Here is a 288358-nt window from a genome sequence, read left to right on the forward strand (position 1 = left end):
TTGTTCAAAAACCACAAATTTAATGAGGACCAGACAAAAATTCTGAGGCAAAATGTGGACATTCTGCAAAGTCGGACAGTCGAGAGGTTTGTTCACAGGCACACAAACTCCCCACTCACCCTTGACTGCAGCAACTCTGTTGCTTCTACACACTCCAAAACAGGAGCAGCCAAGCAGACATAGAAGTTCTTAACTCAAAATAAATATCTACTTGCCAATTTAACTCCTTCAGCCATAACGATCCATGCAATGCAAAAAATAAAAAAAAAAAGGTAACAAGTTGCTCATGTGAGGTGTATGACCCAAAGAATCAGTAGCAAGAATCTCAGGATTTGTCAGGAGCAGCCGTTATTTGTGGGCATTGCACTGTCTGGGAAAAAAACCCTACTATGTGGCCTCAGAAGGAAATGCCTCATCCTTTAACAGATTGTTTTTTAATTTTTTTTTATTTTTTTTGTTTTTTGGGGATTTTTTTGCACTGCAAACCAAGCTAGAGAGAGGTCTGCATTTTTTAATATGCAGTAGATGCTGAGTAAGTGGAACGAAGAAATGTAACCATCACAACTAGCCACATCTGCCTAGCAACAGCCCTGCTCTTGCATCCTCCCCATTACAGTTAACAATTCACAGTGCACACTGTGAAACCATTAATCACACAATAACATTCAGAAGGACACTAGTAAAGAGTTGACATGTCCTGATTTACCACAAAGTGGTATTATAACTCTGTATAAGGTTAAGATACAATTGGTTGCTTTAGTTGTAATTATATACATTCATATATATATATATATATATATATATATATATATATATATATATATATATCTATATATATATATATATATATATTTTTTTTTTGTGAGTGTGTGTGTGACTGATGGATTACATGGTGATAGAGGCTGAGGACTGCTAAAAGGACAACCCAGTACACGTGCATGACACATCTCCAAGCCCGTGAAAGCCCTTTGCGGCTAAGGTGGAAATGCACTAACAACGGCTCCTCTCCAAATGCTATGGAGAAAGCAGGAGCACTCTGCTTACTAAAGGGGTAAATACCTATCCTGCCCTTACCCTCCAGCTTACCAACAAAAACTTCTTCGGAGAATTTTTTTTTTAAACCTCCCCACCAAAAATTCTAACAAGTAAACTAGTTATAGGACCAAGCACCATCGCAGCCCCTCACTCCAACAATTATACCGCCAAAACACCCAATCATCAAAACTGAATGGATTTGTACTGTATATTGGCCAGGGAAAACATGACCGTCATGTGCTTTCCAACATAACCACCATCAAACCTATTGTAGCAAGCATGTAGCCTGGCTTACAAGGAAAAAGCACATGGAAATAAGTAAAAAAATTTTTACCTATATAAATCACCTACCTCCTATAGCCAGCTACTAACCAAATAACCCGAGGCCTACCTGATCTCTGGGAATACCTACAAGTCATCTCGGATGTCTCTTGCCATAGCAAGTTCATGCCAAAAATGTGACCCTTACTCCAGTCACACTTGCCTAACATCCTTTAAGACCCTCCCTACCCCTACCTCACTTCCTCCCAAAGCTCATCCATTCCTATTTAACCCTATCCTCCCCCTACCCTCCCAATTCCTGCTACTCTATTTATCTAAACCCCCCCCCCCATTGAAGATGTCCCTAGACAAATTGGTCTGTTCCATACCTCATTTTTCATTTTATGTTCTTCTGTTCAGCACTATGGCATTGTAAAATTCTTTTAAATTGATTCTACAAAACCTAGAGAAAAACCTGGCATGAGTGGGATGGAATCATTTGAATCATAAGAGTCATTTTATTGAGCATGGTCTTTAAGACATTTTCATTTTAAAAGGCACCAAAACGTTTTATTTTCATTAGGTAAAGTCAGCACAGACTATTGCTTTTTTGTCTAATAAAGCTGTTTTAAAAAGAAAACATAAGGTGTCAACTGCTTTACAGTTCACACACACATATGTATGTAGATATATATATATATATATATATATATATATATATATATATATATATATATATATATATATATATATATATATATATATATATATATATATATATATATATATATATATATATATATATATATATATATATATATATATATATATATATATATATATATATATATATATATATATATATATATATATATATATATATATATATATATATATATATATATATATGTGTGGGTGTGTGTGTGTATGTATATATATATATATATATATATATATATATATATATATATATATATTTTATATAGATATATATATATATATTTTATATATATATATGTATGTATATATATATATATATATATATATATATATATATATATATATATAGGGTCTACTTCAGTAGACCGAAAGACCAGAACACCGAAAATCATAACACCGAGACTGTAACACCGAACGTTCACAATCACGAAAACCCACATCAGCGAAACATCACAATAACGAATCACCCTAGTATATGTAACATACCAATTAATGGACAACGACAAAACATGAACTGTGAAGTAGTGCACTTAATTAATACATGATATTCATCCTTAATGGAGCTACTTCACATCCCACCTTGTACAAATACGCCTTAGAAAACAACTAAAATTGTGCTATGCACAGAAGTAACCTTGCTGACATAAACACGGAAGCTCCAGGAGTGTTAGGCAGCATCTACACAACAGTGCCTTTGCTAAAGTGAAAACAGTTGTTGGTAGTAGATAACTACCTTTAGCATTTGGAAAGGGCAAGAAATACAAAACAATATTGGGGTTGTAAATATAAAATATCAGAAGGTTGCAAAGGCTGAGCGATAACAGTAATGCCAAATGGAGATATGCTCGAGAAGTCTATTGCACATAATCACCCAGGGGAACCTGGAGAGGTAGATTGGTATATTGTGTACAATGAGTTAAGAACAAGAGCTACTTACAGTCGTGATACGCCATGCCTGATAGTAGCTTCCACTTCCTTAGATACTATCCACCATATACCCCGTAGAAAAGCACTGCCACAGCAGGTAGGGCGTGTACGGCGTAAGACAAGCCTTCAACATGGAACTGAATTTGTCACAATAAATAACATTGATTTCTCCACGTATCCTTTGAAAACCAGAACATTTGTCAGTAAAGTTATGTGTGATCCCAGCACTGACACCAGTGTAGTTGTATTTACCACAGTTAACAATCTGTATGTCTTGAGCCGTGCCTCCATTTGGCTCATGGATGGTACATTTTTCAGTAAAGGTATAACTATACAGCAATTGTATAGTATTCATGGTTTTGTCAAGTATGGCACTCACAGTAAAGCTATTCCACTACTTTACTCTTTTCTATTGAATAAATCTTTAAAGTCCTGCAACTATCTGTGGCATAGTATATTTTACTTGCTATCACAGCATGGCTTTGAAACTAACTTGCGGTTCATATTATGTGATTTCAAAATTGACGCCTTAAAAAATATCAGACTGAATGTGCACAATGCCCATTGAAAGGGCTGTTTATTCCACTTCGAGCAGAATGGGTGGCATAAGGTGTAATGTTTTGGGTTAGCAATCACAATCATTTCAGCTGGCCACAAAGTGTCTTGTAGACTTAGCATTTCTACAGGAATCTGAAGTGCAGAGTACATATGAGTTGTTGAAAGCTACCTTTCCAGTAGAGGGACGGGATGTTCTTCGATATTTCTCTGACTGGTATGTCTATGGTAAACAGTGTAAATTCAGCACAAGAATAACATCCACTATGAGGTTCCCCCACTGTTTCCGATCCCATTTTGGAATGTCAGTGAGTTGAACGAGTTATGTTTACCACGTACCCAAAATACCATGGAGGCTTGGCATAGGAGGCTTAAATTCCTCCTAGGCAGTAGGGGTACAAACATGTCAGTATTGCTGTCATGTTCAGTAAGGGAACAAGATTGGGTTGATTAATTACGTGTGAGGATGTCAACAGGGTACATTCCTTCACCTAAGAAGAGGAGGCTTATCATGCAACATCAGCAGTTCCAAAATGTGTTGGCCAATAGGGATGAGTATTCACCTGTTGACTTCTTGAAGACTATTGCTAAACTACTAAAGATGTAAACTGAGTTCATGTATGTTTTATGGTTAGAAAGAAGCGTGGCAGTGAAAGTATATAGAATTCAGCCTGTTGTTTGCTTACATGTGAAACACAGCAAAGACTTGACTATCAAATGGGGCTAGTTACACAGTGGGAGTGATACGGTACTTATTATAGCAATAACCCACGCCTGGGTGTGGGTAATGCTAAATTTACCCACGGTTGGCGTGGTTTGGTCCCGAGCCGAGGATAAAAGCCAACCGTGGGTAAATAGCATTACCACCAGAAGTGAGTTATTACTATATCATGACATTATTTAAGAAAAGAAACTGTTACTTTTCTTAAATAATGGCATAGTATAATGCCTGTTTACTGCCCTTCCGCAGATGTCTGGCATCGCATGGCAGTTCTGATGTACTGCGCGCCTGCGCGGTACATCAGAGCTGTGAGCAAAAGCAACGGAGAAAGCAAGATCTCCGTTGCTTTTATGTCTCGCTATGTTAAATGAGTTTAACATGGCGAGACTAAAAAGCAACGGAGATCTTCTTCCGTGCTAAACACTGTCTCGCTATGTTAAATGGGTTTAACATGGCGAGACAGCTTTAAAATAAGCAAAGGAGATCTCCGTGGCTTATTTTAAAGCTGTCTCGCTATGTTAAACCCATTTAACATAGCGAGACAGTGTTTTAAAAAAAACAAGTTATACTAATGGAAAAAAGTCCGGGCGACCGGACCTTTTTCCATTAGTATAACTCGATTTACAACGGGCACACTGGCCAATCAGCGTGCACGTTTTGGGGGGGGTCATGGTATAATTGTTTTGTTTGCTGTCATACAAGTGCACTTATGCTGATAAGTAGGTGATGTACACTATATTCTCAATGGAGTACTATTATGCTCTGAAAGTTATTTACAGTATGGGTGCCATAGAGTGATATAAAGCATACGCATAACTGTGCTTTGTGAATGTACAAATAAATGGTGATATCTGTAGTGAGTGGCATATTTAGTTTCAATTGCATTTACACATGATTGTTGGTGTTTTGACTGACATTATTGTGAAGTTCGCTGATGTGGGTTTTCATGATTGTGAGCGTTCGGTGTTACAGTCTCGGTGTTATGATTTTCAGTGTTCTGGTCTTTCGGTCTACTGAAGTAGACCCATATATATATATATATATATATATATATATATATATATATATATTTTTTTTTTTAACATTTGTTTACCAGGAAAGTCCAACTTAGACACTGCCCATTTTCAGTGGAGGCCAGGGGAGAAGCACTCCAGATACATGTCTTTGGAATGTGGCAGGAAACCGGAGCATCTGGGGAAAACTCACGCAAACACAGGGAGGACATGCTGAGAATCAAAACGGAGAACCTCTTGCTGTGATGTGACAATACAAACTGCTGCACCACTGCACTGCCCAAATATCTATATACGTATGTGTGTTGTGGTTTTGCTTGTGCATGCATACTAATATATATATATATATATATATATATATATATTCAGACATTCATAAATATATTTTGATCAGATGTTATCTGGTTCAGCAAAGTTTTCCCTGCTTTTCAATACTTTTCCTATTATAAAACCAATGATGTCTATCTCCCACTAGTTCCAGTTATCAGCATATCTGTCATTCTCTCCCTTTGCTATAGTTTCCATTTATTTTCATACTGCTGAAGATTATATAACTGCCTTGTATTTATCTGCCTTATGTTCTCATTGATGTAAACTAGGTATGTGGGAGTACAGTGATCTTTTGAATTAATGACTTGAAGAATGAAATGCATTTGAATGCCACTCACTAGATAAGATTTCTTTGTATGTGCAAAACATACCTTTAGATCACTGTTGGCTTTAGGGTGGGAATGATGGGAACAATAGAATGCTGATAAAGAAGGACAGCATAGAGTGATTTACATGTTTTTGCTTTTTGGTATATTAGTTTTCTTTTATTCTTAAAATATTTCATATCTAACTCTACCTGCAGAAAAAACATGACACTCAGTTTACTGATTAATACTACAGATGTTGCATATATTTCTAGTCTGACTTCCATAATAAATGTTAGAAACATCACTCTTTTGTGTATGTATATTGAGAAAATGCAATATTTTCTGAGTAAGCTGTCTAAACGTCAGTACTAAACTATACAGGAGCAAAGTAGAGACTATAAGAAGGCAGGTGCTATAGGGTTTCCTCATTTGGCAAGTGCCATTCAAGAATGTATCATTTTTACCACCAATGAGTCGTTGGTTTGTACCGCTACCTAATTATCATCACCTTAATGCAGAGACTTATTTTGTAGTGAAAAATATAACCCTAATTAAAAACTATCATTAGAATTTTAACACTATTCATTTATGAACTAAAAATATCAATGCAGTTTTGTCTTTTTTTGGAGTGTGTGCATTATTGCTGTGGTGGTTAGTAGGCTAAGGAATGCAGCTGCTAAGTTTTAAAAATAACATTTTTGGGGTTTTTGTGTATGTTTCAAAAAAGTGGTCTGATCCATTTGTATAATATCTTTTAGAAATAAATACAAATAAATGAATAAATAAAAGACATTCAATCACAGGTAACTAATTGGCTGCACATGTATATATGTATGTAGGCCTAATTCTGAATTTCAAACTTTCAAAACGTCGACTTTCTTTATGGTCGAGACCAAAAGATTGAAGTTTCAAAACTTTGAACCGTTTAAATGGAGATCGCTGTACAGCAGGGAATGGTATATTTACCTCCCTGGCAGAGCCTATAGTATTTAAAAATTCCTGTTCATTAGTTATTGACTTTGGATTATTCCAATGTATGATGTTGTTAGAATGTAACTGTCATTTCTATTCCATCCACACATAAATGTTACTGCATGAGCACTTGATCTGCAAGTAAGTGCATATATAAGCTGCAGTTCTAGCTGCCCCCATCCTCCACATACACATACACTCACGCACACACACACACACACATACACACACACACACACACACACACACACACACACACACACACACACACACACTTACTGCTATGTTAAATTTGCATCTATGATTATGAGTTGTTATAAACATTGTACCTGTGGATATGTGTGCATTTCTGTAGGAAGGAGTGAGTGAATATGTGTGTGTGTGTGTGTGTGTGTGTGTGTGTGTGTGTGTGTGTGTGTGTGTGCGTGTGTGTGTGTGTATGAGTGTATATGAGCATGTGTGTGTGTGCATACATGTGCGCGTGTATATGTGTATATTCTTGTAAATATAAATGATGTCTTTATGGTATGATTATGAGTAATTGTGTACATGATTGCTCATTTTTTTTAAGTTAGGTCAGCTTTTTCATGAGGAAATAACATTGCATCTAAAACAGGTAGCACTGTGAATGAAAAGTTAATTCTAAATGTGTAACATAGAGTTTGACTGGTGAAAGTGGGCAGAGGAAAACAAGAATGGAACTGTAAACTCACTGATAGATGTTTGAAGTTTTGATACTAGCCTCCGTTTGTAAAATATTACTTGTTGTCAGTCTAGTATACCAGTAAAAATTAGCTAAGAAAAGCCACTCACCATTTCAATTGATCAATGTTTAAATGAAATCAAAGAAACACTGTCCATGATATCTTGCTTCTTGATTTTTTCTATTATGTTCCTTCCCATCATGGGCCCTGACCTTTTTTTCAACAGTTGACTACTAATAAAGAAAGGAACTGCGCTAAGAAAGCTACAACAGACACAGCTTAAAATGTCAGAGTTTTAACACTCATTTTCTTTTTTTGGCGATATTAGAAGGTGAACTAAACTAAGTAAACCACTGTATCTGTTTATAGAATACAAAGAAAATGTGTTGCACTATTTAATTCTTATTAAAGGATTTGCACACATTTTATTTAGTGGCCTAGTAGGGTTGTATGAAACTTTATTACAGTCACACACCACTGTTACGACTGTACTCATTTTATTGCAAATTTCCTGATGCCTATCATGATAGTAACTTTTATCGAAAATACTTAATAGTAGTTTAAGCATCAGCTTTACATTCCAGTCACAAGAAATTTTACTGTCCCCCCAATAAGCTGCAAAACTCTTGTAGTTAATTACTATATTAAGTCAAATTACATGTCACAGCCTCCTGCAAAGTGTGGTACAGCGGTCTTCAACCAACCAAAAGATAATTTGAATAATTTTTCAAAAATACAGTTCACATTATGGATCAGCTTATAAAAGTTTTAAAAATGTCTATGATAGGGATGGGAAACAAACCATTTGTTTCATTCAATGACCACACACACATACACACACACACACACACACACACACACGCGTGTGCGCGCACACACACACACACACACACACACACACACACACACACACACACACACACACACACACACACACACCCTTTCCTCAACTTCAAAAGATAGTCAATTGGTGGTCTAGACAGTGTCAAAGCAGTGAAATACTGACTTAACAAGAATTTTGTGACATTTTAATTTTAATGTTCCAAAACATAATTTTTCAGACTACCGTAAAGCACAGTTGTTCTGATTTATAGTGTTTTTACTTACAATGTTTCTTGTCTTTTGTTGTTGTTTTATTTCAATGCAGTTTTTTTTGCTTTTACTTTTTTAAGATCTGAAAGTTTTAATATTTCTACATTATAAACAAGAAGGAAACATTTACTCTATATTCCTTGACTGCAATGTGATTAGTTTTATATGAATTGTTGGAGGAGTTTTTGAAATGCTATTTTTATTTAAGGTGCAGAGAATGGGACCACGCTTAATTCTGAAAACTGCCAGGTAAGATTGCTGTCTATGAATATTTCTGATTTTTTTCTATAATTTTCCTGTTGTATCTTTACTTCCAGTGGGGATGTTAAGTTGCCTACCTTTTTCATAGATCTGACTTTACAAATTCCTCTATTCTTACCTCATCTGTTTGTACTAGTAAGCACTACAACACATATGGGTAAGGCTTCCCTCTAGCTTGTTTAAAACTTCAGATCTTCTCACCACCAAATGCTGGACTATCTACAGCATTGACCATCTTTTTCAGCTTTCGTTTAATTCTCTGACATTCCCTAACAGTTCCCTGCGAAGAGGTTAGAAAAGGCCTAGGTAGGGGAAAATGTGTGTTACAAGTCAACACAGTTTCTACCTGAATTTCACTCTGACTAAATTGTTCTTTCTATTTAATTATTTTATTTTTTTACTTTTAACTGTTTACTGTTTTATTGTTTTGGTTATGAAAGTGTTAGGGCCAGATGCAATAAACATTCAAATAAAGATTCATTAAAGCCTACACTAAGTGTACACTAAGTATACACAATATGTATTCAATAAAATTCTTATCAATATTTTGTGATTTCTAGTCACTCAGAAAGATTACACTAAGTGTACACGTAGTCTACACTTTCTGATAACCTTTATAAATCCCTGTCAATATTCAAAGCTTCAGGAATATCAGTAGGAAAACTAAAATTAAGAGGAAGAAGGTGTGAGTTATGTCTGGGTTGTCTGTTCCTCAGAACAGTGTACACTTAGTGTAGACTTTATTGAATCTGTCCCTTAGACTAAAATCACTTTAACTTTGGATAGCCTTTTAACATAACCCTGCCTCTGCATCCTAATTTTATCTACCCTTATCCTAGATCAGAAAATGCAGGAACACCTGGCCTCTCCCTCAACAGTCTCCTTGGACATAAACTCCTTAATTGATGCCTAAATTGCTTGATAGTCACTGACAATTTCTTTTTAGCTGAGGATAATGTTTTCACGTGTGACAGATGCAGATATTTTACTAAACACACCATACATAAAACTGTCAGTTATCACCTCTCTACCTCCAGCAGAAAATTAATCATGCTACAGGCCAGTTTATCTGCTAAAATCTCTAATTCTATTGCACTTGTTACATGGAATAGCAAACACACCCCACAAATCTCACAGATACGGATGGACGGACGGACGGACACACACACACACACACACACACACACACACACACACACACACACACACACGTATACACTCACACACAGATTCAATAGGCGCCAGTGACAAGTAAATAAGTTAAGGACTCAACTGCTAAATAATTCCATAAAAGAAATGTAAATCATACTTGGAAAGCCCTCATAATTTGTGACTATGATTGGATACACTGGCTCTGGCCACACAAAAGTGAATAGGGAGTCAGATCTCCTTGGACTTAAGCTTAGGGATATCACCAAGGCCATTAAGCATTTTCAGAGGTTTCTTAATGATTTTGACTTTGCAATTGTGCACATTGTAATTAATGAAATTGGACATTCCTCTCTCCCAGTAGTGCAGAGAAATATGACTGAACTTAAAGATGCCATTAAACAAGGCTTGTAAATCTTTTGCAGTTACAGATTTTTCCTTCAATAAAGATAGCACCTAAAGCATCATAGGGTTGCAGTTAGCATAATGCTTAAGGTAATTAACCTAGAAATGCAAGTGCAGGGTTTGATTCTCACCTCTGTCATTGTCTAGTTATTGCATAGCCATATAATAGTCTGTAGACTGATTGCCTAATCTTCACCTATGAACCTAAGTATGTGGATAAGATTACTGATTTTTACTATTGTCTGTAATGTCAATTCAAAGAGATTCAGTGTCTACCTGCTTGGAAGGAAATGTGTGGGGTTATGACCCTCCTTACACAGGATGGATTACACATAGCTCAGTAGAGGTTATGACACTGAATAGGCTCTTTTATTCACTCTATCTATCTTTCAGGCAAAGATAAATTCATGGACAAAATCTACAAATAACATTAAAATGATGGTGGGGCACATGAAAACCTGCTGCCTTGATGAAAATGAAGTTGCCAAGAGGCATACCTTGCCTTTGATGGAATCAGGGTGTATTTTCAAAGGTACATCCTGAATTCCACAAATACCTGCTTGCCAATTGTTTACTCACAGTATCACTCACAGACAAAGTGGTATATCCATTTTTATTTTTTCAATCCATGCTAAACATGGTTATAGAAACAAATTATGAGTACTCCACACCCAAATATTAATTATAAGTTATCCAGTCTCCTGGTATTCTGAATGGATTTTCTTTTTTTAAAACATTTTATTGAAATTTATTACATAGGAACAATCAGTCTGACTCAGTAGCACCTATGTGATGTGGAATGTTACACCTCTAAAAGCCTACACACATCTTGTATTGCAGAGCATTTTTTAGAAAAATAAACATAAAAAGAATAAGATAAACAAGTGTGATTATTTTGTGAACAATGAAAGCTATTACAGCTGTACAAATTGCTATGCTATCAGTAAGGAGTCCTCTTTACAGTATTAATAATCGGTATAAATTCAATGCTCTTTATTGCAGCTAAGCAGTTTCGCAACCAGGTTTCGTAATCTTTGTCTGAGGAAGCAACCAGGGGTGGTTGCGAAAGCGCTTAGCTACAATAAAGAGCACTGAATTTATACTGGATTTTACAGTGGCTTTTTTGCTCCTTCAGAGTGGTTTTAGCAGTATTAGGAGTTTACGTTTTTTCTTGACATTTGCCTTGGTGTGTTTACTCCTATACTTCATAACTGGGCCTCTCCTTCTTTTTTACTGAGTATTAATAAGCAGTTTATTCATATTGTATTATATTATAATGCACACAGCCCCTAAATTGCATTTGTTTCTAAACTTTCACAAACACATTTTCATATCATGAAACCTATACAACCTACACATGTATTATTAGCACATTTTTTAACCAGACATAACCTTTTGCATGACAAGTAATTAAATACATGTTAACTGATATATTTACAGAAATATGAAAACATATGCCTAATTGTATAATTAGCAATACAAATCATAATGGATACCACTCAAGATGTGCAACTTACAATACAAATTCAAACACAGTTTTCTTCAACATCATCTATGGCTTAACTTAATGTCATGCAACAATTTATGTCTCTTTCTTAAGTATTAAGTACATATTGATATATTGCTTGTTTTTATAATTACTAAGAAATCGCTAGCAATATTTCTAGTATAGTATGATATAAGCCAGCATCGTCAGTGAATTGTCCTGTCTCACACATTGGTGTTTCGTACCATGTACCTCAATAAAATGTAGGTCACTCAGTTATAAAAATCTGAGCATAAATATGAAGTATGAATAATATGTGGCAAACAAAGGCTAAATTATCTTCTGTACGACATCCTAGACTAACAATTCTAGAGTTTTTTATTAGCACAATCAATTAAAGTAATTATTATTTTGACGTCTGAATGGGATTTCTTAATGGGGTGTTTTATTTGGTCATTAAAGACTTCTGTATCCTGCCTGTTTTATTTGTCTATTTATTTTTCTAATTACTTAAATTTATTAAACATGGTATAGCATTACAAAAATTTTGATTTCAGGCTATTTCTCAGTATGACAAAAGAACACATTACAAACAAACAAACAAACAAAATAAATAAAAAATTCAAAATGCAGGAATAAACTGTATAGTTTAACAATATCTGCATACTAAACAAAACTGTCTAAACAGTGAGTAATAGTAAAGAATCGTATAAGGAAGACAAAATTATAGTGGTGATGGACAAACATAAAAGGGAAAGAGGCTGAGGATGAGGATACATATATATGAGAAAGATGAGGTGTAATGGCGAGAAGTATATGGTCCAGTGAAGAGTTAAGTAGAGTGAGAGATGTAGGCAAGTTCTTGCAGCAAGGGGTGCAGACAGAGTAGATGAAGATGAAGAGTACAAAGAGAATATTTTTAGAGTTATTTTGTATCACAATAAGAGAAACATTTTCTGTAAGAATAACTGTTTCTGGTGCTTTACTAATTTTTTGTCTAATTGAAACTAGGGGTCTTATTTCTTTGCTTCTAACAAGCTCTTTTTACAGGATCATTAAGAATCCATTTCAGATTTTCATCCATAGAAATTTTTCATATAGTAACCAGTATCATTCAAAAAAGACAAAACTAGCAATATAATAGCTTTAAATGACTCCAGCATAGGTATGACCTCAGACAAATGCACACAGATAGAGGCCTTACTAGCACTGTATAATGTACATCAACTGCTTAATTTCCCAAGCAAACTAAACATCAGATCTGGAGAACAATCACTAGTTGACCTACTTATCACAAACATCCCACAGCAAATACAAATTATAAAATTCTTACCTAACAATCAGAGTGACAACATTCCAATTGAAGCAAATCTGTTCTTCAGAAATTGTGCACCCCTTCAATCTTTGTATACTCCAGACCCATTGTATAAGGTAAAGATGATTAAGTTTATATACAACTACATCATAGTGACTGGCCTCTCCTATACAGGAAATCTGACTCAGATGTTGTTTATCAACATATCAATTCCATTTTCAGAAGACTACTTGGTTGGTACTTTCCTAAAACCACAAAGAGCATATGGGGCAGACACTGCTCATGGTTTAACACTAAAAGATTAATTAATGAGAGAAAGAAAGAGAGATCACCTAGAAACAGTTGAATGCCAAAAACAACCATGTCATTTATAATAACTATTTATAACTGTGAAAAGATGTAAACTTGTAATCAAAGAAGCCAAACTGGTATACCTAAGGACGCAATCATTATCCACAGTCTGAAACCTAAAGCTGTCCTGGAAATTAATGAAGACATATCTTTCTTTGAGTTTCCCACACATATTCTATGAGCTGGTCCAGGGATGTCGGCATACATATGCAGTGTATTCAAATGAGGACTTTTTTTGTAAATTTCAGAAACAGTATTTCTCATAGATGCAAATACATCTCTACAACAAAGCAAAGATCTACATAAAGCCTTTTTACAGCAAGTCTACTCATTTGAAAAATAACCTGCTCTAATTGCTTTTAGGGGTAAAAATTGAAAAAGATCCCTGATTCTTTTAAAATCCAGGAGGCAACATTTGGCAAGGTATACAATTACTAACCAGGAGATAGAGACAACACTAATACATCTAAACTGTTCAGATTTTTGCAGACAGTCCACATTTTTGGCTCATATTTTTGGTCTGTTCCTCATAAAATGTGTGTTTTTTCTGGCAAATCACTGGCATGTTCTGAGGATTGAAGTAACTGTATAATGACATACATTTGAGTTGTATACTTCAAATCCTTCAGAAAATGCATGTAAAACAAACCCTTTTACTCAAGCAACTTTCTAAGTTTATAAGAGCAATATTTAAAATATGTCCCTATTTTTGGGCCTTTGTCCTCTCATTTGTCGGGCTTTTTCCAGATTTCTTGCATTAAGAGGTTGAGAGGTGTGAACACTATAAGACTGTAGGTACAAAATAAAAGTTTCTGGGTGCGCTTTTAAACTGGACAGACCATGATCAGACACTCGTATACCAACCTACAATCCCCCACACCACAGATGATACCACTGTAAATCAGATGCCAAACTCACAAAATATAACCCTACACCTACCTTGTACTTTAGGGAGATAAATATGAAGGATATAAGAAAATGACTGAAGAAGCTGGACAAAGACAGCAACTCAAACTATATACTCCCTGCCATTCTGGAACTACACACCAATCTGTTAGCTAAACCACTGGCTTATTATACATATCCCCAAAATTCCATAGCACCTCCACCTGAATTGTGCTACTTCTCCATATTATGCCCTGTAAAAAAAAAGTTAGAAAGAAATCTCTGTAACTAGATGCAAGAACACATAAACACATACGGTTTCATAACAAATTCATTACTTGGCTTCAGGAAAGGTATAACACATTCTCAGATATATATATATATATATATATATTTACTATCAAAATGTGGGAAATCAAAATTTTTCGACCTTTTGATTGAACCAGTTTGCAAAATTGGTATTAACGAAGTACCAAATTTTGAAAATGGTAACACAGAATCAACATTTGAACACCAGAAATTCCATTGTCGAAAAGTCCGTCTTACTGGCAACATTTTTGCAGGGGGAAAGCCCCCCCATCACATCCACATGGGGATCTGTGCTTCCCACACCCCCTGCATATTATATATTCCAACTTCAAGATCACAGTACAGCAAGAAAAGGGTACATTTCCGGATCCCCACTGTATCAGAACATTGATTCCAGATTAGCAAATGCACACTACCATTCACTAATGTGGAGTGGAACATTTTCTGGATCTGCATTAAGAAAACTTGAAAACAGCCTTTTGATCTTCCCAGCTTTGTATAAGTGCCGATCTAAATTTTGATAGTAAACCATATATATACATATATATATATATATATATATATATATATATATATATATATATATATATACAGAGAGAGAGAGACAGTGAGATAAAATCATCCCTGTAATAGAATGTAGCCAAGAGATAATTACCCTGTTTTCTGACTATCTACACAATCACACAGTTGAAGTTTGGATGGGCAACCTTACTTTTCTAGAAGGTTATTTTAGGGCATCAGCCCATTGGTTCTGTCCTTGGACCAATACTATTCTAGATATGTAGTTATACCTCTCAACCTCTTAGAACAAGAAATCTGGACAAAGCCATAAATAACTGGGGGACAAAAGGCCAAACATAGTGGCAATTTTTAAATATTGCTCTTGCAAACTTAGAAAGTTGATAGAATAACAAGTTTTGCATTAGCATGAATTTTCTGAAAGATACAAAGTCTGAAATTCAGTTGTCTGTCATTATTTTCTGAATCCCTCAATGATTTGCCAGAAAACCACAATTTAATGTGAAATGGACCAAAATGTATGAGGCAAAAATCTGGACATTCTGTGAAAATCTGTGCAGTTGAGAGGTATGTATGTATTAATGACATCAGTATAGTCATCTCATACTCAGGCATCACTGCCTACACGGATGACATCATACTTCACAAAACTCAAACCAATACTCATGAGCTCAAACAATTTCTGTAAAAAGACTTTACCTAACCCTCTGGTTAATAAAAAAAACGTCTAAACAATTAGTGACAACAAAGCCACCATCATGACTTTTCCACCAAAAAATAAATTCATAAACGTAATCTCTCTAAAAATTCTGACATCCAAGAGTATCACTACCCTGAAATCAGTGCAGGAATATAAGTACCCTGGATTTAGTATACATTCTACCCTCTCTCTCTCTTTCTCTCAAATTTCATGCCAAGAATATTAAGAAAATGGATATATAACTTGAGTCACCTACTCTCTCTGTAACTCTCTAACCATCTCACAACTAAAAGCCAGGAAAGCAATAGAAAAGAAGGTACTCATTTCAGGACTATGGTTGCCACCCATCCTGTTATCAGCGGGACACTCACGGGTTAAGCTACCTTATCCCGTTGCATGCTGTATCAAGCAGTGGGTCCTGAAAAGTCCCTCTTTTGCGGCTGCACTGAATTGCCATGAAAAAGCCACAATTACTTCCGGATTCTTCACAGCAATTCAGTTACGTCACCAACCCAGACCTGCAGGCAGAACTGTTCCCAGTTAGGTCCCGGTGCTTTAAATTGTGCAGTAATTGGCTGCAATTTAGGAAGGGGGTGGGGACTGGGGCAGGAAGAACCCTACAAAGATCACGGCTGTAGAGCGGTTTGTTTTACCGCTTCTACAGCCGCTACGTAAAGTAGCAGTGACATTATTTTTTTAAACAGCCAAGCTAGCCAGCAAACAGCTAAGCAAGCTAGCCAGCTACGGAGCCAATTCTATTAGAAACAGAATAAAAATATGAGGCAAAAATATGGATATTCTGTAAAAATCTGTACAGTTGAGAGGTGTACATCCAGCCAACCATTCATGCATCAGTGCAGCCATCCATCCATCCATCTATCCATCCATCTAGCCACTCCAACAGCCAGACAGCTAACTACTGCAGTGACCAGCCATTCATCCAGCTACTCCAGTCCAGCTAGCCACTCCAGCAGCCAGTCAGCTAACCACTGCAGTGACCAGCCATTCATCCAGCTACTCCCATCCAGCTAGCCACTCCAGGCAGCCAGCTAGCCATCCATTCATTCAGCCAGTCATTCGTTCAACCAGCCATCTAGCCACTCCAGCCAGCCAGCCATTCATTCATCCAGTCACCCAAACGTCCATCCAGCCAGCAAGCCATTCATCCATCCAGCTAGCCACTCCAGGCAGCCAGCTAGCCACCCCAGCAGCCAGCCAGCTGTTGTACCCATAACTGCATCTCTGTCACCATGCCTGTGGTGATGTCATGGTACAGGGTGTGGCCAGTGTCATAATGGCCACACCCCCATGTCCCACTTTGGCCCGATTAAAAGGTGGCAACCCTATTCAGGACTTGAATATGACCTACACATACTGACAGTGTAGTCTGGCCAGAGCCAGACTACTCAATCTCACACAAATCACTATCAATGCCATTTCCAGGCTTACATTAATCTAGCACTAACAGGCATCACTGCATCTTACTAAAGAAAGCTGTCGTGTCTGTCCTTCAAAATCCTACCTGAACATTACTGTCATTCACAGCGAGCTTAAGCAAAACTGTTTCTGTCTCTTGTGACAGATTCCCACTGGAAATTAAGTAACTTATGTATCATAAACCATTATGTACAAAACCTTGTAAACACCTAAAGGACTCCTACAAATGTTCCTCTTTCTAATATAAAGGTCTGTAGGTCAATGGGTTCATAGGTGTATACTGGACTACCAACCACTAGGGCCTTTAGCCTAGCCATGAATCACAAATGTATTCCATGAGTTATGCTACCTTCAAGGTTATTTTAAGGGGTGTATGCCAGCTAGAGGATTTGTTTTTTAACTGCTGGGTCTCTCCATCAGAGAAAGAGGTGTCAGACCAGGGGTGAATTTCCAGTTTTCCCATCTGCTAGTCTAAGTTATGCTTGAATACAGGTCTAGGCTTAGCTTTCTACTCCATCTGCCACAAAACTGCAACTTACAAATTGTCTAACTGGCCTGAAGCATAATGCAAGTATCCAACTATGTAAATATGTATATATAAAACCACTGCACTTACAGGCTTTTATATTCCTCCCTTTGTCTCCACCCTCCTTCTTCTACTGTTCCTACTTCCTTACCAAAGGCCCCTTATCTATATCTTGTTCCCAGCAATGCTTTAAAAAGTCAAAGTAAACTTTATTGTCATTCAGATTACACAACGTGTGCATCACTGAATGAAAGTTCATTACTCCTTTTCAAAGTGGAGGCATTTCCATACATGGACAATCTGTATTATAACAGCTGCTACAGACATCACACACATTATTGACTAAGACTCTTAACTAACTATACATAAAAAAATGCACAGAAATGAGGAACTTTTTTCAGTTATCATTATTGCACATTTAGGATTGTTGTAATTATCATTGCACATTTAGGATTGTGTAAGAATACGAATTAAGAAAATCTCAGTGGGATTATTGCACCAAAGTTATTGTACAAAAATATGTGATACAATTGTTAGAAATTCCAACAGCCTTTTCAGAGTTCAGAGTTCAGCACAGTGTTCAGTTAGTTAGGGTTTAGTTTCCTGTTGGCCTGTGGGGAAAAAAGCTCTTGTATCTGGCTGTTTTGCATCCCATACTGCTGTATCATTTACCAGAAGATAAATAGGTGAACAGTCCATGGACGGTGGCAAAAGCCTCTGATAATCTTATTGGCCCTACAGAGACATTGCAACAGGTGTATTTCTTTGATGGCAGGGAGCATGGTTCCAATGATTTTCTCAGCTACTTTAATCACTTTCTGAAGGGCCTTTTCATCCATAGTGTAACGGTTACCGTACCAGGTTGCAAGACTGTTGGTTAGTATACTCTCTCTAGTACCTCTGTAAAAGACAGCAAGGTTTGTCATTCTCATTTTCATATGAAATGAAGGCATTGCTATGCTTTCTTTACAATGGTCATAGTATTAATGCTCCATGTTAGGTCATCTGTGATGTGTACCCCCAAGAATTTTTGCTTTCCACTCTCTCTCTACTATTTCTTTGAAGATTGTTAGTGGAGATTGTGTGTTATGCCTTCCTCTGAAGTTGACAATGATCTCTTTGGTCTTGTTCATGTTTAGTGAGAGACTGCTGTTGTCGCATCAGATGATGAGTTGACTAGCTTCCTCTCTATAGGCTGATTTGTCATCATTGCTGATGAGACCTACGACAGTTGTCTTCTGTAAACTTGATGATGTTGTTTGAGTTAAACTTAACTGTACAGTCATGAGTCAAAAAGGTGAACAACAGAGGGCTCAGTACACAGTCCTAAGGAGCCCCCATATTCATAGTGATGCACTCGGAAGTGCTATTTCCAATGCCTACTGTCTGACGTCTGTCTGTGAGGAAGTCCAATATCCAATTGCACAATGTTGTGTTTATTCCCAGATGGTCAAGGTTCTTTATCAGATGTGGGGGATCACTGTGTTGAAGGCAGAGCTAAAGTCTATGAACAACATTCTCACATAACAATTCTTGTTTTCCCGGTGGGCCATGGATAATTGCAGCGCCTTTGACATAGTATCTTCTGTGGAGTGATTTGTTTGATATACAAACTGGAATGGCCCTAAGAATGCAAGGAGACTGGATGTTATATGGTTCTTGACCAGCCTCTCAAAGCACTTCATTACTACTGGGGTGAGTGCTGTGGGGTGATAGTCATTTATGTCCGATGCTGTGGACTTCTTTCGGATAGGTATTTTAGTTGTAGTTTTGAAGCATTTGGGTACAATAGTCTGACTTAATGAGATGTTGTAGATATCTGCAAGAAGAGATGTCAGCTGGTCAGCCCATTATCTAAGCAGCTGTCCCAGGATGCCGTTGAATCAAGCCGCCTTGCTTGGTTTAACCCTGCTCAAAGTTTTTCTAACATCAGTAGGGTTGAGAAGTAATACTTCATTCCCTTGATTGGTAGGGGCTTTCATTACAGTTGTGCTATTTCTTTCCTCAAACCTGTTGAAGAAGGTGTTTAGTTTGTTGAGGAAGTCAATATTGTCATCGCACTGTGTTGATGTGGGCCTGTGATCTGTGATTTATTGTATGCCTTGCCACAATCGACTTGAGTCTCTGAGGTCTTTGAAGTGACTCTGGATCTTCTGACCATATGCCATTTTCTCTGTGTTTATTCCCTTGTTCAGGTTTACTCTGCTTGACCTAAAGAGATCTTTATCCCCCAGCTTGATGGCTGTGTTGATTGCCTTCAGGAACTCATATACCTCACTTGTGAGCCAGGGTTCCTGATTGGCATGTGTGATGATGTTCTTAGTGACTGTCATGTCATCCATTCATTTTGATATAAATCCTACTACTGACTCAGTGTACTTTTCCAGATTGGTGTGCTGATCTGCAGTGGAGGCTTCTTTGAATGTGTTCCAGTCTGTGCAGTAAAAGCAATCCTGAAGTGCAGAGATTGCTCCTTCTGGCCAAAGTCTTACCTGCTTCTTGGATGGTTTCTCTCTGATTAGTAATGGTCTGTAGGCTGGTGTCAGCCTAATGGATAGATTATTTGGAATTTCCAGGGTGTGGACAAGGCTTTTCTCTGAATGCCTGTTTGACACTGGTGTACACCCTATCTACTATGTTGGCTCCCTTTACCAAGAAATGTGTTGTAATAACATGTTAGGCAAACAGTGCTGTGCCTCCTCTACAAGCCAAGCATTGTATTCCAACATAAATAACTTAATGTTATGGAACATGTAGTACTGTAATGTTAAATTTATAATGTTGAAAACTCTTAACTACTTACGTAAATATGGTACTTCAGTTTGCAAGTCATATTACTTTTACAGTGGTTCTGCAGCCAGGTCGTGGCTGAAAAGGATTCCAGGTCTAGTCCACTTACATGGTCAATAAGCACAATAAACAAATAAGTACCCGCATAAATACATACATACATAAATTAATTAATTAATCAATCAGTTAATGAATTAATTAATCTGCTTCTCTCTGGTTACCTTATTGTTTTTGCTATATATTACATTAATTATATTATATGCATAAATGAGTTGACTCTTTTCACATGCAACAATGATCTCACCTCCTACTCTGTGATGTTAATTCCATCCTTGAAATAGTCTTTTTCATGGCTCAGTACCAAGGCTCTTCAAATAAATGTATTTAAAACTAAAGCTACACTATTTATACTAGCTGCCAGTTTCAGGAATGTCCCCCTATGTTGCACTTGCCTTCTAAATATGATTAGCTTTAAACTGAAACAAACATGCACTGAAAAAATCCTCTTTCAGGGGACCTCTGTCCATTTCAAGGAGCAGTAAAATAATATCATCACTGACTCTTTAAAAAATGAATGGATGTCCATAACAAAGCATGGAACTGGCATAAATCAACACCTGTCTACTATACAGCTAAATCTTGCCCCTTTATAATTCTGACATTTTTAATATATGAGAGAAATAATCATGTTAGGGTATCTATAATGATAATGTTTTCCTTTTGGTTAGAATATTCTGAGGTGAGAGAGACAACAGAAAAGAGGTTATAGTGCGGTTAGTATATCTTAAAAATATATACGTTTTCTACTTGAACAACAAATGCATTTAACCTTGACATCTTTTCCAATACTTTCATTGGCATTATTTACTCTGTTTTACACTGTAAAAAGGATAATGCTAGACAGTGCACTGAAGAATCCTTTTGCAACAATCTTAACAGCATGAATGCTTCCCAGAATGGATGAGTTAGGCTAATGAGCATTAGATATAAATACAAATCAAAGTTCTTGATGTTGCAAAAGAAATTTATGGACTGTCTTCTAAAAAAAACATACTGTTATCAAATTTAATTCAGTACCATCATGATATAACTCTGCATGAAAAAAATACTTTCTGGAGCAAAAAATATAAGTCAAAACAACCCCAAGAATTTCTGGTATTAATCCTGACATCCTGGCAATAATTCTATCTTTAATAATTTTCTTTATTTTAGCAGTGCTAAGATCATAAGATCACAGCTCACAGTTAAATTTATTACTTTAGTTTCATAGCTGCAAACTTATCTGAATTAATTCATATGATAAACGGTATGCCTCCTTTCACCGTCCATGTCCATTTATTCAATAAATATTATCTCACTGAATTCAATTTATAAACTACTCTGATAAATGAAACCAGACTCAGTCTCTTTTGCTAATCTGCCCCAGAATTTATTTAGGCCAGTACAGGTGTTATTACACAACTAATCATTGTCTTTATCAGCTGTTTAGTTAAGGAAAATTGTGTTCCCTCAATCTGGAAAATGACACTTTTTTATATTACTGAACAAAACTTCAATCCCCCCACACTTGTTACACTGCCATCCTCCATCCTTTGCCTAATATCTTAATAAAAGGCATACATCTATAATCATTAAAAATCATAGTTAGCAATAACCTGTTGCCTTACATACATCCTGGTTTTAGGCCTGACTGTAAGACTAGTATTGCCTATTTAAATGTTATTGAATATTTTCATTTGCAACATGGTTGGCTGTCTATTCCTGGCTTTCTAGAAGGCATTTAACATTGTTATTCATATCAAACTACTTAACATTTTCACAAACAGTGGTCTTTTATTTAATGCCAATAGATGGTTTACAAGTTACCTAGATGAGAGACACCAGGCAATCAGATGGGTCAGTGGTATTTCCCAAATCAACCACAGCTAGTGTAAACTGGAATTCTAGAAGGATCAGTTCTTGCTCTTCATTTTTATTGGATTTACTGCCAGTAATACAGAAATAAACTGCTGCAATGATAGTTCTTTTTCAATTCCTCTAAATCTCTCTTTTTTTTTGCTTAATTAACCATTCCTGAGTCAGTTACTGATGTATTATGACCCTCTCATTTGTCCCATAGCTCCATCCTTCCTTCTGCACCTTCATTAAAAGAGCAGACCCTGACATGTTCCATTGGCTTTAGAGAAATATGCCCAGATGAGAATATTATTCTGGCTTACACAAGCTTAACTGCCACAATACTGGAAGGGTGGAGTAGACAACTGATGGCATGACATACTGTCTAAGACTGTTGGGTTGTTGATAGTGTTGACCTTACCCACACTGAAGTGATGGCTTTAACAGCAACTGTATATTTAAATGCCATGAGGTGTAACAAGGGGTGGCACATTGCCACTATGGTAATAAGCACCCTACTGATCCCCATATAAACGTCTTGCTCAGCAGCATCAGTCTCCTGTTTCTCAGTCTTAACAAGAAGCAGATAAAGTCAGCCATGCCCAACATGTTACCAGCTTTCCCTCCTCCATCAAAAGTTTCTCTCATCCCCTCTCCCCATGCCAGCTACACTGGGTTGTCTTTATCATATTCTTTTCTTAACACTTCTATGTTATAGAGTTATTGCAATGAAAAATCGGTTTAGTATGCAGAGGATTTGCAGAATTCAATGATCCTTCTTAGGAAAAGAATGCAGGTCTGTTTTTATTACACATACTGACTAGTATAATTGGCTATGTATTTGAGTAGTGGTAAATCTATGTTTTTTTTCACTTGTATACAAAATGCTGAAGCTGACAAGAGGCCATGAGATGCACTAAATGAAGGTTTATCTGTTACAACTATAGATAAATCACACTTCACGAGGTTCACAATACCAAATGATTAGGTTTTATCAATGGCAGTCAATTTAAGTATGAAATCCAAGTAAAAAAAATATTGCAACTAGTAAATGCATCCTCTTACCTATGTGAGCTTACCCTAACCTTACTCCTAAGTGCACCCTCTTACCTATGTGAGCTTACCCTCACCTTACTCCTAAGTGCAACCTCTTACCTATGTGAGCTCACCCTCACCATACTCCTAAGTGCACCCTCTTACCTATGTGAGCTCACCCTCACCTTACTCCTAAGTGCACCCTCTTACCTATGTGAGCTTACCCTTACCTTACTTCTATCCTTTCCCCTTCTTCTAACTCCAAACCTAAACATTAGATTACAAAACTCCCTCTCCCAACCAGTATCACAATTCAATCAAATGATGTCTGTAAGTAAGCAAAAATCATATGTTTCCTTTGATTTAACTGAGCAGAAAATGAAATTGTTTTCCTTTTTTTGATATGCTTAATGGATCAAGAAAATAGTGTTCCAATTAAAAGTCGGAAGGCTTCAGTACTTTTTTAGATTAAATGTGCATTAATGACTTATGTGTATATATATATATAGATATATATATATATATATATATAGCTATATATATATATATATATATATATATATACATATATATATACATATATATATATACATATATAAATACATATATATATATATATATATAAATATATACATATATATACACACACACACACACACACACACACGCACACACGCACACACGCACACACACACACACACACACACACACACACACTGAAGCATACACTCACACAAATGTATACACTTATGTATGTGTAAGTAAACAAATACGTAAGTTCCAAACACAGCAATCCTTTAATGAAACAATGACAAGGTAAGCGCTTTCACAGATCTTACTCCGCTTCTTCAGACCAACATAAGATATCCAGCAACAAACAAAGCATTTAAATATACAACAGCCAATGAAAATAAGGTTGTAATTATGTACTTTAGGTCTGCATTAATACAAGGATCTAAGATGCACTAAGTCAATGCTCACCTAAGAAAATGTCTAAAGAATAACATATAAAATCAAGTTAAAAAAATCAAGTTAGAAATGACTATACGACATAGTGATGCTATATAAACCTATAAAATATATATATGTATATAAAACCTACATACATAAACAAGACAAATATACAAAAAATACATGAAAAGTCATTGAATATCATAACTAAAAAGAACTTTGCAATGTTTCAGAGCTCTAGCTTTGAGAAAAGGTTTAAGACAGACCCTACTATTTAATCCTCGGGGCTTGTCAGCTTGAAGCTGTAAAATCCATTTCTGTTCTAATGCTTCTGTCTTATTTTTGAGGTCACCACCTCTAATACTAACATACAAGAGTTCTAAAACAAAGAACTTAAACTTATGGTTAAGGCCTTCATTAGCCACATGCATTGCCAAAGCATTAGTCTTTTTGGCATTTCTAATATCTCTAAGATATTCCAAAATCCTGTCTTTGAAGGCTCTATTAGTCTTGCCTATGTAGTATGAAAAACAAACTGTACAGGAGCAAAAGTATATCAAGTCCTAGCACCCAAGTTCTGTCTGATAGATAGGGTACATATGCATGCAGAAGGTGTATGGCATGTGTGTATACATGGTGGGGGTCATTTTTCACATCCACAACATGGGTTCAAGATTGATACCAATTTCTATGCAGATTGCCATACCTAGAACTTGGTATACTTTTGCTTCTGTACAGTTTGTTTTTCATACTACTTAGGTAAGACTAATAGAGCCTTCAAAGACATGATTTTGGAATATCTTAGAGATATTAGAAATGCCAAAAAGACTAATGCTTTGGCAATGCATGTGGCTAATGAAGGCCCTTACCATAAGTTTAAGTTCTTTGTTTTAGAACTCTTGCATGTTAGTATTAGAGTTGGTGACCTCAAAAATAAGACAGAAGCATTAGAACAGAAATGGATTTTACAGCTTCAAGCTGACAAGCCCCCAGGATTAAATAGTAGGGTCTGTCTTAAACCTTTTCTAGAGCTCTGAAACATTGCTAAGTTCTTTTTAGTTATGATATTCAATGACTTTTCATGTATTTTTTGTATATTTGTCATGTTTATGTATGTAGGTTTTATATACATATATATATTTTATAGGTTTATATAGCATCACTATGGTGTATAGTCATTTCTAACTTGATTTTTTTAACTTGATTTTATATGTTATTCTTTAGACATTTTCTTAGGTGAGCATTGACTTAGTGCATCTTAGATCCTTGTATTAATGCAGACCTAAAGTAGATAATTACAACCTTATTTTCATTGGCTGTTGTATATTTAAATGCTTTGTTTGTTGCTGGATATCTTATGTTGGTCTGAAGAAGCGGAGTAAGATCCGTGAAAGCGCTTACCTTGTCGTTGTTTCATTAAATGATTGCTCTGTTTGGAACCTATGTATTTATTTACTTCTACATTTATTTTTGTACTTGTTGAGTTCCTTTATCGAGAGTGAGGTATTCTATTTTCTACTTATGTATGTGTGTTTGAATGCCAGCACATGCGTATATCACCTGCTTTAATGGATTCTGCATATATCAACCAAATAAATTTGATGAAATGTAGAATTCATTAACACATGAATATCTCACTTTTGATGTAATGCAAATATGTATCTGTGTGTATATCTGTGTGTATAAAACCTTATAAAATATATGTGCTGATGACTATAATATAATACTATACCTTTATTGCCTTTCTGTTCATCTAAAAATGAGTAGGGTGCAGCTGTGCACTGATCTTGCAAAATTTCTGCAAACTAAAATATGTGGACAGTGTTGCTTAGCTTTCAGAATATATTTTAAAAACCTGAAAAAATAAAAGGAAATATGCTCATCCTCTTTTTATTCAGCATACCACAAAGATGTACACATATGAAGTCATTAGTAAAGAGAAAATGAGTTCTACTACAGTGTACATGATGAGTGAAATAGGAAAACATTTTATAGATGTTCAGAAACCTGTCAGAACATATCTGGTACTACAGCCCTGATGACTACAATAAAGAGAAAAAAAAAAGGCAGACAGAACTTCTGTGAACTTTGAGACAGACAAAGGCTTGCATGAATAAATTGTGTCTGTGAAGAGCTGATATTTACTTGGTTTTTGAAAGACAGAGATTGATGGCTACCATGTGATGAAAAGAATATAAACCAGTGACATGACAGGTTGCCTGAAGAGCATCCAGTAGTAAGTGGCCGCAAATGGTAGTTCTATACTGGATCAATGCATCTTTTGACAAGAACATGATGTATAAGAATCATGATTTATGAATTATGATGGGCAAAGATCATAAAAAATGGGTTTCACAAGTTAAGGTGTTTTATGATTCATGAGTTCTTCATCATGATATGTGACAGTGAGTTATGACTGAATGACATGAAGCAGAAAATAACTGGCTGACTTACAACTGCTCTCAAATCTCTTCTTAGAATGGCTGTCTGGGTGCTAAAGAAAAAGGATAAGATGGCATTTACGTGAGTGATGTGATATGTCAACATCTTGATTACAGATTTATTTGCCATAATGAAAAGAGAATTCTCTTATAAGACAATTAAGTTTCAACACAGATAAATGTTCCAGTGGTATGCAGCTCTTGACATCTAATCCTTTTATTCTGAAAATATGTCTTGTCTAAATGAAGAAAAACTGAACATGCATTGCCCAAGAAAGCTCATTGAAAGTTTACTTAGAACATATGGTAGGCATCTAAAAAATAAGCAATATATCATGCCATGCATGTTTTTCTGCTCGTAAATAAAGCACATCAACATGTCATAAATATGTTATTATGTCCAAAACATGAGTGTGGATAATTCCAAAATAGTGGTAACATATATTTTTACTCAAATTTAATATCAAGAAACATAAAACTAATATTACAATAATGCAGCACAATTGCTTATCAGAAGTCTGGAATCTTAATAATCTTCAAACGGGGTTGAAGCAATGCTAAGTTTGACATCTGCAGTGTAATACATGATTATTCAGTAGTGGATAATTAAAAATTATGAAGTCATTCAAACTTAACCTGTATAATACAACAACTGCTATGTTGTAATCAAAAACTCTTCAGTCTAATTGGACAGACTAATCAGCATGTCCATTGTTAATCAACTTTTCCCAACAGGAACAAGTCCACTTGCCAACTCCTTCTAACCATGTCTGCAAATCCGAGAACACAAATTTTACAATTGGCAACAGAAGCTGCCAAATCCTCATCTCTGGAAAGCAGAGAAAACAAGCTAGTCCTCATGCAGCTGCAACTATCAAAAGAAATAGATACAACTACTCATTTTTTATCTTTCCAAAATGGAGAAAACAAACTCTAATCCAGGCACCCCTTGTGATAAAACCACACCAATTTGGGGTAAATTCTGTGGTAACCCACATCCACTTATGGATTATTACTAAATTAATATCCTTTTAAAAATTAAAAGTTCTTACCTATTTCACAGGTACGGTAAACAGCAAATACTTGATAGACTGTATTGTAATTGATTCACTGTACTGGGAGGAAATTATGTTGTTACAATTTGGTCCCGAGTTGTTGTTCCCAATTGTAAATGATTTTTGGTAATCTAAAATGTCTTTATTATTGAAACTAGCATGGTCTAAATGCTCATAAAATGGAGGCATCACATATTAAAGAAAATCATTAGTACACAAAGGAAAGTAATTTGGTTTCTCTAAATTTCCATTTTTCTAAGTGTGTTGATATTTATTAGTATTATATGCAACCAGACTCCTGAGCACAGCACGTTGCTGTTTTAAAAGAATATTATTACTTTAAATTCATGTGGCTACATCAGTTAGAATACATTCGATACTATTGCCTGTACTTCAGCTTATAAATATCAAGATTAAAAAAATAGGTAAAAGTATTTGACTTTGGTGAGTGATGTCTAGTAAGGCCATTACAAAAGGCCATGACCTGACTCAAAAAGCTGTTCTGCACTAGTCAAGTTGTTTTTCAGCTCAGAACCCCAAAAATAATATACATCAAGAAACTATGTTGTCCCTTTGTTATAATCCATTTTTGTACTTTAAAAGTGCAAATGAGTTATAAAGAAGCATGTTTGCACCTGTGCGATGCAACAGTATAATACATATTTTTCTGCATATTTTCACATTTTATTATAATGCTTTACTTGTTTTAATTTATGAAAGCAGATGAAAGCAGATGCAGAAGGAATCACCACTTGGAAATAAACCTCCATTGTAACACAGAAACGTCTTTATTTACAAAACAAGAAATAAAATGAGAGCTTTCGCGTAGGATAACTACGCTTCTTCAGATGTAATTACAATGAAAAAAAGCATTTGTTTTATACAAAACTTTTTGGCGGTCAAACCAAACAATCAATCAATTAACTGACTTAATGGATGATTAATTATTTAAAGTGCTCCTTGCTATTAAAGTGCTTAATGCCCATTGCAACAACATTTAAAAAAAAAAAAAAAAAAAAAAAAAGTTTACACATTTATGTTTAAAACCTATAATGCAAAAAGCAAGTGAAATATGAATGCTTCAATTTCATATCATGACGTGTATGAAATCTCTCAACGTTGTTTAATAATAGTGAGAAATATCACTTATTTTCATGAAATTGTCAAACATTAAATTGATGTTACGTATTCTTTGGCTATGGCGTCTAACAACCTGGAAACTTGAAGACCTAAAAAACAGAACCTTAACACATTAAAACCATGCATATACAATTTAATAATATAGATTGCATATTTCGTACACATAAAGAACCTTTATAAGTAACAAAACATGGACAAAGCCATCAATAAAGATGTATACTTTCTTGTACGGTCACAGATAAAATAAAATTATATATGATTCATTCTGTGTACTTGCTTTGCTTGTTTTAATTTATGATATTACATCAGCTGGTAGTTTCTTCTGGTTTGCGTTATTGTTATGGACTAGTACTAAAAAGTAATGCACTGACACAAAAATATAATTTCTATAAATCAATCACGAGTGTAGATAGCAGGTGTAAGCTCTAACGGGGAACAAGTAAAGATATTCTGGTACATTCTCATGTGTACAGCAAATAGTTCAGGCACAATCATATTCAGTCTGCTGGGTACATTCTGTTAATACATTATAGATTATTCATTAGGTTTACATTTTACATGACACAGACGTACAATATAGTGCCTTTATTTGCCATTGGTTATTATCTTCATATTGTATGAAAGAATTAATGCACATGAATCACTGCAGATATATATACACATAAAGCTGAGTACAGCAAGAGAAAAATCTGACTGTTACATTCTGATACAATTTATTAAGCTATAAGAATTAGTTAGATGTAACAGAAATAATTCTTAGAAGAAGTTTTTTTTTTAATTTGCATTTTGTTTATCAGATAGAACACTGATCAATACATGACCAATTGCCTTCTCAGCCCAAGTTAAATGCAAAACAAGTATAAACAGCAACAATCAAAGGAAAACAAAGACAATAATAACAATGTGCATGAATTTACAGAGGGTTCTACGTAAGGCAAGTGTGCAGTTTTAGATTAGCACAGAGTAATGACAGTATATAGATATTTACAGAGGAAATATTCATATGTACATTGAAGAATCATGATTACAAAGATGCTGAGATGTAGACTACTAGCATGGAAAGTGAGCATTTGACTAGATAATTTGATATTTTCTTTATTTTGCGCTTTGCATTTGTTTTGCTTATGTAGAAAAAATTAAGTTGTGGCACAAACTTGGAGTAGACTAATATTTCAGTGGGATGAGCTAGGAAAGACTGCCATAGTTTGGAACCAAGAACAGAAAGTTTTGATGAAATCTATTTGGTTTGCTAGAATGGGTTTGAAATGTAGGGCTTGCTGTTGTATGGCTTCTAAAGTTATAGGATGAGATGGCTATGATATGTCTCATAACGAGTGGTGATGGGGTGTCTTGGTGGAATAGTTTGAAGAGGAGGGAGCACAGAAGAAGGTTTTCTCAGATGGTAGACATCTTGCTTTAGGTAGTGTGAAGCAGTGATGCTCATTTTATGGTGAACAAACAAGTGATTTATTTTATTGGATAAAGTATGTAATGCTGTTGTGATTTTGCTTGAGGCAATGACAAACAGTGGTATGCTATATTTAAGGTGGGCAATGACTTTGCCTATGGTTGCCTGGCATTTATAAAGAGAAATTAACAGAGTTTTGAGGTTCAGAATATAAGGCAGTAGGTTTTGGATTTAAAGTTTTGAATGTGGCTTGAAAGTTAAGGGATTTGATCAGGTCAAATGCCCAAGTGTCTAATAATGTGGACATTTCAGTATGGTTGCTGTACTGATGTGTAATCTTGAGACTAAAGGAGTCTTCTGTTTGTCCCAGTGAGCCCTTTATTAGGGGTGAGCAATAGCTTTTTTTGGCAATATGTCATCTGTTTATTTCCTGGGGCTTTGTTTGTAGTCATCTTTGGATGACATGATGTTCAGGGCTAGATCTATAGATGCCCTTACCATTTACCTACAAAAAAAGTTGAAGGTGGGGAAGTTAAAATTGTAGTTTGTTTATAAAAACTGAGAAGAGAGTCATGTACTATTTGAGCCCTGTGGATCATATGAATGAGTGCTGGCAGTCTGAGGTGACAGAGTGCCAATTTTTACTGTAATCAGCCTGTTAATGAACATGTTTTTAAACCACTAAGTGGTTTCTGGGCTAATGTCAACATTAAAATGGTGGGTTAGTAGAACCAAGAGATCACCCATCTTAAGGGTGTGAATTAGGTGAATGAACATGGTTCCAGTTAGGTTGCCTCTATCTATGTCAGTGAGGATGTCACCTATTAGTGTTCAGAGTCCCTGCCCAAAAATCCATGCCAGTTCCATAACATGCCAAATCATCAGGTTGGACAGAGAAAGGGCTAGTTTAGTTAAAATAAATTAAGCACTTTTGTCTTAGACTCCTTCAATAAAAAACACACCAAATGACATTTGATGACCTTTATTAAACTTCCATAAACATAACTTTATTGAACTACATTTTAATTTATTAATCACAGAATAAACATCCATATATCTATTTACTAGGTCAGTGTAACCTCACTGACCCTGACCAAATAAGCAGTGTTATCATCTCCACTCACTTACCTTTACTTATCAACCAGCATCCCATCCAACACCAGAGGGGGAAAAGAAGAGGGACATGCCTTCTGCTCTTCTACACTGAAACACCAAACTTTGAAATAACCACACGATCCTTAATGTTCCTTAACAAAGTAGGGAGACTGAGTAGCAATTTCATGCCAAAATCTGATTCCTCCCCAGCTACTCCCACACAAAACCACTTAAGTCCCTCCTTACATATACCTCATTTCCTCCCAACTTTCCTGCTTTTCCAATGTAACCCTTCCATCCCACCCACCACCATCCCAGCACTAATAACCCCTTCACCCACTCCCCGAACCTTAATCCCCATTACTGTTCCTACCTGACCCTCAACTGAAGATGTCTCTGGATAAACAAGTTTGTTCCCAAACCTCATTTATTATACTCTGAAAATGAGTGGACAACATCCCCTTTTTTTTGAGAGTTTCTTAAGCATGAGCCTCATTATAACAACCTTTATTTAATTTTTATTTTGTTTGACATTCAACTGAGTTAGTCCCACTGGGTAACAGCCCCATTTCAGCAGAGGCCCAAGCAGAAAAGCTCCAAGTAATACACGTAAAATAAGTAATCAAATGACATAGTAAAAAAACATTTTAGAGTAAGCTAATATGGCAAAAGTAGTCAGAGAAACAAACATGCTAGATCAGGTATAGTGACTCGAAACATATTAGATTACAATAGTACAAACAGTATTACGAAAGAAGCAAAACAATGGTCACATTCATGTAAAATAGAGCGAAGAATTAAATTATGGAACTACACTACATACAGGAGATAATCTGAAGGCAACAGATCACTATCTGAGTCTGCAGTGCTCTAGTCAGAGAGTCAGAGAGTAAGAGATAGAGAAGAGATATCTGTTATAGGAGTATTAAAGGTGTGTAGGAGGAGAGGAAGATAGAGTTAAGTTGGGTGATTGCATAGGAAAGACCAAGATTTGTGAAAGGTATCCTTAAGAGTTGTGTTAAAAGAGTTAGGGTTTGGGATTGATCTAACACTAATGTGGTAGTTTATTCCAGACAGCCGCCTCTGAGTAGCTGAAAAGGAGTTTGCCAATATTTTTGTTGGGCAGATATACTTGCAGAAGATTCTGTTGCGAGCTACGGTGGGTACAGTTGGGAGTGTCAGGTTGGATGAGGGAAGAGAGAGAAGGGCAGGAAGAGCATTCATGTAAGACAGAATGAGTCATGAGGAGCTGGGGTAGTAAGATTTGATGATGAAATTCCAGCTATTGCAGGTGTTTCAATGCTAGCTAGTGGTGAGAGCAGTAGGGTTGGCTGGAGGCAAATCTTCCAGTTTTGTTATAGGTGAGTTCCAATTTAAACATAAGGTTGGATCGGATGTGTGTAAGAATGAGGGCTGAATAGAGTAGGGTGGGGAGTAGGAAAGCTTTTGCCAGAGAGAACCTAGAAGCATTAGTGAGACAGTTTTTATGCCTGTACAGCAGGCCTAACTTTTGATGAGTCTTTTTAATACATTGTTGAATATGGAGATCAAACTTTAGTTGGTCGTCGATTATAACTCCTATATGTTTTGTGTGAAGTTCAGCTGAGATGATAGTGTTTTTAGGGAGGAGACAGTAAAGGTGGCTTTATGAAGTTGGAGAGGAATAGGAGAAGTTTAGTTTTCTTAGATTAAGTAGAAGTTGGTTGCAAATTAGCCATTATTTGACTGAGTGCAGGGTGTCTTGGGGGAGGGTGTGAGGATGGGAGGATGGGAGATATTGTCAGAGCAGGAGATGATTGTAGAATTATCAGCATATTACATAACTGAATAGAGTGGAGAGGAAGAGTGGAGTCATCAATAAAGATATTAAATAATAGAGGTCTAAGGATGGAGCCTTGGGGTACCATTGTTTGTACAGGTAACAATGAAGAAAGGTTAGATTGCCATTTATTTATTTGTTTTACATTTGTTGACTGGGTTAGTCCAACTGACCTTTAGGCTCATTTTCAGTGGAGACCCGAGGAGAAAAGCTCCACAGTGAGTTTATAAATTTTACAAACAACAGTTGAGAAATCATATTTGCAGTAAGACAAACATCAAAATGACATTTACAATAATTCAATACAGAAAAAAAAAAATACTCAGGTACAATGTCAGCAGGGAATAATGTGTTTAGAATTCCTGTTTGGTTATATACAGTATAAGTACAAGGATTAGCAAGGGGAAAGAGGTGTTAATAAAGTGGGACAGGGTGGTAGAAGTTGATTAAGACAGACAGGGAAGGAGAGGAAGATGAGGAAGAAGGAATAGAAGGGAAACATATAGATGAAGAAGTGGTTAATATAAGAAAGAGAGGGCTGATAGAGGGGGAGGTATATAAAAATGCAGGCTGATAGTAGGGGGAGGTATAAGAAATAGGGAGTAGGGTAGTTTCAGGGGATTTGATTTAACTGCTTGGAATCTATTGGAGAGGTAGCTGGAAAATGAAGAAAGTGCAGAGTTTGAGACATTAAAGGTGGTTAGTTTGGATAAAAATAGTCTGTGGGAAAAAGTGCTGAAGGCTTTGGAGAGGTCCAGAAGCAGACTTGTTATGATGATATGCTGATATGCAACAATCTATTACAGCTTCAGCAACAGTTACATGTCCAGAAAAAATACAACAGAATACTGCCATAATATTTGCCAGCATAACAATCTTAGTACATATAGCTATGAAAGTTAATACAGGAAAAAAAAGAGAAGGTATGAAAAATCATAGCTCTGTGTCCATTTTCTTGCCTTGGTGTTCCTAAAGTTGAGCTTGAGAGTTCCCCCTTACTGTGGCAGCATGATATTCCTCAGCTCTTTCTCTTCCCAATCTGAAGAACAGTATTTTGGTAACCTCACTCAGATGTTTATTATCTTCAAGCTGGAGTCACCAATTCCCTCCAGGCTGGTGACAAAGGGTGCAGCAGGAGGACAGTGAAGCTGAGAACCACCAATGCTGCTAACAAAGGAGGATTGACAGATTGGAATGTCCCTACAAAACCCCTCTGCATGCTCATTACCTGGCAAAGGGTGGGCATGTAGTGTATTATTTAAAAGGAATGATCCTGCCTTTCCAGTGATGTCCTTATGAGCACTGCCTATCCAAGATAGACATCCCTGAGGTTCTCAGATCTTTTGCCACAGTCTAATTACAGTAGCAGCCTCAGCATTTGACCCTAATTCCTCCACCTTTAGGAGAGCAGGTAATGACCTGTCTGTCTGTATTCTTCTGTCCCATGGTGATGGCCAGGTGCAGCACAAGGCAATGTCAGCATCTGCCTAGAGTTTGATGTTGACAGAAGGGCTACATAAATGCTTAAAAAAACTGTCCCGCTGCTATCTCACATCCTGATTATCAGAATCTACTTAGCTTTTCTATTTTGCTCTGGTTCTTTCTTTGGCTCAAACATTCTACATTCAAGCTAAGAGACTGATTGAGAGACTTTCTGGATCTAAACCAGTCTGCAAAGCACCTGCTCCAGAAAAAGTCACCTGTGTGTTTGACTGGTCTTTTCATTTTTTAAAAACAGATGACAGAGTGTGAGACTAAAAGCTCATCACTGCATTGTGTGTGTGTGTGTGTGTGTGTGTGTGTGTGTGTGTGTGTGTGTGTGTGTGTGTGTGTGTGTGTGTGTGTGTGTGTGTGTGTGTGTGTGTGTGTGTGTGTGTGTGTGTGTGTGTGTGTGTGTGTGTGTTTATGTGTGTGTGTGTGTGTGTGTGTGTGTGTGTGTGTGTGTGTGTGTGTGTGTGTGTGTGTGTGTGTGTGTGTGTGTGTGTGTGTGTGTGTGTGTGTATGTGTGTGTGTGTGTGTGTGTTTATGTGTGTGTGTGTGTGTATATGTGTGTGTATGTGTGTGTGTGTGTGTGTGTGTGTGTAGGTGTATGCATGCATGTGTGTGTCTGGCCTGCAGGTGAAGATCGGGATCATGGAAGTCACTATTTTCCTAATACAAGGTCTGACATTAAGAATCTAAGACTTATCTGAAGTCATAATGAATACACAATAAAGGTAAATCACTAAGCAGTGGAGTAAAAGCTAGTCATTAGAATTTCATAATTTTTATTACATTCAGAAAATGCATATAAGAACACTTATACCCTGCCATTTTAAACACTTATTAACTTTGCAGGGTGAAACAGTACTATCTGGTTAAGTAACTTACACAGAAGGCAGACAGAGACAGAAAGACTCAAATCCTGTACCTGTCAGATGTTAGATTTTCTCATGAATCACTAATTATTACAGTTAGTGAGTAATACCAGTCATTGGTGTTTTATAGTTTTGCTGTTCAGAAAATGCATATTGATACAATACCTGTTGATCTGTTAAAATGTTAGGATAATTACAGTAGTTCATCTCATGTCTGTTTCAGATTTTGCAGAACATCTGTGATTTTGCTTCATATGTATGTCCTGTACCACATTAGCTTTTTTTTTTAATACACCACTGAGGATTCCCATCAGTCAATAATACCAGTGATTACAATTTCATAATTCTTATTGCTCAGAAAATCCATATGCTTCTAACACCTATTTTTCTCTTTACTTATAAGTAACTTACAGAGTGTGATACTCCAGGCTCTGAGATGTTAATGAGCTGTGTTTCCTGAAGTCAAAATACTTCAATCCATTTATCAGCTGCGTGACTTTGGACAAGTCATTTAGACAGAGAGTGCTCCCATGTCACCCTTGAAATGGACACTTTGTTCACTGGGTTTGCCTGTTTGCCTCCTCATTATTTTTGTATTTGTTCACAGTTTTTGAGCAAAGTAGTTGACAGGTATTTTTTTTATTTTTCTTGTAAAGCTTGTGGCTTTCTGGCAAATAGTTGTGGATCGCAGTCATTAATAACAGGCATGTGAGTTTCAATCTTTGTATCCTTCAGAAAATGTCAGTCAGATTTGAAATACGCACACACACAAGTAGAATGGCCATCTGCATGGGCATTGCTAGAAACACAAAAGTGAAAGGAAAATATCAGCTCTCATTTGGGACACAAACCTCCAGCGATGCTGGAGGTTTTCTAGTTAAAAAGAAAAAGATCTTATGGAAAACTCAATATACTCTGTGTAGAGATTTGTGCTGGTCCAGCATCAGTGATGCCAGTGCAGAATGCTGGAGGTTTTGGTTCGAGTCTCAAAGAACTATTGCAATACTTTGTCTTCCAGCAAAATCCTTATGGATATAAAAAAAATATTTAAATTCTGTTATGGGTTTTGTATCTTTATTTTTGAATATAGACCTAATAATTTGAAAAGACATAGGAGAGTTGCAGTGGGTTGCACTGTGTGATTCTGTGCAGGGGGTTGAGAAACATTTTGGGGTCATTAGTTCTAAAATGTATCAATTTACTTAATATGAAATAGATATTATTTTATATATGGCTACAACTGGTGTGTGTGTGTGTGTGTGTGTGTGTGTGTGTGTGTGTGTGTGTGTGTGTGTGTGTGTGTGTGTGTGTGTGTGTGTGTGTGTATGTATGTTTACATTTGTGGTTATAATTCTCGACCATCCCTGATTTGTTTTCCTCATATTTGTGGTCATTTTCTCATAAAACCTATGCCGTTCTGGTAAAATGATGTGGTATGTGTGTACTATGTATATATATATATATATATATATATATATATATATATATATATATATATATATTATTGAATTATCACTTATAGGCAAGCAAACATTTATATAATGAATACAAACCATATTGAAATTTTCAGTTGCAAAGATTATACATCACTTATAATATATGCAGTCAATGTCAGTCAATAATTACATAGCTCATTGCATACCTGCATTCCCTTAAAGCCTCATTCTACACCAAAACATTATTCTCCATATATTGTTCCCACAATTCCAATTTTTTCTATGGAATTTGATCCTACCCTTTTCTACAGATCCCATTTCCACTTCTTTTATCTCTGTTACAATACTCACTGTATCTAGTACAATTGGTTTAGACTTTGATTTCCAATTCCTACTAATGGCCGTTTTGCCAGCCACCAGAATTAAACTAAGCAAGGTTTTAGTATGTCTATGCAATTCTGATTCAGTATCACAACTCAAAAAATATTTTCCTTAGTTACACCAGTTTGCTTACACAATATTTCTGACAGAACAGTTTACAGGGAATTTTTTAAGTCTGCCAGCTCGTTACACTCCCAAAATATGTACCAAGTCACCTCTTTCTTTCATATCACACCTCCAACATTTGCAATCTACCTAATGAAAAATACTGTGGAGTCTGCTTAGGGTATAAAATTACCTATGCAAATACTTCCAAGCAAAGATCCCAAATCTTCTAGACTTTGTTGCATATTTAGGAGCCAGATATATATCATTCCATTGTTTCTTTGTGAATTGCTTAGCAAGTCTCTCTTCCCTTTTTAACCTCCTCTGATTGATTCCTATAGTTATTGTGCAGCATTTTATATGCACTACTAAGTATTCTTTCTTTGGAAGCAGCTTCTGTTCTAGATTCTACTAAAAACTCTACAAGTGCTGATCTTTCACTTAGGATCCCCTTATTGCTTTTTCTTTGCCTATACTCTGATATCAATCCTTGATAGGGAAGACAATCTGTAGCCTGCAATCCAAATTAATTATTGGTTTCTTCCCATTTTATTACCTTTCCCTCTCTAATTATTTGCTCCCAGTACCTTGACCCCTTTGGCAGTTTTCTTTAGTAAATTCCAGCCCCTTCTTGCCTACTCCCTGTAGCCCTAATTGCAGTCATCCCTATCAGCAGACTTTCCTTTTTCCATTCCTGTATTGGCCTATTTCTTAGAATACTTTTTGTTATTTTATGGATATAATAGTCTGTTATTCTCCTTAAGGATCTGCATCCAAAATTTCATCCCTTTCCACTTTGAATTATAGCTGTCTACTCATGCTAAGTATAAGAGCTATATTTGTGTAACTCTGAAATGCCCTTTCAAATCAGGTAATCAACAGCAACTTATTCTATTGGAAAGATCACCTTATCCCATTTGACTCTTGCCCTGTTCCCCTCCCAGATAAAATATTTCAACTATTTTTCAATTACTATACACAACCTGTCTTCTGGTTGACAAAAATATGACTGATCTGTGTACAAAATTAAAGGTAGTAAAACACTTTCATTGATTTGAGCTTGCTATCTATACCCAACAAGAGCTTCCAGTTTCTCAGCTTTTGTCTAATTTTATTTTATTTTTTTCCCAAATCCTTAGCTGCCAGAATCATTTTAACCCAAATTCCTAACTACATCATTTTATCATGTACTCATAAATAAGGGTATTGATGAGCCAATTCATATCTGGGCACACAGTTTAAAGCTATTGCCTTTGTTTTATCTTCATTAATTGTATATACCAAAAAGACTTAAAACTGTCTCAGAATGTCTCAGAATGTTCCAGAACACTGAAATGTCCTTTTCTAGTTTTATTGGTTACAAAATAATATCATCTGCAAATAAGGCCAACTTTTATTGATTACCAAATCAATTATATCCTTGATTTTTTTAGTACCTTATTGTTTGTCTTGTGGTTCTAAATATAATGCAAAGAGCAAAGGAGATAGAGGACACCACTGCCTGGTTCCTCTGCTCAAACAGAACTTATCAGACCCCATCACTTTAACTTTCACCTCCAGTCCCTCATATATCCCCCTAATTAATTTTATAATTTTATCAGGGAATGCAAATATGTCCATTGCTTTACTCATTAAATCCCAGCCTACTCTGCCGAATTCTTTCTTTGCATCAAGACCTACCTTCAAAAGTGCTATTTTCTTATATTCATATTCCATCTGGATTATCACTTTTCTACTAATGTTGTCAAATGTTTGCCTCACCTCCACAGAACCACATTGATCCATATCTTTCAAGTTTAGCATCATCTTTGCCATTCTTTTAGCCATTATAGAAATAAACACTTTATAATGATTCAAACAAAATCAGAAAGAAACAGCAACCAGGAAAAGAAGCGGTTTTCCACTTAGGGCTGCAAAGCACAGCACTAATAAAATGAAATAAAAAACAAATCGAACCAGGCCACGGCAATAAGAAGGCATACAGTTCCACAAAAATGTTTAATGTAAGCACTTTCACAGTTCACACTGACTGCTTCATCAGACAAATTCACAAAGTAACACACCCCACATTTAAAAGCATAACCAACCAATAAAAAACATCAAACATCAGATCTAATAACATAATAAACTAATTAAACCTTAAAATACAATGTATGATGCACAACTGTGAAGGCATTTCCTAAGAAAATCATGAATAAAAACTATTGAATAAATAAATAAAAACATTTTATTTAGCTAGAGGTCTTTTCTTGAGTATTGGTTTAATACAAACTTTGTCATTGAGTCCTTTGCCCATATGGGCTCGCATCCTAACGATCCAGCTAAGCTTACTATTCTCAACTTTATTACTAACATCACCCCCACGAGGCTCATATGGTACAATTTCTACCACCATAAATTTAAATGTATGTGTTTCATTTAGGGTTACATGCTTGGCAAGAGCATTCGTTTTGAATGGATTTGTTGATACTGTAGATGTGTTCTCTGATACAATCTCTCAACACCTATCTGTCTTCCCTAAATAAAAAGAGCTACATTGTTGGCATACTGCCAAATACACTACAGAACTCATACTGCATGTGGCTGTTAACCTATAACAAACATGTTTCCCTGTGTCAGGGCATAAAAATATCCCTGTACTATCTATATATTGACACCAATTACAAGTGGTACAGGGAAAAGTCCCAAATGTCAACTCTGGTTCCACTCTATGCTCAAGAATTTTGTGATAGCAAAGCATCCTCTTCAAATTTTTCTTGTTTCTATAAACAAAACTTTGTTTACTACTAACTACTTCACTGACCTCACTATCTGCCAGCAAAATCCACCAGTTCTTCCTTATAATTCTTTCTGCTTCCCTTATATTGGTAGAATAGGTGAGTGAAATCCTAAAATTATTAGTGGTCCTAATAGGTGGTGATTCCCAAGGTCCAGAAGAAAAGTAAGGTTTGCCATATGTATCTCTTAAACCTGATACCCTGGCCAGTGTACCATCTACTTCAGATGCTCTATAACCTCTATCTTTGAACCTCTCTCTCAAAACCTCTGTCTCTACTCCAAAATCAGAGTGTGTGGCATTCAGTCTAGAGGCTCTTAAGCCTTGAACCTTCACTATATTGCTAAATATGTGTGGACGATGCCTGCTCTTCCTGTGTAAATAAGCATTCTTACTACATTCTTTCCGATATGTTTTGGTATTAAGGGCACCATTGCCCAAATTACGGATAGTGACATCTAAAATTTCTGTGTGTTTTCTGGAGCTATTAGTAGTTAATTTCAAGAAAGATGTGGTCAGGTTGAGATGACCAAAAAAGGGGTCCAAAAATTCTTCTCCACCTTCCCAAACTAGGAAGAGATCATCCACAAACCTCCAGTAAAAGCTTATATCAGGCTTAACCAACAAATGTTCCTCTTCCCAACTCACTAAAACCATGTTGGCATAGCTATTGGCACAAGACGTGCCCATAGCTATGCCATCCTTTGGCAGAAAATAGGAATCACCATATGTAAAAACATTATTCTCTAGCACTAATTCCATGAACAAACAGACAAGCTCAATAGTTTTATCTGTATGCCCACTATGTCGACAGAGATAATCTTTAAGCATATTAATGCCTATTTGGTTAGGTATGCATGTAAAGAGATATTTAACATCCAATGTTACTAAAATAAGATCACTGCTGGAGGTGCCCGATGAGACAAATAAATATAAGTCATTCAGGAAATGTTTTGTGTCTCTTAACACATATGGATTGCTATCTAACACTGGTCTTAACTGTTTTTCAATATAGATGGAAAGACCTTCAGTGCACCAACCCCTGCCTGAAACTATAGGTCTAAGGGGAGGCTTATATCAATCCTTGTGGACTTTAGGTAAACCTTGAATACTTGGAATCAACGGTTTATCACAGATTAAATACTTATACAAATCTAAAGAAATATTTCGTCCTAATAAACAATCCATCAGTGTTATTCAGTCTCCTCACCATTCAATCTATCTGCTCTCTTGTAACTGTACTGTATGTCTTGGTGTCACTAAGCATGTTATACATGGCTTCATTGTAAAAATCAATGTCCATTATAACAACTGAGTCCCCCTTATCAGCTGGTCTAATAGATATAGTAACATCATGCATCAAACTTTCAAGTGCAACATGCTCCTCCTTGGACAATTTCTGTTGTTTTTTACAAAGCCCTCTAGTATCAAACAATTAGTATATGTCATCACACATTCTTTCAAACACATCTAGAGTAAAATTCATATTAGGCATAAAGGTACTTGGTTTTCTGAAAATAGCATTCACACTAGAAGTATAGTTATTACAAGTTTAAAAATTCACTTTCAACATTGCATTCCTCACAAAAGCGTTTAAATCAATTAGAGAGTCTGTTAATAAAGACAAGTTATAATGGACTTTGATTTTTACAGTGAAGCCATGTATAACATGCTTAGTGACACCAAGACATACAGTAGAGTTACAAGAGAGCAGATAGATTGAATGGTGAGGAGACTGAATAACACTGATGGATTGTTTATTAGGACGAGATATTTCTTTAGATTTGTATAAGTATTTAATCTGTGATAAACCGTTGATTCCAAGTATTCAAGGTTTACCTAAAGTCCACAAGGATTGATATAAGCCTCCCCTTAGACCTATAGTTTCAGGCAGGGGTTGGTGCACTGAAGGTCTTTCCATCTATATTGAAAAACAGTTAAGACCAGTGTTAGATAGCAATCCATATGTGTTAAGAGACACAAAACATCTCCTGAATGACTTATATTTATTTGTCTCGTCAGGCACCTCCAGCAGTGATCTAATTTTCGTAACATTGGATGTTAAATATCTCTTTACATGCATACCTAACCAAATAGGCATTAATATGCTTAAAGATTATCCCTGTCGACATAGTGGGTATACAGATAAATCTACTGAGCTTGTCTGTTCATGGAATTAGTGCTAGAGAATAATGTTTTTACATATGGTGATTCCTATTTTCTGCCGAAGGATGGCATAGCTATGGGCACGTCTTGTGCCAATAGCTACAACAACATGGTTTTAGCGAGTTAGGAAGACGAACATTTGTTGGTGAAGCCTGAGATAAGCTTTTACCGGAGGTTTGTGGATGATCTCTTCCCAGTTTGGGAAGGTGGAGAAGAATTTTTGGACCCCTTTTTTGATCATCTCAACCTGACCACATCTTTTTTGAAATTTACTATTAATAGCTCCAGAGAACACATAGACTTTTTAGATGTCACTATCCGTAATTTGGGCAATGGTGCCCTTAATACCAAAACATATCATAAAGAATGTAGTAAGAATGCTTATTTGCACAGGAAGAGCATGCATCCTCCACACATATTTAGCAATATAATGAAGGGTCAAGGGTTAAGACCCTCTAGATTGAATGCCACACACTCTGATTTCGGAGTAGAGACAGAGGTTTTGAGAGAGAGGTTCAAAGATAGAGGTTATAGAGCATCTGAAGTAGATGGTACACTGGCCAGGGTATCAGGTTTAAGAGATACATATGGCAAACCTTACTTTTCTTCTGGACCTTGGGAATCACCCCCTGTTATGACCACTAATAATTTTAGGATTTCACTTACCTATTCTTCCAATATAAGGGAAGTAGAAAAAATTATAAGGAAGAACTGACATATTTTGCTGTCAGATAGTGAGGTCAGTGAAGTGGTTAGTAGTAAACCAAGCTTTGTTTATATAAACAAGAAAAATTTGAAGAGTATGCTTTGCTATCCCAAAATTCTTGAGAGTAGAGTGGAACCAGGGTTGACATTTGGGATTTTTCCCTTTACCACTTGTAATTGGTGTCAATATATAGATAGTTCAGGGATGTTTTTACACCCTGACACAGGGAAACAGGTTTGTTTTACGTTAACAGCAACATGCAGTATTACTTCTGTAGTGTATTCGGCAGTATGCCAACAATGTAGCTCTTTTTATTTATGGAAGACAGATAGGCATGAGAGAGATCGTATCAGAGAATACGTCTACAGTATCAACAAATCCATTCAAACGTATGCTCTTGCCAAGCATGTAAGCCTAAATGAAACACATACATTTAAATTTATGGTGGTAGAAATTGTACCACATGGGCCTCGTGGGGATGACGTTAGTAATAAAGTTGAGAATAGTGAGCTTAAATGGATCATTAGGATGTGAGCCCATAGGGGCAAAGGACTCAGTGACAAAGTTTGTATTAAACCAGTACTCAATAATAGACCTCTAGTTAAATTAAATGTTTTTATTTATTTATTCAATCGTTTTTATTCATGATTTTCTTAGGAAATGCCTTCACAGTTGTGCATCATAAATTGTATTTTAAATTTTAATTAGTTTATTATGTGATTAGATCTGATGATTGATTGATGTTTATTATTGGTTGGTTATGCTTTTAAATGTGGGGTGTGTTACTTTGTGAATTTGTCTGATGAAGCAGTCAGTGTGAACTGTGAAAGCGCTTACATTAAACGTTTTTTGTGGAACTGTATGCTTTCTTATTGCTGTGGCCTGGTTCGATTTGTTTTTTTGTTTCACTTTATAATCAGTTTAGAATTGACAGGCACCTATATGAAGCTGGATCTGCTGGGTCTTTAATATCTTTAGGTATTATAGACACCACAGCTTTCTTCCAGGATGTTGGTGTTTCTCCTCCTCTTAAAATAATGTTAAACCCAACCTTCCAGATCTTTATTACTTTCTTCACTCCTAGTTTCCAAACTTCTGGTGGAATACCATCTATTCCTGGAGACATTCCTGTAAATTGATTTTAATTCACCATTTTTATATCATGCCCACCTATCCTGTTAGTAATTGAGCCTCATCGACTTCAAACCGTGGCATATTTAATTATTTCTTGAACATTTCATTTTGTATTTTTTCCTGATTTCAACATTTCCCTGCTTTCTACAATTTTTCATAACATTTCCAAAATATTTCTAATTCCTCTACAGAATCTCTGGTTATTTTCCTTGTTATAGGCTCCCTAAGTTGGGCAAAAAACACTTTCTACTTTCTGTTGCATCAATCTTTCTAAACTCATGCATATTATTGAGGTAGTCCCTTATTTTCTCTTTAGCACTCTGCAATTCTGCATCTACTTGTTCTGTGAGATTCCACATATTCTGTAATACTTTAAAATTTGTCAGCCTTTCTAAATAATTCTTATTATGTCTTAACCATATCTCTTTTTCTTTTATTTCCACTCTATTTTGAAACCCCACTTCAATTTTATCCAAATCCCTAGCTATATTTTCTCAAGAAATTGCTGTCTTCCCTAATAACTCCAGATTAATATCCACTCTTTATTTTACAGATAGGTGGAAAAGTGCCAGTATCTCATTTTTGATTAGTTACCCTGCATTTTTTATTTTAGTTATTATTGGCATGTGATCTGAAATAGTCATTGGATGCATGTCAAAATTTTCAATTAACTACACTTGTTCCTGTGAAATATAATTTCTGTCTAGCCTAGTCCAATTTTTTACCTTGTACATTCTATCTGAACTTCTACTACTGAAGAATTTGCATCTTACTTATCAAATATTTCATAACAATGTTCAACAGTCTACCCTCCTTTTTCTACATTTTTCCTTCTGGGGCCCCCAGATACATCCTCATTGTGAAAATCAAATTCCATTCCCCACCTATAAGTAAAATTCCCTGGTGAAAGATGATTGTTTTTTTTCCCAGAATTTTCTTAAGCACCACTGTAGCAGTTTCACGTGGAATATAAATATATGGCAACATAATCCTCCTCCCTTGCCAGTAGCCCCTTACTACTACAAAACTACCATTATTGTCTTTTTTTCTTCTTCTATCGTTATTGGAGCTCCTCTCACAATTAATATCAGTTTTCTCCTTTTCGTTTGTCCCAGATATTCTGCTGAATAACCATCCTTGAATCCTTTCTTTATCAAATGCATATGCTCAGTTATTTCCAAATGTGTCTCCTGTAGTATAATTGTTTGTGCTCTGCATTATTAATACAGTTCACTAATCTTTCATTTTTGTATATATCTTCATTTTTGTATATATCTGAGTCATTCCCATATGCAGAAGTAATAAAAATCAATTTTACTTATATCATCCTCTTTTGTCCAGGCTTTTTTCTCTTTTTACATTGTAGTGCACATTTCATAAAACTTAACAAAAAGAAAGAAAGAAGAAGGAAAAAGGGGCACCTGCTTATTTTAGCATCCCTATTGCACAAAAATTAACTGAAAATGTTTTACTTTTATAGTATGTAGCATACATCATGTGTATAAAAATACTGTTAAGAATAAAAATTGTTTTACTTACAGTTACCATTTGTCTTCCTATTTACTTCACCTTAATGTTTTCAAACATTAATGACATGAAGTAGGGCATATGCTTTGGAGTCCCCTACAAGTTTAACAAAGTCAAAAAGTCCAATATTTGCAGGTTTTCTTTCCATATTCTACAAATTTAACTAATGTTTTGTAATCCCAGATCTATTCATTAATTTCTGACATGCTGTTTTTCTTCCTGTTGATCTTTATCTCTCAAATCCTCCCAAATCCAGTCTCTGTTTACTTTTCAATGTACTCCTGGTTCTTCTAGTCAACTCTTGTGCTTTTTGATACATACATACATACGTACATACAAATATTTCAAGCATTGGCATTAATGCCCTTCTAGCTTGCCAATATACCAAAACCCGTGTTCCCATAATACGTGTCTAGGCTGTTCTTAAAAATATCTAAACTAGTACTTGTTTTAATGTAATCTGGTAGTCTGTTCCATGCATCAGCTACTCTGTCAGAGAACCAATTAGTATACTTCTCATTCCTATAGAATCTTCTACATAGGTTGTCGGATGATTCTCTAGTATTTTTTGATAACCCCAAACATTCCCATAGGTAGTTATCTTTAAATGCCCTAAATACCTGAATGAGATCTTCTCTTAGATATCTATGAGACACTGTACAAGTTCAGATATTTTAGTTTTTCATAATAACTTGTATTTTCACATCCATAGATGCCCTTGGTATATTTCCACTGTACTCTTTCCAGTTTCATGCTTGTTTTCTTCTAGGGTTTCTATATTGTTATTCGATATTCAAGTTTTGTTTAATGTAACTAACAAACAATGACTTCATCATGTTTGATTTCCTAGACTTTATAAATCCTTTTAAACACTCTATAGTTCTATAACTATCATTAACCAGTTTGTTGATCTGATTAGAAAAACTCATAGCTGGATCTACCAATATACCCCAGTCCTTAAATGGGTCTACAGTTTCAATCACTGTGTGCTGTATTAAATATTCACCTTTCAATATATGTCTTCGAAATCTCATATGCTTAGTTTCTGATGTTTTTTATCAGCATATTATTCTCCTGTGCCCAAATGGTCAATTTAGACAAGTTATTTTGCAGACATGCTTTATATATAACACATGCAATCAGTTTATCCATTTTCAGGTCATCTGCATATAGGCTGTAGAACACCTCAGATGAAAACATTGGGTTAGAAAGATACAGTTTAGACTAGTAATGGCCAAAGACAGAGCCCTTTGAGACACCCAGACTGTAACCAAGAATTTCACTTGTCCAGTTGCTGTATGATACTTGCCATGTCCTATCTGTAAGCCATGCATCTATCAAGCTTATCAAGAGTACATGAATATCTAGTTGTTCTTATTTATTGATCAGTGTTTTGTGTATGACCCTGTCAAATGCTGAAGGTAAATCTATATAATAACATCACTGCAAAATTTATCATTCATAGCTGTTATTTTTTTGTTATAGAACATCATATTACAGGTAGTAATAGATCTGTTTTCAACATATGCATTCTGATATATGGTTTCAAGTCCCAACTTATCCAGTTCTGACAATAACTCATCCAATATTACCTTCTCTATTATTTTTCAACAACATGAAAATAGACCTAAGGGTTTATATGACTCTGGGTTTGTCCTACTCCTCTTTCCCTTAAAGAGAGGTTTATTAAGTGCATGTCTCCAATCTTGACAAATCTCCCCATATTTATATGACATAGTGAATAATAGATATAATGGCACCGTAAGTTCTTGCTGAAGTGTTCTCAGGTCATTGTTACTAATTCCGTCTCCTCCATCTGCTTTGCTTTAATCCAGTTTGGACAGTTCTTTTTCAATACAATCTAATTTGATTCCAGTATCTGAGGTCACCTAGATGTCACTAAGACAACTTATCACCCCTTTTGTGGAGCCAAACTATTTTGCATAGGATTTTGTAAATATATCTATAATCTTTTGTGTCTGAGAATAAATTTTAGAATATGCACACAGTTTATTAATTTGTATGGTTTTACTCCTTTCAAATGTTATGTATCCATAAAAAGGTTTCCTGTTATGTTCAATATCTTTATATAAATTTTCTTCAAATTTTTCTTGATCTCGTCTCACACTATGCTTAATTTGTTTATCCAGCTTGTTTATTTTAGTTTTCAAAGCTGTAATTTGACCTCTTTTCCATTTTTTATATTTTTTGTCTCTCACCTTATTCAGATATCTTGTTCTTATGGAAGTATACCCCCCTGCCATTATAAGGCTAGATCCTAATGTTAAACATTTTTTTGCACTCAGTTTCTCTTTCAAAACTTTCCACATTCCATCTATAATGTTTTTCACTGAACACCTCACTCCAGTTAGTTTTACATAGTGACTGTTTTGCTTCCATATAATTTGTAATTAACCTTTGTGCATTGGTTTAGATTTCAATTTGGCAGAATTATCAAGCAACACTTTAATCTTTCTAACCCCATGATCACTGTACATCAACAGTGGTAAAATTAGACTTGAAGTAACAGTAATTTCTTTAGGAACACAGACAGTGTCTAGTATGTTCCATCCCCAGTAGTTTTTTTTACAGTCTGAAGCAATTATTGTTCCTGAATATACATTGTGAATAATTTCCATACCAATTTTGTTGAATCAATATTATTCCAATCTGTTTCTGGTAAATTTAAGTCCCCAGCCAATATCATTCCTCGGTTGTTTCATGCAAGAAATTATTTAATTATTCTAGATCATGTGCACTTGACTTTTGTGGTCTATACACTCCAATAATTGTTATATGTTCCAGGATTGTCTTTGCTGTCACAGTCACACAGTCTGCAGTATTGGTGTTATCACTAAACATGTAATAATAACAGGTCTCATAACTATCTATAATCCCGATCATAACACCTCCACCTGTTTTTTTTTTTTTTTTATTAGAATATCTGTTACAGTAAAAAACCTTTATACCCTGACAGAACTGGCTTCCCGCCATTGTTCTTTAACCATATTTCATAAACAGTGACATTAATCTTGTGGGAACGTAGCAAATTTTCCAATAGAAAATTTATTATTAAAGCTCCTAATATGCATCAGTTGTAGCTATCTGTGAACTGTTAAATTTTAGACCTGGCAAAAATCTTGCCTACTGTTTGTCAAATATTGCAAAATATCTGCTGCAAAAATTCTCTTCTGTGATCTTGACAAATGCACGCCATCCTGTCTGATCATCTGGGCCCAAAACTAGGCTTGGATACTCTACACATTTCCATTTTTTTAAAACAGGACATTTTGTCCATGTAGGTGCTACCCAAAAAATCTTTTCATTCACGGTGACCTGATTATCCTTTCTATAGGTGATTTCTGAAAAATATGTCCTAACACAAGTACAAGCTATACTATCTATGAGGACTGTCAGTTCCCTAGTAACAATTAGAGAATCCTTGCAGATGAGATCATTTGTACCAACATGAATAAAAACAGATCTGTACTGCCTTACATTAAGGCATTTCAAGGCTTAACTCACATCTTCTATTTTTGCTCCTGGCAAGCATGACACTATTCAATGTTCATTTTCTTCTCTGCAAATGTAAGTATCAGTTCCTCTAATAATTGAATCTCCAATTACAAGAATATCTTTGCTGACCAACTCTGAAGAATCTTCAATCTTCAACTTCTAATACAGTAATATCTGTTCTATCAATCATTACAAAGGCTAGATCTTCATCACTATTATTCTTATTCATCCCACTGTTTTCATTGTGTATTAAATTCTCATCCAGCTGGTACTGTAAATCCACAGCTTGGGGCCAAGTAGTCAACAACTATCTTTCTCTTCTTTTTTTACAGTAATGTTCTTCAATCTTTCCACGTTCAGTTTAGATTTTTTCCTTTTCACTTGTGCCCTTGCCTCTTTTTTCTACCTTCTCGTTTGGAAAAATGATGCCTTTTTCCTGTAGACTGAGGTTTTCTGATAGAAAAATATTGTTTTTTCTCTGTAACCTGTGTGATACTTAACAAAACAGTGTCCTGTTTAGAACATGTTCTCTTTACTTTACAGACATTAATCAGTTTCTTTTTCTTCCTTGTTACTTGTTGTGAACTTCTTCCTTTCTTTTTTTTTTTTTTTTTTTTTTGTTTCCTTCTAAACAATCCAAATCCTCAGATTGCTGAGTACTTGCACCCAGAATTCCAAAGCTGTCAGGGGCATTGCCTTGTTTCATAGAGGTTGAATGATCTTTACAGACAATAGATCCATCATTTCCTAAATGTGTTGTATTTGTTCTTTGTCTAACATTATTTGTCACACCAGTCCAGTGATTAATATATGAAATAATAGTTCTCTAAGCCATGCCAATTGCACAAGTGCAATCATCATTATTAAGTCTAGATTTACTTCTAACAATGGTAAGCAAGTCATCCAACTTTTGACACGAGGAACACAGATTGCCAGTGTTACCAGCTGTTACCTTTAAATATGCATAGCATTTATTACACTGTACAAGATATTTGTGTATTAGGAAATCATTAATTGCATAATCATTTAAATGAATCCATATCCAGCTTCAAACAAATAAAATATTGTAAAAGAAAAGAATAATCAAAGTCTGTAACCACAGAATTCAGAGAGAACTTAAATCAACTTCTACGACAAAAATCACCAAGCAGTATGCAACTAAATACTAAAGTAAGCATAGTAAAGTTGTTCTGATTGTACAAGTTCTGCAAGCCAGACAAAAGCTGCAATTCCTTACTATTGCTCACAGGCACACTTCTTTTAAACAATAAAGATTAATAAATCACAAAGCAGGGTAGGATTGTTTTGATGTGCTCTGGATTTTGTGTGAATTTATAGCTGTCTAGGCCCCTTGGGATGGCTAGAGCTTGCCTCTCTAAAACTTATCCCTTTCTAACAACCAACAGTGAAATTAAAGGTAAAAACAAACAAAAAAAATGAAAATAGATCTTCTTATCAAGCTATCCTTTCCTACCTAAAAACAGTGAAAACAGATATAACAAATAAAATATAAATTCAAATAAAACAAATTGCTGGAATAGATATACTCCTCTTCTGCCTGGTGTACAATGAATAATCATTTTCCACAAGCACTCTACTCAACCTTTAGTACTCTGTCCTTCTGCCACAGTTTTATCAGAATCAACTCTTTCTGCTGGTAGGATTGCATATTTACTAGTAAACATCTTAGCCACTTTCTCATGGCCAGGTTTGGAGCAGACACACAATTTGCCCTTTTGATTAATACCTCTTGCTGTGAAATATCAGTCCAGTTGCTTATTTGTGCTTTCAAAAAATTAATACAGTCTGCTCATTCCAGTTTCTCTGGTATAGCAGAAAGTCTCTGGTTTTCCCTTTGTGCTCTGTCTTCTAATTCTACTATTTTTGAAACTTTTCTTCTTGAGCAGTCTCATACTCAGCCAGTCTTTTCTTCATTTTGACCTCTGATTTGTGCAATTTTATCAGGTCAGGTGAATATCTTTTTAAAGCTGCTTCCATTTTTTCTATACTTTTTTACTTGATATACTCCTTCAGTGTTTTGTCAGAGGACAATTGACTTACTTTTTCCTATTGATTACCGGAAGCCATGTATTTCACCAAAGCTGGAGCTTGAGCTGCTTTTTGCTGAACAACAACAGGATTCTTCCCAGTCAGTGTTTTCTCCTCACCTTCTGTGATTGATTTTCTTCTTTACTGATATCCAGGCAGTGCACTTACTAGACAGTAATTGAAATTTACACAAAAAAACAGATTCACTTTTTTGAGTTGCATTTTCACACTGGAAGAGCTGATATTAAGCTATTACTCAGTGTGCAGCCACAGTCATTAATTATTGACAAATTTGAGTTTCAGACTTCATACCTTTTGAAAAATGCTTGCTAATGCAAAACCAGAAATGCTAACAGCATTCTAGTTATGTTAAGACCGATATCTAAAATCTGTTCATGATTTTGGGTGTTTTGTCTCTGATTCTTAAGATAAGAAGTTGGGTGAGCATGGGGGAGTGTAATGAGTTGAAGTATATGATTGCCATAGCAGTGAGCTGAAAAACAATCCCAGGTCATTACTTATGTAGTTGTTCATTTATTTGATCACAAGCAAACATCTGCTGTGTACACAATCATACAAGGGACTGTAATAATGGTCACGTGTGCATGCATGTGTGTGTGTGTGTGTGTGTGTGTGTGTGTGTGTGTGTGTGTGTGTGTGTGTGTGTGTGTGTTTGTGTGTGTGTGTGTGTGTGTATGTTTGATTCCTGCATCACAGAGAAGTTGTAGTGCAAAAGAAGAGATCAATTGTAATAAATAAGAGCATCATCATATGAGCTATGTTTTGGGGTATGAACCTTAGTTTCCTTGTTTTGTTTACTGTGAATAGTATGTTTATTATCTGGCAGTGAATAAAGTGGACAGCATGAAGTCTGCAAGTTTAATACTAATATTTTAATTTGTCTTTTATTTATTTATGTTTTGCAGGCATGCTGGTGTAAAATGCACTTTGTTTGGGCTATAGCAGTTTATCTGGCACTTAGAACAGATGAGTAAGGATATCTATTGCTAATGCACTGTTTATGGTAGTGCATGGTTTGACTGTCTCAGACTGTCTTTTTTGTTGTTTAAATCACTTAAGCAGACAGTGCTCCTAGGCTGCTCTTGAAAGGGGACACATGTTCCAGGGTGTTAGCAAATTCATTATACATTTCAGTTTCAAATTACTGCATCTTTCACGTAGCTGCAAATTAGTGTTTAACTATATGTTATTTGACTATGAATCACAATACATTTCTTGTAGCTTATTGGGGCCTGGATGCATTTTCAATAACCATGACTGTCAAGGGAAGAGAAGTTTAATAGTATTCATACTGTCTGTTTTCAAAGTGAGTATTTTGCGTCTGTCAATGCCTTTGCTGTAAAATTTGAAATTGAAGTCTTAAATCAAATCCAAATCTCTGTGATCATTGTAAAAGTAAAGAGGAAAACTGCCTGCACACTACCAGGTTTAAACAGTATTTTATGGTAACTGTAGAAAGAGAAAGAGAGAGACATATAATGGGATATTTTTATGGCTTTGGTGACCATCAATTATCCTGTATAGGGCCCCATTTAAGCAATAATCCAAGCCTGGGTATGGGTAATGCTGGATTTACCCACGGTTGGTGTAGTTTGGTCATGAGGACAAAGCCCGAGTGGCCAAACAAAGACAGCCGTGGGTAAATCCAGCATTACACACACCCAGAAGTGGGTTATTGCTATTATACAATGACATTATTTAAGAAAATAAATACTTACTTTTCTTAAATAATGGCATTGTACAATGCCTCCGTGCTACCCTTCCGCAGCTGTCTGGTATTCTGTGGCAGTTCTAATGTACTGCGCATGCATATGCTTACGCAGTACATCAGAGCTGTGAGTGGAAGCAATGGAGAAAGCAAATCTCCATTGCTTTTACAAAGTGTCTCGCTACATTAAAGGAGTTTAACATAGTGAGACAGCTTTAAAAAAAGCAACAGAGAATTTTCCATTGCTTTTTTTAAAGCTGTCTCGCTATGTTAAACCCATTTAACATAGTGAGACAGCTTTAAAAAAGCAACGGAGAAAGGAAGATCTTTGTCACTTTTTTAAAGCTGTCTCGCTATGTTAAACTCCTTTAACATAGCAAGACAGTTTCTAAAAAATAACAGAGATCTTGCGTTCTCCATTGCTTTAAAAAAAAAAAAAAAAAAAAAAAAAAGACATACTAATGGAAAAAGTCCGGGCGACCGGACCTTTTTCCATTAGTATAAGTCTTTGATTTACAACATGCATGCTGACTAATCAGCGTGCACATTTTGGAATATTAATGGGGGGGTCATTGTATAATTAACTATAACCATGAACTACCCATGACAGTTCTATCAGGTACCTATGCCACTAATCAACTTCAGTTTGTTAATGGATTTCAAGAAATTCATGTCTCAATTTTCACACTCAAGATGCATTTCCTAAAATCAAATTTTCTGGCACATAACATACATAATTATGATCAATTTACCAGTCATAACAAATTGTTTAAGTCTGAGAAGATGAACCTGACAATTTTAGCTCAAGAGAAAATTGCAAAAAGTAAATTTCTTGAACTGATATCTTGAACACATTAGCAAATGGCTAAGTTTCTCTACCAAATAATAATACTTTATAATACATAGAGATTTGGCTGCCCTGATGTATAACAAGTTAAAAAAGTGTAGGAGTCTGAAGTGTGTGCTAGCTTTAAAAACTGTCACACCCTACATGCTACCATTGAGACAGCGGCCAGAAGCAAAGTGGATGTCTAATTCACAACTGATTTAAAATCTGTTGAATGTGTCACTCTGTTACAGTTTTGCTGGACATGTAACAGAGCAATGTATGTTATAATTTCAAAGCTGTCAGAAGGTTTCTAATGCTGCATTGTCATAGCGGCAGCATGTCAAAGCACAAACCTTGGCAATAACAAGGCTCTTATGTATGAACCTGACCATAATGTGATCATAATCAAATTATTATAGTTTCAACAGATGGATGTCAAGAAATTCATTAGAAGCCTAGAATGAAGTTCGACAGGTAAATCACGGCATCCATTTTGAGAACATATAACTACATATTTATGTGCAGAGAAACTGGATCAGAATTGGGTTGCAGCACATGGAGCTTAATCTGCTCCAGATACTGCTAGTTCTCTTATATGGAGGTATGCTGAGGCATTACAGCAATTAGCAGTAGCCTAAGGGTGTGCTTAATGAAATAAGAATTGACTCAAAAAGTAGAAGTTTTCCTAAGAAGTACTTTTACCCTATATTTCAGAACGTGTGTGCTATTAACAGATTGGTAGAGGTACTTTTTATTACTACAGGAAAACTGGGTACACTGAAGATGTGATTGCATAGATCTTGTATAGCAAGGACTATTTAAGTTTAAAATGACTAAGCACACTGCATTCCTGGATTTTGAGTTCAAAAGAGTTTAGAATATAGTGTATGAAAGTAAAAGAAGTATTTGACTGAAGAATGAAGGATAGATACTACCTACCCTTTTTGCAGTAGAGAGCTTTACCACTGTATTACCAGTTACTCTATTAATTAGCTGAATTCCTTTCAGGCAGGAGGTGATGATTTCAGGATGTGTGTGGAGCTGTGTGCACAGACAGGATATATACAGCTGAGTGGCTAGCATAAGTGTAGATTTTCTGTTGTTAGGAAGCAGGTATGACGAAGATTTAAGTGGAATGATATGTGATTACTGTTTAAAGAAGGGTAGAAAAGAAGGAAAAATGTTCCAGAGAAAAAGATAAACTTCATAGAGAAACTAATAATGTATTGGATGAAGTTGTGGGTCTGTAAGATGTTGGCATGACCTTAAATAGGTAAGTAAGAAATGTACACATATTAATGTGGTGTTATCTAAGCTTTTAAGATAAAACATAAATCTGCCCTCAGACCCCATTAATTTGAAGATCTCCAGGACATGATAGGGCCTTGGGCTGTGATATCCCTAGTCTCCCCCAGCGGTCACACAAAGCACAATAAAGTTCAGGTATAATATTATTTTGTCAGGTGTTTATTACTGTCCTTCATGAGGGGGAACTTCCAAGCTTAACAATGAGTACACCACGGTCTTAAGCTCTGTGTTTCCAAAGTCTAAACAAACAGTCCCCTTATGTTGCCTTTATGAGCTCAGAAAAGGGTTAAGCATGGCATGCCTACAGCTAGTGGGGCTTACCTTTATTGGCCTGGGTCTTTTTTGAGTCTTTCCCCTGAATGGTTTGCCTGTGTGACTCATACCTCTCAACCGTCCAGATTTTTGCAGAATATCCAGATTTTTTGCATCATATTTCTGGTCTTTTCCTCATAATATTTGTTTTTTTCTGTCAAAATACTGAAGACTGAGTCACTAAATAATAATCAATAATGGCAGACATTTGAGTTTCAGAATGCATATCATACAGAAAATATATAACACAAAATCTGTTATTTTAGCAACTATCTGTCTGTAGGAGTAATATTAAAAATCTGTCCCTATTTTTTAGGCCTTTAAACACCCATTATTTTTTACTTTGTCCAGAGTTCTTGTTCTAAGAGTTTAAGAGTAATGGTGTGACCTTTATGGGTTTTAATATATATCAACATCATCATCAACCCCCTCTTTTTCCCATTTTTACATGGAGTGTTACATTCACATAATCAGTGTGACCAAATCATTAAGAGCCAGTATTTACTCCATGCAAGTAGCTGTATTTTTGCTCTTGAGATATTGTAAAAAATGAAAAATAACTTGGTTTCTAATTAAAGAAATGAAACCTGACACAAAGTATCTAAGAATACAATATATGTTTAGACTTACTGTACTTCAAATGCTTTTTGAAAATAAATTCTGTAAAACAACTGTCTTAAGTAGTGACCTACTAAGAGTTGTGGGTTTTACTTGTAAATTTCAACTACATTTCTGGCCTTGCATCAAGTATCCTGTATGCAGAACATTTTCATAACATTTTCTTATTTTAGACTGAATTATTCAGACCATAAAACTGAGTAAGGGCTGTGGGAAGTAGAAAAGTGGGAGATACGTATAATGACATTATATTTTATTGCTAACATTTATAAAATGCTTGCTTTATGGTCGGTCAGTATATGATACTTATACGGAAGAAGAACCAGAAAACTGAGTTTATCAAATACATGAAAGAGTTAACTATGTACTAAAAGAATGGAAGAAAAACTCAGTGGGACATTAATGTTATCCTTACTGGATGGGTTTTCTTCAAAGTTGAAGATTTCATGAAATGTGTATAAATAATGAAATATCGTAAGTGGAGAAAGTTAATTGACTATGACTGAAAAAGGAAATAATGATTAAATGAGAGTTTTCCCTTATCATATTCTTTTGCATTTTGTTTTGAAGTTGTAAATAAAAAATAATGAATCTGCATTGCAGTAAGTGCCAAGGGATGCCTTATATCCACCCAAATAACTACCGATTTAGGTTGAAGGAACCTTGATTTAGCATATCATCTGAAGGACAGCTTTTCAAGAGAGCAGCATTCCTATACACTGCAGTAGAATGTCACTCTATGAGACTGAGAAGAGCAGAAGAAAGTGAAGAGAAGCCATATTAAGTTTTAACTGCTAAAATATTAGTACAGGTCTGTTTATCATAAGCAAGGAGGACTGATATAACAGAATGAAAATGTGTTTGCGGTCCTGCATGTAAAAGATTATTTAAATGAAGTTTGTTGTTTTTCAAGCCTCTCATCTATATTAGTAATAACATATAGGCATGTCCCAAAGGTCACTTCATTGTGTGGGAGGGTAAAGGATCATCCTCCAGTAGCATATTCCTAATTTAGACTTTTCAACAGAATTCTGTGGAGGTGCAGCGGTAGCGTTGTTGACTCACAGTAAGAGGTTCTCCTGTTCGATTCTCGGCTTGGGTTGGGAGTGCCTTCTGTGTGGAGTCTGCATGTCCTCCCCCCAGTCGAGTGGGCATTTGAAAGACATGCGTTGAATGGATGTGCCTTCGTTGAAGGTTGTGCGTCAGGCTGGCAACTCAACACCATAAAAAAAAAAAAAAAAAAAAAACAACTGCCAATCATTAGCGGACTGGAGTTCCGCTGTGGCGACCCCTAACTGGGAAAAGCTGAAAGACAAACAACAACAACAAAGACAACACTGACTCATTCCTCTTTAAAGTAACAAACTGTGAAAAGAAGAGCATGATTATAAAAATCCACACAAAAAAACAAGTGTCTTTCATATAACCCAACAGGAAAAATAAGCAGATTGTGATTTAGGATTGCACTGGTGGGAAGACAGTCTGGCTTGCTCACTCACAGAATAATGGGGTAGGGCTGAGAAACATAAGAATCATACAACGTTCAAGGCTAGTGAGTAGTGGCCATTACCCCTTGTCTGTTCCCATCTCTTACTGTACATCCTATCTGACGGACAGATAGGCATGTCAAGCCTGGGTTAATACAGATGAATGCCTGACCAATTTTCCAGGTCCCATTTGAAGGAAGATAATGTATCACACTAAATGTATCTGCTAAATCAGGCTGGTATAGTGAAAAAGACCATAAAGAATCCCATATAAATACTACTGCTTAGGTACAAACAAATCCACTTTATTACATAAAAGGAATAAGTGCTTTCATCCTGCTTAACAGGACTTCTTCAGATTCAATAATGATATCAAGAAAGGACTATATATACCCACAAACATTAGCAACAAAAAAGGAAATGATGTTATAATTATTTAATTAAACAATTAAGCAACTAACAAAACTGCCTAACCTATGCATTTAACTTGTGTAAAAAGGAAAAATAAAGTAACTTAGTACTTAAAAAACTGAATGAATATACAAATATTAAAAAGGTTAAAAAATTAGTGATGTTTAAAATATTATAAAAAATATACATATTTTATATAATCCTATTATATAAATACATAAAATACAACAAATGTGTTTATAATATGTTATACTAATTCAAATTATGCTCTGAGCTCTAAAATAGGTTAAGAAGAATATTATCATTTATTCCCAGTGGGTTGCATGCATTCAGCTTTAGTTGCCATTTAACGTCTTTTTCTTCCAACAAGAGCTTGTCATTGCCTCACGTGGGATCACCAATAAACTTTTCTAAAATAGCAAATCTAAAGGTGTGGCACTCTATGTTATCTTCCATGTGTCTATATGAGGCATTGTTAGTATTTGCTTTCTTTTGTGATATATATATGCTCGTAAATTCTGTTTTTTACTGACTTGTCCATTTTACCAACGTAAGACGCTGGGGCATGACATAGCCACAAAGGTTATGAAACCTGACAAGGGAGGGGAGATAGTTTTGTTCAACCAGTTAGAATACCTCCATGACCTTCTTTCTCTTTGCTCATCTTAGTGAGTGAAGTGTCTATAAGTCTCAACTTGGAGTCACCAATCACTGAGCATTTTTTTTTTGTTTGGGGAGCAGTCTGGTGTACTGGAACTGAGGCCCTTTGTCTCATGGTGACTCTGTCACAGATAACATATTATGTGAAGTGATGCTTCTTTTTAATTTTTGCTGACACTTAATTATGAGTCTGGCAGGTTTATGTAAGGATTTCCTTAAAGCATATTGGTGCACAGTATGTGGTGTTTTTTTTTTTCTGAAAGTGAGGCCTACATGTCTCTTAAACAGTTGTACCTCTCACAAGCAAAATTATATGTATTTAGTAGGTGTTTGTTATCCGTGGGCATAACACAGTTGCTACATTGCTTTAAGATGTCTAATTCTATTAGGCTGACAACAGAGGGGGGACTAAACGCCTGACATTTCATTTTGTCCAAGGTAAAGCAAAACTTGATTTGATTTATAGAGAGTTACACATCTTTAATAAAACAGAGATCTGTGATCTACTAACCACTGGGGATTCTAATGGCAGAAAAGGAAAAGTAGGGAACAGGATACATACATTAAGTACCTACTTGCAGTATGATGAGGAGGAGCAAGGGAGACTCTTTTGACTGCTGGACAAATGATCAAAAGTAGTACATGAGAATACTTTACAGAGGTGAGGTGCCCTAGGCAAACAGCACATACAGTAATATTATCTGAGGACCTACCTCTCAATTGCATGAACAATATTAAAGGATGACAGCTTGAGTTTCAGCACATAGAGTAACAAACAGGACATAGGTCAGGGATTTGAATTTGTGGGGAGTGAATGATCACTTGGAAAGACAGAGATCTATAAGTGCATCATGGCATGCATTAAACTCAGGGTGAGATAAGATGCTTTGTGACATTAATAGCATTTTCACATGGAGAACATCGATATCTGTGCAGTAACTGAGACCTGGTTCAAGGCTCCAGAGAGTACCCCTGCAATACCAGGCTACAACTCTTACCACACTTTTCGGCCACCAAACCAGGACCAAAACACTAAAGGTGGAGGAGTGTCAATATTCACCAAGGATATTCACACCACCAGGCTAGTTGGCCAACACAATGTGTCTGAAATTCTCCAAGTGCAACTAACACTAGGTAAGACTGCAATCCAAATTGTAGCTTGCTACAGATCCCCCACCATACCCCAAGATTCTCACTACACCTTTCTAAACATACTGGAAAATATTAAGATAGAACCAAACACCCTAATACTGGGTGATTTTAACTACCCTGCCATTAACTGGGAAAACTACTCGTGTCCCAACACCTTTGCGCAACTGTTCTTGGAATTCATAAATTCCAATGCCCTGGATCAACTAATCCATAGTCCCACCAGGGGCTCCAATATCCTAGACCTGGTCATTACCAACATGGGAAATCAATGCTCCATACCTATGGTCACCCCCTCGTTAGTCAGGTCTGACCATAAGCGAATCACCCTTAACATCCACATCCCATCCCCACCCCGCAGTAAAGAAACCACCATAAAAAACTTCTCTAAAGCGAACTTCATGCTACTCAAGTCAGAAGTGACAAACTTCATGACACCCATGCAGACGGGAACTGAAAGTTCAACTGCTGAATCCTACACTACGGCACTGTATGAGCACATCCACTCATGCATGAATCGTGCCATCCCAAATAGAACCAAAATGCTCTCATCCAAAAAAAGGAAGCCAATCTGGTGGTCCCCTGCCATAAACAAACTTTACAACAAAAGGAAGAAACTTTTGCAGAAAAGAGGAAAATCCCAGGATGCAAAAAACTCCCTTACTAGCCTCAGTAAGAAACTGAGATGCCTCATAAAATCCTCCAAAGCTAGTTACGAAAATAAAATTGCCAAAGATTCCAAAGACAACCACAAAGCATTCTATAATTATGTCAAGAATCTAAATGGCAATGCTCAGATCTGCTCTGAGCTAAAACAGAATGGCATTAAATATACTGATCTGAAGGATATTGCCAATATCCTGGCAGATCGATTCAGTGCCAACTTCACCCCACTCTCACCCCTAAATGGCCCATCTCAATACCGGAAGATTGCCAAATTCCAGTAATAATGGCCACACAGGTACAAAACGCACTCTCTAAAGCCAAGAATACAGCATCCATGGGACCAGATGACATCCCGGGCTGTGTACTACATGAACTACAATATGAACTGGCACCTCACCTAAGTGTCATGTTTAATCATAGCCTCACCTCAGGTTTCGTGCCCACTGAGTGGCGCAGAGCTATAGTTATCCCAACCCACAAGGGGGGATCCACCTTGGATCCCGGAAACTACCGTCCCATCAGTCTGACAAGCCTTATCTGCAAGGCCATGGAGCGTATTATCATGGAACTTATAAACAAAGACATTGGCAACCTTCAAACACTGGACGCCACCCAGTTTGGGTTTGTGAAGGGCCGATCTTGTCTCCTGAACCTGATTGACTTCTTTGAATCAGTCTCCAGAGCCATGGACAAGGGTAAGGTGGTTCACACAGCCTATCTAGACCTTGCCAAGGCCTTTGACACCATCCCCCACTCTGGAATCATAGATAAACTTACTAAGTTGGGCATTAATCCCTATGTCACCCAATGGGTTGCTAAATGGCTTACTGATAGAACCCACACTGTAAAAGTAGCCGACTCCAAATCCAGCTCCAGACAAGTGACAAGTGGAGTACCTCAGGGTTCAGTCCTGGGGCCGCTCTTGTTTGGCATCTACTTCTCTGAAGTACAGGTCAACACTAAGGGACTCTGGCTAACAAAGTTTGCAGATGACTGCAAACTGGGAGCCATTATTGAATCCCAAATGATGTGGATACTCTACAAAAGGGCCTTACAGAAACAGATGCTTGGTGCCAGAGCCATGGGCTCAAGCTCAATGCCAATAAATGTATTGTTATCCCTTTGGGAAAAACATGTATCCACGAATTACCATATAGGTGGCAGTACACTAAACACAGAAAGTGTGATAAGAGACTTAGGGACACAGGTGGACAGTGGTCTCACCTTCGATAACCACATCGCCACAACAGTCAGGAAATCCTTCTATGTGGCACACCTCATCACGAAGGGCTTTTCATCCAGAAAAAGGAGGTCATTGTCCCACTGTACTCATCCCTCATTAGACCCATTATAGAATACAATGCCCAATTTGGTATGTACCTCTCAAGACATCTGCAACAACTGGAAAGGCCTCAGAAATACCTCACTAAAAGAATCACAGGCCTAAAGCAGATGCCCTATGCTGACCGCCTTAAAAACTCCAGCTATACTCTGTCGCATATCGTCTACTCAGAGGCGATCTCTGCTTAACATACAAGGCCATGTCAAACCCAGAGCTGGTGGACATGCTACACTTAAAGAAATCCCAATCCCTCAGAGCTACACGCTCCAGGGATCTAAACCTTGTCATCACAATAAACAAAACATGTTGGAGGGATAGGTTCCTGACCCAGAGACTCCCCAGACTCTGGAATAGATTGCCCATACATGTCAAGCAGAGTGCCTCTTTGGACCTCTTCAAGAGGAACCTTGACGATTGGATGGGAGAAAGGAAATTCACCCCAGGGATCACGTCAATCGCCCTGCTAGACAGGGGTCCAGGAAAGTAAATAATGTGGGAAGAAATATTCAGGGAATTGTTATGGCTAGGCTTGTATAGGCCATAGGGCTGATAGCCTAGTACTAACCTATGAACCTATAACCTATGAACCTATGTACTCAGTTGGGGTGAGCCAAGATATTTTGTGAAATTAATAGTATGTACTCATCTAAGGTGAGCTAAGATTCATGATAGCATGTATTTACTAAAGGAGAGCCAGGATCCCGTGTGACATTAATGGTAAGATGGTATGGTAGCATACACATGCTGACTTGGAGTGAGCCAAGATCCTTTGTGACATTAATGGGGTCTGTGTTTAGCCATCGAACAGAAAAATTGCTGAATTACATTACATTGTAAATGCCATTCACCAAAACCTCCTCGTGTGGGGGACTGCACCCCCAAACCCCCTGCTAATTAAATATATCAAGGCCAAGATCACACTACAGTGGGAAAAGGGCAAATTTCCTTATCCCTACCATAATGCAATCTTTCCGGAATGGCTCAGTGAACAGCATGTTCAATGACATATGCCATTTGATGGACAGTCATAAACCCACATTAATGTCATGATGGCATGCATGTACTCGGGGTGTGCAAGGATCCTTTATTACATTAATGGCTTGATGGTATACATGTATTCATAGCAAGCCAAGATCCCCCTTGATATGAAAGTTATGACAGCATGCGCACACTCAGGGAGAGCCAAGATCCTTTATGATATTAATGGAATGATGGAATGCATGCACTCAGGGTGTGCCAAGATCCTTTATGACATTAATGGCATGATGGTATGCATGTGCTCATGGTAAGCCAAAGTTCTCTATGATATGAAAGTTATGACAGCATGCACGCACTTAGGGAGAGCCAAGATCCTTTATGACATTAATGGTATGATGACATGCATGTACTCAGGATGAGCTCAGATCCTTTGGGCATTAATGAAATGACTGTATGGTGATATGCATGCCATATACATGAGGATACTGGCTGCATGCTTTGTGATAACTATAATGTGCACAGCTAGTGCTAACATGTTTGCTTAGTGCATTTAACAGCATTAGTGATTCACATACAGAGATATTAAGTGACTTCAGTGGCAGAGCCATCATAAAAACAAGCTTTTGCCAATGAAATTTTAAGCACCAGCACTATTTCACTAAATACCACTTAAAATCATACAGCTATTTAATAGAGGAATTTCTGTGAATATTATGTGCACTGGTGTTTTGCAGAGTTAGAGAAATATTCCTGCTTGATAAAATACCTCAGCAAGAGAAGCAAACTCTGAGGTGGATGTCAATGGCATCAAGGCAGACAACATGCTTTATGTGTCATTGGACACTCATAAAACTAGCATGGTACTGCACTGTTTGCTTGTGACTATAGTGGAGGGCAAAATGTGTAAATTGGAAATCTCAGAAAGGACATACTGTAAGGGTATGGGACTTCCAGGCTCCATGGAAATACTGCAGTATTTAACGGGGAGATGGTGTACATAGCACTAACTGCATCTGATAACAAGGTATATAAAGGGGAGAGAAGGTTGTGTTCTCATTGAGACCAACACACACAGTATACCTCATCAAGCTGGATGTCATGGGCCCTATACTTCTATGTTTTCTGTGCCATGACCCAATTGAAGCTCTGGCACTGCAAGCTCATATGATGGAGACAACCAATGAAAATATTCTGGTAGTTTCATCACACTACTAGAGGATGTGATGTCTTAATCACCAGCAATTCCAAGAGAAAATGGCTCCAATGCTTTCTTGACCTTGACTCACCTCAAAATGTGCACTCACCTGTAACTGTGTTCCCCATTTGTGCAGGTAGCAATGACCATACCCTACCAAACCTCATGCAGATATCTTATGCATACTGTCACCAGTTCATACACTGCTTTTTATAGCCTTGGTGTGACAGTGAATTCATTATTTTATTCTGTGTTGTCTGCTCCATGGCCCATACTAGTAGATTATTTCCTGCTTACTTGCCAGCACTGTAATGCATTAAACCTGCATCTGCCTTTACTGTGGTATTGCTGTTGTCTACCCTTCTGCTGCTCCTGATGCTAGTGACAAGCAATGCCCTACCAAGATGTTCAGCTTCTGCTCTATTTAAACATCACCATGTTGTACATGATGGCACATATAGAAAACTTGCCGCCAATTGTGGTGCCATAGAAAACTTGCTGCAGATATCGGGACTGCATTGTAATGCTGATCCCAAGGTGTTTAGATAAAAGAAGCATCCCCTTGTCCACCATATTTCATATTTCTGCATGAGATCATTATAGGCCATTTCCTGAAAGGTCTGGGTAGGAACATTAGGGTCATTAGCCAGGGATGCAAGGCATACACAGTATCACCTGTAACACTCAACAAACAGCATATTATGTGTGGTCTGCTCTCTGCTTACATGATACCTATGAATACAGGCCAGTCTATCTAGCATGCTCATTCACCTAACAACTAGATGACCACTTATGAAGTCCCAATGCAGGAACCTTTGCTATAAGTTAAACAAGTTCCATTGTGTGAATCGTGTGAACTTCCCAGGAGGTATACAGACACATTATAAATAATGCATTGGATGTGACAGATCATCTGGCAGATCAGGGAGCAGAAGCTCTTCTTATTACTGTATTGCTGCCCATCTGCATTGGATTTTACACATATTACCATCAAGACCCAATCTGTGGCTTCCTGGTCCTCAAAGAACTGGGTTGTGTTGCAAAATACCTGCGTGGTACTGGCTCTTTCCTCTGCAGTCCTGTAAAACTAGATAGGCTCCGCTGCATGCTATTGCATAACACAGAGACAATTTATTTATTTATTTTATTTATTTATTTTTTTTAATTTGTTGACCGGGAGTATCCGACTGGACATGGGTCCATTTTCAGCGGAGGCCCAGGGAGAAAAGCTCCACAGTAAAATAAACAGACAGTAGTTACATTGGATTACATAGCAATTAACAATTTAACATAGAAATTACTTACAACATATTTACAGGTGAAGAACATAGTACATTAGTAGACAACTAGAATCTTTATCTGTGAAGTACATAACAGGCATTAACAAATGTAACAATGAGAAGTTCCTACTGTATAATAAGTACTAGGCTTATGAGCATCTGAGCTTGCTATAATCAAGGTAGTTAGTGGAGTGGAAAGAAAGGTAGTAGTTGGATGGGGTGGATGATATTAGAGTGGGAGTTGCAAGGGCATAGCCAGCATGTTTTTAGGTGCGCTTTTAATAAAGTTTTGAAGTCGGTGCATGATGGTACGGAGGTAATTGTGGGTGGGAGTGAGTTCTATAATTTGGCTATGGCACAAGAGAATAGTGCTTCACCAGCAGAGTTATTGGCTTTAGTGATCTGCAAGTGATTTTTGTTGCTGGATCTTAGTGGTCTGGTGGTGTGATAGGGTTGGAGTAGATTCTGGAGGGATGGGACATTTAGTGGATGGTTTACTAGTTTGTGGGCGAGTGAGAGTTGATTCCACTGAAGGAGGTGAGGGAGTTCAAGCCAGCCCAGTTCAGCAAGTGAGAGACAGTGCTGACTACGGTAGGATGCCCCTGTGGCGAATTTGGCGATTTTGTTGTAGCAGGTCTCTAGCTTGTTTAGATCACATTGCCTTAGGTTGGTATATACTGGAGAGGCATAAAGTAGGGTGGAGATAAGGTGGGAATTTGCTATTGAAATCTTTGCTGCTTTGGTGAGAAATTGTTTATTTCTGTATAATTCTCCTAGTTTTTTGTGGACTTTTTTTATGGTCATGGATATGTGAATGTCAAATTTTAGTTTATTGTCTATTTCCACTCCTAGCAATTTGGTGTGTTCAGCTGGGTATATAGTGGTGATGTCTTTTGCTGTGATGTTAAAGTGGTTTAGGATTCTTATCATTGCATCTTGTATTAATCCTAACATCCCTTCAATGGGTCACTGAAAGACCCATGTTACTAAGATGGTTAGTATCCACACAAATGAGCATACCATGCATCCCACTCAATTCTGCTTGTGAGTAACACATTTCAACTAAGCCACAGTCTGTTGCTATGTGAGCTGGAGGTTAATACCTACAATTGGCGCAAATGGTCAGGTAATGCACCATTGCCAACACTGACATTAGTGGCAGCTAGTAGCATATGTTGCTGTACCACCACACAGTTGTTAATAATAGTAGCAACACTATCACTGTGCTCGTCATGAATATTGGCATTCAAAATGGGTATGTACCTTGGCACAGTGCACCTGTTTTATACATTTTTGAATTAGTCTACCATGCTGGATGTTGTAATTTTCATAATTCATGGGGGTCGTTTGCTTGGGATTCCTCATTTCGTACCATTATACAATGCATTATTTGCCTCTTGTACAAACATGCTACTTATGCCTCCCATGCTAATTTGCTCTGTGCTAAGCAGCAGTCATCTATGAATTCTAGCCATAATTCTATTTGTCTTTAAGTAGTACTCTGTCATTAAAAAGCCAAAAGAAGGAATATCAGTTACTTGGATGATAAGTAGAGATGTAGGTTCTTTAGATGACTACACAAGATAAAATACATTCGGTATTTGTCATTAAAATTGCTGTGTGACTATTAATCATACTAAACAGAATTTGCCTCCAGTTATGAATGTGTATCTTGAAATAGTGCCAGTTAAAATGTCAACAGTGGTAAAAGGAGCAGTGTAAATAATCTGAATTATAGAAATAAAGACATTTGGCCAGATTCAATAAAGCCTAAATGGTCAGTTTACACTGTGTGCACATTGCAACTGTTTTAGATTCAATAAGATGCTCTACACAGTGTTTAGAGCTAAGCAAAGCTACTCAAACAAGGCAAACACTGTGGCTTGCCAATTACAGAATAAGCATCTGAATTGTATGCTAGTCAACCAATCCAAGATGGAGCAGCTATTCAACAAGCTTTAAAGCAACTATGTAGACTCAGTGCTGGTTTTACCTGTGAATTCCAAAACCTATTGGAACACAGCCATGGAGAGAAGTCTACAAAGAAACAATGCTAGGGGCAGTTGTTGCTTTAATTCATGGGTGAAGTCTATGCTGCTGCTGCTAATAGACCATAGCCAAGAAGAAGAGTTTTCAGACACCCGGTAAACTTATCACAATCTATACGACATGGACATTATAGAGTACTACAGGGTGGATAGAGACACTCTGCAAGAACTCTGCAACCTATGTCATCCTCAACTCAGAGCCAGGGCAAACCAAGGGAAACCGATCCCAGTGGAGACAAAGGAGTATGTAGCACTTAGAATTTTAGCTACAGGTACCTTTCAGACACCAACAGGGGAAATTCTGAGGGTGTCATAGCCATCAGCATCGAGGATCCTCCATCATTTCCAGAATGCTATGCTCCAACATGCCAGTGACCACACATATTCTCCCTGTATTCCTTAGGACAATGCCAAAAATATTCAGGAGTTCTACACTGTAGCACACTACCATGAAGTACTGCATGCCATAGACTGCACACATGTAGAAATTAAGACACTACTTGGGAAATAGGGAAGGTTCTACATAAATAGAAAGGACTTCCACTCTATTAACTGCCAAGTCATGTGTAATGCCAAGAGAATCATCTTGAACGTGTGTGCCGTAAACCCAGGCAGTTACCACGACTCACATATCTGGCACACCTCTCAACTGCATCAGATGTTCACTAGCGGGATATCTCAGAGGGTCATTTACTGGGGGATGCAGGTTATGCACTGGATCCTTAGCTGAGAACACCCATGAGAAATGCACACACACCCACTGAATAATGCCATAATGAGGTACACACTGAAACCAGAAATATCACAGAGCATGTATTTGGACTGCTGAAGTCACTGTTACAGTGCCTGGATACATCTGGGGGAGCCCTGCAGTACAATCCATGTAGATGTACTGAAATATTCATTGTATGTGTCATGCTACACCACATCATCCTGAGAAAACAGCTTCAGCAGGATCAACAAGGGAAGGGTCACACATCCCACCCAGTTACTGTGTGTGTAGGCAAACATAGGTGTGCTCAATATGCCCTTGCATTGGCTAATAGACAATGCATAGCACACTCATTCACCACCAAAGGGGCTAAAACCTTCCACCTACACACATACATATAGTAACATTGATGCCAGGCAACTCACCCAACCTTTTCTTCCCATTGTATTGGCTGTGTACTGCTTACATCAGACAGAGTCAGCGCTGAACTAAAACTGTTGCAACTGCTGGATTTACAAGATAAGTGTTGAACATAGAGTGTATTGTATAATAATAATATGAATGGCCAGCATAACCTTGCATGTTGTTACTTGGTAATGTGAGCAAGTATAAGCTGGGTGATTTGTACAGCAATTACCTTAACATGTCTCAGCAAATGCTTATTTGACTTATATCTGTCCATTATTAAGAATAGGCCTAAGGCATCACAGATTCACACAGTAATACCATTCAAAAGTACTGCTGGTAGGGGCAGAGCCTAGATGGCCAACTGAGAGCAGTGAATTTTGAGAGCTCCATAAGCTATTATAATAATATAGGAAAATTGTATTATTTTTAAGTTTAAAATGTCAGAAAACTATAGATAAACTACTTTCTTCTTCTTCTTTCGGCTTTTCCCGTTTAGGGGTCGCCACAGCAGATCATCTAAACTACATAAATATAAATTTTGGTGAAGATATACAAAAATGTTCCTGTCAAGTAACTTGGAGATATATTGAATCACTGAATATGAACAACTCAAGGAATTCTTATCCAGATGCTGCTTTGAAAAAAGAACTGCAATTGATGACATCTACCTTACAGGAACTATCTTTGATAATGGATGGCTTTAAAAATGACTTAGAAAACCTCAAATTAAATTTTCAAAAACAGACTGATACTCTTAAGAAACTATTACAGCAACACCATACAAAAATAACAAATGACATTGAAGGGAGACTCAAAGAGGAAGAATTCCAAAAAGAATTTCTGCTTAAACAGAATACATGGCTGCTTAACAAAATAGATGACTTAGAAAACAGGGAAAGGAGAAACAACATAAGGATCTTTAGTCTGCCTGAAAACACTGAAGGAGAAGACATTATTTCAACCTGGATTCCTGAAATTTTAGACTTGAAAGAGGGACTTTCATTTGGAATTGAAAGGGCACATAGAGCACTTAGGAAACCTACTTCTAACTCAACAAATACTCCATCTAGATCCATAGTTATAACATTTCTTTAATTTCTGGACAAGGAACTAATATTAAAATCTGCCCGGAGAAAATCACCCTTAAAATACAATTAAACCCTGATAAGGTTTGACAATGATTATTCTTCCAGAATATTAGAACAAAGAAAAAAAGTCTAGCCAATAATAAAACTGTTGAAACAAAACAACATTAAAGCACAGCTGGCCTTTCCAGCCAAGATAAAAAGTTTTGCCAATGAGATGAGAACCTTTAATGACTTAGAAGAAGCTACTACAGTCATCAAAAACAACAACATAGTGTCTATCCCAGAAGAAATGGAATAGATGCTACTCTTAAAAGAATAAAAGAAACAAATCCTTGGACTGATGCTAGAAAGAAGAAACAAAAAAACTGATTCCAAGATAGTTGTCCCAAAAAATAAATCGTACAACTACATCTCTCAAAGTATCAACTATGTTACATCACTTGTCATCTGTTTTTATTTTTTAAAAAAGGAGGATTTCTTAAACAATTGAGAAACAGTAATAATTTATTCAGAATGTTCAAAGAGTCTAATAATTCTTCACAAACAAAGGTAGGTCAAGATGTGTTACTATTTAAATTATATATAAGCCAAACAATGCAACATATAATATAAACATAAAAGTTTCTATTCCCCTACATGAACTCAATGAATACTTATCTTGTTCATTTTTCATTGATTTTACTTATAATAATTTAAGTAATTAATTAATTAGCTAATTCAACAAGGTACCATTCATCAGAGTTCAGACTCAAATGTAACAAATTAACATCATATATAATAGCAGTAACAGTGCAGTGTTTTGAAAAAAAAAATGCTGTCATGGAGACTAATGCCTTCTTCAGATAAAGTATGATTTAGAAATGTCATGTATATCCTGGTTAAATAATAGTAGCAAGCTCTTAGTACAAATGTAATCATTATTCTGTCTAACTATAGTTAATATCAATTATGTCAGGTATCACAGATATGAGTGCTGTTTGATCAATCCTTATATGGCGTGCATGGATGCAGCTGTGACTGGAAGCTAGTATAAATGTCATTATTATTCTGTCTAAACATAGTTAATATCAATTATGGCAGGTATCATAGCTTTGAGGGCTGTTTGATTAAGGCTGACATGGTGTATGTGGATGCAGCAGTGTCTGGTAGCTGTTGTATGTTGCCATTTTCGTCTCCGGTAAGCTGTGGGTTGTGGCTTGTGATCAAGGTTTACTGATGTTTGTGTATTAGAGTTTTAGCCTGGATCCAGGGGGAGGGGTGGATACAACTGTAATTTGGGATATTTTGGAAGAGAATAGTTTGTTTATACATGTGCTGAGTGAGAAGTGGGAAGGCTGGAAGAATGTGTTATTTCTTGTTGTGGCGGCTTGTTGGGAGTTTTTTTTTTTTTTTTATCTGTTTGCTTTCCGTTCTTTTCCTGGCTGTTGCTTCGCTGAAAGGGAAAGAATTTATGCTTAAAGTTGCAGTGAAGTGAAGCATTGCTTCAGGTGCATTGTGAGCCTCTAGTGTGCAGCACATAGACACACTAACAGAAACAGATGCTCCCAGGTTGCTATGGTAATGGAGACAGGGTGATGATAATGCTTAACGGGTCTGAGGAGCCTCTGAGATGATTTTCGGCAATGAAGTTTTTGGTTTTAAAAAAAATATATATATATATATATGTATATATATATATATATATATATATATATATATATATATATGTATATAATAGAAGGGCTGTTTTAAACCGCATGTATGCATATTGATGGTTTCCCAACACTTTGTTTAGCTCATTAAGTTGATACTTGATAAAAAATAAAAATAATAAGTGCAATTTTGTATTTAAAATGTATTTTGGTCCAAAAACATTAAGGACTTACATAACAGTGGAAGTCTGAGTTATTGTGAAAGACTAAGATCACTCGGTCTTGTGCAGTACCCTTTGCAGTTTTCTGGAAAGTGAGCTTGCTTGGACGTGTTGGGCATATGGAGATAGCTGATTTTACTGGTGTTTGGGGTTGCCAGGAATTGCTAGAGTGTCATCAGATTTCCTTCATGGTAATATCTGTGGGAATAGAAGGTGTGTTGAGTGGTTCACTGGCAGAGTGGCACTGCATGGAACAGGCTGGTAAAATGGAACAGGACAAATATTGGTTTGGATATTTTAAGAACAGTCTAGAAATACACCACATGAACGAGTGAATGGTATTATGGCAAAACTGGATAGGCATTGTTGCCTGTGCTTGAAGTACTAATATGTGTGTATGTAAGGATGGAAATATACTTATAACAAATAAGAAAGAAGGGTCTCATAGTTTAACGTCTATGGACTGTATTAACAGGCTTGGAAGGAGCTAATAATAAGAATAAGCATTACAGCTTGTGGTCTCTCAAATAACTAAGCAATAGCCAAAAAAAAAAAAAACACACACACACAATAGTTATGTAATGCATGATTTTAGTAACTCTAGACATAAAATATATAATCATCATATAAGATGAAGCATTCTGCTGAATTTAGATATTGAATAACATACACTACATTGAACATCAATGATGAGCATGATGTTTTTCTTATATAAGTAAATATGCATAACAAGTCATGTAATTGCTTTAACTTGACTTGTAGTTTTTGTAACCCATCTTGACCATATATAATACTTATGTGGTTACCAAGGTAACTAATGTTTTATATATGACATCAAACTGACAAAGTTGTTCAAAAGAAACTATAGAAGCCTGAACTTGAAATGTCAAAGAATGTAACAATCATATTCTGAACAAATAGTATTAAATTGAAAAAGACACTCAGTTTAATAACATGGGCTTGTGTATAATAACACTACAGTTTCAATTTTTCATAAATGACATACACTATATTCAACATCAAGGGGAAGCATGATGATTTTCTCATATAAGTAAATGTGCATAAAAAGTCATATAATTGCTTTAACTTGAACTGTAGTTTTGTAACCCATCTTGACCATACATAATACTTAAGCTGTTACCAAGGTAACTAATGTTTTATACGTGACATCAAACTGACAAAGTTGTTCAATGGAAACAATAGAAGCCTGAACTAGGAATGACACATAATGTAACAATCACATTCTGAACAAATAGTATTAAATTGACAATAATCACTCAGTTTAATCTTTGCTGATTATACAAAATAGAATGTTGTCAATTAAATCTAAAAACTTTCAGCATATGCTATAAAATGGCAATTTATGAATATGGAAAGGGAACTTGTAATCATTAATCACAATAAGTGAATTTGTTGTTTTTAACCAATAATTTCACTCATTTTATAATAAGAAATGAGAGATATGAAAATCATTATGTATAGGAAATGGGGGAAAGGGATGCACTGATAATTAAAATGCACTAACTTTCATCAATGTTCACATAAAACAAACTTGATGCTTTAAGTAAGTTAGCAACAAATAAAGTGATTACTTAAATGCTGGCAAACAATGAAATATAACTTCTGATATATCCAGTAAAATATATTGTATTATAAACATTAGATATAAATATTATTACCATCTATTTATATTGAGTAATAAGTTTTGAAAGACTTCATCAATAAGGATGAATATGTTCAATGACTGTGTGCTATAATCTTTTACTGAGGTTTTATATATGATACATCCTACTTTACTATAATTGAATTGCTTGTCATCTATCTTTCATGTAAATATTAATTGCTTATACAATAAGTAGACATTTATATTGTATTAGAATTCTGTCTCATCTACAATAGTACTATATCTGTTCAAAATAATATAAACATTGCTTATTCCTATTACAAATATTCTCCATATGATAATTCAATTTATGGAGCTCAGATGTTCTGGATTGTCAAGGTATGAGTGGTAATCTGATGGACTTGGGTTTTATCCATCAGATTAGTAATGATTTTCATTCAATGGCTAGTGCGGATCTTAGTTTTTTTTAACATTTATTAATTTAAATTAGCTATTTCACAAAAAAAAATGTTAGTATGCCTGACCAAAACATTACTTTATTGGTAAACACAAAGTATAAAACTAATAATTTCCTTTAAAAGCTCAAACATATACTTTATAGTTATCAGAGGAAAATGTTTAATAGTCACAATAAAACAAAAAATACATAGTCTAAATAACCTAAGATGGATTAAACTTTATTATCTTTAAATACCAATAGCGTAAATAATCCTAGCAAGAGATCAAATCTAATGAAATATTTAAAACTGAACAAAGCACAAATTGTCTTCCTTCAAGAAACTTGTTTCAGAACAAATGACAATTACAAATGGTATCCCAAGGAATATATATTGACACAATCCACTTATAAGACAAAGACAAAAGGAGTAACAATTTTAAGGAAAACAAATGTGATTAACCCAGAAATTATTTATAAGTATGAAGATAATGAAGGCCTTGTGTCATTAGTAATAGTTAAATATAATAGCAGAATATGGACCCTAACCAATCTATACTGGTTCCCAGGCATTGGAACAGGAACTGTTAAAAAACACTTGGATTTCATTTCCAATAATTATAAAGGCAACTTAATATTGGGAGGAGATTTTAACTGTATATTTGATTTTTCTGAAACTACAAATAAAAGACCACTGCATACATCTGCTGTATCAAAAGCTTTAAACAAGTGGGTAAAATCATTTCATCTTGTAGATACTTTCAAATTTAAAGGAGACATATCTTTGTTGTTTTCCCATCAAGATCACAGATTTCGTAACCAAACTAGAACAGATAAAATATTTGCTGCCCATGACTTACACTCTAAAATCATTAATTTCTCAATCACTCCCTGCCCCTTTTCAGACCACAATTAATTGATACTAAAACTTTCAAAATGGGTACAAACCATTAATCTTTAACTCCAAAATTCCAGCAATAGCCAGAGAATCATTATGGCTAGGCTTGTATAGGCCCTACGGCTGATAGCCTACTACCTACCTATGAACCTATAAAATTAAAGAATTCAAACCCTGGTTATTATCTGAATTACAGTTCTTTTTAGATATTAATTACACCACATAGATAAATAAAATAATGATATGGGACTCATTAAAAGCTTACATATATGTTAAAACCCTAACTTGGTATAAAAAAAAAAAAATCAGAGAATAGGATTCTGAATTATTAGATCTACAATCCAAACTTTTGTCAGTAAAAGCTGAAAAAAATAAAAATCATTTGTAGACGAAAATGCAAGTAGAAGTATTAAACAATAAATAAAATGAAATTTTAAATAAGTATTTTTATGGAGGACCTATGGGAACATGCCTGAACATGATGACCCTACACATACATTGATGAGCACAGGAAGATACACCTTGATCAGGTGGACAATGGATAGCAAGCATCATCCGAGCAACCCTAACAACCCTCCTACATGACACCTCACCCACACTTTGGCTATGGCCAGAGTTAAGAGGCACTGAAGCCACAGTAACCACAGGTCCCTGATCAATTGTCTTACCCTCCACCTGTCCAATATCTGATGGCTCACTGGAATGGGTAGGCATACAGGTTGTGTCAGATGGAGTTACAAGGTATGGCTGTATGTCAACCTCAGTATCAAATTCAACCTTTGCACCCCCTGACTGGGCCTCTGTTTTGCCATTATCATTAGAGTATGTTGATACTCTGATGTCATGTCATATAAGGAACTGTTCATTGCTGTTAGCGGTCAGTCTGTAGCAGGCCTGCCCCCGGTACCCATCCAAAAACAGACCGCTGCAGTAGCTCTCCTCTGTGCAGATGAGATCACACCAGTGCCCCTATGGCACACCTGATCATATGTCCCACTGTGGCCACCTACACATCTGCAACTATCTGTTGCCAAATGTGCATTCTGCCTGACATATCTCCATGTCCCCTCTCAAACTGAAATGCACCATATTACTTAAGAGCTTCCACAAGGACCTGATTCTCAGGGTCACTGAAGGGTAGTTTTCAGGCACTGAGATGCCTGGGTGCCATAGTTCTAGGCATCCTAAAACAAAACAAAAGGATAATAAAAATAAGTATCACATAACTAAAAAATACCTGTTCCCAGGTAAAACTGAAAATGTAGCATTTCAGTATTAACCACTGGAGGAACATAAAACAGTCTAGATATTTGTAATATGAACAAGAATTGTGTGGTTGTAACATATTACATTCACACAATTCTTGTTGTTCATATTATAAATATCTAGAATTGTGTGGTTGTAACATATTACATTCACACACAAAGCAAGACTGGATGCAAAACAAGGGAGAGTAATAATAGCAACATATCCTTGTTTGTGCCAAAACAGAAATGAAGCTTTGCATGTCAACACCAAAAGAACAGGCAAATGATATAGTTCACTTATAAACCATCAGTGAAATGCTAAAAGTGCTATCAAATGGACATTCCCTGAAATATGTACAGATTTAATACAGAACATTCCATGTTATGCTATTACCAATCATGTATACCTGTGAAATGCCCTGACAAACATATGCATGTCATCAGTACACTTCAAGTATTGCATACAGATAACAGTAGCTAGGCTAATTAATATATTTATATAAATATGAAATAGATTTTTCTTTAATAACATTTCAGCATCTGCAGTAAATAGCTGAAAAATACAAGCATGCCTTCTGAAGTTCAGTAGTCTTCTGTGCAGATATATCCCAAAGTAATAGCCTCTTCTCTGTTCTTGTTCTCCACATAAACATGTCTCCTCACCTTCGGGTTCCTTAGCTATATGGTTGCCTTTTTATGGTGCAGATTCAGAGTTGTTAACATGGTTTAGATGCAAATGAGGTGTGAACTCATTAGAATTGCTAAATCCCAAATGTTTGTCTCTGTGTAGCAGATGAAAACACAGTGCAGGCACTCCCTCAGTGTTTGTTGCTAAAGGATTGCATCTGTGAATGATTACAGGTAGGGAAAAGGAAAACACAACATCATTGTAGACTGCCCTACCTCCAGTGGGTATGTCAGGTTAAACTTACAAAGTGTATATAATTAATTGTATCAAGGCTGGAAATTAAGTAATCAGGACTCAATTCACAGGTTCTTTTCATTATCATACAACCTCCCCTTCAGTTGACAATGGTATATTATTGCCATTCAATATCCTCATATATTTTAAGGACAAGGATATAGAATACCTTACAAATTGCATATCTCAGATTACTGGTCAGATAAAGGATGAGCAACAAACACAGAGAAGTAAGACAGAGCTGCATTTTTGCAAGCAATAGTCATAAATGGTTGTGTGATCACTTAGTGAGCAACATCTGAAATTTATATATGTGGTTTCTTAGTACTGTGGATGGTATTGCAGTTGGTAGCATGCAGAATGATTTCAATTCCCTGCTGCAAAGCTGTTTGCATGGCATAGAGCAATAAGGCACACTTACTGTGTTCTGAATGTTCATTGGAGTTAGAGTTCAAATCCAGAGCTATGTAAAAATATTCCATGTGTACTAATAAACATTTTGTAGTGTTTATATCACAAATTGGTTTTCATCATTTCAACTAATTTTCCTTTTTATTTTATTTATTTTTAGCCATTGTTTGTGCAGTGAGTGATTAGCTCAAACAGGAGAAATGGGAAAAATGAATGTCAGGTTTGTCTGTGCTTATCTCATTTGTGCAATGCTTAACAATGTGCAAACTGGACTAGTGGCCCACACAGAAAGCTTGCCGGGTGTCTCAATAGGAATACATGGTTGCATTTTTTCCTCAACAGCTGCAGTCACGAAACACCTGTGGACAGGGCACAGACAGCCAACAATTAAAAATGGATGCATTCAACTAATTCTGTTGGGCACCACGCAAACACGCTAAGCAGCGTTGCATAGAGGTTAACACAGAGGACTTTAGAATGAGTAGGAAATTACGGAACTGTCATTAAATTACTCCTGTGGCAGCAAGTGTAAGTGTAGAGGTGGAGTACAAATGGTCCTGGGTTCTAGTACAGGGTATACAATCTGTTTTTACTGCTGTGACAGTGTAGTTTATAGTAATGAACTGTAAGACAGATAAGTGCTATTTCAACATTCTTGTGGCAACAGGTGAAAGTGTAGGACTGTCATACACATTATCATGGGTTCCAATACAGGACATCCCAGACTGATATGAATTATATGTATGAGGGATAAAACATCCTTAGTGTGTTTTCAGATGTATGACTGAGAGTATACTGTCTACTATATTTCTGTAAGTATAATTCTGTTATCTAGACTTGTATGTCCTTCACAATTAAGTAAGACACATACACAACTGGATCTATATAAAGAACCTTGTCAGGTCACACACATACATGTGTAACACCTCAGACTGTCAGCTGAATTAATGAATCATCCCTGACTATGCCAATTCTTCTGAGGCAAAGATGGAAAATCAACACTGTGGAAGAAAATGTTTAGTCCCTTATGCCTACGTTTGACTCCCACACTTTAAAAATCAATTTTATTATTGTATAAAGCCCAAAACAAATACATCAGGTCATGACATATATGCCTCAAATGCATGTCTATAACTTAATTCACCTAACAGTTACCTTCCACTTTTCAATACAGCACAGTGGTGCATTGGTAGCATTGTCGCCTCACAGCAAGAGGTTCCTTGGTTTAATTCTCAACTGGGCTGCCTTCTGTGTGGAGTCTGCATGCTCTCCCTGTGTTAGTGTGGGTTTCCAATGGGTGCGCTGGTTTCCTCCCACATTTCAAAGACATACTTCTGGAGCACTTCTCTCTGGGACTCTGCTGAAAATTGACTTTGTTATAAGTCAAACTTTCCCAGTAAACAAATGTTAAATAAATAAAATACATATTTCCAAGCCTCACTAGACACCCCTCAAACTAAGGTCAAGTGTCAGATTAACCTTCCTATTTCAAATATTTATGTCATCCCTGCTTGGCACTGCTGCTCTCTGCTTAACATCATGCAAACCTGGTTGACATCCTTGATCAGGTTTGGCACTACCAGTAGACATGATAACTGGAATTGGCGGGAAAGCATCATTTTCCATTGCTCTAATTCGGATGTTTGACATGGCTGGAGTTAGTGAGGCAGCTGTCTAGTTTAGGCTACAGAGGTGGGGTGTCCAGGAGTCTAGAATATTTACTGGACTCCTTGCAAAGTGCCACAGCCAAAGGCTTCTGAAGGGGGACTTTTCTGGCTCCCAGTCCAAGTCTGAGGCATGCAGTAGTTTGGCTCAAGCTGTATTCAGTGTTACCAGCATTCCACGGACTTAAGTACAGTAAAGATACCATTTTAATGACCTACATAGGTACAAAAGGAATACCCTCAACCACTGGTTGACTGAATTTGAGACTGTAGACATACCACAGCTGTATAAGTATGACAATAAGAGAGTATTTGTCATACTTAGAAAGCTAAATATAGGCAAGACTGATATGGATAATGTTCTGCTGTTCTTTTCTATTCTTTCCACAGCTAATGCTGACATAGAGTTCAATCACCGTGCTCATGCTGCTCGAATGGAGAGACTGAGGGAAGCAAGTGGTATTTATAAAACACAAGAGAAGTATTATAGAAGCTTTAAAAGTTAAAGATAGATTTTTGTTTTTTATACAGTTGTAACAAATTGAGCATGCATATCCTAACTGTAAAAGCAAGTATGCATACATTAGTTATTAGCACAAACCAAATTTAGGTGTCAAATATAAGACTGTAGTCAGACGTTCTGGGTTCAGATACCATGAGTTACAACTATACAGTTCTGCATTTCTTTAATATTTACATTAAACTAAAATTTATACAAGTGGTATAAATACCCTGCTGTTAACTGTAATCTGTATAACTGGAACATGCATATGTCCAATATATGCACATTTCAAGGATTACTTTCAGTAATCTGTACATATAGTGTACATTTGTTAGGATGTATACTTAAATGGAATACTTCAGATAAAATAGATGTATAATTGTGTTAATGCATTGTATGTCACATATGATGGTACTAAATGTATCTCTTTTTCTCTCATCCCAAACCTTTTCTCTCTTTTTTATTTTCTATTATGTGTCATCAAAATGTCTCCATGTTATTCATGTGTGCCAAATCACTAAATACTACACAGCACAGCAAGGTAGGCCATCCCCAGTGGATCAGCCTGCACCTGCTCCACTGGCTCCAGCATTAATGCCAATCAAATCTGGGACTCAACGTGGCAGCACTGCCTCTGCTGCCCCCAATAGTACTGTCTCAGAAGCTGGTACAGTGGTACCCTTTGGAAGCAGTGGCAGAGGTGGGGATTTCATCACCCACTGGGAGATGCCAGAGTTGGTGTGTAGGGTCATGCACTGCACCATTGGTGTACACTTATGCCAGATGGAGAGGTTGCTGTCTCTCATGGTACATAGGAGGACAACACATCAAGCATTCCAACTGCCAATGGAGTAAGAGGACACCAATGACAGTCCAGTGGATGAGGACTCAAATCTCACTGTCTACTATTTGATGGGCATGAGTGTGTGTTATCCCCTCCCTCACCCCAATCATGGTATCCCCTAACCTTTTGTGTCCATCACCACTCTTCTATCTTATCTTGTTTGTCTTGCTCGCTTACATTTGCTTCCTCACCTACCAACTTACCTCATCCAGAAATACCTTCATCTTTTATCCAGCATCCCTATCTTACTGAATTTAAAAATAAAATTGGCAAGTCTGTGTACTAAGATAGGTAGGGGTTTGTAAGTTTATAGGTGTTTACTAGTATAATGATGACAAGGACCTTTTTAAGCCTAGCCATGCATCCCAAATCTTTGACAAATTCTGATAACCTTGATAAGTGTAAGCATGGGCCTGGGAGATGAACCATTTACAGGTTACCTCTGTCCATTAGAGACATAGGTGACAAACCAGGAATTAATTTTTGGTTTCCAATCCAATTGTCCAAGCTGCACTTGAATTGCATTAGGGAGGAACCTGCTTAACATGGATAGGCAACCTGTTCCATAGATAGGGTAGTCTCTGAGATACATACCTATCTCTCCAGCAGGTCCTATTTATATCACATGCAAGGTTAATTATGGTGCTTTTGTTTTGTGGATATGCAGGAGGCCCATCAGAGTGGTGTCTGACAATGCCCTATATGCCAGGCATAGATCTCCCTCAAAAGCCTGTAGGAGACAAAATACAGGGATAAAGCCTTGAGGCAGTCTGCATAGAGCATTTTACTTATGTCCTGTATTCTTGTAGTGAGGAACCTCTGTGGACGTTCCAATTGTTGGATATGCCTGGTTAGGTATATTCCAAAGGGGCAATTGTACTCAATTATATGTCTGATGAATGCTGAATACAGTGGAACAATGACTTCCTTGAACTTAGATGCCATATCTTTGTTTATAAGTCACTCCACATATAATGAGTTCCTCACCACTGTAGACACATGATGGTCAAAGGCTACATTACTCTCTATGTGTGCCCCTAAGTCCCTGACTACTGGGTCAACTCTAAGGGGTGTGTTGTCAATATGATAGTTTCCATGGATGGATGACTTCCCAAAGGATACTATTATGCATTTCTTCACATTTAGTTTTAGTCCATGGCTCTGACACCAGATGTTTGTCTATGTCAGCCCCTTCTGGAGAACATTTGTGTCAGTGTGAAATTCAATGACAGCTCCTAATTTGCAATCATCTGCAAATGTAGTCAGCCAGAGACCACTGACATTGGTCTTGACTTCTGAGAATTAAATACCAAAAAGGAGTGGTCCAAGGACTGATTACTGATGGCCTCCACTTGTGAATGACCTCTTTTTAGAGATGGAATCCTCAATTCTAACTTCCTGGGTCGTGTCTGTGAACCAGTTGACTAACCACTGGGTGACATACAGGTTTGTACTTAACTTCTTGAGTTTGTCAACAACAGCCGAGTAGGGTATTGTGTCAAATGACTTGACCATGTCAAGGTAGGCAGTGTGAATGATTATGTCCTCATCCACTGCTTTGCTGACTTTAAGTCCACCAAACCAAACTGGGTTGGGTCCAGTGTCTGGAGTATGCCTCTCAACCTGTAAAAATCAAAAATCTGGACAAGGCCCATAAAAAATAGGTACAAATCTGTACGCTGATTAACATCAAATTTGTATACATAATTATGTAACCCCGCCCACCCCAATGGAATTGTGGGATACCATCTTTCAAATGCAAACTGAAGAACAGGCAACCAAAATATGGCACCAGAGTCCCCCTGCAGCCATTCAAATGTCCCATTACCTGTCTATTTTTTCCCAATTTACCATAAAAACTAATGTGTGCATACTGCTTTACTTCTACAATGATTATTTAGATTTTATTTTTACATTTTATAGCACAATGCACAAGCACTAAGACATCTACTAAATAACGCAATACTGTCTCACAATGAAAATAGACTTGGCATTAAAACTTCTCTGCCATTGAAACTCACATTCATTGAAACAGCATTGAAATCCACACACCACATCCAAAGAAAATGCATCTGACCAGTGGTGGATAAAGATTACCTGTGGGCTGTTTTCAAATAATTGGCCCCATTGTAGACAAAACAAGAAACATACATGTGTTGTTTGACACATCTTCCTGACTTTATTAAATTATATTCCTTGTATAATACTGCACACTTGTTAGAGAGAGCACATTTTAAACAGAAGATTTTTCCAGTAGGCAATGAAACAAAATGCATGAACCAAAAATGACAAAACTGCCCAATTCAGAACATGTTCATTATAAAAGTCTACTTCCACACACCCACAATATATATATATATATATATATATATATATATATATATATATATATATATATATATATATATATATATATATATATATATATATATATATACATATATATATATATATATATATATATATATATATATATATATATATATACATATATATATATATATATACATATATATATATATATATATATATATATATATATATATATATAAAATGACATTAGTGTAAGCCATAGGCATCTTGCACAGCTTCTTGCACTTATTTTCTATTAAATTTTTTTTTTTGGGGGGGGCGGATAAACATTTTAGAAAGTTGTTAGAATAAAATGTTGTGTTACCACAATGCATTTCACTGCCAAGTCTTGAACCCAGGGCCCTGTGCACTATAGTCAGGGTAGCATACTACTATACCAAATCAGCAGTTTCCTGAAAGGTAGGAAGACTGAAACTTTAATGGCTATCATTTAGTGACTTCAGTTCTTACTTCTCACCATAGCTCTAGTCTCAACATCTTAGCACAAAAAGCCTGGACAAAGCCAATAATTGGGGAATACAGCCCAAAATAGGGACAAATTGCAAATACTGACCTTATAAACTTAGAAAATTGCTAGAATAAAAGGTTTTGTGTTACCATTTAGTTTCTGAAGAATATGAAGTCTGAAATTCAAATGCCTGTCATTATTTAGTGAATTCAGTCCTTCAGCAATTTGCCAAAATCCTGAAAACCACAAATTTTATGAGGAACAGATCAAAAATATGAGGCTTTAATTCAGAAGTGGTGGTGGCTAGGGACTTTAGGCTCTTTTTACCCTATACCCAAGGTACAGCGTTTGAGACTGAGTAACTCTAGCCACCAGGTATATTAAATTGAGGGCATTTTCACATACATAAACAGCATTGTAACAAAACAAAAACAAAGAGTGCACATGCCCATAGAGCAACTTCTGAAAGCTGGTATTTCCAAATAAAAGTTAACCCATCTCTCTCTCTGCTCTGTGCTACATTTTTAAGTTTAAGACATTGTTATTTTCTGAACCTGACGGACTGAAAATATTTTTTTCTCACTGTCAAGCAAGTGAAATAAAAAAAAAAAAAAAAAGACGGAAGCGCTTTGCCTAATTTTCATTGTACTAAAATCATCGTAACAGAAGGACAAAGGTAGTGCTGCCATTCCCCTCAGGAGAGTCACTGAATGCAGCTCAGCAAGACTGAGAGGACATCATTAACAATAATAATACTTCTCAACCTCTAAATTCAAGAAATGTGAGCAAAGCCGAAAATACACAAAATTCAGGAACAGTTTTAAATATTGCTCTTATAAACTTAACAAGGTTGCTAGAAAGATAGAATGTCTTAGCAAGTATTTTCTGAAGGATATGATGTCTGACACTCCAATATATTTTACCTAGTGAATTAAATTCTCAGGATTTACTAGACAACCACATTTTATGAACAGCCAACCAACATTATAAATCAACATGTGAACTGTTGAGAGGTATCAAAGTAACACACACACTTGTTTCCTGGAAACACAGTGCACTACGACAGTAATTCCATTATGTTATTACATCGGAATTCTGTAAGTGCACATTTCACATTCCCTAAGGCATGCTAATCCAACTATTGCACACAATGTGCGTTACTAACAATGTGTGTGTGTGTGTGTGTGTGTGTGTGTGTGCGTGTGTGTAGGGCTGTATGACATGCGCCACTTAGGTTCTACTGAATGTGCACGCTCATAGTGCCAGAAGGACTGGTAAAAGGGGAAGTGAGGTGGGGCACTTAGTTTTTCATGTGCCTATGTCCAACATTTACTAACACTTCTGCAAGGAGCTGGAGGACTCCAAAATAGCATACGAAGTCCAGCTGTACTACACAGCTCTCAAGAAATCGTGGAGAAATCCAGAAATAATCAGGGACACTTTTAAAATGTCAGCACTATTAACATGATGAAAAATTGAGAGAGTAAGAGAATCTAAATTAATATACATTTTCTGAAGTAAAAGAATTCTCTCACTCTAATTATTATCATTTATGAAATGCAGTTGCCACCTTTTCTCCAACAGTCACCAGTTTTAGGAGGTATTAAGAGGGATGGAGCTAAAATATGAGTGAAAATCAGGGTGAGCTGAGAGATGTGACTGCCACTTTCTGAATACACTGCTCCTTGCAAGAATTGCAGTTTAATTTTCCCCAAGACCATATCTCAACAAGTGTACCTCATTATGAAGAGCGTCCCCCTGGGTCATAAATTAAAATTCCTCCAAGTTCCTTATTTTGTTGAAGGAAGGTTGTAAGAGCCGGGATCATATCTCAACAAGTGTACCTCATTATGAAGAATGTCCCTCTGAGTCTGAAATTAAAAGTCTTCCAGGTTTCTTATTTTGTTGAAGGAAGGTTGTGAGAGCAGAGCTGTGGTCCACAGCAGACATGCACCGAGGGCTGTGAGTAAAAGGAGAGGGCACTGGCCACAGTGTACTAATGGAAAAAAAAGTTCCGATCCGAACTCCAATCATTAGTACGGTGCTAACTTAACATTTGTTATTCATTCCTATTACATACATTCAGGTTTACAACAATGCGTCACATGCCATCAGAATCAGGGACAATTATTCAAAGGGGGGCTGCGTGCTATTAACCTAGAAATGGTCAGACGATGCAATGCAAAACAACATAACTAAAGACATGTAATTACCCATAATACTTAGTATAATACGCCACCTTTTATCAAACAATTATCGGTTTTCAGAAGCTGCATGTACCTCAGTCAAAACTAAGAACAGCTGGACACACACACACACACACACACACACACACACACACACACACACACACACACACACACACACACACACACACACTTCATTCAGCCAGAAGATCTTCACAGAATAACAGCTCACAAGTGCAGCCAATAAACATCACAGGATGATAAACATCTCTTCATTGAGCCAGAAAAAAATGTTCCTACCTGGTTCCCTGAATGGCACTCACAAGTGTAGCCTAATCCCCACAGATATATCCATTTGAAATCTAGAGCCAAAAGAAATAAAGCTCTTTTGAAAATAAAGCGAAAGCTCTCATTTGAATAATTGTTTCCCGCTTGCACTCGCAGATCATGGAAACATATTCATAAAAATGAGCCAGCAGGAAATGTGGAGCCCTTGAGCTCAATTCTGACAGGCTGATAGCCTTGACAGAGCTGACGTCATTGTGTATATGATGACATCAGCTCAAAACAGGGAAAAATTAAAAATAAAAAGCTTGGAAAAGTCAGAAATGGAGGGGTGCCACTCAGGAATCGTGGCACCCCATTATTTGGACCCCAAAACTCGGTAAAAAATGAGTAATTCAGTACAGTTGGGAGGTATGGTATGGAGGTTTACTATTTCTCTATTGATCTCTATTTCTCTATCAATCATCTCCATAATAATTCTTTCCATGGCTTTACATATAAGACTAGTGAGGCTTATGGGTCTGTATATCACCCATGTTTGTGCAGAGGAATGACTGTTGCTTTTCTCCATTGATGAGGCATGAAGCCTGTTTGGATGCTTCAGTTAAATAATAATTCCAGAGGGCCTGGTAGGTCGTGTTTCATGCTATTTAGAAGGTATCCTGGGATATTGTTTGAGCACACTGATACAGTGTTCTTAGTCTTAGAGAGACCATTAAGGACCTGTTCCCTAGTGATAGTAGGGAGAGTTATATTTGATGATATTTCCTGAGAGAAGGTTGAGGGGGAGAAAGAGATAAAGTTGGAGATGTGTTTATCAGCCAGGAGGTTTGCTATATTTTCTGACTCAATAACTCCATTTACAATGAGCTCTGCACACAACTGTGTAGTGCCTTTGAGGTTACGGACATAGCTAAAGAATGCTTTTTGGTTGTCCTTGACCTGGGAGGCCAAAGTTACCTCAAATTTGGCTTTGGTAGACTTTATTTATCCTCTGAGTTTAGATTACTGGGAGTGCTTTTATACTGCTAGATGCTGCACCTCCTAATTTTTGCCTTGGTTTTATTTTTCCTGTTATACAGCCTATTGATATTGTGATTCCACCAGGGTGGTTTGTTTTTTGAGTTAGTTCTGTACTTCTTCCTGGTGGGTACAGCTGCCTTTATGCAGCTATTAACATGCTTGTATAGGGTTTCTGAGAAGAGTTCTGCATAGGCAGCAATGTTCTTAGAGTTTATAGGGGCTTGAAACTTTGCCAGGTTCTCACTTAATATAAAGAGGTTAGCCTTAGAATCGTTCTTGAATATTAAAGGTTCAGCTGGGGGTCCAGGTTTTATTTCTTCTTCAAAGGAGACCATTTTGTGGTCTGACCCTGCCAGGGAAGGCATTACAGTAGGGGGTGTGCAGCAGTCTCCCATATTAGTGAGAACCAGCTCCAGTATGTTTGCACCCATGGTTGGTGTATTGACTATATGGTCCGGATAGTTTATGTTTACAAAATCCAGAAATCTCTGTGCATATATGTTTGGTGTTGTATAGGATTCACAGTTAATAGTGGGGTAATTAAAGTCACCCATGAATATGATATTGGGTTGGAAAGTTAGTGTTTCTAATATGTTTAAACACATGGTATGGGTTTTCTGAGTCATAGAGGAGGACCTATAGCATGCAAGGAAGTGGTATTGGATTTTACCTATGGTGATTTGAAATGGAGTAGCTCAAGTGCATTGCCCTGTTTGACCAACCTTGAAGTATATTTATTTTTGGTGTAAACAGAGACACCTCCACCTTTAGTCTCTGACTGTCAAGTAGCTGGCCTAAATGTGTGGAAGCATTATAACCTTGCACTGTTAGTGTGCTCTCTGTGGCTTTTAACCATGTCTCATCGACAACACAGACATCAGCATTCTCTAGGGTCAAGAGAACTTCTAAGGAGTGGAATGTTTTTGTTTAGACTCTTAGCACTGAGTAGTAATACTTTTCTTGGTTTTTGATTTGCTATGTCAGAAGAGCTTTCAGTTTGGCATTGCCTAAACAAGGCACTATGGGGAAAACAATGTTTTAGCTAATATTCGAAAGCCTAGAGAGGAGAGGTGCAGACCATCACTGGCAAAGCAGTATGGTCTCTTGATCATTTCCATGCTGACAAATATTGCACCTGTTCTCACTGCAGTCAAACGCGTGTGTGTGTGTTGTGTGTGTGTGTGTGTGTGTGTGTGTGTGTGTGTGTGTGTGTGTGTAGCCAGAAGAGCATAAGTGTGTTTCCTACAGTTACCAATCCAATCCCATGAATTGACAGTATTTTGACACATGTACAGGTCTACATATCCATTTCATGCAGGCCTCCCACATTTTCTCTCCTACATGCATTTCTGATGTCATCCAATATAAGTTGTCCCGCAGCCTTGTAAAAGTCAGACTTGTGCCAAGACACTTACATAAGGTATTGAACTCTATACTCTGTGTACTTAGGTAGGGGTTCTATTCTTAATGCAGTCAGCTGGGGTGTGTGTGAGTGTGTGTTTGTGCACTTGCTTGACATTAGAGATACCCTTTTACACCAGTATGTGAGACACTGCTATTACCATATTCTCCTCACCAGACACCGCTGATGTCATCAGCTATAAAGTGGTGACTGAGACAATCCAAGTCAGATGTTGTGCTTGCCTTAAATACAGAGTTCTGTACTTGGTGTACTTAGGTAGGGGTTCAATTCTCACTGCAATTAACTGGGGTGTGTGGGGGTTTGTGCTCTTGCTTGACATTAGACAGAGCCTTTTACACCAGCATGTGGAGCACTGTTATTACCAAATTCTCCTCCACAGACACTTCTAATGCCATCAGCTTGATTGGATTTGTGGATGTGCACTATTCCCACCAGAGCAGGGTGAGAGACTGGCCTGGAGGCCAGGCAGACATCACCTCATCTTGTATGATCCAGATTACAGTAACATGGCTTTCACTCTATCCACATACATCATGGCAAGGTTTGTAGGCCCTGTGATTTCTTGGTGAGAAACCCCTGTGTTCTCTCCAGCTGTTGCATGTGTCTGGTGAGGTACATGCAAAAGAGAACATTATACTCTATTAGTGTGCTGATAAGATTCAAGTACAGTGCTGTAGTATAATCTTCAGATCTGAATATGATGGCTTGACTTATGATGTGCACAACATAGGCTTTCAATACTAGTGTGGACACTTGGTGGTCAAAGTTCAGATTGCTATCTACATGTGATCCCAGTGCTTGCATCACTGGGTTTCAACATAGCGGGACTGTTCTCAATGCTGTAATTATCAGGGAATTCTAGTTTGCAGAAGGACAAAATATAGAGACATGTTTGCATGGGTTTCAGCATAGCGGGACTGTTGTCAATGCTGTAATTATCAGGGAATTCCAGTTTGCAGAAGGACAAAATGCAGAGATATGTTTGCATTTATTTGTAGACCATGTGGGTTTGCCACCAAACATTTGCCTGTGTTAGCCCCTCCTTTAGTATGTTATCATTATAGGTGGACTCAATGATTGCACCCAGTATGCAAGAATAAGCAAATGCAGTAAGACAAAGACCATATAGTTTAGCCTGAATTGTTGAGAAATTGAATCCAAACAGTAAAGGGCCAAACCCAGATCCCTGGGGTATGCCAGTGGTGACAGCTCTACTGGTACAGGGTGAATCACCAACTTTCACAGTATGTGATTGGCAGTGAGTCAGCTGGTTACCCATCTAGTGATGTAAGAGTTAATTCCTAGCTGGGTGAGTTTCTCAATGATTCCTGCATGGGGGATCATGTCCAAACCCTAGGCCAGATTAAGATATCCAACATTCACTGTTGTACCTTCATCTATCCCTATCAAATAGAATCAATGGGCTGTGACAACATCACAGACCACCTATCGCATGAGTCAGCACATACACCTTCCTGACATGGTTGAATATACACTTCAACTCACCCTTCACGCAGAATATGTTCCTGTAGAAGGGTGTACATTAAACTTCTTCCATGTGAAATGGGGAGACAGCGCCCTCCTCATGCATGCATAGACATGTCCTGACTCATCAGTGAGGTAGACCAACATGTTATCATGGACCTTTTACTAAATGGATACTAGTAATATCCCGGCTGTGTGCAACAGACCTGTTTGAGTTGTTAATGCTATATCATGTCTGTTTCATCTGTTAGATATCCTGAAAGAGTTCAGTGAGGATATGTACATTGGCAACACTATCATCCTTTTGAACTTGACAAGTGCAAGACATTTGACACAAATCCAAAGTTAGGTATTCACTCAACATTGTCAGATGTGGCCATAAACACTTATATCACCAAGTGGAGAGACCAGTGGATCACATACATGGCATCTAAATGTGTTGAAATGTGTGAAGTGAACCATATCTCAGTTCCAGTGATCAAGTCCGTACATCAGAGCTGTATGATAGGCCCTTTCCTGTCCATTATTTAAGTCACAGACATCACAAATGACATATACATCCTGTGTCTAAACAGCTGTCTGAAGGACGAGAGATTGTGGGCAATCACTGACTTCAACTGTGATATTACTATAATACCGACAGTATCAACACACACTGCCACAGCCATGACAACACCTGCAATGACACAAAAAGATGGGGGAATTTGTTACATCTGAAAAACAAACACATAACCAAATTATAATGTAGACATCACACCCTATAATTAGACCAATAGGTACGTGACTTGTGCCCTGGGGTAGATGGCATGTGGCCACAGTACTTGACTACTCCCTTATATGTAACACAACTACTAAGTATGTGAAGGACATCCACATCACAGGCCATGATACTTCCACAGTTCACAAGCTTCATCACACCAACAACTGAGCACCATTCTTTGTGTACCTCACTTCACATTTTCCAGTGATGTGTAACTGATGTGTACCACCTTTGCCACAGTGAGCTGTCATACATCTTAATGGCCATACCCAGGTATTCCTTTTGTGGCATAAACATTGTCTGATGGTGCAGAAACCCCATTAAGTTGTTACACCAGATGCATGTGTAATATCTGTTCTAGTGATTCACAGAGTACATACATAGCTGTTTGACAATATTAATGTCACGGGTAACCTGACACACACACACACACACACACACACACACACACACACACACACACACACACACACACACACACACATATATATATATATATATATATATATATATTGTATGCCATTCACACAGTTAACTAGTCTGTATTGATCATAATGTTACATACAGGTATAGCAGTGTTCCTCCTAACTCCTAACACCTCCACCAAATGTTACAGTGTCAGGACAGTTTGCATGATTACTCTCATAGAGTGCAGACATGTCATAATAGCTGTATAAGTGTGTTTGTGCAGAACCATCTCTAACCACTCTAAATCACATGTTATGTCAGAAACATGGGATTATTAGTGGTATTATTCTATTGTCCATGATAGTGCATGCTTCTTTTAATATTGTCCATGAGCCTTTGCCTGTGTCCCACTTGCTGAAGACCTCTGCTGAGATTATACTCATATTCAGGCAACTCAGTTTGCACAGCTTCAAAGTATGCACCCCACTTCAGTTGTATATAACATCACTTATAGATGTCCTCTGCACTGATCATGTAAGGATGCTTATCTCACACAGACATCTCCCCACTCTTATGTCACCTGGTGTGACAGTCACATAATACACATTTGCACTGTGTAGTCCCTATTGTACCATATTGATATGGTGACTGGTCCTGCTGCTACAACTGCCTTCCATTGACATGCCCTCATCTGCTGCACATTAGGTTGTTTCACCTGTCCCCTTTCCCTGTGTTCATTCCTAAAATTCATCTATGTGTCCCTACTGAATACACACACTTTCCTGGGTGTTTATTTTACATGGCAGTACATGTACCCTTACAGATCATTTACACATCATCAGAACAGAATGCCAGGAATGGGATTTCACAATACTCTGTATTGTAGACACTGTCCTGTACTGTGTTTGGACCATACACATACCTCTCAACTGTCCAGATTTATGCAGTATGTCCAAACTTCTCTTATATCTTGTGGTCTATTTCTTATAACATTTGTGGTTTTCTGCCATATCACTGGGATGATCTCAGAACTGATGCTACTAAAAAATTACAGACTTCAAATCCTTCAGAAAAGGTATCTTAATGTGCAAATATGTAGAATCTGTCCCTATTTCTGGGTCATTATCCCCCCCCCCCATTATGTTGGGCTTTGTCCAGATTTCTTGCACTAAGAGACTGAGCTGTGGAAACTTATATATATTAAGCCCTGGTGATCATAGTGACTTTCCATGCAAACTCAGTAACCGACTGTGCTCTGCTGTAAACAGGATTGCTATCCATCTTGCTTTAAATGATTTCATGCTCAGCACCACTGTTGCCAGCCACAAAACCATGCTTATTTATGTTTTAATGCAGTATGCAGTGCACGGCATGAAGAGATAATGAGCACTACTGCTCACTGCAGATCACCGTGCACACATGTAAACTCTGTGTGGGCTTCACGTGAAGTCTACACAGAGTTTAATGAATCCACGGCATTTCCTCTGGGTGCCCTGTTAAACGTTGCAAAATGTATAGCTTAACAAAATAAGTTGTGAAATGATAATTAATGTAAAGCAACTGTAAGACATTAGTCATGTTACAGTCACAAGATAAAAATACAATTAAATACCATTAAGGTTATAAAGATTTCTATTTACACACATTGGTTATTAGAAAAAAGAAATTATGTCTACCTTCAACAGTGTGTGCATTTCTTAACAGATCAGTTTTATTTACTTTATGTCAGACATTGAAAATTCTGCTTCACACCTGCCAGTCGTTTTATGATGATATGAGGACAAGCTGGGTCTAGAAATGTTAATATTACTTAAGGTTGTCATTTATTCCACTCATGAGCACTTGGCAAAGTATCTAAACTGGTTCAAAGAAATATGGCAAAACCCTTCAAAATCTTTTATCTGCATAAGAAGATAAAAGTACTGTGTATGAAAATTCTTGAGCTGTGATTTATAAATCTGTCACAGATGAATTTGTATAACATACCCAAGACTGAAAGGTGCATGAGAAAAACATACCATGAATTTCACAATTAATAAGGTGAGGGTAAAGTAATTTCAGAATACTCACATTTAAGTGGCAGAAAAGCCAGACGGGATAAAAAAAATGTGAACTCCTTGACAGTTCTTTGATTTGTATCATAAATTTGCAATGATTGTTGGGGTGTAGAGGTTTTGGAAAGAATACTAAACCTTCATAATATTTAATACATTAAGTCCCTCAACTCAATTTCTTTTTCTGCTGTACTTATTGTAACGTATTATTTTATATACAAAATAAACTTTCATCTACAAACAGACATGAGCTCTCAGCATGAGCATTTGGCTGGAGTGGACTGTGACTCCCGCAGAAGGCTTTAAATTGGAAAGCAAGTGAAGTGTTATGTTAAATAATCAGTTTGTTCTCCATGCATTCACTTCAGTGCTTATTTCATTTGAAGTAATAAAGACTGCAGAAATGTTTCCCGGGAATGTGGTTTTTAACATCACTATCTCTTCACCTACTAGAAAAAAAACACTCAGAACAAGAAAATGATGCATCTCTGCCCTGCACAGTCTACGCAGGTGCTGCACAGGGCAGTCATTTATCTTCCACATAAACTTGGTGACACTAGTAGGCATATGCTGTGTAAGCTAGCCTGTACTTGGGCAACTAAAGGGGCAGTGGCACAAAGAAAGAAATCAGAAAAGAACCACTTAATTGCTAAAATGTGTCTGACTCATCCAGAGCCCTTCCTGTTTAAATAAATGCTGAATCAATAATGGTGCTCCATTCCCATTTAGTTATATATTAGCAGTGCTACCTCTGGTCTGGAACTTAACTTCACAGCTAACGCATTCAGAGTTATACTTTGCTTTAACAGTGAATTAGTCTGTCATGAGTCTGTTGAGGCTTGTTATGACCTTATTGCTTAGTCAGCTACAAAATCATTAAATTGACAAGCTGCAGTTAGGGGAGAAGAATGAAACTTTTCTGATGTAATTACTCAGATGATGAGTGAGATGTGGTAGGATTTTTTTTGGATGGGGGCTATGTAGCAGTTTTGGATGCAAGTGAGACCAACTATATGCTTTAGTAGTTCACTTACATCTGGAATCTCTACATGTCATTTAAATAAAGATATTACTGCATATTGTTAAAATCAGGAATTTTGAATGCATCGCACTGACAGAGACAAGTACTACAGCTGAGCATTTATGTTACCCCAATTTATAGAATTACTGCTTCAATACCCACCAGGCTGGCTGTTAAGTAGACTGTTACATTAGAATTAGGCAAATTTTTAGAGCAGGTGTGTTAATACTCTTATTTCTGTCGGAATTTTGTTGTTGCTGTGTATCATACAAACAGTGTTAAGCATATCTAGAGGTATGTGTTTTTTAATTTCTCCAAGTCTTTTGGGTTTCTAATACCATGATGGAAATGGACCCCATTCCTACGTCAAAGTACGATTAAAGTTCATGAAATTAGTATTGTTTCAATCTTTGATGTCCGCCAGTAGTGCTCTTCGCGACACCTGCAATTTGCAATGTGCCCAGTAATGACTCTTTCTGCAGTTCATATGGAGTTACATGTATTGGTAACTTATCTAAATACGATTGTAGATTCTTTTTTTATAAGACCTGTTGCTCCTACTACTATTGAAACTGGCTGGGTATCTATCTTCCACATTGCTCTCATTTCTGCCTGCAGATTCTGCTACTTTATGACTTTGTATCTCTCTGTACACAAGACACTGTAGTCACTGGTTGTGGCAATTTCAATGATTAATGCTACTCTTGTCTTCTTTTCTTGGACCACTATAGCCGGTTTTCTAGCATCTATCTTTCGAACTGTTGGTAATGTATGATCCCATGTGATGTAGACTTCTTCATTTTCTCTGATGCTTTGTGGCTCATGTTTCCAGTGTTTTTCAGCCACTTCAATACCATAATGTTTGCACAATCCCCAGTGTAGAAGTCTCGCCACATTATTATGCCTTTCAGTATACAGTCCTTCTCCCATTAGTATATCGTAACCAGCAACAAGGTGTGCAACTGTTTCCAATTTGGTTTTACAAAACCTACACTTGTCTGTATCTTCCACATGTTCAATGGACTTTATAAACCGTGTACACAGCCCACCATCTTGGGCCATCAATATTAACCTTTCATCTCTTGGTTTGTATTTGCCTTTCCTTAACCATTCCTGTGTTCATTCTTGATCAACATGATGTTCATCCAGAAGTTTTCTATGCTTGCAACTATATTTATGCTTTTTCCACACTTCTTGCCTTCTCATCCGATCCTTCACCCTATATTTTGGGTCTATATTACAACACCGAACATTCAAAATGTCGAGTGTTCTAATATCGAACCCTATGAATTGAAAAATCAAAACATCGGACATTCAGAACAGCAAATTTTTTCCTAGGGAAAAAATTTGCTGTTCCAAAACACATACACACAACACAAGCACACCAAACAAACAGCAATCCACACACATACACCTAAACTCTTACACCTAACCCTACACTAAACTATACATACACCACTAACTATCCACTTACCTTAACCCAAACCTTAACCCTAAGGTCCGTCACTATCTCACAGTCACCTCACCCGCACACTAACCCTAACTCACCTACCCTGCCCTAACCCTCACGTCCACACAATCGCACACTTACCTGACCCACACCCTAACCCTAACTCACCTAACCTGCCTAACCCTCGCGTCCACACAATCGCACACTTACCTGAACCCGACCTGTAACTTTCCACCAGAGCTCTGAAAATACCAAAGCAACAGAAACGGACAACCAAATTCTTTCCCTAGGAAAAAATTCAGTTTTCTGTCTTCGATATTTTCAGCATTCGCTGAAAACGGGTCAATATTAGAACACTCGACATTTTGAGAGTTCGGTGTTCTAACATAGACTATATATTTTAATTAGTTTTTTGGCACATTCAGTCGCTGCCTGATTTTTATCTATTTCTGGTTTGATTTCCATTCCTCTTGACGCCGATAAGCTTCTGCTATATTAAGTAGAGAAGTCATCTTAGATTTTTTCTCCTGATGTTTCAAAACTTTCACTACGTTTTGTTCTTGTGAGGTCAAAAGATATGTGTGGAGTCCCATAATTGCAGATCTATGCATATAATCAGTTTCAAGGAGGCCCATCCCACCTTCGGAATGGGGAATATATAATCTTGGTATGCACTGATTTTTATAAATCATTTGGTGAGCATGAAGCATCCTTCTTGTTTTCCTGTCTAATCAATCCAACTGATTTTGGGGCCAGTCAATCACTCCAAAACTGTAAGCTAGGGCAGGAAGAGCAAACTGGTTTATAGCTTGGATTTTGTTCCTAGATGTCAGTTCTGTTTTCAAGACTAATTTAAGTCTTCTGAAGTATTCTTTACTAAGTTTTTTTGCATTTGTTCATGTTTTATTATTGATCCTTCATTAATTCCCAAATATTTATACACTCCTTCTTGCTCAAAATTTTTTATATCACATTCTTGTCCCAAACTGACGTTTTCCTGGCGTTGCAGTTTTCCTGCTTTAAAGGTTGCTTTTGCACATTTATCAAGACCAAATGACATTCTTATATCATCTGAAAACGTTTTGACAACTTGCAGTTGTGCTTTCAGTTCCTCATCTGATGAGCTATACAGTTTAAATCATCGACAAAGAGAAGGTGAGAAGTCTTTACACTTTGTTATTTTCTAGGAGCCAGATTGTAGCAATGGCCTAAGCTGTTGAGTAAACAGCTTAATGGGTTAAGAGCACGGCAGAATAGTAATGGTGACAGACACTGGAATATCCCCCTTTGAATTTTTATCCCTGGGATAACAATCTGTCCTTTATCATGACTTAATTGCAAAGTGGTCTGGCACTGTGTTTGCATGTGTGTTCTCATTTGGTTTAAAATCATTCATTTTAAATGGTGGCACTGGTGTGGAGCTGAATGGGTTGTTTCTTAATGAGCACTATCAGGTGAAATAGAATGCTTATCTCTGGCATTTTGCCATAATTAATTTACTCAACATTTTCTGTTCCTGCTTGTGATACAGAGGCAGCATTAATTCTGATATACTGTTTCACAGGCATGCTATTAGCCGATTATAAACACGAAGGATCACATGGGGATGGGTATATGTATTTGTTGGCAGAATATAAATTAATGCCAGCTGCCCATATAAAATTTGATAAGGACACATGCAGTGCCACTCAACCAGTAAAGTTCTTTGTTTTATATTACTCATTTTATGTCAGAGGCTTACAATGTTTTTTAAGCACTAGTTTTATACTTCAGTGTGACTAACTTTTCTGGTGGGTTATTCAGAAAGTTAGTGCAAAAGCAAGACTGCTGTTTCACAGGTGTAATTAGAGGAAAAATAACCATGCTGTTTATTACATGGCAGGATTCTGAGAATGGGCTGGGATGTTCACAGCTATACCACTGATTTAAATGCCTTTCCTAAAATGTTTCTACACTTCAGCCACTTTCAAATGTCATATACCATCATCTCTGTCTTCAAAGTATTCATTGCTGTTGTTTCTTCCTACTGGAGATTTAAAAGTAGGTCTTGAATCTATCATTTATTCATTTTCACCTGGTGCCAATTACTTTTTCTCACAGCTGGACCAGTTTCTCTTCCTGGATTTGACTGATCTGTTTCACTAAGTCCAAAATAGAAGAAGACTGCTGCTTCTTTAAATGTTGCTTGAAAGGGACAGCTGCCAACATGAAATACTCTTGGAGGAGTCTAATACTGATATGTGAAAAATATAGGATTTAAAATTATAATCATCACAGGCCTAAAAATAAATGAATAACTTTGTGATTAATAGACTGAGACTATTTTGAAGCAAATTAATACAATCAAGAGTAAATGTTTTGTGATTTCTTCATCCTCAGGCAGATATTGAGTAATATAATTACATCCTTAGGTTAAAGGACAAGCAACTATCTGCCAGGTGAGTACTGTTTGATGTCTGTATGTACATGGCTGGCTCAATACTGACAAAAGGGACATAAGTCCACGCTAGTAATAAGGGATAGGAAAAGTTTAATATTTATTCTGTTCTGTGAAGCTCCTTTCTGCTATTAGTGAGCACCCCTTTTCCCTTCATTTTCTGTTAACCCTGTGGGGCTTACCTGATTTGCTTTAAATGCACTAGACTCTATTAAGCAGTATGTTTGATGGCAGAGTCCAGCATGATATATTTAGCTCATCACAATATGAATAAACTATGATATACAGAACCCCCAACAAAACCAAGGACAGTCCAAAAAGTCTGAATTACTATTAAAGAGACCTTGTGAATCCCTCCCACCCTAGCCTCTATTTTTTTCCAGAAAGTCTGAATCTCCATTTGTTTTCTTTGCCAACAGATTGTTTCAGTAAATGGGTTCAGAAAATCATCCGACAGGGTTACAGATAGCAGTAGGACGAAGTTCCTCCTTTCTAGCGGGTCATTCCTCCTCCTGCAGATCATACCCTTTTGTTTCCTTCTGTTCTTCATCACATGCTGTCCCAAGGAATGATACCACCAGTTCTTCCTTCCCAAGTGGGGCAACAGTTTTATTCAAAGATGTTCTTAGTGCCAAAAAAAAGGAAAATGCTTGGAGACCAGTTCTGGATCTTTCTTTCCTAAACCTGTTTGTGATAATTCCCAAATTCAAAATGATGTCACTTCACAACCTGTTACCTCTTATTCCTCTTTTACGTTTCCTGGTAACACTAGACTTAAAAGATGCTTATCATCACATTCCTATTCATCCAGACTTCAGGTGTTTCTTAAGGATTTGTGTATCTGGATTATATTATCACTTCTCTGCCTTACCTTTTGGATTATCCACTGCACCAAGAGTGTTCACAAAGTGTCTGGCTGCAGTTATGGTTCATTGCAGACTACAAGGTATACATGTTTTTCCATATTTAGATTACTTGCTTATTGGTGCAGTCTTTTTCAAAATGGCAGGAGTCTCTCTCTTGGGTGAGAGATATCTTGTACAAGCTGGAATTCCAAGAGAACATTCACAAGCCTTTCTTGATTTTCTACACAGGATTGTGTTCCTGGGATTTCAACTAGACACTCGCAGTTCAAATATTTCAAAGAGCTTTTTTCCACAGAAAAAATAGACCTTTATCTAGACCTATGTCTAAGGTTATCTACTCAGACCTCTGTCACTGCGAGGAAATACCTTAGAAGTTTGCATCTCATGACTTCTATGATTCTCATGATACCCCTGGCAAGATTTCACATGTGGAAGACACCTGAAATTTCTTTAGTCACAAAATTATCACCCTTTATCTTTTCAGATCTCAGTGCTGGGGTTTGCCAGAAGATAAATGTTTTAATGGAGATGACAGATATCCTTAAATCCAGATCTTCCCTTTTCCTTTCGGTCACTGCAGATGCTTCGGACATTGGGCAGCAGTTTTAAGGGAGACAAAGCACAGTGGGTGTGGGACACCAAGGATAGATGCAAGCGCAAAAAAAGTCAAAGAGATGCCTTCTCTGATCAAGGCACTCAAGCCTCCATGTCATCTTTGGTCCACTGGACCTCTTCAAGTGGTTGCAGATAGTACCACAGCCATGTGATACACCAAAAAGCAAGGAGGAACCAGGCTGTACCCCCTTTGCAGACTAGGTATGTTAGCTTGTGATACATAGCTTCACATCATAATCTCACTGTACAGGCATCCTGCATTCTATCATTGTAAAACTGTGTGGCAGACAAGCTGAGCAGGACCAGGGCAAACATTCAGGAATAGAAACTAGATCAGCAGGTCTTCCAAGATTTGATCCATCTGTGAGGAGTTCCTCACTCTTTGTCTCCTCTCCGAACAATCAACTGGCAAAATTCTATTCCAGGACTCTATGCAAGAAGGTCTGGAAGACATATTTTGTTTTCTTTGGACAGGAATGTTCCTGTATACCTTTCCACCCTTTCCACTAATATCCAGGGTACTTCTGAAGATTTGGAAAGAATACCCCAAGATCTTGGTGATGACTTCTTTCTGGTCTAGGTAACTGTGGTTCTCCCTTCATTTGGAAATGGCCAGGGGCAATTACTACAAGCTTCTCCCAGAATGAATCTACTCACGCAAGAACAGGGAAGTCTGATACACCCCAACATCAATCATTTTCGAATGAATGCCTGTATGATGGGGTCTTAACTTCTTTTAAGCACCTGCTTTTTGAGGAAGTGCAGCAGGTACTAATGGAGACAAGAAAGTCTGCTACTAGAAAATTATATATTAGGAAATGGAAATGGTTTTCTAGTTGGTGTAACAACATAACCAGCATCCATTCAAAGTTAGTTCTTCTCTAGTTTTACAGTATTTGTGTGACTTACTATCCAATGGCCTTTTTATTCCTCTATCATACGATCATAGGAAACTACTAGACTAATGGCTCTAGGACCCTTACAAGTCTAGCCAAGTTCTACCCTTATTTCCATGATCAGCACCTAATGCCCATGCTCAAGAGGGACACAGGTGGAACCCCCGGAATTAATTTACAGTTACGGATCCAATTGTCCAGATTGGATTTTAAGAGGGCCAGTGAGGTGCTCTGTTTGACATGATGTGGGAGTCTGTTCCAAAGGTATGGTAACCTGTGGGAGACAAATCTGTCCCTCCAGCAGGTTCTATTAATGTCACATACCAAGTTAAGATCTTTAGAATGAGTAACCCATGTATCATTTGACTTGCAAATATGCAGTATTTCCAATAAACAGGGTCAGAGATTGTCTCATATGCAAGGCAGAGATTGCTTCTGAGTAGTCTGTATGAAACAGAATAAAATGGCAGTGATTTCAGATGATCCCCATAGGACAGATGCTAAGACCTTGAATTTATCTTGTGAGAAACCTTTGTGGTTTTTCCACTCACTGCAGGTGCTTGGAAAGGTACATACCAAAATAGGTGTTGTACTCAATTATTGGCCTGATGAGGTTCATTAATCAGCCATTTCAGCATGCCTGCCCATGGAGCCTCCTCTTTCAAGGCAGTTTCATGAAAAAATGTTCTAGAACAGTAGTGTCCAACCTGCGGCCCTCAGAGCTCTTCCAAGCAGCCCGCGACCCTTAAGTTCAAATTTTACTTTTTTTCCGTTTTTTTCACACCTGTGTCCTTTAGCTGGTTTGTGCATGTGCCAAAAGCACCCTTCCAGTAGTTTTTCATGACAATAGAGGAATTTATGCATTTGCGGCAAAGAAGAGCTGAAGGAGGAGGATTTGACGATTGCGCCGAAGAAAGAGTTGAAAGAGAGGGATTTTTCATTTATTAAAACATGTACAGTACACCATCTCCTGACTGCATTAACAGGTAAGCTAAGTATAGATTGTGCTGGAGAAAGGAAAAGAGTCATGTAGTCAGTATAACTGTCAGCATGCTACTCAAGAAATCTTAAAGAGAATTTTAGGAATATATTCATATAGTTCAAAATTGCAGTCCATTGGCACATGTAGGGAAGAGTCCAAAAATGGATGTGGTAGAACTTGAGGGAAAAAAATCCTTTAGCAGTTCAGCACTTTCCTGGTGAGAGGGTTTGCACTTAAAGATTGAGTGGCGTTTCTAGAACGGCCCATACACTTCATTCAAGTTTTGTAAGTCTCCCTTCTTACTTCGTTTTTAAGATAAGGAAGAAACACGATCTTCCTAAATAAGAGTGGTTTCCCATTAGTTTTAAGAATATGCCTGGAATGCATCACCTTCTTGGGATCACAAATGAGTCAATTATCTTCCTGAACAAGAGTGTTTTCCCGTCAGTTTTAAGCATATGCCCAGAATGCCGCATCTGCCTGGGATCATAATTGAGTCTTGGACATCTGTTAACATGAATGTGGCAACTGTTGACTGGACAAACCAGATTGTGAATGGGAGGAAATAAGCTGATGGATAAATTCAGATCATTATTGACATTATCCAGTTGAGACAAGTATGTGGGGAGTAAGAAGAGGGTAGAACATCCTTTTTAGAGGAAATGAGCATGCAGAAATAATATCGGGAGGATAGTTTTAATATTTTATTTATTTTGATAGCCCAAATAGAAGAGAGAGTGTAGTGTACTGGTTACTGACAGAATTAAGAAGAACAGAGAGAGCAAGACACTTATCCTGAATGTTAGTAAGGAAGAAGAAGAGAGGTTAGGGTGAGTGGAGAAGTGACATTTTGTGTGAGGCCCTGAAATAAGGAGAGAAGGGTAAGATTATTATTGACAGGTTTTAACCAGTTAAGGTTTTGATCACCTAGCAGAATAAAGTGATTTTTTTGACCCATGGGTATAATTTGCCAGAGATTGTGTTCCTATTTTATATTACATTTTCTTGTCCTCCAACTTTTCTTGCTAGGACTACTCTAGAAAATTGCTGCACTACTGTGACTCGAAAAATTCAAACTAACCACCAAAAGCTAAAAACAACTTGTGACACTGCTGTATTGTCCAGCATTATGTATGTTCATGACTTATCTGTGGTTTGTTGCTCTTCAGTTTGGAGACATGTATAGGCAATTGTAGTTTTGGATAACAATGTTAAGAAAACAGTTACAAACACAAACCATGCAGTAGGAAGAAATAAAAAATGACAAAAAGATGCCTTTGTTGAATTAGTAAGTTTCTAAAATTCACTTTTCAGTTGTAGCCAACAGGCTCTGTATACATTTGTAGACATAAACTAGAGGACAGGATCTCACTTTGTGTCACTCGGAGCCTCCCTCAATAAACAGGGAAGTCCTCAAGTCTTGTCTAGATACCTGCAAACAATCATATGCTGACACTGTACAGAAGTAAGCTTTTGCCATCCCTATCACACTCAAACTAAATAGAATTTGGCTTATTTTATTATTCTTTTGTTATTGAGTTGCCATCAGATGCACATATTTGTTAAATATTAGTATTCTTTCTTTAATCTGCTACTACATAAAACAATGATGAATATTCAAATGTTTTAAGTATACAAACTTCTCAGACATGCTTGGTCCTTCTTTGAATCAAGCGTGGACTTCCTTGGGGAGGCTGGCCTCATTTCAGAAATGCTGAACTAGGGGATATCCAACACCTGTAAATAAATCCTGTGTGGCTTCTTTCACCTACCTACAGAGTGACAAGGGATTATGAAAACAAGAAAAAAAGTTGTAGTTTGAATATAAGTGTAAAGAGTTTGTCATGTGTTACAAGAAAAGTAGGTGGTAAAATAGAGGGCTATTGATGCACAGAATAGCATACCAAATATTGTAAAAGGAAGTAAATATCTATTGGAAGCATAGCTAGGCTGTGATGAAGTGGGCAAAGATATCAGGAGTTATGCTTGGGAGATGGCCATTCAGTAGTCAGTGCACTACTGGCATTCAGAAATGAATTCTGATAGCACATTAGCAGTCATGGTTGAAATGCTTTAGTGGTCCATGTTGTACATACATACATACATACCTGCAAATATTTCAAGCACAGGCATTAATGCCCTTCTGGCCTGCCAGTATTCTAAAGCGATTGTTCCCATAACATGTGTATAGGTTATTCTTAAAAATATGTAAGCTAGTGCTTGTTTTTTAGATATAATTTAGATTATAGATAATTGTATGAGTTTTTGAGTATTTTTTGTGTTAGTTATGCACATTTTTAATTTATTTACCTTATTTTATATTAACAAAAGAAAAAAAATGTTTTTGGTTATTAATTAGATGTAAAGACTGTATGTAGGCAGTAATGATGGATATGATTTAACAATGGTACAACTGTATCTTTAACTCTTTTTAGGGAAGGGGATACATAATTACTAATTTAATTGTGACTGGATTGATTTTTATTTAAAATTGTGGCTTTTTATTGTTAATTTATCTGAAGAAGTTAATGCTTTATGAACGAAAGCGGTACGCTAATAAAGTGTTTTACAGGTCCAGATATTCTGAGGTAATTTATATATGAATTGCTCTTTGATTGCATTCTAGCTGTTCCGTCATAACATCATCGTTCATATTAAGCCGAACCACTCTCATCATTTGGCCTCTGCATATGTTCGAAAACATAAAAGAGTCATGCATGTATTGGATAAAAGCTTCTAGTTTTCTTCTAAATTGCTTTGCAGCAGGATCTTTTTTTTCATGTGCTGCAGTGGTGCAGCAGTTAGCATTTTTTACCTCATAGTAAGAGGTTCTTCAGTTCAATCCTTGACTAGGGAGTCTTCTTTGGCTGTAGTGTAGACATCCTGTCTTCTTGATGAGATAAACACAATCGTAAAACAATTTACTTATTTTCTTAGCGTTTGCAAATTAACTCTGTATGTTCCAACTTCTACCATTAAAGCACACATCTGCACAGGTATACAGTTATTATACACGTCTGCTCTTTTCCAGCAGGGTACACTGGTTATATTCTTGAAGCTCAGTACAGAACATACAGTTCAACACACACTTCTACCCCAATAGTTTAATGTACACATACGTATAGTTTACTTACATTTGTAAGACAAGCATAGGAATCATATTAATATTCAAAAATGACATAGAACTATGTACAAAATAACATCTAGCTGGGCTGGCAGCCTCACAGCCGCTTTCTCCAAAAGGGATGATGATGCATTTGTTGGTATTCGACTTGCGGTCATGTTTCTGGCACCAGTCAATTGTTTGGGTGAGACCCTCTTATTCAGAATTGTTTTATCAAGTCAGTGATGTGAATTCTTTACTTTATTGCAAATTTGTTGGCTTATTTTTGTGGATTGTAGTACTGTAGGACTGCTAATGTTGGCATTTTACGTACTTGGACTGCTGGAGTAGTTTTCCCAGTGTGACTTGGTAGTACTGTAGTGAATTAATGACAGTGTCAGTGTGTGCCAGTTTTTTTCATTGCAAGTGAATGAGTTTTCTTGGGAAGCATGCAAAGTAAACCATGTTTAACTTGATGGCACAGCTCTGATTTTGTCATTGAAAGCTACCATCCTTGTAGCAGTAAGAAACTGTTGATTACATGCTAACCATACATGTTCATAGCTCTATCGTAGTCCATCTGAATTTCATGAATTATATGAAGAACTTTTCAAAACGCCCAGTATTACTGGCACAAAGTACAGGCCAACAGTCACAGTAAATGTGATGTGCTTTATGCATAATGGCTGTTTTGAAGACTAATGGCATTAGTACTACAAATGAAACAAAGTGCCTCATTGGCCTCCTCAAATGTAATCTGGACAACTGGATGGGTAACTGTAAATTCACCCCAGGGATATTTTTTGTTATGTTGCGGATGTAAAATGCTCCCTCCAAAACCATTAACATATACTACAGCTATGGATAGTTTTAATTTTTATTTCCTTATTTTTTAATGTAAATTGTTAGCCATTGTTTTAAAAATTATAAATATAACTAGGAATAAAGTAGTTAATAGTTAGTCCTTTTTTACTTTTCAGCATGGCTTCTGCATCCTGTCAAAGTAAAGCCAGTATGAAAAGAAAAATATCTGATGAAAGGAGAGTCTTTCAGGAAAAATGGACTGATGAGTACTTCATTGTTGAATCTAACAATAATGCACTTTGCTTACTTTGCAGAGAAGTGGTATCCGTTTCCAAGGACTACAATTTGAAAAGGCATTATATTCAAATGCACCCCAGATTAAGTGAATTGCAAGGAGTGTGCCGTAGACAGAAAATATCAGATTTAAAAAAAAAATCTTACATTCCAACAACAGCTGTTTCGAAAATCAGCTACTCAGTCGGATTCTTTACTGAAGGCAAGTTATGTTGTAGCAAATTTAATTGCGAAGAAATCCAAGCCATTTGCCGATGGTGAATTTGTTAAAGAATGCCTTGAAAGTGTAGCAGACATAATTTGCCCTGAAAAAAAAAATCAGAATTTTCTAAAATCAGTTTATCACACCAGACAATCGCAAGGTGTGTGGAAGATATAGCCAAATCTACTGAAAACACTTTGGAATCTCGGTGTGCAACTTTCAAGTTTTACTCCATAGCTTTAGATGACAGCACTGATGTTACAGATATGGCACAACTTGCCATATTTATTTGTGGTGTTGACAACAATTTCAGTATTACTGAAGAACTGGCCTGTCTGATTCCACTGAAATACAGAACGGAGTCTGTTGAGCTGTACAAGGCAGTAAAAGAAACACTGGCAAGATTTTCCTTCACCATCGAAAACCTGTCTGGCATAGTAACTGATGGTGCTCCAGCTATGGTTGGAAAGAAGGAAGGACTAACAACATTGATGGAAGAAGATGCAAAACAGATCAGTAATGTGCGTTTTATGAAGTACCACTGCATTATACATCAAGAAAATTTGTGTGCACAGACTTTAAAAATGGAAAATGTTATGAATGCTGTTATTAAAACAATACATTTTATAAGATCCAGTGGATTAAATCACTGCCAGTTTCAGGAGTTTCTGAATACTTTGGAAACTAGCGATGGAGACATAGTGTACTTTACTGCAATGAGGTGGTTAAGTCGCGGAAAAATGCTGAAACGTTTCTATGATTTAAGAAATGAAATTAAGTCCTTTATGGAGTCAAAAGGAAAGCCTGTACCTGAATTTGAAAATGCAAACTGGATGGCTGATTTAGCCTTCTTAGTAGATATTAGTGCTCATTTAAACGACCTGAACCTGCGCCTCCAAGGTGAAAATCTACTAATAAATGACATGTTTCAAACAGTGACGGCATTTGAAGTGAAACTGAAATTATGTCAGATTAAGAACAATAACTTCATTCACTTTGAAACACTGTCTGAGCAAAACCACGTAAATACTGAAAAATATGAGACATTACTTAATAGTTTATCACAGGACTTTGAGAGTAGATTTCAAGATTTGAGAAAACACCAGCAACAGTTCAGTATATTTGTTACTCCATTCTCAGTTGACATCAACATGTTGCCTGCAGGCCTGCAACTGGAATGCATAAAATTGCAGTCAGATATACAACTTAAATAGAAATTTCTGCAAGTGTCTTTATTGGACTTTTATAAGATGTACCTGCCTAAAGAAAAATATCAGTCACTTCAAGAACATGCCCTGTTCATGACATCTCTGTTGGGGACTACGTACATTTGCAAACAATTTTTTTCTTGTATGAAATATACAAAAAATAAAATCAGAACGAAAATTTCAGATGAGCATCTTGAAAATACTCCGAATCGCCACTACCTCTATTAAAACCAATATAGACGCACTGGTATCAAAAAGACAGGCTCAGTGTTCACATTAAAAAGGTTATGCTCATAATGTTTGTTTACTACACAAAAGAACAATCTTGACTTCACAGCCTGAACCTCCTGATATGGAAACTTTAAGAAAGTATAACAAGAACTATGACCAATATGTTTGAATTCTGCAAAGGTCTGTGCCTGGCTGCACCCTTGTGAAAAGGTTTCATGAATAAACATTGCCACTAGTAACAAAGTCAGTTATTTGTTGAAATTTGTGAAAAGTAAACACTGGAAGACCCCTTTCAAATATTCAGCAAACACTGGGAAACGACTCAAGGTGGAGACGTATAGTGAGCTAAGGAAGAAGTACAAAAAGGTGTCATCTGATGATGCTATGCCTCATTGGGTGATCTGTACAAGTCATCAGCTAGAAATGTGCCTTTCCAAAGGGGTGCTCAGTTTGAGAATACCACTGATGAACCTTCTTTCATCTTCAGACCAGCCTGACCAGACAGCAGTGCAAAAGCAAGAAATATTGCCAATGCCATATTTCAGGGACACATTCCAAAGCTATAAATGTGCCTTTGCAAAGTGGTGCTCAGTTTAAGAATACCACTGATAAACTGTCAGAAAAATATATATTAATGTATGTGTTTAGTGCTTATTAGAAGCTAAAAGGGTTAACACATTTCATTCTATTTTATGTACAGCTTAGTTTTGTATGAAACTACGAAATGCTTTCTGAAACTGCAAGATGCTCTCTGACCTAGTATTTGCTAGCACAAGCAAAATTCATGTCTATGCCTTTTGGAAATTTTCTGAGAAGCAGGTGATTATCTGCTAGGTCAGGAAAATAATGAATAGAACAATACTGTTTTCTATAACGTCATTGAACTTGAACAATTAGCTCTGTTCGTGTTATGAGAAGATGCACAGCTGCAGAAAAAGATAGATACAGTTGAACAAAGACTGCTTGAAGAAATTAACTATAATCTGTACTTGCTTTGTGCTCGAATTAGCCATAGTACCTTGAATGGTAACATCACATAGTGAGAAGTTGTATCTAACCGGTGGTCTCCAAGGCCACGTTGTTTTTCTTAGGAAGTTTTTTCATAAACTTGATAGTGTCAGCAGAAAATCAAGGACAAACAGCTGCTATGAAATAATATTGTAAGAATTTGTGATATGTTACGTTAGTTTAGTAGGCAATGTCTTGTAAGAAATGTATAAGAATGGCTTCACTTCCTGATTCTAGTTAGACCAACTCTGTATTAACACATTTTTGTCTCCTTGCTGCAAGAATTAAAGTGCCTTAACCTGAACCTGCCGTGTATTGATCTTTTTGAAATTGTTTTTTCCTTTGACAGATTTGTCCTTATGACCGGAATCTCTCACTTTGCCTCAGGTCAGATGGGCCAGGTGGCATGAAACTGTACGGAGAAGAAACCACATCGGTTCTTCTGCTCTGAAAGACCTCCGACTGAATTGTCGTTTAAAAGAGGCCAGCCACTGTTCTGATCTGCGACTGGAGGACGAGTTAGCATTTTTTCCTCGAACCAGATGATCAATCACGGAGGCTCAGGTAGGGAGGAATTTACCTTTTTTCTGTTTTAGATCAGGGACTTGATTTGTATCATCTGTCAGGAGATTTGTTTGTGTACAAATCAGGGACAGGAAGATTGCAATCTTGTCATAGATAAGGGAAACAGAATAGGTTGGCATTTATTCTAGATAAACTGTGAAAAAGAGAAATTGTGGTACCACGTAAAAATAAGAAGGGTTACGTAACATTTTAACAGTTAGAACAATATGGGAAATAAGTACACAAAAAGATCTCAAGATAAGCCGTTAACTGAAGATGCAAAATATATGCAATTACAGCGTACCGACAATGTTATGTACTATACAAAATGGGTTAATAAATATGAATTTGATGGTAAATTAGAAAAATCCTCACTTATTAAACTTGTCAAAGAGCTTAAAACCAACACAAAAGGTCAGGTAAAAAAGCAACGTCAATTAGGCATTCCTCAGGCACACAGGTGGATTGAGGAAGCAAACCATAGGGAACAAAAGAGTAATAATTCAAAAGCAATGTTTCTAGATAAAGAGGACAATAACTTGGTAATAGCATCAGCCCCTCCACCCCCTCCACTTCCCTTACCAGAATATGAAGTGAGTGGACAAGCTGGTCCACCTCCGCTATACCCGGCTGTCCCCGCGAAGCCAAGACCGTTTGTCAGAGATCCTGTCGAGACTAGGTCTCGAACACATAACTTAAGAGGGGATATTGAGTTATATCAAATGAACAAAAATTCACGAGCTATGAGTGAAGAAGAGATATGTCCGCTCATAAAAGTACCAAATCCTCAGGCAGGACAGGAAGGGCAGGACCCAACTCTCCTGGTATATAGACCATGGACACCGGAAGACATCCGAAAAGCCACAGAGGGAATTCCCCATCCAAAAGTTAATTTTAGAAAATTCTTAGAAGACTTACAGGGCATGAGGTTAAGTTATCATTTAAATGGAGAAGAAGTAGAAAAAGTAGTTAGACAAATCGTAGGTCCAGATTGGCACATGGTCAGTGGCAACTGGAATCCCCATGACGCAGAACACAAGCCACTCCCACATAGCAACGCAGAGCTGGATAACAGAGTAAAAGGTCTTACAGACCGAATCTCTGAGAAATGGATGCCTAGGGCAGACTGGACTTGCATTAATCAATGCATCCAACAAGAAGGTGAAACTGTTGACAGATATTATGCTTGATTATTAGAGTGTTTTAATAACCATTGTGGAATGCAGATACCTGAAGACCAAAGACATGATTCCCCTTATGAGCAGCAGCTAAAGAATGCATTTTTAAAAGGCAGTATTTTGCCTATAAGCAGCTTTATTACAAAGCACATGGTAGACTATCATACAAGTAGATTACAGTCACTACTTGAATATGCTAGACATGCCAAAAGGCATTTTAACAGTAAAAAGAAAAAGAAAGCCCAAGTATTTTCTGTAGAAGATGGAGCAGAAGTTTATGTAGTACAGTCCGGGAAAAAGGGCAAGAAAAATGCCCAGGGAAACAAACAATCTGATAAGTGATCAGAGGAGTTTGAAGAGAGAAAGAAAAGGGGTAAATGTTTTAAGTGCGGAAAAAAGGGACATTTAGCAAGGGATTGCAAGCAAAACAAGAAGGTAGCCATGGAAGATAAGGAGGGTGAGGACTGACTATATGAAAGTCAAGAATCACTAGAAGGGAATAACCAAGAAAAGACAAATATAAGTGTGATAGAGGGAGTAGAGGATGTGACAGAAGAAACAGAGGAAGTGCAGGAAATTGCAGAAAGTGAAGAAAGTGAAATTTTAGACTTAGCATTATTGAGCCTAGAGCTCTACTTAGTAGATATGAAACTGGAAGTTACACTTCTGGTAAAGGGGAGGGAAGTTAAATTTCTGTGTGACTCAGGGGCATCGCGGACCCTGATACATCCTTCCAGACTACCAGAAAATTCAGAATCACTCGATTACATATTAGTGAAAGCAGCTAATGGACAGCTGTATCGGGAGCCACTCTCCCATAACATAGCAATAACTGACCTCATTTCAGGGATGACCCAGAAAAGCAAAATTGTTTCTGCAAAATGCCCAGTAAACCTTTTGGGCAGAGATCTTATGCAGATATTTGGCATAGCAGTAGTTCCAACTATGCAGGGTATGGAAGAACAGCAACAAATGGATACTTTTGTAGTGCGACCGGAGGGAGAAACATTTTATTGGTACAGCCAGGACTTGGTCACAACTGGTCCAGGGCCAGTAACCAAAGAGCTGATGAATGTAGCCATCAGTAAGTTCCCCTCCTTTGACACTGATAAACAGCATTTGTTGCACTGTACTCTGTATTATTGTAGCACACCAGGACCTGATAAGAATGTGAGCAAGAACTGTTTAGAAACCATGCAAACAGATTAGTATTACGTAATCTGTACTGGGACACAGAAGGGAACAGTGTAGTTAGCTGTTCATTGCCCTAGGAATTCTTTGCACTTTATAAATCTAATCAATTACCACATGTTAGTTTGACTAAGGACAAGAATGTGAAATAGGCAAACCTAGGAGAAAAAGTCACAAAGTGGGAAAAACAGACGGAGTTAGAACTGTCAGAACAGGGAGTACAGAAGCAGAAGTTAAATTGGATAACACAGACACACCCAGCTGTACACTTGCAGTCTAGCAAGGATAGCTGATTAGCACTCTTACTAGAAGAGGAAGAGAATGCCTTATGGAGCATACCATAAACTCTCTGGTCAACAGGGAAATCAGATGTAGGACTCATTCGTACAGCAGGACCAGTTACTATCATGCCAAAATCAGCATTTAGACCACAGAAGGGACAGTATCCCTTAAGGAAAGATGCAGAAGTAGGAATCAAATCTATAATAGCAGCTTTACTTGTGGAAGGAGTACTGGTAGAATCTCCCAATTCACCATGTAACACACCCTTATTTCCTGTCAGGAAAGCAAATGGAGAATGGCATATGGTCCAAGATTTACAAGGTGTAAATGACGCAGTAATACCTAGAGCAACTACGGTGCCAGATTCACACACCCTATTGAATGATTTGAAGCCTCAACAGAAGTATTTTTCTGTGGTAGATATTAGCAATGTGTTCTTTTCGATACCGATACACCCTGACAGCCAACATTGGTTTGCATTCACATTTCAGGGGAAAAGGTATACATACACGTGACTACCACAGGGATATTGTGAAAGTCCAACAATATTCTCACAAGAGATGGCAAGCAACTTGGCGGGATTTACCCCACCGAGAGGCAGTCAGATTTTATTTTATGTAGACGACATCCTGCTGGCAGCCCCCACCCAGCAAGAATGCAGAGAAGATACCATAGCATTATTACATTTTTTAGCCACTCAAGGACATAAAGTGAGCAAGAACAAGTTGCAGCTTTGGGAAAAGCAGGCTAAATACCTGGGATATGTAATATCCAAAGAAGGCAGAACATTAGATGAAGATAGGAAAATAGCAATTTTACAAGTACCCAAACCGACTACCAAGAAGGAAATGATGTCCTTCCTAGGTACGACTAATTTCTGTCGGAGTTGGATTCAAAAATATGCCTTGGAGTCTGCTCCACTGACCAACTTGATATACAAGAAGCCTATGGCAGCACAGGATTTATTACAATGGACACCAGAAGCAGAATCATCTTTCTGCAAACTAAAACAATTGATAGCATACTCATTAGTTTTAGGATTACCAAACTATCATAAACGCTCTTTCCAAACTGTAGACTGTAAGCAAGGTTATATGACATCAGTGTTAACACAGCAAGGAAGTTTCCCTGCACCACCGTACCCGTTCCATACTATTTGTATGGATTTCATAGAACTGAACAAATGCGAAAATAAGAAGTATTGTCTTGTCATTATAGATATGTTTTCCAAATGGGTGGAAGCTTTTCCGACCAAAAATCCAGATGCAGGTACTGTTGCAAAAATCCTTGTTAAGGAAATTATTCCTAGATTTGGCATACTGGAAAAGATCTACAGTGACAATGGCACACACTTTGTAAATCAAACTATACAACAGTTGAGCCGATATTTCGGAATTTCCTTGAAAAACCACAATCTGCAGGACTAGTAGAGAGGCATAATGGGGTTTTGAAAAGTAAACGTAGGAAGACACAAAAAAATTGGGTGTACTGCCTGCCTCTGGCACTGTTGAGCATGAGAACTGTTCCAAATGCAAAGGGGTTAACTCCTTTTGAAAAATTATTTGGGAGGGCATATTATATACCTCAGTGGAAACCTCTCATGCCTGCAGACCAGGCGGCCGACAGTTCACTCGCAAGAATATATGAGACGACTTTTAAGTAATAAACAACTTTTGCAGTTAAATTCTGTTTCAGATAAAGAACAAACCAGACCATCGGAAGCAGCAGTAGTCCCAGGCACGTGGGTCTGGGTGAAGACCATAAAGAAAAAGAATTGGACGTCACTGAAGTGGGAAGGGCCATACTAAGTGCTACTGTCAACACCCACTGCAGTCAAGATCGCAGAGCGGGCATCCTGGATTCATCTGACACACTGTAAACTGGTTAAAAACTTTGAACTGGACAAAAAATTTGTTACTGTTACACAACAAGAACAAAATGACCAGATATGGAGCAAATAGGAATGCAGAACAACCTCAGAAGTATTGCATGATCATTCTGTTAACTATACTGATAACAATAATCTTTTTGCTCTGGCCTTTCCTTTTTCCAGCCACACGAGCTGAACTGAATAAACGTGATGCATTACTCATAGACTGGCATCCAAACTTTAACACTTACCAAGCTTTCAAACATGTGTATGCTGAGACTTTTAATGTTTCAAATTGTTGGGTTTGTACAGCTATACCAACAGCATACGGGGGATTATTAGTGACTTCTGTCCCCCTAGGGGTCAATGAGACCTGGGAAAATTTGATTTTTGATACTACAACTGTAAAATCACAAGACAAAATAGCATTGTACCTGCCAGTTACACAAAAGAGAATTGTGTGTTTTTACAAAAATGATACTGTTCAGGTGGGTTGGAGCAATTGTAATGTGACTGTTCCTTACAAATGTTATACCAAAGCTAATAATGCAGGTTCTATTTGTGATACAAACTATGACTCATTTCTTGAATCAATGCTCAATGCATAAAACAGTTAATGAAGTACAACATAATCCTGTTCTTTTTAAGCAACTATCTATCATTGATAGAAAAATGTTTCATGCACGGCAAGTATATATTGATACTAAAGTAGAGGATTGTTATTTTGTGTGTGAGAAAAAAGCATACAAATGGTTACCTGAGAATTGGTTCGGCAGTTGTTTTTTGGGTTACCTGGTTCCAGCCATACGACAAACTGCAGTTTTGCCTTGAGGAAGAATTCAAAATGTCAGAGAGGTCACCAAGAAACCTGGAAATCCAATCAAGAAACCTGAGAATCCAGTGGGACAAATCGAAGCTGGCTGGAGGAACCATAACTCCGTAAAAAACAAAGATAAACTGACACACATGGACTTGAGTGACACTATTATATCGTGGGCAGGTATAGCTCCTGTATATGGTGCAGTAAAATCGATTTGGGAGCTGAGAAAACTGTCCAAACTTCTCAAAGTAATGAGCAATGCAACTTTTTCTGCTCTCGAATTAGTAACTGATGAACTGAACGCTGTGAGAACTGTGGTGCTTCAGAACCGCATGGCTCTCGACTTCACCCTAGTGGCAAAAGGTGGAACTTGCGCTTTAATAAAAGAGGAGTGCTGTTCATATATTTCTGACAACCAGCATGAGATAGACGACCACCTTGAGGTAATTCAGTAAGTGTCGGCCATGACCAAACCAGGCCCAAACCCACTGATGGATTTTTTCCAGAATTTGTTTGGGGGGTGGGGTACCATCCTAATGCACATCCTGATTGCCATTTGTGTGGGATTACTCCTATTAGGAGTGTGTGTTTGTTGTGGTATTCCCTGCATGAAAATATTAATTAAAGATTTTATAGACATGTCAGTTTCTGAGACTTTGTATCAAAGTACCGAATTTGAAGAACTGTTGAAAAATTAAACACTTTCATATGTTTAAACTGAATGACTCTCTTAACTGCAAATCCTGAATGGAAGAGGTTAGGAGAAGAAGCAAACTGTTTATGCTTTTAAAAATAGATTAAAAAGTATTAACGGGGGGAAATGTCAGAAAAATATGTATTAATGTATGTGTTTAGTGCTTATTAGAAGCTAAAATGGTTAACACATTTCATTCTATTTTATGTACAGCTTAGTTTTGTATGAAACTACGAGATGCTTTCTGAAACTGCAAGATGCTCTCTGACCTAGTATTTGCTAGCACAAGCAAAATTCATGTTTATGCCTTTTGAAAATTTACTGAGAAGCAGGTGATTATCTGCTAGGTCAGGAAAATAATGAATAGAACAATACTGTTTTTCATAACGTTATTGAACTTGAACAATCAGCTCTGTTTGTGTTATGAGAATATGCACAGCTGCAGAAAAAGATAGATACAGTTGAACAAAGACTGCTTGAACAAATTAACTATAATCTGTACTTGCTTTTTGCTCGAATTAGCCATAGTACCTTGAATGGTAACATCACATAGTGAGAAGTTGTATCTAACCAGTGGTCTCCAAGGCCACGTTGTTTTTCTTAGGAAGTATTTTCATAAACTTGATAGTGTCAGCAGAAAATCATGGACAAACAGCTGCTATGAAATAATATTGTAAGAACTTGTGATATGTTACGTCAGCTTAGTAGGCAATGTCTTGTAAGAAATGTATAAGAATGGCTTCACTTCCTGATTCTAGTTAGACCAACTCTGTATTAGCACGTTTTAGTCTCCTTGCTGCAAGAATTAAAGTGCCTTAACCTGAACCTGCCGTGTATTGATCTTTTTGAAATTGTTTTTTCCTTTGACATGAACCTTCTTTCATCTTCAGACCAGCCTGACCAGACAGCAGTGCAAAAGCAAGAAATATTGCCAGTGCCATATTTCAGGGACAGATTCCAAAGCTAGAAATGTGCCTTTCCAAAGGGGTGCTCAGTTTGAGAATACCACTGATGAACTTTCTTTCATCTTCAAACCAGCCTGACCAGACAGCAGTGCAAAAGCAAGAAATATTGCCAGTGCCATATTTCAGGGACAGATTCCAAAGCTAGAAGTGTGCCTTTCCAAAGGGGTGCTCAGTTTGGGAAAACCACTGATGAACCTTCTTTCATCTTCAGACCAGCTTGACCAGACAGCAGTGCAAAAGCAATAAATATTGCCAGTGCCATATTTCAGGGACAAATTCCAAAGCTAGAAATGTGCCTTTCCAAAGGGGTGCTCCATTTGAGAATACCACTGATGAACCTTCTTTCATCTTCAAATCAGCCTGGCCAGACAGCAGTGCAAAAGCAAGAAATATTGCCAGTGCCATATTTCAGGGACAGATTCCAAAGCTAGAAATGTGTCTTTCCAAAGGGGTGCTCAGTTTGAGAATACCACTGATGAATCTTCTTTCATCTTCAGACCAGCTTGACCAAACAGCAGTGCAAAAGCAAGAAATATTGTCAGTGCCATATTGCAGGGACAGATTCCAAAGCTAGAAATGTGCCTTTTCAAAGGGGTGCTCAGTTTGAGAATACCACTGATGAACCTTCTTTCATCTTCAGACTAGCCAGCAGTGCAAAAGCAAGAAATATTGCCAGTTTCATATTGCAGGGAAAGATTCCAAAGCTAGAAATGTGCCTTTCCAAAGGGAGTGCTCAGTTTGAGAATGCCACTGATGAACCTTCTTTCATCTTCAGACCAGCCTGTCTAGACCGCAGTGCAAAAGCAAGAAATATTGCCAGTGCCATATTCCAGGGACAGATTCCAAAGCTAGAAATGTGCCTTTCCAAAGGGCTGCTCAGTTTGAGAATACCACTGATGAACCTTCTTTCAACTTCAGACCAGTTTGACCAGACAGCAGTGCAAAAGCAAGAAATATTGCCAGTGCCATATTTCAGGGACAAATTCCAAAGCTAGAAATGTGCCTTTCCAAAGGGGTGCTCCATTTGAGAATACCACTGATGAACCTTCTTTCATCTTCAAATCAGCCTGGCCAGACAGCAGTGCAAAAGCAAGAAATATTGCCATTGCCATATTTCAGGGACAGATTCCAAAGCTAGAAACAGAAGAATACATGAGCGCTTTGGACAACATATGGACATTAAGGACCTGATGGAAGACATGGACATTTTTAAGAAACCAGCAAAATCACAGGTATGATTTCATACAAATTGAAGGGTTCGTACCTGTAATTTTTTTTTTTTACAAATAAACTAAGATGTTAAACTAAGATGTCAGAGTTAACTGTTATTTTAAGAATTAGAATGAGAATTTGAATTTTATGGCATATATTATGCATTTATTTCATTTATTCATTGTTCAAATTCACTTACAATACAGCCAGGGCATCAACTTTGGTTGCCCGCGACAGCGATACAGTTAACTATATGATATATTTTACAAGATGCCCCAAGACAATTTCTGTTGACTCAATGTGGCCCCTGCAAGTGAAAAGGTTGGACACCCCTGTTCTAGAAGGAGGTTTTGCATGACAGGTCTCCATGTAAACTGGGAGCACCTCCTCGGGACCTTACTTTTGTGTTAGAGAAGCTAATACTTGCTCCATTTGAACCATCTAATCTAGCCAGCTTGGGGTTCTTAACATGGAAAACAACTTTATTGATTCCTCTGGCCTCTGCAAAAAGGATATCTGAATTTGCAAGCTCTTATGATGAGCCAACCCTACTTCATTTTCCATAAGGACAGGGTTTCTTTGAGAACTAATCCTTCTTTTACGCCTAAAGTTATATCCAAGTTTACTGTAAGCCAAACTACCCATCTCTCTGTTTTTTTTCTGAACCTAGAAATGATGGAGAAAGGACACTCCATACATTGAATGTCCGCAGACAACTCAGGTATCATGTTGACAGAAATAAATCTTTCAGATACTCGGAAATGTTTTTCATTTCTTGTGAAGGTAAGAAGAAAGGACATCCTGTGTTAACTCAGACTATTTCCAAATGGTTGTCTTAGGCTATTACCTTTTGTTGTACTCACCATGACAAATCTATTTCAGGCAGGGTCAAGACCCACTCTACCAGAGTCATGGCTTCATCTATGGCTTTTTGGAAAGGGATAGATTCTAGAGGAATTGCAGAAGCTGTTACTTGTCCTCTGTGCATACTTTTACAAAGCATTATAAGCTTGATTCCTTCTCTCAGTCTAGATAAAGTTTTGATAGGACCATTCTTCAGGGGCCTCTGGACTTTTATCTTTCCACTTCCCAAATGTAGCCAGCTAAGGTAATCTACTCATATAGCTAAGGCTGCTATAGCAGTGATAAATACGATGAACATAGCACAGTTCTGTAATAACAGTAGATGTTCAAATAATCACTGCTGCAGTAGCCGCTCCCTCCTTACACCCCTCTTGTTTTTTGGTGTATTTTGTATGTCAGGGGCTGGAGATTTATTTTTCCTATTCTTAGCATTATCCTTTTAGGGCTCAGCTTCCCTCCATCTGCTGGGATGAAATCTGTTAAGGGCTGTGCACCCAGAATTGGCTTTTAGTCAGCTCAAGTCAAGCTGCTTGACAGTTTGGGCAAATGGAAGGAGCCCTGAAGCTTTGGAAGTTGGTAGCCTGTTATATCCTTGTCAGGATATAACCCATATACCTAAGGCTACTGCAGTAGTGATCTTTCAAACTAAGTTCATCTTACACAACCGTACTTTCTGTTAGCAAGACACAGTCCTTACACTGTAGGATTAGTTTATTTGTCAAGTCTATTAAGTGTCTCATGATGCACTGCCTAGTATCATTACTCTGAAACCATGTACTGCTGTGACACAGTAACCTGAATTTAGAAGTTAGGATTGGGCAACTGTATGTACAGCTGTTGGTAATATCCTGCTCTACAGTGCTGCATGCCAGAATGGTGTGATTGTCTTGCTGAAGCCCCACCTGTAGAGTACCACCTAGTGTCTCTGCCTATGGATACTTGAAAGATTGTGAGAATGTGAGCTTGAGCTACACATCAAGCATCTGGTTTCCTGTTAAGAGAAGACATTAAACTTGACATTCTCTGTATTGATCATATTTAAAGCCAATGTAAAATAGCTTGCCACTACTGTCAACCAATAGGAAGTAAGTTTCCCTGGTTTGTGGACATATTTTCCCTGTGTCAATATAAACATATCCTCAGGGCTCTCACAAAAATTGGCAGTGGGCTCAGTGGAACTGGAACCTATTCACTTAGCATATGCAGATCAGTCATGACATGTAGAGCATGCACTGTGGTAGCTAGTTTCAACTGCTATGCACTTGTATTTCTACAGTAAGGATCTGTAGAAGGAATTCATGTTTGTGTTAACATTTAGTGTAATCACAGAAATCGGTTATTATACTTGATGGTGAATGTTGCTTTACATATTGTTGGGGTGGGGTTACTTGACAGATTTTATATGAGAAGTAACCACATTCTTCATTCTCTTTTGCATATTTTTTGTCAGTATAGTGACAGCAAAGTTAAAGTTAGTGTCATAATTTCGTAAGAATGTGTACTACCATATTCTTGTCTTATAGAATGCTTTGTGTCAGTACTGCAAATCCAGTACAGTAGCTTTTACAAAACCATGATGCATAGTGTTGGCAGGTTAGACATGTTATTTATGCCAGGGTAGTGGAAAGCTAGAAACATATTTTGCATTCAGTATATTTTATCAGCAGTTTTATGCATTACATGCTAACAGATGTTAAATGTCTTTTACTTGAAGCTTACCTGTTCACGATGGAGTAATGATTGTCAGTTTCTCACAGTACTGATTTAGATGACAGTAAATATGTTATGTTTCCTTTCAGTAAGCAAAACTCATTTTTGTGTTAGATGCAATACAATCATATCAGCAGTAAAGCTTGTTATGCAGGCTCTTGTAAATGAATAATTATACTGAGTCAAAGAGCTTGGAGTCTCCATGGCTGCATGTTTGTGTACTATTGACTGTGTTTTTAGAACATGGTTGTAACATACAGTTTGAACCCAGTGGTACCAGTACAGCTTTCTAAAGGACTATCCAGTATCCAATACTGGGTAAGTTAGACTGCATTTCATGAAATGATAATCTGAAACTCTGTACACTATGAAAGTAATAGACTTGTACTGAACCATGTTCTAACATTGCTGTTTGCCTCTGTATGCATGTCACCAAACCATCCATATCTTTGACTTCAAAACAACTATATGAGGGACCATGAGCAAACATGAATAAAACTCAGTAAGGAATATTTTAGAAGGCTAAATTTAAAACTGACAACAGTGTTGGCATCTAGGAACAAAGTCAAAGCTATAAACCAATTTGCTCTTCCTATTCTAACTTACAGTTTTGGGATGACTGACTGGCCCCAAAAGTTATTGGATAAGTTGGACAGTAAAACAAAAAAAAACGATTCATGCTTATCAAATGACATATTATAAAATCAGTGTATACTAAGAATATATATTCCTCATTCTGAAGAGATATGGGCCTCCTCAAAACTGATTACATGTATAGACCTACAGTTGTAGGACTGCATGCATATCTGCTGACCTCATCAGATCCAAACAGTGAAAGTTTTGCAACATGAAGAAATCAAGTCTAAGATGACTTCCTTGCTTAGTCTAGCAGAAGCAAATTGGTGTCAAGTGGGAATGGAAACTGAAGCAGAAGTAGAGAAAAATCAGGCAGCAACTGATTGTGCCAAAAAAACAAAAGAAATAATATTAGGTAAAAGATCAGATGAGAAGGCAAGAAATATGGAAAATGCATAAATATAGTTGCAAGTACAGAAAACTACCAGAACAGCCTCATATCGATCAGGATCTGATGCAGGAATGGTTAAAGAGAGTTGAATTTAAATCAAAGATGAAAATTAATATTGGCGGCCGAGGATAGTGTACTACATACACATTGGTTTGCAAAGTCCATTGAACATGTGGGAGAAATAGACAAATGCAAATTCTGTAAAACTGAACTGGAAACAGTTACACATCTAATTGTTCGGTGTGATGCACTAATGGCAGAAGGCCTGCATACTGAAAGGCAGACTAATGTGGCAAGACTTTTGCAGTGGGAATTGTGCAAACATTACATTACTGAAGCAGCTGAGAAGAATTGGAAATATTAACCAAAAAGCATTATAGTGAATGATGAAGTTTGCATCACGTGGGATCACCCATTACCAACAGTTCAAAAAATAAATGCGAGAAAACCAGATATAATAGTCCATGAATAGAAAACAAAAATAGCAGTGATCATTGAAATTGCTACACCCATTGAATACAGTGTCTTATGTACAGAGAAACCCACACTTATACACTATGCTAGACAGACTTGAATTATTGCATGCGACAGATAGTAATACAAGGGCATAAACTGAAAGCAATGGTAATAAACATTGTAACAAATGTAGCAAGAAATGTGTGTATAACAGAAGGTATGAACAACAGCAAAAATGTGCCAATAGAGGCTGCCATTTTGTCAGAGTTAGACCACAACCCTAAGCTGCACACACACATGGCACACACGCACTGTCACACATGGGGAAACCCAGGGAATGGTAGCCAGTCTCAAACCGACTCAATGTCGTCCTCTCTGAGCAGTGGATTCACAGAAGAGGAAGACCCCCCCCCCCCGTCAAAAGAAAGTATCATTAATCCAACGCTGAACAACCGTATCAGCATCTTTAGCAAAGTATGCAAAGCTGAAATCACATCCATACTCAACAGCAAAACCCCTAACAAGAAAAGTAACTTTAGCAAATAAGAAAGGGCAGCACTCCAATCACTATGCCACTCCAACCATCTTAAAGTGCTAAAAGCAGACAAAGGTGCAGGAGTGGTGGCCATGAACGAGAGTACATACAGCAATAAAATGCTAGAAATACTCAATGATGACCAGACATACTGCAGGTCAGTAAAGAAACTGTCCTAGACAAATTTAAAGTGAAACATGAAAAAAGAAACCTCCTGCACGGTAGCAATTGCAAGGCTCAAGAAACACCAACACTCAGGAACAAAAAATCAGAGACAGCAAACGGTGACTGAATAAAAAGATTGTATTGAACAAAATCACAGCATATTGTGACAAAAACAAACCGGTTTCGGCTGGCAAAGCACAGCCTTCTTCAGTGTACAAAAAAATCATGAGATACAATAGCTGCATATATACAGATAGCAGAAATCCTATTGGCTAAGAATTACAGGTGTTCATTAAGTCCAGGAGGGAACAACCCACCCAGTCTAATAATCCATTTCTTTTCTTTTGTATTTAATATGGAATGCCATTCAGATTTATTTGCCCTATTCCCTAGAATCATATCAATGACAATAAAGTTAAACTTGCTAGTGGAATGTACTAATGTGTGTTTATAAAGAGCATTGTGTACCTTTTTTTGTTTAATATTACTTAGGTGCTCAGAAATACGAATTCTAAGAGGTCTGGACGTTTGTCTAACATAGAAAGCACCACAATTGCAAGAAGCTAAATAAATAATCCAATCACTGGAACAGTTTGAAAAAAATCTCAAGTCAAAAACTTGTGAGCAATTCCGACTGGAGAATTGTTTAGACTTATAGATATGTTTGCAATTGTTACAATGTCCACATGGAAAACAACCTTGTAGTGGTTCTCCTGTCAGTGTAGTTTGTGCCAAATCATGTGATTTATTATCCCTGTGTTTATAATGATTGAAGAAAGAGTTGAGATTATTCCCTTTCCTATAAGAAAAAAGACAGTTGTCAGGGATAATGCTGTTAATCTCCATGTCACATGGTAGGATATTCCAATGTCTCCGTACACTTTGGATAAGGCGGTTGGAGTTACGAGCAAATGTAGTTGTAAATCTAAGAGGTTGACCAGATGTATTGGCATGTGTCTTATATGTTAGTAAATCACTTCTGTTCATAGAACCAACCTTACTGCTGGCCATGGTTATATTACCACTTTTATAACCCCGAGATTTAAATCTGTTGTTTATATCAGATTTGTGTTTCAAATAAGTGCTTTCCTCTGAACAAATGCGTTTAGCACGTATAAATTGTGACTTGGGAATATTGCGTGCTATATGAGGTGGATGATAACTGGAAGCATGCAGAATTGTATTATATTCTGGAAACTTCCTGTATATCTCAGTGGATAATGTATGATCAGGTGCCCTCCGGATTAAAACATCCAAAAATGTAATAGTTTCCATGTCATAGTTAATAGTGAAATGCAGGCCCCAAACATTGTTATTTAAGTAGGTTACAAATTCCAATAGAGAACTTTCATCCCCCCTCCATACCAACCAAACATCATCAAGATACCGTCTCCATATATCAATTTCTGTCAAGAATGTGTTCCTCTCTTCATCATAAATTATATGTTTCTCAACAAACGCCATGAAGAGATCAGCATATATGGGGGCAAAGGATGCCCCCATAGCTGTCCCTTTGGTTTGCCAAAAACATTGTTCTTTGTAGTAAAAAACATTACTAGTAAGGACATATTGTGCTAAATCCACCAAAAAATTATTGAAGTCAGAACTATATAAGTTTGAGACTTCAAGCCAATAAGCTAGAGCATGTAGCCCATCCTGGTGTGGAATATTAGTATATAGAGCACTTACGTCCAAAGAACATAAAAAACAGTCTGGGTCAAGCTGTGTGTCAGAGACAATCTGTAAGAAGTTTGTTGTATCCTGTAAACGTGATCAGATATTGGATAACAAGGGCTTGAGGTGCTTGGTCAGAAATAAGGAAAGGGGTTCTGTAATGTATCCCCTACCCGATACAATGGGTCTGCCTGGTGGATGAGAAAGATCTTTGTGAATTTTTGGCAAAAAGTATATGTATTGGTTGATAGGATCATGAACTAAAAGTTGATTCATGATATCATTAATAATGATAGCCTCATCCCTTGCCTGTCGTAAGTATGTCTCAATTTGTTTGCTAAACATATTGGTTGGATCAATAACCATATGTGAATAATATCTTTGGTCATTGAGTTGTCGCATGGCCTCCTTATCATAATCGGCCCAATTTAATACAACCACAGCACCACCTTTGTCAGCTGTAATAATGACAATTTCCCTGTTATTTTGGAGTTCAAGAATAGCTTGTTTTTCATCAAAAGATAGATTATTATGTTGTAATGAAATATCAGAACCCAAAAAATGCAGGTCCTTAAGTACACTATTCTGAAACTGCAATACCATTTGATGCATAGGTGGAGAAAAGTTGGATCTGTGATATATAAATCTGTCATGATCATAAGTAGCATCATTATCGCCAAAAAACAACTTCAAATTTAACAAACGACAGAAATTAACAACATCCTGTGCAAAAGATTCCTCTGACACAGTAAAGCCTGGAATGAAAGTAAGGCCTTTATTCAACATTCTCAACTGAGTAGGAGAAGGTTCAAAACCTGATAAGTTTAAAACATTATAACATGGAGTTGTCATTTCGCCAAAGCAATGTTCAGAAGGCCCTGAATGTTCTCTATTTCTGCGGTGTTTCCGTCCTCCCCGCCTGATTTTAGGCCTAAAGGGGTTGACCTTGGTGTTCTTTTTGGGGTGGGTGACCCTGAGACTGTTGTGGCTTCATTTTCTGTACATGATGAAGTATCCTCAAAAGAGGATGTGGTCTCAATCTCCTGCCTTTTTAGGATTGATCTAGGTCGTTTCCTTTTGTTAGTAGGTTTAAAAGGAATGGGCGAAAACCTAACATGTTTGGAGCTAGAAATAAATGGATTACCCCTTTTGTAATCTTCCTGGTCCCTGGTAAACTTTTTGGTTTTTCTGGATTTAAGTTCAGTGTCAAACTTACGTAAATCAGAGGCCACATTGTTTAGTAATATCTTAAAGAATGGTTCCTTCTCATAAATCTCCAGTTTGTTGACTAGAATATTGATTTTCTCTAATTCTTTATCAATAGCCCTGTTATGGAACTTAAATAACTCAACAACAAATGCCATGGTTGCTTCTTGTTGTATTTTGTTCCATTGTGAGTTGAGTTCCTCATCCGCATTAGTGACATGGGGGATGGTACGAACACGCAATCCCCTTGGGGTAATTCCTGCAGTCTGGTAAGCTTTAAATAGCTTACTGTGCCAGATATTAGATCTGAGTAATCTAAGATGCTTGTTTAAATTTTCAAAAAGTGATCCACAAATGGATTCTGAACCAACCAAATCGGACCCCCCAGTGTTCCCTGTGGAGGATCCTAGTCCGAAGACCCCAAGGTCCTCTCTGTCTGCAACCAGCCCCTGAATGAAACTGGAAAAGTCCATAGTTCAGAAAGGTAATAGTCAAATGATCTAAAAAAAGCCATAATGCTAATAAAGCTAATAAACCGACAATAATGGCCCAGAAACAACCACGTCGGTTTACTCAAAATATAAATTGAATTGTTGTATGGACCATGACAGTAAACAATGTCAAAAGACAAGCCTGCATCCAATTTATCCAATGAATAGAGTATGGAACACTAGGAGAAAAATCCTGGTTGGTTTGTGCAAAAAGTATGAATATAATTCAAAATAGCATAGACTAGTCAACAAACCAGATAATAGGACACCTTCTTATAAGTGACACTGAACCAACCCAAAAAAATGTATTCAATAATGGCCAAATCTTATAAGATAATACCATGTAAGATTCGGTTGTAAACCTTGAGAATCAAAGGACCAAGAAAAAATAAAACTAGAGAATATATATATATAGAGAGCTGGACCATATGTACTATATATACTACAGCATTTATAGGATGATATAACAATCTTCTATCCTAACTCAACAGTTGGGGCCCAAAAGTAAAGACTCAGTGTACTAACCACAAGAGTAAGTCACTTATCAGTATGTGACCTATATCCATATGAGTATATAAGAAAGAGGAGTATATAATCAATGAGGACTGATCATACCCACTGGAATGGAGGAAAATATAACATGCTATGATATGTATATGCACCATGTGAAATCCCAATAAATAAAATTGAGTTTGCATACAATAAACACTTGCTAGAACGAAAATGACAATGAACCTGTACATATAAGTACAATAGTTATTAATGCTATTGTTGTTGCAAAATTATTGAAATGACCAAATGGTTCAGTTGTTTAGATAACCATGTTGTTCAATTAGTCAATAAAACCATGTCTAATAAACAAGATAATAATAATATAAACACACTATGTTTTGTAGAAAAAAACGGCTATGCAATGGCGAAAAACAATGGTTATCTTCAAATAAGCATAAATGCAAAAGTCATTCCCTATGGCAGGTTGGACATAAATATGTTATCAGTGTTACAAGACATATAAACATTGAGGTTATAGCCTACAGTCACCATACCATATATGCACTACATAACCCTCATCATGGTGCTCTAATGATAGAAGAAAACACATACCAAGCAGTTGTTCAATATGAAATCCGGCTTGATAACAATCTTATAAGAGCCCTAGATACATTCAGTTATTATAAAAAATTGTTACTAATGTTATAGGCCCATATAACATCAAACATGAAAATCAAAAAATTGTATGTTTGCCCTAGCCCAGTCTAAACCTGAGAAGTCCAAAATATAGTAATCCACATTTGCAAGAAAGTGAACGGAACAGGCTTATGTGGACATCAAGAACGCCAAATGAATTCCGTAGTATAGATAAGTCCCAAAGTCATAAACATAAAGTCTGTCCGTAAAAGAAAAAGAAATGTATACAATGTGCCGCAATAAACAAATAAATGTTGCCAAGCATAGAACTTCAAATGATAAAGTCCACGTACCAATCTGGTACCCTGCTCAAAGCGTTTGGTTGCCGCTTTTAAATGTTGCTGGGCTTATGTCTATTCAGAAGCAGGCTTTTGGACCAGTTATTACATATGACCAGATTTGGGCCTGACATCTTCCAAGTAAACCTGTTTGCGCTTTATTCAGCGTTTGGACTACGATCTTTCTATACTCACAGGTTTGGTTTTGCATCCTAGAAGTTCGTGGCCAGGTCTACAAATTTGTTCTTTGCACATACCTCAGGTTTGGGGAAACTAATGACTATTGTGTTTGCAAGTACGTAACTTTTTTGAACATCACGCATTTCGTAATTGCCGTTTTGGATATGGATGGTTCAAATTTGATGGCCAGGTCTATTTATCAGTGGGGCTATGCTTGACTACTTTTGGGAAATGCAAACTACTGGTCTTTCTGGATGTATGCATCATATTATTTGAATACCAAGTACTTTTGCGATTGTGGGTCTACATATGGTCTGTTTATGGTATTTCATCACTTTCTTCTGGGTTAGATCGTGAACGCTTTGAGCAGGGTACCAGATTGGTACCTGGACTTTATCATTTGAAGTTCTATGCTTGATTGTTATTAAGCCGGATTTCATATTGAACAACTGCTTGGTATGTGTTTTCTTCTATCATTAGAGCACCATGATGAGGGTTATGTAGTGCATATATGGTATGGTGACTGTAGGCTATAACCTCAATGTTTATATGTCTTGTAACACTGATAACATATTTATGTCCAACTTGCCATAGGGAATGACTTTTGCATTTATGCTTATTTGAAGATAACCATTGTTTTTCGCCATTGCATAGCCGTTTTTTTCTACAAAACATAGTGTGTTTATATTATTATTATCTTGTTTATTAGACATGGTTTTATTGACTAATTGAACAACATGGTTATCTAAACAACTGAACCATTTGGTCATTTCAATAATTTTGCAACAACAATAGCATTAATAACTATTGTACTTATATGTACAGGTTCATTGTCATTTTCGTTCTAGCAAGTGTTTATTGTATGCAAACTCAATTTTATTTATTGGGATTTCACATGGTGCATATACATATCATAGCATGTTATATTTTCCTCCATTCCAGTGGGTATGATCAGTCCTCATTGATTATATACTCCTCTTTCTTATATACTCATATGGATATAGGTCACATACTGATAAGTGACTTACTCTTGTGGTTGGTACACTGAGTCTTTACTTTTGGGCCCCAACTGTTGAGTTAGGATAGAAGATTGTTATATCATCCTATAAATGCTGTAGTATATATAGTACATATGGTCCAGCTCTCTCTATATATATATATTCTCTAGTTTTATTTTTTCTTGGTCCTTTGATTCTCATGGTTTACAACCAAATCTTACATGGTATTATCTTATAAGATTTGGCCATTATTGAATAAATTTTTTTGGGTTGGTTCAGTGTCACTTATAAGAAGGTGTCCTATTATCTGGTTTGTTGACTAGTCTATGTTATTTTGAATTATATTCACACTTTTTGCACAAACCAACCAGGAATTTTCTCCTAGTGTTCCATACTCTATTCATTGGATAAATTGGATGCAGACTTGTCTTTTGACATTGTTTACTGTCATGGTCCATACAACAATTCAATTTATATTTTGAGTAAACCGACGTGGTTGTTTCTGGGCCATTATTGTTGGTTTATTAGCTTTATTAGCATTATTGCTTTTTTTAGATCATTTGACTATTACCTTTCTGAACTATGGACTTTTCCAGTTTCATTCGGGGGCTGGTTGCTGACAGAGAGGACCTTGGGGTCTTCGGACTAGGATCCTCCACAGGGAACACTGGGGGGTCCGATTTGGTTGGTTCAGAATCCATTTGTGGATCACTTTTTGAAAATTTAAACAAGCATCTTAGATTACTCAGATCTAATATCTGGCACAGTAAGCTATTTAAAGCTTACCAGACTGCAGGAATTACCCCAAGGGGATTGCGTGTTCGTACCATCCCCCATGTCACTAATGCGGATGAGGAACTCAACTCACAATGGAACAAAATACAACAAGAAGCAACCATGGCATTTGTTGTTGAGTTATTTAAGTTCCATAACAGGGCTATTGATAAAGAATTAGAGGAAATCAATATTCTAGTCAACAAACTGGAGATTTATGAGAAGGAACCATTCTTTAAGATATTACTAAACAATGTGGCCTCTGATTTACGTAAGTTTGACACTGAACTTAAATCCAGAAAAACCAAAAAGTTTACCAGGGACCAGGAAGATTACAAAAGGGGTAATCCATTTATTTCTAGCTCCAAACATGTTAGGTTTTCGCCCATTCCTTTTAAACCTACTAACAAAAGGAAACGACCTAGATCAATCCTAAAAGGCAGGAGATTGAGACCACATCCTCTTTTGAGGATACTTCATCATGTACAGAAAATGAAGCCACAACAGTCTCAGGGTCACCCACCCCAAAAAGAACACCAAGGTCAACCCCTTTAGGCCTAAAATCAGGCGGGGAGGACGGAAACACCGCAGAAATAGAGAACATTCAGGGCCTTCTGAACATTGCTTTGGCGAAATGACAACTCCATGTTATAATGTTTTAAACTTATCAGGTTTTGAACTTTCTCCTACTCAGTTGAGAATGTTGAATAAAGGCCTTACTTTCATTCCAGGCTTTACTGTGTCAGAGGAATCATTTTCACAGGATGTTGTTAATTTCTGTCGTTTGTTAAATTTGAAGTTGTTTTTTGGTGATAATGATGCTACTTATGATCATGACAGATTTATATATCACAGATCCAACTTTTCTCCACCTATGCATCAAATGGTATTGCAGTTTCAGAATAGTGTACTTAAGGACCTGCATTTTTTGGGTTCTGATATTTCATTACAACATAATAATCTATCTTTTGATGAAAAACAAGCTATTCTTGAACTCCAAAATAACAGGGAAATTGTCATTATTATAGCTGACAAAGGTGGTGCTGTGGTTGTATTAAATTGGGCCGATTATGATAAGGAGGCCATGCGACAACTCAATGACCAAAGATATTATTCACATATGGTTATTGATCCAACCAATATGTTTAGCAAACAAATTGAGACATACTTATGACAGGCAAGGGATGAGGCTATCATTACTAATGATATCATGAATCAACTTTTAGTTCATGATCCTATCAACCAATACATATACTTTTTGCCAAAAATTCACAAAGATCTTTCTCATCCACCAGGCAGACCCATTGTATCGGGTAGGGGATATATTACAGAACCCCTTTCCTTATTTCTGACCAAGCACCTCAAGCCCTTGTTATCCAATATCCGATCACATTTACAGGATACAACAAACTTCTTACAGATTGTCTCTGACACACAGCTTGAGCCGGACTGGTTTTTATGTTCTTTGGACGTAAGTGCTCTATATACTAATATTCCACACCAGGATGGGCTACATGCTCTTGCTTATTGGCTTGAAGTCTCAAACTTATATAGTTCTGACTTCAATAATTTTTTGGTGGATTTAGCACAATATGTCCTTACTAGTAATGTTTTTTACTGCAAAGAACAATGTTTTTGGCAAACTAAAGGGACAGCTATGGGGGCATCCTTTGCCCCCATTTATGCTGATCTCTTCATGGCGTTTGTTGAGAAACATATAATTTATAATGAAGAGAGGAACACCTTCTTGACAGAAATTGATATATGGAGACGGTATCTTGATGTTGTTTGGTTGGTATGGAGGGGGGATGAAAGTTATCTATTGGAATTTGTAACCTACTTAAATAACAATGTTTGGGGCCTGCATTTCACTATTAACTATGACATGGAAACTATTACATTTTTGAATGTTTTAATCCAGAGGGCACCTGATCATACATTATCCACTGAGATATACAGGAAGTTTCCAGAATATAATACAATTCTGCATGCTTCCAGTTATCATCCACCTCATATAGCACGCAATATTCCCAAGTCACAATTTATACGTGCTAAACGCATTTTTTCAGAGGAAAGCACTTATTTGAAACACAAATCTGATATAACCAACAGATTTAAATCTCGGGGTTATAAAAGTGGTAATATAACCATGGCCAGCAATAAGGTTGGTTCTATGAACAGAAGTGATTTACTAACATATAAGACACATGCCAATACATCTGGTCAACCTCTTAGATTTACAACTACATTTGCTCGTAACTCCAACCGCCTTATCCAAAGTGTACAGAGACATTGGAATATCCTACAATGTGACATGGAGATTAACAGCATTATCCCTGACAACTGTCTTTTTTCTTATAGGAAAGGGAAGAATCTCAACTCTTTCTTCAATCATTATAAACACAGGGATAATAAATCACATGATTTGGCACAAACTACACTGACAGGAGAACCACTACAAGGTTGTTTTCCATGTGGACATTGTAACAATTGCAAACATATCTATAAGTCTAAACAATTCTCCAGTCGGAATTGCTCACAAGTTTTTGACTTGAGATTTTTTTCAAACTGTTCCAGTGATTGGATTATTTATTTAGCTTCTTGCAATTGTGGTGCTTTCTATGTTGGACAAACGTCCAGACCTCTTAGAATTCGTATTTCTGAGCACCTAAGTAATATTAAACAAAAAAAGGTACACAATGCTCTTTATAAACACACATTAGTACATTCCACTAGCAAGTTTAACTTTATTGTCATTGATATGATTCTAGGGAATAGGGCAAATAAATCTGAATGGCATTCCATATTAAATACAAAAGAAAAGAAATGGATTATTAGACTGGGTGGGTTGTTCCCTCCTGGACTTAATGAACACCTGTAATTCTTAGCCAATAGGATTTCTGCTATCTGTATATATGCAGCTATTGTATCTCATGATTTTTTTGTACACTGAAGAAGGCTGTGCTTTGCCAGCCGAAACCGGTTTGTTTTTGTCACAATATGCTGTGATTTTGTTCAATACAATCTTTTTATTCAGTCACTGTTTGCTGGCTCTGATTTTTTGTTCCTAAATTTAAAGTGACACATGCTACGCTTTTATATCTAGAATATCACAACTCTGAAGAAGAGTTGAATTTCATGTCAGTAGACTCGCCCAGAGTGGGTAAAATCTTCGGTATCCCGAAGATTCACAAGAATCAAACTGACCCCCCAATAAGACACATTATCTTATCCAAAAGAACAAAAACCGAATACATTTCGGAATTACTGGATTTCTATCTTAACCCAGTGGTACAGACATCCAGATTTTACCTGAAAGATTCATAGGATTTCCTAAAAGAAATTCACAAAATCCAAGCCCGTCACAGCAACAAAAAGCTGACACTGGTCACCATGGACATTATTGCCCTGTACCTTAAAATCCCTCACAAAGAAGGAACACAGCTAGTCAGAATCTACCTAGTAAATCATAGAGGTTTTTCAAGCAAGCATGCAGACACTCTCTGCACTTTACTCAAATTAATGGTTGATAATAACTTCTTCTTCTTCGAGGGCAAGATCTACACACAACTGAAAGGGGTGGCCATGGGAGCCAAAATGGGCCCAGCATATGCCAACCTCATCCTTAGCTCCTGGGAAGAAGACACCCTTACAAAACTCCAAGGATTCCAATAGGTCACCCTATATAAGAGATACATAGATGACCTCTTCTTCCTCTGGGAGGGCCCCCACCAGGAATTAAACAAATTCCTACAGGAGCTACAAAACAGTATTAAATTCCTAAGATTCACCATAGCAGGCACTGGGTCCGAGATCAACTTCCTGGACATTACCCTGCACTTGAATGAAGAAACACAAGAGTTCTTCTTGAACCTCTATAGGAAACCAACCCACTGCAACAATCTACTAGATTACAGAAGCCAGCACCCAGGCTTCATGAAAATTAACCTAGTAAAAGGTCAGTTTGTGTGACTTAGCAGAATTGTCAGCCAGGATGCACAATTCCAAACTGAATGCCAGCACCTGAGAGGCCTTATTTAGAAAAACACTACCCCATTGGCCTTGTGGAGAAAATGGGTCAAGACGCTGCTGCCAACAGGCACTCCAGACATCACCTGATACTCAAGTTTGACTACCTGGAAAAAAATATACAAGCAGAAAGCCCCCAGCCCAGATTTCTGATCCCCATCTCTGCTGATGCAAGTAGCATCAAAAGATCACTGTCCCACAACTGGGACATACTGAGCTGCAACCCAGAACTGAATAAAACCCGACATTCACCTACAAAAAAAGCTACTCCATAAAAACTCTGCTAGAAAGAGAAAACCACATCCCCCTAATGGACAGCTCTGAACTAGGTTCCCAGCCTTGCGGGTAATGTATCTGCTGTCAACATATACATACAGGTAACAAAATCAAGGTAGCGAACAGGAGCAAACCCATCCTCATACAAGGCACTTACAACTGCAACACCACCAGGTGTATTTTAGCAAGTATGCACACTGTGAAGGCTTTTATGCGGGTATGACCACACGCAAACTCAGTGACAGAATAAAAGAACACTATCAAGCTATTCGCAGAGCTGACAGTAACAACGCACTCACCAGACATGCAGGCCATTGCAAAACTACCCCCAAATTCAACTTTCTAGTGCTAGAAAAAGTGTTCACTTTCAGTGAGGAGTCAAGCACCCCTCTAGAAGTTAGAGAACTCAGATGGCAGATCAACCTAGGAGCCAACAACTTCCCAGGACTTAATGGCAGCCTCAGTATTAAGTGCCTACTCAAGTGGATCAGGTAACTAGAGCTAGCTACTTCCCACCTGTACATGTCATAATGACATCATGTTCTTGTATATATACCTAGTTAGAATGCACTTGTGTAGATTTCTGAAGAAGTTTGAATTATTGTAATAATAAAAAGTGAACAAAAGCATTCACATCTCACTTTGGCATCTGCGTGGTCATTTCTGTGTAATTCACAGTGGCGGCTGGTAACTTCAAATTAAAGGGGGGCTGCAGGAGACAGCTGAATGGGTGGGGCCAATGGGAAGGGGTGTGACCAACTAGAAAGGGGTGGAGCTATGCTCAAAAGCACAACTGGAACTTTAATTAAATACGCTGCCCTGGGTGCCAAACCATCATTATGATAGTCCAATGAAGACAAAATGAAGTGCAGAAGAAAAAAATATTTCAATGCATCGACAACATGACAGCTTACTTAATATCTAGATTCTAGATGGAAACATAAAGGTTGTGAGGCATGAAAAAAATAAATTACTTTTTAAATACATTACTGGAATGCCAGTCAAAATAAAGTATAACAAAAACAAGCAGCACTCAACTTAAATCACTTCTCCTTGCACTGCAGTTCTAATTATAATTTATATTCACCTTTATAAAATTACCAAGTAACATGCTGACAGTAGCAATCTCTGTGATACGCCCACTTGCAAAAATGTTTCTTATCCAAAAAAGACCTGCTGCCTGACAACAATTATCTACTTGTTTCATGGGGAAGACATGATCAAAGTAAAAAATGAACAGTAAACAAGAAACAAGCTCAAGATAAATTGCTTAAGGGATTACTGCACAAGTTATCGACCACATATGATAGACTGGCAGTTTAGTTTACGGGTAAAGCCTGCAAATGTGACTGCAAGTCTCCAACAAATGTAATGAGCTTCTGAAAATACTGTAATCCTGTCCTTTATTACAAATACTGTCATATGCATTTCAGTATTGCATGGCAACAACAAAAAGGCATTCAATGTTGGTGATTATTTAACAGTATGCTTATGAAAGCTTACTTGCATCTTACAATCTCTAACAAGCTTACCTGATGGTCATTAAAGCATTGCCACTTAAACACAGAGCAACAGGGCACTGCGACAGCATGCATTTTCTGAATAATAATAAGCATAAATCAACAGTATAAAAATATGACAGAAAACCAGAACATTCTTCAAAATCAAGGACAGATGAAAATACCACTGTTGTACTTGTGTCTGCCTTGGATGGGGGGAATACTCTGCACACTTACACTGCATAACTGCTCCTTGCCCTGCTTGGACACATCCTGGCACTACATGGGGGAGTGGGGTGCAATCAATGTCTCACAATTTGAAATGTCTCTGGCTGACGGTGATGGCTCTGATACTCCTACCTCTCAACCTCAGAGCAAGAAATCTGGACAAAGCCATACATAGAAGTGGGACACAGGCCCAAAAATAAGGACAATTTTTAAATATTGCTCTTATAAGCTTTCTAATAGAATAGTAGGTCTTGCATTAGTATGAATTTTCTGAAGGGTATGAAATCTGAAACGCAAATGTCTGCCATTATTTTCTAACTTCAATATTTAATGATTTGCCACTAATTTACCAGAAAACCACAATTTTATGTAAAACGGACCAAAAATGTGATGCAAAAATATAAAATTGCCACAAAATACAGCTGGAAACCTGCCAAAGAAGGTACACCTTTTTAATTTTAGTACTGTTAACTTGAGCAGCTGACAAAATAAGAGAATCTACATGGATTTCTGAAATAAAAGTAATCTATAACTCTGATCATTAGTTATTTATAATTTTAAACCCTCCACATTTTCTTCCAAAATTGCCATTTTATGGAGGGATTATTAGGGGGAGAGCAACATTTTGAGCAAAAATTGGGGACAGTTGAGAGGTTTGGATATTCCTAATTCTATAAAGCAATATATTTGCACGTACCTCTCAATCTCCTAATGCATGAAATCTGGACAAGGCCAAATATATTGGGGGAACATATAAACAGTACTAAAAATTGCTCTTGTATAAACTTAAGACAGTTGATAGAATAACAGTTCTTGCTTTAGCATGCATTTTTCTGAAGGTTATGATGTCTGAAACTCAATGTCTGTCATTATTTAGTGACTTCATTCCTAAATGATTTGCCCGAAAACCACAAATTTTATGAGGAACAAACCAAAAAGAAGCAAAAATCTATTCATTCTGCAAAAATCTGGACAGTTGAGAGGTATAGTTCAGCTGGGACCATCTTTGAATTTGCTGCCTTTCCCCCCTCACAAAATCATGGTTGAATGGAGCCCCCCCCCCCATCCATTCCAATGTCCCATTCCTTGGTTATTTTGCCCCATTTACCATAAACTCTGTAATGTGCATACTGCTTTACTTCTGTGATGATTTGGATTTCATTTGAAAGTTTTATTTTGCATTTTACAGCACAAACACTAATAGATATCTGCTGAACAAAGCAATGTAGTCTCACAATGAAAATAGACTTAGCATTAAAACTTCTCTACTCTTGAAATCCACATTCAAAGAAAATACATTTTGCCAGTGGCAGATGAAGATTAACTTTGGACTGTTTTCAAATTATAGGCCCCTTGCACTTGAAACATACACATGCTCTTTGATACACCTTCCTGATTGTATTAAATTATATTCCTTGTACAATACAGTACAGTTGTTAGAGGGCATTTTAAATGTATTGTTTTGAACATTACATTTTTCCAGTAAACAATGAAAGAAAATGCATGTACCAATAATGACAAAAATGCCCAATTCAGAACATTTCCATCATAAAAGTCTACTCAATCTTCTACAGTCCACCAGTATCAGTAAATATGCACAATCTCCGAAGAAGTAAATGTCATCAAAATAATTCCACATTAAAAAGATCTGTAACTAATGAAGAGGTTGCTGCTAGAAAACAACTTTGTATTTCATTGTTTCATCTATAAATAAAGTGCCCGTTGCCCATGAGGAATACATTGCTAGTAATATTGCAATAGGGAAGGACTGCAGCATCAACCCCCTTTATAACATAGTACAGTATCAGCAATGTATCTACCCTACTGTGGGAGTAGAACCCACAGCCTTCTGCATCAAAAGCAAGTACACTACCTTTTGTGCTATTAACAATGCCAGAAGACTCAGCATAAGCAGCACTAAACTTTTGTTCTCCTGCAGCTCTCAGCTCCTTGTAAAATCTACTCAACATTCAACTGTATTTCTGAACTTTGCAGCACAAGAAGTCTGGAAAAATCCAAAATTTATTGGGGGGGTAAAAACCCCAAAACCAGGGACACATTTTAAACATTGCTTCTATAATGTTGGACATTTGCTAGAATAAAATGTTGCGTTACCACCATACATTTCACTCAAAAGTCTTGAACCCAGGACCTTGTGCAAAACAGTCAGAGCAACATACCATTATGCCAAATCAGCTTTTTTGTGAAAGAGAAGATGGAAACTTAAATGGCTACCATTTAATGAATTCAGTTCTCATCATAGCTGTCAACCTCTTAGCATAAAACACCTGAATAAAACCAATAATGGGTGAATACAGCCCCCAAACATATTCAGTGAATCTAGTTCTCACCATAGCTCTCAACCTTAGCATAAAAAACCTGGACAAAGCCAATAATGGGGGGAATACAGTTCCAAACATAGGGACAAATTTCAAATATCCATCGTATAAACTTAGAAATTTGCTAGAATAAAATGTTTTGTGTTAACCATGTACTTTCTGAAGAATATGAAGTCTAAAATTCAAATGTCTGTCATTTTTATTTTTTTAATATTTGCTAACTAGGAAAGCCTGACTTGGAACAAAATCCAATTTTCAGCAGAGGCCCAGGGGGAAATACTCTAGACACATGTCTTTGTAAGATGGAGGACACCAAAGCACCAAGAGGAAACCCACACAAACGCAGGGAGAACATGCAAACTCCACACAGAAGACACCCCAGCCAAGAATCAAACCAGAGAACCTGTAGCTGTCAGGCAACAATGCTACCACTGCACTACTAACTTTGTAAGGAAAAAAAACATATAGAAACCACAACTTTTGAGGAACAGAACAAATATGAGGCACAAATCTGCAAATGTTTTACAAATGGTGGTGGGTAGGGAATTCAGGCTGTTGCCACCTGCACCCAAGTTATAGGGTTCAAGCCCACCACCATGTATCCCGAGTTCTCTCTAGCCACCAGTATATAGCAAGTGGGGCACTGTATACACTAATGCACACAGTACCTGACTTCAGTCTTCTGCAGTGTCTATTTTTTTTTCATTTGTATTGAAGTTACTCATTGATAGGGGCATTAATTCATATCAGGGGATAAAGTAGATCAGCACAACAATAAAGACTACATGAATGTTTAAGAATGTAATGTTTGGCGGACTCAATAAATGCCACCAATAACTAAGACTAAAAAGAGGAGGAGGAAGCAGAAAAACATAATAAATCAAAATGGGATAATGATAGGAAACAAAGATAACACAAAGGTTGTATAAAAACACTGGCTTATAGCTCAAAAGAAAGCTTCATTTAATGAAAATTCACAGGTAATAAAATTTTGTTGCTTTTTGTATGTATCGTGCAAAATACAAATAAATCCTTGTAATGCTTTTTTTCTGCAGCATGCATCTCCTGTTGGGTGTATGCATTACAGATGATTTGGTTATGCTAACAATCCACTGGCATATGTTAAACAGAATTCTAACTTGATGGACAGACAGTTGTTGTTGTGTCTTTTGGCTTTTCCCGGTTAGGGGTCGCCACAGCAGAACTCTGGTCCGCTAATGATTGTAGTTGATTTTTATGTGCCGGGTTACCAGCCCTAATGCACAACCTTCAACGAAGGCATGCCCATTCATGCATGTTTCCACGCAGAAGATGCTAACTGCAAAAGGCACAGCCATTGCATTGAAGAGTCAACCATTCCATCTAGTCAACATTGTCCAGCAAGCCAAGCTGATCTGTTGAAGTGGATATGGAGCAAGTGGGCTGGACGACTGTCTTAGTGAAACACTTAAGGAATGTGCACATTGTCTGGGATTTACAAAGTGATTTTGTAATATCAAATATCACAGACTCTAAATATAGCGCAGCTATTTCACAATACCAGATTATTTCAGAACAGTGTTAACAAGAGATGCTATAATAACCAGCATTTGCATGTAACAGATCTTGAATAATCTCAGTATAAGACCCTTTTTAAGTATATACAAACACATTTATGCATACAATATATATTTACATAGTCTAATCCTAACAGAATATATGTTTGTATAGCAAGCGTATGAATTATTTGCAAGGTGTTTACTAAAATAGCAAATATACACACTTTCTAATGAAAAAGTTGCTGGTTTATTTTTATTTATTTATTTTACATTTGTTAACCGGGCTAGTCCAGCTGGATACATGTCCATTTTCAGTGGAGGCCCGAGGAGAAAAGCTCCGCTACAATACTAAAATTAATACTTTAAAAACAATAAAATAAAATAAAATGAAAAGATATGATAGAACAAACATACAATTACAGCCTGCTGTAATTGTATGTTTTTAAAAAAAGTCATACTGTGAATGTGTTTATACATTACTATAAAATTATATAGATTCTTGGGAAGGTTTTTATTTTTTGGTATACACTTAGAAGTATGTCAAAATAAATTTGATTCTCAGTGATTAAACTGAACTCACTCACCCACACACACACACACACACACCCACACCAACACACACCCACGCACACAGTACCTGATTTCAGTCTTCTGCAATATCAGTTCCATGAGTCCGAGTCTTCTGCAGTATCAGTTCTCCAAGTCAAACACAAGCTAACGGCTGGTTCCTCACTTCCCCGTGTCCTCCAGGATGGTTTCCTCATGAGCATAGGCTCCAGTCTGCAGATGATGCATTCCGGAGTTCTTCCATTCTATGCGGATGTCACCGCGTAAACTTCTTGGCATCTGCAGGTGGAGTTCCAGGACTCGCGATTATTTTGTTTTTGTTTTTCTTCTTCTACAGTTCCGATTTTGTTTTTTTCTTCTTTTTACAGCTGGGGGAGTCTGCAGTCCTTCAGTCCTATAGCATGAGCCACCCCTGGTAATTCAGACTTACGTCTAAGTCTGAGTGAGTTCAAATATATATATATATATATATATATATATATATATATATATATATATATATATATATATTCTGTTCATTAAACTTTTCAAAATACACAATAGCTTCATTGCTCAAAAGCACCAACAGAACATTTTCTTTCTATGTTGTGAACCCTTGCTGTACAATAATAATAAATGCAGATATATATATATATATATATATATATATATATATATATATATATATATATATATATACATTGCATAATAGTGCTTAGCATAGCATTTGTCTTTTTTATACAGTTTGCATATGGTAAACTTTAAATTTTGAAACTATAAATGAAGTTTGACAACAAACTAAGTTGTCCTGGGATATCTTCATAGGGGGATTAGGTTAATATTTGGGGAGTTAACTGGGTTGAGGAGGTGAAAGGGTTAAGTGGAGGCAGGGATAGTGGTGAGGAAATGAAATAATGATGGGGAGGGGCTTAAGAGGTTTAGTCTAGTGTTGGGTTAAGCAATCACATTTTGGCGTAAACTTGCTACCTACCCACCCTCCCTCTTTTCGTTGGTAGGGAGTAGAGTTATTTATCAGTGGGGGTAGGCAGAGAAGAGGGATAGGATTGCCCACTTCTGTTCCCCCTCTGATGTCTAGATGTTCATTTCAAGGATCTGGGGAAAATAAATTAATAGTTGGAGGAAGCTTGCTGGATAGATTAGCAACCTGAGGCAAGGAAGGTGCTTATTTGGTGGAAGGTAATTCAATGGATGGTGTATGAAGTGAGTTGGGACGCGGCTTCGTAAGTAAAGTAAGCAAGCAGAGGTATGGACCCTGCTTGTTGGGCAGGGTGAGTAGGTACGTTGCCCTGATTAACACTGAAGTGAGATGGGATGCTGCTTCATAAGTAAAGTGAGTGAGCAGAGGTATGGACGCTGCTTACTAGGGCAGGGTGAGTAGGTACGCTGCCCTGATTAACATTATAAGGATGTTATGCTGTATTTAGAATCAATTATATCATGAATAGTTGTAATTAATAAAGTAGGTGATCAATGCTATGTTATGGAAATTTAATAAAGGTCGTCAAATGCCATTTGTTGTGATGTGTATTATTGAAGGGTACCGGGACAATATTAATTTACATTCTCCCAATGTCCATCTTCCATTGGGAGAGTCTAAGACCTGTTTTTAACTATGATCCCTGGCATTGCATATATGATAATGAAACATAAATTGTGACACCCGCTCTACTTACTAGAAAGTGATATATTCTAATTATAAATATTATAGACATTATCATCTATTATCCCTCCCCAGTACTTTATCTCATCCAGTATGCTTCTCCAGTACTTTTCCTTATTCTTTCTTCATTTTTTCTTTCTGTCTTTACTGAGTTGCCTGTACATACCTACATGTTCTCACATTCTTGACCTTCACCATATCTTATCTCCAACTTACCTATTACTTCCAAGCCTTTAGCTGTTAACACATCTTATCTATCATCCTAGATAAAGTAACTGAACTTTCACCTGCACTCTCAAGCCAGCTTTCTCTCCACTTAACTTCAAGAGTATGAACTTCCAACATTTTGGGACATGATTCTTGTATACTCTTTCCCATTCCTCTATACAGTTATTTCACAGGTGTTCAACTGCCTGACACTCTCAAAATATATGCAAACTTCCTACCACTTTCTATCTCCATCTCCAATATTGTCCCTTCCCACCTTCCAAAATCACCCCACCTTCCAATGTCTCTGTGCCACCATGTACATTTAACCCAAATAAATGAATTCACACATTTGCCATCCAGGTATGACTATGTGGAAGAAAACAGAACTGCACCATTGCAGGCATTTGTTAATACACAGGGCAACTTGTCAGGCTGTTTGTTTGGGCACTTTAGAGAATGAATATATCACCTTAATTATTACTTTAGAGGGCGTTGTCGAGTAAGACTTGCAAGCCAAAACTAAAATGTCAGTTCACTTTTATTGTAGATGTGATGATCACCCAATCTGTGCTAGGCCTAATTAGGCCACTTAATCTAAACTAGTAGTTTGAACAGATAGACTTAATCAGATTTGCAAAGACGAAATATTATCACCTGACACTCTTCAAACAAAGAAAGCAAATGCTGACAATGGCATTTAAGAAACTACATGATGAGATGAAAGAGTTGTCTCACAGAGTCATGTTAGAAGTTGTTCCAATGCTATACAGGAGTGTCATCAAAGAAATACTTTCATCCTATTTGGATTATTTGATATCAGAAATAAAACAATACCTTTTTGGATACTGTCTGTGCTTCACTGCATACTATTTGATTCCAAACATTTTGTATATTCTTCAAGTAAAAGACAAAAGTATGAAAAAATGTACAGTTCCCAAAAGACTGACCTATCAAATTTTCAAAGCTTCATATAGGTGCTTCATTGAAGAATGACCTGATGGAGACTGTTGCCACAGGCAGCCGCCATCCTTTCAGCTCTATACAGTTGAATCCAGCAGTCCATCCAAACATAAATATAATGCTATCCATTCTAGCCACAGTGTTTGTGAGTGTTTCTTTTTAGATATAATGCTAATGAGTACTGTATCAGACAAAATGTCATTCATTTCTTTGGGACTCTTCAGGAATTGACTGCAAAACACAATGAATGAGCCATGTTTAAGTGTCTTGACCTTGATGCACACGCATGGTGAAAATTATGCTGAAAAACCTTGATCAATATAATGATCAACATATCAACCTCTAATAATAGTGATATAGTATCAAACTGAGTGCATCACTCTGGGATAATCTTGGTTTTAATTATAATGTCTTAACTATATGTTACATTTCCAGGAAGACTGGCAATAGTCTGTTTGTTGTGCACAGTTTACACTGTTGACATTAAGTAAACCAAATATATAGCATCAAACAACTCACCTCAGTAGTCAGACTACACACCTGCTAGTGTGCTGTGCTGAGTAACACTTTTATCTGGTTCAACAGAACTGATTATGAATTGAATATGTTAGTAATAATTATTTGTTTATATTAACTTACTAGCTATGTTTCCATTAACTAAATATTTCTGTATAACCATCTTCATATCTGTGTCAGTTTTATCTATGATTATAGTATTGCTGTTTCCCTTCAGCCCAATAAAATTATAACATTCCTTAAAAATTACTAAATATTTTGCCTGTTATCTCGTTCTATGAATCATATTTAATTATTGACTAATATAATGGTTAAACGTCTCATCAGTATTTAGGCGTTGATGTTTTCTGAATGTTTATACAACATAACTAGTAATTTTACAGAATGCTTATTGTTTCTTTCTCATCAAAAAAGAAATAAATGCATTTCTTTTGGCAGTGCCTTGTTAAAGAATAATTTTAAGCTAACTGTTTAGATTTGAAATTATTATTATTAGTGTAAGCCTCTCAGAAGAATACAGCTATACAATAGTAGTAAACACTGTAATTATTAAAGGTTAAAACAATATTCCTATATAAGTAAATATTAAGTACTAACCCACAGCAATCTTCTGTGTTCAGGTTTTGGAACATCAAATCAATCATTATTGAGATGACAGTTTTACATCTCTGAAACAACCCTACCTTCCCAAAATAAGAGAAGTTAATCTTTTTCTTGCTTTCTTAGTCTGAACTGTTTGAGGATTGACATATAACATTTTACTTTACGTGTAAAAGAAATGTAGTTGTGTATTTGCCTTATATTCATCTTGTGTCATCTGTGTGATATGAAGTTATAAGATATGTAATGTACATATCATAATTTCTTCATATTCCAGCCATTTGTAGTTTCTGAAGTGTTCTCTCTCTCTTGCTCTCTCTCTCTGAAGGGAGTTGACATCATTGAATGTTTACCTTTCTGTGTCATTTTGAGAGGCATCCATAATAACATCAGATGCGAGAATGACTATGAAAATGCAAAAGTTTCTGTGTAGTCCAGGCTAATTTATTTATTTATTTACATTTGTTGACTGGGAGTGTCTGACTGGACATTGGTCCATTTTCAGCAGAGGCCCGGGGAGAAAAGCTCCACAGTTGAAATATACAGACAGTAGTTACATTGGATTTACATAGCAATTAACAATTTGATTAACATAGCAATTAATTACAAACATAGTTACAGATGAAGAACATAGTACATCAGTAGACAACTAGAATCTTTATCTGCGAAGTACATAACAGACATTAACAAGTGTTACAATAAGAAGTTCCTGCTGTATAATAAGTAGTAGGCTTATGAGCATCTGAGCTTGCTATAATCAAGGTTGTTAGTGGGGTGGAAAGAAAGGCAGTGGTTGGATGGGGTGGGTGATATTAGAGTGGGAGTTGCTAGGGCATAGCCAGCATGTTTTTAGGTGCTCTTTTAGTAAAGTTTTGAAGTGATTGCATGATGGTACGGAGGTAATTGTGGGTGGGAGGGAGTTCCATAATTTGGCTATGGTGCAAGAGAATAGTGCAAGTTATTGGCTTTAGTGATCTGCAAGTGATTTTTGTTGCTGGATCTTAGTGGTCTGGTGGTGCGATAGGATTGGAGTAGATTCTGAAGGGATGGGACATTTAGTGGATGGTTTACTAGTTTGTGGTACCATTGAAGGAGGTGAGGGAGTTCAAGCCAGCCCAGTTCACCAAGTGAGAGACAGTGGTGACTACAGTAGGATGCCCCTGTGGTGAATTTGGCGATTTTATTGTAGCAGGTCTCTAGCTTGTTTAGATCGCATTGCCTTAGGTTGGTATATATTGGAGAGGCATAAAGTAGGTGGGAGTTTGCTACTGAAATCTTTGCTGCTTTGGTGAGAAGTTGCTTATTTCTGTATAATGCTCCTAGTTTTTTGTGGAATTTTTTATGGTCATGGATATGTAATTGTCAAATTTTAGTTTATTGTCTATTTCCACTCCTAGCAATTTTGTGTGCTCTGTTGGGTGTATAGTGGTGTTGTCTTTTGCTGTGATGTTAAAGTGAGAGTTGTTTTGAGTATGTTTGGTGGGTTGGAAGATGAGTAGTTTAGTTTTGTTTGGGTTGAGTATTAATTGGGCATCGGATAACCAAGTTTCAACAGAGGAAAAGGCTTCCTGTGTGAATTTTTGCAGTTTGGGTAGGGACTGGGCCGAGCAGATGATGGTTGAGTCATCTGCGTATTGTATGAGTGTGCCATGTTTGATGGCAGAGGCTAGATTATTGGTGAAAATAGAGAAGAGTAGGGGTCCAAGGATGGATCCTTGGGGAACTCCTATAGAGACAGGTAGTTGAGGAGATATGTCATTCTGCCATACAATGGATTGTTGGCGGTCAGACAGGTAACTCTGAAACCAGTTGGTAACTAATTGAGAGAAGGATAGGTTATTGAGGACAGAGATGAGTTGTTTGTGTGGGACCATGTCAAATGCTTTAGATAGGTCTAGGAAAGTAGCAGTGGAGAGTTAACCATTGTTATTATGCTGAAGGACAGTGTTAGTAAAGGAGAGTAAGGCAGTGGTGGTGCTATGGTTTGGTCAAAAACCATGCTGAGTATTGGAAAGGAGGTTGTTAGCAAGGAGGTAGTCTGAGACCTGAGAGTGAATGTATCTTTCTAGTATTTTGGAGAATGGAGAGAGAATAACTATGGGGCAGTAACTGGTTAGTTCTGTGGAGGGGCCGCCTTTGTGGAGGGGAATTATTTCAAAGTATTTAAAATTTCAGTTTCAATATTTGAGTGCCATCCTTGACCCCCAGTAGCATACAGAAAGGAAGATCATTTATAAAAAAACAGGTTATCAATCATTCACTGGACCTACACAAGTACCACATTTTTTACCAATGTATAACATTAGTGCATGTGAAAGGGCATGTTGTGCTTTTGTTCAGATTACAGGATAAAATACTTAATTTTGCATTCTCCTATCAAACAGTCATTTAAGTTAAATATCAGAATGTCATTTTGTATTACTACATAGGCATGTGCCACTATGAATAGTAATTGGACATGACTGTAGTTCCCTGTATTTTGTCAGCTGTGTCATTTTTCATCATCTGTTATAGTGGTGCTGTGTGCAACTGTACCTCATAATTCTGTTCTAGGCCATATATACTTTAAATAAACCACAGACAAGGATATGAATATGAAGTAGCAGAAAGGAAGGGCTTGCTCACATGCTGAAATAAGAGATGCCCAAGTTCATCTATGCACCACATCCATACCACGCTATGCATGTATCTTCATATTTATTGAGCTGTGTGATATGAAGTTATATGAAACTGAGTATAGCACAATAAAGTATACTGAGCTTTGTTATTCGGTATACTGGCAATAATGAACATCTATAAAAGCTAGAAAGGCTGCAGTAAAATATATCTGTGCATGATTGTACTGCTCAGGCAATAAAGTGATGTAAAGAGCATTTATGATGTGTGTGTGTGTGTGTGTGTGTGTGTGTGTGTGTGTGTGTGTGTGTGTGTGTGTGTGTGTGTGTGTGTGTGTGTGTATTTTCTAACAATGATATATACCAGTGGAAAAGTGGTGCTAAGGAAGTATCTGTGGTTCAACAAAATTACTCCATTTGAAAGCTCAATTAAGTCTAAAGCAAAGAAAAAGAGTCATTGTCAGCATATATAGTTAGAAATTAATGGTTTACATATCTATGCATGCATTTGTTTGCTTGTTTACTTATTGTGACAGAAACCATTTCTGAAAGGAGGCTTGTGTTGACTGTTCAGGCTTATGGATGCTTCTTTATATGGGCTGCTTAAGAATATGCTTTTCCTGGTGAAATCAAAAAATAAAAGCTGCAAACAAATTGCTGAAATATTAAGGGAACATTTTGAACCCAATCACTAATAACAAAAGGATTATTTTTGTTTTAATCATTATAGTCAGAAAGGTAATAGCACAGTAATTCAGAGGCAATGTGAAGTAAGATGAAAATTTGACAGCATTTGCAATAATGCTGCTGGAAAAAGTTCTTTTCTGAACTGAATTTAAGATTTCCAAAATAATATGAAATCACATTAACAACTGACCTGTTGACATAGAACATAAACGTGAATTTCAGTCAGACAGGTGAAATGTTTTGATGGTATTGTAATGAGAATTACAGTGAAGGAAGTGAGAACATGAAAATGAAACATTTTTATAGTAAAGGTAGCCCATACAAAAGTAAAAGTAAGAGTTTTCCTGACTAAAATATGAAACATGCTTATGAAGAGGAAACATAATTGCTAATGCTTTCAGTGTTATTTTTTACATCTAATGTACTAGTAAAAAAGTTTCATTCATTGTTTACTAAAGAAATTACAGAAGATAAATGCAAAATGTACATCATAAGTAGTTTATCAGTATTGAGTCATATAATGGCTGCTGTGTACTTTTAAAAGCAAAGAAACCATTACCATTTGTTGTGATGAAAGTACAGGGCCTTGTATTGTTCAGGAGGAAGTGATTGTAGAAACCTGTGTTGAAATGATGACAGATTGTGATTGCTTGTCACAAAGTACTGAAGGAGCTTACATCTACTGAAAACATTTGAGCATGTTTAAAAGCTGCAGGTTTTGTGACTCCAGATATTTCTCCAAAACTAAAACAATAAAGTGGAAACTAAAAAATGCTTAGACAGACACACACACACAACAGACAGACATGCACACACACATATACATGTGTATATATAGAGAAATAAAAGCAGACACCATGCCATTATTTAGTGTTTTTTTCTAATTATCATAAACAGTGGACTTTCTCAGAATAAAACAGAGCAAAACCTCTACATATCTAACAAGTTTAAAGCCTATGATATTATCACAGCATTGACTAATAACATAATTGCAAAAATGTAAAAACATCTATAAAGAAATTATCTAACACCTTAATATATGCAGTTTTCAAATATTGTAAACACTGATTGGATCTCTGAGACCTGACTATGTTCTGGAGCTGTCAGTATAAGTATTTTCTTCCAAGAAGATTTAAAAACCCCACATTATGTATTGATATGTATACAATCTAATGATGAAAACACACATTTTTTAAAATTGTTGCAAGCCACAGTGTATCTGTATAAGTGCATTTTTATTATTCTTGTTTCTTAAAGAAGAATTATAGAACATATTAACTGACATAAAAGCAAGCCAATTATAAATACACTTGGGGCCTGATTCCAAAAGATTTGCTCTCCGTGTAAATGACTTATTGAAGTGTAAGACTACTCCAGTTCCAAACATTTTGTCCTTGAAGTAAGTGACTTAGTCTGATGTAATACACTCAAGTAAGACACACTAAGAGCAAATCTTTTAGAATCTGGTCTCTGTTGTCAGCCTGCCTTAGCCCTTACACTGCAGGATCATATGCTCCCAGTCTGCCTCTAAATTATCATTACATGTCCAACATCTTAGGTTGTCTTTTTTTATAAAAAAGTGCTATTTTAGAAGGTGTTAGAAAGCTTCTATGTAAAAACGTCAACATAAAAATTCTTCAATAAATGGAAGATGTGGAGTTGCTTATAGGCTTTAAATAAAGCTTTTTATTGACTTCTGAAATGGTTCCTTGCTTATTTTTGTAGAATATTCCTAATGGAACACATCAAAACTCATAAGTTTAGTTCTTAATATTTTGAAAATTATTGATAAGTATGACTTATTCTTACATTTAATAGCATTAATCTGAAAAAGGAATTCTAAAAAAATTGGAATAGGTTTAGTGTTCATTGCTAAAGGTATTTGTAAATTTCTATTTATGAATTCTCTTAGCATTTGTATATCTAACAAATTTGTATTATTTATATTATATCTAGCTAAGAACTTATTTTATTTCCATTTAAAAATTGGTACCAAAAGTTTAAATTGCTCTTCTCAAGATTAGATATTATACTTTTATTAAAAAATTCTAAGCAACCAATGGAGCAAGCCATGGGAAAAAGCAGGAACAAAAACTGTTTAGCTAAATAATTTATTTCCAATACCATTTTAAAATTATATGAAATGCTTAATTCCAAAAATAGATTCAACAAAATTAACATTATTCAAGCAACAGTCTTTTAGCACCCAATATATTACATTAATGTCTGATGAAACATTAAGTTTTGTTGCAAATACCATATTTGAAGATGTAATTGTTTCATGCAGACATTTCCAATTTGAGTTTTATGTTGAATTCAGCCAAAGAGTCACAATGTTTAAGATGACAGATTTGATATAAAGATCGGTATTAGGGAATCCAATACCATTTTCCCAACTTTTGGCATGCCAATCATAAGATATTCTTGACTTTTGAGGATGCCACAATCATTTTAGTAATATAGTATTTCACCTCTTAATAGTTTTTTGAGGGTAATAATAATAATGACTGCGCAATATACAATATCTTCGGTAATATTATCATTTTTATTAGTATTAGTTTATCTTACATCAAGAAAAAAGTTCTATTCCAGTTTTCAATTATTTTTTTTTATAATTGAATGCTACTGTTTCTTTCCATTAAGTTTTTATATTAACTCCTAGATATTTAAGTTATTTTCCTAATTAAACTCTTTATACTTTTTAATTGGATGTGACTTTATTTATTAACATTGTTTCTGCTTTATTATGATTACATTTTAATACAGAGATTTTCTGAAAGTACTTTATTGATTTAATAATATTTTCAAATGAAGATTCAATATTACTAGTAGTTAATAAGATATCATTCACAAATAATTCAATTTTGGAGTTATAAGTATCAATAATAAAAAATGTTAATTTTACTATTGTTTCTAACATATGTGACAAAATGTAAGGAAGACAGTGAACATCCTTGTTTTTGTTCCATTTAATATTTTAAAAGAACAAGAAAGAAAGAGTCAATTTTAACAAAAGGAAATATTCATTATATAATTTTGTTATTATTTATATAAAGTTTGAAGAGAAATGAAATACATTAAGAACTTTTAGTAAATATAACCTATTAATTTAATCAAAGGCCTTATCAATGCCTCGAGATAATACTGATTTTTTTTTATTATTAGCTAAATCTATTAAAGATAAAAGTCTAACAATGCCATCTTGCAAGTTTCTCCCCAAAATGAATCCAGTTTGATCTTCATTAATCAACTTTGATATTACATTCTTTAGTCTTTTAATCAAAATGGCCATGAACATTTTATAATCAACATTTAATAAGGAAAAAGGACAATATGAAGTACTTATTTTAGGGTCTTTATCTTGTTCTAAGATAGGGGAAATCAAAGAGTACTTCCATGAAGGCAGAATATTTAATGAACTTCATCAAATATATTTATTAGAGTTTTTAGTACATTATTTGGAATTATTTTGTATAATTCTGAGATTAAACCATCTAAACCAGAGCCCTTATTATTGTTTAGACTTTTTATTTGCTATTTTAGTTCTCTAATAGTAATAGATTTATTAGCATATCATTTTGCTCTGTTGTTACTTTATGTTTTATATTTTCTTTTAAGGAGTTGTTAGTACCATCACTATTTTCTAGTACTAGATCTCTATTATTCATTTCTTCAAACTGTATTTTATATTAGTTGCTCTTTTATTTGTTATGTGATTTCTTTAATATGTTTTATATTATTTACTGTTTTTGAACTTGTAGCTATTATATGCAGATTTTTAGGGTTTACAGTATAGATTTGCAAGTTGATTTTCTCTATATTTATTGTAACTTTCTAATTTCATATTTCTAAGTATTTTTGGTTCAATGTTTTTAATTCTGCAGTCATGTCTCTTTCTGATGGTTTTAAATTTAACTTTAAGTTGTCGATTTTTGTTTGAAGCATATTTAGATCTTTATCCAATTTTTTTCTCTTCATTAAATGCCAAATCTTTACATGTCCCATAGGATAACTTTAGAGACTTCACCACTGTCATTAATGCCCATAAAAAAAGTGCAGTTCCTTTAGAAACTATTCCTTAAAACCTTTAATTTTGAGTATATATGTCATTATTCTTTGCCAAAATAGTAGTTCATTTGGCTTTAGATTAAGCTTAAAAATAATGGCATTATGGTCAGACAAAGGACAGGATGTCACTAATACTTATTCTAATTTCAAATATAGCCCACTAGATGTGAATACTTTGTCAATATTTGCTTGGGTGCCAAATCTATATGAATACTGAGTGTAATTTTAATGTGTTTGCCACTTTTAATTCTTGAATATCCCTAAGATCCAGCATATTGGTAAAATGAAGTTGTTTAGCAGTAGCACTTATTCTGGGTGTCTTTTTCTGAAAGTATACTATTAAAGTCACCCACAATTAGAATTTCATGTTTGCATATAGTGCTATAAGATCTAAGTTTTTTTGCTATTCTAGAACCAGTTCCAGAAATCCAATACATATTAACAAAAATACATTTTTTTTTATCTATTTCAAGAGCTATTCCCATCATGCCCTTTTTGTCATTGCAAATGTCAATCACTTTATGTGCAGTTAATGTTTTCTTCTAGAATATTATAGTGACTCTCCTTTTGACATTATAATGTGAATCTATCAGTATTGAATATTATTCACATGTTAGCTTGTCAGTATCTTTCCTTATTGGATATGTTTCCTGTAAAAATACTATATCAGCTTTAGTCATTTTAAGACACTTAAACAAACCACCTCTTTTTATTGGATTATTTAGTCCATTTATGTTTAATGAGATACACCTGTATATTGCCATTTGTAAATTGAGTTAAGTCTACCAGATGTAAGTAAACATTTTAAAAGGTTTGGCAATATTTAAGCCTAACATTCTTTGCTACAGACATAAAAAAATTCAGTAACAATACAACAAATGTATTTACAACTCCTTAACATGGAATACAACATTCCTGATTTGATGACATAATCATTCAAATCACCCTCTATCATCCTTAAAACTTCGCTAGCCACTCTTCTGCTTTAACCTCATAAATATATATTCAATACTTAGTGTGGCTGTAGCCAGTTTTCCTCTAATAACAATTAACAATGGTTTAATATCAAAAGGAAGAAACTTATTTTTCTGTAATAATATAAAAATAATTTTCTTTGTTATCCTATATAACAGTAATACAAAGAATAATATAATAAAACTTTCACATTTTCCAAATTATGTATATGTGTGTGTGTATATATATATATATATATATATATATATATATATATATATATATATATAATGTTACATTACTCTATAAATCTATATTAATATTTCATAAATTAGTACAAACACATATCTTATGCACTAATGATTAGTTCACTATGCTTTATCATTCTTAATGTATCTGTCCGTAGCTATTTAGTATATTAAAAAACAATCAATTATTTGCTTAAAATAAAGGTTGCAACATTAACACTATGCAAAGACTGTATGTTAACTTATTTATCAAAATTTCCTAATGCTAGCAAAATCTAAAACAAAAATATTATATATTTCTATATGAGAGATTTATCAGAAAAAGAAACAACATGTAAGATTTTCAGCATCTAGCAAAATAATCTTCTCTTATACTTTGTTTATTTAACAACAATACAATAAATTCAAAGTCAACCAAATGGTTTATCACTGCCAAAATCTGGTGACAACAACCTATCAGTAACCAATCTATAAATATAAATCCCTTAGTAACTTAAAGTTCATTTATTTACCCCCTCCCATTCATGAGACATATGCACATCTTGCATATCCAAAATATCCACATATATTTCAACATTCAGGTCGCATTTTTACAATGTAATTTACTGAACACATCAGCATGCTTAATCGTATATGCAAGTTACCTATTTGTATCTATTCTTATGTTCTAAGGTACAAATGAGGATATCTTTTATATCATTTTAACCCTGGTACTTCCTTACATTAGGTTTACATATATTGTGTCAATATATATTTTTCTATTCAAAATAACATCCTAGTAAACAAATAATTTTCTTTTGCCACAGTTTCATCTTTTAAAAAAATTCCCCAGTGAAAAATTAGATCATTTCCTATGAAAAAGATTCAGATCAGCTTACATACATGTTTATACATTATGATATAGTCATTTTCTGATGTTTCATTTCTGTGCTAAAAAGATTAAACATTTGTCATTGCTATTGACTTTTATTCATTCCACATCTCAAGTAATGCATTTACAAAAAGAACTTTCAATTATATGAATATTCTAGAAGAAATAAAGCTTAGTTTACTATGTATTACATTTAAAAGAACTTTAAGTAATTATTCTAAAACATCTGCACAACTTACATTTAGGAGTAAAATAGTAAAATAAAACAATTTCATTTAGTTTATTCAAAGGTGTGTTGTCCTTCAAATATTCTTTGTGCTGCATTACCACCACTTTTTTAGTTGAGGCTGTTTAATATTTCCCATTTCATCAGTGAAGCATTAAGTAGCTGTATATAATTTATATTCTTCTCCATACTTTCATTCCTAGAGTTAGGTTCAAAGGTCATTTTCAAATTGCTGACACTTCCGTTACTTCACATAAATTATACTCTTCTAACTGAAAATGGCTCATGATGCTGTTCTGACACCCAGTACAAGATAAACTTTATGATTTTAAGTGAAAATTGTTTGAAAAAGTCATCAAAGTCTTTAAATATGATTGTGATCACCAAAACACGAGCTAAACCATTAAAGCATTTTAAAAAATGTGTGTAATAGAAAAGGACAGCTGTGGTGTTAGTAATATATTAAAAAACAACAACTAAGCTAGTTTATGGCAATTAGGAAATAATATACCTGTATTCAACTAAAACTAATGTTGTACTGTTTAAAGCATCATTTCATTACATAAGAATTTTAATGAAAGGTCTAAAATACACACCAAAGCATTTTCTGTTATTTTCCCCCAATCAAAATAAAGCAGTATGTCAATGCCTCAGCATATGCTATATTTAGACTCTTGTGTAAGTGAAAAAGTAACCACTTAACTTTTGGCAGTATACAATAGCCTGTATTACAGTTTTATCATAGTGTTGAGTTATTCTGCAGGCAGATGATACTATATTATTTGTGGATGCTGCTGTGTGAATTATTATTTTAATGATTTAATAAAATAGAGAGATGATTATTTTGAAATGCTTAGCATCCTTTTTGACTATTGAAGAAACATATATACACTGTAAAAGAATAAATATGTTACCTGACATGTAGTATGTCCCAAAAGAACAAGAAGATGGTTAAATCCTTTTTATTTTCCTTTTAATTTTTATTATTATTTTCTATTGCTATCCATCCATTGTTGATGTCTCTTTAGACTTGCTGCTGACCAATACAGTTCTTCTTCTTTATCTATGAGTTGATTTTTCCGGATAAAGTCTGAAGTTGAAAATCTTCTGACCCTGTGGTAGGAATATTTAGATTTTTGCAGGAAATAAGATTTGAGCCTTAATGTTTGATTTTTAAGATTCTTGATTAATGGGATGCAAGCTTTCCTTTTAGAGATTATTAAGGAAATATAATCATTGTCAAATCTAATAGTTTTCCCATTGTAGGTAATAGGAGTGTTAGATCATGCTGTTCTTAGGACCAAGTCTTTATTTAGTGTTGAGATGAATTTAACAATTATAGATCTCAGTATAGATGGGGGTTTTATTGAAGAGCTGTTTGAAAGAGACCTATGTGCCCTTTCTGTTCTGAAAGAAGGCGACTCTTGCAAGTTCAAGATTTTGGAAGCCAGGTTTTTAAGAAATGTAACATATTATTTCCTTCTTTTTAATTTGGAACACAATATTATCTTATATTCTTCTTCTTGGATCAGCTTTCAAGATCATCCACTTTTTCTAACAGTAAAGTGAGGCAGAGCAGAGTTTTTGTGCTGTTTACTGTTTGCTGTCTTAGTCACCCCCCCCCCCATTGTATGAAATTTTGATATACCTTTTTTAGTTGAGGCTGTGAACTGTTTCCTAGAATAGAAAAAGTTGACCTGGCAGAGTAGATAGAATGCTATGTTGCTCCAGGCTTGAATAAGACCACGGATGGTATTGATAGTAATTGTGCAAATATATTTCAGGTATCCTTCACTGTCCACAAATAAGCATAGATAGGCATCAATTCATAGAAGCCATTTACTTTAATGTGAGATGTCTGGGAATAAGTGTAAGCAAATAACTATACTTTCAAATCAGTAGACACTTAACTAATAAATTAAAATGAAGATATAAATGCAGTGGTTGTAATATATGTCTGTTGAAGGACCATATTAGACATTGCCTAAGTGTCATACAACTTTAAATTGCAGGTATCATTATGCTTGTAAATTAAATGGTTAGTATATGTAGCAGTCTGTTCCCCTTTGTGATGGATTTCATGTTAGTATGATACCTAAATTGTTGTCAAATGCATTTCTAAACAATTGTATACATCAAAAGTAAAAAACCCTTATATAAACATTCAGCAGTTTGTCAGGAGTTTAAAAAACTCCTGTTTTTGTATTTGATCACAAAGAAGTTGATATATGAGAGGGTGATTTTAATAGTAGGTTAGGAAAAAGAAATGGCAATTGTTTTTAAAGCTGACAAATATCCATGTTTAAATGCCTGAATTAATATTAAATGTTTAAAAAGCATAGGGTATTAATATTTATTTATGTTTATATGTATGTTTATAGGTGTTGCTGGAAGTGCTAATTCTTTATTAGATTATGTGATGTGGTCATGTGAGTGGTTTCAATTGATATGTGTGTGACATATTTTTTTCATAATGTACTAATGAAGTGTATAGTATTATGTTAGACAAAACCATTTTTTTCTTGCTTGCTGATACAAAGTCCCTTTATAATATAGATCTTCTTTGAGGCCAAAATAAGTCTAAAAAGTATCCATAATAGTTTTTCCATACATTCTGATATAAAATTTGAAAATGCAAAATGAATAGGGGATTTTCTTTGTGTCTTGGTCAGATTTCCTGTATTCATAGGTAGGTACTAAGCTATCAGCCCAAGGGTCTAAGTAAGCCTAGCCAACAAGGTTCCCTGGTTTACACCACCCAAAAAAGTTATTTTCCTGTGCCCCTGTTGAGCAGATTCACAGAATTGATTCCCCAGGGTGTATTTCCTATTTCCCATCCACTCATCAAGATTTTTCTTGAAGAATGCTAATGAGGAACTTTGCTTGACATAGATGGGTAGCGTGTTCCAGAGTATGGGATAGAAACCCTCCAGCATGTCCTGTTTATTGTGATGACAAGGTTTAGGTCCCTAGAGTGTGTAGCTCAGAGGGATTGGGATTGGGATTTCTTCAGGTGTAGCATGTCCAACAGCTCTGGTTTTGACATAGCTTTATTTGTTAGGCAGAGATCACCTCGGAGTAGGCAATATGCTATGAAGTAAAGCTTGAGTTTTTTGAGATGGTCAGTGTAGGGCATCTGTTTGAAGCCAGTAATCCTCTTTGTGAGGTACTTCTGTGGCCTTTCCAGCTGCTGCAGATGTCTTGTGAGGTACATTCCAAAAGGGGCATTGTACTCCATAATGGGTCTAATAAATGTCGAGTAGAGGGGTCATAATGACCTATTTTATCCTGGATGAAAACCCTTTTGTGATGAGGTGTGCCATGCAGAAGGATTTCCTGACTACTGTGGCGATGTGATTATCAAAGGAGAGACTACTGTCCACCTGGGTCCCAAGGTCTCTTACCACACATTCAGCATTAAGTAGACTGCCACCTATGTGGTAGTTCATGGGTACAGAGTTTTTACCAAAGGGGATGACAATGTACTTTTTGGCATTGAGCTTGAGGCCATGGCTCTGACACCAGGCATCTGTCTCAGTGAGGCCCTTCTCTAGGATGTCCACATTATTTGGGGACTCAACTATGGCTCCTAGTTTGCAGTCATCTGCGAACTTCATTAGCCAGAGACCTTCTATGTTAGCCTTTACTTCAGAGAAGTAGATACCAAACAGGATAGGTCCCAGTAAACTCCACGTAATTGTAGAACCAAAAACCAAACAGAATAAAGAAATCCAGGCCACTGATTTGAAGTAAAAAAACAGTCTTTATAGAAAGTCCACAATACAATATGAGCGCTTTCGTCTACAAGCTAGACTTCTTCAGATAAGAAACATGTTACATCTGCTACCCTTCCATTTTATAATACTGCCCCCAAATTAATCAATTAACATTTAAGGAAATTAATTAACATTTAAAAGGGGCTTTTTTTGAAAATTCCATATACCATGTGTTTAATACATTTCCATGTGTTTAAAAATATTTAAAAAAAATTTATATAAACCATATACACACTTTAAGCTAAAATATATATATATATATATACTGTACTTGGTATAAGGTGGAAACATACCTCATATTATTAAACAAATAATATGCATGTAAAGAAAACCTTTTAACTTCAATCCATAAATTTCTATATAAAAAACACAATATTAATCCTATCAAGGATAATATATAAAGTTCATAACAACATACCTATCATACTATTGCAAAGGGAAAATAATCCAACGTGTAATGCTCATTATACACTAGGGGTATATACCTGTTAAATGTAATGTAAAATATGTTGAAGAATGGGGATCTGAGGCCAAATACACTAGATGGTTTCTGCTTTAGATACTAAAATTGGTTTGATGGTCACATACTCGTTTAGTCCTGGTGATATAAATGATTTTAGTCTCAACTGCCATTTCAATTCTTTACCCAGCAAAATGTTTTTTGTGTCTCCCCCCCTTCCCATTAATGTCCAAAATGGAATCAATAATGCCAAATTTAAAACCATTATATGCTGGGCACACCAAAGAGTGTTTGTGTAGGGCACTCGTCTCTTTCCCTGTTCTTATATCATATTGGTGTTCATACATTCTATCTTTTAGTGCCCTATCAGTTTTTCCTATATAGAATGCATGACAGCCCCCGCATTTAGCCATATATACGACCATCCTGGTTTTGCAGTTGCCCTTACTAAACCTTACCACACTATTCAAATCGTTATTTAACCTAATCCATGTATCTCTCAAAATCATGTTACAAAAATTGCAATTACCACAAGAAGTAGTGGCCTTTAAAATACCTTTCTTTTTCTCTCCTTCCTCAAACATTCTTTTAAAGTTTTTTCCAGTTCTATAGGTGAACAAAGGTGTGTTCCCCACAGTTTCATAAATTTCCTTATTAATTTTCAATGTATTCCAGTTTTTTCTAATAATATTGGTGAATGATTCAGAAAACATATTGTATTCTAAGACACAAGCCCCATAGTAATTTTTACCTTCCTTTTCTTTTTTTGTATTGACATTATTAATAGTTTTACCCAAAAGTGCCACATATTTATTACCCCAACCTCTATATACTTCATCTAAAATTTCTATGACCATACCCGTAGGGTACCCCTTTTCTAGGAAGTTTTTGCCAAGAAAGAGAAACTCTTTCAGTATGTCATTGAAATCAGAGGTCATTCTAGCTATTCTAACAGCTTGACCTTTTACAATACTTTTCTTTTGCATCTCGGGGTGGTGGCTGGTGTAATGTAAATAACTATTACACCAGGTATCCTTACGATATATTTTAGATATAAAACCATTGGATGTTTTTGTAATGGTAGTATCTAAATAATTAATACTATCTACATTCCATGTATGTGTGAAACTTAAGAAGGAGGTACTCGCATTTATGTAATCCATAAATTGCTCCATAATGTCATGAGTACTATCCCACAAAATAAAAATATCATCAAGAAACCTCAGGTAAAGTCTTATGTGTTTGTGGAAATGGCTAGGAAATATAAATCTATTTTCCCATTCTAATAGAACCAAATTGGCATAGACGGGGGCACATGCTGCCCCCATAGCAACACCGCTCCTTTGTTGATAGTATTCCCCTTGGAAGCTGATATAATTATTGTCTAAAATCACTTCCATAAGTTCCAAGGTTAGCAAAATCTTATCATCAGAAAGGGCAGAATATTTGTATAGACTTCTCCCAAAATATTCATGCCCTTCCAGACGAGGAATACTTGTAAACAAATCTTTAATATCTATTGTCAAGAAGCTGCAGCTCTCGGTCCATATACCTTTGGTAAGTTTGCTGAGAAAGTCCCATGAATCTTTAATGAGATGAGGTGTTTTTTCCACTATTTCCTTTGTATAATTGTCGACTAGTTTTGCTAATGGGTGAGTCTTAGAGTTTTTTGCTGACACTATAGGTCTAAAGGGGGGTTCTCTGATGGATTTGTGAACTTTAGGTACACCAAAAAAACAAGGTATAGAAGGATAGTTCTGTCTTAAAAAACTGTGTAATTTAATATTTATCCTATTGTCCATCAGATATTCCTCCAATAGGGAATCTATTCTCCTATATGCAATGTTAATCTGATTTTTTGATACTGGTGAATATGTAGTAGCGTCCAACAATAAATCCATAATTGCATTTTTGTATTCCTCCACACCAAACAAAACCACCCCACCCCCTTTATCAGGCTTCATAATGCGGCAGTTACCATGAGTTACTAGTTCTTTTAATAAAAATGTTTCATCCACAGCCAAATTAGAATGTTGTGCCTTCCATATGTTTCTAACATGTTCTTCGTAAATTTCTTCTGTTACAATTTTTTCAAACGTTAGCAATACAGGGTGTAGGGGTGGGTTATATGTACTACTCCTCACCAGTTCTACAGGTGTATTGTTGTAGTCATCCTTTTTGTGTTTATTAATATCTCTATTAGTATCTTCACTACTATTACTATAACCATTATTTTTATTGTGAAACATAATTTTTAAATTCAATTTCCTAAGATATAACTTTAAATCTATAAGCAAATTAGCTACATCTCCGTAGTTAGATTTCACAAATTTAAAGCCTTTCGAAAAAAGTGAAAAATGTTCCTTCGTCAAAGTAATTGAAGTATAATTAAATATCTTAAAACCCTTATACTCCATTACAATACCTTCCGTATCTTTTATTGATGTTATTTCCCCTTCCTCATTACTTTTTTCCACCCATAGTTCGTCCCATAGGTGTCTTGTCTTTGACCTGAATCCGAGGGATATCTCGTTTTGTTTGCCAAACGCTCCGACCTTCTGGGTTCTAAAAAATGTTCACCTTCCTCCAAAAAAGAATCTAACTCATCCAAAGGTCTACGGGTGTTAATGCCTCCTGCTGTTTCACCTTCATTCACCAATACCCTATTTTCTAGGTGTTGATCCCCTCGTGTATCCCTATTCTTAAAAGCAAAATATACCTTACTGCCCACATTATTATAATTTTTGTATGGACCAGGGTACATCTTACCCATCTCATATTGTTGTTTGTCCCTTGCATACTTTTTTTGTTTTCTAAAGTATATATTCGAAGCCCTTTTGTCTATTTTAGCTAACAACCTGTGGTATAACTGCTCAAACTCTGAAAACAACAGGTCGCTAACAATATCACTATTTAATTTGTTCACTTCATTAGTTAGTGTAACCAAAACCACTTCATTACACTTTATCAACCTAGACACTAAACCCATACCACATTCATCAAAAAATTCATGAAAATCATCAATAGTAGCTTCCGTATAGTTTATACCAAAAGGGTATTTACTTAGCCTAAGACCCTGCGGTACAATCCTATTGTTAAAACAACATTTCAAATAGCCATTGTCAATTTGTAAACATTTCAATTTAAACAGTTTTTTTTCCAGTAAAAAAATCATCTCCTTTAATGTTGGCATTACTCTGTAAATTTCTCCTCTGCAGTTGTCATTTAAATCACCAACCATACCATTAGTATTACTGTTAAAATCAAATTTTTTGTCCATGACTTCATTGAAGCACATAGAAGGTACCATGCCTGTACCATTACGCTTATCATTGGCTTCGATACGTTGAGAAACATTCACATTAACAGCACCATGATTTTCTGAGCCAGAATTGCGAGTAAATAACACAGTACCTTGTTTCTCACTGATAATTGTACCACCACCTCGCCCATTTTGGTCAGGAATAGTTCGAGAGCCACAGCAGTTACACGAATCTGTGGATAATACACCTTGTCTTTGAAAACTTCCTTTTGCAGCGCCTGTACCCGCCAACAGTCCACCATTACTCGCACAAAGTTCTTCCGAGCATGGAGGTGATGTCATCATCGCTGCTGGAGGTCTTAGAAGTGCCAAGGATGTATAATCTTTAACCACAGTGCCACCTCCTGGTGGATTTTGGCTCAAGAGCTCAATGAGCCTAGTAAGGTCACCTTTCAATGAAGCCACTTCTTCCCGAACTTTAATGACTTCTTGCTCCGTTCTGACCACTCTGTCAGAACCAAAATTGTCACCATTAAGCAAGGTAGTAGAGTCCGATGATAAATATTCCATGTTGGGTAGCAAAAAAGATTTAAACAACCTCAAAAGGCAGACTACTGGATGTCAACCAAAAAAAAAAACAACATAATTTTCAAAAAAAGCCCCTTTTAAATGTTAATTAATTTCCTTAAATGTTAATTGATTAATTTGGGGGCAGTATTATAAAATAGAAGGGTAGCAGATGTAACATGTTTCTTATCTGAAGAAGGATAGGTCCCAGGACTGAACCCTGTGGTACTTCACTTGTCACTGGTTTGAAGTCAGATTTGGAGTCTGCAACTTTTGCAGTGTGGGTTCTGTCAGAGAGCCAGTTGGCAACCCATCTTGTGACATAGGGATTTATACCTAGTTTAATGAGTTTAGCTATAATTCCAGAATGGGGAATGGTGTCAAAAGCCTTGGCAAGGTCAAGATAGGCTGTTTGAACCACCTTACCCTCGTCTACAGCTTTGGTAACTGCCTCAAAGAAGTTGATCAGGTTCGGCAGGCATGATCTGCCTTTCACAAACCCAAACTGGGTGGGGTCCAAAGTTTGGAGGTTACCAATGTCTTTGTTAATGATTTTCCATGATGATACGTTCCATGGCCTTGCAGACCAGGCTCGTCAGGCTAATAGTGCGATAGTTCCCTGCATCAGTGGTAGCTCCCCCTTTGTGGAGTGAGATAACTGTTGCTGTGCACCATTTAGTGGGCACAAAGACTGACGTGAGGCTATGATTGAACATGGTGCTTAGGTGGGGAGCCAGTTCATTCTGAAGTTCATGTAAAACACAGCCTGGGATGTGGTCCAGACCCATGGATGCTGTGTTTTTGGCTTTAGAGAGTGCATATTTTACCTACATAGCTGTGATTACAGGGACTCTGCATTCTTCCTGTATAGATATGGGCCTTTTAGGGGGTGAGAGGGGGATAAAGTTAGCACTAAACTGATCTGCTAGGATGTTGGCAATATCAGTTGGTTCTGTAATTTTCATGCCGTTGTGCTGTAACTCAGAGCAAATCTGGGTGTTGCCATTGAGATTCTTGACATAACTATAGAATGCTTTGTGGTTGTCCTTAGAATCAGTGGTGATTTTGTTTTCATAGCTAGCTTTGGAGGATCTTATAAGGGATCTCAGGTTCTTACTGAGGCTGACCAGGGAGCTCCTCCACACATGGGATTTTACTCTCTTTTGCAAAAGTTTCTTCCTTCAGTTGTAGAGTTTGTTTATGGCAGGGGAACCACCAGATTGGCTTCCTTTTTTTGGAGGATAGTATCTTGGTTCTGTTTGGGATAGCACAATCCATGAACTCGTGTAAGTGCTTATAGAGTGCATTTGTGTAGGATTCAGCAGTCGTAACTGTATTGTTCATCTGCATGGGTGTCATGAAGTTTGCCACTTCTGTCTTAAGAAGCATGAAATTGGCTTTGGAGAAATTTTTTACCATGGTTTCCTTAATGGTGGGTGGGAGCGGGAAGTGGATATCTAGGGTGATTAGCTTATGTTCGTATCTGACCAATGAGGATTTGACTTCAGGTATGGAACACCAGTCACTCATTTTGGTAGTGACTAGGTCTAGGATATTACTTCCCCTGGTGGGGGTGTGGATAAGTTGCTCCAGTGCATTGGAATTTATGAATTCCAGAAAGTGTTGAGTGAAGGAGTTGGTACATAAGTAGTTTTCCCAGTTAATGGTGGCGTAGTTGAAATTGTCCATTATTAGGATGTTTGGTTGAACTCTAATATTTTCCAGTATATCAAGAAAAGAGGAGTGGGAATCCTGGGGCATTGGTGGGGGATCTGGAGAAAGCTACAGTTTGGATTGCAGTTTTGCCCAGAGTTAGTTGCACTTGGATAACCTCAGATGCATTATGCTGAGCAACTAGCCTGGAGGTGTGGATATCCTTAATGAATATGGACACACCTCCACCTTTGGTGTTCCAGTCCAGTTTAGATGGCTGAAAAGTGTGGTATGGCTTATAGCCTGGTAATGCAGGGGTGCTCTCTGGAGCCTTGAACCAGGTCTCAGTCACTGCACAGATATCAATGTTCTCCGTTTTAAGGAGTTCCTCAAGTGAGTGCATTTTTGAGATTTAGAATTCTAGCATTGAGTAGCATTACCCTCAGTTGTTGCTTGCTTGTTCCTGTTACAGTGGTGAATTTGTCATTTGAACCTTGTCTAAAAAAGGCACTATAGGGGAAGCAAGTGCCTTAGCCAGTATCCAGAATCCCAGGGGTGACAGGTGCAGGCCATCTCTGGCAAAGCATCATGGACTGTCGATCATGTTGTCCCAGGCAGACAGATACTGGATCCCTTTAAAATGACACCAGAGGCTTAGCCAATTTTTGAAGTCAATCGTTTTGTCCTTGTACTGCAGTATCATTCTGGGTGATGGCAGGATGCTACTCAGGGCTAGGGTCATACCTGCCTGGGCTACAAGATCGGAGAGCTCTTCCATGTCTCTTTTCATGTAGTCCAGGGAGGTATGTTTCAGGTCGTTCACACCAAGATGGACAATGACAGAGCCATATTTGTACTTGTTGTGGAGTGACCTGAATGCATGGGTTATGTGGCGGATCCTGGCACCCGACAGGCAGCTGACAGTAACCTTCTCCTTGTTTAGCCTGGTGACTGAGACATCAGTGTGCCTGAATATAGAGTCACCTATGACTAGTATGTTGGGTATGTTGTTTTGCCTTATGGGCTGTGGTTGGGTGGCACAGTGAGTCTGTGGGCTATGTGTCATTTGGGTTGTGTTGGGGGGTGGAGGTTGTTTGTGTTTATGCATTGGAGGTCTCTGTTGCTTGAGCAGATTATTATTGAGGGCCTCCGCAATTTTTTTTGTGTTTCTATGTGTGGATTTTGGTGGTGTAGGTTTAGTGGGACTATGTGATGAGTGTGGTATGGTGCAAATGTTTACCTTCTCCTCTTGACTGTCAAGTTCAGTCTTGGTTGGAGAGAGATTTACCACCAGTTTGGCTAGATAAGTGCATCTCTCAAAGGTTGTAGTGTTGGGTGGTAGGAGAGGGATGTCTGTGTACATGAGGCAATTGCTACATTGCCCCAAGATGCCCAGATTCATCAGATAGACAGGAGAGAGCACTGAGAGCTGACCCTTGGACATGCCTGAATAAAAAATCTATTTTCCTCTAGACAAGTAAAGAAAGTGAGTACAAGATCTGTTTTTCTCTAAGCACATGAGGAAAGTAAGTACAAAAACTGTTTTCCTCTAGGTAATGAGGAAGGCTGAGTGCTGTAGTAATTTGTTGCTTATTTAGTGCTTACAACAAGTTCTGAACAATTGCTGAGCACGAATAAGCAAATTCAAGTGCTAAAACTAAGTATCTGTATCTGGACTAAACTAGTTACAGGAAAGAAATAAGATATGAGCCTAAGTGCCATTTGCTTGGGGTTCACAGAATTGCTGTTACCTTCCTGGATGGCAGATATACCTTGGATCAAACAGACAGTGTGAAACAGATCTAAGCAACTGTACTTTCCTTGAAATGGAGGTTCTACCCTACAACCCAATATTTCTCTATATACTAATTCTGAGGTTATACCACTTAAAGTAAAATGCACATACTGATTGGGAAGATGTATTCAAGTTAGCTTAAACTTGAATACACAATTAAGCCTTCAGCTACAAATGATGTCACATGAGGAGCTAGAGTGACGTGTGCACTACATTTTTAGAGAGGACTATTAAATGTACTAAAAAGGGATGATAGGCATATAAACCTTGGTGGGACAAACATTTAACTAGCCTTCTAAGAAAAAAACATATTTATAAGCAATGCATAAAACAATGGGTCAGATTGCAAAAGAGTTGCCCTCTGTATATCTCTGCCCTGATTCCAAAAGACATGCTTTCAGTCTAAGTGACATACTTTAGTGCAAGTCCTGTCTATAAACAGGCTGATACCAGGGACCAGATTCCAAAACACCTGTTAGCCTGTTGTCAGTGTAAGTAGGATTAAACTTATTTGGAACTGGGTCCATGGTATAGCATGCAATAACAATGTTTGAATTGTATAACTAAGAGACTTTAACATGAATTATATTATAGAAAGAAGTGTGACGATTCATTAATTGACACCACTGATAATAAAAATAGTTTTAAAGTATGTTAATAACAAAAAACAGTATAATGAGTTAGAATCAGTATTACATGATTCCAAAAATGTTGCTGATAAATACATTTGCAGAAATAGCTAATTAATAATTTGCAGGGTTATCTAGTTTAAATAATCCAAAGGATAATGTCTTATATTGTCTCCATCTTTAATGAAGATTATCAGAAAAATTGTAGCTAGATAAAGACCAATAAAATCTTAAGTCAGTCATTGGAAAATATTTTATATATATATATATATATATATATATATATATATATATATATTTATATATACACACACACACACACACACACACACGCGCGCACGCGCGCGCATATGTACCTATGACTGATTGACTGTGCTGTATCAGCCTATGTTTTCTAGTAAAATTAGTACTAGGAAGGATGCATGGATGAAGAAAAAGAGCCAAAGCTTTTTACATATTATCATATGAATAAATTGTTTGTGTGCAGAAATATTAAATGTAAATCCTTATGTATAAAATGGAATTATTAATTAGCTATCAGACCATGAATAGTCTTGCTTAGGATCAGGCTGGTTGCAAATCTCAAGGGGGTATACTTCAAGGATCACGTCTGGTCCTGATATTGTTTAACATAGTTTTTTGGATTACCAACCTACAGAAAATTCTAGGTGCGTAAATACATGGATGAGGGCAACTTGAGAGCAGAAATAAACAACTGTAATGATGCAGATGATTGGAATGGCTATTTGGAAGTGATTTGTGAATGGACTGACAAAAATGGGTCTTTAAAGCAAAATAAATGTAAAGTAATATTATCAGGAGAGCATCAGAAATTAAAGATAATGATGTGGGAATACAATTTGAAATTATTAAGTAGATTAGGGATCTTGGTACAATTTTATGCCATAATCTTCCATTTAACTTTCGTATATATTATGGTAAGTCATAAGCTTTAAGAAAGATCCCAACCCCACCCCCAGCCCAGAAAACCACAGTGAAAAACTTCTCAAAAGCGAACTTCTCACTTCTCAAAACCGAAGTGGAATTCTTCAAGGCCCCAGGGCCAGTGGAAACTACAGCCCAAACTGCAGAATCCTATATAAATGCATTCTACGGACATCTCCAGGAATGCATGGATCATGCTATCCCAAACAAAACCAAGACCCAATCATCCAAAGGCAGGCGTCCAGTCTGGTGGACCCCTGCCATAAATAAACTGTACAACAGAAGGAGGAAGCTACTACATGATAGAGCAAAATCCCTAATAGGGAAGGCATCTCTGATCAGTACTAGCAAAAAATTATGATCCCTCATAAAATCCTCCAAGGCCAGCTTCGAGAGAAAAATTGCACAGGACACCAAAGACAATCATAAGGCTTTTTTCAGTTATGTTAGAAACCTGGGATGCAACTCCCAGGCTTGTTCTGAGTTGATTCTAAACGACAAAAAATACACTGAACCCACAGACATCGCCAATATCCTGGCAGAGAGGTTCAGTGCAAACTTCACCACCCCCTCCCCCCCAAAAGAGCAAGTATCTATCCCGGCAGAGGGCTGCCTTCCAAACATCTCAGATGCTCAGGTGAAGACTGCCCTCTCCAAAGCAAAAAACACTGCTTCCATGGGACCAGATGGCGTCCCAGGTTGCGTCCTACATGAACTACAAGAGGAACTAATCCCTCAAATAAAACAGCTATACAATCTCAGCCTCACTACAGGATATGTGCCTACAGAATGGCATACAGCAACAGTGGTCCCACTCCACAAAGGTGGAGCCTCTACGGACCCTGGAAACTATCGCCCCATAAGCCTGACTAGCTTAGTCTGCAAGGCTATGGAGAGGATCATCATGGAGCACATAAACAAAGACATTGGGGACCTACAGACACTAGATCCTACCCAGTTCGGCTTTGTCAAGGGCAGATCCTGCCTTTTGAACCTGGTTGACTTCTTTGAAACAGTCACCAAAGCCATAGATGAAGGGAAGGTAGTCCACACAGCCTATCTGGACCTTGTAAAGGCATTTGACACAATACCCCATTCGGGCATCATAGATAAGCTATCCAGCTTAAATATAAACCCCTATGTCACAAGATGGGTCGCAAACTGGCTCAAAGACAGAACCCACAGAGTGAGAGTTGCTGGAGCCATGTCAGACTCGAAACCGGTCACAAGTGGCATCCCACAGGGTTCTGTCCTGGGACCACTCTTGTTCGGTATATACTTTTCCGAGGTACAGGCAAACGTGGGAGGACTATGGCTCACCAAGTTCGCAGATGACTGCAAACTGGGCGCCATAATCAACTCTCCAGCTGACACAAACATCCTTCAAAAGGTCTCACAGAGACAGATAACTGGTGCCAGCGCCATGGTTTAAAGCTAAATGCCAAAAATGTATAGTCATACCCTTTGGCAAAAACAATGTGCCCACAAATTACCACATAGGCGGAAACCCATTAAGTACAGAGAAAGTTATTAGGGACCTGGGGACCCAAGTTGATAGCAATCTCTCCTTTGAAAACCACATTGCCAAAGTGGTTAGAAAGACCTTCTACATAGCCCACCTCATCACAAAGGGTTTCACATCTAGATCAAGAGAGGTAATTGTGCCCCTTTATTCATCCCTCATCAGGCCCATCATAGAATACAATGCCCCTTTTGGGATGTACCTTACCCGACACCTGCAGCAATTAGAAAGACCCCAAAAGTATCTCACCAAGAGGATCAAGGGTCTCAAACAGATGCCATATGCTGCTCGGTTAAAAAAACTCCAGCTCTAGTCAGTTGCATACCGCCTACTTCGAGGCGATCTATGCCTGACATACAAAGCTATGTCAAATCCAGAATTAATGGACATGCTCCACCTCAGTAAATCTAAATCCCTTAGAGCCACACGCTCAAGGGACTTGAACCTCAGCACAGAAATAAATAGAACTTGCTGGAGGGACAGGTTCATAACCCAGAGGCTCTCTTTGCTCTGGAATAGAATTCCAGTTATGTGAGGCAGAGCACCTCACTGAATCTCTTCAAGAAGAATCTCGATAAGTGGATGGGGGATCGTGGGTTTGTCCCAGGGATTACTCCCGTGTCACTATTAGACAGAGGCACAGTAAACTAAACCTTAAAAAGGGCACAGTATACTCAAATCACGGGGTGGCGTAAGCCATACAGAATCGGGCTAGGCTTATAATTGCCTCAGGGCAGATAGCCTAGTATGAACCTATGAACCTATGAACCTAATATTAAGTACAGTTGATACTAGCAAATGAAAGGTCCTAAAAGCACTTTTTGTGGCCATGATAAGACCCATTATTAATTATAATTTAACATTTTGCTCCTTATATCTTAGTGATACAGCATTAATTGAGTCAGTGCAAAGCATTTCACAGAAAGAAAAGAAGTATGTTAACAGCATCTTATATGGAGATATACTTAAATGAATGAATCTTTACAGTGCACTTCACAGAATAGTAAAAGGAAAACTGTGCTTAGTTTTTAAAACTGCAGTGAATGAGAAAACTGAGGGTTGACTTAGGTTTAACACTGAAAGAACAATATCCTGGAATAAGATACAGGGGACCTATTTCTAAAGCAAATAAAAACAGCACTTCAAGAAGAGTATTACTCAGAGTGTTTTGAAGTTTTGGAATGAACTTTCATTTTTAATTAATCTGATTCTTTGGATAAATTTAAGAAGTGACTGATCTGACAAATGCATAAATAAATAAATATATTTTCAGCTGCAAAATCTCCTGGCTTCAAAGCTGATTAGTTGATCAAATTGTGCCCCACCCCATAGTATTCAAGATTGTGGCAATTTACTTATTGTGTGTGTGTGTGTGTGTGTGTGTGTGTGTGTGTGTGTGTGTGTGTGTGTGTGTGTGTGTGTGTGTGTGTGTGTGTGTGTGTGTGTGTGTGAGAGAGAGTGTGAGTGTGAGTGTGTGAGTGTGTGAGTGTGTGAACTGTTTTTATCGTTGAGGGGTGGACAAGTGGTATTGCACAGTTGAAGCTGGATGTTGGAGTCATGCCAGGTGGTTTAGCTGTGTAATGACATTCTTGTTCATCATCAACTTGCAGTTATGCAGGATTGAAACTCAGAGGCTAGTGATGTGCAACAGGTCTGGCATGTTACAAGATTAGTCAGTGGCGAGGGGTGAGTAGGCCATGTTAAAAAAAAAAAAAAGAAAAGAGAAATGCAGTCACTTGAAAGTTGGTCGTGGGTAATGGGAGGGTGGTGCACTGCTTAATACATGCGGGCGGCTACGTTTGTGGTGTTAGTTCCAGTTGCTTCAAGCAGGAGGATTGGCAGAGTGGTTAAGGATTACCTTTACAGGCTTCAGGTGCAGGAATCGAATCTGACCCTTGCAGAGTTAGTTTTTTTATTCTCCCTCAGCCTTTCTCCTAGAGTCTTATTGTTGACTTTTCTTTTTGCAGATTTCTGATGTGCAGATTTTGCAGCAGAGATGAGTAGCCATCATTTTGCAGGAAGAAGAGCTATTCCAAGATTTGCCTAACAGTCAAACTCCCACAACTAGAGAACCTGGTGCAGAAGACAAGAAGGCAGGTGGTGAAGAGCAAGTTGTAGCCTGAGGGAAGTGGACACAGCAGTCAAGGGATGCTGTTGCAGTGGATGCTCTGATCTTTGGAGTGGGACATGATGCAGCTGAAGGTAATATATTGTTGGGAGTTTATGTAGGCATTTCAAACAGTGTGGTTTGGGAATAGTTCAAGGATAGGTTGGGACAGGTCATGTCAGAAATTTGGCAAAACTACAAACAGCATGGAGAATCAGCCGAGGCTTAGTGGGGGGGGGGGGGGGGCAGATTCAAGGTAAGGCATTCCCTGGGGAGGGTAGCATAGGTTTGTCCATGGAGAGGCTGACATCGTCCATAGTCTTTATAGAGTCATAACTACATGAGGTGGGTTCAGATTTTTTGGGATTCATCTGGGTGATTGGTTGCTAGACAAGCTCTGGGGCAAGGGACTGGGATAGTCTTTCTGACTCCTCACAACTGTCATCAGTTAAAAAAAAAGATCTGGAAGGGGAGTATGTTGATATCTTTGAATTAATTGATGCAGAAGGGGTTCAGCATTTATTGCAATCAGAAAATGCATATAGCAAAGATCTCCTGCTGGCTTTAGTGGCCTTGGGGCAGAGGAGAATAGCTAGGCTGTGACCAAGAACAAGGGAAAACTGGGTGCTAGGATTTGTGCACCACATGGTGGTTTGATTGGAGAAAGATAGCATGTTGACCCCACCACTCTTGGTGTATTTTCTCATGATCTGTGAAGCTCAATGGCTACAGGTGGATAACACTTGGTTTTGGTATAATCAGAACTTTCGTAAGTAGAAAGCAGTTGATCAGTCCCTCCATTGGGAGGTTAGGCATCCCGACATATGGCTTCCCACTATGATGGATAGCTTTGGTGCTGTTAGCAGAGGGGGTAAGTTAGGAGAGGAATGGGTGGGGTTGTGTTTGGCCTTTAATGCAGGGAGGTGCTCATGGGTGGCATACAGGTTCCCACACACTTGTTCAAAGTGTGCAGGAATACATCCAGCAGTGTAGTGTGGCTGAAGGGAAGGTTTACAACCAATTCTGGTCAGTTACCTTCTTCGTTTCAGGGGTTTTAAAATTTGCAAGGTAGAGGGATTTTTTGTAAGTAGAAAAGGGGCTGTCCTTTCAGGGGACAAGGGGAAGACCAGGGGACACATTTTCCTGTTTAGGTGCAGGTACTGTGGTATATGTTCCAGCAATTTCCTGATTTGGCAGTTGTGAAAGAATTAATTAATGGATTTTCTTGGGAATTTTGTGTTAAATCAAGGGGGTGAGGGGATGGAGTAGTCTGCCAGAATTTGTGATCAGTGCAGGTAAGGAAGATATTTTAGAAGATTTGCTGGAGAATGAACAGTGGTTAGGTAGGTTATTGGGCCATTAGACAGCTCTCCCTTTGGATTTTTAATGTCTTGCCATTGGGTCTAATTACTAAGAAGTCAACCAGTGAATTTCAGTTGATTCACCATCTGTCTTACTCTGAAGGGAAGTCTGTTAATGATTTTATTTCAGTAGAGGATGCTAGGGTAAGTTATCCATCTTTGTATGATGTGGTGCAGGTTATTTGGGTAATTTAAGGATCAATGCTTGGTGAAGGTGGATATTGAATCCACATTTCAACTTCTGTCAGTGCTGGAGGAAGATTGGCCATTGTTAGGCATGATGGTTGGAAACATTTTTTATTTTGACAAGGCTATGTCAATGAGATGTTCAGTAACCTGCACTACTTTGGAGAAGCTTAGCACTGCACTCCATTGGATTTGTCAGTGGCAGATTGGCACTCAGATGGTGGTACATTACCTAGATAATTTCCTAGTAGTAGGTGAGAGGTTTGGGGGAGCATTGGAAAGTATGCTTGAGATTTTGGGAATGTATGAAGAAATCGGTGACCTAGTGGCTAGGAGGAAGCTGGAATGCCCGGCTAAGGCATTGCATTTCTTCAGTTCACTATTGAATGTAGAATGTTGATTGTTGTGTCTGCTGGTTTAGAAGATAACACTTTTGAAGGAAAAGATTGGTAGGGTGAACTTTAAAGACCAACGTGCAGATCAAAGATGTCATGGAGCTTTTAGGGCTTCTGAATTGTGCATGTTGGGCAGTTCATTCAGGTCATACTTCTGTTGGTCTATGGCCTTTTTGTTAAAAGAGAGGAAAGAGGAAAGGCAAACATTATTGGGTAAGAATTGGTAGCTTGGTGCAGGCAGATTTGCACTTTGGTTGTCCTTCTTGGAGCAGTTTAATGGTGTCTCTTTTTGGCAGATGGATTGGGTTGGTCAAGGGGAATTGTAGTTGCTTTCAGATGCAGCAGGGGGTATTGGAATAGGAGTGTTTTTGGTGGTCACTGGTTTGCGGCTCACTGGCTGGAAAACTGAAAGGATGAGTTGAAGAAGGTTGTCACCTTTTTGGATTTAATGCCAGTTTGGACTGCATCTGTGGTTTGGCAGGAGTAGTTGAAGGGAAAGAGGGTTATTTTTCATTTGCACAATATTGCAGTGGTGCGAGTTTTACAGATGAAGACAGCAAAGTCTGAATTGTTATTGTTAGTATTACATAAGTTGGTTTTGCAGAGCTTGCTGATTAATTTTTGTTTCACAGGTGTGCATGTAGCAGGTGCTAGGAATTGGATTGCTGACAGTTTATCATGTTTTCAATTTTCCAGGTTTCAGCAGTTAGCTCCAAGGTCAGCAGGTGAGCCGAGGGACTTGCCAGGCAATGTATGGCAAATTGGACTGAAGTAACCAGATGGTTGGTGCAGCAGTCTTAGGCAGCATCTACCAGGAAGGCATATGGTAGGGCATTATATGATTTTGATAAATGTATTTTACAGCTGCCTGCATAGGAGGTAGTTCAGTCGAAAGAACTATTACTGCGATATTTGGTTCAGGCTTGGGTGCAAGGTAAGGCAGTGTAGTCAGTCAAGGTAGAATTGGCCATGATCAGTATATTTATGATGATGGCAGGGTTGCATGATTCCATTAAGTTCTGGACAGTGGGTTGTATGTTGAAGGGCTGGGGTAGAGTGGCTGGTGTGAATATGAATAAGCTATGGTCGTTGTCAAGAGAGGTTATGAAAGTTTTATTGCAGGGTTTATCTTTGGTAGCTGGTGATTCAGGGGATTATACTTTGTGGGTGACTGTATGCTTTTGGACATATTATGGAGCATTTAGGGTGTCAGAGCTGTTAGTGTCACTCGTTTGGGGGTAAGTCACAGTATTTTCTGTGGCAGTGCACATTTGGTTGTGTAGATTTAAAATGGATCAGCTAGAGAAGGGCATGCAGATATTTCTTGGGAAAGATAGGAATGATTGTATGTGTCTGGTGGGTTGTCCTAGGAGATTACTGTAGAAACATGTGGGGATCCCTCAAGACTTACTTTTTTAGTCAAGAGGGGGTAGGGTGATAATGGGTAATCAGTTTGTATATGTGATGAGGACGGATTTTCATTTTATGGGTTTTCCGGGAGAGAGGTTTTCGACTCATTCGTTTTACATAGCTAAGCTTCAGATTTAGAGAGGGAAGGCAGATTAGTTGCTGAGATTAAGAGGGTGGGTCATTGGTCTTCAAATGCCATTGACATTCTGGGTCATTTATATATTCACTGGCGGCAAAGTGGGCTGTAGTCAGGATGGTTGGCAATGAATTGGGTTTGCATCGCATAGGGTGGAGAGTCATATGACAATGTACTGAGGCCTCAGGTGGAATCAGCTCATGGAAGAGTTTGCATTTATACAGTCATAGATGGGGCTTCCTCGAGTATTGGTGGTACATTTGGCACGTAATAACTTGGGAATAATTCCAAAGTGACAGTTGGTATATAAGATAAGAGAAGATTTGGTTCCTTTGAAGAGGTTATATCAGGTATGTGCATTGTGTGGTCCAAAATAGTATCATGTTTATTTTGGAGGAATGCTGCTAGTTTTATGGCTTTAGAACAGGATCTGCAGTCTGTTAATTGTAGGCTGGCAAGGCAACTGGTTACTTTGGGAATTCAGATAACAGAACATAGGGACTTTGATGACAGTGACCTAGTCTGGGTTCAGAGAGGATGGAGTGCACCTGAATTAATTTGGTTTAGATCTGTTTTAAGTATACTTAGTTTTTTTGGAGGGTTTAGTGAAAGTCCTGCAGTAGGTGAGGGGGAGCAGACTGGGTCAGGCTGGTGGGTGGAGAAGAGGGGCAGGCTTGTCCCTCTTTTTTCCTCAACTGGTGTTGGGTGTTTGATGCAAGGAGTATGGGAGATGAAAGCGAATGGTAGGACACTGCTTTGATTACTAAGAATAAGTGAGCAATGGTGAGGATGTTGCTAATTTGGGCAGGGTGAACAGGGATAAGCTACCCTGATGAATGGTTACAAGGATGTTCATGTTTGGATTAATAAATTGAAATGATGCAATAATGTTATGTTAATGGAAGTTTAATAAAAGTTTGTGGTGTTCTGTGTTTTATTAAATGGGATTAGGAAAATGTGTTTTTAGATATTAAGTGTGCTAAACAGAAGGATATTCTGACTTCTAAAGCCATGAAGTAGTCAAAGAAGAGGAAATTAGCAATTCAGGTTTCAAAATCACTGACTACATTTATCATTTTGGAGTAGAGTATTGACTTTGCTGTACATTAAGGGAGAGAGTTGTCTACCAAGTGTGAAAATGCTACCAATTCCACACTTAATTTTCAGCACTTTTTTGTACACCATTTCTTTGTGAGAGTTTCTTTGTTATCATAAATGGGCCTCAGAAGATTTGATAACAGTCAGTTTGCAGTCATCTGTAAACTTAATTAACCAAAGATCCTGATTCCCAGTCTGGAAGGCAAAGAGGTAAAAAAGTACAGATCCTGATACCAAGCCTCAAGCATATCATTAGTTACTTTAATACTCTTTAGACAGGTGTCCAGCACCTTAACTATGTGTGTGCTATTTTTCAGCGAGTAGGCTATATACCTATCTCTGTACAGATATAAGGTACTTAGCTTAGTAATGTTGCCAGTGTAGGGTGTATTGTTGAAATCTGCATAAGCATTTAATCATAAAAAACTGCTGTCCCAGATGTTAGACAACAATTTAAGTAATTAAACATGCTTCTATGGTGTTTGAAGGGGCTAATGGAAGAAGATAAACTACAGCCAATAAAAACATTTCAAATCCATTTCCAGTAAAAAGTCAGAATTTTTGTAGGGTAAGAAGGCATAAAATTATCAGTTTTACTTTCTGTCTCCTCTATGTCCTAGCTGGTTGAGCTTTTCTAACCTCTACCCCCAAAACCACAGCCTGCTAGGATTCACTTGCCAGAATAATAGATAAATAAACAAATAATTAAATGAAATCTTCAGCTGCAAAACATCCTGCTTTCTAAGGTCCTTATTTTACAGTGATTTTATGTAACTAAACTTGATTAAACTGTTCTGCTATTTCCTTACAAAACTGCTAAGAGTAGTTTGATGCATATTTCCCTTCCCTTTTGGGACACTTGCTTACTGAACCATATTCCTCTATTTTGATTGTCTGGTACTCACTCCCTTGCACACTTACTTTCACCCATTTCCTTGATCTTGCTTAATCTTAGTTCATAGCTATTCGCTCATTTCACTTTGCTTTGTTTTTCTCCGGCCCACATCTCTGGTAACTCCCAGCTGTTCTACATTTGTTGACTTACCCAACTGAGAATCTTGTTATTCAGAGAAATTTAATCTCTTAAGGTATAACTGCTGCTGACATTTTTTTGCTGGGCTTTGTAGTTCAATTTTTGCAACTTCTGCACTACTTTACTCTTACCGTTCAGAATTTGTAAAGCTACAATTTGAATGTATTTAACTATCTTACTAATGAATTTTGTTAGTCATAGTAAAACTCAAAAAATATATTATTGGAACAAGTCATTATGTTTAAGTCACCCTGTATTAAGGTTCATAGGTTCATAGATAGGTTCATAGATTCATACTAAGCTAACTGCCCTTGCGAGCCATTTTTTTTAAGTCTAGCCAATTATCCCTTGTGAGACTCAAACCCTGCACCTTGTGCTTGTAAGGCAAACACATTAACCATTAGGCCACCCTCCCACCTGATATTTTTGGTATATTTGTTTCTGCTCTAACAAGTGTTGAATGTAATACTATTGAAGAATCTACGCTTTTCTCACAATTTCTATGCTGTATGCAGCCATCTAGAGATACCAAAGAGATCTTTCTCTAAATACCTCTGCTTATTCACCGTCTTCAATATTAGTGATTACATCTAGCCATAGACCCCCTTTAGTTAGCTTTTTTCTTCTGTAATAATAACAACAGTTTTGGATGCTCACTCCATTCTCTTACACCCTTCTCATTACCTTCTCCTTTATAAACTGTGTTTAGTAGCTATAACTATAGCCTAACCACAAATGCTGCACTCTGCTAAACCCCCTCAACAAAAGTAATCTCATTCTGACTAGATGCCTGACTCCACAAAGACTTGTGATCTCACCTCATTCCCTTCCCCTTTCCACTCCTGCTTCTCCCTTCAATCTACTCTCTTACACAACTCCCTTTTCTGTTCTCACCTCAGCTACCCTTGTTGTCAGACTAGACTGTTTTTCCCTTTATCTCTGGCCACTGTCACTCACCCCAGTGCTTTGCAAACTCCAACATATCATTTCCATTCACACCTCTCAACTGTCCAGATTTTTGCAGAATATTTACATTTTTGCCTGATATTTTTGGTCTGTTCTGAATATATGTTTTGTTTGTTTTCTGACAAATAACTGTGGATTAAAGTCATTACCTTTGAGTTTCAGACTTCACAACTTTCAGAAAATGCATACTAATTAAAATAATGTTATTCTAACAACTTTCTATATTTATAAGAGCAATATTTAAAATCGGTCCCTATTTTATGGCATTTGACCGATATTTTTGTCTTGTCCAGATTTCTTGTGCTAAGGAGATGAGAGCTATGCTACCATTCAGCACCTGTACATTGCCCATGTACATATCCCTTAACACTTCATACTTGGTTGCAAAATCAATATAAATTTTAAACGGCATAAGAATTCTGAAAGACCCTTTCTTCCACTTTCGATATTCTACATTTGCCTCTGCTGTCTCATATGTCTAAACAATTTCTCAGACACTTAACTCCGCCTTCTTCTTCCTGATCCTGTAAACGATACTGAACTTAATGGCGGCCTTTCTGCAAGTTCCATGACGAATTGTACATTACTCCCCAACTTATCCAACCTATCATAACAACCAAAGCATGGCCCATTTTAGGACGATATTCATAGCTTTTAGCACAAATATATTAGAGGTATTCCTGAAGCATTTATGAGCAGAGCAAAGGTGGGATTCATAGAGGCTATTTAGGCTAATGTGCAAGGCCTGAAAAACAATTAAATGCAAATGAAAAATGAGGCAGTTTTGCAATTTATAGTCCAACTTCCCTGCAGTGCACACACCCATTTTTAAATCTGGTACTTCACCTTTGATATTGGAATTGCAATCCACAAACTTGTTTGTCCAAGTATGCACACTTTCCGGGAAAACAAATTAATGATTTCCCCCAGCAATCCCTTCATTAGTTTGTGTTACGTATGTACAAGCACTAAAATTAGCACAATAAATTATCTTGCCCAGCAATTACTTCAGCAGTCTCACCATGTATTCACAAGCACTTCCCAGACACACAAATTAATTCCCTTAGCAGCCCCTTCAGGAGAATTTCCTAGTATGCACAAGCACTAAACTGAAACATTTACCCAAGCGACCCCTATCAGTAACATGCCCCAGTATGCACAAGATCCAAAATGAAACATTTCCTCTAGTGGCACCTTCAGTAAAATGTCAAGGTAGGTACAAATACTGAAATAAAACATTTCCCCAGGTTACCCCTTCAGTAAAATGTCAAGGTATGTGTAAGCATCAAAATGAAACATTTACCCAAGTGACCCATCCAGTAAAAATGTTCAGGTGTGCAGAAGCACAAACTCAGCTCCTCTCAGTCTCCTTATTCTGACTGAAACTTTCTGCTTTCTGGTGTAACTTCAGGGCTATTTACACACTTTTATGTACATTAGTTCATTATAGAGTCATGTTTATGAATGAAACTCGTGCATATGTGTAAAGACCTTTAACAGTGTAGTAGCTGTCCCCCTATAACAGGCACTGTATATGTTCACTCCACTTCATGGTTGTAGGACACCAGTTCTGGTATATTCAAGAGGATTATTTTATATGAAGGGATGGGACTCATCAAGTGAAGGGTTCCACTGGGATATGATCCAGTAGCAATGGCCCTGGAATAAAGGGCCACAGTAGAAGGACTGAGGGGAGCTTCTCAAATTCAAGACAAACAAGATAAGTAAAATTAGATGGATAACAAAAAGACTAGCCTCTAATTATTTATTTAAATTTAATTTTCTAGGGTAGCGCATTGATCACAAATGATCAATTTCAGTAGCAGCCAGAGAATACAAAGAAAATAAGAATTACATTAGTGATACACAGCAAAATTAAAATGAAAATACAAATCATTATCAACTAACAAAAATGGTATCCATAACTTTATGTTATTTACAAAATTCAAGGTAAATCTCAATTAGAATGTAAGGTATCTATGCTTTTGACTTTTCCGATTGCAAGTACTTGTCTGTGTGTGACATTTTTAATGAAATTTTATTGCTAATCTAAGAATTGCTCTGCTTACTCTGAAATGCTTGAAAAACACTTGCAGGACTGGTTAATTACTTAAAATTCTCTATTTGTTAGCTTTCTAACTTAATTTTTGTGCTAAATGAAATATATGTGCCACGTACTGCATTTACAATGCTTAGTGCAGAAAAATTATGGAATTTGCATTAATAATAAAATTAAACAAAACCAGTATCTGAGATTCTGATGAAGTCAGGTTTGTTCTGACTAAAGCACTTAACCAAGTTTATTGAACAACAATTTTTTTAGTGACTGCAGCCTGTTACCTTCATTCCTGAGTGCTGGTTTTGTTTTTTTGTCATAGTTTCGGTTCTTAGTTTTATGGTTTAATAATAAAATTAATTTTAACCAAGGTATTCATTAAATAAGTGCAAAACATTTTGCAGAAGTTTCAATAAGACGATACAACAGCTGTTGCTTACAAACTTTTCAGGATATCATTGTATAAAAGAAATATTGCCTTCTTTGGGTGCAGGAAAAAAAAAAAAACAAATTGAACTTTCTGATTATTTTCCAGCGGTCAAAGAAGTTCATCTGTAAAAAAAAAGTTTGAATTTGAGTGGAATATGTATGGGTCACTCAAGGTCAGCTTTTTGTCTTTGGTGGAGTAATATGTGGACTACTAACAGCAGAAAGGGAGTACAACTTGAGCTGGAAGTGGTTTGCATTCATTCTAGGTACTACATATATCAGTGCAAGATTATGGGCAGAAGATGATGCCACTGCAAATGATGTCTCCTGTGATGGGTATCTCACAATAAGAAAGATAAACCCTTATCCAATTAAGTCATTATTCATGCATCATACATCAGAAGCACTCTGCCTACTAATATAGACTAGCCCTGCATACTTGAATCAAAGCAAACATCTAGAAAATGGATATAGGGAGTGTATGACAACATAATAAATAGGTAGCTGCTGGCTGGAACAGAATGCTTTGTAGACAGAAGTAAGAACTGTGCCCTTAAGAAAAAGTATCATAAGATCCTGCTTGTTGAAACAAATATAATCCAATATGTTTTTATGTACTAATATCCACTTATGAATTCTCATGTTTTTTTTCCACAGTAATTATAAAATGGAGTAGTTAGCTGCATGTTTGAAGTGCTGTGTATGTGTAGGCAAAATATTCATGTTGTCAACACCTCATAATTTTACATGTTGAATTGTCACATATGCTTTGATGGTATCTATAAAGGTGTGTGAAGGAGACAAAAGTTACAGGTGAATTTTTACATCTATTTATCTATCTATAGCTCTATCTATGTAATATCTAATTTTACATTTCCATGTCCTTTGAGTTTGTGTGATCATAATGTACAATATTTTGAAAAAGGGTGTGAAATTGAATCTACCCCCACATTAGTCACAAAATGGGGTTGCAAGCCCTCAGCAAAATGAGTTTTTACTATTTACTGTGATATTGTGCACTACCTTCCTTTGTGTTGGTGTTTTCATTTGTTGTATAAAACTGTATACAGCAATGCTATAAAAATGTTCCATATTAACTATCTAACTTCCCTGTGATGTCCTCTATCTTCCACTCATACACTATGCAGATATCATGGTCATTTACTAATGAAGTTACTCTCACAGCAGCATTCAGTCTGAGCTCCAGTCATAGTTACATGAGGTCCTCCACTTGCTCATAAAGAATAAATTACATATAAACCCCTCCAAGACAATAACTATGCTTTTTGATACTCCACAAAAAATTCACCAGGTGTCTGACTTACACAACCATACCCCAAAAACAATCTCCTCTTTCAAATACCTAGCATTATGGCTTGATAAATCCCTAAGTGTCCATTTCCTCAGACTGATTTTCAGCAAAACTAAACTCCTGCTTTGTTTTGGCAAAAAAAAAATATATATATATATTTTCTTTTCTATCTCAACCAGCCATCAGCAAAGGAGTTTTCTTTTCTCAGTTAGACCATAGACTACCCATTTTCACATCTGCCTCCAAGAAAAACACCACCACACTCCAGACAATTTCCATCCGCCTCTGCTGAGTCATTACAAACTTAACCCTTCATGACTGTCTCTGTTTCAACTTAAAAAAAGACACAAATGGTGACCCATAAAAAAAATGTAATGTATTGTTAGAATCCCAATTATCAAAACTACTCCACCTCCAGACATTTAATTCCCTTCCAGCTAAACTTTATGAAAACACCTCAATATACAACATGAGGTTTTATTACCCCTTAAATCAAACACCACAGCACAGCACATACATTCTCCTCTTAGGCACATACTCATTGTTAAGCTCCTTCCATTGACCTCAAGGAATTCATCAATTACTCATCATTCAGAATGCAACTGAAAAATAATCTCTTTATCCAAGCAAAATGCTTTGAATTCAACATGGGCCTTGTCCCCTAACTCCTTAACTCTATTTACTTTCCACTTTTTTTCTCCTCTCAGAGACTTAGTAAAGGTTGAATCCACAAATACTAATGAAAGTCAGCAACCACGAATAACAACACAAAAGAAGCCAGTGCCATGCCAGTAAAGCGTTTATTGCGATCTGGTACCTCGGCTTTTCGCCTTCAAACGGATCACAAATTCATGGTGCTGTTAACTCTTATTTATACAAATCTTTTTTCAGTTAATCAGCACCAATTATTCAATCAACTTTTTCTAAATCAATTTAAAGTGCTCTACCATTATTTTATTGCACATATCTTAAACATTAAAAACAGAATATTAACAGTCAAAACTTCATATTATTATTATTCAATTCATAAATTTCATATATAATCATTCTGTTATTTAATGATATAACAATAAATATATGTGAAAGAGAATTAATTCAAATAACTTCAAATAATAAATGAAAAGAAGCAATACAAGACTAAAAATAACATATCCTATATCTACCAAACATGTAAAATAACTAGAAAAAATAAGTTATTATTGGTTTATATGCACATGTGTACATATAACCATTTATGTGTGTAAATGGAAAAGATTTAACCTCTATAATAATTCCTTTATTATCAACTGTTTAATTAATCTATAATGACTGTATAGAAAACATATATGTATGTATGTATATGTATATAAAAAAATTAATAATATTAAATGCTTAGCTCTAAATTAAGTCCATGTGGTTTTAATGTATTGAATTTAAGAATCATCCTGGTCTCTAGTTCAAGTAATTTTTGAACAATTGATCCCCCATTTTCATAATTAAAGGGTTGGCCCAACACACAAAATTTTAAACTACTAGCATCACCTTTGTGTTTTTCCAAAAAGTGTTTGGCCACCGGGCTATAATCATTTTTGTTCCTAATGTCTTTTATATGTTCCAAAACTCGAACGCGAACCATCCTTTTAGTCTGACCTATATACCACATATTTGGACAAGAGCAACCCAACAAATATACCACTCCCGTAGATTTACAATTGAAAAAATGTCTAGCTTTAAAAGACATACCATTAATGTTAGTTACATTTTTGACCCTGCTACACACACTACACTGTCCACAAGAAAAAGTGCCTACAATACTCTCATTAGTTCCCACATTATCTTTACCACAAAAGTTGTAATTTAATAATTCCTTTAAATTTTTACCCCTTTTGTATGAAAAAATTATATGTTTGGGAAAAATTTAACCTATGTTTTCATCCTCACAAATCAGATACCAATATTTTCTTATAATATTACTCACTTCTTTAGATAGAGGAGAATATCTAGTAACAAAAAATAAATTAGACTCACTGGTCTTTATATTGTCTGTACTTCTTCCCCTAGATGTAATATTACTTCTTGTTTCTCTGATTGATGAACTTCGTCTCTCCTGTCTAAACTGGCCTTGATCTTCATAATCTGAGTGGTCTGTGATTCCTAATACCTTATTTTTAGAAATTAGCAAATGATCACTTCTATAGCCTCTCTTTGATAGTCTAGATTCGACCTTATTTAATTCAAGATATTTGTCATTAACATTACTGGTGTAATTAAAAATCCTTTGAAATTCACCAAAGGGAAGAGACCAAATCAGATGTTCCGGATGCATGCTTTCTGCATGTAAAAACATATTTACCGAGGTTTCTTTCCTATAAGGTCTATATCCTATTTTATCATCTTCATGAAACAAAGTTATATCAAGGAAATTAATCCTATCTCTATCCATTTCATGAGAAAATTTTAGACCATGATCATTATTGTTTAATTCCTCAATAAATTCTAGAAATTCAAAAGTCTCACCACTACATATTAGTATAAGATCATCAATGAACCGTTTGTAAAATATTACATTCTTTTGATAAAAGGAAGTTGAATAGATATATAATTTCTCAAAATAATCCATATAAAGTATGGCATATGAGGGTGCAAAAGCAGCCCCCATAGCCGTCCCTTTAATCTGAAGAAAAAAGTCCTTGTTAAAACAGAAATAATTATGGGAGAGACAAAATTCTAACAATAGTATCAAAAAAGAAGTTCTAGGACCATCTCCCAACATTTTTTGAACAGCTTCAAGTCCCCACCTTCTCTTGATGTTAGTATATAATGCCTTCACATCTATAGTTACCCAATAATAACTATTTTCCCATTTAATTTCACTAATTTTATCTATTAAATCCTGAGTATTAGAGATGTGAGCTGAAATTCTAGACAAGTAGCTTTTTAAATGGAAGTCCAAAAAAATATTAACTTTACTCAAAAAGGATTCTTTGCCTGAGATTATGGGTCTCCCTGGTGGCTTTGTTAAATTTTTATGCACTTTTGGTAATGCATAGTAAAGGTTGACCTACTTTAGAAACAAATTTAAATAATGTGTATTACGCACTGCTTCTATACTGTAATGTACATATAGAGTTTTTCGGTAGACCTCATCTTAACTGTGTCTTTTTTATTTGTGAAATGTTTTGTATTTCAAAAGGGCTGAGCCTGAAATTGGTCAATATACCCCATTAAACATAAATAAATTAATAAATAATTACAATATTGTAAATAATTACTGTATTTAAAAGTGTTACATACAGCCCGTTGTAAATATTGTGATATTTCTTTAAAATAATAGTGTTTCTGATAAGCTGTACTTGTTTCTTTAAGAAAAGAAGGATACCTGGATGTATTAGTAAGAGCAGTTTTGTTTAATGAAGGCTGGAAGAATCCCATCCACTTGGCTAGTACCCTTTGTGAAAGGGGATTAGGTGCCCAAAGCAGTGGCTCAGGGGGGAAAAACAGACAGAGGGATTGAAAATTAGCTACAATGGAGGAAGGCATAGGAAACAAAACTGTAAATTGTGTGTGGCATAGGACTGCAGAGGACTGCAGATAGACCTGCCAACAGAGACTGTCTGACAGAAATATGATACTGAGCTCCAGTGCTTTTTGGTTAAACTATAAAACTTTGCTTTGCTTGGAAAAAACATCATATAATTTCATTTCTGTATAATAAACTTCATTTTATTTTTATAAGACTGATGAATACATCTGCTTTAATCTTTCACACTGCTGGATGTTGTCAAGTATCTTAGAATAGGATATTAATGTTAATGTCTGGAGACTACATCTATCACTACAAACTGAGTATAATATCTCTATTGCAAAAAAAAAGTGAGATAGACAGTCTTGCTGTATGCTTGGATTCTTTTAGAGTACCTTTATCTGCCAAGATGACCGCTGTCTAGCAGGTACTACAAACCGTAATGGCAGAAGCTGCAGTGGTGGTTGCTATAGCTAAGTCAATGACTTAAACAATAAAGTATGGTTTTGCAAAGGTAACTAACACAAAAATGTTAGTGCATTTGGCTGTATGTGGAAGATGCCCTACTTTTTATGTAGGAAAAATGGAGAGAGCTTTTAAGGATAGGATGTATGAACACCTCCATAACATTAAGTTTAAGAAAGAGACCAGTGCACTATACAAACATTCAGTTAACTGTACCTCTTTAAATGGATTTAAATTTGGGATAATAGATGTTGTCAAAGTTAATCCGAGGGAGGATGATGTGAAAAATGTGTTATTAAATAGAGAACTGATATGGCAACTTAGGTTAAAGTCTAATATATATCCCGGTTTAAATGAGTACATTACTGTTAAGCCTGTGCTAATGTCTAGAGCGTCACAAGTTTAATAGTTCCACTATTAGCTTATTGTGAAATTTTATATGGTTTATTAAGAGGGTTTTGATAGTGTGTGATATAACATTTTTATTGTTTTATGAATGTTTCTTGGTGTTTTGAAAGTGCTTTTACACATTAACTTTGTAATAGTAATTTATTGTTACTTTGTCTTTAAATTTTAATTGGATGTAATTAATTGAGATATAAATAGGATGAAATGTAATATGGGGGCATCTGATGAAGTCTTGTACTCAAGATGAAAGCGCTTATCCTGCCTGTTCTTTGAGAAGTTATTAAATAAGCTTGTTGCTTGTATGAGGTGTCTGAACTCTCACTCCTTTCTTGTGGTTAAGTCAATGACTTCTCCAAGGAAAAAGACACCATTAGTACAACTTATTCAGATGGGGGTCCTTGAGGTATATTTTATTGCCTTCAAACAGTATGCCCACTATAGGGATGAGAATGAATTAAGTGGGCCAGGATTTTATTAACTTATTTAACCAGAGAAGCTTAACAGCTTTCATTCATACGGATCAGGACTATGATAATGCCAGAATAACATTACTTGCCAGAAATGGTGTTAACCTCAGAAACACAAGCTCAAAGGTTTAATTGCTGGACATTTTCTGATACCAAAACGGTAAAGCCACAATTATGTAACATAAAACATGTTGTTAATCTGTCATTAAATCCTGATGATCAACATAATAAGAATAAGAATAAGAAATTACAGCAACTGAGAAAATGAAAACATCTTTATCTACTGCATTAAGAAACTTAGTGATTCAAACAAACTTTAAACACTCTAAAAATGTTGCAGTAGTGGAACAAAATGTTATGTCATGAAAGTGTATAGAGCTGAGTAGTCTACACCTCTAGTAAAATCTATATAAAATCTTAGTAAACAAAAAACATTAACTGCATCTGTTTAAGTGTGGAAATAAGGTCACAATTTAAACTGATGATAGTAATATGTTACACATATAGAAACTATGACTTCTGAAAAGCATGCCACTAGTGAAAATACATCTGTAGAATGTAATAAACCATCTACAAAATTGTTTAAACTATTCTTTGTTACTGCGAAATTGGCAAGTTAGTTAAGTGCAGTGTCTTAATTGATGGAAGAAAACTACAAGTACTCCTAGACTCAAGCAATATGGTAATATTTATAAAAGGGCAGCATGTATGCATGTTTGTAACAAAAACAAATATTGCTAATAATGCAGTAACCACTATTTTACATAAAAAAACAGAAACCTCCTCAGTTTTACACTGTAACACTAATCTTTGTTTTTGTAATAATGAACTAACTTTGTTTTGATATTTTTATTGCATGTTTCATTATTTTATTCTTCCCTTTTTATCTCTTTCATTATGTTCCTCATACATTTTTACTATAAATGTATATTTTCCTTTTCTTTTTTTTCCTAGCACTATGTTTTCCAATTTGAAATTTTTTTTTTTATATTTCTTTTTATATAGAATTACCAGACTTTAACTGTATCATAAAATGGATTATACTCACATATCATCCCATAACCTTTCCATCTGCTTCTGAAAAAAAATATCTTTGGCAACTTCTCCTAATAAACCTTTATTACCTTTACCTTCTTTAATATACTCTTGAATAATACTAAATTCTGCCAATGAAGCATGATGATCGTACAAATTCACACTAGAAGTTATACAACCTTTTTCTTATAATACAATAGAATATAACATATAATCTATTTCTATCATTAATTTGTGTATTTTCTCCTTTTGAGAATGTGTACATTTCCTATTTTATCATATGCCTACACACTTATATATCTTTGCTTGTTTTTCCTTTTATTTTCCTTAAATTATAATTCAGGTTATGGACAATAACACTATTTATGTTCTGAATAATGTTTTTAGCTCTTCATACAATAATTCTGCTTCTTCCTATTGTGGATGCATATGTTGTAACAATTCTCCAAACTTTATCATCCATTCTTACATTAATTATCATGCATCTCCCTGATAAAGCAATTATCACATCAAAACTTTATATATTATTTTTAAAGGCCACGTCCAAACAAATACCCTCTCCAAAACTTCAACATATTTCATTTCGCAAGCTAACCTCAAACACTAATATATAACATTTTTAACCATAAAGCAGCATTTAAATTTCTTTTTTATTAAATTGTTTACATTTAGTGAAAGGATTTTCAAACATCTTCTTTTGTTTTTTTTTTCACCTTCATGATATAATTTAATCTTTCTTTTTCTCATTGTATTTCTTATGCACTGTTTTTCTTTGCTTTGCCATCATATGTTTCAATCTCTTCATTTATTACATTTTCAAACATGTTTTCCACCTCAGTATTATAATCATCTTTTTCCCTTTCTACCTCATCTACTGCAGAAATTACCACTCTTGTACTGTCATCAGGTAAACCTCCTTGTATAACATGTTCATTTATATCCAGTAAACATTTATACCTACTAGATTCAATACTCACATCCATCTCATAGTCAAAACAAAAATGTTGCTAGCTTCCACATCTCCTACATATTACAAATTTTTCCATATCCCATAACTCCACAATTTCCACACCTTCTCTTATAATAATCATTAATTAAATGTTCATTAGACCCACAAAAAAGAACTGTTTTGATTGCCCCAATACATTACTTTTGTTATCATAACTACACTTCACAAATGATACAATTTCCCTTCGATATTACTTAAACAAGGATCAATTTTCCAAGCCCTATTCCATAAACTCTGTTATTAAACTATTTTTAATTTCAAACACATATTTTCATATTATTTCACTTTCCATAATGGATGCAGTTCTAAGCTGAAGTTTTAGTTTTCTTCTAAACATGTTATAAGTCCTTCATACAAGATATATATTCCATGGATCACAAAATTATTTTGCATCATATCTCATCAAAAATATTTCAGTTATCACATTTTTAAATGTCAGTTCACAAAAGCTTTCATTTCGTATATGTATAAAGGCCCTAACATTCTCCAGTTTAACACCAAGGGTCTTTACTAAATTGTCCAAAATTAAGTATCTGTCAATGGAATCTTTTGTTTTCAGTTCTATTCTAATCAAAGGCTTTTGTCTTTGCACTATTTTATCCCCATTCAAATTATATTTATTTACTGTACTTTCATCTTTAGTGACAAATGAGGTCTATGTTTGTTTTGTTTTGGCTCCATTCTGACAAAAATTATTGTCTTGATCTCTTGATTATTCGCCAAAATACTGCTACAACCATCTGCTTGGGCCATCAGTGTTTATGCTATAAAGTTTGAAAACAGTGTCAGTGATACAACAGGCAGCACACTTGCATTTGATGCAGAAGTTTGAGGCTTATATTCCCACACCAGGCAGATGGATTGCTGACATGGCAGTGCACCAAAGGGTGGGGGCTATACCACTGAGTATGTCATCCTTGGGATGTGACCTTAAACCAAGACCCCATTTGTTTAAGTTAGTTGTAGCTCATGTGGATATAAAAGATCCCATAATAGCTATTGCAGACAGTAGGTTCCTTTAATTAACACAACAAAAAAAGCATTATTGGTTAACAATAATGTCATATTTTTTCTCAATTTATTTTACATATTTCTTTTTTCCACATCAAAATAGTCTCTTGCATCATTCTCTAAATTCTCTGAAACAGTTCTATACATTTTCCTATGCTTTAGTTTCTTTACATTTTGTACTGCACTCCGATATTGAGAAAAAAAAAAAACACTTTTCACACTTCTTCTTAAATGCAAGCCAGCATTCAAACCAGTTTTGTAGATATCCTTCATGGTTATATGATCACTGCATAACTGCAGTACTTCACATTCTCCAGTTTCATCCCATATTTTCTCATTTATTCAGTTTATTCCATTTCCTATTTTTTAAACTCCCTTTCTTCCATCACCATCATCCATATTACTAAATGGTCTGAAAAACCTATCATGACTATATCACCATCTGCTACTCCCAAGCCTTTCAATAATACAAAATAATCAATTTCAAAACCAAGAGCCCTACTTCAGTAAGCCCATTGACTTGTGTTCCACTCAGCTAATTTGCCAAATTATATCACTTCCATTATTTTTTTTTACATATTTCCATTCCTTTTTACATTTTCCCCTTAAATCACAATTAAAGTTCCCAGCAAATATAATTACCATGTTAACCACCGCATAGTGTAATATTTGATGAAACAGATTTTCTCTTTTCTTGCTAGTTAAATATGCATATAATTCCATAAACATGTTCAGGGGAATTCAATAAAGCCTACACGGTAACAATGAAACTGAGATTCAGTAAGCACTGTGTAGAGGCATACACCCCCATGCAAACAAGGTAAACACTGTGATATACTGACTACAGCAAATACAGCTAAAGTTGATGCTAATCAACCAATCCAACATAGTGGAGCTATTTAACAAGGTATAAACCAACTATTTAGACTCTGTGTAGGGTTTCCCCTGTAAATTTCAAAACTTTTGGAATACAGACACAGAAAGGAGTCTACATGGACAGAATATAATGTAAAAGGTGGGAGATTTGTACAGAACTGACCTTAACATGTGAGAGCAGAGACATATTTCAGTTAAATAGGCCACATGCAGCAAAAGTAGAGTAACAATAGCAACATATCCTTGTTTGTGCCATAACAGAAATGCAGCTTTGATCCTCAGTCCCACATAAACAGGCAAATGAAAGCATCACTGAAATGCTAAAAGTACTATGAAATGACGTATCCTTGCAACATAGCTTCAATACAGAATATTCCATGGAAAGTACTGTCAATCATATATACCTGTGAAATGCCCTGACAAACTTGTTCATGCCATCAGTACACTTTTAGCTAATGCCGACAGATAAAAGTGTAAAAGCCTGTGCCAATCAAAATAAATATAAAAAACATTACACAGACTATTCATAGTTACATTTCAGCATATGCAGCATGTAGTTGACAAAATGCAGGCGTATCTTCTCAAAATCAGTAGTCCTCCGTGCAGATATATCCCAAAGTAATAGCCTCTCTTCTGTGCTGAACACAAACAATTTACCTCCCCTTCAGTTTCCAGCTACACTTTTGCCATCTTGTGTAGATTCAGGGGTGTCAGTACAGTGAATATGCAAATGAGGTGTGAACTCATTAGAATTGTTGAATCCCAAATCCTTAGCTCCATGTAGTGAATGTGCAGGCACTCCCGCAGTGTTTGTGTTTAATGGATGGCAATTGTGAAATGATTATATCAGGTGGGTGATTCAGGATAGACTTAGAAAGTGTTATATGTATATATGTCTGTCAAGGTTGAAATTGCGAGTAAGCAGCACACAAGTCACAGGTTCTGTTTCATTAACATCCAGCCTCCTCTTCATTTGCTGGCAAATTATGTTTTCCATCTCAGTTTTTATTATTATTGTATTATTTTTTGGCCATTGTTTACGTGCAATGCTGCACTTAGTGCAATCACATGAAATAGAGGATTGAATGGAAAGTTTATCTGTGCTTATCTCACTTGCACAGCATTGCATGATGGGCAAAAGGGAGACCTTAAGACTGGTTAGTATATAAGGGAATGTCATGTAACTATTCCAGTAGCAGCATTGCTCAAGTCTGACAGTTAGTACTGAGTGTCTGGAATACATCTGCTACTTAACTTACTCTGGGACAGCATGTGTTATTGCAGTTAATGATGTGATATATTCCTCTGAGGCCAGATGGTAATGGGTTTGAAAATAACTGTATCTAGTACTTTTATCTACTTTCGTATTATTGTTACTGTGCATTGGTGCGCAATGCGCAACATCATACAATAGTGCATTACAGAAAAGAAATGGGGAAGATAGGACAGTGGTGACATGGGGACCAAGCAAAGGGAAGAACAAATGGAAAGCAATACAGGAACATGCTGGATTGAGGTAGGAAAGAACCATAGCTAAATAAAGGGGAAATCCTTGGTCAAAATTTACAGATAAACCAAAGCCAAGGCATGTTGTAGCCCACACTAGGAGCGGATTTATTAATAAACACAAAACAGCTTCAACATCCACATAAATGCCTCAACTCATTTATATTTTCATCAGAATACTTCATCTGATGTAACACTGGAAACACAGAGAAGCCCCATATTTATACCATTTGACTCTATGTCATTAAATAATTATCATATTTAATTCAATTAAAATCAATTAAAAACATAAAGTAAAAAATAAGCTTTAAAAGACTAAACAGTTGAAACAAAGTCATATACAAAATAACTTCAATCTAATAAAATTCCTAATCAGCCCAGTTACAAACAAATTATATAAACTTATAGGCTATAAAAGAATATACTTTAAAAGACTTAATATTATGAATATTTAAAGATGTAAACATATCCAAAATCCTGAATTAATTCTAAAACAGTCTTTAAATATCAAAATCATAAAAAGTATAAATGTCTAATGTATAAAACATCTTATGAAGAGTTTTGTCATATATAAAAAGGACAAAAGAGATAAAGGATTCTTTCATGTGTCAAAATATAAATCATATATTGCAATTTCATAATACATAACACAAAATCACATCCAGAAAAATATAGAAAGCAGTTGGGATAGTGGGACACATTTACACCACCCTATAGTTTCCTCATTATAATCTAGCTGCCCTTAATTTTAAAACTGATACTAAGGACACATTCTCATTAAGTTCTGGGGGCCTGTTGGTCTTCAAAATAACTTGCCAGTATACCTCATGGTATTCAGTCTTGGCCTCCAATAGACCTCCTCTAACATCTAGGGGAATTTCTTCCAGTACAAAAAATTAGATTGCAGCTGTAGGGCAGTGAAGTGTATCCTTGTAAAGTGCATTGTTCAGGTTTTTATTATGTGTATCTCTGGAGTGTTCATATATCCTTCTCTTTAACTGCCTCCCAGTTTTTCCCACATAGAAGGCTGGTTACTTCTTACGTGTCACGACATATACAAGTCCCCTAGAATCACATGTATTGTAATTGGTGCCCAGGATATATCTATCCCAAGCTTCATTCCATACACCCTCACCTTGGGTGATGAATGGACATTGTAGGCAAAGAACCATAGCTATCCATTTCTTCAAAAGTAAAAACTGATAATGTATGCATAATATTAGATTAATTTGGATTGTCACCTCCAGAGAGAGGGGTGACCACAACACAATCATGTTTTTATTTATTTATGTACTTGTTTATTTAACATGTTTTTGTTAACATTTATTTAATGTTGTACAGCCGAATTGGACTGAACCAAGTATGTCAAGAAGATGTGTGTGCAAAACGGAGAGCTATATATCGGCCAATTTTTTTTTTATTTTGAGAGCAAGAGGAATGTTGGGGAAGAAATGTAGGTATGTCTGGGTCTGGTAAATTGGGTTGGTGACAAAGCAATTGCAGAAAGACAAGACAAGCAAGACAACAGAAAGGGAGAGTGATGGACACAAAGTTTGTAGACACTATAGATGGGGTGCGGGTGGGGACATCCAGAACCTATGGTCATCAAACTGGGTAACAGTGAGAATTGAGCCCTCACCCACAAGACTGTCATCACTGTCACCTCACTCTGCCACTGGCTGGAGTGCTTGATGTCGCCTTCTTCTCCTCCTGATACCATGTAATATGAGGGAGAGCAGCATCTCCAGCCAGAGTAGGCATGCAACAACAGCGTGGCACACAAACCTACGCACCATCATTGGCAACTCAGAATTGGTGATAAACTCACCACCTTTGACACTGCTCCCAGAGGGATCTACTGGTCTATACTCTGGGGCAGAACTAGCTGAGGGGGAATGCAGTACAGGGATAGCAGAGGTGGTGCTACCAGGCTGGCTTCCAGATGTGCTGGGCAATGGTGCCAAAGGTGGAGGAGTGGGTGCAGGCAGATCTTGTGGGGCAGGCCTAATCCACTGTGGTGTGGATCATTTCATGATGTGGTACACATGGATGACATGGATACATTTTGATGACATATAATAAAATAAAACAAAAAAATTAAAAAAATAAAATAAATAAAATAAAATAAAAAATTGAGATAAGGGTTGGGGTGAGAGAAAAATAGATATGATTAGTGCCTTCATATGTAACATACAATGATTTAATACAATTATTCTACTCTATTTTCTTACACTTCACTCTTAAGACTACCACCCCTAACAGATAACTTTTAGGACTACCAGTTCCTAAGAGATGCCCAGATACTACAGACTGCAGTAAGTACTCCTTTACCTGTGCATATATTGCACATGTGCATGTTCCAGTTATACATATTACAGTTTATTGCAGGGCATGCATGCCACTGGTATAAATAGTTTACTTTAAACTTTTAAGTTACACATAATTGAATAATTAACATTATTGTTTTTTTGGGAAGTGTGGTATTTGAACCCACAACCTCTGACTTGACTAAGTTGTAATATTCTAGTCTTGGTTGCACTACAGACTAATGCATGTATATTTGCTTTTACAGTTGAGATGCCCATGCTCAATTCAAGATAACTCTATAAAATACCAAAAATCTATCTTTAACTTTTAACAGTACAGTAACACTACTCATCTGCTACATACTTACCACATGGCTCTCTCTTTCTCTCCAATCTAGCTCCGTGGGTTCTAATACTGACCTCCTTTTCCATGATAGCTGTGAGAAAAACAGAATAGAGTGCCATTATGAATACCAGTCTTGCCTATATTCATCTTTTAAGTCTTATAAGTACTCTCTGTAGCTGATACTTACACTTCTGTGGGATGTCCGCAGTCCTATATTCCTCAATCCAAGCATCAAGGGTATCCCTTTTCTTGCTAAATAGGACACGAAAATGATACCTACATTGGTCACTAGTGTGTAGGATACCAGTGGCACTGGATACAACACTGACCAAACTATCCCCAACTTCTGACTTATACTGGGAGCCAGAATAGTGCCCCTGCAGCAGCCTGGCACCATGGTATTTCACTAGGAGTCCAATAAAAATCTTGGATTCCTGGACACCCCATTTCTGTGCCCTAAATCTCACACCATCTTTATGAATGCCTGCCATGTCTACCATAAATCAAGAGCAATGCAGACTGATGATTTCCCACAAATTCCATTAATCTCATTTACTGGGAGTGCGCACACTGTCTGAAAATGTTGTGAACCGCTCACCATTGAGCAAACATGGTGTTTGGCAGTGCGCTCCCCTGTGTCCTGCATTTGCGGGATTGTAAGCAGTGCAAAAGAGTGACAAGCAGTGAAAAGTTATGCAATTGCACTTGCAATTAGGTGGGTTAGTGGATGTACAGATGGTTGTGTATGTGTGTTAGGCGAATGAGAAGGAGATGCCAGTCCAGATAGCAGAAACATACTTGTACGGCACTGCAGAAACACTGGCAAAAAAAAAATGAGAGCAAGAGAGAGAAGAGAATTCTAACCCAGTAGCATTTGGCCCTACAAAGGAATGTATCAATGCATTAACAAGTGCAGCCACGGAGACAGTTAAGTAGCAGGTGTGTTTCATTGAGTCAGTACTAAATGTCAGACTTTAGTAATGCATCTTGCATATGCATACTAATTAGCTATATGCAAACGTGTATCTCACATGCGTATACACTTTGCTAACCATTGTGCAAACCTGTTGCTTCTCATGCTATGGAAAACTACATATTATTAATTATTACTGCTGTTTATTGTCAATTTCTTGTGTATGACATGACACTTGAATGTGGAAACATTGAAAACTTGATGGCCTTGTATCACACTATGCCCCCCCAGCACTTTGTCCCAGTACTTTTTCCATATATATATTACCTACAGTACAGACAGTAATATCAAATGTTGTATTATATGCAACACACATCAATCTGGTAACATGCAGAACTACAACTATTGACCCATAAGCCTAACAAGGATTATCTGCAAGGCTAGGGAAGGGATCAGCATGGACCTTATCCACAGGGACACAAGTGACCTTCAACACACTTGGGTCAACCTATGTTGTATTTCTCAAGGATAGATATTGCCTATTGAACCTCTTCATTTTCTTGGATACTGACCCCAAAGACCTGGATGACAGATAACAGGACATATCACCTATGATCAGTTATCCAAGGTCTAGAACAATATCCCCCGTTCATGTCTCATAGTGAAAATGTCCCATCTGGGAATTAAGCCATACAGTACTAGTTGGATAGTCAACTGGCTCACCAACAGAACACACACTGTCATAGCTGGAAACTGTACAACCCCAGTGGCCACTTACCAATGGAATACTCCAAAGATCTGTGCCGGGCCCTCAATTGTGTGGAAACTACTTCCCTGAAATGCAGGCAATGGTAGATGGACTGTGGTTTACCACATGTGCAGATGGCTGTTAAGTGGATACACTCATATAGATTCCCCCAGTAATGGTAACATATTACAGAAGGGCCTGGCAGAGACAAATGATTGCTGCCAAACTCACAGACTGAACCTTACAGCAAACAACCGCTTATTTTCCCCTTTGGCAATGAAGTACCCCTGCTAATCATGATATATATATATAGCACTCCTCTCAGCTCAAACACAGTGTTGTGAGACTTGTGAACACATGTTCATAGCAATCTACACTTTCATCACTGTGTGTCCATAGTGGTGAGACACACATTCTGCATTGTGCACCTCATATATATGGACATTACATCCAAGACCAGGTAGGTTATAGCTCTGCTGTACTCCATCTTTATCAGAGCACTAATTGAGAACAAGGCTCCCTTCCATCTGTACCTCACCAGAATGGGAGAATGCAGGTCCTCCAAACATCACATACATGAAAAAGACTAAAGGACCTGTCACTGTACTTAGTATCCTGCAAGCTGCTGAGAGGCGACCAATGCCTGACCTACAGAGAAGTTTCAGACCCTGTCCTACTAGAAATTGTGGACATCTGCAAATCAAATGGGACAAGAATAACTTCCCACAGGGTTCTCAACCTAACCTATGACATAAATGAACATGCTGAGGAGACAGATATATCCCCCAGTGACTCACACTCCTTTGTAATTGGGTCCCACTCCATGTGAAGCAGTGCTCTTCAATGACCTTGTTCAAACACAACCTTCACTACTGGTTGGGTGATTGTAAAGTCACCTCTGGGGTGGCAACTATGTCCCTCATAGACAGGTCCAGTTTTTGCTAATCACAAAACTGCTCTGTTAACAATGGCCATCTAAATATGCTTAATAAGGGTGTATTTACCTACTTGTACTTCTACTGCTACATGTGTAGTGATAACCATGTCCTAAAACTTACAAAAACAATATGTAAGAGATGCAACTATACAATGAATCTAGAATAAATACTCTCTGTCTCAGGTGACAACAAAATAGATATCAAACAGGTTGTCAACACACACACAATTCACCTCCTCAACAAAGTGCATAACACAAGTGCACATCTGCAGAGGTACTCATTAGAAGCTTACCAAAAGAGCAAAGACCTCACACATACAAACCTTCTGCACACATTACAGTTTGAATGGAGCCCACTACACATAAAAACAAATGTGTCAATGCTTCACCCATGGAGTCCTTAAGGCAAAACACCACAAAACCAATGTCTTGATCATATGCAAATCCACACAGATGTCCTCTTCACCATGTTGTACAAGGAGAAAGTCACGGTCAACCAACTGTAAGGTTCAAGGATCCGCAAAGTCACGTATGCACTCAAGTCTCTCAACAACAAACACAGTTACACCTCTATCATACTCCATGTTGGAGTAAATGATTTTTCTGAGTTTATTTTTCCCCCACCCTGCCCTATGTATTGGTGTTTTCTTTTTATACTTGGTGCCTTTGCAATTGCCTGCCCCAACTGTATATTTGATCTGTGACACTCCTCCCAGTCTACTGTCTTTAGCTCATTCTACCTAATACGTTGAAAAAAAATGTTTTTGCACTTTATTCATCTGCTTACTGTGTTTGTATTTCTTCCTACTTTATTTTGCTCTTGCTGCCTGTTCTTAAAAGTACTTAATAGCATTTATTCTGCTGCATTTATTACTGCTTGTTAGTAGCCGATTAAATTGTAACTGTTATTCTAAGCCTTTGGATTACGCACTTGGCTTCAGACCAGTTGTTTCACATTAGGAAGGTTTGTGGTCTGCACTGTTTTGGCAGGACAGGTAGCTTACATCCTTCTGCGTTGGGAGTTGCTGATTGAAGGCTTAGTGTCTGTTCTAAAGTGTATTAGATCTGGTTTAAGCACTTGGGCTTTGGGCCAGTTTTTTTACATTAAGAAGGTGTGGTCTGCACTCTTGTGGGAGGCTGGATTCTGCCCTTCTGAGCTGGGAATTTCTGGTCACAGGCTTATTGTGCCTGCTTATTTGAACTGTTTCATTCTGAAAATGGTATGCCTTGTTGCTGCAGCATAGACCAGATTCAGGCCTGCTGAATCTAACTTTGCTTGTATAACTTGAGCACTGACCCAGGCCATCTTTTTTTGGAGAAGGTTCCCCTGCACCCGCAGGAGTGTGCAGTTAGAACTTGTCTGTTTGAAGACTGCTGGAGCAGGGCTCAATTTTTTTCTGGTTAATTGGGTAACTTGTTTAAATCAGTTGGTAATTTTCCATTGTTTTATATATATATATAAAAATTGCATTCTATTCATCTGCTTTTACTGTATTTGTGTTTCTTCTTACTTTATTACTAGTGGCATTGACTACAACTCTGATCTGATATATATAACAATAAGTATCCTTTTCTCTGCATTTAAAGAGTTTTTTTTTATTGTATCTGCTTTATTTTCTGAAAAAAAATATATACTTGTTTCCCGCCTTTCTAAGCTAGTATAGTCCAGTTTTCAGGTTAAGTGCTGAATTCAGGGCTGTGTTACAAATCTCTGTGTTTGCCCATACCTTACCTGGATAGAAGGAAGTTTCTCTGTTCATCTGTGAGAGAAGGGAGTTTTGAGCAGCCTGTCCCTGGAGGAGTGGTTTCAGCCCAGAAATTAGTAATTTATTGGCCATTTTTGGCTAATTTCTATCTCTTTCATTTCCCTGCTATAAATACCGCATTTGCCTGGTTTTGCACGCCAGGCAGCGACGGTTAGCTAGGGTATAACTATTCCCGGCTCCATAAAGTCTCCTCTTCAATGTTTCCCTTGGAACTAGACAAACATTCAACTTAAGCACTCAAGCCATTCATTTTTCAGCCCAGCACTTGCTCAAAACTCATAGCAAGCACTTATAAACCCTAGCACTAGACCCTCCTATACTGTACAGAAGGACAAGGCTCTCTATTCAACCTTACCAGCCATTCAGTAAAACAGTTCACTGTACCTGTCCAAGCATGTCCAAAGGGCAGTTTCAGGTGTACTCCTCAGTCCAACTGGTGAATCTGGGCATTTTGAGGCAATGTTACAACTGCCTAATGTACACAGACATCTCTGTCCTCCCCTACCACCAAACACTAATACATGTGAGAGATGCAATTATACAGCCAAACTGGAGGCTAAGCTCTCTCAACCCAAGGCTGGATCAGACAGTCAAGAGGAGAAGGGAAATACTTGCATTACACCACCAGTCTCACATAGACCCATTAAACCAGTACCAGTAAAAAACACACATAAATACACAAAAACATACTCGGAGGCTCTAAATAAAAATCTGCAAAAGCAACAGAGACCTCCAAAGCAGACATCCAAGCAACCTCCACCCCCCAACACAAATCATGAAACACATACTTAACAAAACCAGTGTGCCATGCGATCACAGCCCTTAACGCAAAATAACATACCCAACATACCAGTTTTCAGGTTAAGTGCTGAATTCAGGGCTGTGTTACAAATCTCTGTGTTTGCCCATACCTTACCTGGATAGAAGGAAGTTTCTCTGTTCATCTGTGAGAGAAGGGAATTTTGAGCAGCCTATATGTCCCTGGAGGAATGGTTTCAGCCCAGAAATTAGTAATTTATTGGCCATTTTTGGCTAATTTCTATCTCTTTCATTTCCCTGCTATAAATACCGCATTTGCCTGGTTTTGCACACCATACAGCGCCGGTTAGCTAGGGTATAACTATTCCCGGCTCCACAAAGTCTCCTCTTCAATTTTTCCCTTGGAACTAGACAAACTTTCAACTTAAACACTCAAGCCATTCATTTCTCAGCCCAGCACTTGCTCAAAACTCATAGCAAGCACTTATAAACCCTAGCACTAGACCCTCCTATACTGTACAGAAGGACAAGGCTCTCTATTCAACCTTACCAGCCATTCAGTAAAACAGTTCACTGTACCTGTCCAAGCATGTCCAAAGGGCAGTTTCAGGTGTACTCTTCAGTCCAACTGGTGAATCTGGGCATTTTGAGGCAATGTTACAACTGCCTCATGTACACAGACATCCCTGTCCTCCTACCACCAAACACTAATACATGTGAGAGATGCAATTATACAGCCAAATTGGAGGCTAAGCTCTCTAAACCCAAGGCTGGATCAGACAGTCAAGAGGAGAAGGGAAATACTTGCATTACACCACCAGTCTCACATAGACCCATTAAACCAGTACCGGTAAAAAACACACATAAATACACAAAAACATACTCGGAGGCTCTAAATAAAAATCTGCAAAAGCAACAGAGACCTCCAAAGCAGACATCCAAGCAACCTCCATCCCCCAACACAAATCATGAAACACATACTTCACAAAACCAGTGTGCCATGCGATCACAGCCCTTAAGGCAAAATAACATACCCAACATACTAGTAATAGGTGACTCTATAGTCAGGCACACTGACGTCCCACTCACTAGGTTGAATAAGGAGAAGGTTACTGTTAGCTGCCTGTCAGGTGCCAGGATCCACCAGATAACACAAACACTCAGGTCACTCCAGAACAAGTACAAATATGACTCTGTCATTGTCCATGTTGGTGTGAATGACCTGAGCCGTACCTCCCTGGACTACATGAAAAGAGACAAGGAAGAGCTCTCTGATTTTGTAGCCCAGGCTGGTATGACCCTGACCCTGAGTAGCATCCTGCCCTCACCAAGAATGATACTACAGTATAAAGAAAAAATTATCAATTTCAACAATTGGCTAAGTTTCTGGTGTCATTCAAAGGGGATCCAGTGTCTGTCCACCTGGGATGACATGCTCGACAAGCCACGCTGCTTCGCTAGAGATGGCTTGCACCTGTCACCCTTAGGCTTTCAAATACTTGCCAAGGCTCTTGCCATCTCCATAAGTGTCTTTTTTAGGCAAGGCTCAAAAGACAAACCCACCACCATAAATAGCACAAGTAATAAAAAACTGAGGGTGATACTACTCAATGCCAGACGTCTAAACCTCCAAATGCACGCACTCGAGGCACCCCTCAGTATGGAGAAAATCGATATATGTGCAGTAACAGAAACCTGGTTTAAGGCTCCAGAGAGCAACCCAGCACTACGAGGCTACAACTCATACCATACATTTCAGCCACAGAACCCAGACCGAAATACAAAAGTCAGGAGTGTATCCATATTCATCAAGGATACCCACACCTCCAGGTTAGTGGCACAGCATGATGCTTCAGAGATCATCCACGTGCAACTAACAATGGACAAAACTGCAATTCAAATTGTAGCTTGTTACAGATCACCCACCATGTCCCAGGACCCCCATTCCGCATTTCTGGAAACACTGAGAAATATAAAGGTCCTACTAAACACCCTAATATTGGGTCATTTCAATTACTCAAACATTAATTGGGAGAACTACTCAAGTACTAACTCCCTTACCCAACATTTCCTAGAATTTATAAACTCAAATGCCCTGAATCAACTGGTCAACACTCCCACCAGAGGTGACAACATATTGGACCTGGTCATCACCAACATGAGCGACTGGTGCTCCACACTGGAGGTCAAATCCTCACTGGTTAGATCTGACCATAAACAAATCACTTTGGATATCCACATTCAGCACCCACCCCCAGACAAGGAAACCACCATGAAAAACTTTTCAAAAGCAAACTTCACGTTACTTAAGACCGAGGTGGAAAGTTTCAAAGCCCCCATGCTAAAGGATAACATTGTCCAAGCTGCAAAATCCTTTACTAATGCATTCTACAGGCACCTACAAGAATGCATGGATCATGCTATCCCAAGCAAAACCAACACTCACTCCTCCAAGAAAAGGAAACCAGTCTGGTGGACTCCTGCCATAAACAAGCTATACAATAGAAGGAGGAAACTAGTACAGAAAAGAGTAAAATCCCAAGAAGGGAAGACATCCCTGATCAGTATCAGCAAGAAACTACGATCCCTCATAAAATCATCCAAGGTGAGTTTCGAAAGAAAAATTGCCTAGGACTCCAAAGATAACCACAAGGTATTCTTTAGCTATTTCAAGAATCTAAGTGGCAATGCTCAGATCTGCTTGGAGTTAGTGCAGAATGGTACAAAATACACTGAATTGACCACTATTGCTAACATCCTGGCAGACAGGTTCAGTGCAAACTTCACCCACCCCCCTCACCCCCAAAAGGGCCCATAACCATACCAGAAGAATGTAGGGCTCCTGAAATCACAGACACTCAGGTTAAAACAGCCCTCTCCAAAGCCAAAAAAACAGCATCAGTGGTACTGGATGGAGTCCCAGGCTGCGTCCTACATGAGCTCAAAGACAAATTAACCCCTCACCTAAACACACTGTTCAAACTCAGCCTCTCCACAGTTACGTACCCATAGAGTAGCGCACATCAATGGTTATTCCACTGCACAAAGGTGGAGCCACAACAGACCATGGGAACTATCGCCCTATAAGCCTGACCAGCTTGGTCGGCAAGGCTATGGAGCGCATCATCATGGAACTCATTAACAGAGACATTGGGAACCTCCAAACACTGGACCCTACCCAGTTCGGCTTTGACAAGGGCAGATCATGCCTCCTAAACCTGGTGGACTTGTTTGAGACAGTTACCAAGGCTATAGATGAGGGAAAGGTGGTACACACAGCCTACCTAGACCTCGCAAAGGCCTTTGACACCATTCCACATTCTGGTATTATAGACAAGCTCACCAGCCTGAACATAAATCCTTACATCACAAGATGGGTTGCCAACTGGCTCATGGACAAAACCCACATGGTAAGAGTTGCAGGAGCTAGGTCTGACTCTAAACTGGTTACAAGTGGTGTTCCCCAGGGCTCAGTCCTAGGACCCCTCCTGTTTGGCATATACTTCTCAGAGGTACAGGCAAGCACAGGAGGACTATGGCTGACCAAGTTCGCAAACAACTGCAAACTAGGGGCTATAACTGACTCTCTGGCTGGCAGACATCCTCCAAAAGGGTCTCACTGAGACAGACACCTGGTGGCAAAATCATGGCCTCAATCTAAATGCCAAAAAGTGCATAGTCATCCCATTTGGAAAAAACAAAGTACCCACAAACTACCACATAGGTGGTAGTCCCCTAAATAGTCCCCTAAATACGGAAGATGTAATAAAGGATCTGTGGACCCAAGATCTCCTTTGATAATCACACTGCCAAAGTGGTTTGAAAATCCTTCTATGTGGCACACCTTACCACAAAAGGGTTCACATCCAGATCAAGAGAGGTCATTGTGCCCCTCTACTCATTGCTCATCAGACCCATCATAGAGTACAACGCCCCATTTCAGATGTATCTTACACGACACCTGCAACAGCTGGAAAGACCACAAAAGTACCTCACCAAGAGGATCATGGCCTCAAACAGATGCCCTATGCAGCTCAATTGAAAAAACTCCAGCTGTACTCGGTTGCATACCGCCTACTCAGAGGTGATCTCTGCCTGACATACAAGGCCATGTCCAACCCAGAACTGATCGACATGCTCCACCTAAAGAAAAGCTTATCCCCTCAAACCATATGCTCTAGAGATCTAAACCTCACCACAACAATAAATAGGATGTACTAGTGGGATAGATTCCTGTCACAGAGACTTGCCATGCTTTGGAACAAGATTTCAGTCTACATTAGGCAGAGCTCCTCACTAACACTCTTCAAGAGAAACCTTGATGAGTGGATGGGAAACAGAAAGTTTACCCCAGGGATCACTTCAGTGGCTCGCTGGACAGAGGCACAGGGAACTAATCTAAGGGGGCGGAGAAAGCCAACTCATTCTGGCTAGGCTTATAAATGCCTTCGGGCAAATAGCTTAGTACCTACCTATGAGACATACCTCACTGGACTATATGAAGAGAGATATGACTGTGCTCTCAAATTATCTGTCCCAGACAGTTATATCTGTAGCCATATGCAGCAGTCTAACTTCACCTAGAATGATGCATCAATACAAATAAAAGAATTATCGATTTAAAAATTAGCTTAGCTACTGGTGTCAATTCAGGGGGATCCAGTATTTATTAGCCTGGGATGATATGGTTGGCAGACAATGCTACTTTGCCAGGGATGGTCTTCATCTGTCACCTCTTGCCATTTGGTTACTGGCCAAGGTACTTGGATCCCCCATAGTGCCTTTTTAAGCAATGTCATAGGAACAAAATTACTGATGAAAAATATCTCCAAAAGACAAAATCATGGGTATGTTGTTTAATGCTAGGACTCTAAATCATAAACTATAAACAATGGAGGTACTTCTTACTTGGGAAGATGTCAATGTTTATGCAATCACAGAGACTTGGTTTAGGACCACAGAGAGTACTCCGGCCATGTATGGCTATAATGCCTTCCACTCATTCAGGCTGGAAAATGAATGTGAAAAAATAAAGGAGGAGCTGTATCCATCTTCATAAAAGACAAATACACCTCAAGACTGGTTAATCATTATGACTCTAAAGTCCAACTGTAGGAAAGTCCCCCCATATTAGTTACAGGTTCACCAACATGAACCATGAAAACCACACAGTGCCTTCCTGGACCTACTAGAGTCACTCATAATTCAACCAAACACCCTAGGCATGAATCTATTGAAAGAAAAACACAGTATAAAACATGCCAAAGAAAGCTCAAGCTTAAGACTGAAACTGTTTATTGAAGCACTTTTCATCCCCCTTAATTGAGGGACTTCCTCAGATAAAAAACAAATACAAACAGTTTAAATAATCAGCCAAATGAAGTCATATGATCGTAAAAAACAATGAAATCCTACTATTTGAAAGCCTCTAAAAACATATAAAAACAAAACAAAAATGCATATAACATCCACGTGTGGTTTTTAATGTGAGTGGGGGATCTTGTAAGATGCATTACATATATTCATTAATAAGAATTTTTGTCATAGTTTTTAATAGCATTGTTTAATTCAGAAATACATGTGTAAAATTAAAAACCAAACAGCTGTTATGGTTGTGGAATATACAACCTAATATAATTTTATTAGTTCAGCAGCTTTAAGTAATGAATATGTTTTTAGTGTGACTTTGAAGAGTCATTAATGAGAAGACGTTCAGATAGTAGGATTTCATTGTTTTTTACGATCATATGACTTCATCTGGCTGATTATTTAAACTGTTTGTTTTATTTGTTTTTTATCTGTGGAAGTCCCTCAATTAAGTGGGACGAAAAGCTCTTCAATAAACAGTTTCGGTCTTAATTGAGCTTTCTTTGACGTGTTTTATACCCTAGCCATGAATGACTTTAACTATCCTTCCATTGACTGGGATACATATACGAGCTCAAACACACTCACTCTAAGGTTTCTGCACTTTGTAAACACAAATGGTTGAGACCAGTTTGTCTGCACCCCCATAAGAGGCTTGAATGTCCTTGAACTAGTACTCACCAATATGGGAAATTGCTGCACCACCCCATGTGTGAGACGTCCCTGGTAAGGTCTGACCATAAATCAGTCACATTCCATGTAACAATTGTACCTGAGTCCCCCCCTCAGTATCCAACAGGTTGAAAAATGTCTCCAAAGCAAACTATAGCCTCCTACGTGATGGTATAAATAGTTTCAAACCTGGCTTAGCTGTACCAGAGTGGATCAAAATTTGCTCACAAAGGCAACAAGCTGTCCTGGTGGACATCTAGCATGAATAGATTATACAACAAGAGAAGGAAACTTATGTCCAGGAATAAGAGGGAACAGTCTCAGCAAAAAACATCCTCCATAGCTTGAACAAACAAATTAGTTGTCATGTGAAGTCCTCTAAAGTTAATTATTAAACTAAATTAGCATCCATAGCTAAGTATATTCACAAAGCATTCTTTAGCTATCTCTATAATCTAAAAGTGAAGGCCCAGCTTTGCACCAAATTCATAGGGAAAAGTACCACTCATACTGAACCTGATGACATTGCCAACCTGTTGGCAGACAGGTTTGGCAAAAATTTCACACCCCTGTCTCCACCATTATGCCCCGAAGCATACCTGCCACCAGTAATCTCCAAAGAACAGGTCATTATGGCACTCACCAAGGCCAAAAACACAGCCTCTATGGGATCAGATAACATCCCAGGCTGCTTACAAAACAATCTAAAGCAAGAGTTAGTGGAACCACTAGGTACTCTTGGTACTGGCTTTGTCCCAGTAGAGTAGAAAACAGCAACCGTAATCCCCTTGCACGGGGGGTGGCCCTCAACCAGCCAGGGGAACTATGGACCCATAAGCCTGACCAGCCTTGTCTGTAAGGCAATGGAGAGAATCATCTTGGACCTTATCAACAAGGGCATTTGGTGACCTTCAAATTCATGACCTGACCAACTTTGGCTTCATTAAAGGCAGATCATGCCTGTTAAACCTAGTGGAATTCTTCAAGAGTGTCGCCAAAGCCCTGGGTGAAGCTACATCAGTACATACTGCCTATCAACTTGGCCAAGGGCTTTGACACAATCCCCCACTCAGGCATCACTGAGAAACTCACCCAGCTGGTGATTAACCCATACATCATCAGATGGGTAGCTAAATGGCTCACCAACAGAACTAATACTGTTATAGCTGGGGATGTGACAACCCACCTCTTGGCCAGTAATCAAGGAGCCTCAATCCTCACCACTGGCACCTGTGGGGAATGCTCACTGGAAGGATAGCAGGTACACACACACCGTAACTCCAGATGCAGATCTCTGCATCAAGCACAATCAAGCATAATTGCCTTTAAGAGCACATGGGGAACATAGTCAGTCTGGGGCTAGTTTCTCCCTCTTATCCCAGATCACTAATAACACTTCCCACTAGCACATCTATCGATTTGAGATCTCAGCTGAGTGTCCAAGCCAAGGTTTCAAACACCCTCTCTGTCCAACCAGTGCTTTGTATCCATGCACAAGTAGCTGACACACACCTTCTTTGAGATTTGATTTGCACACGCGCACCTGGAAAAAGATGGCACAGGTTTACTAGCTATGCCCCCTTTTTGCCCAGACTATAAGGTAGTAACTACTGCCACCAGACACTCCTGCCAGCTACCTTAAGGCCCTTACAAGGGTACCCAATATATTGAGTGAAATTAATATTAATACAAATGGTAGTTTGACCAAGAGTAAGGCTATTATGTATGGCCCACACAGTGTCACCAAATAAATATGCAAATGCTCTCAAAACCTAAATATCACTACAAAGATCAGTCACAATAAAAGGTTCAAACATATTTAATAATAAATAATAAAAGAACAAGAAAATACTAAGTATATATTCACAGTGACATCAAAGTTCAAAATCACAGGGAATAGTTAAAATAACATTGAAGGACAGGCTCAGACAAATAAAGAAAAACACTACCTAAATTAAGCTTCACTATATTCCTGACTTACTTAATAGAGCAAGGCAGATGATGTGGTGAATGGTCCTTCTTGATGTTCTTCATCCCACATTGCTGCAGTCCTAACACTTGGGTAGTCCGCTGTCCCAGTCGGCCCGAATACCAAAGTATAAGGCTGACGTCGGTCAGGGCGCATTAGACTGACGTCAGGACGTCAGGGTACAAATGCGCATGACCGACGTCATATCCTCAGTCTTTTTTGCCGCATGGTCCGATGCAGAAGCAGTATTGCGAGTGCAGGTTGGCGTTCTGAAATTTTCTGAAGTCGGAGTTTCAGACCGAATCAAAGTTGGCTAAGTACCCCGTTGGGGAATATTTTGTTTTTTTCTTGCCTCAGTATTTAACCGGATGTCAGAAAAAGTGAATAATTGTATTTCTTGTGGGAAACAGATACCTCATAGGGATTACCATACCTTGTGTATACCTTGCTTAGGGCCTGAGCACGACGTTGTTGGATGTCGCTCTTGTGCTAGATTTAACAAACGCACTATAAAGAGAAGATTAGACTGTGCCAGGTTAGTTTTTGGGAAGCGTTGTAATTATAAAATGCCGTCAGATGCTCCGACGCCTGCTTCATCTAAAAAGCGCAAGGACAAAGCAGTAAAGCCTAGATTGGAAGAACCGTCTGTCCCGGACGTCGGTTCTTTAGAGGCCTCGGTGGAGCCGGAGGTTCTGCCAGAAATTTCCTTGGAGTCTCAGGGAGAGACTTTACTATTACAAGAGGTGTCCTCTCAGGAGGTAGGCCAGGCTGAGGGGGCTTCTCAGGTAGCTGTTCTCCCCTCCCTTCCTAAGGTGGTTAGGCCCTCCCCTTCTGTTTCCAAGGCTTCTTCGAGAGGCAGGCAAGGTTTAGCTTCAGTGGGTGTCTCTCCTAGTTCTTCAGGGTCTCTGCCTAAGAAACATATGCTTAAAATGGCAGAAGATTTGATTACTATGATTAGAGGTTCTATGCCCCCTCCTGATAAGAGGCCTAGGGTGGAACCTGAGCTTGAGAGTTTTGAGCAGTGTTCGGAGGCTTCTGAGTCTTCAGCTGAAGACTTACAGGAGTTTCCTCCTTATTCTGATTCTGATGTAGATGATTCTACTCCTTCGGCTTCTCCTCCTGAGGATTTTTCTTTTTCAGAGACTCTTCATTCCATGAGGGAGCATTTTAAATGGGAAGGTCAAGATTTCTCTGATTCCAGGAAAAGGCTTAGGAGTTTTGTTTTACCCCAGCATAGGCCTTTGTCTATACCTCCTGTTCTGGATGTGGTGGAAGATGTTTTGCAGAGGCTTCCCTGAACCCTGATTCTTTGCCTCCTGCCCCAGTTAAACCGGATAGGTATTATAGGGTGCCTGAAGCTCATAAGTATCTTTTTAAGAGTCCTAGGGCAGACCCAGAAACTGTTTCTCAGGGGCCTAAAGGTGTTAAGGCTTCTGTGGTTAAAAATCCTGTTCCTCCTGATAAAGAGGCAAGGGCTTTGGATAGATGGGGAAAGAAGGTGTATACTTCTTCCACTTTAGCCATGAGGGCTTTGAATTGCCAGTTCCACATGTTAAAATACCAAAATTATCTCCTTTCACAATTGAAGTCTAAGGTGGATGCTCTGGCGGAAGGTATTGAGTGTAAAGAGTTGCAGGATTTAGTTCATGTTTCTGAACAGATGGGTAAGCATTCTTTGCAATGTGGTTTTGATGCTGTACAGGCCTCTTCGAGGGTGGCTGCCACTGGTTCTGTTCTTCGCAGGCACGCCTGGTTGAGGGATCAGAATTTGGCTGAGCATGTCAAGACAAGGATTTTAGATGCTCCGTTACAATCTGATGTGTTGTTTGGTTCGCCTGTGGAAGCAGTTTTAAAGAAAATGGAGGACAAGGCTAAGTCTATGCAGACTGTTAAAGATTTTTTGCAGGTTCAGCCTCCAAGTTTAGTAGAAATTGGCCTACTAAGGGGTGGACATATCCTTCTTATGATTCCCAGTCTAGGGGTAGGTCTAGACGTGGTAGGGGCAGAGCTCAAGGTTCTTTTAGGCCTAGAACAGCGAGTTCACCTGCCCAGTCTTCTGGTGAGGGCAGGGGTCAGTCCTTTCGTAAGCAGACCCAATGACCTGCCTTTTCAGCTGCCAGAGCCTTCTCGTCTGGCAGCACCTTTGGGAGGAAGGCTGGCACTTTTCAAAGAAAATTGGAATTTAATTACCCAAGACAGATGGGTATTGGATATCATTCACCACGGTTACAGGTTTTATTTCCATACCTTGCCTCCTTTCAAAGGCATGCCAGACATTCCTCCTCTACAAAGAAAAGAGGCACACAAGCAAATTTCTCTGTTACTCCAAATAGGAGCCATTCAGCCGGTTCCTGTGCCAGAAAGGGGCCTAGGATTTTATTCTCGCCTGTTCCTAGTACCAAAAAAGGGGAACACGTGGAGACCAATTTTGGATTTATCTATCCTCAACACTTATCTGGACATTCCCAAGTTCAAAATGTTGACGTTACAACAGCTTTTACCTCTGCTGGGAAAAGATCACTGGATGGTAACTTTAGATCTCAAGGAGGCTTACCTTCATGTGCCTATCAGACTGAGTTGCAGGAAGTATCTGCGTTTTCGAGCTGGGAATTCCCATTATCAGTTCTCTGCATTGCCCTTTGGCTTATCTACTGCGCCCAGAGTATTCACAAAAGTTCTGGCTCCAGTGATAGCTTACTTCAGGCTAAAAGGAATACAAATCTATCCTTACTTGGACGACTGCCTGATTCTGGCTCAAGAAAAGGAAGACCTTTTTCAGCATTTGGGTTATGTGATAGTAGTGCTAAGATGCCTGGGGTATTCTGTGAATGAAATAAAGTCCAGTCTAGTACCCTCTCAAGACATGTGCTTTCTGGGTGTGAGACTGAATACAGCAACCCAGATGGCCTTCTTAACCCCGGACAAACAAAAGAATCTTTCCCTTTACTTCCATCAACTATCTCTTCAGTCCGGGCTGACTGCAAGGACAGTCCTTCAAGCCTTAGGGTTCATGGCATCTTGTATTCTGGTGCTTCCCAATGCCAAACTGCATATGAGGAAGCTGCAATGGTATCTCAAAAATGTATGGACACAGCACTGCCAGGATTTGGACACTGTCATTCAAATAATACCTTGCATCCAAAAGGAATTTTTGTGGTGGGCTCAGGAATGTCACCTAAACAAGGGACTCTCTGTGACCCGGCCAGAGGCGAGTCAGATTCTAACGACAGATGCCTCAGACATAGCTTGGGAGCTCATCTGAATGGAAAGTGGATACAAGACAAGTGGCCTGCCAGACTACAGCATCTACATATCAACATGAAGGAGATGTTAGCAGTCCAGTTTGCATTAATGGCTTTCAAGGAGTTACTTCTTCCAGGGCAGGTGTTGATTCTAACAGACAACACAACTGTCATGTGGTACATCAACAAACAAGGGGAACACATTCTTATCCTCTATGCAGGCAAGCAATGATTTTGTGGGAGACTGCGCTCAGCTTGCAACTAAATCTTCAGGCAAGGTTTCTGCCGGGAGCACAGAACTCCTTAGCAGATGTGTTAAGCAGGCAAATCATGGATCCCCACGAGTGGAAACTGGATCTTCATGTATTTCGGAAATTGACAGTGTCATGGGGAACTCCAGACATAGATCTGTTCGCTTCTCCACTAAACCACCAGCTGCCAAAGTTTTGCACAAAAAGGTTTCATCACACAGCTTGGAAAGTGGATGCTCTTTCTTTCAGTTGGAAAAATCTTCATGTGTATGCCTTTCCACCTCTGCCTCTCCTCCCAAAGGTACTCCTAAAGGTCAGACAAGACAAGCCAAGGATGATTTTAATAGCTCCAGATTGGCCTCGGCAACACTGGTACCCATTACTGAGGAGTCTGGTAAGGATGCCTCCATGGCCTTTACCTTTGATTCCACACCTATTGTCTCAGAGGGACGGTCATCTACTCAATGTCAAGCTTCACTCTCTTCATCTAACAGCCTGGCATATTCTGTTTTGAACCACAGCAGGTCTCAACTTCCTCAACAAGTTTTGAATGTGATTATGGAAGCCAGAAGACCTAGTACAAGGAAAGTGTACGCAGATAAATGGAAGAGATTTTTATTTTGGAGTGCAGCAAAGGATTTGGAGGTTTCTGAGCCTAATTTGAGTGTGGCTCTTCAATATCTTACTGAGTTATTGGACAAAGGTTTGTCTTTCTCTTCCATTAAGATTCATGCTGCAGCAATTTCAGCTCACTATGATTGTGACCCACCATTGTTTTCTCATCCTTTGTTCAAGCAATTTCTTAGAGGGGCAAAGAATATAAGACCCCCACGTAGAGCTCCTACTCCTGCTTGGGACCTCAATTTTGTGTTGGAGAAACTTACTCTACAACCTTTTGAGCCTGCGGCTACTGCTGAATTGAAATACTTGTCATGGAAGACTGCTTTTTTGTTGGCCATTACTTCTGCAAGAAGGGTTTCTGAATTGCAGGCCCTTATGGCGGTTGAGCCTTTTTTGATTTTCCATAAGGATAGGGTATCATTACGTACTAATCCTTCCTTTATGCCTAAGGTGGTATCTAGTGTGGCTTTAAACCAAACTATTCATTTGCCCACTTTTTATGCAGATCCCCAAAATAAGGGGGAAAAGATTTTGCACACTTTAGATGTACACAGGCAGTTGCATTATTATTTAAGCAGGACTAGGGATTTTAGGCAGTCTCAGCAGTTGTTTGTTTCTTTTGCTTTGAGTTCTCAGGGCAAGCCTGTGTCAAAACAAACTATTTCTAAGTGGATTGGGTTTTGCATTGCATTTTGTTATTCCCATCATGGCAAGGAGATTCCAGCTGGGATTAGGCCTCATTCCACTAGGGCTACTGCCACTTCAACAGCATTTCTAAGGGGGGTGGCAACTAAGGATATTTTGGAGGCAGCTACTTGGAGTTCAGTGCATACTTTCTCTAAGCATTACCACCTTCCTCTCTACTCTAAATCTAGGGCTGGTTTTGCCACGGCTATTTTGCAGGGCATGTTGACAGCTCCAGCTTCTTTATGATTTGCCAGCCTCCCTTACCTCTGCTTTGGGATTCTACCCAAGTGTTAGGACTGCAGCAATGTGGGATGAAGAACATAGTACAGTTTTGTACCTACCATAAATGTAGATGTTCGAAGATCCACATTGCTGCAGTCCAATTTACCCTCCCTCCTTCCCCTCTGTGTTTAGGGGTGGTTGTGTGGGTGGGGTTGTACTTTTGTAAATTGTATATATTGTATATATATTTGGTACAGGAGTGTTTGGTGTTTTTTGGTTTTGGCCTTATCTTTTTAGGGTCTTCTGACATCTGGGGCAAGAAAAGACTGAGGATATGACGTCGGTCATGCGCATTTGTACCCTGACGTCCTGACGTCAGTCTAATGCGCCCTGACCGACGTCAGCCTTATACTTTGGTATTCGGGCCGACTGGGACAGCGGACTACCCAAGTGTTAGGACTGCAGCAATGTGGATCTTCGAACATCTACATTTATGGTAGGTACAAAACTGTACTTTGTCAGGTCCAAGACAGAATACAGAATGCTCAGTCTCACTGAGAGACTTCTCAAAATAATATCTAAAATATTACTTCTGGGATAGCTTGCAGAATGACATCACTTTTGGTCATCTAACCTCTAGTTCCCATGCAAACACCCACTGCTGGAAGCTGACAGGATTTAGCACCTACCTGAAAAATACACACACACAAGGGATTTTTCTCAGATCTGTGGCAGGTGCTGGAATTTATAAAACACTTTCCTACCTCCATGCTTCAAGAATAGTATTTAGTTCACCCCAAAGACAATACAGAATGCTTCCTAGTACCGACTTTGTGTCTCTGTCTGTATTGAAACCTATGAGATAGCATCTTTTTGGCCTAGCCCATAAAGTGATCTTGTTTCAGATATATTTTAAAGTTTGCTGGTATGAGGTTAACCTTCCAGTTTCTTCTGTTAAAACATATACATTTAAATATCTACAATAGTTCATGTACATTTCTGTTCTCTCCAGTAGGGCACACTGTGGATACATTTCAAATACAAGCACTTTATAAACCCCTTTTCAACACAAACATCTGTACAAATCAGTTTGATATACACATGACATACAGTTCTAATACATCTGTAACATAAGCATCTTATATAATCAGGTTGACATTCACAAATGACATAATTATTTACAAAATTCCAGCTTGCTGTGCTGGCAGTACCTCCTTTTGTCACCGTGGATTCCACCTCTAGCAGCAGACCTGTTACCAGTGGTGTACCACAGTGGTCTCTACTGGGCATCCTGCTGTATGGAATCTATTTCTCAGAAATTCAGGCAATATTTATATGCACTATAACAGTATGCACCCAAGACATGTTTATAAAAGTGTTGTGGAGAGCCAGTTTCTAAGGTCCATTATACTTAATATTAAGAGAGAGAAATTTGAAGAAGAAATGGATAATATGGCTACAGATTTTTGTGCTAGGTGGTATGATAAAGAAGTGCTGAATTCTGCTATGAAAATTGTCAGCTCTAGTTGTGATTCTGTATATCAACCATATTTTTTCAAATGCAATGACATATTAATAATAGAAATGTCAGTGATAATAATTATTCTCTGGGTTATGTGATAAAATATAATAGGCATGCTTCTGTGATAAAAGAAATAATACAAAAGAATTTAACTATATTGAGATCCAACCCTGAAGTTACATTAGTTGTTGGAGAGAAACCTAAGTTTATTTTTAAAAATGAAAGGAATTTAAAACAATATCTTTGTAATAAAGATGTTGTTGTTGTTGTGTCTTTCGGCTTTTCCCAGTTAGGGGTCGCCACAGCGGAACTCCGGTCCGATAATGATTGGTACTTGATTTTGACATGCCGAATTACCAGCCCTGAATCACAACCTTCAATGAAGGTATGCCCATTCACACATGTCTCCATGCAGAAGACGCTCTAGCTGAGAATCGAACCGGACAGCGTCTTACTGTGAGGCGACAAAGCTACCGCAGCACCACCGTAGATAAACAAAAAAGTATTTTAAAATGATACTATTCCTTGCCATAACTGTGTGTATTGTAATATAATTAATATTGATACAACTTAAAAATCTTAATACACATACAAACTTTATACTTAAAGTATCGGCCATCTGCTATACTGAAAATGTTATTTATCTTGCTAACTGTCTAAAATGTCAATCATTCTATATTGGAAAAACTAACCAAAAACTAAAAGAAAGTATAGCATCTCATTTATCTGAGATTCTTGGTGGAGGGTGGAGGGTGGAGACAAATGCATTATGTAAACACATTATGGCTGAAGGAAAAGGTCATACATTTAAATTTAGAGTATTGCAAAGACTGTATATGGACAACCAAGGCGCAGACACTGTTAATAAAACAGAATTAGCAGAATATAGGTGGATTTACTGTTTTAGAGTGGATGCACCACCGGGATAAATAGTATGAATAGTATTAAACCTATTCTAAAAATGAAACAAAATTATCTATGAATGTTACACCCAGGGTTATTATTTCATTACATTATATCATTGTGCATTTTGTTACTTTTTTAGCTATCATTGTAAGATTAATGTATGGACACTTTAAGAGTCAATTAATATGTATTTGATTTATTGAGATTGCTGTCGTCTTTTACTTGTATATAAAAAACTTGATGTGAAGTAATTTTTATCTCAAGCATTGAGAAAGGGTCTAAGGACTTGAAAGCTTTGCAATTTATATTGCCTTTACCTATTGGATTGTCTTTTTATCACTAGCTGCATGTTGTCATTAAATGAATTTTAAAAACATCTACTGATAGTTGGATTCCTGCTTTAGTTTTTGAACTTTGTACTGCTTGCTTGGATTCCATTCAGTTACTAGAATAAGCCTTTTTTTGGATTTAACTTTCCAAGGCCAATATAATGCAAAGGTACAATTACCAGTTCAACACCACAAATGCAGCTATACTAAGCACTAAGTTACATATGCACCCTGAGCATCAGACATAAAGCTTTTGTATCCCTGAATCCAAAAGATGGAAACCAGGGATGTGGCACTGTTACCAGCACTTGTACAGCGTGTTTTTTGAGGGGACCTGAAGCCTAGGCTGACACAAAAGGTTGGTGGGTGTGCGAGTAAGAAAGAGATGAAGGCAGACATTTGGATAAAGCAACAAATGGCTACTGAGACAAAATGAGTAACTGTTGTATGTGTGTTTGTAGGAGTCCTCCATGTGAAATTGGTGTGTGAATGTCTGCATGAACACAGCACAGTTCTGTGCTGGCTCTGTGTCTTGGTATGTCAGACAGGTGTGAAACAAGCATGGTAGAAGTGGCAGTTCATCGTTGCTGTCCCCGACCATGAGAACTGGCTGTGCCACGAGTTGCACTGGCATGTCCATGCCTACGGTCAGACGCAGTGATTCTACCTGAACATGACTGATGTCAGCTGGATGAACTCCGTTCATAGATACACACACTCACTGATGGAGGAGTGGAAGTACTGCCCCTATGGGAGCATGATTGGACACGGCCATGTTGGCTCAATGCAGATGAGGATGCCATTCCACTCCAAGCAGATGTTCCATCACAGACACTGCTTGTTCCATGACAGACATTTCCTTGGTCCATCAGAGACACCCCTCATTCAATGTGTCATTCATCTGATCCAGTGAATTGGCAACATGGTGGAGACAGTCACACATGTCAGACTGTGCCACATTCACAAACCTGAGCATTTGCCTGGAGCACCTATGGGAACACACAAGTGTCTCCATGACCGCCCTAAACATATGGTTGAGTGGCATGGGAAGCAACATCCTCATGTGTGGCACCTCGCCCACACTTTGGCTATGGCTAGACTCAACAGGCACTGGAGCAGCAGTAGCCACACTTCCCTGATCAATGTACTCACCCTTCACCTGTCCATTATCTGTGGCCTTAGTGGAATAGGTAGGCATACACTTACTGGCTGTGTCCAGTAGATATTCAGGGGGTGGCTGTATGTCAGCCTCTGTGTCAGATTCCACCTCTGCTCCCTCCAACTGTGCCTCAGTTTTGCTGCCATCATCATTTTGTCTGCTGATACACTGACATCAGGTGGCACAGGGCCCACACTCCCACTGTCATGATCACCTGTGATAAAAGTAAGAAACACAGGAATACATTAATACTTGCACTGGTATACTGCAATATATGCTAACAAACTAACAGTGCTGCCACTATTACAGACAGTACAGCAATACACACAACAGGCCTGAGATCAAAATCACACACTACAATATTTCTTTAAATTGCTTAGCAGTACTGACATAAAAATGTTTGGCTTACCATCTGCAGAAGACATACTCTGCTGTAGTCCAGATGGTCCTGGAAGAAGTTAAACAAGAGGTAAGGGCAACATCATCACAATTAACAGTAACAAGAGGTACATTTACCCCTTTATATGTGCATTAACTATTATTTTAACAAGAATGTGTCTGACAACTGAAACCTAAGCAAATAATTGCAGCAATCTGCAATCCCCACCAAAACAAAGCATGTGATACAGAATTAACTTATTTATTTCAACTGTTTTACTATACAACAGTACTCAACTGTTCAGATAACAAAGCCTACCTGGAAGATCCTCCTAGGACATGCTTGCTGTCTCAGAAACTGTTGCTCTGACGTCCAGGACATGCTGTAGTGCACTCTACTGGGTGCTGTCTGGATCTCTGATATTGGCCAGAAACTCTTTACTGATGGTGAGTGGTGGTTCCCTAGCTAGTCCTCCTCTGGTAACCATCTGGTCATGGCCAACTACAGCTGCTTTCCTCCACGCAGATGTGATCATGTCAGTGGCCCTGTGATGCACCTGTTTGTATGCCCAGCCATAGCCACCCACGGCATTTAGATCATGGACAATCTGCTGCCATATTTGCATCCTATGTCCCATATCTCCCCATCCCCTTTCCAGAAGAAAACCCATCTACAATAACCTGGTTTTTGGCATCGGTGAAGAGGGGTGTATGTGGATTAACACACTTAGGTGGCATACTCATAGGTGTTCTAAAAGACAACAGAAGTATAATACCCATAAGTACCACATAACTACAAAATAACAGTTTCTAGATAAAACAGAAAAGGTAGTCAGTCAGTATTACCCAGTGATGAGATATAAACAGTCTACAGATATTTAATACTAAAAACAAGGAGAGTAACAAGCCCAACATGTCCTTGTTTGTGCCATAACAGTAACTCATCTTTGCTCTCCCCACCAAAAGAACAGGCCATTCTTGTTTGTGCCGTAACAGTAACTCATGCCCCACCCCACAAAAGAAAATGACCCATTTTGCTAACAGAACAACTTTGAAATGCTAAAAGTGCTGTTAAAGGACCTGTACCTGAAACATTTGTACATATTTATCACACAGCATTTCATTTTGTATTGGCAATCATGTATATCTCTAAAATGGCCTGACAAACATGCCACTGCCATCGGTACACTTCTAACTAATACATACATATAAAAGTGTAAAAGCCTTTGCTTCACATTATTCTTAAATACATTCCAGTGTGTACAGTACGTAGGTGACAAAATGGAAGCATACCTTCTGACATTCAGTACTTCTCTGTACAGACATATCGTGAAGAAAAAGCATGTTTGCAGTCTTCCAAACATATACAACTGTCCTCACCATCAATTTGCCTAGCTACACAGTTGCATTTTTATATGGGGTGTAGATTATTAATGGAGTGCAACTGTGATTGCTGTTTGGGAGAAAGAAAACACAATACCACTGCAGGCTGCCTTACTTCCAATGGGTGTGTCAGGTTAGATCTAAAAAGCATTAGATATAAGGTTGGACATGTAAGTAGCAGCACACTATTCACAGGTTTTGTTTCTTAATATCCAACTTGCCCTTCATTTGTTGCCAACTGCATATGATATTATTTTCACTTAGAAAATGGGCAAACTGTACATCAGCACCCTGATTGGAGAACGAATGTTCTCCAGCAGAGTATTAACGTACAAGTAATGCCCAATGAAAAATGAGTCTGCTGCTTCATGGCAGCATATCAAGCTGCCATGGAGCTCGGACTGCCAAAAAACAGCCTCCATTACTTTTACACTCACTAAGCACTGCTTTTGCTATTTAGTGAGTGTAAAAAGAAAAATAAAAAAGAAAGAAGTGTGTGTGTGTGTGTGTGTGTGTGTGTGTGTGTGTGTGTGTGTGTGTGTGTGTGTGTGTGTGTGTTTAGTTTTCTGTCTGCATTTTTGAGTGAATGTGTGTATGAATGCAGAGGACACTGTGTGTGTGTGTGTGTGTGTGTGTGTGTGTGTGTGTGTGTGTGTGTGTGTGTGTGTGTGTGTGTGTGTGTGTGTGTGTGTGCATGTGAGAGAGATTCAGAGAGACTAAGAGCGATCATGTGTGAGCGGATGCATGTATGAAAGCAGAAGTGACTGTGTGCGGGTGTGTGAGAGACTTTGAGATAGTGAGATCGATCTTGTGTGAGTGAGTGCACGTATGAAAGCAGAGAAGACTCTGTGTGCGTGTGTGTGTGTGTGTGTGTGTGTGTGTGTGTGTGTGTGAGAGAGAGATCAAGAGAGAGTGAGCGATCTTGAGTGAGTGAATGCGTGCATGAAAAAAACAACAATTTTACAGTGAGCCCATTCTCTAAGTGAAATAATGCCCTCCAGGGTGTGTATTAATGTGTAATTAATGCCATTCCAGGGGTGCAGACGCCATCTGCCTGCATTGTTTTGGCCTCATAACACCCCTGGGTGGGTGTTGATTACACATTAACACACACTCTGCCGGGCATTATTGCTTACTTAATACACTCATACATTTTAAAGCCAATGATATAGAGTGGGTTACACAGTGCACATCTCAGAGTACTGGTCAGATAACAAAAGAATGACCAACAAACACAGAAAGGTAAAGCAGAACTGTATATTTGCAAGCAATAATTGTAACAGGGTGTGTGATCACCAAGTGCACTACATCCAAATATAATACATATATATAATAAAAATACAAATAACAGTTTATGGTTTGATATCAGTACACATTCTGTTGCAGTTGGTTGTTTGAAGAATGAGTTCAGTTTTTTTTTGCTGCAAAACCTTTTCTGTGGGAAAGAGGGCTAAGGCCATCATTTTGTTGTGTGTATGTCATACATTGATTTTCTTCATTTCAACTACTTGCCCTTTTGTTTTCCTTTTTTTCCTTTCTGTCAGTTAAGCAACAGGTGTTTTTTATAGATGATAATTATAGCATAAGCAGATGAATTGCATGCTAATGAACCCAGCCAACATGGTGGAGCTATTCGACAGACTCCATAGTGTTTTTTCCTGCAGATATAAAAACTTTTGGAGTACAGACACGGAAAGTCAACTTGGACAGAATGTTAATGTTTGCTGCTTTAATCCATTTGTTATATTACAGGCTGAAGCCAATGCTGCTGCTCCTGCCAATATGCCTAGGCCAAGAAGTAGAAGAGTTTTCAGGACCCATTTAACATTTCACAACCTACAAGACAGGGAAATTGTAGAGAGCTACAGGGTGGACAGGAACAATTACAGGAACTGCAACCTCTGCCGCCCTCAACTGAGAGCCAGAGCCAAATGAGGGAAACCCATCCCAGTGGAGAAAAAATATGTGTAGGCCTTAGAATCTTAGCTAGAGACCAACAGCGGATATGCTGGCATCAGCATCCAGGATCCTCCACCAATTCCTGGATGCTGTGTTCCAACATGCCAGTCAGCACATGTATTTTCCCTGTAGTTCTGAGGAGAGTGCCATAAATATGCAACAATTCTATCAGGTAGCACACTACCCTGAAGTACTGGGTGCCATAGATTGCACTCATGTAGACATTAAGGCACCACCTGGGGAACAGGGTAAGCTCTACATTAACAGAAGGGGCTACCACTCTATCAACTGCCAAGTCATGTGTAATGTCAAGGGATTCATCTTGAGCATGTGTGCTGGCAACTCTAGCATTTACGATGATTCACATAACTGGCACATTTTCCAACTGTACCAGATGTTTGCTGGGGGGATATCCCACAGGGTCATTTGCTGAGGGATGCAGGCTATACACTGTAACCATGGCTGATGACATCAATCAGAAATGCACACATACCCATAGTGCCATGATGAGGCACACGCTCAAACCAGAAATGTCATAGAGAATGTGTTTGGGCTGCTGAAATCACAATTCTAGTGCCTAGATACCTCTGTGGGACTTCTGCAGTACAATCCATGGACATGTACAGAAATCTTCACAGTATGTGCCATGCTACTTAACATAATCCTGAGGAAACAGCTGCAGCAAGATCAGCAAGGGGAAGGGCCACACATCCCAGCACTAATGCCAAGGTCACCACAGCCACAGACAGATGAGGAGTCAGAGGGGGAAACACCAGCTACTGTGGGTGTAGGCAGACATAGGCATGCTCAATATGCCCTTGCATTGGCTAAGAGACAATGCATATCATGCTCACTCACCACTTAGGGGCCTAAAGCCTTCCTCCTATGCACATACATGTTGTAACATTGATGTGAGGCAACTCATACTACCTTTACCTGGCCATGTACTGCTTGCATCAGATAACGTCATCTCTGAACTAACACTGTGGCAGCTGCTCCATTTACAAGTTAAATCCTGAATCTGGCGTGTATTGTTTTATAATATTATGTCATATCCTTGTATTTCATCACTTAGTACAGTAAGCAAGTAAAAGGTGGGAGATTTGTACAGACATTACCCTAACATGTATCAGCAGAGACTTATTTGACTTAATTGTGTTCATTAGTAACTAGTACGCCTCAGGCATCAAAGACAAACACAGTCATACCTCTCAAAAGTACTGATAATCACTGAATGCCCCCATACATTTGTACTGGAAAATCATTAAAGAGAGAAGTTAGAAAATAATGATGCACATTACAGTTTCTGACTTCATAACCCTCACAAGATCAAACAACAGGCAGGATGCAAAACAGGGAGAGTAACAAGAGCAACATATCCTTCTTTGTGCCATAGCAGTAACTCACCTTCGCTCCCTCCAAAATAAATGTGTACCCTTATTTGTGCCATAATAGTAACTCACCTTTGCTCTCTCAACAAAAGAACAGTGTACCCTTGTATGTGTCATAACAATAACCCACCTTTCCTCCCTCCATAGAGCAGTCTATGCTTGTTTGTGCCATCAAATCTGCCTTTCAGTTGGTGTCAACTGCATATCATATTATTCCCATTTAATATCCTCACACATTTTAAAGCCAATGATACAGAATTGGTTACACATTGCATGAGTACTGGTCTGACAACTACAGAATGACCAACAAGCACAGAAAGGTAAGACGGTGCTGTATATTTGTAAGCAATAATCATAACAGGTTGTGTGATCACTAAGTGCTCTATGTCCAAATATAATAAATGTAATAAATGTACAAATAACCATTTATGGTTTGAGATCAGTGTACATTCTGTTGCAGTAGGTTGTGTGAAGAATGACTTAATTTATTTGCTGCAAAGATGTTTCTGTTGCAAAGAGGGCTAAGGTCATAATTTTCTTGTGTGTATGTCAAACATTGATTTTTCTCATTTCAACAACTTGCCCCTCCCCCTTTCTTTTTTCCTTTTCTGTCTTTGTTTGAGTAATGTCTTTTTTTTGGCCAGTATTTGTTTTGCTCTGTGGCACGTAGCTCATTCATGGGAATGGAGGAAATGAATGGAAGTTTTGGCTATGCTTATGTCAAGTGTGCAAAGTGCAGCAGTGAGCAAACTAGCTAACTAGACAACCTAAGAAGCAGAAAAGACCCAGACAGCCACAAACAGAAACCATATTCATTCAATCCATGCCACTGATGTCAGGTAACAAGTCCTGTGACAGTGGGTGTTAAGCACTGGGCTGGGATATGGCTGGTCCTGGGTTCGAGTACAGGATGTGCAAACTTTGTTTTACTGTTATGACATTGCAGTTTATAACAATCAGCTGCAACACAGACAAGTGTATTCTCAACCTTCTTGTAACAACTGTGTAACAGTGTAAGTGTAGGACTGCTATTGTTGCACACCACTTACCATCTTGCAAAATCGGGGCTCAGGGGTGTACACTGCCGAGCACCACAATGGCAAAAACTGCACAACATTTTCAAACAGTGTGTGCACTCTCAGTAAACATGATAAATGGCACTGGTGGGAAAATATGAGTCTCCATTGCCCTTGATCCACAGTAGACATACTAGGCATTTGTGGAGACTTTGTGAAATTTAAGGATCAGAGATGGGATGTCCAGGAGTCAAACATTTTTATTGAATTCCTAGTGAAATACAACATTGCCACACTGCTGCTGTGGGACTGTTCTGGCTCCCAGTATGTCAGAAGCTTGGGATAGCTTGACCTGAGATGTATCTAGGGTCATCTGTTTCTGGCCCACTGGTGACCAATGTTGGCACCACTTCAGTGACTTACACTGCAGAAACAGGGATACCCTCAGAGCTTGGATCAAAGAATACAGGACTGTGGACATCCCATGGATGTGTAAATATCAACTACAGAGAGTACTTGTAAGGCTTAAAAACTGAATATAGGCAAGACTTGTAATCATAATCGTATTCTGGTATGTTGTTTCCACATGTGCCATGAAAGGGTGGTCAATGTTAGGATGCATGACGCTAGATTTGTGAGGATGAGGGAGGCATGTGGTATGTATACAGCAGAAGTATAGTGTTATTGTAGCATTAAAAGTTAATGATAGCTTTTTTGGTATTTTATAGAGTTGTATCAGATTGAGCATGCGTATTTCAACTGTAAAAGCAAGTATGCATGTATTAGTCTGTAGCACAGACCAAGAATACAATATTAGACTTTAGTCAGAGGTTGTGGGTTCAAATCCCACACTTCCCAAATATACAATACTGTTAATTCTTCAATTATGTGTTACTTAAAGGTTTAAAGTAAAAGCTCTATACCAGTGGCACACATGCCCTCTGTAAAGTGTCATCTTTATAACTGAAACAAGCATATGTCCAATATATACACATATAAAGGTGTACTTGCTGCAATCTGTAGTGTAGTGTGCATCTGTTATGAGCTAGTAGTCTTAAAAGTAAAAGTTATCTGTTAGCAGATGGTAGTCTTAAGAGTAAAGGTTAAGATAATAGAGTCAAATAATTGTATTAACACATTGTAATGCATTGTTATATATGAAGTTACTAATCTTATCTCATATTTGTCTGTCACCCAACCCTTATGTATCTTTTTATTTTATTTTTTTTATTTTTTGTTTTATTTTATTACATGTCAAAATGTGTGCATGCCATCCATGTGTACCATATCAAGAAATGCTCCACAGCACAGCAGGGTAGGTCTGCCACACAGGATCTGCCTGCCTCCACTCCACCAGCTCTGGCACCATTACGCAGCACATCTAGGATCCAACCTGGAAGCACTACCTCTGTAGCCTCTGCATTACCTGCCCCCTTAAGTAGCCCTGCCCCAGAGTACAGTCAAGTGGTTCCCTCTGGGCAAAGGTAGTGAGTTTGTCATCCTCACTGAGTTGCTAGGAATGATGCTTAGAGTTGTACACTGCACTGTTTGTGCATGCCTATGCTGGCTGGGGAGGCTGCTCTCCTTCATTTTACATAGTCACAGGAGAAGGAGACATCAAGTGCTCCAGCCAGTGGCAGAGTGAGGTGACAGTGATGATAGTTCTGTGGGTGAGGATTGGATTATCTCTGTCACTCAGCTTGATGACCACTGTTCCTGTATGTCCCCACCCTCACCCCATCCATGGTATCCACTGATCTCTTCTCCAATTGCTTTCTCATCTACCCAACTTACCAGACTCAGACATACCTATGCCCATTGCCCAAAATTCCTCTCTCTCTCTCTCTCTCTCTCTCCCTCTCTCAAAAAAAAGAAAAAAAAAATTCCCATACATAGCTCTCCATTTCTCATGTATATCTTCTTGACACAGTCAGTTCAGTCCAATTGGCTATACAACATGATTGTGTTGTGGTCACCCCTCTCTGGAGATGAGAGGCCACATTCAGCTAATTTTCTGAATATATTAACAGTTTTTACTGTTGAAGAAATAGATAGCTATGGGTCTTTCCTACCTCCCTCCTGCACATTCCTGCACTGCTTTCCATTTTTTCTTCCCCCTGCTTGCTCCCCATTTCATCACTGTCCTATCGTCCCCATTTATTTTCTTTAAAGCATTATTGCTCAATGGTGCACATCACTCAGCAATGGTAATACGAAAGTATTTAAAATATTAGATACAGTTGTATTCAAACCCATTAACATCTGGCCCAAAAAAGGAATTTATCACTGCATTAACTTCATTAGCATGTGCTACCACAGAGTTGGTTAAGTAGCAGGTATATTCCAGGAACTCAGTACTAACTGTCAGACTTTAGCAATGCAGCTTGCATTTGTGCACTGCTTAGCAGTACACAAACATGTGTATCTTGCATACGTATGCACTTTACTAACCGTTGTGCAAACCCACCACTTACCATCCTATGGAAATGTATATATTATGCTGTATCAGTGCTGTGTAATGTCCATTTCCTTTATATGATGTGAAATTACATGTAAAAACATTACAAACTGAGGCTCCTATCTATATATCATATATTTAAAATACATCCATGTGTTGGCAACCCCCCCCCCCCCAGCACTACAATCCTGGGGTCTCAGTATTTTTCCACACATATATCAACCACACTACAAAATATAATATAAAATGTTTTGTGCTATGCAATGCAATGCACATCAGTCTGGTAACATGCAGTGCTACAGCTATTGACCCATATGCCTAAAAAGCCTTATCTGCAAGGCTAGTACAGGAATCAGCATGGACCATATCCTCAAGGACATAAGTGACCTTCAAAACACTTGACCCTACCCAGTTTGGTGTTGTCAAGGGTAGATATTGCTTATTGACTCTTGTGGACTTCTTGGATGCTGACCCCAAAGACCTGGATGACAGATAACAGGACATACCACCTATGTTGCGTTATCCAAGGCCATACAGTACTAGATGGATATCCAATTTTTCTCAATGACAGAACATACACTCTCAAATTTGGGGACTCCATCTCCACAAATAGCCCACTCACCAGTGGAATTCCACAGGGATCTGTGCTGGGCCCTAAGTTATTTGGAAAATACTTCCATGAAACACAGGCAACAGTAGATGGCCTGTGGTTTACCAAGTTTGCAGAAGACTGTTAACTGGATATACTCATGTACAGTCCCCCAGTGATGGTAGCACATTACAGTAGGGGCTGACACAGACTGATGATTGGTAACAAACTCTCAGACTGAACATTAAGCATACAATGACTCTTCATCACCTTTGTCATTGAAGTACCTCTGCTAATTGTGATATACATAGCACCCCCCTAAGCTCAAACACAGTGTTGTGAGACTTGGAAACACATGTTGATAGCAATCTACACTTCCATCACTATGGGCCCATAATGGTGACACACACAATCTGCATTATTCACATCATATGTATGGACATCACATCCAGGACCAGGGTAGTCATACCTCTGCTGTGCTCTACCCTTATCACACCAATAATGGACTACAATGTTCACATCTTTCTGTATCTCACCAGACACTGGCAGCAATTCAAGAGAACATAGGGTTGTGCGTGGGAAACTCCAAGGCCTCCAAACATGACATACATGGAAATACTGGCATACCTGTCACTGTACTTGGTATTATTCAGGCTGCCTTGGTGACCAATGGCTGGCCTTCACAGCAGTCTCAGACTCTGCCCTAGTGGACATGATGGACATCTATAATTCAAATGGGACAACAATAATTTGCCCTAGGGTTCTCAACCTAGCCTGTGACATAAACAAAACATGCTGGGGAGACAGATATATCCCACAACAAGTCTCACTTCTCTGTAATAGGCTCCCACTGCATGTGAAACAGTGCTTCTCAATGAACCTGTTCAAGCACAACCTTGACAACTGGTTGGATGATTGTAAAGTCACCTCTGGGCTAGCACCTATGTCTCTCATGGGCAGGGCCAGCTGGTGCTGCTCACAAACATTCTCTGCTAAAAATAACTATCAAAATATGCTCTATAAGGGTACTTGTGTTATTACACAGCTAGGCTTCTAAACACCCTGGTGTTTATTAGGCTAGTAGCCTCATATGAAGCTATGAAGTTATGTGCCCATTCATGCCTACCAACCTGTTGTCCTCCACATGGCCTGCTGATGTTATCTACTAAATGCTCACCTGCACTTTTGTATAAATCAGACTCGTGCTGTGGCATTTTCATTAAGTACTGTGTTCTGTGGTCTATGTACTTAGATAGGTAGGGGTTCTGTTCTCACTGCAGTCAATTGGATGTATGCATATGCCTAGAAAGCAGAGCAGAAGTGTGTAACCCACAGTTACTGCTCCAATGCCATGGAATGGCAGTATTGTGATACTTGCTAATGCCTACACATCCATTTCATACAGGCATCCCAACCTCTTGTCTCCCACATGGCCTGCTGATGTCATCTACTACAAGTTCACCTGTACTCCTGTTTAAATAAAATGTGTGCCAGGGTGCTTGCATCAAATACTGTGTTCTGTAGTCCATGTTTTATTGTAGGGGTTCTGTTATCACTGCAACTGTGTGTGTGTGTGTGTGTGTGTGTGTGTGTGTGTGTGTGTGTGTGTGTGTGTGTGTGTGTGAGCTGTTGCTTGACATTCCAGACAGAATTTTACATCAGCATGTGAGACACTGTTATCTTCTACTAACCAGATACTGCTAATGTCATCAGCTATAAAGTGTTGTCTGACACACTCCAAATTAGACTTGAGCTGTGTTGCTTGCATAAAATACTGTGTTTTGTAGTCTGTGTACTTAGATAGGTAGGGGTTCCATTCTTACTGCAGTCGACTGGGTGTGGGTTTCTTTTTGTGTGTGAGAGCTCTTTCTTGACATTACAGAAATAATTTTACACCAGCATGTGGGACATTATCTTCTTCTCAACAGACACTGCTGATGTCATCAGCTATAAAGTGTTTTCTGACACACTCCAAGCCAGACTTGAGTTGAGGCACATGTGTAAAGGTGTAAAGTACTGTGTTCTGTAGTCTGTGTACTTAGATAGATAGGCATCCTATTCTCACTGCAGTCAACTAGGTTTGTGTGTGTGTGTGTGTGTGTGTGTGTGTGTGTGTGTGTGTGTGTGTGTGTGTGTGTGTGTGTGTGTGTGCGAGCTGTTGCTTGACATTATAGAGAACATTTTACACCAGTATGAGGGACACTGTTAATTTCTTCTCAACAGACACTGCTGATGTCACTAGCTATATCACATGTTTGGATATGCAGTACTTCCATGAGGGCAGCGTCAGAGACTGGCCTGGGGTGAGGCATAAGTCACCTCATCCTATACAATAACATTTACACTGACATGGCTTTTAATGTATCTACATACATCATGGTATGTTGTGTAGGCCTTGTGTTATCTTGCTGAGAAAGCCCTGTGGTGTCTCCACCTGCTACATGTGTCTGATGAGCTACATGCGAAAAAGAGCATTATGCCTTATTAATGCTGTAATGAGGTTTGACTACAGTGCTGTCATTACAGTCCTAAGATCTCAATATGATGGTGTGACTTTTGATGTGCTCAAAATAGGCTTTCAATAGTAGTGTGGACACTTGATGGTCAAAATTCAGATTGCTATCTAAATATGTTCCAGTGCTTGCATCACTAGGTTTCTGCATAGCAGGACCGTTGTCAATGATGTGATTAACATGGAACTCCACTTTTCTCATGGATAACATTACAAACACACATGTCTGCATTTATTTGTACATTGTGTACCTGTGTCACCATTCAGTTGTGTATGTTAGCTTCTCCTGTAATGAGCTATCACCATTGGTGGACTCAATGATTGTACACAATATGTAAGAATCAACAAACTTGGTAAGCCAAAGGCCATATACTTTAGCCTTATCTGTAAAGAAATACAGTTCAGACAGTGAAGGGACAGGCATAGATCCCTGGGGTTTGCCAATGGTGACAAGCTCTACTGGTACTCGTTGATTCACCAGCTTTCACATGATGTGTTCTCTCAGTAAGCCAAATGTTTACCCATCAACTGATGTAAGGTTCATGAGCTTGGGGGTTTTCTCAATGATACCTGTGTGTGTGTGTCAGAACCCTAGGTCAGATCACAATAGGCAGTATACACTGTCTAACCTTCATGCAGGCCTATTACATAAAATCAATGTCCTGTGACAACAACAACATGGTGTGACGTAGCACATACACCTTCATGATATGGTGGATATGGTTGAATATACAGTTCAACACATCATCCACATGGCCTATAGTCTCATACAAAGGTGTACAATAACATGCATCCACCTGAGTTGGAGTTCAGTTCAGATTTTTTTCATACAGACAAGTGCTTTAATTCCCCAATGGAAACTTCATCAGATCATTGTGTTATTTTGGATTGTGCTACTGCTTGCTTCAACCTGAGGACTGTTCCATTTGTGACCTAGTGTTTTGTTCTTCTGGTTTGTCTTCAGTGTTGATATTTTTTTTATTTTAATGTTCAGTACTTCTTTATATAAAATTTTCAAATGTCCTTCCAAAGTTTGTCTTTCTACCTCTGTTTGAAATTGTACATGGCTTTTCTTTTTTATTTCCCTGTTAAATGCTTTTATCACATGAAGATTCCATGGGTTACAGTCTTTCTTTTTTCATATTCTCCAAGAAAATTTTCCATTGAAAAAATAATTTCAAATATGTCACAAAAAGTTTCTTTGTTTAAAAAAATAAATGTTTTAACCTTGTGTGCTTTTACACCAAAATGAGCTATTAAATTGTCCCACACTTCATACCTACCAATTTCTTTGTCTTCTGTACTTTGAATCCTTACCATGTACCTCCAATTTTAATTTTCTTCTGTCTTCTTTTCTGCTACTTCACTTTTGCCTTCTTTTACTTTCTATGCATATGTCTTCTTTTCCATCTCACCACCTCGTCAGGATTGTATCTGCATCCTCCTATAGTATTTTCTCCATAGTGTCCCCACTGGAAACAGCTCCTTCATTTTCTGGCTCATTCTGCAACAGCATTTCTTTATGTAAATCATCTTTCAACCTTCCTAACTAAAGTGTTGTAATAATATATCCATCATTTGCTGACTCATCTCCATTAAATAGATTTCTTTGAAACATTCCCTCAGAATCCTGCACATATTCTCCAGTTTTGATATTTGCTTTCTTCTCCATTTTTTTCAACACTCCATCATCTCCTTCACTATCCATCTGCCTCCCAGTTTCTCTAGGCAACCTTTGTGCCTGGAATGGTAACAAGAAATGTTTCTGCAAAATGGGTCCCACTTACAACAATGACAAGTAGGAGAAGTTCTGCACTGCACTGATCAAATTTACTAAGTTGTATAAATACCATCTTGGGTCTTCTTTGAAAAGAGGCTACTAACATAGTGGGATTAACTCAGTCAACAAAGGATAACTAAATCAAAGGCATTAAATTAAATCCACAGTTCTGTAATCATTTCAAAATTAAAGAAGAAAATGGAATGGACACATAGTTTTGAACAGTTTTTATGGTAATTTGGGGGACAGAGTCAAATAAGGGGACACTGGAATGGTTATATGGGGGCTCCATTTGTCCATGATCTGGCTCTGCTGCTATATGATAATAAAGAAGCTTGAAATGCTTCCATAGAAGCAAAATCTGACCTATCTCTGCTACTGTTTATCTTTAGAGTGAGTGATGAGATAAAACAAATGCTGATATTTAAATTACTTTTTCATATAGTACATCGCATCAAAAGCCTTATTTTAATAAAAGTCATCTCTTTCCCTCACACACTACATAGACCTGGAGAAAAAAACTTTCAGCAGTGTATTCTCTGATTTCTGTAACCATTGTAATTCCTCTTAAAACTTGTCTTAAACCTAAAGTAAATTGTCATTACTGTATGACCAACTAATACTTTCTATTACAAGTGGTTATTCCCTTTATGACTGATTACATAAAACCTATTTGCAGTTAATGCTTTCTTTAATAAATCCTAAGTTTACTTGCTGGCCTATCAGTATGAAAGTACTTCTTCTGAAAATTGTACTAGGAGGACCTAGCTGATGAACAATACTTTAATTAATATAAAAATTTTACTGTGACTGCCATTTGTTAATTTTGATCTGACTGCAAATGTCAAATATGCCTGAGCTGAGCTGGAAAATAGTTCAGAAAGATCAATTTCTTATATTGTCAACAAAAAATGATAAATAAATAATAAATACATTGTAATTCACTTCTCTATAATTGATATGTTTACCATTAAAATGTAAGATGAGTGTGGCTGAATTTCTTATCCATGTTTCATGGTAACCTCTATGCTCTATATGTGTGTAAGCATGCACATGGATTTTTTTTTGTATTCTGATCATTTGTGATCCCAAATAATAGGGGAAATGTAACTTGATCAGTTTGTTAACAAACAAATAAATAAAAATAATGACACAGCTCCATCTGATATAATATTATTTGTTTCTCAGCTTGTTCCCCTTAATTGAATTTATTTTACTTAAAAATGCACTCTACTTTGTTGAACCATGGAACACTTAAAACCAGGTTCAGAAAACTTTGCCACATCATTCTAAGTGGACTTGTGTGACACTAAATAACCCAGAAAACACTGCACAAGGTATCAAAATGTCAGGAGAAAATACATACAAAAAAGATCTTAAATTAATTAGTATTCTGTAATGTAGTTTAGCACTTTCATCTTGTACATTTAAGACTTCCTCAAAACAATTAAAACAGTCAATCCTCCCCAAATTTAAAAACACAATGATCTATTAGATGAAATGTGTTAACCAATCCAATAAAAAAATCATTAATTAATCAATCCACCTTCAAAAACAATATCTTGTTACAACATCTTAATTTCAAATCAAACACATAAAATCCCAGTTATTGTAACAAAATATAAAAACATAAAGTTTGAGAATAATAATATACAACACAAGCTGTATAAAAAACAATATCAAAATATATAACACACATATGTGAGTGACAAATATATAAAAATATAAAAATATAAAAATATATAAAGATAATCCTGTAAATTTCAAAGCTTAGCTGCACATATTTTTAATACACCAGAAATAGAAATAGTGTTATTTATACCTGGATGTGGCCCAGCATGAAATTTTAGCTGCCAGTGTAGGTCCTTTCATCCTACCCTGGTCTCCCAGGATCTACCCCTGCAGCTAAATAAAACCTGGACAAGAACAAAGAACCTAATATATAAAGAATTACATTCATTCTGATGTTCAATATGATACACGTGTTCATAATTCTGTTTTATAAAAAGCATTCTCTTTTCCCTACACAGCAGCCCGGAGAACCTAACTAATAGGCTAAGTAAACCACCCCTTTATTATTGCAATTAAAATGTTTCATCATGTTTATATTCAAATCTGTAGCATTTAAGTAAACTTTCTGAATACTGATCAAATATTTACATTTATGACAAGAACCACACTTAAGGGTGCCAATCCTATTGTTACCATTTGGAATATCATCCATAACTGTTTTTTTTCCCGAAATTTATTTGCTATTCTTATTCTTCTTCTACACAAAACTCTTTAATATCTGGAAAACATGCCAACATGCTCCTGTGTCTAGTAATAATATTTTCAATACTCTTAGCTTTAGAATCAAGACTATAAACAAAAGCTTTGTGTAATGATTATCTTGAATGAATCTGAACCTCAATGCTAGGGGTCTCTCACCTAAAATAGACTTAAAATCCTTGCCACATTTGGTAATAACCTCACTTGCCACCATAGTTACTAAATCTTGTGGGTAACCCCTTTCTAAAAATATGCCCCGAAGAATTCTATTTCATTTAAAAATTGCTGATAATCAGAAATCATTCAGGCAGCCCTTGTCGTCTGCCCTCTTATTAGGCTCTTCTTGTGATAAAAAGGGTGCTCGCTTAAATAATGTAAGTATGAATTGCAAAATGTTTCCATCAGGTATAAACTTGAGTGAAGCCTACCAGTATTCATATCCTTATATAACTCAATGCCAAAGTAATTGATAGAATCTCTGGAAAAATATGTAAACTTTAAAAATGCAGTCATAGTCTCAGAAAGTCTTATATGTCAAAGACAAAAGTATTTAACTACATTACTGAATAAGTATTAAATTAAGATCTTTTTTGTTTTAATTTTCTCCTGACATTTTGGTACCTTGCACACTGTTGTTTTGGGTTATTGATTGTTTTTCTGTGAGCTGGACTTTGCAGTTTTGGATTTGTGTGACAAGGAATCACAAGTAGGGTGTGTGTGATTCAGAAAACCTATCTACATCACATAGCAGGGCTAGATAATATGGTTGGGTTTGTTATATGTCAGTGATTGTATAATGAGGTGCTGAGTATAATAATGAGACAAAACAAGATGATTTAGAAACATTTAAATTCATGCACCCGCTTTATATTTGGACTTGGCCATACGCCCATGTTCAGGTGTAATACATTACGAAACTATGTTAGGGGGTTGCTCCACACTGGCTTCAGCTTATGATTCTATACCCAGTAGTGACAGTACCCAAAGTGATGTGTAATCTTCCACTGGTCTCAGCTGGCAGAGATTGTAAATGCAATCACCCAGTCTTGGCCCACCCCTCCCTAGTGTGTCCTTGTTCTCTCTTGTTTTTGCAGTCCTCACCTTGCCCCTTTCTTCCCTCTGCATTTCTAATGTCTTCTTCACCATTTGTACCCCCTTCCCTCATTGTGTTACCCCACATCATATCTGTCTTTCTCTGCTACCTAACATACCCTTCTTAACCTTCCTCATTTTTTTTAACTTTCTTCAACTTTTTCTTCTCTTGTACCTGTCACAAGAAAAATAGAAATGCCCCCAATCAACTCTCTTGAGACTATCTAGACGCTTGGCTCATAGTTTTTGGTGTGGTTCTCATAATATTTCTATTTTTTGACAAATCTAGGAGGATTGAAGTCAGTAAATAATGACGCAGATTTGAGCTTCATTTGCATGATAATTCAAAACCTACATTTTAGTCAGTTTCCACATTTAGAGGAGCAATATGTGAAATCATTCGCTGATTTTGTACCTTTGTCACACCATTATTTCAACTTTAGCAAGAATTTTACAGCTACGAATTTGTGAGGTATCATCCTACACCATTTCCATCCTGCTCATTCTTAATGTTCAACTCTCCACTTGTTTTTGCTTTTTGTCTCTTTCCTATATACACATTTCCAACTTTAATGTTGTCATAAAATATACACACCACATACATGCCACAAAAGGGAGTCTAAATAACTTACTTGTCATGGTCATACTTTAACAGATCACAATGAGCACCATTAATACCCAAGTACAACTAATGACAAATGGCACTACTCATTCTGTAGAAGCAATAAAGTCCAATCAATGTCATGTACTACAAACATTAGCCTCATTTGCCATTAACAATACAAAGAAGCTGAGTACTGTTGAGAGGCAGTTGTCAAATATGAAATGGAGTAAAGTATATGCTTTGAGTCTAACTGCTTTCATGGCTCATCTTATCCATGAAGTAATTTATAGAGGGTCACTGTACTGTTTGGAGGGTTCAAATCCCCTCAAGGTTGTTTTTTTTTTATTAGCTGCTTGCAGTTTGCAATTTGAAGCAGTCACCCGATATGTGCTTCCCTGACACCACTAGTGTGAGAACTTCTTTGGCTTACCTTGTTAATCCACTGAATGGGAGAATATCATACAAAAAATTCCTAGGCTCAAATCCCTTGAGGATATTTTCAATCTGTAAATGTATAATAATAAACTGATATGGGCTTTCAGAACAATTTTAGGTGAGAGCTTCTGTGGCTCACTGTGTTAATGCATTGTTTTGGAAAATATCGCTCAACAAAGACTTGGGTTCACATTTTATCAGGCTTATCTTTTTCCCCTGCTTTCAGCTTGTAGACATGTAACAGTCATCTAATCTGTGCTTTCAAAGATTCAAAGAAAACATTATTGTTATTTAGGAAACACAAGTGCAACCGAAACAAAATTGTGGGTATCAGCTTATCATCAGAGTACAGAGGGAATTTAAGTAAAAAAAGAATAAAACATGTATACACAACTATTCTAATCATTAATACACATATAAAAATATTCGTAACCTATTTCTAGTCAGGTAAAACTGCCCATACATATAAACGTAAACAACAAACAAATAATACTGTACACAGAAAAAGAGAAGAAAAGACAATTCGCTAATTTTGCACATGAGGAATTATTGCAATTGCACCTTGACACCTTAGTGTGACTCCTTATAAGATAAAATTTATCTTGATATCTCCTGATATGATTTATATTGTTATAGAAGTACAGGGTATAATATAACTGGACAAAGTTGACACTTATGTCGTATGGATTAGTGTAGGCCAGTACATCATGTTACCTTACATTATACCACCTATTGTGCCTGAGTTTCTAAGTTCAAGTATTCCATACTGACATATGTAAGCATGGTATAACCTCTTCTCTAATGTGTTCTGCAGACCTGCTTTGATCACTAGCACTTTTCTTATTCTTCTGTCCATTTCTTTTATTTCTATTTCGCTTCTACCAATTCTACACTTAACACTTGGTCAGCCTTGACTGATTACCCTCCATAGGATATTTCTCTACATTTCTATATTTCTATTGCCTTCACTTACAACAATACATCAGTGACACTGCTTTGTCATGTGTAAATGCAGCTTTTGATGACTAGCACAGACTTTCATCTATGGTTGGTGTTCACAGCAGCTGCTTGTGATTTAGCCTTGCCACAGAATGATTCCCTACCATGGTCATGATGATAATCTCATCATTATGCACAGTGGCCTGGTAACATGGATTATTAATAAGCCTTGGGGCTGTCATACATACACTGTAAACAGTGTTAACTTGGTTGTGATCATGGACACTGGATTTCTGAATCCTTTGAATAGCATCCAAAATGATTCAATGGTCTTCGAATGAGTCTTCAAATGTTTTATAAAAGTTTTTTTTATTTTTATATACTATCTTTGTTTAACAACAAGTACCATACTTTGGTACTTTTATATTATTTATACAATCAAGGATGCTAACTTAATAGGATGATCCAGTGATTAGCTTTACTTGCATTTGTTTTACTAATAGGCAAATGCACTCAAACATGATTTTTTTTTTCTATCACAGAAAGTTACTTTTGCTCTGTTTAATCTAATTTCTTGTGCACTGCATATAAAGAAAATGTGTATTTCCTTTCTGTAATTCTGCAAATGCTTTGGGCTTCATCCTGAAAAGCCTTTCATTTCAATTTGGTATTTGCCCTGTAATCTGCTTCCTCAAAGGGATCCAAACAATTGAAGAATTGCTGAGTTGTAACTACATAAAAATACGTCACATTAAAAATAAATAGTTTCTGCAGATACTGACAACTAAGTTTTAAGTTTACATTTTCAGTCATAGAGGACTGACAGGACACTCAATGCTTCATCCTTAAAAATAGGTTTAATGAAAGCAAAGTTCAGCAATGCTTTCTAGCAGAACAGATAAACAGTCAAATTAAATGTATGTGTGCCTTGGAGTTTGCTTCTATGTAAGATCAATAATGTCAATGAATAAACACATGGAGGGGTAGTTAGAAATACTCACTTAGGTGTCTTGCACCATTAATTATCAATGATCCTGTAGCACGATGTGGCCTGTTGCAGCTGAGGAATGTATTAGGACCAGCACAGAAAAGGGGCGCATTGTAACTTACTGCAATCGTGTCTTAGGCAGTAGTTATGCAAATGAACTACATAACAGGGGCCAGGATAAAATAAGTCATGTAATCAATGTGACAAGAGCAGTAAAGTGGTATCCCAAGGCTCTATGCATTCATGCATGCCACAAAGGGCATCAGAGGATCATAGGAGGTTACTAGGCTATCAGCCCAGAGGTCATTTAAAGCCTAGCTGTTTCATCTCAATGCAATACCATGGATATGCTAGTCAAACCCAGGATTGTATTTAGTAATAACTGCCTATGTCAAGGAGGTTTGTGGATGCTACCCCTGGTAAGAATTTAGGGTGCCCCATCCCTTCGTCCAGGTTCCTTCTGAACACAGAGATGCTCTGCTTCACATGAATTGGCAGCCTATTCCAAAGATGCAGCAGTTGCTGGGAGACAAATCAGTCCCTCCAGCATATCCTATTCAAGTTGCAGTCCATATTTAGGTCCCTGAAATGGGTAGCTCTAGTCCCATTTGATTTACAGGTGTGCAGCAAATTCATTAGGTTTGGGTCAGAGATTGCTTTGTAAGCCAGACATAAGTCTCCCCTACAGTCTATAGTGTCTATAGTATAGTGACAGGGACTTATGTCAGCCTGCTTAAGGCACATGCTGAAGTCCCTTGATCTTGTTAGTTAGAAACCTCTGAGGTTTCTCCAGTTGTTGGAGGTGCTATGTATGGTACATGCTGAAAGGGGCATTATTCTCAATACGGGCCTGATCAGTGACGTCATTAGATGGGTTATAACCTCCTTTGCTCTAGAGGCAATGCCTTTGCTAATCAAGTGTGCTTTGTAGAAAGCCTTTGTTTTTACAGTAGACACATGGTGGTCAAAGTTAAGGTTGCAGTTAACTTGTGATCCCAGGTCCCTTCCCACTTCTTAGGTACATAGTTCATAGGTTCATATGTGTGTACTAGGCTAATGGCCCTGGAGCCTTTATAAGCCTAGCCCATATAAGTGCACTGGCATTGTGCCACCTGATGTTATTTCCCAGTGCCTCTATCAAGTAGAGCCACTGGAGTGATACCCGGGGTGAGATTTCTATTTCCCATCCACTCATCAAGATTTCTGTTGAATAGGGCAAGTGGGGTGCATTGCTTGACATGTATGGGAAGTCTATTCCAGAGCATGGGCAATCTCTGGGTTATGAACTTGCCCTTCCACCATGTTCTGTTGATTGTGGTAATGAGGTTGAGGTCTCTGGAGTGTGTGGTGTGGAAAGACTGAGATTTCTTTAGATGTAGCATTTCTAACAGAGTTGGGTTAGACATGGCTTTGTAAGTCAAGCAGAGATCATCTCTAAGTAGGTGATATGAGACCGAGAATAGCAGGAGTCTTTTGAGTCTGTCCATGTAGGATATGTGTTTAATGCCTAGGATCCTCTTTATGTGGTACTTTTGTGGCCTCTCCAGCTGTTGCAGGTGTCTAGTGAGGTACATGCCAAATGGGGCATTATACACAATGATTGGTCTAATGAGGGAAGAGTACAGAGAGACAGTGACCTCTTTCTTCCTGGAGCAGACAATGACCTCTTTCTTCCTGGAACACTGAATAAACACACAGAGGGCATATCAAGCACTTCAGCAGACAGAAGGCCACAGCAAAGTGCCAATGAAGTTCATTATAAAATAGGGAGGAAAGGCAAAACTATTAAAGGCAGAAAAGAGGGAATAGCAAACAGAGGAATACATGCAAGGTTAATTATAAGGAAATATAGTTGAGGTTAATAAAGTGTATTTTTGGGACAAGTAATTTTTTTTTATATTTGAAGAATGACAGATGCTGAAGGTAACAATGATTTTGTGTGGTGTGGATACAAGGAGTAGGGAAAGTAGCAAGCCAGAGAAATGAACATAAAATGGTGGCATAGGCAGACAGTGGTAACAAGGACACATAAGGAGGTGGCATATACACAGAGAAAACTGGTAATAGGTAGATAATGGGATTTTTTGAGTTAGAAACAGGGTATAGAGAATAACACATAAATAATTGGAGCACCAGGATGCTCATACCTTCATCTGAAAGAATGGGTGATGGCATGGGTGGATTCTGCCTTCAATTAGCTGATAATCATGGTCAGCCAGTTGCACAGCTCTGCTATCCATGCCATTAGGTGCTTCATAGTACCAGTGATAGTGACCAATGGATGCACATCAGATGCTACCAGCAGTACATTCCTCACACCAGCTTGCCTCTGGGGACCCTAATAGGCTACTGTCAGAACAGGGTCCTTCATTCCACCGAGTTAACTTAAGCAGGTGATCTCCATTTCCCTGATGAAAGGTAGACCTGGTGACCACTGATGACCCAGTGCCAGATACATCAGGTGGTGCGACTCCTCAAGCTGCATAATGGCTAAACATAGACATAATATATGTGCCCAGGTGCATGGAGACTGTCACTTCTCCCAAGACAAAACTCCCTGAAGCACTCGTTGTCCACAGCTACTGTGAAAGAAATGAAGGAAAAAAATTCAGTACACTGTAATCCTGTGAAAAAAAGATAAGGAAACAAATAACAGTAAGCAAACAAAAGCCAAGAAAAATATTTACTTTTCACAAAAAAAGGTTGACACACACTCCTTAACATCTGTTTCCCAGTGGTGCAACAGGTGAAGTTGCTTACACAACAGATTGCTACAGCAATGCCTAGACTACTCACCTGAATGGCTGATGCCAGTGATATCACACAATTCTCTGACAAGCTGCATCTAGGCATTGACATTATATAATGGGACATCATAATGGCCCAGCAGTTAGTTGTGATAGTCCCTGTGCAGAAGATGCAAAAATATTTTGCACTGCTATCTGCACCATGGAGCAGCAAGCTGCAAGTAGGCCCTGAAGAGGTAATGACCAGTCAGCTAATCCCTGTGTGTAGGTCACAGCAGGACAACTTTTGTGCACAGCACAGCCTTCAGCACAGTTCCACAGGGAGGTTGAATAGTGATAACATGTCTGTTTATGCTGTCAGTATGTGACAAGATGGAGATAGACACTGTATGTCTACAGATAGAAACTTGGCAAAAATGGAGTGAAGAGGCAGTGCTGAGATATATGGATCAGCCAAGGACAGTCATGTTCACATACAGTGCACTAACCCTCATGTATACACTTCTTGATGTGGTTCCATGACAGCAGCAATGGATAAAAAAAGTTCACAAACCAGGGGACTGAAGTGTTTTTGCAGACCCTTCATACACATGAAATGAGCATGTTAGACAAAGAAAAAACTGACAAGGCTTTCTGAGTCCAGATCACTGTTATGAGTGTCCATAATAGGACTGTAATATAGCTATGTTACATGGTCACAAATAAAATACTACACTTTTTGACCAAGTTATCACACATTGTTAGTTTCAGGTTTTCAAGAGGAGGTAGAACACAACCACAGAAGCAACTCACAGAGATGGGAAAGCTCCTGAAATCCAGTCCAAAGTGGGTGATCAAGCCTTCATACCTGACAGTGTCCTAGGTGTTGGGTTGGTGCTAGGTTGCTGATGACTACCTAAATATCTCTAATAGATGCACCATGTTTGAAATAACATATATATTTTAATTTTGTACTCTGACTTGCTTGCTATCAGTCAGCAGATGTGCAGGTCAATAACCCAGGCACAGACAACCACTACATGCAAAAAGATATAAATAGGAACCATTGCATGGCACATGGCCTGCTTGAGCATCTGTAGCAGGTGCCTGGATTGCAGGAAGATGTTCAGCACCTTCAGAGTGACATGGCATACAGCAATTTGGAGCAAACATAGTTGTTTCAGGAGCTTGGTAGCCAATGTGGCAAGAATTAGTGTGTCCATGAGGTGGGTTGAAACTTCTCTCTGCTGTGTCTCTGCAGGGCTAATTGGCCATGTTCATGTAAAGGCTCATATGCGAGTGGGACATGCACAGGCTAGATGTAGACAGATAGTACACATTGCTCTGCAGACTGTATCACTGTCATCCCTGGCCACAACAGCATCCAACAGTGGCAGCTCTACACCAGTGCACAGAGAGGCACATACCCCACCTGTGAAAATGTGTGCTCTAGTAACTGCTCCAGTCCCTAGGTTAAAAATAAAAAAAGTCTTGTTTTTCTTTACCACTGACTCACTCCAACTGCAATAACTTAAGTCTTTCAAAGCACTGTATTAGCTCTTGTTCATAAAAAGAGAGGTTTGCTGCTTAGCTGTCACTCTACCAAGAAGGATATCTGTCTCTCATTGGTTCTTCATTTGAACCAATGAGAAAGTGGCTTTTCAAAGCATGATAATAGTTTGTCAAATATATCTGGCTGACTTGACACTGCTCATGGAGTTGACACTTAAACCTTTTACCGTATATGTCAACAGGAAATAACACATTCAAATGTAGAGCTAATGAGAAAGAGGCTTTCAAAAGCATAGTAGTAGTTTGTCATATTGTCAAAGGAAAAAACTTCAAAGACCAATTCACGTAAGGTTCAAGTATGGCACCTTTTATTACTTGCAGCAAGGAGACAAAACATGCAAATACAAGATTTGTCTAAATTACTAGTAAGCAGTATGCTACTTTTATACAGTTCTATGAAATGTTACTTTTCTATGGTTGACGTAGTTAGACACAGCTTTCTGTATTACTCTACAGAAAATGTTACTTAGATTTCCTGCTGACATGTTCAGATTTAAAACTCACTATGTGTTACATAGAAAATGTTACTTGGATTTCCTGCTGACATGACTGGATTATAAAAAAAAACATTTGAGAAAAACAACTGGCATTGGGGCTTATTTTTAGCCCACTAGAAACTTTCTATTCTTCAATTGTGCAGTTCTAATATATATGTGTTACATTTCAAGGTACATTTCTAGCTTAGGTACAAGTAATGCTGACTACAGTTTATACTTTCAAGCAGCCTTTGTTTTCATTATCAATAGCTTCAGCAGCTGTGTACTTTCTCATGGCATAAGCAGAAAATCAATAACTCTTTGTTAAGTCTCATGACACTAGTAGAAACAAAACACTTATTATTATTATTATTTTCATGACATTAGCAGAAATCAAATGCTTTCCTGTTAATTTCCAAAGCATAAGCAGATCATAGCTGCGCATATTTTCATGACATAACAGGATTGGAATGTCTCTAGTAGCTTGTGCAGATTCATGCAGTGTGAACAGAATAAATGTGTTAACCCTTTTAAACTTCGAATGCACTAAGCATGCATATTACTAATACATATTTTTCTAACATTTATATATCTGGCTGACCTGACATTACTCATGGGAGTTCACAATTTAACCTTTCACCATAAGGCAATAGGAAATAGCACATTCCATTAATGTTTTTTTTTCTGTTTGTTTTCTGAGTCTACTAGTTAAAAAACAACAACTTTCAGTCTTCTATTACTGTTGAGGTGTTTTACTTTTCATCTGCTGTTTCATAATTTTTTTCCATCACCAACTTCACACTCCCATAGCACCATCATCTCTGCTACCTATGAAAGCAGAATCCGCAGGATCCCTGGAGCAGGATTTGAAGAAAAGACACTGGAGTGCAAATGTGGAGACAAATCTTGCAGCCATATTATCTCATCCATTAAAGGAAGTTGTAGAAAATTAATTGGTATTTAATTTGGGTTCTGACTTTTTTAATTTCTATACTGCAGTGGTGGTGCTGCGGTAGCGTTATCGTCTCACAGCAAGACATTGTGCCGTTCGATTCTCAGCTAGAGCGTCTTCTGTGTGGAGACATGTGAATGGGCGCACCTTCGTTGAAGGTTGTGCATCAGGGCTGGCAAACTCTGCACATAAAAAATCTACTGCCAATCATTAGCAGACCGGAGTTCCACTGTGGTGACCCCTAACAGGGAAAAACCGAAAGACACAAACAAAAACGTTTTTAATTTCTCCAAGTCTTTTGGATTTCTAATACTATGAAGGAAACGGACCCCATTCCTAAGTCAAAGTATGATTAAAGTTCATAAAATTAGTATTGTTTCAATCTTTGATGTTAGACAGAAGTGTTCCTCGCAGTACCCACAATGTGCCCAGTATTGACTCCTTGTGCAATTCATATGACATGACATGTATTCGTAATACATCTAAGTTTAATTGTAAATTCCACTGTACCTACAGTAGAACTGTCTGGGTATCCTTCTTCTACATTGCTGTCATTTCTGCCTGCAAATCTAGGTACTTTATGACTTTGTGTCTCTCAGTACTCAAGACACTGTAGTCACTGGGCATAGCAATGTCAATGATCAGAGCTACTTGTGTCTTCTTTTCGTGGATTACTATATCTGGTTTTCTCGCATCTATTTTTTGAACTGTTGGGAATAGGTGACCCCATGCGATATAAACTTCATCATTTTCTATAATGCTTAGTGGCTTATTTTTCCAATGCTTCTCAGCTACTTCAATATTATAATGTTGTACAGTCTCAAATGCAACAATCTTGCCACATTATGCATTTCAGTATTCAGTCCTTCTGCCATTAGTATACCACAACCACCAGCAAGATGTGCAATTGTTTCCAATTCTGTTTTACAAAACTTACATTTGACTGTTTTTTCCACATGTTCAATGGACTTTGTAAACCAGCATGTATGTAGTCCACTCTCTTGGGCCATCAGTATTAACTTTTATGTCTTTTAGTTTAAATGCACCTCTTCTTAACCATTCTTGTATTCTGTCTTGATCAATATGAGGTTGTTCCAGGAATTTTCTGTACTTGCAGCTATATTTATGCATGTTCTACAGTTCTTGCCTTCTTATCTGATCCTTCACCTTATACACGTTCTGTTGTTTTTTGGCACATTCTTTTGCTGCCTGAGTTTTAGCTACTTCTGGTTTGATCCCACTTGATACCACTATGCTTCTGCTAAACTAAGCAAGAAAGTCATCTTAGACTTATACTCTTCATGTTTTAAAACTTTCATTATGTTTGGGTCTTATGAGGTCAGCATATATGAATGCAGTTCTACGATTGCAGATCTAAAAATTTAACCAATTTGAGTAGGCCCGTACTTCCTTTATAATGAACTCTTGGTATACACCATTTTTGTAAATCATTCAATGAGCATGAAGCATCCACCTTGTTTTCCTGTGTAACTGATCCAACACCTTTTGGGGCCAGTCAGTCACTCCAAAACTGTAAGTTTGGGCAGGAAGACCTAATTGGTTTATAGCTTGGACTTTGTTCCTAGATGTCAGCACTATTCCAGTATTAATTTTAGTCTTCTAAAACATTCCTTACTAAGTTTTATTTGCATTTATTCATGTTTTATTGTTGATACTTCATCAGTTCCCAAATATTTATACACTAACCTTTGTTCAAGTTCTTGCATATCACATTTGCTTTCCTGCTTTCAAGTTTGCTTTTGCATATTTATCAAAGCCAAATGATATTCTTACATCATCAGAAAAAGTTCTGACCACTTGCAGCTATGCTTTCACCTCCTCTTCTGATTAACTATACAGTTTTAAATCATCCACAAAAAGAAGATGAGAAATATTTACACTTTGTTGTTTTTTGGGAGCCAGATTGTAGCTATGACCTAATCTGTTAAGTAGACAGCTTAATGGGTTAAGGGCAAGACAAAAGAGCAGCAGTGACAAAGTCACCCTGGAATATCCCCCTTTGAAATGTTATCCATGGAATAATAATTTGTCCTCTATCATGGCTTAACTGCAAATTGGTTTTCCACTGTTTCATGGTCACTGTAATATAATCAATCAGTGTAGGGTGTATCTTATACATTTTATCCATGAATGTGGGATACCGTCAAATGCTTTTTTCTATTCTATCTATACCATACTTAGATTCTTATACTTTTATCAGTTCTCCATTATGATTTTATTTAACAACAAATGATCCTTTGGTCCACATGACTTTGTTACCCTTTTGTTCTATTGCCATGATTGAGTTTTCCTCTAAATGACTATAAATTCTGTTGGCACCAATTCCAGTAAATAGTTTATATGTCATTGGAAGGCAAGTTATTGGTTTATAGTTTTTAGGATGTTTTTCAGGTTCCCTCTTAAGTAACACTATTGTTTTTCATGTTGTTAACCAGATTGGTATTTGTTTGGGATGCACATATAGATAGTTCTTACTCATGGCTAAATCTTCATGTAAATATGTTAATAACTATAGCCAGAAGTTAGGTACTGCATCCAAGCCTGGGGTTTTCCAATCAAGAGCTTGTCTTAACTTTGTTTCAATATCTCCAGCTTTTACTTCATCCCATTGCATTTCCTGTACATTTGAAATTCTTATTCTTTCTTTTACTTCTTCACTCCATTCAGCATCTTTGTTATGTTCCACAGGATCGTCATTGATATTTCCCCAAAATGTATCTAGTTCTTCTTTTTTTGGTGGAGTTTCAATTCCTTTTGCCTTGTTTTCCAATTCTCTAAAAAAAAAAAAAACTTTTTTGGCTCCTTAATAAACTATTTATTTTGTACTTTTCTTTTATATTTATCTGCATATCTTCTGTGTTTTTATGCCTGTGTTGATGTTTTTAGTTTCTTATTTGCGATAGTGCATGATAGATCCTGATCTGTTCTGATACTGCACATTGCTTTTATCACGTCTGTCTTTCTAAGTATTTTTGATCTCTTCCCCTCTTCTAACTCTTCCAACAGTGATACTACTTGTCTTAATTGCTTTATAGTTTTCTCTATTCAATGTGTTCATGATGGCACTTGATTCCCCCTTCCTTTCCCTATCTTCTCTGTGTTTTTGTGGTAAGACTTTATCTGTTACTAATTTGGATGCACAGTAATACATCCTTATTTACTTCTGTTATATCACACGAATCTCTATGAACAGTCTTAACTAATGTATTCATTTGTTTTATCAAACTTCTAACTTTTGGGGTTTTATTGACTTGCTGTAGTGTATTTCTATCAATGATCTTAATATGTCTGTCTATCTCTATTAAATCAAGCAACTCTTCTCTTAGATCATTTTTTCTAAACTGAAGGTACATTCTTTTTTTCCCATTTCTACAGGATATTCCAGAACATCTTCCTCTCCCACATCCCCTTCAGTTTCATCCTGGACCATCCATTGCAATTTCATATGGGAACTCACTAGCCTATCACTCCACAACATTGACTGTGTCAGAGTTGCCACAGTTTCTTGTTCCTTCCCTTGCTGTGAAACACCAATTGAACTTTTGTCCTGGTTTCCTATGGAAGGCTTCAAAGTGTCTACATAGGACAACTTATCAGATGTTTCTTCCACTGGTTTCACCTTAATTTGGGGATCCATTGCTCTATCCTGCTGTGATGTTATCAGAGTTAGATTTTCTACACTAAATCCTTCACTTTGAAGGTAATCCATAACCTCTGTTTCTTTTTCTTTAATGTCTCCATTACTAATCCTCTTTTCTACTTTTCATCTTTGTTTTCTTATCTTTTGTATTATAAAATTTTCCATATCCAGATGTTTTGGCCTGTATATTTCTTCAAATATCTTTGCTGCTGCTCTTTTTGTATTAATTAGTTTTGCTTTTTCCTTTGCATAAATATTGCAACACATTAAATCTCTTTTTTTTTACCATGTCCATATTTCTTTTTCAGATGTCATCTGCTTCTCCTGTTTCTCCTTACTTGGGAGACTCATTGTTCCATCATACTGTGATATAACCAGTGTAGACTTTCTACACTAAATCTTTCACTTTGCAGCTATTCCATAACTTCAACTTCTATTTTTAACTTCTTCTTTATTAAGCTTCAGTTCTATGTTCCCTCTTTGTGATCTTATTTTTTGTATTGTGAAAATTTCCTGTATTTCTCTTCAAATATCTTTGGGGCTGCCTTTTTTGAATTGATTTATTTGGCTTTCCCCTTTGCATAAATATTGTACCATATTGGATCTCTCTTTCTTTTCCATGTCCAAATTTCTCCTTTATACCTTTCAAAAATCTCTAGATTTTGTTCTTTATATATTTGTACTTCTTCAGTCACTTCATTTTTACAAATGGTCCAAGGTGTGTTGGTTTATATAATGTTTTTCATAAATCTGTTCTATTAATGAATACAAATTTTTATTTGAATCTACTGACAGATTTTTTTGTGTAAGTATTTTTTTCCTCTAATTTCTCTCTTAACCTTTTGTATATCTTATGTCTGGAAATTCTGGGATTCGTTCATAATAGTAACAATACATATTTTTTTCTTACCCTCAATAGTCCACTCTTTCATCTTTATGCTTCTTTTTTGTCCTATCAGTTTTTGTGATTTTTGTGGACTACTACTTCCTGTTATAATGGGGGGGGGTGTTGTGCTCCCCTTGGGCCTGGCCTAGCCCCATTTGTAGGAATGTTTCTGTGTCTTGAGGATTCTACACTGTAATTTTTTTCCAGTCCTGGTACCAGTGCACCTAGCAGGATCAGGCACCTTTTTTTATCCTGGGTCTTATGCACCCAACTATCTTTTCTATTTTTAACCTACTTCTGTCCATGATATATGCTATATAAAATACAACTTATATATCAGTGGCATCTTGGTGAGATTTTGTGAAAAACAGGGTGCCTCTCATGAAGGTACTCACCAAGACTTGTGGATGAATTCAATTCCAGCAATACTACTCTCCTTTGCTTGCTGATTTATGATCACTCAATTCAGATTCAGTATGATTAGAACTTTGGCATATAGCATCAGTACAGTTGCAGTCTTATCTTTGTCCTATACCAGAGTTTTACACAGATAATGAATCTGTCCCACAATTCTTCACAACAGGGATACTAGTAGCCTTCCTTAAATTGAACAATCATAAAAACCTTTGTATCATGGTACTGTACATACCTTCAGGCAATACTATTCCAATACTACAAGATATCCTTGCCTGGACAACTAACAATTTAAAAACAAAACTATCATCTTAGGCAACATTAATATTAACTGGCTTGATATCTCTAATCAGCATCCTTCTACCAACACCAGTCTTTACAACTTCACCCGGCTAATCACCAATATAACTCGACCCAACAATAAAAGCAACACAGGCTCAATCTTGGACTGGATCCTGGTTTCTGAGCCTAACAACATCTCCTCCTCTGGTATACTACCAAATAGCATTAGTGACCACTTACCAGCCTTTATAGTACATAACTCTACCACCATACCAAGTAAACACCAAGTTAAGCAAACCAGAGATCTTTCACACTTCTGCCCTATCACCTTTACTGAAATCTTACAAAGTATCAATTGGGCAGCATTCAAAACTCTCCCTCTCGATGATGCTGCTGAATTCTTTAATTCAACACTTCTTAGGATTTTAAATAGTTTAGCCACTCTCCGTCAAAAAGAGTAAAGGCTAACCAAACCAGCTGGCTTACCAAACTGACAAAATAAATTATGACTGCAAGGGACAAAGCCTGGAAAGCTTGGCAAAAAAAAATAAAAATCCTTCAGACTTCATTCATTATAAACAGCTATGCAATCAGGTAAAATGACAAATCATTTAAAATAAAAAAGAATACTTCCAAACTCTTCAAGATCAATATAAACTAAACTCTAAGAACTTTTGGGGAACAATCAATTGCCTACTTCATCCAGGGCCAAATAATAATCCTTGCCCCAATCCAGGCAAAACACCCACTGAAATAGCTTCACTCTTTAACTCATATTTTATTGACACCATAGCTAAACTAACTGCCACCTTCCCACAAACAAAGCTCAATCCAGCTGAACCTCCATCATTACACTGTTCTACTCCTCCCTACTAAACTATTCCCTTTCCCCTATACCTGCATCCATTATAAAAAAAACTTCTTAAACTCAAAACTTGTAATAACACACCAGACAACCTTCTGGCAGAATTCCTAAAAATTTCAGCTAGCTCCATTATCTATTCTATCAGCATACTCCTTAATAGATTAATTTAGGAGTCCTTCATACCAAATATCTGGAAAAGAGCATATGTCATTCCATTTCATAAAGGCGGTATTAACTCTGACATCTCCAATTTCTGACCAATTACTATTCCCTCTCCAATCTCCAAAATATTAGAAACATTTCTTCATAATTAGCTTCTCAATCATCTGGTTACACACCAAATCCTTTCTCCCACTCAGCACGGCTTCAGGCCAGGTCATAGTACTAGTACTGCTCTCATTTCTTTTATGGACACTGCAAATAAGGCCTGCAATGCTGGCCACTTTTTATCCTCACTCTTCCTCAACCTCTCAAAAGCCTTTGATACAGTATCCTATCTCCTTCTTCTCTCCAAGTTCTCCAACTTGGGTATCTCACCCCCAACCCTGAATTGGTTCTTAAATTACCTCTGTTATAGGCAACAATCCACCAAATGACAACAAACTTTCTCAGCATTCCTAAACATTATCACTGGTGTACCCCAAGGATCCATAGTGACCCTCTCCTATTTAGCATATTTATTAACAACTTCCATTCCACTCTTACACAAAGCACTGTCATCCAAAATGCAGGTGATTCTACAACCTTCTGCACTGCCAAATACACATCTGAGACACAACTTCTTACCCAAAATGCCTTTACATCAACTGAAACTTAGATGTCCAATAACCATCTTGCTCTAATCCCTAATAAAACTAAACTCCTAATGTTCACCCCCCCCCCCAGAAAATAAACACCCCTAGTAGCAGGAACGAATACCCTGTCTACTCCCAAAATAACACTGTCATTGAAGTTGTTCCAAATGCTAAACTGCTAGGTGTTATCATTGATGGAAACCTTACACTCGACCTTCATATTCATAACAACAACAACAAAAAACACATGAAAAACTGGGTGTTCTGTACAGGCACAACTACTTTTTTAATCTCTCTGCAGAAAAGGCTCATCATTCCTACTACCTTCCCTCTTATATGGTACTCAGATCCTTACCAATATTCAGGCCACCTTGAAAACCAAACTAGACTCATTTTACAATAAGGTTGCTAAATTTGTAACAAATGCAAAATCTTCAGCCCACCACTCTGCATCACTACATCAATTAAACTGGCTCAAACTTCCTCACTATCACACTTATCTACAATACACTACCACACATAAATTTATATATAAAACATCAGATTGCCCTTCTCTTTCTTCCTTACTGACCATCTATCACCCAAGCTGATGTCTTAGATCAGAAAAACTGCTGCTCAAAGCAGAAAAGCCAAAGCTGCTCTATTCTTTTACTGTTGCAGAATTATGGAACACCCTTCCATCTTTTTTCAGAACCACCAGCAATCCTGCTCTCTTTAAGAAAGCCCTCAGTCAACACCTCTCCTCTCTTTGGCTATGTACCAGCCCTAACACAACACTCTCCAACACCTGATTTCCTTCCACTGCAGCCCCTTATCTAATTCTGCCCCAACACCTCCATTCTTCTCCTTCTCTACATCTCTGATGGCACATATACATTTCTGTCCAGGTGTCCTGGTAAATTCCCCTGCTCTTGCCTATAAACCTCCATCACTTATTTTGTTTTTTCATACAACTGTTTCTCTATTCATGTAACCCTGTTAACTGTATTAACAGAACTGTTAATGCAACTATGTACTGTGTGCACATATTATCTCTACTCTGGTGCTCTTACTATTCCTAGCATCATGATTGTATACACTATGTACTGTGCATTATTTCAAGTATGTACTCTTTATTCTATGTAACCTATTTCCCGGCCACTGGGGATGCACAAGCCAGTGCATTTCTTTGTGCCGGTCCCAAGCCCGGATAAATGGGGAGGGTTGCATCAGGAAGGGCATACGGCGTAAAATTTTGCCACATCATATATGCAGAAAACTGTACAGAAATTCATAACGGATTGGTTGAGGCCCGGGTTAACAATGACCGCCACCAGTAATGTTGGCCAACAGGGTGCTGGTGGAAATTGGGCTACTGTTGGCCGAAGGAGAAGAGGCGAAAGGCATGCCCGAAGGCAGGTAAAAGCTAGGACTGTGATAGTGAGGGTCGGAACTTTGAATGTTGACAGCATGACTGGTATAGGGAGGAAGCTAGCTGATATGATAAACCAAAGGACGGTTGGTATATTGTGTGTGCAAGAGACCAGATGGAAGGGGAACAAGGCTAGGTGTCTCGGAGGTGGTTTCAAATCGTTTTATCATGGTGTGGATGGGAGGAGAAATGGCGTAGGCATTATCCTGAAGGAAGAGTATGCTAAGAGTGCTTTGGAGGTGAAAATAGTGTCGGATAGAGTGATGTTTATGAAGCTGGAAATTGCTGGTGTAATGATGAATGTTGTTAGTGCATGTGCTCCACAAGTTGGGTGTGCGATGGATGAGAAAGAAAAATTTTGGAGTGAGTTGGATGAACTGGTGATGACTGTACCCAAGGATGAGAGACTGGTGATTTGAGCAGATGTCAATGGGCATGTTGGTGAAGGGAACAGGGGGGATGAGGAAGTGATGGGTAGGTATGTTGTTAAGCAAAGGAATGCAGAAGGTCAGATGGTAGTGGATTTTGTGAAAAGGATGGACATGGCTGTGATGAATACATATTTTAAAAAGAGGGAGGAGCATAGGGTGACATACAAGAGTTGAGGAAGATGCAAACAGGTGGATTATATCTTATGTAGAGGGGCCAATCTGAAGGAAATTGGAGACTGTAAAGTGGTGGCATGGGAAAGTGTAGCTAGGCAGCATAGGATGGTGGTTTCTAGGATGACATTGGTGATCAAGAAGAGGAGGATGAGTGTGAGAGCAGCACCAAGGATCAAATGGTGGAAATTGAAAAAGGGTAATTGTGAGGTGATGTTCAGGGAAGAGTTAAGACAGGCACTGTGTGGCAGTGAAGAGTTGCCAAATAGCTGGGTAACTACAGCAGAGCTAGTAAGAGAGATGGCTAGAAGGATGCTTGGTGTGACATCTGGAAAGAGGAAGGAGGACAAGGAGGCCTGGTGGTGGAATGAAGAAGTACAGGAGAGTATACAGAGAAAGAGGTTGGTGAAGAAGAAGTGGGATTGTCAAAGAGATGAAGAAAGTAGACAAGAGTATAAGGAGATGAGGTGCATGGCAAAGAGAGAGGTGGTGAAGGCTAAGGATAAGGCGTATGAAGAGTTGTATAACAGGTTGAACACTAAGGATGAAGAAAAGGACCTGTACCGATTAGCTAGACAGAGGGACCGAACTAGTAAAGATGTGCAGCAGGTAAGGGTGATAAAGGATAATGAGGGAAACGTACTCACAAGCAAGGAGAGTGTGTTGAGCAGATGGAAAGAGTACTTTGAGGGGTTGATGAATGAAGAGAATGAGAGGGAGAGAAGGTTGGATGATGTGCAGATAGTGAATCATGAAGTGCAGTGGATTAGCAAGGAGGAAGTAAGGATAGATATGAAGAGGATGAAGAACGGAAAGTCTGTTGGTCCAGATGACATACCTGTGGAAGCATGGAGGTATTTAGGTGAAATGGCAGTGGAGTTTTTAACTAGATTGTTTAATGAAATCTTGGAAAGTGAGAGGATGCTATGGGAAAGAGTAGTGGAAGCTAGGTTAAGAAGGGAGGTGATGATTAGTGATCAGCAGTATGGTTTCATGCCAGGGAAGAGCACTACAGATGCGATGTTTGCTCTGAGAGTGTTGATGGAGAAGTACAGAGAAGGTCAGAAGGAGTTGCATTGTGTCTTTGTGGATTTAGAGAAAGCATATGACAGAGTGTCTAGAGAGGAGTTGTGGTATTGTATGAGGAAGTTGGGAGTGTCAGAGAAGTATGTAAGAGTGGTACAGGATATGTACGAGGGTAGTGTGACAGCGGTGAGGTCTGCGGTGGGAGTGATGGATGCATTTAAGGTGGAGGTGGGATTACATCAAGGATCAGCTCTGAGCCCTTTCTTATTTGCAATGGTGATGGACAGGTTGACAGACGAGATCAGACAGGAGTCCACGTGGACTATGATGTTTGCAGATGACATTGTGATCTGTAGTGAGAGTAGGGAACAGGTGGAGGAGACCCTGGAGAGGTGGAGATATGCTCTAAAGAGAAGAGGAATGAAGGTCAGCAGGACTAAGACAGAATATATGTGTGTGAATGAGAGGGAGGACAGAGGAATGGTGAAGATGCAGGGAGTAGAGGTGGCAAAGGTGAATGAGTTTAAGTACTTGGGATCAACAGTTCAGAGTAATGGTGAGTGTGGAAGAGAGGTGAAGAAGAGAGTACAGGCAGGATGGAGTGGGTGGAGAAGAGTGTCAGGAGTGATTTGTGATAGACGAGTACCAGTAAGAGTGAAAGGGAAGGTCTATAAGAGGGTAGTGAGACCAGCTATGTTATACAGGTTGGAGACAGTGGCATTGACACAAAGGCAGGAGTCAGAGCTTGACGTGGCAGAGTTGAAGATGTTAAGATTTGCACTGGGTGTAATGAGGATGGACAGGATTAGGAATATGTATATTAGTGCGTCAGCCCAGGTTGGAAGGTTTGGAGACAAAGCCAGAGAGGCAAGATTACATTGGTTTGGACATGTGCTGAGGAGGGATGCAGAGTATATTGGGAAAAAGATGCTAAGGATGAAGCTGCCAGGTAAGAGGAAAAGAGGAAGGCCTAAGATAAGGTTTATGGATGTGGTGATTGAGGACATGCAGGCAGATGGTGTGACAGAGCAAGATGCAGAAAACAGGAAGAAATGGAAACAGTTGATCTGCTGTGGTGACCCCTAATGGGAGCAGCCGAAACAAGAAGAAGAAGATTCTGTGTAACCTATTTCCAATGTAAATATATTTCTGTAAATCTGCACTTTTGTACTCATACTATTCTAAGCATTGTTGACTATACATACTTTGCATTGTCTGTTATTTTATGTATTTCATGCATGTAACTGTTTTATCTATGTGGAGCTTTCTCCCTGGGTCTTCACTAAAAAGGGGCTCACCTAGGCCCAGTGGACCATCCAAACAAATGCAATAAATAAATAAATAAAAGACACATTTTTTTTTTACATTAATCCTACTCTGTCCTGGTTAGGTTTGCATTTCTGTTCAATTCAAAAGTTTTGAAATGCACTAGAACTGAAATAAACTTAAAATGTTAATGAGCACACTTGGAATACAGACTTAAGTCCATACTATAAAACTTCCCATTAATAGTAATATTTTTGCCTTTTTTTTAGCAGTTTCTTATTTTTTGTACTTAGCCTTTGCATTGGTGGTATTTCTCAGCTGTACCTCAATCATAATGAGGTGCAGTTAAATTGGCTTATCTCTTGAGTTCTGTGTTTCTCACCACAAGTGCTAGAACTGCATTTTAAACAGAATCATTGACCATGCTTGAGGCTCATATATTCATTAAAAAAATGAAAATATCCACGAAAGGTCTTGAATGCATCGACATATATATATATATATATATATATATATATATATATATATATGGCCTGCTGAAACTATACAGGCAACGGTCAACTACAGATGTATTGTAGCATATCTTTCTTGCTGCTGAGCAAGTCTGTGTCTTGCTACAGATATAACTCACTTTACTACTACACTAAAGAGAGAGAGAGGGGGAGAATTTTGTTCTGCTCCTTGTAAAATTGTTGGCTTTTTGGCAAATTTCTTTCAACTACAGTCACCAAATAAGGACAGGCATGTGAGTTTATTCTTGACATTTCATACTCAGTGATCTAAGAAACATTTCTGGGTCATAATATATGTATTTATTCATTCATTTGATCTCAACAGATATCTGTAATTGATGATGTTGTGTGTATGTGTGTGTGTGTGTGTGTGTGTGTGTGTGTGTGTGTGTGTGTGTGTGTGTGTGTATGAGTGAGATCACTTAGTACCACGGTGTAAAGGAAGGCATCAGTTTGAGTAAGCAGGAGTATCATATGAGCCTTGGATTCCTTGTTTTGTTGACAGTGTGTTGTTTTATTTGGTTCAGTTGTGAATAAACTGGCCAACAGAAAGTTTACAAATGTTACTGTAAAATATGTAAATATGAATACTAAGCTCTTTTGTGCAAACACATGGGACACTGACTGCTGCTGAGTATGGTTATGAGTTGATAAAAAGCTGCTTCCTATAGTGCAGGGTCCAATTCCCTCAGATTTTATTTTTTTTACTGTATGATTGTGACCAAGTCAATTCATCAAATAATATTCCTGAGTTGCTCTGGAAAGGGACACTTGTGCTCAGTAAGTTGTCTCTGGCTATTAACAAGCGCACTGCACATTTAATTGTGAATTTCTTCACCCTTTACATAGCAGCTAATTAGTGCTTTACTATTTGCTGTTTATGTATGATGATGATGTTTGTGTCCTGCCAAAGCTCCTGACTGTCTGAACAAGATACCTTCTGATGCATAATATAGTCAGTCCAATGTGAGGGTATTAGCCAAATCCACGAGATAGGGCCAGCCTTCTAGCTTTCTGGCAGGCAAGAATTCCAGATGTTACATCTCCAACAGTGAATGTACCAGAACATCAACAATTATGGTAAGCCACTAACATAACTGTATTTTGCATTGCTCAGACATCTGGAAAGTGCAACAGTTACTCATATCTCTTGGTGCATGGACTGTTGGTTTGTATCCTTATTTTTATTTCCGGGCATAAATGTCTCCAACACGTAATAAGCTGGTTATTAACAAAGACCACATCATACTCTCCTATATTTGTGCCACTACATGATGATAACACCTTAAATGACCTTGTACTAGTTGCAAGGCTATGGAATGTACAATCATTGAGATAATAAATAATGACATATTGTCAGAAAAATATATATTAATGTATGTGTTTAGTGCTTATTAGAAGCTAAAAGGATTAACACATTTCATTCTATTTTATGTACAGCTTAGTTTTGTATGAAACTAAAAGATGCTTTTCTAAAATGACAATATGCTTTCTGAAACTGCAAGATGCGCTCTGACCTAGTATTTGCTAGCACAGCAAAATTCATGTTTATGCCTTTTGGAAATACACTGAGAAGCAGGTGATTATCTGCTAGGTCAGGAAATTAATGAATAGAACAATACTGTTTTCTATAATGTTACTGAACTTGAACAATCAGCTCTGTTCGTGTTATGAGAACATGCACAGCTGCAGAAAAACTAGATACAGTTAGACAATGATTGCTTGAAGAAATGAAGTATAATCTGTGCTTGCTTTGTGCTCGAATTAGCCATAGTACCTTGAATGGTAACATTGCATAGTGAGAAGCTGTATTTGACCGATCAAGGCCACGTTGTTTTTCTTAGGAAGTTTTTTCATAAACTTGATGTGCCAGCAGAAAATCACGGACGAACAACTGCTATGAAATAATACTGAAAGAACTTGTGATTTGTTACGTCAGCTTAGTAGGCAGTCTTGTAAGAAATGTATAAGAATGGCTTCACTTCCTGATTTTAGTTAGACAAACTCTGTATTAGCACGTTTTTGTCTCCTTGCTGCAAGATTAAAGTACCTTAACCTGAACCTGCCATGTATTGATCTTTTTGAAGTCGATTTTTCCTTTGACACACATAATAATATTGGCAATCTTTAAACCCTTGACCCTAAACAATTTGAATTTCTAAAGCCAAGTCCTGATGCCACTTACTTTGACCTGGCCAAGTCTTTCACTACAACCTCCATGCAGTCATCATAATTAAACTTTCTGAAATAAACACCAACTGCCGTGATGTGTTCTAGAATGAAACCTTGTTCACTTGATGGCAAGTCCTCTATTCAGACAAGTTTGATTTGCTGTGTTCCACGGGGATCCATCACAGGCCTCTTTTTATTGTCATATACATTTCAGAAGTGAAATCTAATGCTGAGAGATTCTGGCTCACAAAGTCTTTGGATGATTAAAAACTGTGCGTAATTGTCAAATCCTCTTCTGTCACTTGCATTCCCCAGCAGAACATGAATAAAACCATCACTCAGTATGTCAATCAAAGGCTCAGCATGAATTCCAAGAAACAGAGTACTCTTATCTTGGCAGTGGCCACCTTTCCCTCCTGTTAACATATCACTGGTGCACCACCTCAGAATAGACACAATCTTCATGCCTTATATCTGCTTTGATGACAATGTCCATCCATTTGTTATGGATGCCTACAGGGACATCACATCTATAGCAAATGAGACCTTGATCCCATTTAAGCACCTTGCTTAGCTTGAAAGACATCATACATACTTGACTAAAAAGTTCTCTGACCTAGTGAACCAAATACTTTAAAAACCTTTTTCCCTCAACACTGAATTATATAGACACTTAATGTTGACCTCTGTTTAGCTTATTATTCACTGGAAGACCCTGTCCTTTTTAAACGCATCCGCCTACATAAAACCAACACCCTTACATACACCCATTTTAAAGACTTTAGCCATCATTGCAGATTTAACAACTTCTGACATAATCATTCCATCTTTGGAATGAACTGTCTTTACAAATTAAATAAAGCAACTCATAAGCTGTCTTCAATATCAACCTAGATGATTGGATGGATAATCATAAATTATTCAGGAGCTTGCAGTAATGGTTTTACAGCATGGGAAAGAAATATACTCATAATATAATTTGGGTGAATTGGCAAATAGTATACTTACAGTATTGCATGGGTGAATTGGATAATAGCATACTCATGATATTAGTTGGGTGAATTGGCTAATAGTATACTTACAGTATTATATGAGTGAATTGGTTAATAGTATAATTACAGTATTACATGAGTGAACTGGATAATAGCATACTCATGATATTAGTTGGGTGGATTGGCTAATAGTATACTTACAGTATTATATGAGTGAATTGGTTAATAGTATACTTACAGTATTACATGAGTGAACTGGATAATAGCATACTCATGATATTATTTGGATGAATTGGCTAATAGTATACTTACAGTATTGCATAAGTGAATTGGATAATAGCATACTCATGATATTAGTTGGGTGAATTGGCTAAAAGTATATTTACAGTATTATATGAGTGAATTGGATAATAGCATACTCATGATATTAGTTGGGTGAACCGGATAATAGTATACTCATAAGGTCACTTGGGTGAATTGCATAATATATTCACAGTATTCATTGGGTGAATTGGCTAACAGTATATTTGTTATATTACTTGAGTGAACCTATTACCTAGGAATCAAAGTAACTTGACATGTATGAAGTTTGAAGGTTATACTCCAGTTTTTATTGAACTGCTTTAAAGGTTTTTGATCTCACTGTATCTTCTGGTTTGACAACCCATAACTACCAAAACTAGCTAACTTTGCTTACTAGTAGTTATTTCATGTTTCTCTACTAAAATATGCTCTGTGGCAAACTGCTACTGCAAACAACATAGCTGTTCATTTTAGCTAAACAACCCTCAGTGAAGTCTCTTATGGAGTTCTTCCTTTTCACTGCTGATTTAAAAAGTATGCAGACTGTTTAGTAATGTTCTGTTTTCAGTCTATCACCACTTAAATCAGTATTACCATGCCTATTTTCATATAAACAAATCCATCATTATACAATGACTGGCCATTAACATCCAAAAATGAGCACACTGATTGGGCAGCACAACCAGCATGCCAGTTGTAAATCATGCATAAACCAATAAAAAAAAGTTTGAACACCCAGACTTTCTTAAATTAATATATGCTATAACTTTTTAGCTTTTCTTGACCCCCCAAAAAAAATAATAATAGTAATAATAATAATAATAATAATAATAATAACAATAATAAAATTTGACATCCAGATAGTCAGGATGTATGAGAGAGATAGGAGGGAGAAAATACTAGGAAAATTATTTACGTTATTCAAAACTAAAGAAACATACTTAATTTTCCTTGTATTTTCTTCTTCCCATCTCTCTTGTACCTCCCAAGTGTCCTGATTTCATACTTTATCAAAAAAAAAAAAAAAAAAAAAAAGCAATGAAGTGCTTCTTTTCTCCATTGATTCCATTTCAAAGCATTGATATACTTTATAAGTGTGGGAATGCCAATGACATACGCATGCGCAGTACATCAAGAATGCCTCAGGATACAAAAACAAAGCAAAAGAACACAATGACACCATTATTCAAGGACATTATTTAAGAAAAGTAAGTAATTTATTTTTCTTAAATAATGTCATTGCATAGTAGCAATAACCCACAGCTGGGTGTGGGTAATGCTCATTTACCCTTGGTTGACTTTATTTTGCCACTCGGACTTCACCCTTGTGACCAAACCACACCAGCCTTCGGTAAATCCTGCATTACCCACACCCAGACATGGGTTATTGCTATAATAAATCACAGAAAAAAAACCCTAAACACAGAAAGCAGCTAACTATGAAAAGTACCATAATAAAACAAACAAAATGGGAACCTCTGGTCATAATGAAAAGTGTGAAATAAACTGGAATTTGAGCTCAGTCCCTTTTATAACAAATTAGTATATTAGAATAACTTTAATCCAAAGCAGTTACCTAGTTGGGCAGTTTTGCCATGATTGTATTGTCAGGTATATGTTTTTTTAACTGAACAACAAGACAAAAGGCATCTAAGAAGGTTACTAGCTTAATAAAAGGAAAACAATGAGCTTTAGTATACGATGGAATAATGTCTTGTCTACCTGAGAATGACGATTCTTTGGAAGAGTCCACATTTGAAGCACCTGACTAAGCTGTCCAATTCAATCTGATCATGGCTGAATTATTCAAGAAAGCGTTTGCATTTTGTGGAGCAGTCACTCCATAAGACAAAGGAGATTAAGCAAACAAACCAAACTCCAATTAGATAGAAGAAGTGACAACAAAGTTGTTTGATATTGAAGACATAAGTCTATGAAAGGATCTGTGAGTTATCATGATTCACGTGAGAGATGAAGAGTGGAACTATTTGGATTTTATAAAAAGCAGGCTGGTGGAAAAAGCATGGATCCCAAAAAGAATGCAATAGGTTTACAGATTCCTGTACTTTACAGTAAGAATCATCTAGCTGGTTTCTGGTTTTGGTGAGGCAGGAAAGTTATGGAAGAAAGAATTTTGTCAATACTCAGGTTGCCAGATTAAAATAATAAAAAATGCAAAAAAGAGAGGGTTATCTATGACTATAATTGCATTATTTTGTGGCTTAAATGTAAAAAATGCATTTCAGGAATTTCAGGAACTGCGTACAGACTGTAATATTTAAACTGTTTTATGTCACTCATCTATGAGTTTTTATGCCTGGAGTTGTGGTTTCATTTTACATTTCAGAGGACACCTTCAGGAAGATCAGACAGACTCAGAAGACCAGTAGGAGTGGTTCTTGCTTTCAGGTAACTTTAACACATGCTCAGGTGGAAGGAAAGAGTAGACATCAAGAGAATGGAACCTTTTCCATTGTCTAAAAGAAGTGTGCCCACCAAAAGAGAATGGTATTATATGTGGAACAAAATAAAACTTAGCTGGTTCCTATACTGATTACAGACTTGGTTCATAAATGTGGGTATACTGCTTGTTCCACTGACTCCATGAGTATTCCATGCATTAACTCTGAAATCATGAGGGGAAGTTTCTTTTCACTGCAGACTTTTTATTTAGGTAAAAGCTTCAATATAGCTTTAGTGCTTGTGGTTACTCCTCTCGCCTTTTTTATTTGTGCCCAGTCAGTCTGTGTCTGTACAGTAATGTGAAATACAGAGGCTCTGTTGCTTAATATTTAGTAAAAAAAAAAACTTGTTCTTATTGTCAAGTTATAGTGATTGGGGGAAGTTTACGTTCCTCCCACTAATGTCAATGGCAAGACCACGTGATGAATAGTGGCAGGTCATTAATAATGGAACCTAGTCTTCTATATCCACAATGCATTATGCAGTCCATTATCAGTATGAACAGCAGTGGTCTCATTCTAGAACCCTGATGCACACCCACTCCCACTGGGAACCCCTCTGTCAGACCAAACACTGCTCGTACTTGGGTCACTGGATCCTCGCACATAGACTGCATGAATTCTACTAATATTTCAGATACTTTGAAACACCATAGGATTGTCCAAATCAGCTTTCTGGGAACCTTCACATATGCTTTCTCCAAGTCCAGGAATGCCTAGTTGGAAGCTTTCCTCATCTCCAGCTTCTTCTAAACTATCTCACTCACTGCAAACATCAGGTTGGTTGGGCTCCATTCTGATATAAACCCAAACTGCTCATCTCCCATCTTGCTTTCTACTACTTAGTGTATTCGTTTATCAATCATCCCCTCCAGAACTTTCATGCAGAGTGACAGAGGTATGATACCTCAGTACTGCCCAGAGTTGTGGACATCCCCCTTTGTTCTTATACAGTGGCACTAGTATGCTTATTCTCCAGTCATTTGGGATATGCTGCTACTTTGGCTCCCTACTGAAATGTCAGCACTTAAAATAACAAGTGCTGACATGCCAAAAAAAAAATGAAAATCCAGTAAAGGAGCGAATCTTGAAAATCGCTCTTTTCCTTTAAACTTATTATGTGTAGGGGTGCAAGCCTTATGCATCCCCCAATGTGGGAGGCAACTGCATCAGAAGCTGCATACCTCAGAGAACAGGCAATATTCTGGGAAATGGCCATCTCAGACTTAGCATATGTAAAATATGTTTTTTCAGCCATTAGGTCTCCATGTTTCAGGACTCATTCTAGGGGATATATTCTTGTCTATGTGTGCCCCTGACTACTGGGTCAGCTCTTAGTAGTTGTTGTCAATATGATGATTTCCAGGGGTTAATGACTTCCTGAAGGATACTATTATGCATTTCTTTGCATTTATTTTTAGTCCATGGCTCTGGCACCAGTTTTTTGTCTATGTAAGTCCTTCCTGGAGAACACTTGTGTTAGTGGGTGATTCAATGACAGCTCCTAATTTGCAATCATGTGTAAATTTAGTCAGAGACCATTGACATTTACCCTGACTTCAGAGAAGTAGATGCCAAAAAGGAGTGGTCCCAGGACTGTTCCCTGAGGGATACTTTTATGGCTGGCCTCTTTGTAGAGATGGACTCCCCACTTATAACTTCCTGTGCCCTGTCTGTGAGACAGCTGGCTATCCACCAGGTGACAGAAGGGTTTGTACCTACCCACTTAAGTTTGTCAACAATGCCCGAGTCGAGTTGTGTCAAATGCCTTGGCCAAGTCAAGGTAGGCGGTGCAAGCCATTTTCCCTCATCTATTGCTTTTGTGACCTTCTCTAAGAAGTCCACAAGGTTGAGTAGGCATGGCCTGCCCTTAATAAAACCAAATGGGGTTGGGTCCAGTGTTTTGGAGGTTTCCTATGTCATTATTGATCATTTCCATGATAAATCTTTCTATGGGTTTGTATGTGAGCTGTTCACATTATCAGTGATTGCTAAAGCATGTCCTTGTGTGAGTTCCAATGTAGCAGTCATGTTGTTCTCAGCACTCTACTCACTTCTTTGAAAAAAATCCTTTATCCCCGTTTATGTCCATTTCTTACATTTGTGGTAGCCAGCACCAGCTTTACAAAGTGTTAGCTGCTTAGACCAACTAGCTCCATGAGTACATCATGCCAGAAATTAAGTTTTATTTTACATTTAGTATCATACCCAGATTAATATGTGCTACTAAATCAAACCATGCTTTAAAGTTCTGGCTCATTTTTAAATGTTTTATTATCAGATGAATATTTATAATTTGTGCTGGTCTGGAGGCAGAGAGGGATAATGAATTAAGAATGGCCTTGATAACCTATCCAGAGTTAACAGTTCAATTATCTGTCACAGCTAGCAGGGGACGATGATTGTGCCCCACCCTGGAGGAGAGGTTCAAGCAGAGTCATCCATCCATGCCATAATTCCTTGGAATAGTGGAAGCATGCAGTCATATCAGGAGGTACTGTGGGGCTCCACAGTGATGCTGTCTCTAGGAGCTAAATATAGATTTGCAATATTCGTCTGTAATACATAAAAATGCAATAAAAAATCATGTTACAAGACTGTAGATTAAACATTGGGTGTGTTACATTTTGGCATCTGTGTTCTTTGACAGTGGCAGTGTTAAGAAACATTTGATTAAATAAGCGGCTGAAGTGAAGTTTTTTTATTTTTGTTATAGAATTGCTTATGTTCAATAGATATTTGGATGGTTTCACTTTATAATCTCAAAATACTGAAATATCGCATTTCAGTATCTCAAGACTATAATAGCAAAATCCCAGTTCCACGAAAGACCACATAACCAAATCCAGAAATGTGGAATCAGCAGTTATGGTGGTGCACTTTGTTACTGGATAGCTGGAGATTCAGGTAAGTGTTTATATTTTAAGGGTTTTGGGTAGAGATTATATTGTATGTTAGTGTGTTAGGAAGTTGTAGGTGTAGGTTAAGGTATGTATGTAAGAGTGAGTGTGTAAGTGTTGAGAATGGTAAAGTTTGTATGTATGTGATGTGGGTTTGTGCAAGGGGAATGTAGATTGTGTAGTGGTGGGTTTCATGTCTATGTCATTTTTAGTGCAACCTCAGAGTTGGTATATATAAGTAGCAGGGGTGTGTGGGGAGCAGGGTGGCTTATATGTAGGGTAGGTGCTTGTATGTGTATTGTTTTGTTTGTGTGTGTTTTGTTTGTTTATTGTAATGTGAGGAGGAAGATGTATATGTGTTTGTGTGTGTGGTGTAGGGTGTGTTTAAGTCACGGTTTTTGGGTTTCAGTATTTTGATTTTTTTAGCTTTATAGTCTTGAGATACTGAAATTCAATATTTCAGTATTTCGAGATTATAAAGTGAATGATATATATATATATATATGTATATATAGACATTCTCTTACAAACTATTACACTTTATGATGTCTATATCTACCTGCTACACAGCTAACTACTCTTTATTCTTTGCTGGACATTTGTGACAGGTTTATGAAGCAGAATTTCATGCAAACCTGTTTTTTTTTTTTTTTTTTTTGACCATGTGGTAAAACACATGCATGGTTCCTGACTTTCATTACATGAAAGTAAGTAAAAGTAAGTAAATATTACAAGGAAACATTTCTCTTTAAGTTTCCATAATTTAATCATTGTGACAAGTTGAGCTCTTACCTTGTTTTTAATTGTCATGTCACAATTCAGTCTCCAGATACAGCACAAACCATTTTTATAAAATCACGAGCATTCACTGTGTTCTACCAATTTCTTGGTAGTAATCACAGTTCATCCATAGATTGTGTAAATATTATTTGCCTTCTTTTCATATTTCCAATTGATTTTAATATTAAGTTTTCATATAAAATCTGTATGTAGCAGACAGTGCAAAACTACAAAACAATGAAGAATATGAAGTGAGCATTATTTTTGTTATATGTTATACTTAAGTAAGAGTTACTGTGGTTCTAGCTGATAGGCAGTGTAAAAGGCATATTTTGTTGACTGGGAGGAGGAAGAACAGATTGTCTGTACTGAAAAGAACCACCTCATCTGAATGCAAGACAGTCATGCAGGAATTGCAAGGCATACAGCTTCATCACTTTCTGTCTCTTGAAATATCAGAGCCTAGAAAATGTCAGCGAAAAGGACAAGCAGGTTATATAATCTCGCTGTTTCAAAATGAATGCACATTCTAGGTTACTTGATTACAGATGCTGCTCACACTTTGAGTTCATCTGCTAATGTTTATTGTGCATCTGTCCCAAAGCCTGCCTGAATTCAATGGTATTTTTTGCAAAGGCCTCTACCAGTACACTGTACCCAGACACTAGCCTCTTTCACTTACAACTCAGTAGCTTTTCTTTCTCATTCACCCTTTACTGTAAGATAATGGCATTCCCAGTTTGCAGTTTCAAAGTTACATTCTTCCTTGAGTACTGTTAATCTGTTTTATTGCAGTTTGTTGTTCTAATTTATTTAATTTTATTTACTGTATTTATTGGCTTAATGTATAAAATATGCTAGTTCCATTGCTGTGCATTTTCAAAAATGTGTTATAGAAAGTTGAAGAACCTGAAATTTTAACCCATTTTGTGAAAGCAAGGCAGTTTCCTGTTGAAGAATAATACCTTACACCTCAGTGGGGTGAATGGTGAATTGCAATGGAAGTATCCTGCCTCAGGAATTTAATGTTTTATTATTAATTAATTAAAGATGAATGCTGAATTGCAGTGGAAATATCTTACCTGAAGAATTTAATGTTTTATTATTAATTAATTATTATAATACATTGATTGGTTAATACTTAATTGATTTCAAATGAAGAATTATTTAAGCTGTTGGATATTCTTATGTTTGTAACTCGTTGACACTTCTGCAGACTTTGCAAAGAAGGTACCCCAGCTGAGAATTTAACCAGATAACCTCTTGTTGTGAGGTGACAGTACTATCTGCTGCGACACTGTGCCATCCATTTTCTACCCTTAAAAAAAGTTACATATCTGTCTGTAAAGGTAACATACGATGCTGCAAGTTGTCAAAGTACAGCAGCTAAAGGCCTATAGGGTCCTATTTAGTTCATATTTCTTAACTGCTTGTGTGGACTGTTTTGATACAATAATTTTGTTAGCGAGACAAACTAAGCAGACTAGATATAAAGAAATATAATTTGGAGGAAATCAAATCGGAACATTACAACTGTATAATTTGCATAGTATTTTTAGAAAAAAGGAACATTAACAGTTAATTGAAATCAAGTTAATATTTACAAAAAAAAGCACGTGAGATATGAAAATCAAGTCTTTTTTTATTTCCTTGGAATGGGAAGTTCCCATGGCTTGGGCCATTTTGAACAAGGTAATTTCAGTGGTTGACAGAATGAACTGTGCTCTCTGTTCAGACAGCCTTACGGGATACTAGTGGCAAATGATTATTACATGGTTAACAAATATGGGTTAAATATTATCTAGTGTTAGTTTGCATATCAGGGAAAACAGAACAAGCTTCAACAACAAGGAAGATAATTAACAAATTCAAGTAAAATACAGAAGTGACATTTTGAATCAGCTAAAGCAATGAATTTGTAAATCATGCTTAGGGAGGTCTATAGAATTCTAAATTGTTTAAAGCATGTTAGTCTGAGCAAAGGAAGTTATATATCTGGGAATAAGTATATTCTTACGTATGGCATGCTAAGAACTCACTGTGAGCAAGCTTGAAGAGTAATAGAAAAAAGTAGAAAGCACTTAATGTTTACCTCAGTATTAAGCTAAAACTTTAGGGATGACCTGAATCTAATTCACAAATATTTGTTACAATGAACATTGCTGAGGGAAATGCCAAGAGAGTCAGATAAACTGAGTACAGCAGCAAAATTATGCACCATGGTTAAGTCAGGACACAAGAGCCCTTCTTAAAACCAGAGACAAGACCTGGAAGCAATAGAAACAAGACAACTCTGATCATACTATAAGAAAATAACTTTCTTAGGTGGCATAAGCTATGGAACCTTGCTGGCTAGGCTTATATAGGCCCTTGGGCCAATAGCCTAGTACCTACCTATGAACCTATACCAAGCAAAAGTATAAACAACTTAGGAACTTAGCCAAAATATAAACCAAACTAGACAAATGAAACTACTTCCTAGGTCTCCAAAACAAATACTCAAAAAATCCCCAAAAGTTTGGCATTCTATCAACTCCTTACTAAAACCTGGAACAATTGCTACCCCCACCTCCACCTCCCCATATACTAACAGCAAAGATATAGCTTCCCAGCTTCTCTCTCACTTCATAAACTCAATCCAAACTCTGTCCAACCAGCTAACAAACAGTAATACCTTTTCTATCACAACTGCTGGGAACACTCCTGGCAATACTACCAACCAACCATCCTTCTTCCTCTCTCCTGTCCCTACATCAAAAATTAGAAACCTCCTCCTCCAACTAAAACCTACCACACTAGCTGCAGAGAGTATACCTGCTAACTTCCTAAGTATAGCAGCTGACTCTCTTTCTTACCCAGTATCAATCCTAATAAACAGGTTCATTCAGGAAGCTTATGTACCACAACTATAGAAAATATTCTACATTATACCTTTTCACAAAGGTGGTAAATCTTATGACTTTTCCAACTATAGGCCTATAGCCATTCTTTTCCCCTTATATAAGCTCCTAGAGAAATGCATACACTCACAAGTTATGCAATTCATAAGACACAAACAAGCTTCTCTCATCCAACCGACACGGGTTTCCACCCTCATATTACAACTTCTGCTCTTCTCTCATTCGCTGACCTGGTTAATCAACATAGAAACAACAACTATGTATCTGCTACCTTTTTAGACCTCTCAAAAGTTTTCGACATGATCTCACACCCTAAACTACTGGACACCCTTCATTCTCTATACTTTACTTCCTCTACCATCTCCTGGTTCAATACCTACCTGTCAAACAGACAACAATCTGTACAATGGCACAATGAGCTATCCCCTCCTCTCCCTAACTCTATAGGAGTACCTCATGGCTCAGTACTTGGCCCACTACTCTTCTCTATTTTCACAATCTATATACCTCCTCCAAGCAAGCCTCACTAATTCTGTATGCAGATGACTCCACTCTCATCTGTGCAGTAGCATCTGTCAACACCCCACAACATCTAGCCCAGGAATCATTCTCTGCTATTGAAACTTGGATCACTGACATCCAACTTATTCTTAATCCTAACAAAACCACACTTCTGCTGTTCACACCTAATAAAACAAAATCCTCCCCCTCCACTTTCTCTATCTCATCTAGGAATGGCACTATCATCTCTCCATCCACCCACACAAAACTCCTAGGAGTTGAAATAGACAACAGCCTATCATTTGATCTTCACATAGCACAAACCATTCAAAAAGTTCATAAGAAAATGGGAACCCTATACAGGCACAAAAACTGTCTCACAGCAAAAGCACAGATCACTCTAGCTCAAACTCACCTCCTATCAACACTTACTTATGCCACACCAATCCTAACCCACGCTAAAAAATCAGATCTGGATAAGTTCGAGTCATGCTACAACAAAATAGCTAAATTTGCCAACAATTCCCCCTTTAGAACTCACCACTGCCAAGTATTAAAGAAATTCAATGGCTTGAATTTCCTAACTTACTAACTTACCAACAACTCACCTATGTCTTTAACATCAGAAACCACTCAGACAAAACTCCAGCCCTCAGTCAGCTAATAACTTCCCACTCTTCCAGTCACCCTCTACACTCATCCAATAAACCCCTCCTCAGTGTTACTACTTCTAAAAACACTGCAGGAAAAGCCCTTTATTCCCACATCATAGCTAAAAAATGGAGCACTCTCCCAACAAATATAGCCTCCACAACAACAAATGCAAACTTCAAAAAAATACTCAGATCTCATCTCAGGACAACTTGCATTTGCCCTTGTATCACTTGACAATCTCTATACCTTCTCTTCTCTTCTACCAAACTACTCCAGTCTAAAATACACACTATTCTATTCACATAGAAATACTGACTCTTATAATATACCAAACTGTTCTTTGTACTCCTTTCTGTGCATACTTACTAAAACTGCAAGCAGTACATACTACCTTTGTAAAAAACTATTTTTGACTGTAATTTAATGCTCCAAAACTTGTTAACTATTTGTGAACAAATTTCTGAATATATCCGTCTGAACCTTTGTAAATATTACTCAAACTGTATCTCAGTCCTACAATGCCTGTTAACTATTGCTAACAAAGTTATGAATATCTCTGCTTGTAATAAAGTTTCTGTATTACCAGTTTGTATATTTCGCATTGTATAAAAATCTTTTTAATTTGGAGCTTTTCTCCCCGGGCCTCCATCAAAAATGGAACTAGTCCAGCTGGATTTTCCCGGTAAACAAATGTAAAATAAAAATAAAAATAAATAAATGTAGTCACTCAGCAGTATCAAAGAAAACAATGTTAGACTCTGCTGCGAGAACCCCAGTTTTTTTAGCAAAAAAACAGAAGATAAGGTTGTAAACCTGGTTAGTAACTGTTCTTAGATATACTGGAGATAATCATTGCCATTGTAAAGAACAAGGCCATCAGCATAAGTAGAACGAGCAATTTAAGAAGGCCAGAAGAAAAGTATTTATGACAGAAAAGAAGAGCAAGGGTCCAATAATAAAGCATTTTGTCACTCCAGAAAGATGGATAGCTGAGCATTTATGCATTTGTTTATTTCCTGCATAATGTAGTTGTGTGGAAAGATCATTGGTACATTGCCTGAAACTGGAAAGTACAGGTATAAGCAGGAACTGATCTCTCCTTGTGAAATGATAGAAGACTGTGTTTGAGACAAATGGATTAGTGAGTCAGTAGTCCAGCAGATGCTCTTTATCAGTTATCACAGTTAAAAGAAATGTGCCCAGAAGTGTCTACAATTCTGAATGAGACAGTAGTTTCCAAAATATTTGTGATACAACTTCAGTGCCTGGCATCTGCACTGTATATTTTATCATTTTAACACTGCATATTGACATAAGACCTTAACTATGATGTGGGTCATTTTAATCAAAATATTTCTGGAAACATTCCAGAGGTGCTAGAGAATCTGACAGTCTGAAGCTAATGACAGAGTTTCTACTGAATTCAAAATGGTCTTCCTGGTTCTCATACCCATACCATCACCTTTACTGGCAGGATAGATAGGCATTAATGCCTATGCTTGAAATATTTGTATATATGTATGCATGTGATATTTTCTGCCACTTGCCTTTTGGTATTTGATGAGTCAACCCTATGAAAAGAAACTTGCAGAATAGTTGAGCTCTCTTTGCCATCTTCTGCTGCCTTCCAAATGAAACTGGCAGTGTAGTTGAGCAGCTGTGATACTTCCTATTTCCCTTACTACCTACGTCTTCCACAGTCTAAGGGCTTAATGTAGGTAGTGCCTCAAGCCAGGGGCATAAATGATCTTGCCTTCATGTTACCTCTACTAGGTGCAGGCACCCAGGACATCTTTTGCATGTTCTGCTTATTATGTGCATCATTAATGACAGATGATCCACCAACCAGCTCTCCAGAGAGGTCTTCAGCATCTGACTGCATGCGGCTTGTCTAGAAAAGTGGAGAAGTGAAGAAGTATTTTTTTTACACATGCTTAACTTCTTATCTTCTCCTGAGCAAGTCTGATATGTCAAACACAAAATGATTTCTTTGTTTGTTTGTGTCTTTCGGCTTTTCCCAGTTAGGGGTCACCACAGCAGAACTCCAGTCCGCTAATGATTGGCAGTAGAGTAGAGTTTTACGTGCTGGCTTGCCGGGCCTAACGCACAACCTTCAACGAAGGAACGCCCATTCACGCATGTCGCCACACAGAAGACGCTCTAACTGAGGATCGAACGGGCAATGACTAACTGTGAGGCGACAACGCTACCGCAGCACAAACACAAAATGATAATAAAAAAAAACTCAAAAAGGAAATGCAGCATATATCACCTCAATGAGTCAGACATCACTTTGTTTTCTGTTCAGTATTTTTTAGTGGTTTGCATGACAAATCCCAGTAATATTCATTACATGATACAGAAATGAAGGCTCTGGATTCTTAAAATGCTAATAAACACATACATTCATGACAAGAACAATCTGTTGGTTTAAACACAAAACTTCTTTTATTTGAAAAATTTCCAATATGGAAGGAAAACTAGAAGAAAATACATAAATTCTCCACCAGTGTGAAAGTGAATGGAACTATACACAGCACTGTGCAAAACATTCAATATAATAGAAATTAATGGTGGCCTTTCACCCAAAACGCACCTTAAGCACAGTCAAATGTTTTCTGGATAAATGATCTTAGGTATAAACCATCTTTTGATATTTTTAATGGAGCACTTTCAGCCATCTATCAGATTTCCTCCTTTAGAGCACACACATCCACCACTCAGCAAGTGTAACTACTCTCTCTCTGGTCACTTTCTTTTGTACAAGAATCATGACCTTAGAGCCATTGCTCTAGTCTCCCACTTCTGCTTAGCAGAGGTGAATGCTCTGGGCTTTTTATTAGCCCTTTCCATTAATAAATCATTAATCCTCAGCACCTGCTCAGTCATTACCTAAAGATAAAAGCTGCTATATGCTTCAGTTTAAAATAATATTAATGATCATTAACACTGTATTCTGCTATACAGACATCATTTTCAACACATGGAATTTTAAGCCTAGTTGGACCTTTATAACCCAACAACATGTGTGAGGACACTGTATGCTTCCAATGAAAATAGATTTATCAAAGTTGAAACTACATTTTCTAACTACACTTTGTGCCTTACTCAAACTATATATAGCACAGAACTGGATATAATGACCACAAATGTCTTGGTCTGGGTTCAGAACTATGGCAATTAAGTATATATCTTCCCATAAGCTAATAACGAATAATCATAACAAGAAACCATACTATCTAGAATACTGGAACCTACTTCTTGATTATATATTAAAAGACTAAACTTACAAAACAGAATTCTTGAAGCTGAACATTTTGTAGACCAATATATCCTTCAAACCATTCACATTTATATATGGGTATATATTTATTTATTTTTTCATAAATGGTAATCTACATCATTATACATAGTAGGAATGAGGTTAATAATTAAGGTTTATCGTAGCATTATATAGTTTTCTTCATTGGTGTAAATATTGTATATAGTTGCTTTAGTTATACTCCTCAATGTACAAATCCTACATTGTTAAAGTTCATAAGTCACTTATATTTTGTATCTGATTCTAATATTTTATATGACATATAGCTAAGTAATGTTTCGGGGAATAATTCTGTATGGTTGTTAATCTGCTTGAAAATCAATAAAAAAATATTTTTAAAGAAAATAGATTTATCCAATATGTCAAATTTAAGCGACTCCTACTGTTTTCTGTACGTCTTCTTTTTGTTTCTAGTATTCTGTAACACTTATAACCATCCCTAATGCAACAGTCTTAAACTGATGCTGAACTGAATTAGTGCTGATGGTACATCTGCAAACATTGTCCTGCTACATCCCTTCTCTGTTATTTCTTCTGTGCTATGTGAGTCACCTCTTTATCTTGTAAGCTATGTCATTTTTAAAGATGAGTTTTCCAGTATCACAAGAGAATCTGACACAATGTGAAGGTACTCAAAGTAGCTAGTTTCCTTGCTAGCACCACTGCTAATTTCTTGAGTAGGTATATTATGTCTTCATTCGCTGGAAATGTTGTAAATACCCTCTGCTTTTTTATGCTACATGCTGCATTTATTTTCTGAATATTGGCTTGTATGCAGAATTTCTGGATAAAATTTACTAACATATGAATCTGGTCATTCTAAAGGCGTTTACTTACAAGCTTCTACATTACTTATATAATTTGCTGTTGTCAGTAAACTCACTGCACCATTTATATAGTATCTCAGTTCAGAAAGGCAAATTATTCTTTCCCCTTTCTTAATAATATTTTAATTAAATGCTGACAACTATTATCCTGGGTTTTACTTGCATATTTTAAAATGCATTACTTTTTCCTCAATACTAGTTCTAGCTTTGATAGTCATCATAGTATGTACCACTGGCCTTTTTTGTTTGATCTTACAGATGCCACCCTCTGCAACACATGTATCCATACTGCCTAAAACATTTATGTCCTCCATGCCAACCTGTTGTTTTTTTCTTTAGCAGTTTCAGGTTTGACCTACTACATAATACAGGGCAACTATGCACTTAAAAATCCTCAGTGTCCTGTTCTTCCATTATTTCAATCTGATTGGATTCTCTATTCTGAGGAACATATGTCCCTAACTATATGTCACCTGACTTTAAAGTTATTGTGGCTTACTGATAAGTGCACTCCATTAGAAGTACTTTATTCTGTAACCTGCCTCAAAGTGGAAGGTGCATCTCCTTTCCCTAAAAATACTGGCACTGCAACTTTCTCTCTGTCATCCCTTGGAAAATGTAATTCTAGACAAAAAGTACCTCCTGCTTTACTTTTTTCAGCTAATAGCACTATGACCTTTAAAGCACTCTACTTCTTTTAGGATGCCCCCCCCCCCATCTAAGTTTGACTGAATGCCATTGTCTTAGTTCCTTTCCATCTTAATGTTGCCTATGAGTTGCAAAGAGTGTGTAAAATAAAATTTACTGTCAATTTTGGTTTTTCAGATTCTTGCTGCACAGAGTCCATCTTCAGTTGCATGATGTGTTTACAGTGGCAGAAATACATTCAGAACTTTGTGTCCTCCTGGTTACTTTACTTTCTGCACTCACTTTATTCTGAAAGTGCCTTTTGTTTCTTAGTTTATTACTCTCTGTTTCTGTGTTAGCAGAGTCCTTCCTACTATCTAACCACAACCAAATGCATGTTCCTTTTGTTTCATTTTTTAACTTATTTATTTTTTTCTAATTCCTTTTCTTCATGAACTCTCTTCCACTTACTTAGACCTCCTGTGTTTTGGCTCAGGAGGAACATTTTTTCCTCAGTATATATAATACCTTTTCATTTCCTTGCTCATATTCCTCTCCATGTATTTCGGGTAGAATGAGCACCACTCCTTCACTGCACTTTTTTTCCCTAAATTACTTCCCTTATTTATTCTTTTCTATATCTCCCTGAAAAAGGTACCTCAGATCATATTTCTTCTGCCACTGGATTAATGCCATTAAATACAGTTATGTGTATTTTATTATTTATTTGCCTGCTCTAGGTCCCTCTAAAAAGGTTATCTCAGAACACATTTCTACTACCTTTGGCCCTAATACTTTACTTGTAGTCACCTGCTATCTGTTACTTTGATTAGTAGATTATGAGTCAGCATTGATAGTCTGTACCGTCCTTTCTATCTGACCATTGTTCTAACGATATCTCTAATTACTTGTAATATGAGTGAATTCCAAGTCAGGAGCAACATTTCTGAACCCTTAGCAGCTAGCCACTGTCTAGAGTGACAGCCTGTGGAATTAATTTGTGAATGTAAAGGATTAATTAGAAAACAGTGTAAGAAACTTCTCTGTGTGGAAGATTTTAGTCCATATATTTCTAGTTAATCACTGTATATTAATCAGATCAGACAACAGTAGTAGAAGTAGCAAACTTAAACTCGTCTTATGTCAAAACAAAACAAAACAAAAATTAATAACAGAAAATATATAATTGTACAGCATTACTAAGTATTCGAAAGTAATCCAAGTAAGGCAGGCAGTGTTTCCAGTCGAAAATCCTTTATTAAGTACACAGACAAGCGATCCAAGTAAAACAAAAATAGAGAAATAATGTCATCACAAGCTTTCTAAATATATATATACTTTAAAGGATTAATTAGAAACCAATTATGAGATATGTCAGCATGATCAATCATGACATAGATTTTAAGCAAGAGACACTTTACAGATTGAAAAACAAGTGATTCAGCTAGGGTACAGTTCTCATTTTAAAGAATGTGCTTGCAAAAGTATTCACTAGAAAGTATAAACAAGTAGACTGATTAACTCATTACATCCAAGTGATGCCTCCAAGCCCATCTGCAGTTAACTCCTACTGACTCCTGTAGGCGTCAGATATTGCTTGCTTATATTTGTATCAATAATTCCAAAAATCATGCTATGTACAAGATTTTAAAAGCATTCATCTTAAAGCTTACACAATGGCAAACTCGACTGCATTAATATTTGACTTCTGTCTAGTGCAGGTAAGAGACAATAACTGTTGCTTCTATGATATTAATTCATATAGATATTACTTTCACATTTTTCTAAATATCTCAACAACCAAACAACACAGACAGAACTCCTTAGCCTCATATGGAAGCTCTCAGCTAGGTGAATAAAATGATGCTGACAATATGTGAGTATCTTGAGTGGTTGCTGAGATAATGTATGTTGTTTATAAAATTATTAGAAATGTAATAGTTACTGTGTTTACTGTGACTTCTAAAATTTGGTTTAAGACATAGAACCTAAAGAATACTACCACTATAAAAATAGTTTGTGCTGAAGAGTTTGCCATTTATACTTCTTTCATAACCCCTATGGTTCCAGAAATATGAACATTTGTTTGAAATGTGAGGACATAATTTGATTCTGTCAAAAGTCTTAGGCTCCGCTCATTGGAAGTAAACTTTCTGAGCTCCATTGAAGTGAATGAGTTAAGTGACCTGCTAACTGGATGCCATGTCCAAGAGTGACTCACTATGTGTTTATTTACCACGAAAGTCTGACTGGGCAAGGGAGCCCCTGTTCAGCAAAGGACTGGAGAGAAAAGTAACACTAGGGATAAGGAAATGATACTAACAAGAGCAATAAAAGTACAGTATATTCAGAGTGACACAGATCCTTATTGAAATGATACAAACTGTAGGCTAGGACACATTTTTATAATGCGTAAAATAAGTTAATATAACAGGGTGCAGGGAATCGTTATAATACATTGGAGTAACAGCTACAGACAGGAACACAAAATAAATTTGAAATATTTCTATTTATTTATTGGCATTTGATTATCGGATGGCCATAAGAGCCCACTTTCAGTGGAGGCCTAGGGGAAAAGCTCCAATTACATGTTACAATCTTGAACAAGTACAATCGTACAGCCAAGTTATCTTCAGAGGTTGCATACAGATACAGTTAACATACATACGTGCATACATAAAAAAAATTAGAACTAGAATTATTTATAAGTAGTAATTATTAATTCAGCACTCTAGAAAATCAGTTTCTTATTCATAGTTTCATAACTGCATAAACTGTTACAAAGCTAATGACCCAGGGGCCTTTCTAAACTGAGCCACATTTTCCTGAAAGAATAATGATCTCCTGTATCCAAATAGGACACTGAGGGCCAGACATTTATAAGCTACCTCTGTCCATAAGGGCATGGGTGCCAGCCGCAGTGTAAAGTTCCTTTCCACATCCACTTGTCTAGGTTGTGCTTATTACAGGAGACTGTAGTTTTATCATCTGATGAAAAGATTTAGAAAAGAGAGAAATAAATGAAGGGAACAGCTGTGCAGCCAGGATCAAAATTAACAGTCTTCGTGGTATTTGACTTCAACGGGCAATGGTGATAATGGATAAAAACACGTGGTTTACTAGAAAAAAATCTTTAGGAAATGTCCTGAAATTTATTTGTTACTATTATTATTTATTTGGCATTTATTTACCGGGAAAGTCCATCTGGAAAAATAGTCCAATTTCCACAGAGGCCTGGAGAGAAAAGCTCCACATGACAGTAAATACGTACAGTTTTAAACAGAGTAATAAAAAAAAAAAAAACATATATATATATATATATATATATATATATATATATATATATATTTATGTAATATTATGAGACAAATTACAAATACATTGGAAATATATATATATATATATATATATATATATATATATATATATAGTGAGAGAAACTAACTATATTGTAAATAACTCAAATAACTATATGCATATATCTATATCTATGCCTATATTTATGGAAAAAGGGAGAGAGTGAGTGAGTACAATTGTGTAAGTTGAACTTACCACAAGATTAGATGTTCAAATGATCACTCCTGAAGTAACACTAGCTACATGGGCTATATCCTGCAAAGGATATAACAGCTGGCCAGCTTCCAAAGCTTTGGAGAACATGCCACATATCCAAACTGTCAAGCAGCTCGAGTTGAGCTGACTAAAAGACAAGTTTGGGTGTAAAGCCATTCAGAGCTTTCCAGCCAGAAGAAAGGGAGGCTGTACACTGAAAGGACTATGCTAAGAACAAGAAAATATAAATGTCTACACTCTGGCATTAAAAACACCAAAAAAAACAAGCTAACGGAGGGAGTGGCTAATACAACAGTGATCATTCAAACATCTACTGTTATGGTAAGTTCAACTGACAGAACTGAACTATGTTCATCATATTGATCACTGCTGTAGTAGCCTGATCTGTATGCTAGATTACCACAGATAACTATATTCGGAAGCTGGAGGGAGAAGGGTCTAGGAACCCCCTGGAGAATGGTCTTATTAAAGCATGGTTTACGTTTAGACAAGGCATCCAGCTTATAGTGCCTTGTAAAACTATATACAGTGGACCGAGTAGCAGTTTCTAGAATACTTCTAGAATCCAACCTTTCCAAAAAAGCCATAGATGAAGCCAAGGTCCAGGTAGAGAGGACTTTGATCCTATCTAGAATAGATTTGTTATGGTGAGTAGAACAGAAAGTAATAACGTTAGACAGCCATTTGGAATTAGTCCTTATTTTGATACAGGCTGTCCCTTCTTCATACCTTCAGAAGAAATAAACCACTGATACAAAGATCTGGGACATACAGTTCTGTCAAGATAGTACCTGAGTTGTCTGTGGACATTCAAGGTAGAGAGTATCCTTTTTTCCTCATTTTTTGATTCCAGAAAGAAAATGAGGTGATGGATGTTTTGGCTTAAAGTGAACTTGGATACCACTTTGGGTTTAAAAATGGATTAGTTCTGAAAGAAACCTTCCCCCTATTAAAATGAAGTAGGGTTGATTCACCATAAGAGCTTGCAACTCAGATACGCTTCTTGCAGAGGTCAGAGCAACCTGTAAAACTGTTTTCCATGTTTATAACTTCAAGTTAACCAGATTATCTGGTTCAAATAGAGCAACTGTTAGCTGCTCTAATGCAAAATTAAGATTTCAAGGTGGAGCCACAGGTTTACTTGACAGCCTGTTATGCAAAAACACTTTCATGATCATTTTGAATGAGACTGTGTTGAAAGAAGAGGATCTGTGGTCAGCCATGCTGAAAGGGCTGATAAATGCACCTAGATAGGGGAATGAGAAAGACCATAGGACAGTAGCTCACACAAATATTGTAAAACCAGAGAACAACTACCCCTGAATGGGTGCTGGTTATATTTGTTGGCACCAACTAGAAAACCTTTTTTCCATTTGCTAATATAAGCTTTTATTGTCTTCATTAGTAAACAGGTACCTTAAAGAAATGAATACTTTGAAAATGATTGATGTCAGTGGGTATAAAACATCCCTGTTCTTATGTGAGCATATCCAATCTGTGAGGAAGCTTGTAGTAATTGTCCCTGGATATTTCTGGAAGAAGAGAGAAGCACAGTTGCCTAGGCCAGAAGGGAGTCACTACAATGATCGTGGCTGATCCCTCCGAATCTTCAGAAGTACCCTTGATATTAGTGGAAAGGGTGGAAAAGCATACACGAGCATTCCTGTCCAAAGAAAAGAAAAGACATCTGTCATCCAGGCCTCATTGCATATAGTCCTGGAACAGAATTTTGCCTGTTGATTGTTCACAGAGGAGGCAAAACGGTTCTTGACGTACTCCCAGCAGATTGAGCAAATGTTGGAAGAATGCGTGATTTAGTTTTCATTTGTGAGGGTCTGCCCTGGTCTTAATAAGCTAACATTTTTTCTCTGACAGAATGTAGGATGCCTGTAGACTGAGACTGTGCTGTGATACTATAACACAAGCTAACACAGGTAGTCTGCAAAGCGGGTACTAGCAGCTTCCTCTCTACTTGTTTATGTACCACATGACTGTGGTATTTTCTGAAACCACTTTGAAGATGTCCCAGGGGCAAAAGATGGTTCAGAGAGTCGAGTACCTAGATCAGATATTTATGTGCTGTTCTTGGTATCCCACACCCTTGTACTTTTATCCCTCCTGAAACTGTTACCCAGGCAAAATGTGAAGCATCTGTGTTGACTGACTGCTTTGGAACAAGAAGGGAGAAAGATGGAGACTTGGATTTAAGGATATCTGTCATCTCCAACCAAAGATTTCTCTTCTGACAAAACCCATCACTGGGATTTGATGTGGAGTCTAGTCAGGTGTATCATGAGAATGATAGATGACATGAGACCCAAAATCCTGAGGTATTCCCTCACAGTGACCAAAGTCTGTGTGAAAAATCTTAGAAACAGATCTGAATGAATATCTACTTTTTTCTGTGGGAAAAAAAGCACTTTGAATTGAGGTGTCTACCTGACATCCCAGGAAGACAATCCTGTGTCAAGAAGTCAAGAAAAAACTCTGACTGTTCTCTTGCAATCTCAGCTTATGTAAGAAATCTCTCACTCAAGACAGAGAGATTCCTGACATGTTGAAAAAGATGCTGCAAAGATAAGCAAGTCACCTACATTTGGAAAAATGTGGATACCCTGCAGCCTGTAACGAGCTACAGCTAGAACTAGAGACTTTGTGAACACTCTTGGTGGAGTGGATAGTCCAAAGGTTAAGGCAGAGAACTGATAATGTGATCCAGGCATAAAAAATTCTTATGAAACATCTGAAGTCTAGATAAATAGATATGTGATAATAAGCATTTTATATGTCTAGTGTCATTAGGAAACTTGAAAGAGTCAACAGGTTGTGAAGTGACATCATTTTGAATTAGGACACTATCACAAACAAGTTTAGGAAAGAAAGAAAAATCCAGAACTGGTATCCAAGCATTTTCTTTCTTTCCTTCCTTGGCCCTAGGAACATCCTTCAATAAACACCCTTCCACACTTGGGAAGGAGGAACTGGTTCTATCAGCCCTTGGGACAGTATCTGATGAAGAACAGGTGGAAACAAAAGACCTTGATCTGAAGGATGAGGAATGAAGCCCCCCCCCCCATCCTGCAAATGAGGGAGTTTAAACCAACTGCCATCTATAACCTTGATAAATGATATTCAGACCCCATTTGTCTGAAGAAATCTGTTGCCAAAGATAAAAAAAATGGAGATTTAGACTTTTGGGAAGAAAAAAATGGAGGAGTAAGTCACAAGGCCTCTTGAACAGTCTTTCAAACATATTGGACTGCTCGTGGTTTTGGGAGGTTAGAGACTTGTTTTAAGAACTTCCTTGCCATTCCTTCTTAAATGTATGCGTACCTAAATTCTGTTGAGACTGTTTATACTGTTATTCTTCCAAAAAATGAAATAGGAGAAAGAAAATCCCTCGCACAATTTGGAAAAGGAGAGGTGAAAAATCTTAAAGAGAGTCACTGAATCAGCTTGCCCCTTTCATCACACTTTCTGATCACCTCTGTAGCAGAGCTGTGAAAAATTAAATCTCCATCCAATATCATGTCTAACATCATCTGGTGGGTTCTGGGAATGCAGACATGCAAACTTCCTTAAAACAGTGCCATTGGCCAAAGCCCGGGAAGAAGTATCAACAGAGTCATACACACACTGCAAACAATGATTACGACCTGTGCAATGGAAGAAACTAAGTTATTTAAAGCAGATTTTCCTCACGAGAAAAAACTGCAGATAAAACATCCTTTATACTTTCACAATTTTCAAAAGAAATGCTAGAATATGAACCTGACAATTCAAAATTCTGAAAATTAAAGTTGCAGAAGTATACACTTTTTTCCCCGTATATATAACAGAAATATTTCCATCCTTATCAGAAAGAGAAGGATTGGAATGAAGTGCTTAGCAGCAGTGAGCTCAATTAAGGCTATAGCTGCTGGGTCAGATTTGGAATAGTGTATAAAAATGTAAAAGACTGAGGAATTTTATACATCCTATCTGCCTTTCTAGGGGCAGCTAGCTGACTAACAGGAACATTGCAGGCATTAACCCACACATCCTCTAAAGATGACAGAACAGGAGGAATGAATGTAAGTTCTGTAAAATCCTTCTGAAACAACTCATAGTATTTTCTGAGGGACTGAGAAACCTCAGTGCTCTCCCACTGAAAACACTAGCATATTATTTTAATAGTCTCAGAAAAAAAGAAACCCCCACATAGAGAATCAGAAACGGAGATCTCCTCTGAGTCTAATCAGAAATCTAAGGAAAAAAACCTGAATCCATCCCTGCAGCTTCCTATTCAGATTCAAAATCTCGAATCTCTTCAAAAAATAAAGGAATCCTGTTTCTTTTACCAAAAACTACTTTACAAGAACGATCAATAGCCAGAATTAAACTCTAAGCCAGACCCAGTAAACTACTCCTGTCTAAAGAAATTTGAGGAGGAGTAGGTACATGCTTGGGTTTCTATTTCTTTTTGACAAGAACATTTGGCTAACCATGTTACTAATGTCAGTAGGATCCCTATCGTTGAGTACAGCATTCAGAAAGAACATGGAAATCTTCCCTGTTCCTTCTCCAAGGACAACAAAAGTGGCTTTCCTTTGTCTGCTGAGGGGTCTCCAACAGCTACAGAGGAAGTGGTTAACCCCTTACCCATAGTGTCTGTAGGCACTACATCAGAGGGATCTGGGTTGAAAGATGAGTGGTCTGATGTACAACAAATGGCCACAGCAGGGTTATCTACCTGTGGATGAAGCAAATTGATAGCCTACTATGGTAGCAATGTCTGTTTGCTTACCTTTTGCTTTTTGTGGCTGGAAGAAGGACCAGTCATGTGACCAATAGTCTATTCCATGGTCAAATCAAAAATTATGCCGTTTCTTGGGAAAGACAAAACAGAAGTGCCAGCAAAACTACCAGTCCACAAAACTTAGCTTTTTTTAACAGATAAAAATACAGTAAAAATCACTTTCAAACACTATGCTAGCCCCACCTAGGAAAAATAAACACAATTTATCCACAAAAATATGTTTTTAGTTAGTTAACACTACTTTTAAACTAACAGAAATAAATGAGAGTTCCATTTAAAAGTACATTACAGTCTCAAGAGTGTCCGTTAAAACACAACATGCCTAGCTTTAAAATAACATTCGTGAAGAGGTAAGTAATAAAACATCAATAAATTTAAGAAAATAAAAGTTTTTTTCCCAAAGTGAACTTTACTGCCAAGCAATGGAAAGCAAAAGACGGCTGTTGATCCTCAACAGCACCAATATGATGAATATATATATATATATATATGGTTTCACTTCATAAACGCGAATTGCCGAAATATCAAATTTCAGCAATGTGTGTCCATGAAGCAGAAACCTCTAAATAATGAAAGTGCATACTTGCGAATAGGACTATGTCGAAGTCGGGCTTATGCATTTTCGTTATCGTATGGAAGTGTTCGGTTGGGATAGTGTCTGCAGTTTAAGGTGAGTGAGTGTGCATGAGTGAATTTGTAACTTGTACGAGTGGGTTAGGGTAGGGAGGTGGGGATATGAGTGTGTGTGTTGGCTGTATTTGATTTTTTTATTTTTTTACTGTTTGTGTGATCTCAGAATTAGTATATCTAAGTATTGGGGTGTGGGGGGTGCAGGGGGGCTTTTCTCCCTGCATTTGTATAGTGTAGATGTGTGTCTGTGTGGTGTGCTTTATTTCAGTGTTTTGTGGTGTGGGTGTTATGGTTTGTGTGTTGTGTGCTGTATGCTGTGTGTTCAATGTTATGATTTCGTGGTTGTGAGGTGTCGGTGCTTTAATGGTTTCGGCTTTATACTGTCGAAATGCTGAAATTCAATATTCCAGCATTTCAGCAATATGAAGTGTAAACATATATATATATATATATATATATTTATATATACATATATATATATATATATATATATATATATATATATATATATATATATATATATATATACACACACACACACACACACACACAAAACAGGTGTGTGTTTGTGTGTCTGTGTGTCTGTGTGCATGCATGTACATGTGTGTGTGTGTGTGTGTGTGTGTGTGTGTGTGTGTGTGTGTGTGTGTGTGTGTGTGTGTGTGTGTGTGCATCTATCTAGCTATCTCTAAGCTGACTTTGAGTTCTGCTTGTGCTACTTCTTTTATTATCTCATTATTTTTGATTTAATTATTTCCATCTGTGACTTTGATGATAACCAGGGAAAAACTTCCAAATTTTCTTCATTACACTGTTACAGATACATACACTTCCTGTCTTTTGTGTTCTTGCTGCATTTTTAGTCTTAAACAGTAATCATTACAAACTCTGCTAAACTACTTCTCTGAGTGAACGTCAGACTGCACTATCTGAGATAGTTGGCATAACTTCTTCTCATAACCTCTGCATGATTCGAAAAGTGAGCTAATAGCAGCCTAATCATAATCATTCATGCAAAGGTAAATTATTGGAATAAATAGAAACGTTAAACAGTAAAGTTCTATATCACCAAAAAGATCATAAAAGGCAAAAAAGGAATAGATTTTCAGTGGTGATGGTATCCTTACTGCAAAAAGGAAATCACTTTGTATTTAAAGCGCTGTTTATTTGAAGTCCAACATACAAACAATGCTACAGTTTGCAGTAGCGTTTTTTCAGAAGTCGTTTACTTCTAAATGCCATTCAAGTTGTTGTTGTTGTGTCTTTTGGCTTTTCCCGATTGGGGGTCACCACAGTGGAACTCCGGTCCATTAATGATTCGCAGTAGATTTTTATGTGTCGAGTTGCCAGCCTGACGCACAACCTTCAACGAAGGTACGCCCATTCACGCATGTCTCCACACAGAAGACGCTTTAGCTGAGAATCGAACAGGACAACGTCTTACTGTGAGGTGACAACACTACCGCAGCAACACCACCGCTGTTCACCACTGTTACATTCAGGGGTACTTACGTATTACTGCAATCAGATTTTTGTGGTTGCAAAAATAGCATACTTCAAGTCAAAGGAGCCCATGCAACACTGTACAGTGTTATTGAAAGTCCTTATTGCTCAGTACAAACTGTGGATTACCTTCAGGAAGACCAGCAAATTATGTATGTGAACCGTTACTGTTGTAAGACCCCTAGCAACATTTCATCATTCAGCAATGGCAGCTATTTGAATCAACCATGACCTTTGAAGTTCATAACAGCAGTTAGGCACATTGACCTTTCTGTTCAGATATTTCCAGCATCCTTAATGAAACATTAAGGGGAATGTGTAACTGATGTAACAAGTACAGCAAATGAGCTGTTTGGAAGGGGAATTGAAGATGTACAACATGTGAAATCTGACTTTGTAAACAGCACAACAAAGGTCTCAAGCATGAAGATTTCACCATCACGTGTGCTTTTTCCGTTATCTGTCTACGGTATTACACCTAAAAGGTGTGTTGGGGAGAAACAATTCAGGACATCAGGCAAAGTTAGAGAGGGGAGGGTGATTTAATATTAGCAGCACAGGAATGGTTATGTTTAAATTGATTTTCATTTCACAGTGAAGGTAGTTTTAAGAAGGGTTAGCAAGATCACCAGAAAAAGTTACTGTCGCTGTGGCTGTAAGCACCGTTAATGCACAAATGAGATAACTCCACACATGTTGCCAGTAAAGTGCACACAGCCACAGCGAAACATTAACTTTCTCCCTTGTTCTTGATAACCCTTCTTAAAACAACCTTTACTGTGAAAGAAAAGGCATTTTCTGACATTGTTACAACAATAAGGCACAGCTTTTAATATCGAGAAGCAAGTGGTATTATTGCTAAAATCTGGTTGCGATAATACGTAAGTACCCACTCAGGAAGTTCCTTACAGTGCCATTTCAAAAGCACTAATTATAATTTTTGTTGTAGGCATTTGTGGTGTGTACTTCTTAATTAGATATTTTTGCTTATAGCATTATACATTACTTTGCTTTATGTCAAATAACATTGTAAAATAACATGTAGGTTGCCCTCTGTTTAATAATGGCCATAGTATCTGTTTAGAAATGTAGTGGTATTTGATACCTTCAGAGCACAAATAGGAAAATGCAGAAGGAAAGCTATGCTGATTAAATTGATATGGAATCTTTTGAATAAATATACCATACTTACTGATGGCTTGGAAAAAATCAGCTATTCAGAAGAAAGAATTGCAGTCACATCTGAGTACTTAAAATACAGATAATAAAAATGCAGGTCTTATTCAGGTACCAAGCACTGACTGTACACTAAATAGCTTATTTTCTTGATGATGATGTAGAGGCAATGACAGCTTTTCTTTCATTTTTTTTTCACAAAAGCTATTCTGTGTGAATGTTTCTTCATTATATAAAGACTACATTGAACCAAAAACATACAATTGCTCTATGTTAAGTGAAACAGAGGTGGAGCAAATAAGAATGTAAAAGCAATTGGCAATAGCAGATAGACATCTAGCCAAGAATAACTACTTGAAAATTTGCCTCTTTTTTTTTTTCCTGATGATAAATTATATGGAACAGGATACATACAAAATGAATTCATTCAGACTAAAGAAAAAAAAATAACTACACTCTCATAGGGGTGCATTATAATATAAACCACTTAAGTAAAACAGAATGATGCACAAGAAAGATAAAATGAATAAATGTAATATTGTGAGGGGGTGGTACAGACCTACAATTCATTTTCTGTCAGACTGATTCACAAAGTTTTAAGGATGCCTGTAAGAGATTTTTGAAATAACTCAAATTTCCTGAACTAACAAATATACCTAGGAAAAACATAAAGAAATCCCTTTGTCCTGTCAATTAACTTGATATTTTTGGACAGAACACCTTACATTTCCTTACCTTAAATCTGATACATCAGTTCCTGTGGACATCTCAGGTGTAAGTTAAAAACTGTAGAGACTGTTTTAGATTGAGGATGTCATTCCACTTCATGGCACTGTGTACTATTGCAGACTGAAGTAATACCCAACTATGAATTGTTTAACTTGGGTCTACTGCAAGTGCTTGCATGCTCCTTGCTTGCAAAAGACATGCCTGCTACCATTTGCTTGAAAATGCAAGTTCTTTAACCCCCACTAACCAGATCTGCCTTAACTACTTAGCCCTTCGAACACCCAACCCATACCTCTGAAATGTCCAGATTTTCACAGGCTATCCCAATTTTTTGCTCATATTTTTGGTCTGGTCCTCATAAAATTAATGGTTTTCTGGCAAATCACTAGGATGATCTGAGTACAGAAGTCACTAAAATAAGAATGGCATGCGTTTGAGTTTCAGACTTCATATCCTCCAAAAAATGTATGTTAAAATAAACCCTGTTACTCTAGCAGCATTCTAAGATTATAAGAGCAATATTTAAAATCTGTCCCTATTTGTAGGCCTCCATCCTTCCATTTTGCCAGGCTTTGTCCAGATTTCTTGCACTATGAGGTTAAGAGGTATGAACACTATAAGACTGTAAGTACAAAATAAAGGTTTCTGTGTGTGCTCTTAAGCTGGACAGACCATATAGATGTTAAAACAATGATCAGACTCTGGTATAATCCCTCATACTGAAGATGACACCACTATAAATCATATGCCAAGCTCACAAAATACAGCCCCATTCACACCTACCTTGTACTTTAGGGAGATAAATACCAAGGATATAAGAAAATGACTGAAGAAGCTTGACAAAGACAGCAACCAAACTATATCCTCCCTGTCATTCTGAAACTATATGCCAATCTGTTAGCTAAACCACTGGCTTATAATATCCATCCCAAAATTCCATAGCACCTCCACCTCAGTTGTGCTACTTCTCCACATTATGCCTTGTAACAAAAAGGTTAGAAAGAAATCTCTGTAACTATATACAAGAAAACATAAACAAATATCGTTTCATAACAAATTCCTAACTTGACTTCAGGAAAGGTATAACACAGTCTCAGCCATATATATATATATATATATATATATATATATATATATATATATATATATATATATATATATATATATATATATATATATATATATATATATATATATATATATATAGATATATAGATATATACATATATATATATATATATATATATGTATGTATGGGTCCACTTTGTAATTTCGAAATACTGAAATCTCGAATTTCAGTATTCCGAAATCACAAAGCCAAAAATCCAACCACAAACTCACAAAATCGAAAACACACAACCACGGAATTCAAAATCCCGTACCCACACTACACATACAGTACACACATAAACATACACAAACCCCCCACACACAATCAAACAAACTGATCTAAACTGCATATAAGCAGGGAGCAGGGGACAAGCCCCCCTGCATCCCCCACAACCCCCTTACTTATATATTCTAACTCCGAGCTTGCACAAACAGTAACACAAATGAAACACACACACATACATCTTACAATCTCTCAAACACACACACATAGCAGTCACAACACACAGTTACACACACTAAACCCCTAACCAACCTACTTACACACACATACTTACCAAAATTAAGCCCAAACATCCACATTCTGTACCACCAGAAGCAGAAATTCAAAAATTCAAAATATCCGTATTTTGAATTTCGGCCTTTTGCCGGTTTCGGAAATGTGAGTATTCCGCTTTGTGATTTTGGAATACTGAAATTTGAGATTTCAGTATTTTGAAATTACAAAGTGGACCCATATACATATATATATATATATATATATATATATATATATATATATATATATACACACACATGTATATATATATATATATATATATATATATATATATACATACACCTATATATGTATGTATATATATATATATATATATATATATATATATATATATACATACACCTATATATGTGTATGTATACATATATATATATATATATATATATATATATATATATATATATAGGTTTACTATCAAAATGTGAAAAATCAAAATAATTTTCCACCTTTTGATCGAACCAGAGCTTGAGCTTGAACTCTAACTCTAAAACTCCCTTTTTTACTGTGTCATAATATTGAGTTTATCAATCCAGTTTTTAATACCAGACTGCCTTTGGCAGATGTTTTTATAGCAATATTCTCATAAGGGATATCACATTGAACCCTAAACCATATTTTAGTTAAATAAACAATCAGTCATTATAATCTAGTTTAGCTGGAATTAGGAGAAGTTCAGTATCACACACTAGATTCAAAATTTGCTGTCCCCCCTTTTGCTCTATCTAGATATAAAATCATGAGAATATTGGAATCTGATCTAAAACTGATTTTTGTTGATGTTATTTTAGGCATAAAGTAGCACTTCACAGCATAATCTGTGTATAAAAACTATATCAAATATGCCCTCCTTCTTTTACTTCTGTGATTCTGACTTTTTGATACTATCTTAGTTGAATGCTACAATAAAGCAATAATATCTGAAAAGGTGGTCATCAATGGACAATGATGGATCAGCAAATAGTATGATGGCTCTCAGCATAAGAAAGGTTTCCTTGATAGCATTGTCACATCACAACAAGACTTTTCCCAGTTTGATTCTCAGATGCGGTGCCTTCTGTGCAGAGTCTGCATGTCTTCCCTGTGTTCAAGTGGGTTTCCTCCAAGTGCTCTGATTTCCTCAGACATTCCAAAGACACATTGTAGGGCGATTGGACACTCTAACTTAGCCAGGTATGAGTGTGCATGCAAGTGTGTGGCATGGATGAACCACCATGGCAGGGCTAGCCACCCAGCAGCGTGAACCATGGGTCTAGGCGATTGTCACTTCTGAAGTTACACCTCAACACCATATGCAAAAATGGGAAAATGGGTTGTGGATGGATGGGTGGCTAGATCAAATGGGCTGACAAAAATGTAAATAAGAACCAAACTTAACCACTCAAAGTGATAATGAATTCTCCTCCTCCAATGACATTGTTCAGTAGGGAAATACAAGCAGAGTAACCACTACCATTGCAAAACCTTCCTCTCCCTCAACACAATGGAAATGCACAGATCAGTTAATGTAGTTTAATTTCCACAGTACCTGTTTATGATGCTGTAGGTGGCATTGTTTTTGTGGATGGGACATGATGAAAACTCTTTACAATGAGGTGGTTTTCTTCACTGTAGGCAAACAAAAACTGAAGGTAATGCTACTCAATGCTAGAAGTCTAAATCTCAAAATGCACTCACTCGAGGCACTCCTTAAAATGGAGAACATTGATATCTGTGCAGTGATTGAGACCTGGTTCAAGGCTCCAGAGAGCACCCCTGCACTACCAGGCTATAACTCATACCACACTTTTCAGCCACGTAACCTGGACTGGAACACCAAAGATGGAGTTGTGTCCATATTCCTTAAGGATATCCACACCTCCAGGCTAGTTGCTCAGCATAATGCATCCGAGGTGATCCAAGTGCAACTAACTCTGGGCAAAACTGCAATCCAAATTGTAGCTTGCTACGCATCCCTCACCCTGCCTCAGGATTCCTACTCCTCTTTTCTTGAAGTACTGGAAAATATTAGGGTTCAACCAAACACCCTAATAATGGGCGATTTCAACTACCCACTATTAACTGGGAAAACTACTCGTGTACCAACTCCTTCACACAATGCTTTCTGGAATTCATAAACTCCAATGCCCTGGATCAACTTATCCACACCCCCACCAGGGGCATCAATATCCTAGACCTAGTCATTACCAACATGAGTGACCAGTGTTCAACACATGAAGTCAGCTCCTTGTTGGTCCGATCCAACCATGAGCTAATTGCCCTTGATATCCACATCCAGCTCACACCCCCCATTAAGGAAACCACAATAAAAAATTTCTTCAAAGCCAACTTCATGCTTCTTAAGACAGAAGTGGTGAACTTCATAACACCCATGCAGATGGACAATACAGTTACGGCTGCTGAATCCTACACAAATGCACTCTGTAAGCACTTACACAAGTGCATGGATCGTGCTATCCCAAACAGAACCAAAATGCTATCCTCCAAAAAAAGGAAGCCAATCTGGAGGTCTCCTGCCAGAAACAAACTGTACAACAGAAGGAAGAAATTGTTGCAAAAGAGAGTAAAATCCCATGAGTGGAGGAGCTCCCTGGTCAGCCTCAGTAAGAAGCTGAGATCCCTTATAAGATCCTCCAAAGCTTGCTACAAAAACAAAATCATCACTGATTCTAAGGACAACCACAAAGCATTCTATATCTATGTCAAGAATCTCAATGGCAACACCCGGTCTGCTCTGAGTTACAGCACAACGGCATGAAAATTACAGAACCAACCGATATTTCCAACATCTGGCAGATAGGTTCAGTGCTAACTTTACCCCCCCCCCCCAAAGGGCCCATATCTATACAGGAAGAATGCAGAGTCCCTGTAATCACAACTACGCAGGTAAAAGCTGCACTCTCTAAAGCTAAAAACACAGCATCCATGAGAATGGACAACATACCTGGCTGCAATTTACATGAACTTCAGAATGAACTGGCTCCCCACCTAAGCACCATGTTCAATCATAGCCTCACATTAGGCTGTGTGCCCACTGAATGGTGTACAGCAACTGTTATCCCACTCCACAAAGGGGGAGCCACCACTGATCTTGGGAACTATCGCCCTATTAGCCTGATGAGCCTGGCCTGCAAGGCCATGGAACATATCATCATGGAACTCATAAACAAAGACATCGGTAACCTCCAAACTCTGGATCTCACCCATTTCAGGTTGGTGAAAGGCAGATCATGCCTCCTGAAACTGATCGACTTCTTTGAGGCAGTCACCAAAGCCATAGATGAGAGTAAGGTGGTTCACACAGCCTATCTTGACCTCGCCAAGGCTTTCAACACCATCCCCCATTCTGGAATTATAGCTAAACTCACTAAACTAGGTATAAATCCCGATGTCACAAGATGGGTTGCCAACTGGCTCACTGACGGAACCCACACTGTAAAAGTTGCACACTCCAAATCTGCCCTCAAACCAGTGACAAGTGGAGTACCACAGGGTTCAGTCCTGGGACCTCTCCTGTTTGGTATCTACTTCTCTGAAGTACAGGCTAACACAGAAGGTCTCTGGCTAATGAAGTCACAGATAACTGCAAACTGGGAGCCATAGTCAAGTTCTCAAATGATGTGGCAATCCTACATAAGGGCCTCGCTGAGACAGATGAGTAGTGTCAGAGCCATGGCCTCAAGCTCAATGCCAAAAAGTGCATTGTCATCCTCTTTGGTAAAAACTCTGTACCCATGAACTACTACATAGACAGCAGTCTACTTAACACCGAATGTGTGATAAGAGACCTTGGGACCCAGGTGGACAGTAGTCTGTCCTTTGACAGTCACATCACCACAGTAGTCAGGAAGTCTTTCTACTTGGCACACCTCATCATAAAAGGGTTCCCATCCAGGAAAAAAGAGGTCATTGTTCCCCTCTACTTGCCACTCATTAGACACATTATAGAGTACAACGCCCCTTTTGGAATATACCTCACAAGATATCTGCAGCAGCTGGAAAGGCCACAGAAGTATCTCACAAAGAGAATTACAGGCCTCAAACAGATGCCCTACACTGACCATCTCAAAAAACTCCAGTTTTACTCCGTAGCATATTGCCTACTCCGAGGTGATCTCATCATAAAAGGGTTCTCATCCAGGAAA

The sequence above is a fragment of the Protopterus annectens genome, chromosome 14.part0 (genome assembly GCF_019279795.1).
Source record: "Protopterus annectens isolate FY-2018-M chromosome 14.part0, PAN1.0, whole genome shotgun sequence".
Taxonomy (NCBI): domain Eukaryota; kingdom Metazoa; phylum Chordata; order Ceratodontiformes; family Protopteridae; genus Protopterus; species Protopterus annectens.